Source organism: Pteronotus mesoamericanus, unplaced genomic scaffold (assembly GCF_021234165.1).
Source record: "Pteronotus mesoamericanus isolate MK-2021 breed Mesoamerican mustached bat unplaced genomic scaffold, CSHL_Meso_final contig_2, whole genome shotgun sequence".
Classification (NCBI taxonomy): Eukaryota; Metazoa; Chordata; class Mammalia; order Chiroptera; family Mormoopidae; genus Pteronotus; species Pteronotus mesoamericanus.
Genome location: NW_026555084.1, coordinates 14,316,319 through 14,519,400, shown reverse-complemented (window position 1 = coordinate 14,519,400; position 203,082 = coordinate 14,316,319). Strand labels below are relative to the sequence as shown.

Genomic DNA, 203,082 nt, shown 5'->3' with positions numbered 1-203,082 from the left:
CCTTCCTTTCAGAGAAGGAAGGGGGTCTTTTCTGGCTGATTACTTCACTCGTATTGACTCAGGAATTCCAGATCATAAAATTCCAGGTCACAAAAATTCCACTCCTGAGAGAGGCTGAAATTGCAATTAGGTTAGTTACTAAGTTTTGGTTTGGTGATGTGGCTTAGCATCACCAAAAATCATTTGGCCATTGGGGTTTTTTTTTTGTTTTTTTGTTTTTAAATTTACTTATTTGTAAGAGCTTCAGTTGGAAAACTATCCATTTTTTAGAGCATACTCTTCCACATATTTAGTTCTGATTTTATGATGGGCTCTGTGCCATTCATTGCCTCTGAAGTTGCAGATAATTCATGAGAATGGAAAATAATCTTTGCCTTTACATGTGTAAATTTTTGTCCTGTGGAGGTGAAATTGACTTCTCTCTCCTCTTATGGACAAGGCCAGCTTTGCCTTCATTTGCACATTTACCTCAATACTCCTGATCTATAAATGTGTTTGTTCTTTGGACTCTTCTTTGCACAGGTTGTAACATCTTACAGTTTCCCTCACTGAAGGAGTTAAATTAAATCTCTAATGCATGCTCATTTTATATCAATAAAAGTCATGATTTTGCCTTCTGTTTAAGAGAAAAACCATAGACGCAAAATGGCATCACTTGTGCTAAAGCCCATGATACCAAACCTAGATTTAGTACCTGACCTAATTGTTGTTTCAACCTTTCCTAGAAATACAATCTTAAAATTCCAGTCAGGAATTTTCTGGCCAAGAACCAGTAAGGTAATCTGTCATACGGGCCCTTTGACTATCCTGCCTAGAAGGGAGAGGATAAAAACCCTCGCCATTCCCTTTCCCCCCAAAAGAAGATGCCTCAGTATAAAAAATAATCCTTTTGCTTTTGTTAATGGCTCCCTTGCCCCACCCTTATTCCTATAAAGACCTGCCATTGTGTACAACACCACAGAGTCCTTTTCGTTGTTAGACGGGATACTATCCAATTCATGAATCACTTAATAAAGCCCTTAGATCTTCAGATTTACTCAATTGAATATTTTTAACACTTCCTCAGAAAATTACTCTATAATAAGAAGAATAGCCATGATTTAAGAGTCTTATGCTCTGTGGATTGAGCTAGATGGGTAGGCCAAGATTTAAAACCAGATGTCCAGGCTTTAACTGGGTTGAAAACAGACAGAGGCCAGTCAGTAACTCAGTGTTTGCATGTCCACACCATCAGTTCTGAAGGGGTTTAGAACAGTCCTCCCAAGATGTACTACTTTGGCATGTGGATTACTTTGAGCTGAAGGCAATCAAGGCCCTGAAGGCTCATGGGAAACTTTCATCTTTCCCTTAAGGAATTTATTTATCTCTCTTTTTTTTTGTTGGAAAGGTTTCTTTCTTTTTTTAAAAATTTTGTCTTTTTTATTGAATTTATTGAGGTGACACTGGTTAACAAAATTATATAAGTTTCAGGTGCACAATTCTATAATACAACATCTGTACACTGTACTGAGTGTTTATTACCTCAAGTCAAGTCTCCTTCCATCCCTGTTTGTCCCCTTATCCCCTCCTCCATCTCCCCTCACGCTGCCTCCCCTCAGCAGTCACCACACTTGTCCGTGTCCATGAGTTTTTTCTCTTTTTGGCTCCAGCCCTCCACCCACCCACCCAGCTCCCCAATCACTCCACCCCCGACAGCTGTCTGTCTGTTCTCTGTATCTGAGTCTGTCTCTATTTCGCTCATGAGGTCATTTTGTTCGTTAGATTCCACATGAGTGAATCATATGGTACTTGTCTTTCTCTGAGTGGCTTGTTTCACTTAGCATAATGCTCTCCAGTTCCACCCATGCTGTTGCAAAGGGTAAGAGTTTCTTTTTTTTATGACCAAGTAGTATTTCATTCTGTGACTGTACCACAGCTTTTTTATCCTTGATAAAGAGTTTTCAGCAGAAATAACCTTCTATGAGCTATAAGTAGGACAAGGCAAACACCTCATTACTGAACATCTGTTCTTTTTATCCCCTGATTGACCTTCCTCACCTCAGAAGACCCAGGTGCCTGACCTTATCCTTAGCTCAGAATGTCATATTTTCCTCATATTCCTTTTCTGTCTCTGAACCTTTCATGTACATGGAGTCTCTGACTCTCTTGTGTATGTAGGGTTCCCATACATGGGTAGGTCATTAAATCTGTTCATTTTCTCTTGTGAATCTGTCTCATATCTTTGATTATTAGATCATCCAAAAGAACTTAGAAAGTAGAGAGAAGTTTCTTCCTCCCCCACAGTTGCTTGTCTGTGACCTCTACATCTGACCCACATGCCTGCTTCATATGCATCTGAGGTGGTAATCACTCTTCATTACATTCAGGGCACTCACCACGCCAGCCTTTAGACACATGTGGTATCCCCAGCGACACTCAACCCGACCGCGCACAGGCATGCTAGGTCATGCTGGACCATGTATTTCCGAGGCCCAGCCTCAGTTAGTCTTCCAGGAAACCCATCCAGGATGATGAACATTAGAGTGACAACAACTTCCACATTTCCAACCCACCACTCCTAGAACGTGGGTTCTTTAAGGACAAGGGCTTTGTTTTCATTGTTATTTTTATGTATGTGTGCACCTGTTGTATACCAGGTGGATGTCAACCTTGACCGTACATTTTAATCACTTGAGACTAAAACACAAAACAGAGAAACGAATGCTTTTGTCACACCTCCAGAGATTTAGATGGAATCGGTCTAGAGAGTCACCTGGGCATCATGATTTCTAAGAGCTCCCCAGAGGACTGCAGCATGTGGGCCTGGCTGGAAACTAGGCCTGATGGGCTTGACCATGCTTAAATTTCACACTCCTCTTACCCCACATATTTCTCATTTCTCCCAAGGATGGTCAAAGTCTACCTCCTCAGAGAGGTTTTTTTAGATTCAAGAAGGTAACGCATTGCACTTTGAATTAGTTTAACCTAATTTCTTGTCTTCTGATATTATGACTCTTGGATTATATCTTGTTTATTGCTTTACTTGCTGATTGTTCTTCTTAAATAGACCCTAGTCCATGTGGGGGTGGGGACAAGGTCTTTATCTTGTTCAATGGTTGAATCTGTAAGTATTTGTTGAATGAATAAAGAGCTTAGTGCTGAAAAGTAGTTTATCATCATCATCATCATCATCATTTCTTTAATCTTTATTTTGCAAATAAGGAAACTGAGGCCAGAGAGGTTAAAGCCCCTGACCACGATCTCACAGTGTGCAAGCCTGGGTCTGCCTGACTTGGAGCAAACACTCTGAACAAGCCTCTGGTCTGTTCTCCCTTTCATAGTGGTTACAGTGCGCTGAGGGGAGTATTGAGCAGCTGGGGGGAAGTGATTAATGGGGGTAGAAGGGCCTTGACAGGTGCAAAGATGGAGAAGAAATGATGCTGGGAGGGAGGCTTGCAGCCCCTTCCTATTTCCCAATGAGGCCCCAATGATACCAGTGTTGGGAACCAGTTACACCACCCACCACCCACACATCCATCAAGGAGCACAGCGTCATGGACATCTCTCATACTACTGTGGGATCAGACTCAGAAGTGAGTTCTAGCTTTACTTTTGCTGTGTGACTTGGACAAGTCCTCTTTTTGGGGCTTCAGATTGCACTTGTGGATAATGAAGAGGTTGTGCTAGATGAAAGAGGGAAGCACTTACCAGATTGAGAGGAAGGTGTGCAATTTAAAAAGCTTATTAAAAGATCAGGTAGCCCTGGCTGGTGTGGCTCAGTGGATTGAGTGCCGGCCTGTGAAGTGAATGGCTGTAATTTGGTTCCTGGCCAGTTCACATGCCTGGGTTGTGGGCCAGGTCCTCGCTTGAGGGTGTAAGAGGGGCAACTGACCCATGTATCTCTTGCATATCGATGTTTCTCTTCCTCTCTTTCTCTCCCTCCTTCCCCTCTATCTAAAAAATAAATAAAACCTTAAAAAAAATCAGGTAAAGTCTGGAACTTAGTTGGTAGTAATGTACTAATGACAGTTTCTCAGGTTTCATAAAAACACTCCATCTTATTGTTAACAATGGGGGAAACAGGTAGCTAGCTCTGTACTATTTTGCAACTTTTTTGTAAATATAAAATCAATTCCAAAAAAAAGTTTAAGAAGATGATTAGGTAGGTTTCATACATCCGTTTATTCAACAAAAATTGATTGTCTATTATGTGTCAGGCACTGAGTACACATCAGCAACTGAAGGTCATGGTTTCATTCCTTATGGGGTTTACAATCTAGTTAATACCCCTACTGCTTCTTTAAAACAAAACGTGGTAGTTTAACAAAATCTTGTTTGATGAAAAGTAAATGATCTTCTGCATTGGCCTTCACAGCGTGAGCTCGGAAACGACAGCTCCGCCCCGCTCCCTCCGACCCCGCCCCCCGCCCCCCCTCGCGCCTCCCCTCGCCCCTCCTCGCTTTCTGTAAGAACCTTCCTTCCCAGACTCCCTCTCTGGCTCTCAGCTCCGCCCTGTCCCTGCACTCAGCCCCGCCCCTTTCCTTTTGGGCTCCACCTTCGCTCCTCTGAACTTGGGGGCTTGACGCCGACGCAGAGAAAAGGAGATCAAGGAGGAACCTCGAAGGTGCGGAGTTGGGAAAGATCTGTTCCAACTGAAGGCCTTGAAATACCAGATCGCAACGGGTTGGGACGAATCTGGAAGTGACCGCGCTTAGCTTTGCATCACAATACACAGCTTTGCATAACCAACTCTGACAGGCATTTAAAGGCGTCGCTGCGGTCCCAGACCTTGTAGTCATCTTCGCGCAGAACCACCTTTTGCAATGATGCCCGGGATGCGGACTCCGCTCCTGATCGCCCTGGGCTTGCTTCTCGCTGGACCTGAGGCCCTTGCAAAGGTCTCAATGAAACAGGTGAGTGCGGCTCTTTTAGGAGGCTGTTTCCTCTATCCTGGCCGGGCGGATTGGGATGGGAAAGCGCGGAGGGCGGAGGGGGCCGGGGCCGGGGCCAGGGTGGGGTGGGGGTGGAGTGGAAGTAGGGGGAGGGTAGTAGCTATTCCCATCTCTAGAATTCCTCTGCAGCAGAGTCTCTCTAAGCGTTTGTTTCCCTATGTGGGAGAATAAGGAGCTTTCCTCTGCTCTTCTAGGTTTTGTCTGTTGGTCTAATAATCGAATCGACAGGAGACAGATTAAGGAGAGAAAATACCAATTTTAATTACATACACATGCATGTAGGAAACATGCCAAAGTGGCACATCTTGGGGAGGCCTGTTCTGAATCCTTTCGCCTATCTGTACGTGAGGGCGGGCTATAAGACCTTGCTCAGCTCCAGACTTCTTCAGAAGCTTTAACCTCACTTATGTACTCCCCTGCCCTCTTTCCAACCGTCTGAGTGAAATTTTGCCTAGCTGGAGGATTTAGGGACCCCTTCCAGGCCCAGAGACTCGGCCCTGTTTATCTGTCCACCCTTTCTCCCATGAAAAGGCCTGGCTCCCCTCCTCCTCTGTACTGCTCTGTGGCTTGGCTTGTCCTGTGGGTGTGTTTGAAAGGCCCTCCAAGCCAGAAGATCCAGACTTGCTCCTCTGGTGACAAAGATCCAGCCCTGCTCCTGGTTGTGTACCGTGGAGACCTTGTTTTTTCACTTCTTACTTACCCCAAGCTCCAGACCCTTGGGGAAGGGAAGTTCTGTCTTTCTGGGACCCAGAGAAGCCTAGTTTCATTGCCTCCTTGATGCATCGCTGGGGACAAGACACTCACTGTCTCTGGCAGCAGCTGAAGAGAGAGGCCCGGCCTGGATCCCCTCCTCCCAAACACCTTGGAAATATTTGTCTGAGAGTAAGAAACAGTGTGGTGTAGGGGAAGGTGGGATAGGATAGGATAGGACTGAGAGCTGAGAGGCTTGATTCCTAATCCTATCTCTGTCTCTAATCCGTGGGCAAAGCCTTGGGGCTCCTTAAGCTTTGCTTAGACTCTTCATCTGTGAAATGGGCATGATGTCAACCTGCCTTTCTTGAGGGTTGAGGGTGAAGGGAAATGCTCTAAAATTTAGATAAAGTGATATAAGCCACTGGACTCAGCCTCACCCTGCTACAGGGCAAGGAGCCTGTTGGCGTATTGAAAGAAGGAGCTAGGATCTTTGGGTTTATTCTTCCAGGGGATTCCCAGTTTGTCCATGAGTGTAGGTTGAGAATGTTTCTCTTGGCTCCAGGTCTGACCGCTATGAGGTGGAGTTCGGCTAAGGCTCGAGCTTGCCCTACATCCCCATTCTATATGTCTTGGCTATGGATGCCCTTCCAGACCATTCCAAAGGGTTCTGAGATTGACAGTTTTGGAGAGGGCTTGTGACATCATAGAGTTCATCCACCACACGCAGGCCCATAGAGAAGGATAGGGGACTCATCCAAAATCACACAGCCAAGTGGCCCTTTTGATCCTTATCTACCATCACTCAGGACTTCTCTGGGATCACGTGATTCAAAGCGTGACCCTGAGATCCCAGGCCAGATGAAGGCTGTGAGTGTTTGAGCATCCAGAGCACTGAGTTCCCGTTCCTCCTCCAGCTTTAACCGTTCTCGGGATGTTGGGCCGTGGCAAGTGTTAGGTAACAGGGGAGACTGTCTAGCCCCACGCTGGGAATACAGACTCTGATACTGTGCAACGACTGTCATTTATTGTGCACATCCTGTGTGCTATGTGGTAAGCCATGTACTTTTTTTCCTCCTAAACTTTTTTTGGGGGAAATAATTTTAGATTTACAGAGAAGTTGCACAGATAGAACAGAGATACCACATATTCCTCATTCTCTTCCCCTAATGTTAACATCTTACTTACCATGGTGCACTTGTCAAAACTGAGATGCCAACATTGCTACATTACCATTAACGAAACTGTAGGCTTTTTATTTGGATTTTACCAGTTTTTCCATGAATGGTCTTTTTATGTTTCAGGATTCAATCCAGTTACTACATTGTCTTTGTTGTCATGTCTCTCCAATGCCCTCTGGTCTGGGATACTTTTTCAGTCTTGTTTTCATGCGCTTGGCAGTTTCGAAGAGTTGTGACCTGTGCTTTCTGTATACAAACTTCTCCCTCTCTCAGTAGCCCTGTGAGAGGATATAATTATGCCCATTTGATAGATGAGGAAATTGAGTGCCAAGAAGGATTCACTTAGCTGTGGTCTCAGCCAGTGAGAGTGGCTGAGGTCTGGTTTGAACCCAGGTCTGTGATTTGTAACCATATTTCTGCCTTCAGGGCTATGCCTTTCCCCTCTGCCCTCTGTTGCCCCTGTTACCTGTTCCCACATGTTAGGTTACCTCCTTTTCCGGATGAGGCTGGCTCCACTGTGGAGTTCATTGCCACAGAGGCCTCTAGTCAGGCATCTGGAAACCACCTTGTTATGTCTCCCCAAGGGCCTGGGGGAAGGAGAGGGGAGGGGATTCTTCAGCCCCAACAGGACATTCTGGATACTTCCTCCAGCCTGGGATCAGTCCTCAATATCAATCAGGTTGCCGTGGAATCTGTGAAAGCAGCCCCTGAAAATGGCTCATCCTCCTACACACCTTCCGTCCCGACTCTTCATTCCAGGCACTCTTTCAGGTGACAGTGACCTCCTAACTGGTCTCCCTTCTTCCATCTTGTTCCTCTCCAAGCTGGTCTCAAACATGAACCAGAGCCTGGTACTGTCTTGCAGTGGGGTTCCATGGCACTTATAGGAAATTCAGCCTCTTGATTATGACCTGTGAGATTCTGTATGAAACGATCCTGCCACCCTTTTGACCTCATCTGGGTCTCTTGTCCACTGTGTCTAACCCAGTGGCTTCCTTGTAGTGCCAGAGCAGCTAAGCTGCTTTCTACCACAGGGTCTTCGCACATGTGCCCTCTGCCTGGACATTCTTTCTCTCTGTACTTAGACGGCTCACCCCTCATCCTGCAGATGTCCAGCTTAGGTATCACTTCCTCATCACCCTATTTAAGTAAGTCCTTTGTTACTCTCCGCCTTACCATTTGTTTTGCTATGGCACTCAGAAGTCATAGTGGGTAATGTGAACCTTAGACCAAGTTCCTTAAGACAGGGCAGGGACATTTCCAGGTGTTTACCACTACTAACACAAGCACTTAGCTCAGAGTCTGTGATCATTGCTCCACACATACTTGTGGAATATATGTTGAAGGATGCATTTATTGGCTCTTACCCTATATAATGGGCCATGGAGAACACAGGGATGAATCAGACACTGTCCTGCCCTTCTTAGACATGGCAGTGTTTCATTCCAAGTGACAGGAACCTATTCCAAGAAGCTTGAGTAGAGGGGAGTTTACTCCAGGTATATAGGGAATCTCATGGAACCAGAGGCAAGAAGTGGAGGCTGGGATGGTTAATGGCTGTCATTTAGTGAGCCAGCTCATGCTTTGGGCATGACATTGTGTTATGAGCTTTACATACATGCTCTCACCCTTGCAACAACCCCGAGAGGAAAGTATAATAAATGCCTCCACCTAAAAGATGTGGAAATTGGGACTCCAAAGAAGAAACTGCTTATATGGTCACATGATATGGTGGCTGAATGATGATTTCAACCCATGTATGTTGACTAAAGCCTTGTTTTCCCCGTGTCTCACTCCAGAGCCATGCCCCTCAGTGCCTATTTTGTAGGGGAGGGGTGGGGGTAGGTGACTCCATCTGTTCTCCTTTCCACAGGCCCTTTGTTCTTGTCCCTTTGTGTTAGTCAATGGTCACGGGTCTCGAGTTCTGGCCCCATCCCAAAGCAATGACCCAATAACAATGCAAAGCCCAAAGTCCTCTGAGTGACTGTGCCTCCATCTCAATTCCCAGATCAGAGCCAGAGAGAATCTGTCACCTAACCAGATTGGGTTAGGTGTTTCTTTTTGGCCCGGTTGGCTGTGGGTGTGTTGATGATGGGGATCGGCTTGGGGGTGTGGGACTCGTAGGTTCCCTTTCTAAGTGGGGATGTGCATGGTAGGTGTATTGTAAGTTCCTCAGAGGGGGCTGGGAATGGTGTGAGAGGTGGGCAGAGAGTCTGCACAGTGTGTGGGAAGTTTGAAAGATCATAGATGAGAAGGGAACCATGGGAACAGGGAGTCAGTGGTCACGCATTGTGGGACAAGATGGTGGAATCAGGAGACCTCTGGGCGACGTGAAGGAAGAAGAGAAGTGGCTCGGCAGAGGGGAGGAGGGCAACTCAGATGGGGACAGGGCAGGAGCAATGGTGTGGGAGTAAGGAAGCTGGTCGGGATTGGGGAACTTCATTCATTCAACGAGGGTCATTTACCAACAAGTGGCTCCCTCAGGATTGTTTCTTGTGTGCCCTGTTCCCTTCCTGGGGTCACTGCACACCCCTTGAGGGTAAGGTTTGGGATGTTATGTTTCCTCCTGTGTTTTGTGTTTCCTATCGTCCCTGGACCTGCAATGGGGTGAGGGGCGGGGTGCGTGACTGGGATATAAGGTCCTGGGCTCCTGCAAAGGGAAACCCTCCAGGAGCTTCCCTCTAAGGAGATCCCAAGGCTGGCTGGGGAAGTGTGGGGAGCAGGGAGGAGGGAGGGCCGAGGAGGCACTTACCAGAGACCAATAAGGGTTGTCTCCCGTTCTGAGTGCCTGAGCATCCGTAACACTGAGTTCCAGTTCCTCTTCTAGCATTAACCACTTCAAGGTCTTGTATACTGTGCTTTATAGTTTAGCACACTTTTGGAAGTTTATGTCTTTTGAGTCTTTTACTTGAGTACTGCCAATGAAATGGTAGGACAAGTCTCATCCCAAGTTTACTGACGCTCAGTTACCGATGAAGCACAGAGAGGGGAGCCACCTCGCCCAAGGTCATTTCTGTTGATGTGTCTAACCGGTGAGATTTCCCTTGGTCAACTTTTCTCTTCTTTTTTTGCTGCCGTGATTGTCCCTAGTCATACCAGGTCAGTAGCTTTTCCTGGGAGAACTGTGACGAGGGGAAGGACCCTGTGCTGATCAAAAGCCTGAGTGTGGAGCCTAACCCCGTTGTGGATCCTGGGAATGTGACTGTCAGTGCCGAGACCCAGACGAGTGTCACCCTCCGTTCTCCTCTGAAGGTGAGCCCAGGGGTGAGTGGGATCGGTCAGGAGCTGGAGGGAAGGTGCCGTGGGCCAGCCAACAGGGTCCCTGAGTGACATATGCTCAGGGAACCGAGAATCCGGGCATCCCAGAGCAGCGAAGGAGGCGTGGGTTTGTAGACTCCTACTGACGTTTGCAGAATCTCATCGTCATGGTGCTGGAGATTGGAAGGAATCTGCTGGCAGTCCCAACAGGGTCCAGCTGAGCGCACGAATGACAGGTTTCCGCACGCCTGGCAGGCAGAGCACCGTCTCTCGGGCAGCGTGGCACGGTGCTCACTGTTATTTGGCAGCTTGGGTTGGGCACTTTGGTTTTGGTAGTGGTGCTGTTAATTAGAAAACAGACTCTTCAATTAACAAGTGTTATGTAGTTGCAAATAGTCAGAATGGGGGGAGGTGGGAAATAAAAGAATCACCTGAAATCTCACTACCTCATGGTAAGAGGTAAGCATTTTTAACATTTTGGAACATTCCTCCATATAGTTGCCTATAATGCTAATTTTAATATACATGAAAATAAGCAGTACTCCTTGTAAATGTCCTCCTATAATCTAACTCCTCATGAGATAGTCATTGGTAGCTATTGAAATATCTTGTCAGAATTTTTTCTGCATTTGTAAATATATATATATTTATACTGATAGGATTATATGACATGTACTGTTAAATTTGCTCTTTTTTTTTTGCATCATACTATATGTTCCATGCCTCTTTCTATGGCATTTGGCTTATATCTACCTAATCATTTTTGAATGTCAGAAATATTTTATAGATCTGTCATAATGCACTTAACAAATCTAATGTCAGATATTTAGTTTGTTTCCAGGGCAATTTTCTGTTTGTTTTGTTTTTTGGCTATTATAAACACCTTTGCAGAAATTATTCTTGAAAAGCATCTTTTTTTACTTTTCTTATCATCTAGACACAGACTTTTTAGGCCTTTTGATGCATATTGCCAAAGTGCCTCCAAATGTTTGAACCCATTTATCCTCTAACCAGTAACAACAGATTTGGCTTTTCCAAACATTTGTTGACATTGAGCATTTTGTAAAAATCCTCTCCAGTCTTGTGTGTCATCCCTAATGCGGTTCAAGTTCCTTTTATAAGTTTACTTGCCTTTTGTAGTTACACTTCTGGAAAGTCTAGTTATATGCTACATAGTGAGCCAATTAACAGTTAGGTAATGACAAATGCATTTCAACTTGTGTTAGCTCCAACCAGTGGGTGCTGACGACCTAAAGAATTCTAAGGCTGTGATTCAGTGAAGGAGGAAAAACCCTCACATTTGATTATTCATGTCTGCATGGGCACAGGAAAGGGTAATATGGGGCACTTGCCACAGCGTTGTCATTTCTGGTTTGGAAGTCTCTGAGATCCCAACCGATTAAAACCTGTGTGATTACAATGAAATGATGACCTTTTAAAGAGGCAGATGAGCTAGTATGTCTGCCTTGGAACTGATGCTTTTTCAAACTCTTTTCACCAGGTGGAATTAATTGTGCAGAAGGAAATGGCTGGTTTGTGGGTCAAAGTCCCATGTGTGGAACAAATTGGTAGCTGCACCTATGAAGACATGTGCGATATACTTGATATTTACGTCCCCCCTGGAGAGCCCTGCCCAGAGCCCCTGCATGCCTACGGGCTTCCCTGCCACTGTCCCTTCAAAGAAGTAAGTACTCAGGGAGGGAGAGCCTCAGACTGGAGTAAAGATGTGGGGTTTAGAGAGAAGGACCCCTGCGTTCTCCTCCCGCAGATCTGGCTCCCCATGTATGGGTGTAAATTGCTGTGATCTGTTCTGAACTGCTTATCTTTTGAGAGCCTCAGTTTATTCATTACTAAATGGGAGACTTGGACTTCGATGTGACCTTCAGTGCCTTTTAGCAGTAACGTTCCATGCTCTACATGGTTGCTATGGCAATCTCTAGTCTCCTGTGGCTCTTAGGAGAATGGGAGGAGGGATAGTTCATGGCCACAGTCCTAGGTGTGGCTTTAGGTGAGAGTCTCATCAAGAGGCCCCCACTGACCTGTGATCCGTTGGCTTTTCCACAGGGCAAGTACTCCCTGCCCAAGAGTGTAATCACACTACCCCACCTGAACCTGCCTGGCTTGATCAGTACCGGAAACTACCGCATCCAGAACATCCTAAGCAGCGGCGAGAAACGTCTGGGCTGTTTCAAGATCAATGTCTCTCTAGAGGCCGTGTAATGTGGCACCAGCGACAGCAGGATGAAGGGGTGTGAGGAAGGCGTCCCTCTTCCTCTGTCTTGTATTTGTCAAGGCCAAATTCTAATTTTCTGTCCCCCTTCAAGCCCCTTCCTACGGTGATGCTACTACCCTCACTGAAAATCGTTTTGTGCCACTTACATGTTAGGTGTGGGCAAGCGGCCTGAACCTAAGGTAGGGAGACCTTGGTTGCCCTTGACACCTCAGGACGTCTACCGGGCTGGCCACTCCGTGTTCCTCCTTACTGCTGTGGCTTTCTGTCTAAGAGCTTAACTCATCTTCCAAACAGTCAAGAAATATGACGAACATGTTTTGTGACCCCACGTTCGGACTGACCCAGTCTTGCTCTCCTGAAGTATCTTTGTGATTGTCTCATTAAATTTTTTTTTTTTGTCATTAACTTATAAAAGCAGAGTGAGAGTATTAACGGTTTTCATTTTACTCCAACCCCTACATGCAATGAAGAGCCTGAAGTAGTAGATCTCAGTCTATTCCCCCATTAACATCTAGAATTAGTTTAGGTAGTCTTTTCTAGATTTGCCCAATTAACAGTGGGGCATAGTATATCCTGGGGAGGCAGGGCGTGGGCTGGGTGGGGGGCTTCCTTGGGAGAGAGATTTAAGAATGCTCTGTGTATTTACGATAGTTTACAACTCAGGTGCCTGCAGAGCCAAGTATGAGACATAAATGAGTGATGAGGAGCACAGGGAGCACATGTGCCTTCCCTTTTTCCTTTTCATAACAGCACATATGCATTGATGTGAGGCAGCTGATGCCCAATCTCGAGCTGGAGATACACTCAGGGGTGATGGAACTGGGGTGAGTTGGAAAGGGCACATGTTGCTTATAGGGGTCTTTGCTTTCTAGATGCAGCCAGTTAGTGCCACATGAGAATGTTGCAGACCCAGTTTGCCAAATAGTTTCAATTTTTTTTCCTTAGAGAAGCTGGAAACCCAGACTTTTATATGAAAACTTACAATGTTTAAATGTTAGCAAGCAATATTTTTTGAAACACTGCAGGGGTGAAAGGGGCCAAACAGACTTCTCAGTGGGGAAATTTGGCCCAGGGAGGCCAATTTGCAACCTCTAATGTAAGAACATGCATGCTTTGTCCTTTTGGTCTTGAGACAATTCCTCTGGCCCTGGTTTTCTCTGCTTAGGGCCAGACCCATAGTGTCTGACCCAAGGAATAGGCCCTTCTAGTACTAGGGGAGATAGAGGCAGCCTCTTAGAGCTGCGTGCACTGGGTTTCAGGGTGAATGTGGCAGGTGCTGAGGGCTGGGTCCACTGGCAGCTGGTCTGGAGCAGGGATCCAATGAAGAGAGGTGGACCCAAGTCAGGTGCCTGGGTTTGTCCATTGTCCTGTCCTACATGACAACTTACAGACCCACGAATCGGCCCTGAATTACGGGCTCATTTGAAACCTGGAATGGTAATATAGTCATGTGCTACTTGACGAGAAACTGCGTCATTAGGCAATTTTGTCACTGTGCAAACATCATATAGTTGCACAGCCCTGGATGGTATAGCCTTTTGCACAGCTAGGCTATGTGGTGTTGCCTATTGCTCTTGAGTTACAAGCCTGTATGGCATGTTACTGTACAGGATACTGCAGGCAATTGTAACACAATGGCACTTCATGTATCTAAACATAGAAAAGGTACGATAAAAATACTCGTGTGTGAGGCAATGCGTTGCACTAGGACCCTTTATGGCTATGATGCCCCTAGGCAATAGGAATTTCAGCTCCATTATAATCTTCAGGGATCACCTTCTTATATATGGTCCATAATTGACTGAGACATCATTATATAGTGGATTATTATAAATCTTTTTACCTTGCCGAGAGTTCCTCCTTTATATTGGTTGCATATATTTTTTACTGATCACATCCCAGGATTTCAGGATTTTGGTTTGAGGCTTTATTTTCTTGTGATGTCTTTGTCTAGTTTTGGTTCATATATTGCTTTTAATCCACTTTCTTCCACTGATAAACCACAACTATATTTGCATATCCATGAGGGCATTTTTTGCAATGTTTGGGGGCATCATAGCATTTTATTCTGCACAAGTCATAATTTAACCTAATGTTGTCTGTTTCCAACTTTTTACTATTATAAATAACACAAACTCCTCTTGCATAAATTTTTGCAAACAAAAGATTCTTAGGATAAAGTTTTAGAAGTGAAATTAGTGGGTCAGAGGGCTACACCTTTTAAGGCTTATGTATTATAAAATTGTCGTTCAGAAAAGGACATAGCAATGTGTAATCCCATCTGTAGAGACCAAGATTGCTTTTCAAAACCCTTCCCTCAGCTGAGTGTTATTTTTAAAAGTAGGTCAGTAGGTCTTGCACATGATGAAATCCTTTTCTACCCCCCAAACTTCTCAGCCCTTCCAGCCTAAATCAGCTCTCAGTGGCTTTAAGATAGATAGGTAGATGGATGATGTCCTTCTAGGTAGCAAAGTCACCATAATGAGGACAGATTACTAAGAGATTTGATTTATCCTTAACTGACGTCTGGTATACCCATATCTCCAGGGCAACAGGGTAACTTGCTGATGGAAAACCAATTTTCACACATGTGGTTAAAGGATAATCAATTTTTTTTTTTTTTTTTTTTTTACTTTCAGAATGTGAGAGCAGGAAAAGCCCTTCATAACCATTTAGTCCAGTCCTTCATTTCATAGGTGGAAAAACTGAGACAGAGAGAGGGAGGAATTTGCCCGAGATCCCGCGGGAAATAAGTGGCAGAGCCAATGGTTGGACAAAATTACTGCTAAGTTCTCTTTGGTCTGTCTGTGACTCTTCCCCTTGGGAGTCTATCTAGATAGAAAGCCCTCTTCCCCAACATCCACTTGGCTAAAGCTGATGCTTTCAGGGCAGCTGCTGCCCAGTAGGGGAAACAATTGCTTTTGTATTTAAAAATATGTATGGTTTCTGTTTCCGGGAGTATCACAGGTAAATCGCATCCCTTTTCCCATTAAATGAGGCTGATCATGTCCATAGTTGAATGTGGTTTTGGTCAGGAGGTACAAAAGACCTCCAAAAATACCCTCCCCTCAAAAGGGCACAGCCTGAGAGGTGTCACTACCGACTTGTGTCACCTACATTTCTCTTGGAAAGATAAAGAAACCACTCGTTAATATGGAGATGCTGGGGTTTGATAAGTATATATGACATCCATAATAAAAGCCAAACTGGGGATGGGAGGACGGAGAGCTCTTAAAATAAAAATAGATAATGGTGTGCATAGACACCTGTGGAGTTGGCTTTGAAATGGCTGGTGGGATGGATCAACTCATAGAGGGCTTGGTATATGCCAAATATGCACCCCAAAAGGCCCAGGGTGCTGATCATGATGTCCTTTGCAATGGTGGCACAGCTCATGTTTTCAGGGTAAAAAGTGATGAGTTCCAGGAGGGGCGGGATGATGAGCGCCAGGGCACTGCTGCTCACGGAGCCCACCAGGGAGATGACCAGGTCCAGGTGCGGGATGACAATGGCTGAGACACCTGCGGGGAGAGAGGCAACTTAGAGTCTCCGAATGTTCCTGCAAGAAGGGAGCCCAGAGACAAACCATTTCTTTGGAGCCTTATAATTCCACAGATGCCTGCTAAGCCATCCTGGAGAGGTGGGGAGGGAGCCCATTGCAGACGTGGGCAGCAGGTCAGGAGCTGTGGACTCCCACGTCTCTCTTAACAACTAATAGGGATGTTCTCCTTTTATGTTTTATTTTATTGGGTTTTTCACATATCATATTTATTGAAAAGGTCCCTCCTCCACCTATCTATTATAACCCTCTCATTGTAGAGATGGGGGAATCTAGAGATCTAGAGGGAGCTGAATGTGCCCACAGTCACAGAGCTGAGATGAGAACCCATTGAAATGCCCAATCTAAGACCTTTCCCACTTTCCTGTGCTGCTTCCCCTTTATAAGAAAGAACTTGGTACACCATAAATACTCAGCAAATGCTTGGCTCTTACCCAGACACTAGATCTATGGTGAATTTGTACTAATCTACATAATAAAACCACTGTCTAGAAGCAAGGATATAAAAAATGAGAGATGGCTCGTTGCTGTCAGAATCTCAGTCACTTGTTTTCATGCTCTTAAAAGGATCTGGGTAATTAAGAAGGACGTACAACATGAAGACAGCATTAGGCTGCTCGCTCCCTATCTCTTCTATAAACACATCTCCATCTTTGAATGAATAAATATACAACTTAGGTGATTCCACTTTATACAAGCAAGTGACTTTCTTAGGAACAAATTAGGGAAAATCTGTTTTGGAAAGCACCATTACTACTTTGTTGGATCTTGAAGAAAATGTCACTGTTTGAAAAAATTGCTCAGAAAAGGAGAGAGACTCAGACTCTTATGGTTGAGAACTCATCTTCCCTGTCGGGGGATGGTCCCCATCCACAGCATTCCATCATCAGATGTTTAATACATTGCTTAAGGAGGTACAGAGAAAAGTCAGCGTCTACTCCAAGCGAGCTCACAGTGACAAGACAGAAAAGACATGTTCAAGGAAGCTCTAAATCAAGGTAGACTGGAAGGGTGCCCCAGAAGGGAGAGATCCGGTCATCTCAACCCACAGCTCAGAGCCCTTCCCTGGCTCTCCCTGGCCTGACCTCCTTGCGCCCTGCAAATCCTCTGGCTTCGTGTTTTATCACTCCCACTGCTTTTAGTTTTCCAAAGAGGCCAGATGTAAATACCGGCCTCAGAGCTATGCAGAGCCTGCCCCCTACACATGGTACAGTCTTCACTCCTCAGTCTACCTCCTCCTCCTCATCTTTTCTGCCTGAACTGAAATATCACTCCACTGGAGAGGACTCCCTGACCTGACCAAGGCTAAGTTATAGGACCTTCTTATGTGTTCTTATGAACACATAAGGTGTCCTGTTCTTATGATCTCAACCATGAGATGGTACATTTTTTATGTGGTATGGTTATTTTCTTGCATATATTTCCCACTCAACTATAAGCCTCAGGAGGGCAGGAGCCATGTCTTCTTCATTATTGTGTCCCCAGTGCCTAGCACAATGTCAAGCATATAGTAGGTGCTCAACAAATAATTTTTGAATGAATAAAGGGTAACAAAATTGACAGATGAATAGAGGAAGAAGAAGCAGTCATTCAACCTATACCAGAAAGGGGACATGTTATCAGGTTAGCTGTGTCTAGCAATGCCTTCCAGGATGCCAAGTGGCCTGAACTACTCAGTTCTTTTTTTCAACTTACACTCTTCCTCTTAGGAAGGGTCTCAAAGCAATATACTGACAAGTTTCTGATGTCTTGGTATGGATGGGAACTCTGTAACACCTTAAACCAAGCAGGTGTGCTGTTTCTGCTTATAGAACTCCAGTTATGGGATGTATACCATCTGATAGTATCTTCTGCTGGGCTGCTCCAAGAGTTACACAGTTTCTTCTGACTCCGAACTGAGACTGGATTCTCTCAACTTCACACTTGGACTCATGGGAGCTTTAGGACTCAATTTGTCTGTTTTCTTTCTCTCTTTCACAATAGTCCCACAGGTAGTTGAAGTCAAATACAGAAGTTGCCCAAGCCCTGGCTTCTCCAGGCAAAACATCCCTAGTTCTTTCCCTCATTCCTCATGGGGCACCTTGTCTGATCTTCTCTCTCTGGACGTGCTTTGAGAAAGAATCCCTCAGCCTTGTTCATGATGTTTCCCAAATAGCCACTATAGTGCCTCATGTAGAATGAACGAGTGAGTAAGTGAATGAAAAGAAGCATGAGGGAAGGAAGAAAGGGAGGGAGGGTGAAAGGGAGAGGAAATAGTGCCCCCCCACCCCACGAAATGATCTGCTAGACCTTCACATACCAGCCCCCTGGGGTTTTTCCCTAGAGTTAAGCACAGCTTTATGGTAGAGGACTTGACCCTAATTCATGACAGGAAGGAATATGGCTCAATGGAAAACACAGACTTTGGTGCTATACAACCCATATTCAAATCCCAGCTCTGTCACTTAGCAGCTATATGATTTAAGCATGTTACTTAAATTGAGCCACAGTTTCCTCAATTGGTAATACTACATTGATAGGCTGTCATGAGTGTTAGATAGTATCACTACCGCGCCCGGCATACAGGAGGCATATAGCAGTGTGATTGAATGAATGATACTTCTTTCTCCTATGAGCCGGCTACCTTCTGTGTGTAGGCAGTAGAGATTACTGTAATATTTACTAGGTGGTAGATCGGTTAAGCCCATTTTTCAGGTGGAAAGCTGGGGTTCAGGGAGGTAAATTATCTTGCACAGGTTCATGAAGACGGCAAGTAGCAGAACCCATGATAGTGGGGTAGATGCCAATGTGGCTCCCAGCCACAGCTTTGGGCGATGAGTGCCCTTTTATCCTACTCACAGGTCAGACAGACCAAGGCTGTGCGGACGGACAGGTCTGCAAACAGTGCCCAGTTTTCTGACACCTGGGAGACGATGAAGGGGATGATGATCTCGGCTGGGACATGGAACTGGAGGGCGTAGGTGAAGAAGATGCCAATGGAGTATATCAACTTGACCGACTGGTACAGCCTGCAGGCAGACAGACGGGATGTGAAATGTGTCATGGCTCCTGGGCAGGGCCGTGCAGGGCTCAGTGACTGCTCAGGAGCTGGTGCTTGGCGCTGAGTGACAGAGCTGGCTAACTTCCACCGACTCAGGCTGGACCTGCCATCAGAGACCCCTGCGAAGTTTAGTAAAGGAGCACATCCCTGGAGATTCTTATTCAACAGGTCTGTGGCCCAGAAATCTGTGCCTTTTTTCTTTTAGTTTTTTTAAGAAAGGTATATCTGCCCTGGCCAGGTGGCTCAGTTGGTTGAAGCATCATTTTGTACACCCAAAGTGTCGTGGGTTCAATTCCTGGTCAGGCACATACCTAAATTGTGGGTTTGATCCCCCAGTCAGGGTGCATACGGTAAGCAACCAATCGATGTTTCTCTCTCACATTGATGTTTCTCTCTCTCTCTCCCCCTTCCCTTCTTCTCTCTCTAAAAAAAAGTCAAGGAACATAACCTCTGGCGAGGGTTAAAAAAATAATAAAATAAAAAGGTGTATCTGCAAAGAGTAAAATTCATAACATTAAAGTCCTGCAGTGAAAAACCTCCCTCCCACCCTTGATTACCCGTCTCTAGTTCCTCTTTCCATAGGCAATCCTTCTAATAGTTCTCTTATAGCCTTTCCAGAAATAATCAGTGGATATAGAAGCTTATACAGAATGTAGGCACACACAGACACATATGCATGCACGCACACACATGCATGCAGTAGCCTCCTCTACACACTATTGAACTCTGTTTTTGTTCATTAACTATTTTTTGGAGATTGTTCCTTAGCAGTACACACAGATCAGGCTCTTCTATATAATAGCTTCTTGGTATTCCAATTGCATGGATATACTATAGATTTTTAAGCAGTCCCCAATTAATGAATATTCCAATTATTCCTGTTTTTTTGCCAGTAAACAATGCTGCTGAGGATATGCTTGTACATATATGCTGCACATATAGTGTACAATCCCAGAAGGAAAAATGCTGGGTAAAAGTCTGTGTGATTTGATATTGTCATAGCTGTTGTCATAGTGCCCATGCTGGTCCTAGCATGTTGGAGGGCTTGGGTCCCACACCCATGCCAAAACGGCGTGTGGACACAGGCTGCTCTCTGCCATTGGGTTTTTAAAAAATTGGCATTTCTGTTATTGTGAGGGAGACATAGCATTTTTTTCAAATATATAAGATGCCGTTTTCAGAGACATGTGTGTGAACTGTGTTATCATGGACATTTTTTCTGGGTTGTTGATCTCTTTCTTATGAGGGATTGATATCTGTTTATCTGTTCTTTAAGGCTGCTCTGGAGAACCTCATGACCAGCCAAGTTTAGAGTGGGTGTGAAGTCCCCATGGCACCGGTGCCCACGTTTGCCAGTGGACACCCTGGAAGGAAAGTGCCCTGTCTGAGGTAGCCAGGGGCAGCCCAGGTTGCCAAGAATAACAGCCTATACGGATGCTATCTGACTTGTGTAATACAAGTCACAACTTCAAAGAAATCTCATGTTTGTTACCTTATCCAGCCATTACCGCAACACAGTGAGGGGGCAGGGTTGGTGATATTTTTCTCATTTTGCAGGTGTATGTGGCCTTTGTGGGAAGTGATTGGTCCACCATCCCACTCCCACTGAAAGACCCAGGCTATGGGGACATATAACCATGACAATAGCTAACTTTCAGTGAGTGCCTACTCACTGAGTCTTGGACACTTTTCTAAGCACTTCATGTACATTAAACCAATTAAGCCTCACAATCACTCCCTGAGATAGCATGGAAGTCATCTGGGCTGTTCAACAAATATTTCCAGTTCTTCCAAGCACGTGGTAGAATTAAACCTCCCTGCCCCTTTGACTGATGAAGTGCTAGCAAAAGAGACGTGTGCTTTAGGCAGCTTCATGGGAGAGGGCATGGTTCACATGCTCTGGGCCATGGCAACCAGTAACATTTCAGGGAGTGGCTGTTCCATAGCCTGGGACCGGGAGTGGGGATGGTGCAGCCATCTCATATTGGACACGTAGCATGAGCATATGTTTAAGCATTTGTGTGTATTCAGCCATTGAGGTTTTGGAGTTGTGTATTATTGGAGCATAATGTAGTCTATCCTGATTGATACAATTCAGCATTAGTATTACCCTCATTTTACAGAGCATGGAAATGAGGTCTGCAACATTGGGTAACTTGTCCAAGGTCATACGAAAACCAGGATGCAAATCCCAGTACTCAGCTTCAGAACTGATGCTCTTAAGCACAAGGCTATACTGACTGCTTAGTCACTAGGTACCCTGTAGTGCCAGGATAATAATAGCTAACACTCAACAAATGCTATGTGCCAGCCCCCAAAATGTTCCTTGGTTGAATGAATGAATGAATGAATGAATGTACAGATGAAGGGATGATTGAACGTAAGAACTCCAGACTGAATTCCAATGGGGTCATAACCATAGCAGTATAAGCCCACTTCTGGAATTGGGGGCCCAAGTAGAAGCCTACCGGCAGGACACTCAATTATTACTCTGGAGTTATACTTTTTGTTGTTACTGTTTCTATTCCCCAAATACTCCAGGTCATTCCTGTTTTAGGGTCTTTGAACTGTAGAGCCAGACAGATTCCATTTCAGTTTTAGCTTCTCACAAATATGAACTGGGAGAGTTACTTACCTCTCCCAAACATCAACTTCCTCATCTATTAAGGGAAGTGATAGTAAGAATGCTAACTCATAGGGCTGTTGTGAGAATTAAATAAAGCACAGGGCCTGGATTATTAAATTTACCTGTTATTATAATGTTAACATTAGCAGTTAATACTTGCTCTCATGATAACCCAAGGGAATGCCACATTCTCTTGCTGAAAGTCAGAGCCCAGGACTCTCCCCACCCCACCCCGGGTGGCAGGGACGTACCAGCAATTGGGCAGGTTGAGAATGATGCTGGCCTGGGTATCCGACCCGAACTTCATGTAGCCGAGTGTCCCCAGGCAGATGAAGAGGATGATGACAAGGGACATCCCCAAGAACAGAACAAAAGAAAACTGCTCTGGGTGCTTCATCTGGTTTTTGAGAGGCAGAACCTAGTGGTGAAAGGAGGTTGTGAAAGAAGAGGTAGAAAGGGAAAGAAGAGGGAGAAGGGGAACCTTGTGAAGGAGCAGGTTCCTCACAAGCACAGACATGCTTTTCCTGGTGGCCCGGGGCCAGGAAGGAGGCTCTCCACATGGCCACACCCCCTTTCATTTCGCTCCTTGCTCTCTATTGTCAGAAGTGCCTCCCTCCTCCACTTGGGCTGATAAGTGAATCCTCACTCAGTCTTCAAAGCTCAGAAGGGGGCATGGGGCAGTTGGTGCCCTGAGAATGGGTCCTGACTTTCCCCTCCACCCAGGGAAGACCATATTCTGCACGGATCATAAATACTATTATTTGCTCATCTGGGGCAACGACCGGCTTCCTTAGAGAGCAGTAGGGATCATTCACTTACACCTCACATCAATCTTACCATACCAACGCCTTCAAACGTGAAGATGGCTGTGCCGAAGAACAACAGGAAGTTCTCCCAGCCTGCCATCAGGGGCAGGTTGCTGGGGTCTGGAATCTCCTGAAATGAAGGAGAAGAGGGGTGATGGCTTTGCCATGGCACACAGATCGTCACCTGGTGGAAAGCTGGGCCACGCCTGACATCGGCAGAGACAGTGTTGGGAGCTCCCATCAGATGGCTAGACTTGGCCGGCCTTCTTGTGCTTTAAAAAAACTATTTTTATTGTGGTAAAATACCCATAGTATAAAATTTACAATTTTAGCCACTTTTAAGTGTATAGTTCAGTGGCATGAAGTACATTAACATTGTTGTGCAACCAACACTACTGGCCAGTCCAAAACCTTTTCATCATCCCGGACTGAAACTATGAATCCATTAATTACACCCCATCATCCAGCCCCTTGGTAACCCTTATTCTCCTTTCTATCTCTATGAATTTGACTCTTCCAGGTACCTCATGTAAATGAAATCATACCATATTTGTGTTTTTGTGGTGGCTTATTGTGCTTAGTGTAATGTCTTTAAGGTTCATCCATGTTGTAGCATAGATCAGAATTTCATTCCTTTTTAAGGCTGAATAATATTTCATTGTATGTATTTACTACATTTGTTTATTCATTCATCAGTTGATGGGTATTTGGGTTGTTTCCACTTTTTGGCTCTTGGGAGCCCCTTATCTTTAAATGTGGGACCCAGGGAGGAGAGAGGAATTCGCTGACGCTGCTCTCCAAGTCAATGGCACAGCCCAAGTAAGAATCCCAGCCTCCTGTTTCCCCTGATGCCTCTTCTCCATCACTTCTCTCAGAGCCGTGTAGTCTATTGACTGGTAGAGCAGCTATCATGAATGTAGAGGGGGAAATGATTTGAAAGGACTCCTGGAGTCGGCGGAATAATGGCTCCCCAAAGACGCCCTCATCCTAATCTCTGGCACCTGTGAACATGTTACGTGACAATGCAAGGGAGAATAAAGTGTTCAGACTGAATTAAGGCTGCTCATCAGCTGACCTTACAATAAGGAGACTATCCTGTGTTATCCGGGTGGGCCCAGTGTCATCACAGGGTCTTTAAAAGTGGAAGAGGGACTCAGAAGGGAGAACCAGAGAGAGATGGCAGCATGAGAAAGCTCTGGCCTGACATTGCTGGTTTTGAAGATGAGCCAACAATGGATAGGGAAGCCTCTAGAAGTTGGAAAAGACAAGAAAACAGATTTTCCCCATCAGTCTCCAGAAAGGAACAACCCTGCTGACAACTTGATTTTAGGCCAGTGAGACCTCCAGCATGGTGGGATAAATCTGTGGTAATTTGTTACAGCAGCAATGGTAAACTAATACAACCACAAAGAGTTTCAAAGGAATTGAACCATAATGGTGGAATTTCAGGACCTGTGATGATAGCACAGCCTGGGCTTGGGAGGCAAACTGACTGGCGTTAGTAAAAAATTACTTTCTGTTTATCCGTTTCCTTGTCTGTAAGTTGAGGATAAAGGCAGCGCTTCCAAAACAGTAACAAGGTGAAGATAGGAGTGAATATAGGAGAAGAACTTGGAACTAAGTAAATCAAATTCTCATATCATCCATGTAACCCTGGTCCACCTGCCACTGTTATAATTTTTGCTGATTATTTGATTGCAATTTATCTTCCCTAGTATGTGAATGTAGCCTCCGTGAGAGCGGACGCCCTGCCAGTTTTGCTTACCACTGAGTCCCCAGCCCTTTGCACAATGCCTGGGCCACAAAAGGTATTCGGTAACTGGGTGTTGAATGACTCTTTGTTGTGCAGAGTGACAAAGATGATGGTGACCACAACTAGCTTTTATAGCTTGTGGTAAAAGTGTTGACAGCTGCCACATAGCAGGGACTGCTCAGAGTAGGGGGCCTCCTTCCTTACCTTCGCCTGCCCGTAAGGATGGTAACCCTCCCTGGGTGTCTCAGAAACCCTGGGCACCGTGGCAGTTTCAGACACAGACCTGCGTGATATACTCAAAGATCAGAGCCATGCTCCCCAGGGTGGTGATGTTGGCCAGAGTCGAGAAGACGGAGAGCACCTTGAGGTTCCGGATGAACACCAGCAGGACCAGGAAGGGCAGGATGGTCAGCATGTAGACGCGGATATCCAGGATGGGGGTCAGCACCAGGCTCTTCCTGGGCTGGCAGGTGTTGGAGGTCACGTGGGCTTCTTCCACTATCTGACACAGAGTGTAAAGAAGGGGGCGCAGTGAGGATTACAGATTAAAGGCAGGATACCCCCCTAAGTTTTTATTTCAGATAATTAACAGGGAGCTTTTTTGTACAACCTGTCCCCAATATTACGTAAGACATATTCCTGGTTAAAAAAAAAAATCATTCGCTGCCTATCTGAAATTCCAATTTTACCACACGTCATATATTTTTATTGCTAAATCTGGTTACCCTAACTCTGGTGCCCATGACCGTGACCACCAGAAACTCTTAGAATCATAAAGTCTCAAGGTCAAAGGGTCTTTTTGTCATCTAGCCCAACCTCTTTCTCTACCAAATGGTTTTCTTTCATAACTCCAGAGAAGAGAGGTTGATTACACAAAAATATTTCCTTTATTTTAGATAGCCCTAAAAGGTCAAGAGCTCTGAATATTGTGCGAAATCCTCCTACTTGAATATCCCATCTACATCACTTGTCATAGTTCTGGCTGTCAGAGCACAACGCATGTGCTCCCTCTACTCCCTGAAGTCAAGAGGGAGGGTAAGTGCGTTTGTCACACCTGTTGGAAATGGAATGAGGGCGAGGCTGTAGCTCGTTTGCCTTCTCTTTAATTAGTCATTTTCTGTAGGACAACCGTGAGGCACCTAAAGAAAATCCTACTAACACTTTTCAGGCTAAAAAAGTGTCCAGGATTTCTGATCGGATGTGATCACAAGTCTCTCTCTCTCTCCATCCTGGTCACACTCCTCAAGGGTTGCCTTGGCTTCCCTGTGATCTTTTAAAAAAGTGATTCCCAGGACTGAGGACTCCCAAGAGTGGCCTGATCAGCGGTTAGAAATGAAGCTGTCTCCTCCCATGATCTGAACGCAACGTTTTTGCTAATGCAGCCCTAGCTGGAGGAGGTCTGCTTAGTAGCTGCCACTCTGCCTAGAAGGGGCCTCTTTACCTGTTGCAAATTGTCTGCCATAAAAATAAAGTAGACACTGCAGAAGCCCAGTTGGGTGATGATTAATAAGAAGCTGACAGTGTACCTGGGAAGGAAAAGAAGAGGCAGACAGAGGGAGAAAAACTATTTTTAAAAATGCATTCATTTTTATTTTTTGAAATAATTATTTATTTTAAATATTTACCCACTTTTTTATATATTGAACATTTTCAACTCCAGAGAGAAAGTTGAAAGGCTAGTACAATTCATATCCATATATCCTTTAACTAGATATACCAATTGTTAACTTTTGGCCTTAACTGCATCATGTATGTATTTCATCCACACATGCAGGCACGCACATGTTTTTTTCCGGAACTATTTGAAAGTCAATTTTAGTTATAATACTTCAACTTTAAACACCTCAGCATACCTCTCTTAAGACTATGATCTCTGGTAAATCACCTTCAATATACTCAAACATATAGTCCACAGTTTTTAAATAACCGAGTTCTCTCCAAAATAACTTTTATAGCTGTTTTTATTCATTCATTTATTTTTATTTTTTTTGATTTAGGATCTAATCAAGGCTTGTATGTTGCATTAACACTCTGTCTCTTCAGTCTTTTTTTACATAGAGGAGCCCTGAATCCACCTTTTTTTGTTTTTTGTTTTTCATGACATTGTTTTTCTGGAAGAGTCCAGGCCAATTGTCATGCAGAATGCGCCCCCCTGGGGACTTGTATAACCGCTTTCTCATGATTAGATCCAGAGAAGCACTTTTGCAAGCACACGACATCTGATATTTTGTACTGTTTTTCATCATGTTGGGAGGCACGTGATATCCTGTGGTTCCACCCTGATGGTGACTGCCAGGCCTTACCACTGCAAATGCACGTTTCCTTCTCGTCATCTCGGAGGGGGCGGGGGGGGGACTTTGAGAGGGCATGAGTCTCCGACTCCCCTCAAAGCAAGGGTTTTAACATTCATTAATGACCTTTTTGCCTGAATCAACTGTTTCATCGGTGGTTGAAAGGTGGTGGTTTTCTAATTCTGTCATTTCTTCTAAATTGATTAGCTGGCATTTAAGAAAGATATATTCTTCCCTCCTCTTTTTTTTTTTCCTTTGGTGTCACAACAGACCCACATTAATTGTTTTTGAATTTGTGTAAGAATTTTAGCCAAACTGATAACATTCTTGGGAAGCAAGATCGCAAATGCTCCCTCTCATTATGTTTAAGTTTAATATATTATAGTCCATCATAATCCATGCATAATTCTTTTTCATTTTTAAATTGCTTCCAATTTGGGGATACATTTATTTTTTTAGGGAACAGAATATGTTCCTCTATTTAGTTTCTAATGTTTAGATCAGTGGTTTTCAAAATTGGGTTGTAGTACCAACTGCATCAGAATCATCTGAAATTTAAACAAAAAATACAGATTCCTGGCTCTCATATCAGCCTCCTGAGTCAGAAGCTGGGTGGTGTCATGTGAGACTTCAAAATGCAGATTGTTTTCTCTCTTTATTAGGCAGATTTTCAAACATCTACAAAAGCAATGGCAATGGTTTAATGCCTCCTTGTGCCCATGCCAGCTTCCACAACTAGTAACTTTTTTCCAATCCTCTTCCATCTATCCCTTCACCCCTGCATCACACACACGTCTTTTGTTGGAATATTTGTAGCAACTACAGACCTTGTGGAGCTTCACCTGTAAATGGTTCAATCTGCAGCCCTAATGGACAAGGACTTAAAAAAATATAACTCTCATGCCATTATCAACCCTTACAAAATTAACAATAATTCCTTTATATTATTTAATATTCAGTCCACATTCCTATTTTTTCACTTGTCTTAAAAATGTCTATTTTACAATTGAAGTCTATACATTGCATTTTGCTAAGTCTCTTAAGTTTTTAAAAAATGCTATAGTCCCCTGCTTTCTTTTTTTCACTTGCAACTTCTAATTTTCTGGAATAGTGCTGAAGCTATCAGATAATCCGCCCTGTGGTATGGCCCACTCTCTAGATCTACTTGACAACTTCATGCTGTCAGTTATTTTATTTCCCTATCCTCGTGTTTCCTATAAACTGATAATAGATCTAGCAGCTTGATTAGAATGGGGTTCATCCTCATCCTCTGGTGAGGATACTTCTGAGGTGTGCTCCGTACCCACTGCTGTACCCATCAGAAGACACCTCCTGTCTGGCTGTCCTGTGTGTAAACACGAAGTGCTCAGATTAGCGCCTGGGATCAGGTGGTGTCACTATTTTCTTCCTTTATGAAGTTTCCTGGTGACCTTCCACCTAATGCATGAGCATTCACTGATGATTTCTGCCTACATGAAATGGGCAGTTTCTAATCAAGCTGCCTTGGCACGCTACAGATTACAAATCACTGGTTTTGAATATTTTCCCAGCTCTTTCTCAGTTCCGGGAGCTCCAGAGATGTGGAGGTCCTGCCTCTGCCACTAAATGCTGTGTAACCTTGGGCAGTTTCGTTGCCCTATCCAGGCTTTGTTTTTTTCTCCATTTGAATAGGCATGGACAGAGTGGTCTCTAAGGACCCTCTTTCCTGCAAAAGTTTTACTCAGGGTGTCTTCGGATACTGATAAACCTTGGTGAGAAACGATGGGCAATTGTTACTACCCCAAGGTCTCACCTGTCCGTATTCCGAGTGGCCACTAATGCGGAGATCAATGACCTGCTGAGAGTTCTCGGCCAGTGATGAGCGGTCACGAGGCTGACTCACCATGGCCTGAGAGGCTCTGCTGGGAGGGCTCAAATGTCAGGTTCTCCATCGAATCTCTGCTCCGCCACTATCCCTGTCTATGTCCTTGGATGTGTTATTTTGTCTTTGAGAGCCTTAGTTACCTCCTGCTCCCAGGACAATAAAAACCTACCCTGCCTACCTCACAAGGTCGTTGAGAAGGTCAGAGGAGCAAAGACACGCAGAAGCATTTTGTACACCATAAACTTTTTACTAAGGCAAGGGAACAACCTGAATGTTCACCAGTAGGAAAAGGGTTAAGGAAATCTAAGGTGAACATCCATACCGGGGAACATCATTAGCCTTCAAAGAGAAGGAGGGATATTTCTATGTGCAGACATGGAAAGAAGTTCTAAATGTGTTGTCAGGTGAAAGAGCAGATTGCCAAAAAAATTCTAATTAATGTACAAGAACATACAAAACAAAATGCATATTTCCATTCCCACTCACATATCCACATACACGCAGAGAAACAGGAGTCTAGAGGAACATTGACTAACTAGATAGCAGTGATACTTCTTGGATGGAGCTATTGGAAAATACTCTCTGTATTGTTTGATAGTTTGCAAGAAGATAGTTTGAATAAGTTTGCATATTCATTTAAAACCTGTGTAACTAGAAATAAAGGAAGAACAGGGGAGGATTATTATTGCCGTTGTTGTTGTTATGATTACCACTATGACATTTGTGACGACTACCTTCCCCACACCGAGTGCGTCCTCAGCCAGGCATTTGGGCAGGTTTCGAGGCTGTACATCATGGCCTCTCCGTAGTTCACAAAAGTCTTCTGCAGTCTAGAGAAAGGACACGAAATGTATAAATTTCGAACATTTTTGTTAAAAGTACAATTTTCTCCCGCAGGGAGTAATTATTACATATTTGTGTGTTAACATGAAGCATTCTGGTTATTTTCTAACAATGGTACTCCTCAAATATTTTATAACAGTTTAATTTTAAAACTTTGAGGAGTCTGTCTTTTCTCTTTTTTTTATAGTAGTTTTTTTTAAAAAAACACTAATATTTAAGTAGATTTTTAAAAAGTAAGCAGGAGGTGTGGATTGATTAGGTCTGCACACCAGGAAAGGTGGGTGCGAGAGACGTGAAGTGCCTGCATCTGGTCGGGGGAGGAGGAAGCGGGGGAGGGGCAGGGGTCTGCGTTTCTGGGCTTACATCACCCCTTCCCACGGCTAAGGGTGTTGGGACATTTGAGAGGCCTGTTCTGGACCAGGTCCCACACAAAGGTGAAACTCAGGCTCCTGCCCAGCAGCCTTGTAGGATGTGACACCCACGTTCCAGCCTACCTTGTCCCTTCTCTAGGCGGCCCTTCCTCAGGGTGGGGAGGGCCCTGCTGAGGAACTGTCTATGAGTCAGTGAAAGCAGCAGCAGGCTGCTGAGGGCCTGGTCCTTGTGCTCATTGGTGGGAGAGGAACAGTTCCCCAGACTTGTCAGAAAGCCAGGGTTCGGATCCCGGCATGCCTTCTAAGATAGCAGGGAGAGCTTGCGTGAATCTCTTTAGATTTCTGAGCCTCAGTTTTTTCCCCAGGCACAGTCTCCGCAGCATAATCTTCTATTTTTACTATCATGCACTGTCTTGGCATTTCAAATATAAAAGAGGCCACATTGCATAGGGACTGGCAAATATATTCGCCTGAGGATTACTAATTCAAAAGCTATGGGGACCAGACCGGCATCAGTACTGGAGAGGGGCTGGGGGTGAGACAATGACAACAGCGGAGACAGCGGCAAACCCTCTGGTTCACATCCTGTCCGACAAGGGGTTGCCGGGACTCGGCTCCAGCTGGATGGAAAAGGAATGAAGCCCCAGCGGTGCCGGAGTGTCTAACCGGCAAGAAGAGGATGAAGATTTTTTTTTAAATGTGAAATCTCTATGTTTTAGATATAGACTAGAACAAAACAGAGCAAAAGCTATAGAAGTTCCCCCAAATATAACTGAAGGTCAGTTCTTCATAGTCAGCTCTTAGGCTATCAGTCTGTAACTTCCGTATTAGCGGGGGAAAAGTCAGCAAAAAAAAAAAAAAAAATATCAGGAGAAGGTTATCATGAATGACATAGACTTTAGAAGCCTACTCAGTGATATGATGATTGCAGCAGGCGTGGGGGAAGAAAAGGTTTGAAAATGGTTCAAGTGGAGTCAGAGAGGTCTTGAAATAGGGGCTCTGGTACTCCCTAGCTCTGTGACCCCGAGTAAGACATTTAACTCATATCTAAGTCTCAGTTTGCTCATCTGGAAAATGGGAATAATAATAGTGCCACAGAATTTTACTGTAAGTAGTAAATCAGAGAAGGCTTGCAGAGCTCTTGCCATGTGCCTGGCACAGTGGAATGCTGCAATAAATTTAATTGTTGAATGAGTAAGTGCTCTTACGGTGTTTTGTGAGCTGAAAAGTGCTCCACAGGTTAGGCGGGACTGATGCATTCTCCAGATACACCTATTTGCGTTTGATAAATTGGCTTTGTGAGGAGTTTCATTTACTATCTCTAGTTCGGCTTTGGAAGCCTTTCTGCACATCTCTGATGACCAGGTTGGCCTACACGCCTCGCGCAGGGCTGAGTGCTATGGATAGAGAGCCCCCAGGTGGCACGCTGTGAGAAATGACCGACCTTCCATGAACTGGTGGTTTATAAATGTGAAACTCTCAGCATTGTTTTTTTTTTGTTGTTGTTGTTTTTTTTTTTACTGCCTTTGTCTTTTCTTGGCATTGAAGTTTCAAAAATAGAAACACTGAGTATCAGATGCGTGCTTCATTAATGACTGCAGTCATTGTGAGCTAGTCATTTCACTGCTAAGTGTTTTTTACTTTTACTAAATTGTCCCTCCAAAGATTTGCCTGGAACAAATTTACCCTTACAAGGTGTGTGTGTGTTGGAGGTGGGGGAGGTTGAGGGTGGTGAGATTAAGAGGAAGAAAGTCATCCCTAAGTATCTCGCAGGTACGCGGCCATTTATAGAGCACGCTTCGCTCTTTTATCAATTTGATCTTTCTAGGTTCAGGGGTGCAGGAACTTGACAGTGTCATCCAGCTAGATAGCAGCAGAGGTGGACCTGAACCTCAGAGTTTCCAGGTGAGGTTCTTTATCACCGCCTCTGTAGAATCTAGAACAGGAGGGGTGGTGGCTTGAAGAAATGGCCAGGTAATTGGGTCACGCGTCAAAGGAAACTCAACACACCCTTGGACAGGGCCTGGCACCTGGGTGAGAGAGAAGCAGGACTCTCACCTCTCACTGAGGTGATGCGCACAGTTCAACAGGATGACCATGCAGTGCACAGTGAGGATCCCGATGGCCAGCAGGCCGATGGGACCGACCTAGAGGGCAGAGGAGAGGTGGGGGATGGTTAGTCACAAACTGATTGCTCCCACACCCGGCCCTTGCGCAGCCTGGGAGCTGGGACCCCTCTCAGAATAAAGCTGCCTTTGGGATGAGAGTCCTGCCTGAATGTCCTTGTGCCTCTGTTACCACGTGCAGGTCCAGCTGCCTGCCGCTATGAAAGCCAATACTCGAGAGACAGGTGCTGATGAAAAGGAAAGTGGTTTATTCAGGGGCCAGCCACCTGGAAGTTGGGAGACTCACGTCTCAAAGCCCATCCTCCCATCGCAGTGGAGGCACAGGTGTTTATAAGGAGGGGGAACAAAACAAAGAGATCAGGGAGGGGGTTGAAAAGTTCTCTGCGTGCAGACTAGCCCAGTCTGTTCTGGTAAGGCAAGTGATGGTCTGATGTGCGTCATCCTGGTTTAGTCATCTCGGCTTCATGACATCCTGGCTCCTCGGATAATGGGCAGCAAATCTCCTGGAGCTGGGATGCCTGAAGGTCCAAGTCTGTATCTTTTGAAACTAGTTCCAAGGATTCTTATACAAACATGCTGTTCATCAACAAGCTCCATATTAGTCAGAGTCAGCACTTACAGCAACAATGTCAAAATAAAAGTGGGGTGGGTTACAGTTTCCCACTGTTACACCTCTAGATGCTCTGGCTTATGTGCCCTTCTTAGCATCACTGCAAAGTGGCTGCCCAGCCTCTGCTAGGATGCTTCCAGTGACAGAGCACTCACTACCTCCCCAGTCTTAGGATTTTTTTCCCCTAGCAGCTGGTTGCCAACAGAGGCACTAGTGACATTTTGGGTCAGGTGATTCTTTGTTGTGGGGGCTGTTCTGTGTGTTTTAGGATGTTTAGCAGCATCTGTTGGCCTCTACTCATCAGGTATCAGTGGCATGCTCCCCACCAAACAAGTTGTAACAACCAAGAATGTCCCTGGACATTGTCAATGTCTTTGCAGGAGGGGTGAAAAATTGTTCTCAGGTGAGAATCACTGCTCTAGTATGTCTAATTTGTCAATATCCTTTTTATTTTTTAATAAAAATTCTATATATTCAAGGTATACAACATGATGATTTGATATACATATATAGTAAAATGATTATCGTAATCAAGTTAATGAACATATCTTCTCATATAGTTCCCATTTTTTTTGTATGTGGGAAGAGATTAAAAAGCAGGACTCATTATTAATCATGATCTCCCCGATGTGATCATAGGGTCATAGAATAAAGAGTGTCTCTCTCACCTCCTTTGTTCTGGACACTCATGCCCTTGTAGACATGACCTGAGATGATACTATCTATCATAAGGAAACAAGTGAAGGATCAAGAACATCACTAAGTTCACTAGAATGTACCCTCCATACAGCAGAGACTTGGTCTGATTTCCTTCAATATTCCCAGGCCCTCAACATGCACATAATGGGTGCTCAATATTGTACCTCAAATGAATTATGGTCAGAGGTTTTGGTGGGATATGGATGTTAAAGAAGTCATCTAGTGACTCTTAGGAGCAAAAAATTAAAGGATAAAAGAGCTATCTTACACAGCAAATACCACACTGACCAAGACAGCTTGGCCGAAGGTCTAGAACTTCAGAAGTTCTAGAACCCTGAGAATTCCAGAGTGGAAACCCCAATCTCTGGGTGAGAACTGCCACAGATTGGAAGTCACGACAGGAGCCAGGGTCTCCATATGCCTTCTTTAGACACAGGGACGGCTTTCCAGGCCTGGAGACAAGGAGAAATCCACTTCAATCAAGTGGAAATCATCTGTTTGGCATCAGTTTGATAGACATGAATTGGGACTTCCCGTGCGCCCCTGTCTACAGTAGGCACTGTGGGGAGGTGTTAAGATAAATCTGAGTTCCTGCCCTCAGAGCTTTCAGGCAAGTAAGGAAAATAGGGATCTTAAAAAAGGAGCATGTCTCATCTTTGTAAGTGCTGTAAGAATTTCAGGTGAGGTTCATGTAAGTTCTAGAAAAACAGAACCTGAAGGTAGCATTAATGTTAATAGGAAACAGTCAAGTTTTACTGAGGCGGGAAGGGAACGGCATAAGAAGAGACAGGTGGGTGGCAGGGAGTGTGGGGGTGACTGGAGAAGATGTCACCTTCATCTTCTAAGCCACTGTCTCAGCATCAGTCAAATGGGCTGAAACAGAAGCCACACATTCCAACAACTGCAGGGACCAGGCTGCTGATGTAAAGGAGAGGAATGGGCTGGATATAATCCTGGGCAGTGTGGGGGGAACTGTGGCAAGGTCGATTATGTGTCTGCCTGGGAGGATGGCGGGTCTTGAAGAATAACGGCGGGGGGGTGGGGTAAATGAACGAAGGTGGTCGAAAGGCGCAAACTTCGGCTGTGCGGTAAATAGGCACTGGGATGTGATGCACGGCGTGAAGACTGCAGTTAATACTGCTGTAAGGTGTTATTGAAAGTTGCAAAGTAGACCCTAAACGTTCTCATCTCAAGGAAAAAAGATCTGTGTAACTGTATCGATGTTAGCTAAACGTATAGCGGTAATCATTTTGCAATATCTGTAAGTCAAGTCACCATGTGGTACGCTTTCTGCATGACAATTACATCTCAGTAAAACTGGAAAAAGAGTAATGTCCTATCTCTTCCAGGCACATTCCACTTGGCTCCAGGTTGGCTCCTGCGGGCTGATGCCTGCAGACACGTTTGCTATTACAGAGGGTACCCCCAAATTGTCCATTGATAAACGGTGCAAAGGCCTTAGGGGCCCACCGCCCCATTCCTCCAAACAGGTAAAACTCATTCTCACCACCAGATCCCTCTTACCAATATGCCGGCATTTTTCATGGCCAGAGGAAGCCCCAGGAGCCCTGTGCCAATGTTGCATTTCCATAAATGGATCAAAGTTTGCATCATCCTGTGTGGGGAGAACAGGAGACAAGAGGGCATGTTAGGGGAAGGGAAAGGTGGTCCACAAAGCTCAGCCTCCTTCCTGCAGCTCCAGAACCCTCTGTTGGGAAGAGTGACAAAACCCGATGGAGTGGGCTCCGGTTTAATGCGCAGGCCCCAGGACCTGTCCTGGAGCATCTGATCCAGGGCCTGCGCTGGTTCAGCCAGCTTGACAAATGTTTAACATGCACTAAGCTTCAAAGAAAAAGTTGCTCACAATTGCTACCATCTGGATGACTCCCTGGTACCAATTTATTCATGAACTCATGCAATGGTTTCTCTCATGATTCATTCACTCAAATAATATTTATTGAGACCTACTAGATGTGGCATTTAGATAGACAATGCAAAATATTAATAATTTTCTCAATTTACAGGGTAATTATTGGTGCCAGGTCATTGATTAATTCACTCCCTAGAAAAAACATAATTTCCCACCACATATGGAGTATTTACTGATTCTAGGTCAGTCCTTCATCTACTTACCCAACCAATATTCATTGTGAACTTACTCCATGCTATGTATTGGATGCAATTGAATAACATTGCTATGGCACACACAGAATGCTTACCATGGGCCCAGCAGGGTGCTCGGTGACAAGACTCTAAATGTCCTCACCTGTGCTGGCAGCTCCGCTCCACTGGGGAGAGGGAAGGTGGGGACAGGGTCATAGAAGAGAATCAGAAAGGAACTAAAATGAAAAGTTGAGTGCAAACGCACTGAACCCAGAGGTAAGAAGCACTGGATTCCAAGTTCTAACTCTGCCATGAAGCTGCTGTGTTTGGTGGCTCCTTGGGGAAGGCCCCTAACTGTGGACACCTTGTGTTTCTTCATCTGCTGAGAGAGAGAGAATAATTCTTGCCCTGCCTACCTCCCAGGGACGTGGTAAGAATCAGAAGTAATGAAGTGATGAATTTCGGAATGGCGAAGTGCTCCTTGCATGCGAGGCGTGGTCTCCATCGCTGCCATCATCACCACCGCCATCTTCATCATATCAGTATCCCCATCTCCTTTGGTGTGCGGCCCTATAGTGCTCGCCTGTTAGAAGGGGCCCCTTTGGAGAGGAAGCAGAGCTGGGCTGATAGACAAAAGGCGAGCAAGGGCTGGCCTAGGCAGATGCAGGTGCCCCTTCCCCTCGAGGAACCAGGCGGACCCTCCCTGTGCAGTCTGAGCTGTCTGGAGGCAGCCGGGAGAGTGGAAATAAACTGACCAAGGTCACACAGCATGTCCTGCAGAGACGGTCTCTGTCCCATCGGCGAGGGAGTCTTTCACATTCAATGCCCACCTGGGACAGGGCTGGGTCCAGAGAACAGGGTGGGCCCCCAGGGTGTCTGTGACTTCCCGCATCTCTCCTAGTTCAGTCTCTGTACCTAAGCATGAGGGCACCCGTTGACCCTTTGCTTCTGAGAGGTGATGTTTATTTCTTGGTAACTGGAATTATTGGAAAATACATCAAAGCAAAACTTTAAAAAATGTTTTGCCAATTCTTTGATGATAATTTTTTCAAAAGACGTGCTCTTTCTCCCCCCTTCCTGCCTTCTTCCCTCCTCCCCTCCCTTCTTTCTCACAGTGGCATGTGGTTCCACTTGAATCAGATTTCCTGGAAAAGGTGAGGCAAGGTTTTGGAGAAACCATTGAGCTTAGCGAACAGCATCATAGATCAGGGCATTAGAGAGTAAAAACATTAAGTGAGGAACTCCCAGGAAATTAAAAAAAAATTAGTATTTATAGTTTTCTTTGAATAACATTACATTGCAATTATAAAAGGAAATTTAAAATTTCACCACATGGGAATAACCGCCTTTAACATTTTGATTGACATTTTTCTGGACATCCCTGTTTGCTTTTAAATGCACACAATTTTACACAAGGAGAATTATTATATTACTGTATCCTAAACTAATTTCCTTTATGAATAGCATGTCTCATATATTCTTCTGCAACCATAGATTTCCTTCATCACTTGTAATGACTACATTGTATTCTACTGAATGTGTGTGCCATACTTTACTTAAATGATTTATTATCATCTCTGAATTGCCAATTTTATAATAAGTGCTTCAATAAAATCATCATGCATACCTATGTTATCAGGAAAAATTCCTAGAAGTGATATTATTTAATCAAAGGATATATTTATATTTAATTATACTTAAAAAACCCCTAAATAACACAGTATGAAATTCAAAAGGTAAGATAAAAATAATAAGAAAAACTCTTATATAGTGAATATAAACCTCTCTATCTCTCAATTCTCTTCCCAGAAGCAGTCACTATTGCCAGTTTTGTGTGTGTGTGTGTGTGTGTGTACTTCCAAAGGAAGCACACACCAAAAAGTATTTGCATGTTTTATATAAATATATGTTAGGATTTGTAACACATTAGAGCATCGCCATCTATGAAGATACTAATTCAAATTTTTTCCCAAAAGGACAGAAGAGGGGGCATTTCTTGACACCCTTATAAACACTGGGTATTATCATTTACAATCTCATTATGCCCATGGATATTATCTGATCTGATTACTAGGCAATGGTCTGGTTGGCAATAAAGTCTTAAGAAAAGATTCCATGTTTCTGAGTCTATGGCAGTAGAAGTAGGGACTTGGGGCTAAGAGGTGACCTTTTGTTTTCTGGATGGATTTGCTGTTGGGAGGGAGGAAGAGAGGGAGAGAGAGACAGAGAGAAAACGAAGAAGAGCAGATGTCGGGGAGGAAAGCAGCCAGCCTAAGACACAAAACTGTTCCTGGGATCAAGAGGCTCACACTGGGGATGGCTACTCTATCTGGGTTCTTTGCAAAAACTGGACAACAGGTGTAACACCCAGAGCCGCACGGATCAACCTTCTCAGATTCTGAAGTTTCTGTCTTTCATCCCTTCATCTCTGGTTCAATGGGGATAAGCAGGTAAAGAAGAGAAGTAGGGAGACATGGCCCAGAGCTCTCAGAGCCACAGCGCTTGACCTCAGATCTGGAAGGGCAGGGTGGTCACTTACGACAACGTATTGCCTTCCTCAGCAGGATGGACATCCTCTGACCTCGTATTACTGCTGCTCTTGGAGATTGACTTGGACCCGTCATCCAGGGAGCTGGACTCACTATTGTCGTCCCTTCCAAGCAATGACGTCTTCGACATGGTGGGTAGGTGGCAGTGGCTCAGGGTTAAGGCCTGTAACAGCCTCGAGCCAGCCTTCCATGGGTTTTTTCCCCAGAAAAACCAGTGCTGGTGGGCAGGGGAAGCTGATGTTGACTATGCCTCACCTGGCTTTTTGGGGACTTATGAGAGTCTCATCTCGGGATGACTCTCAGTGCCCCTTGTGTTTGATCGGCCACATGCCAGGACTTGCCTGGACTTTCAGCCCCTCCCAGTTTAGCCCTTAGCGCTACAGGACAAAGTGAAGAGTATGACTGGAGAGAAGAAGACACCATTGGACTGGAGGTCCTGGTGCCTGGATGTGGGGCCAGGCCCAGTGCTCTGCTGTGTCTGGCAAGGAGGAAACTGGAGCTACCTCACAATGGAGGCTGCCTGGCCAATAAGGTGCTGCAGAATCCCAGGGTGCAGGTGTGGCCCAACAGAGTAGTCCGGCTACCCCATTCCCGGGCTGGGGCAGGGGGTGGGTGGGGGTGGGTGAGGGTGGGTGTGGAGGGGGTGGGTGGGTGGTGAAACTTGGTTTTTAATGCGCAGTTCAAAGGCTACCTGCTGAGACTTTCTGAACAGGAGGCATGTATGGACTGCCACTCATTTGAAAAGGAGTGCAAGTAAACTCAGAAAAAATTATTTATTCAGAAAACATTTATTCAGCATCTAGTATACAGAGGTGGGCAAAAGTAGGTTTACAGTTGTATGTGAGACAGTTTATTCTTGTTTTATTATTATTTATTATTATATTTATTATTATTATTAACCTACTTTTTCTCTCCTCTGTATGCGAGGCACTATTCTCCATACTGGGAGCAAACCCTGTGTACGTTTTGGGTAAGAAACTTAAAAGGAGAGGGAGGAGTAAGTGCAAAGATCCTGAGGCAGAAGAGTGCCTGGGGTATTTCAGGAATGATAAGACTGTGTTGCTAGCTCCGTGTGCACAGAGGACAGGGGGGATGAGGAGAGGGGGCATATGTCTCGTTTTCCCAGGACTGTGCTGGTTTGTGCTTATTGTCGTGGCACAATTAATAATTAGTAATTAAGAGCATTACCTCTTTTCACTGTCAAAAGTATCCCAGCTTGAAGGATAAATTACACGATCACATCAGAGATGTAGGTCATGTAAGTGGAAGTAAGAAACAATGGATGGAATGGGGTGGGCAGGAACCTGTAGGCCACTGGAATGCCTTTGGCTTTTACTGAGGGTTTTGAGCAGAGAAGTGACATGACTTGGATTTTAACAGGATCTCTCTGGTCATTTTGTCGGCAACAAATTGAATCGGGGCGAGAACAAAAGCAGGGATATAATCAGTTACAATAAACTAGGAGGCAACTGCAATGCCCCAGGTCAACAGTGGGTTAGACCAGGGTGGTAGCTAAAGAGATGGTGAGCAGTGACCAAAGCCTAGGTATCTCTAAAGCTAAAGCCAAGAGGATGTGCTGATGGACTTGATGTGTGGTGTAAAGGAAAGACAGGGGTCAAAGGTAACTCCACTGTTTTTGGTGTAACTGGAAGGATGGGACTGGCATGAAAAAAAGTCTCAAAGATGCCTTTGCAGAGCAAACCCAGGCACGCTGTCCTTTGACTGTAGGTTTATTTGGAAAGGTCTGATCAGGCTACTTATGAAGATTATGGGGGGACTGAAGTGCTCCCCACGTCAACCTTCAGTAATGCTCCAAAATCAACTCTATGAGCCTCTTCTGTTCCCTGAATATCAAATGAGATCTTTCTCTTCTCTGATGCCCTAAAGCCTTTTCTCAAGTTGAAAACAATTTCCCCTCCCCAATGCATTTATTCATTGCTTTAATACTTAGTAGTGAATGCCTGCTCTGTATTAGGCAGGCACTGCAGACTCAGCAATGAACACTTTCAAGGAGTCTGCACTTTAGTAGGAAGTAGGAAGATGGCAAGAAACAAACAACAAGACAGTGACAGATTATAATAAAGGCTATGCTCATTTCAAAACCAAGTGAAACAGTCACAAAACTACAAAAGTGAGAATCGCCACCATCCAGAGAGAACAGCTATGAAGACTTTAATGTGCTTCGTTCATGCACTTGTCTTGCCACCAATCTGATGTGTGATACAGCTTTTTAAAAAATTGTGAGGCCCTGGCCAGGCAGCTCAGTTGTTTTGAGCATTGTCCCGATGTGCCAAGGTTGCAGTTTCCATTGCAGTCAGGGCACATGCAAGAATCAACCAACGAATGCATAAATAAATGGATCAACAAATCGATGTTTCTCTCTCTCTCTGTCTCTGAAATCAATAAATTAAAAAACTGTGAAAAATACACACAACATAAAACTTACCATTTTTACCATTTTTAAGCGTGCCATTTAGTAGTGTTAACACATCCACCATTGCCCTGGATGGGTGGCTCAGTTGCTTGGAGTGTTGTCTAATACACCAAAAGGTTGTGGGTTTGATCCCCGATTGGGGTAAGTATGTGAGGCAACTGATGATGTTTCTCTCTCCCTCCCTCTCTCTCTAAAATCAATAAATATATTCTTGGGCGAGGATTAAAAAAAAAAGCCTTAATATGTTGCCATATCCTATTTGCTATTATTTTTGTTTAAGGTCCTTGCATTTTTGTATTTGGTCATAGTTTTGGGATGTGCTTTGTTAGATTTTGGTATCAGAATCAGGACACCTACATATAAAAAGTAGGACAGACTTTCTTCTGTCTATAACTGTGAAGAATTTAAACAGCATCAGGAAACCTTGTAAGATGGCTTTGCTCCTGATTCACTATACACCTTCCCTGAACCCCCATCTTAATTTTATAGCTGATTATTTGTAAAGGGAGATTATTGAGTTTCTAATGTTTACATATATGTAGTCCATTGGACATAATTTTCCTATTTGTTTTTTCCACTTTGATCACCACCATTCAAAGGTCTCTCTTGGGCTCCGCAGGGTAGGGAGGAGTGTTGGGGCACAAATTTCTGAGTCCTGGACCCACCTGTCATTACATATTTGATGGTCAGCATCTTTCTTAATACCTGTGAACATGTTTCCTGGTCTGAAAATGGGGACAATGACAATACATACTTCACAGAAATGAAAGGAATAAATGAGATTATCCTACGAAAAACAGTAAGTGTTCAAGGAGGGAAGGAAGGATTTTCTAAGACTCTTGATTCAATAATAAGCTCCAAAAATTAAAGAATCAATAAGTTAAATGTGGGGGTGGGGGCAGAATGTGTGTAAAAGCCAGTACCAGGTAATCAAAAATTTTAATCCCAACACTCAAACACAGTTCTAACGGTTGGTAGTCTTTAGTGTTGTTGGCAATTACTAATGAGTTCCTTTAGCTTGCTTTTATTGGTTACATCAGTATTGCTAAATTTATTTCTTCTTTCCAAGATTTTACTTTCTCCATATTGATCTAAATAATAAGGTTAACCTGATGATTTTGCACAGTAGGGTTCTGTCCTTGGAGAACGAGTGTGACTGTTTTTCGATAACAGAGAAGACCATGTTTAACTTAGTAAGGATGAATGGGATGATAGTGGATCAGGGTGAGAAAAACAAGGTCAGAGAGAGGACGATGGCTTTGCCAAGGCTCTGACCGACCAGTGGAAGTCCTTTGGGCCTGCCGGTGAAACGGAAGCGTGGGTGGAAGTGATAAGCCACCCTCTGGCTAGACGGGCTGTGGCCCACTACACAGGCTGAATGTCCCGTCTCCTAGCAGGTACTCTGCAGGCCATGGGATCTGGGTGTGGTTGGCCAGCCCGTCCCCTACCTGAGCAGGGCTTGTGCTCCTGAAGCACTTTCTGGAAATCCAACAGGTGGAAAGTAACAGAAAAGGAGCAGACCAGGACTTGGGAAATGGGGCAGACACATACTCCTCCCCACACCGCCCACCCCCCCAATTTTCCCTAGGCTGCATAGGGAGGTTGATGGTTAAAAATAAGCAGAAAAGGCCTTTTTCAAATGTTCTCTTAAAACTGAGGGTGAAAGAAGCATGCGTCATTCCCGTAAACCACAGAGAGCATAGTGAGAATCTCCCTCCTCTGGGACTGCAGATCTGCCTATACTATCTACTTGGTTATTTAGGAATATTGTCTCAGGTTCAGTAATTTTAGGGGGGAAAGAGCAAATAGCACCAGGAAGGCTGAGGTGGTGTCTCAGGCTGCTGGCCCCTGGCTGCCAGCCAAGGTCACGAGAGAGAACCCCGGAATGTCAAGGCAGCAGGACTGAGTAGAAGGAGGGCCAGATTCCGTGTTGGGAGACCCAGTTCTCAATGGCACCACCTGTGGAAAGCCATCATTAGTACTCCAGGGCAGTCAGGACCTGTGATTAGTTGCTTACCTGCCATTCTCTCCTGGTGGATGCTGGACCAGCTCGTTGAGGGTGGGGATTCCTTTTTCACTCATTGGTGTATGTCCTTTAGAGTGATGTATTAGTTAACTTCAGCTGCATAAAAACTCCCACACCTTATGGCTTAAAATCACAAACATTTATTATATTCTCACAATTCTGTAGATCATCTGGTCAGTTCTTATGGTCCAGGTCAGCTTCACTGGGGGATACAGCCTAAGAATGGCTTCACTCATGTATCTGGAAGCTGGCAAGTTGATTGATCTGGGGGACAGGGCTCAACTGGGATAACTGGTTTTTGTTTCACATGGTCTCCCATCCTCCAGTAGGCTAGTCCAGGCTTCTTCACCTGGTGGTCTTGGCTCCACAGCACAGCAAGAGATGGAAGTCCTGATGCATGAGCCATCACCAAACCTTTGCTTGCATTCCATTTACTAATGTCCCATTGGCCAAAGCACATCCAAGGCTAAGACCAGATTCCAAAGGTAGATTTCCCCTCTCTGTGGAAGGAGCTGAAAAATCACATTGTCAAGAGGAGTTTGTGGCCATTTTTGCAATCTACTACAAGAGCCTTGAACTATACTTTGCACACAGTAGGTAATCATGATGTTGAAAGACTTAAGGGGAAAATAATGCCCAATAATATCACCATCCACCCCTATTCCCCTGCCATTGGCACATCCACTTCCATGCTTCCTACCTATTGTTGGGATCTTTGAACTGGGCCAAAACTTTATCCAGTGGTTTAGAAAGAGTATTGTCCTTGACAAATATGATGGCTCTTCTGTTTGAGTCATGGCTCACAATGGACCTCTTGGCCCTATCCACCTTGATGTTGGAGCTGTGCCTGCCTTGCTGGAACCCTGTGCCTGCCAAATCCAGGTTGGCCTTAGCTGGCCACACCACCTCCTGCCCGTTGCTGCCACTTGGGTGCCCCTGGTGGCAACTTCTTGCATAGCTCCACTCAGGGTGTGAAATTCACTGTGTGGGCTGCCAAAAAGTTGGATGGAATTGAGAGCTTTCCATGGGAGAGCTCTCAAAGTAGCAGAAAGCTAGGGATGGAAAGAAAAGGAATAAAAATGATTTAAAAAAAAAATTACCATCTAGACCTTGTAGCTGGTGAGTCCTCACAAAATGAAGATACTACAGGTATAAAAGAGTTCCCTATCATTAAAAGTCAGGTGCTGGTGGGTGAGGAGATGTGCCATTCTCACTAAATAAAAGTGGTAGAGTTGGAAAAGGTGACAGGGCGTTCCGGCTGGATCAGCTCATCCAGGGCCTGGTAGGTCCCCACCACAAAGCCCACGAAGCCCAGGATGCTGATCAGGACGTCCTTGGCAATGGCGAGGGGGCTCATGCCCTCCGAGTAGTAGGTGGTGATCTCCAGGAGGGGCGGGATGATGAGCGCCAGGGCACTGCTGCTCACGGAGCCCACCAGGGAGAGGACCAGGTCCAGGCGGGGGATGAGGATGGCCAAGATGCCTGCGGGAGATGACACCGGATAGACAGATCATCCCGGGCTTAGCCAAGCTTTTAAAGTTTGTTTTTAAAACCCTTTTCTTAAAACATAAACCAGTTGTTTCTCATACATTCAGGCACATAAAGAGAAAGTTGAAAGTCCCATAATGTCCCCTATTGCGTTCACTAGAGGTTACACATTAAAAATTTGGTGTGTCTCCTTCTAATCATTTTTCAAATATATAGATTCATATTGTTGGGAGGAAAAACTACCCACATAGGTTCTGTAATGGGGGCCTGAAAATTTAACTGACAATAGAGTAACAAGAGAAAAGACAAAGTTTATTCAGGGCTAGGGAGCCTTCAGGTGAATTGGGTCCTGGAATAGTCAAAGATAGGTGTTCATATTCCCATTTCATATGGTGAAAGGGGGAGGGCAGAGCTTCAATGTAAGAGAAGTGGAAGGTATGACAATTTCAGATAAAGTTTCTTTTGCGTAATTTCTCAGTGTGTCATGATAGTTAGTCTTCTTTGTGGTTGAAAGCATCCCAGAGAGGGACTTTGTGGCAGCTCCGCTTTTCAGGAGGGTCCTGCTTAATTCAGCAAAGGAAGTTTAGATAAAATTCTTTTCTTTCCACCTGTGGCTGCTGTTTGTTCAAATGTTTTTAGCTTAAAACAATGTTTATGCCACTAAGGTATGTTTTGAATCCCTGCATGTTCAGTGATTCAGCTTCACTAAATAACAGTGCTGGGAATGGTTCCAACTATTTAGGACGTATTGCTGTATAAAACAAAAATCAAAACCGCAGCCTGTCTTCATAGAGCTCATGTTTTAATAATTAGCATGACTACAGGAGCAGGTCTGGAAGGTGGGGTTCTGACATCTCCTTTGTGGCTGAGGGCAAGTCCCTGCCCCTTTCTCATCTTGTTTCCTCATCTACAAAATGGGGATCAATGTCATCTATCCTTTTAGGTATTATGGATCATATTTCAAACAATGTTAAAGTTTTAAACAAGTTAATCGATGTAAAGTACTCAAAAAAGCCATTTATGCTTAAATTTTGTTTGGGGCAATGTGTGCTGCGTGTTCCGAAGACCTAGTTTTAGGCTACAGAAATTCTTAGCTTTATATTTGGGACAAATTTCTTCACCTCTCTGAGTCTCTGAGGTTCTGAATGGCAGTGTCCTTGCCTCCTAGTGTAAACTGGGAACAGATCACTTCAGAGGAAGAAAATCAGTGTCCAGTGAATTATATGGCCTGGTCTAGTACAGCAAGAAGCAAGAGGGACACTCTTAGAATCACAATTAAAAGGAACCTTAGGGACGACTGGGTCCTGTCACACTCAATGCAGGAATCTCTGTTATTCCCTTTGTCCCTGCTAAGATACTCACAGAAACGGGGCACCCGGGATCCTGAGACATGAAGCAGGGGGAGGGCTGTAAGGGGGTGAGTGGGGCCCATCCAGGGGGCAAGTCCAGGTGACTTCTGCCAGTGGGGAATGTGACCCTAGAGCTGCCAAATCATTCTCCCCTCCCCACAAAACATTAGAAATATGGATTTGTATGCAAAATCTCCCACATTTTTAATGTTGACCCAGATTTGTACATTTATACATTGTGAGGGTCAAACAATACACCTCTGCTGCCAGACGAGATCACTCACTGTCATTTTCAACCTCTGTCCTGGGGGTGAAGGGTCCTGGCTCTGGACTTAGATGACTTGGGTTCAAATCCCATCTCTGTCTTGTCTTGGCCAAATACTCATCACCTCCTGCTTCAGTGTTCTCATTCGTAAAGTGGGGTTTATCATCGTCCTATCTCATAAGAGTTCCTGCGGGACTGAATGGAAGTCTATGAAATATGGACTAGAAAAGTGCTTAGAGTGGCTGGCACATAGTAGGTGTTTAATAAATACCAGTTCTGATATGATTGTTGTTTGATAAGCTGTGACCCCTTCCTCAGGCTGTACAGCAGTAAAACTGTCTAATTAGGTAGCTGTAAGAATTAGGTTGTCCCTGAGATTAAAATGAATTATTACTTGTAAAGCCTTTTCTGGTCCCTGTAATACAGTTAGTGCTGAATCAGTGCTGGTTAGTATGACTCTCCTTCATCATCCAGCTGATTTTTGATAGCCCTCAGACAAAGAGCAACTTTTCTCTCTGCCTTCTACTCACATGTCAGGCAGACCATGGTGAAGCGGGTGGACAGGTCCAGAAGCAGCGCCCAGCGCTTGGGCACCTGGGAGATGGCAAAGGGGATAATGATTTCTGCAGGAACATAGAACTGCAGGGCGTAGCTGCACAGGATGCCGGTGACGTAGAGGAGCTTGACCAACTGGTACAGCCTGCAGGATAGAACAGCTATGCTTTCTCTGACCACCGGTTTCTGACACCCAGCCTCCTCGAACATTAACCTCTGACTTTAGAACAGTCCCTCTGGCTACAGTTTCCTTGTCTGAAAGTGATGGGGGCGGGGACTTCTAAGAGCCAAGAGGGAGTCCCAGCAGAGCACGCAGTGAAAATAGACTGAAGCATCATGGATTTGAAAGGCAACAGCTGAGAGGGTCTTCTTGAGCATAGGTATATATATAACACCTCGCAAACCACTATCCCTTGATGCTCAGTTTTAAATTTTAGGAAAGAGGCTCAGTCTGGGTACCTTGCCCAGGGAGAGACAAGTGATGAGTGGCGAAGTCCAAAAACCCTGGGTCTAAAAGACGTTGGTCCCTGTGATCTCTCTCAGTCCTTAAGAATTCTCCAGATCCCCCCAATGCTCTTGGCACACGACAAATACTTCTAGTGAGTTGCCAGAAATCCTTGGGGGAAGAGGCAGTCTATAAACAGAGCCGTGTGAGAGGGCTTGGGGTGGTAAAAAGAGGGGCAGGGTTACTTGTAGGCTCTAGACTAGGGGCAGAGAGAGTGTGTGATGGGGGTGTTGAGTTTTATCAAAGCCTTTTTTGTCCTATGTAGATAATGACCTTTTTTCTTTAATCCATTAATATGGTAGATGAATCTCACATGTTTATTAAACCTGTGCATTTATGCATATGCCTGAGTCTGTTTAGGCCATTCCTTACAAGGCTAACTCCCACGTTTCTGTGTTTTTTGCTCACACTAGTTCTGATGCTTGGAATACCACTTACTCCATGTTCATCTGTCCAAACCCCACAGATTTCTTGAAATTCCCAACTTTTGAGGAGGTACTATATGCCAGATGCTTTTAGATATGCCCAACTCAATCCTCATGACAATTCTGCTTTATAGATGAGGAAACTTGAGGGTCAGAGAGGTTAAGTAAATCACCCATGACCTCAAACTAGGATGCAGTGCATCTGGAATCTGGATCCAAGAGTGCCAGAGTTGTCCTTGTTTGGACAGGATTGTCTTGTTAGACAACAACATTTTCTGTTGTCCTATTCTAATGTAGTTTCTTTCTTTGAAAGTCCCCAAGGCCTTCCCTTGCTCCTGTGGCTTAGCGGGTTGGGCATTGTTCTGCAAAATTAAAGGTCTCTGGTTCGATTCCTGGTCAGGGCACATGCTTGGGTTGCAAGCTCTGTACACTGCCCCATTGGGGTTCTTGCAGATGGCAGAAGGCAATCAATTGATGTTTCTCTCTCACATCAGTGTTTCCTTCCCTCTCTTTCTCCCTCCATTCCCCTCTCTAAAATAAAATAAAATAAGTCCCCAAGGCCTCTTTGTTCCTCTGGAAGGCTTCTTTTTCTATTCTGTATAACAACTGTTTTATATACTATCTATCCCTCCTACATTCCCACTGGATTATGAGTCAGGGAAGGTAGTGAAGCTCAAGTTCACAGTCTGCTCATATCAGCACACTCCGTACTCCCATGTGTCTAAGCGGGCGTCTGCATATAATTGGCATCCAGTATATCCTTGATGAATGACATTTATCAACTTGGGAAAGGCACCCCATTTAAGGCAAATTAAGCTTCCAAGTGACCCTTAAAAAGGCAGGCATCTTGAAATTAATGATATGCCTCCGTGTGGGAAAAAATGTTCACAATGCAAGTGGGTTCATGTGCCTATTTAAATATGGCCCTATTGAAGTCTGGCTCAGCTAACTGTTGCATGAACTGAGTGCATTTGGACAAAACATTTATACAGTGGTCTTCCCAACTTGGTTCTGTTTTACTATGTTTTCATCCTAGCTACCCCGGCATGGGGATGAGCACCACTGGCGATGGCAAGCAAGACTTGGCGACACCGCCTCCGCAAATGTAATTGGAGGAGTTGCCACCCACCAATGCCTCTTTTTGCCTCTTGACCTCCTCAGACCCTTCCCTTCTCTCCTTTGGTGACCAAAGCCTCTCATTTCTTCCCTTTCTTCCTAAATAATGTCCTCCTTCATACTGTGCTAACAAGGCCTCACTCAACATGAGAGGCTGTGGTTGAAGGAGGCGCTCCCTTAACAGAGAACCCAGAGCCCAGGACTGCAGCAACAGCTCTGCTTCTCCCTGGGCGGCCCTCTAGACCTCAGTTTGCCATCTGCAGAAGGGAGGAGAAAGTGACCTAAACGGTCCCACCCGGCCCTGAGTCCCCGCCACTGAGGGCCCGTAAAGTTACCAGCAGTTGGGCAGGTTAAGGGTTATGCTGGCCTTGATGTCGTTTTGAAACCGCAGGTAGCCCAGAACACTGATGACAATGTACAGGGCAGTGATGATGGACATTCCCAAGGACAGGATAGCTGGGAAGTGGCGGGTATCCTTCATCTTGTTTTCCAGGGGCAGAACCTATGGAAATATCACTGTGTGAGAAGACAGGAGGAGAAAGGACATGAATATGAAGAAAGGCATGCCACTTCTGGGCATACGTCCAAAAGAATTGGAAGCGGGAACTTGAAGAGATGTTTGCACACCCATGTTCATAGCACCATGACTCACGTTAGCCCAATGCGGAAGCAATCCAGGGGTCTGTTGATGGAAGAATGGACAAACAAACAAAATGTGGTACATACACACAATGGAACATTATTCAGCCTTAAAAAGGAAGAAAATCCTGACACATGCCATAACGTGTATGAAGTTTGAGGACATTATACAAAATAAAATGAGCTAACCACAAAAGGACAGATACTATATGATTCCATTTATGTGAGGTATAAATTTAATAAAAAATTTTTAAAAAAGAAAAGAAATGGTAATGAAGGCTCCTCATGCTGAAGGAAAATGATACAAGAGGGAAACTTGTGAATCCAAGAATAAAGAGCAACAGAAATCATAATCATCTTCATAGATATGAGAGGCTATTTTTCTCCTAGTAAGTTCGTTGTAAGTAAGGAATAGGAATGATTGTCTGATGGTGTTTCCATGTACCTAGATATAATATACATGGGCAATACAATGTAAAGGGAAGAAAGTTAAGGGACCTATATGACAAATAAGATTTTTACAGTTTATCAGAAATGATAAAATATTAACTCTAAGTAAACTGTGCAAAGTTATATATGTACATTAGAATCCCCAGAGCAACCACTGTAGGTATTAGAGAAACATACTAGTCAAAAACTCAATAGGCAAATGAAAGGGGAATATAAAGTATTCAAATAATCCAAAGGAAGACAAAAAATAAAAAATAAATAAGGAAAACAGGAAAAGCGAGAGGAAGGATAAAACAAAACACAGATCTACTAAATCATAATAATTACGCTAACTGCAAGTAGTCTAACCATATCAATCTAAAAGACAAAGACGGTCAGACTGGCTTAAAAAATAAGACTCAATTATATTCGGTCTGAGACCTAAGAAACCTACTCCCGGAGAAACAAAAATTTACATGCACACAAAAGCCTGCACACAGATGCTTACAGCAGCATCATTCATTATCATCAAAACCTAGAAACAACCTTACTATCCTTTTGCAGGTGAATGGATAAACAAACTGTAGTATTGCTGCTACAGTGAATGCTCAAGAGATAGAGAGCATGCAACAACATAGATGATCTTAAGTGCAGTTAAGTGGACTTAAAAGGTTAAGTCCTTTTAAGGTTACGAAGCCGGTCTCAAAAGGTTATGTACTGTATGATCCCTTGTATATCCTGGAAAGGATAAGACACTAGAGACAGTGGGTGGTTGCCAGGGTTAATGGTGGTGGGGGGTGGGGACTGACTGCTAAGTGGGCAGCCTGAGGGCTTTTTGCAGGAGGGAATTGTCCTCTGCCCTGATTGTGGTGCATCTATGACTCTGCATTTCTCAAAACTTACAGAAATGTGCAATACCCTTCCATGCCACTCCCCAAAATGAATTGCACTATAATAAATTTAAAAAAAAATTATATACACAGCACTATCCTTCCTGCAATAGAGACTATGTAATAATCCATTGTTATACAGTCCTTTCCTGTTTAAAACTTCGTTATGTTTCATCAAGTCCTGTCATTTAAATTATACATCTCCCTTTGTCTTGATTTTAAAAGATTAGGAAACATATGTTGATATGAAGATAAATGGTAAATAGGTGTACTGGGACAGGATTGGAACTCTGTCTCCTGACTGCTACTCTGTTGTAACCTACTTTTCTCCTGCTGGTGGCAGCTGACCCTAGTAAGGCCAGAGGTTCCTTTCTCTCATGTGCACAGAAACCCAGAGGTCCTGGGTTCTGCTCAGAAGGCCACCCATGGCACCAGGGACATTCTACCCCGATTCACACCTTACCAAGCCAATGCTTTCAAATGAAAAAACCGCTGTTCCAAAGAAGAGAGAGTAGGTCTCCCAACTTGTTATCAGTGGCAACTGGCTGGGGTCTGGAATATCCTAGAGAAAAGAGATATGGGGTAAGACATTAATCCTCAAAGCATGTTTGGGCTCCTTTAAGGGAGTATTCTGAAAGTAGACCTGAATTATTTTTTTTTAATTAAATGTCAAGAAATTTAGAAAACTTCAAAAGGAAGTAGACAATAAGAAGTTGATTTTAACACTGCTCAAGAACAAACAGCTGAGGGTGGGGGGAATCAAGGTATTGTCAAAGCATTACAGAATCAGTATTTCACAGAAAGAGTTTGGTTTCTCAGGATCCAACAAGAGAAAATCTTGCACACCATAGGTTAGCGTCTCGAGCCAACCTGAAGTGCCGGAGAACACTTTGAATGTACAGTGGTTAGGGGGATTGGAAATTGCTGACTGTAGTTACAGTGATATTCCTGGGAGCCCAAAGGAACTAGTTAAATATGAAAGTCTCCTCTTCTTCAATGAGCTACAAATTGAGGATGAAGAAAGAGTATAAAATAAATATGCTACGTGCCCTGTGATCTAGAGCGTGAACATCATTATAGAACCATTCCCCGACCTGGGCAACCTCTGGAATTCTCCAAATAACAATCAGGAAAGTTATTTCACTATAAAATTCAATTTTGTGGAATTTATCAATATTGCTTTAAGGAATATAAGACTTACCTATAGTTATCCTAAAATATTTGACCAATTTGTTATTATTACTAAATTCCATGGACAATATAACTTTTTTCCCTTGTGACTTCTGAAAGAGAAAAATATCTGAAAGGTATTAGGTGTAACAAGGAGCGTCTGGGGTTTAAATTTCTGTCCATTATACAAAATAAAAATTAGAAAGGATAGAAAAGTAGGAAGTTGAGGGAAAATTAATATCCTTAACTCAACTTCAAGGACATCATGATTTATGTCATGATAGATTGGCTTTTGGTCTTTTAAGACTACTTATATCTCTGTGATGAAATATGAGTTGTTTTCTACTGAGTGCCCTACGGGTCGTTATGAGTGCCTGGAGTTTGTAGCTAGAGTATGTAAGGCTATGCAGATGAAATTCGATAAGAAGAAGCTACTTTTTATCTGCCTTTTGCTGCTATCCAACTATTGCAGGAATGATCTATAGTTCATCAGTTAAGATGTTTTCCTTGCAAAGCCTTTTTTTAAAGCCATAATTTGACATAAAACCATTATCAGAGAAGTAACATGAAAGAGGAGACATCTAGAAGAATGAGATTTCACAGAGACATCTTTATGGAAGAAAAGTCACAGCGAGATGGGTCCTCGGCTGAAGAATGAGGTAAACACTTCCCTACCCTCTGTGCTGGCGCCAGGTATCAGTCTGTTATTGATAAAAGGCTCTGCCCCCTGCAGGAGTCAGGTGTGTGGTATGTACTAACCTGGGCAATGTGCTGGGCGATGATGATCAAGCTGACCAGCATGCTGATGTTGGCCAACATGGAGAGGATGGACATGACCCTGAGGTTCCGAATGAGGACCAGTAACATCAGGAGGGGCAGGAAGGTGAGCATGTAGAGTCGAGAGTCTATGGTGGGCGTTGGAATCACTGTCTCATTGTTGTGACAGTTGTTGGTGGTGCCATTAATGGCTTCCACCACCTGAGGAAAGGATAAGAAAAGCAAGTGGAAGAATCAGCAAATCTTCTGGCCATGTGATCAACTCAGTTCTGGCCCACAATCCCATACTCCCTCTCCCAAAGTGCTGGAATGTCTCACTTGAATTAGAGTGAATTTAGGACTTCTTATTGTAAATCTTCTGTACCATACTTCCTCAAAAGAGACAGTACAAATAATTGTATTTAATTTTTTTCTTTTATTGATTCTAGAGAGAGGGGAAGGAAGTGATAAAGAGAGGGAAAGAAACATCAATGTGAGAGAGAAACATTGATCCATTGGCTCTTGCACAACTGGCAAGCTTCAGGTGTGCAGGACGGCACCTAACCAACCGAGCCACACCAGCCAGGGCTAGCACAAATAATTTTAATAAAAAATAAATACCTGGATTTACAGGGGCTACTTGGTGCCTTTTGGCAACCCAGCATCCATTCTTCCTGATTTTGATTTATTTTTGATGAATTCTCTCTCACCCAAATACAACCTTACAGGGCTCTATGTCACAGTCAGGTGGCAGAACTACAGCACTGGCCTTTGGCTCAGCTAGGGCATTTACAGCCTCTCCCTACTATCTGAATCTAAACAATTATCAAAATGACACAGGGACAGAATGAGAGAGGATACAACTTACTTTTGACAAGGGATCCCTGACTAGACTGTGTCAGTTCCATCTACAACCCCCAAACTGCCCTGGTTCCTGTTCTTTTCTGAGACCCATTTTTTTTTAGCTTTCTCTGTTATTTTGAAAGCTAGTCAATATTCTTTTACTAAACTTAGTTTCTACTCAAGTCCCCTAGAATCTGTTTCTTTTGCTTAAAACAAACAAACAAACAAAATCTCCATCACTTAACTGTCTTAAATAAACCAATACTGGCATTTTGAGTGAGAGAACTCTTTCTTGAGAGGATTGGACCATTTGTTGCAGGACATTTAGCATCCCTGGACCCCACCCAATAAAACCTAGTAGCATCCCCCAACTTGGTGACAAACAAGAAACACCGTCTTATGCACAATATAAACACTCACTGGCAAAGTCAGGGGCAGGGGAGGGATGGTACCACCCTCAGTTAGAATCAGCATAACTTCACTGAAACACTCTTATTACACAAGCAATATGATCCACTGCAGAACAATTAAGTTAAGCAAGAAGAAAATGGGAAGCAATGGTTATCTCAGTACCCACAGGTAGTCACGGTAATGCCTTGGAATATATATGCATCTGTACATTTTCTATACAGTATCACAATGACATGTATGGTATGAATCCCTTTTATTTTATAAGGCTGCAATCATAGCATTCTCTTATTTAGAAATGTCCTTTTCATTAACATATCATGAATACTTAAGTAAATAATTAAGTCTTTTTTTTTTTTTCTGATCCCCCACTGCAGTAGAAAAAAATACTTGGAACATTAGCCAGGCCTTCAAGACCCTTCATAAATGGGCTCCATTCAACCTTGAAGGCTCTTCTACAACCAATTGTGTAGCCCCTCCAGAGCAGGTCCTCTGCATTCCTGCCCCCAGGTATTCATTCATCCCTCCTTTCTCCTGCCTTGACTGCCATCATCGCTCTTCAACACCCTGCTCAGAGGCATGTCCCAAGGGATCCTTCCTCTGCTCACACATCGCTATCCCTTAGTTTACAATGAAGCATCAGGGTGTTGTTAGCGGTGTCCTGACTTGGCACCACATTATCATATTGATATTTAACTTTCTATGTTTTAGAACACATTCCACTGAGTCTGCAAACTCCTCAAGACAATGCTTGCCTTGTCTCTAGACAGATGATAAATAAAGTTCTGCTGATATCAGATTGATTTCTAAGCAGCAACCTGGCAATGTGTTTTAAAAGCCTTCAAAACAACCAAACTTTTTGACCCAGTAATTTTACTTTAAGAAATATATACTAAGGAAATAAAGGAGTGGACTAAGACTTAAACAGATTATAGTAGAAAAAAATAAATGGAAACAAAGAAAATATCCAACAGTAGAAGACTAAGTCATGGTCAATCTGTGTGACAAAATATTAGTAAATTATTCAGAATTACATTAAAAACTGTAAGGAAATTGCTAAATGCTAACCTGTTAATACTATGTTAATAACCATGAGTGGTTGCATTATGACTAATCTCGCTTTGTTTTGAGAAGTATCACAGCATAGTGTTATAGAAATGCAGCTCTGATGTCAAAGACCTGCATTTCTAACTGTGACTCTGTGACCTTACATACATTATAGAGCGTATAGTACCAGTTTTCCTCTCAGTACCTGCTCTGAGAAGGTCATGGAGAGAATTAAAAGGGGGAGAGCATAGAAAATGCTCAGTATTGTGCCTGACATATAATAGAAACTAATTCTGAATGCTTACTATTTTTTCCCTGCTTTTAATTTTTTTTTTATGTTTCTCAATTTATGGTATTACACTGAACAGAAAATGACCCTCCAAAGAATAGTTTTCTTTTTTAAGCTTATTGATTGACTAAGGATGGCCTCTTATTCTTCATATTAGTTTGTTCAAATTGCTACATGGTAATTTCTAGTTTAGATTAAAAGAACTTTCTGGAGCCAAGGACTGTAAAACCATAAAGACTAAACAACTAAAGGTAGATGAAGATGGCCCGAAGATGATTAGGTATTACCCAAAGAGACTCGTTTCAGTTTCAGAAGAGTTTAGGATGGTTAAGCTCCAAAGCAAGATTGCAAAATCCAAGACTACTTCCAGTCTAATTTTAGAGACCAACCTTGAGGACAAGTCCAAGATACTGGGCAAAGGGTATTGTGGAAAAAGTAACTGCTTAAAGAAATCTGCAGATAAGTGAACTGCAGAAAGTCTGGATTTTTTAAATATAACATCTAGTTTAACTTTTTTATATTAATGAAGACACCAGGACCACCAAAAGAAGAAGCCATTAGTTGAAAAGCTAGTAGAGGGCACTCTTTTTCCAAGTCTTTTTCCCTCCCACCTTCTTTAGAAGACTCTACCTGTTTTAAATTATCCGCCAGAAACACAATATACACACAGCAGAAGCCCATCTGGGTGAATACAAGGAAGAAGGTCACCATATGCCTGGAAGAAAGGAGAGAGAGAGAAGGTACACTTGTTATAAAAAAAGAGTTGGCTTGTCATTTCTACTTCTGTCCCCAAGGGTTGGTGACCCTGTACCAGCACCCTTGGTCATGCCACTGCTATCAACAATGGGGCAGTAATAAGAAGTGAGGTAACAATAGTTCTTTTATAAATATGTTTCTCAACCACCCTCACATTCTCAGCACAGCAAGTGGTAAAATCCTTCTTGGTCAGGAACCTCTCCCCAACCTGGCTCTGATACATTGCTTGTAACTGAAAGTAATTGATGTAGGGCAGTAGCCACAATGTTTTTATTATCTATTATTAACATTATTTTTTTTTCTATATGGGCATTGAAGATATACAGACAAATAACACCTGGTCCTTTACTCTGGTGGTTTATAGACTAATGGAAAAAGATAGAACAAAAACAATATGGCAGTAAAAGCCATGGTAAAAAAGGCATTTTTACCCAAATAATAGAGCAGATAGACTTAGAAAAACAAATACTTGAGTGACAGTCTCTTGGGAAAGGGAAGAAAGAGATAAAAGAAGGAAGAGAAGGAGGAGGAAATGGGGAGAAAGAAGTGAAGAAAGAGCATTTCAGCAGAGGGATCAGGCAGACTTCCCCTGTTGCCATGTGGAGAACACATTGAGGGCACAAGACTAAGGATGGGAAGGTTGACTAGGAGATTCTTACAGTAATGGAAGTAAAAGATGGCAGCAGTCCGAACAAAGATGTGATCACTGGGACGAGAGAATTAAATCGTTTTAGGAGATATTAGGAAGCTAGGACTGACAGAACCCAGTTGACCACCCACAACTTGGGTAAAGAGAAAGGAAGTGATCTAAAGTGATTGACAAGTTTTTAGCTTGCACAACAAAATGAACTGGGATACTCAGAAGGAAGAACAGGTTTTAGGGGGAAAGAGAAGAAATTACACATTCAGTTTCTGAATTGTGAGCTTGAGGTTCCTACAGGAGACATTCAGGAGGCAACTACAGATCAAGGTCTGGAACTATTGATTTGTTAGTAATGGATAAAGTTTTGAGAAGGTAGATCAGCAAACAAGAGTGTGCAGGGTGAGAAAAAGAGAAGGCAGCGATCCAACCCTTAGAGAACACCAACACTTAAAGGAAAGATAGAAACAAAGAAGTCTGCAACAAATGCAAAGGAATGACCAGAGAGGTGGGCAGAAAACTAGGTTGAGAAAGAGTTTATCAGACATCAAGAGAAAAGAGAATCTTTGAAGAAGAGAATAATCCATTGGACCCAATGCCGCTTAGAAGTTTTTTAGGGCAAAGAAGGTACATCAAGTAGGTCTTTTAGGGCCTTAGTGGAAAGAACTGTAGATGCGTAAGAACAAAAACGTCAGGTGACCCATGAAAGAGATGTGACTGGGGATGTTCAAAAGGCAAGTCAGAGAGTGGGTTGTCCTTTCTGGAAGCTAGATCGTGAGCACCAGTCTTGATGGTGCCCATTTTGTTCATCATTTCAGAACCACTGCCTGAAGCACTTCCTGGAGCATTGTAGATATTCAATAGATATCTGTTGAATAACCAGATGTTGAACATGAGATAGGGTGGTGGCCAGAGAATGGTGTAAGCTCCAGGAAACTTTATTAATGTATTTTATTATCTTTAAGATGGAGATACATGAACACATTTAGATGTTGAAGGGAAGAGCCCTGTAGTTTAAAAAAGAAGTTCAAGTTATGGGAGAGGAGATGATTAGTGGAGCAAGGTTCTAAGAAGAGCAAAAGCAGGAGAAGCTACTTTTATGCCCAACAATGAGTAGAAGGATTTGAGGGGTTGCAACAGGCAAAAACCTTGGGTGACACAACTGGGAGAATTATGGTCATCATCCCAAAGCCTTCCTAGTCTGCTCATTGGTTGGATTTGTTAATTCAGTGAATGGGCTTTGAGCCAAGGGAGGTGCCAGACCCATGATGCTCTGTAGATTACATTACATGTGCAGAGCACACCTCAGGTACTGCCGTTTGGGGTATCACAATTTGAGAGACACTCTGTCAGTCTAGCTAGTGTTCAGAAAAGAGTAGGCAAATGGGGTGGTGACAGGTCTGAAATCAAAGACAAAAAAGTGGATTTAGACTCAAGTACTTGAAGACAGAGGATGTTGACTTGTTCTGTGTCATCATCCCTGAAAACTAAAAGCTGGGCATCGCAGTAGGAAGACTTCAGCTCACCAAAGGGTCATTAATGTGTTAGTTTTTTTCTCTTTTTTCTTCTCACTATAAACTCTCTCCCTAAGAAACCTCTTCTGTCTCCTGGCTTCATGGTTGATGACTTCAATTCTGTGTCTCCTGCATGAAGACAGGTTCAAATGTATACATGCAACTACCCACTTGATATCCTCACCTGCATATCTCCCAGGCACCTCAAACACAACTTGTCCAAAACAGAAGTCATCAGAAATCTAAGCCAATCTTGATTTTTTCCTTTCCTTGCAACTCCAGGACCCAAATCATGACCAAATTCACTTATCTCCATCCCCATTGCCACCAGCTTGGTCCCAGCCACCACTGCCAGCTGCCAAGACCTTATCAATAGCATCCTCATGGGTCTGACTAACTTATTCTTGCTTCTTTGCAATCTTTTCTCCTTATAGAAGTCAAGCAGATCTTTAAACAATGCAAATATAATTACTTCACTGACTAAAACATTTAATTACTTCCCTTTCTTAAAATCAATGCCTTCCTGGTTGCTTTTACGAAAAGAACAAACCTTTGAGAGGGTCTAAAAGGTACAGCTAGGCCGACCCCTGGATCCTTCTTTAGCTTCATCTCTCTAACCTTCTAACCTCAAGCTATCTGGTCTTTCTAGACCTTGAAATTGCAATATACTTCTTTCTGCTTCAGGACCTTCAAACTTTGCTCTTCCTTCCTCCTGGAAGGCCCTCCGGGCTCCTGCGTGCTCTCCCCTAGGTCATTCCTCACCCTTGAGAACTCCTTCCTTCTGAACTCATCTCCACTGTTCCACCCTAGGAAGCCCACCCAAGCTCCCGCACATCTCCTTACCTGCTTGGTAGCAGCTTCTTCCTTCCTTTATTGTACTTATCCCAGTGGTTATTAAGTAATTGTGTCTTAAACTATCTGTCTTTTCCATTGGACTATGAGTTCTGTGAGGGCAAAGCCTTGTTTGCCTTGTTCCTCAAAGTATTTCCAGGGCCTGGTACATAGTAACAACTGAATAAATTTTTTAAAAATTTATTTATTTTAAGAGAGAAGGGAAGGGAGGGAGAAAGAGAGGGAGAGAAACATCGATGTGCAAGAGAAACAGCGATAGGTTGCCTCTTGCATGCCTCAACCAGGAACCTGCTCTGCAACCCTGGCATGTGTCCTGACCAGGAATCGAACTGGTGACCTTTTGGTTTGTGGGACAATGCCCAATCCACTGAGCCACACCAGTCAGGTCTGGATAAATGTGGTTTAATAAAAAAAGTGAATATTATTAAAACTGCAAAACAAAGAACTGAATACCCTGTTTTGGAGGATTACATGGAGGGGCTGGCTCCGGAAGGTTGCCAATGTACCCCTTTCATGTGGAAAGCCCAACATTCTATGCTAAATGAGCAAGTTTTCCAGGGAAGAAGTGTTGCCTAATGGCCGCATTTCCTCCTCCTGCACCTTATCTCACTTCTGGCAAAGCAAGAACAAGGTACCTTCCCCAGTGGGCGTGGTTCCGGAGCCAGGCGCTGGGGCTGGCCTCTAGCCCATGCATCACTGTATCCCCATAATCCATAAAGGGCTTGTTAAACCTGCAGGAGAAAGTGCATTCACAGTTACTAAGAAGCAATTTAACCTAAGATCATATACTGAAAAGTCAGGAGACACACAGCAAGGCAGGGCCCAGTTGGAGTGGGAAGAACAGTGGGGCAGGGACCAAAGTTCTAGCTCAGACTTTGACATGGGGCAGTACTTTCTTGGCGGATTGTTTTCCTTACCTGTCAAGTGGGTTAGTTACTATATACTAGACACTTTGCACAGGTGCTGTAATTTTCATATCCATGATCCCACTGGATCCTCACGATAATTCTCAGAGGCAGGGCTAGGCATGGATTGTTTATTCCCAGTTTACAGGTGAGCCAGAAAGTTATGCACAAGGGCCTGAGTGAGAGCACCTAACAAGTCATGCACAAAGCCTCGCCTTACGTTCCTGCCCTGGATGCTTTTCTCTTGTTCTTGGGCTTGTTGGAGGAAGTTAAGAAATCAACTCTTGTTACGTGTAGGATGTGTCTGGGACGTCCCTGGGAACCACGCACCAAAAGGTTTGACATGAGGACGCTGCTTTCCTTACCTGCGGCAGAAGCGCTGGGCACATCGGACCAGGATGTGCATACAGTGGCAGGCGATGAAGCCCATTGCCAGCAAACTCAGCGGGCCCAGCTGGAGGGAGGGGGAGCCAGGGGAGGAGCAGAGAGTAGAGAACAAATTTGTGAAGAACACTGCAGGGAGGCATTTGGTAGTGCAGATATCCTGGACTCAGAGAACTTTCTATCAAACTGGTTTGCAAGTCCTTTTAGGTAGCAACAGCTCTTCTTTCAAATACAATGCCAAGGAGTGCTCCAAAAAAGTACAAAGTACATAAAACAATGACAAGGTGGTGTGGTGGTGGGACCAAGGGACCCAGAAGTCTGAATTTTAGTGGCCTCTGAGGCATTGCTGAGAGGCAGTGCTCTATGGAACACAATTGCACAGTCATGGTCCAACCCCTGCATTCTACAAGGGAGGAAACTGAGGCCCAGAGAGTGGACAAAAGACTTGCAGAGGCCACTCAAAGTCTGTGGCAAAGCTGGAGCTCAAATCCAGACTAGATGCCCAGACTCCAAGTCTGGACCAGAAAGGCGGCTCATTGGAGCCATTATAAAGCCTTCGAGCCTCTCCTGCCGCCTCCCTGCCACAGCCCAGTCATACCGGCCCCACCTGCGGTAGCCCTCCTTACCAGGAGGCCTGCGTTCCTCACAGCCAGGGGTAGTCCCAGGATCCCGGTGCCCATGTTGCATTTTACCAGGTGAATCAAGGCCTGGAACGCTCTAAAGCAGAGTGAAAAGACATGAGGATCTGGGTGTGGAAGTGAACTGATCCAACAGACATTCCCTCCCAGCATGCCAACGCCTGAGTTAAGGTGGACTGGCGGGCGCCTGGCCATCTCCCAGCCCCAAGGCCTTTGCCTGGCACCGCTGAGTCTCCTTCAGCGTGTGTCCAGAACTGTCCTGGTTTTAGCACCTGACACTCAGTACACGTCATTATAATCCTTACTATGTAATAGATATTAAGTTAAATCCTTTACGTGTATTATCTCATTTAATCCTCTTGTCAAAGCAAGGAAGGAGATGAGGAAACTGAGGATAGAGGTTTTTTGAAATGGCTTGTCCAAGGATATACTGGGGAGCCAGGATTTGAACTCAGGACTGCTTCGGAGTCCCTGTTCATTCCACTTCTACTGGACTGCTTCCTGGAAACAGGCCCAGACAATGAGTACAGGGACACCCCATTTCATAACCAAGGAACCTGAGACTCAGACAGTGGGAAGCGAACAGCCCAAGGTCATCAAACTAGTGGCAGAGACAAGATAGAATGCAGAGAAGAGAGAAAAGGGCAGGCAGCAAAGAAGTCATTGTGACTTCTGAATAAATAGGTCAGATGACTCGGTCCCCAGATGCAGTCTGTTAAGACAGAGTCACTTGGGGATTGAGATCCAGAATGATTTTTCCCCCCTCAGGCCAGGACCTCAGGCTGAGGGAGGGCATGCCTCCTCCCTCCTCAACACACACAGAACCACTCCGACCCTTCCCGTACGACAGATGCGAAGGAAGGCTGACCAGAGGACGAGGTCTCTGCCTCTAGAGACAAAATTCCAGGGAGGTACCCTCTTTGGATGAATTACAAAACAACCTATTGTATACCTCTCTGCCTCTGGACCAGGTTAAACCAAGGTGAGTATTGAATTTACATCTTCAACTTTAGAAACCCGGGAAATGCCCTAGGAGAGCCTTCTGGGGAGGAGACTTCTTGTAAAGAGCAGCAGAAGTATTCTGGAAGGAGCCCAGCCTCTGAGCTAGGACAGATCAGGGATCAAAACCCAAGGCTGTTCCCTAATTAGCTCTGTCATTTTGGGCAAGGGTACCCACATTGCTGAATCTCTGTAAATGTTCGGAGGAATGGTATTTTGAAATAATTTCTCCAAACACCCACACTTTGTGAGGGCCTAACTTCTCTAGCTTCCTGAGGATCTGCCCGTTAATTCAAGGGTTAAATAGAACAATTCGGGGAGAAAGTCCCTGCATGCCTTTCTCTCTCTCTGTGGGTGTTAATACTGCTGATGGAGCAGGCAGTGCCCTGTAGTCCTCCAATGATGTGCTTGTTTTGCAACTGGGAAAAAGTCAGTGGGTCACTTTGGAAATTTCTAACTAAAGGACTTAGGAAATCAGGATTTCACTTTGGGCCACTCGGCTGGCTTAGAAACACAGCGTGGTGAGTCATGCAAAGCTCTGAGCTGGGAGGCAGGAAGCCTGGGTTTTGGCCCTCACTCCTTTGGTGACTTTGGACTGGCATCCTCTTCACAGGAGCTAACAGTTCAGGAACACGGCACTTGGTGGCTTTATGTGCAATTCACCCGTGCAGCCATCCTGGGAGGAGCACATTGTCATCTCGCAGAGGAGAAACTGGGGCACAGAGAAGTTCTGTCACTCGCTCAAGCTGGTAAGCAGCTAAGTGGGAATTGGAACTCAAGTCAGCTGACCCCATAGGTACCATGCTTACCAGACCTGTTTTACTACTTCCTTCCAAGCCAGAGGGGCCCTCTAGTTCTCACTTGCTTTGTTTCTTTGATTCTTAAGTAGCCGAAATTGCCACCAAACTGTGTGTCAGTTCAAGGACACAAGAGCTAATTGGCTCCCTGAAGGCCTCCGATTGAGAAATACCCCAACTCTGGCAGTGGCTGGCCCAAGGCGTAGTAGAGAGCTTACCCTCAGTTATCCTGCATTCTTGGCAACCTTCAGAACTGGCCCTGGGGCAACGGGAGCCTGAGACCCTTTCTTTAAGACAGATGGGAAGGTTACCACATCCACCCTTAAACTGGGTGGCAGTGGAAAGGGGCTTTGCCTGATCCTTGTAGTAATTTGTCCCTCTTTCTGCAACCCCTAACTTCCTACCCCTTCAGATTTAACTCCCAAGGGCAGCCTCTTTAAATTCACACTCCCACTGTTTTTTTCTCTGTTTTTGCATCTGGGAAAACTGAGGCTCGAAGGAGGGAAGGAGCAGAGTCGCAGCTTGAACGCAGGTGTTCTTTCTCACACACCACTGGTGTCAAAACGTCCTTCTTCGAGCAGCAGGGTTGGTTCCACTGCCGTGCCACCCCACCCATTTTTTCCTAAGTGCACTTGCTTCTCTGTTTGAGTGGCGAAGGCCATGGAAGCTGGAGGCTTGCAGCTTGGCTTCCCTGCCTAAACTTGCCGTAGACCCCTCCTTGTCATGGTTTAACAGCCTCGTGAGCGATCCTCTCCCACACCACCCCCCACTCCCAAAACACACCCCAGGGAGGTGGAAGAAACTGGACTCTTCCACATGGTGCTTTTGATGACACCATGGCCATTCTCATTGAAGGAGAGGCCAGCGTCACTGCAGGAAGGAGGCAGGTCTCATCTCCTCCTCCAAGCAGTGGGGATTCTGCCCCTCTCCCCAACAGTATCAAATTTACCAAGAGCAAAACTGACTTTAGGGCCAGCACTGGATTCCAGCCCCCGTCCTGCCAATGACCCCAGTGAATGGCCTGGGATGACTAGGCCACAGTTTCTCAACCTGCGTGCGTTGGAGGCTAGTTCACTATATTCTGAGGGTTTTTCTGACACTCTCCACTCCTGTTCCTTTAAGCTCTCAGTCCGGCTCAGCCTGTAACTGCCCCTTTTGCAACCTTGGTATCCCCGTCTGTGCAAAGGGTGGGGGGTCAGATACCTTACCCACCCACCCATCCTGACCGCAGGGCTTTTGCCAATGCAAGCTTCCAGGCTGGAGGACAGATATGGGGACGGCAGGAAAGAGCACTCACGTTATACCCTTGGTCTTCTCCAAGACTGGCAACTCAGAAGCGCTTCCATCCAACAAACTGGAGTCCTTGTTCTGCGGCTTCTCGGCACTTTGGAGAGGTGACCTGAGGTCCAGTTTGAGCTCAACGGCTTCCTGAGCACCCCTGGCACTCTTTGTTCCAGGCATGACCACTGCAGAAAGTGCGACCTCCGGGCGATGAGGAAGTCTGTTAGAAGGACGCAAGCAGGAAGGTGTCTGGTCAGGTGCAAACCCCAACTCAGTGGCTTGTCCCTTATTAGCGAGTTCTGGCCAAACTGGAGTGAGGCCCCACCCACCTCCCCCAGAGGGTGCTCCTCCTGGTCTAAGACGCTGTGGAAGAGGAGCTGATTGGAAGAAGATGGAGAAGAGGGGAGGGATTTGGGAAGGGAGTCGTTATCCACCCCTTACTTAGCCATAGTAATGGCATTGGTGACTGTGATACTGATCATTTCAATAGCTAACATTTATTAACTAAAATTTATTCGCTAACTCTTCTAAGTGCTTTACCCATATGTTCTCATTTAATCCTATAAATTTAATAATGAGGAAATCAGGCTCTGAACTAAAGAAACCTGCCTAAGTTCACATACCTAGACAGTGAGAGTAGGGACCAGAGCCCAACTCCTCACATTTTTTAACCAGTCCCTTACTTCCAGCATTCCAAGAGAATACCACCCCCCCCCCCCCACCTCCCCAGTCATCCCAGGGCAGGGCTGCAAGCCTGTTAGAAGGTGTCCTTCTGGGAGGTCTCCTTTCTTGGAAGATTGCTGGAAAAAAAGAAACAATCACTCACTCACTTCTCACTGCGTCTTAGCTTTCGTGAGACTCCAGGGGAGAGTAGTGGAAATCCTCTTGGAAAAATGGGGATGTTGCAAGGCAGAGATTGTTCAATCCCCTAGTCAAATTTCACTGGGCAGGACGCTGGGCCAGGAGAGGGTGTGATTTGCCTAAGAACACTCGTCATTCTCCATAGAACACCGCGGATAGAGAGGACCCTGGGGGTTTCTCTGGTGTTCCACCCTGTCATCATCTCCGCTTCAGTAACAGACAGATGAGCGGGCCAACGTTTCCTCCTCCCTCCAAATTATAGCCTTTTACTCAAGCCATACCGCTCCCTGTGCCACCGTCTCATGTACCAAGAGCTTTGCTGAAATATCTCACAGCTAACTGGTAGCATCCGAGACAGATTTGTCTTGTCCCCTCCCTTGTGTGGGACCCTTTCTAAGGTCCTGTATGCAATTTTGAATTTGTAATTTTGTATTCTCTTCCTTAAAGAGTCCCTCTCCACCCCTTACCGCTCCCCCAACCCTGCCCCAATAGAATAAGCTTCAGGCTCCACAAAGCCTGGCTACTTCCCTGGGCAGCATTGTTGTTTTGTTTTTACAGATGTGGAAACTGAGGCTCAGAGGGGTAAAGAATAGCTTATTCAAGGTCACAGCTAATCTTGGCAGACCCTGACTTCTCTAGCCAGACCTTTCTATATCTGAAGCCCTCAGCCTTGACCACTACCCTGACCCCTTGGTTTGAATCCTAGCCCCACCCTTCAAGTTTCTTGCCCTGAATCCACCAAAACCCTCCCTGGGGTGTGCGAAACATCCCCTATTCACTTGTGTGGCACCAGTGTGTGGCAGTATTCCTGGCATGTGGGGCGGCAGGCGGCATCCTGTGGCCTGCTCATTCCCAGCACTGAAATTGCGTAATTCCATTCTAAACTCGGGGCTCATCCTGCTGACAGACCTTGATCCTGCTCAGGCAACAAAATCAGTAAACTAGATTGTCAAGGAGCTTGAGATGTTTATATATGAGGCTAGTTCTTGCTTTCCTGTCCAGGTTGTGAGAAGAACTCTGAGCTAACCTTCAAAGCTTCGGGCGAGAGGCTGGCATACCAGAATTTGACTGCGTTCCTTTCCAGCGTCAGCGAACAGAAAGCGCGCAGGGCGCTGCCTGCTCACCCCCCACTTGCTGCAACACCTGTCAGCAGGCACGAGGGGTTCTTCCGGGGGGGGGGGACCTCCAACATTAGTTCCTCTAAACACTGGCCCCTGCACAGGAAGCTCTGGGTTCCACTGTAGCTCTACCGTGTTCTTGTGACCCTGGGGAAGGTACTGCTCCTCTTGTCCTTTGGGAAAGGGGCACTAGATCCTAGAGGACTTCCGAAAGACTGAGGACCCAGGAACTATGCTTTTCATCCCCCTGTGCCTCCCGGGGGTTGAGGAACATGCAATTTGTGTGAGGACAGCCTACCCACTTGACATCTTCATAGAGCAGGGAACAAATGGGATTGAAGTAATTATGACACTCGTTTGTGATCCTTTAAACAGAGGGCCTTGCTTCTTTTATTCTTTTGATGGCAGTTTGGAGAGTTGGTATGTATCAGAATCAGCTGGTGGGACACAGTAGAGAGACCCTGACTCGCTGAAGCAGAGAGAATCTGGGCCTTTGTGTTTTCACCAAGTTCTCAGGGGGTTCTGACACCGGCTGGAGTTGCAGCTCTGTTGCTCCATGGGGCGGGAAGAATCGCCCCTCTTTAACAGGTTAGAGAATTGAGGCAGAGAGCCGGGATACGCTTTGCCTGAGGTTGTGTAATCTGGTGAAAATGAACATAAGTACTTTCTGGGGCTGGAAGTTGGAGACTCCAGAAACAATGAAACCTCTTCCCAAATGAAAATTCATCACTCATTCTTGTCCCCCTCACGTAGCTCTTTATAGCCTGGGGCTGATTACTATACTCTTTCCCCTGCTTAGATAATAACATCGCACATGGATGGAGTCTATGCTATGTGCCTTGCTCGAAACTAATTTTGACATTTCAGAGATAGCATCAGATTCCACAGGGTAAGTATTCAGTCCTGCAAGGCCTCCCCTGCCACTTCAGCCGCCAATAGGAAAGCCCAGGACTTTACCTGTGCTTCGGGCCAGCCGGCTATAGATGGAAGTTTCCAACGACTCTCTCCAACTCAGAATGCCAATCAAGTCCAGGTTGTTACCTGTACTTCTGACCAATTGGCTATAAAGCAGAGGCTCATAGAACCCCCTCCTTGGGTTTGATTAATTTAGTCTCCCGAGCAAGAGACTAATGGTGAGAGAACATACATCTGCTGAACCAATTAACAGAGATGCCAAGTTTCAGCAAAGGCCAGGTAAAGTATTCTCATTAGCTCATGTGGCCATGGGACAAAGGGAGTGATGGTATTTCCCTAACCCGTCAGGAGTCAGAGAACATGAGTAACATTACAACACACCCTGCTCTCCAACAGCGGCTGCATGGTGCCTGAGGAATTCGTGGCACACAACTTCTCATGGACTGGATCATTCTATCATGTGGGGAGGCTTGGCCAAAGGAGCGAGACCTTCCTGGGCCTGTGGGACCAGGGAGTCTATAGAGGAAGTACAACCAGTATTTACAGAGCTGGGCATGCACCAAGTAATCTATGCCCTGATGATCTAAGGACCTGACTGGGCCACATTATGGTAGAAATGAAACAAAGTTGTTGCAGATGGCCACTAGTACATGGTATATGATGACTATTTCTGTGCTAAGCCCCATGGTGGGACAGGACATCTATGACATCAGGTAATCTATTGTAGATCTAGGAGAAATAAACCAATCACGAGAGCATGTCTGAGCCATGGGAAGGAACTGGAACTCAGATAGAGGGAAATAAATGGGAGAAATAAATACAGTGAAGGCAGGGGTTGGGGGTGAGGGGCTGTGAAGATAACCCAAAAAACGAATGTGTCATGACCTGTTTGCTGTAGGCGCCCCAAGAGAAAACTGATCATCAGCCTAGTAGAGTATTATTAGGCTTATGGAAGGCTTTAAAACCTGAACAATCTAAGTTACCACCTGCTGCTCTTGCCACCCCCTCCCCACTAGACACTCTGCTAATACCAGAGGGGCTCTCTGGGATTTCTGGTTGGGTGCCTCCCCTGCCCAGAAGTATAGGATGAAGGCCAAGGTCATCCTTAGGTGAGGGCCATAGGGAGTGATTGAAGGCCACTCAGTGATGTGGGACTCACTGTTCACTGGTCTCCCAGAAATAAGCACTGCTTTGGTGGCCGGTGGCTCTGTGTACCCTAATACATGGTAACTCTCAGACCTCTCTGGCCCCCTCAGGCCCTAGGGATGGCTGTGGAGGTCAGATTGTAATGGTCAGGAAAGTCCCCATCATTCTGTAAATTGGGTGTTCTCCCCCCTGACTCCTCCGAGAGTATGAGGTCTTCCTTCATTTCCCCGGTCCCAGAGAACACACCTGGCATTTATGCCTTGCAAGGGCAGAATTTACAGACCTCTATTGGAGAATTTCACCTTCAAGTACAAGTAATTAAATCAGTCCTGAGAGGCAAGGCCAAGTGGGAACCTGTTAGTTTACTGACACCATGGAGAATGGCAATGGTCAAACAACACCAACTACCAGGAGGACAGGGGAAACAGGGGAAACTGTCCAAGAACTCCACCATGTGGCATTGTATGCCCTGTTCACAATGGCTTTAACAGTTCATTGCAACCAGTAAAAAGCCAAATGCCTCTGGGAGGATGATAGTAGATTATAGAGAACTAAATAAGGCCGTGCCTCCTGTTCATGCAGCCCCGCCTAATGTTGTCTTCACATTAGACCCATCTGCAGATGCCAGCAGCTTCCGGAGGACCTGCTGAGGGACAGCAGGGAGACCAGTCATATCAGAACACAAAGCGGAAACTGGGAATTCTCAAAAATTGCCTTGAATAACCCCTTAAACTCCCTAAAATACAAGAATGTGTTCAGAGGCCATATAGTAGGAAAAATGACACACATACCTCTTGGCACTAGAATCTCACTTAAGAGTGGTGAGAGCCTCACTCCAGGGAGGGCATGAGAGGGACCAGGGCTTACAGAGAAGGTGGTAGAGCCACGTTTCCCATCTCAACTCCTGCAGGGACAGCTATTCAGTGAGTGGGATGATGGGTAAAACTGCCTGCACTTTAGAAATAGTGTGCTCTCTCTTTTCCATAACTGAATGTATGTGAGGTCAGAGAGTACATGATGTGTATGTTTGAAAAACTGGCCTAAGTTTCAGGAGATCTGAATCCTAACTCAACCTCTACCACTAGCTATCTAGGTCACTTTACTTCCCTGAACCTCATTTGCCGCATCTGTCAATTGGGGACACACTCTGTATCTGCTAAAAGGCAGGGGCTGCATCTGATGGCCTTGGAAAGACTGTGATCATGACATGCTAGCCATATAGGACTCATTTTTTTAAAACCAAAAATAGGAAAAATAAAAGTGCTTTTTAGTGGACATAAGACAGAGAAAAGATTAGTAATTAAATCAGTGTAATGTTCAAAAAGCCTTTAATGGCATTTCATTGCCCACAGGAAAGGGTTCCAAACTTGAGGCTGGGATTCAAAACCCATTGAATATCAAGTCCAACTTCCTACCACCTCTTCTCACAAAGGTCCCTCCCTCTGCCTCCACTCCATCTGCTCAGCATTGCAACCATAGCAGACAATCAGAGCCATTCCCTGAGCACACAATACACCTTCACAACCAATGCCTTTTGCATGTGCTGTTCCCCTGCCAAGAATGTCTTTTCCCTCTATTCGTAACCTCTCACATTCCAGCTTGAAGTTGTTCAAGTCTCAGAGGCTTCTGCAACGCTTCTCTGTTCCCTGGTCACAATTAATTCCCCTCCCTCTGAGTTCCCACAACACTTAGTCATCACCAGGTTAAGAGCCTCTCACATGGAATATGAATTTGTGGTGTATGAAGCTCGGGAAGGTGGTCAAATCATGTCAGGATTCCTTGACCGGTACTCTGTCTTCCAGGTGGTAGATGGGGCTGCGACAAAAAACAAATGAAATGTGTGTATACATCACTTGGTGCAGGGGAACACTTGATAAATACTTGCTATTCTTTCTTCTCTTTCTTAATGATCAGTGTGAGTTACTCAGAAAACTAAGTTACCACATTATATTTTTCTAAATACTTATCGTTTATACATTAGATTAAGAATGTGAATTTCTGTTCTTTTTTAAAGGTTTTGTTTATTTATTTTTAGAGAGAAGAGAAAGGAGGGAAAAAGAGAAGGAGAGAAACATGATGTGTGAGACAAATAGCAGTCGGCTGCCTCTCTCATGCCCCCAGCTGGGGACCTGGCCCACAGCCCTGGCAAACTTTGGATCCGCAGGCCGGCACTTAATCCACTGAGCCACACAAGCCAGGGCTGATCTTCTATCCTTTGGGGCCATAAAGTTAAGCTAAGCCAGCCCCACCTGCATGTTATCCTTATGGCTCTGAGGCCTGAGCTCACTCACCAGCTGCTGGACAGTTTTCAGATGGTTCTTGTATAGGTGGTGGCCCCAGAAACTTAAGGTGGTCCAAGGTCCCAAGACTTCTGAATAGGGTAATGACCACAAACATCCTTCTGCATAGGATGACTGGAAACAGGGCAGAGTCTTGTATCTCGTTTTCCAGAAGCAAAACTTGTGAGTGGAGAGGCCATAATTACACAGTGGTCCCCATTTATGTAAAGACCCCATTTACTCATTGTTTATTATTCTAAATTCTTTCATCTCATCCATCACAGACCTTGAGAGAGAGGAAAAAACTCCAAACTCCAAGATATGGCAACTATAGGTACAAGGAATTATGCCAATATCAGTATATTGATAAGGTAAATTATACCAATAATATGAATATATATCAATAATAAGAATTATAACAATATCAGTTACAGAAAAGACTTTAAAGGGCTCTAGTCCAGCCATCTATACTTGAGAATCCTATTCACGCTCAGGAAAGTTTCTTCCTCTGAGCAGCTTTGTGGTCCATGGATGATGATGACGATGCTGGTGCTGCTGATTGATGTTACAGTTAAAATGTCTGGTGTCTTTAAAGGAGTTGTGCTTCTGTACACAGACCACTAGGGAGCGCTCCAACCCTAATTTCAGGTCTGGAAGGTGCCCTTCCTGCAGTAATGAAGGGTTTGTGTAATTTTGGATTCCTTTTGCTTGGGGGCAGGGGTGGGGGCTAGCGGGAAGAGTATCTTACACGCTGAATATACAACAGCTCCTAACCAAAGGATGAAATAGGAATATAAATTGTACTGGCACCAGGACTGAAGAAACCTATTTCTTTATTTGTGGTATGACTTTGCGGTCTAGAGAAATCTCTATGTACTCATCCTTTATTCCAGCTCCAGCTATCTGTGATATGTGATTCTGTGTCTCAGAATCAGCCCTGTGGGGACATCAGCTCTGAATAATTGTTCAGGCAACTCTGTTCCCTGGCAGGGGGAGGTGGGGGAATCACCATCCCCCTGCCCCCCACCCCCCACCCCCGGAAGAACCACTGCTCTGGATTCTATACTTATATCCACTAAACTCACTCTGCTTCCTCTCTAAGAACCACTGAGTTCTCACCAGTAGTTTTACACCACATGGCATAACAAGGGAGGAATTATTAGTCCCATATAAAAGTGGGACTTAACCAGGTCACCGGGTTTATGAGCTGCAAAGTTAGACTGCCTGACCTTTATCCCTGATTTCTTTTTTCTTTCTTCAAGGCTTGCCATAGATGTCCATGGGATTAGCTCCTCAGCAACCCTCCCCTCACATTTCTGAGGTGACCTGACCCCTCTGTATCAGTTATGATTTCTCTGGACACTTTCCCTAACTACAGTTGTTTGGTTCAAGGGTGGCACCTGACTCAAGCTGAACCAATGAATCCCTTCCCTGGATTTTTGGAACCAGACAGACACCAGCTTAGTCTCTGGTGCCTCAAATGGTAAAATGTAAAACTCAAGAGCCGTGGACAGAGCCGGCTGGCATCAAGAGAAAAGAATGAATGCAATGCATAGAGCCAACCTGAACAGAAACATCTGAAACCCTGATGGGGTCTAACTCCTGGGTTTATGCTGCTCCTAAAGCCTGACTTCCTTAGGATCCTTCGTGGGACTTGGCTGTCCCATGAAAGTTCTCAGGATCTTTTTCATACAATCTCCTTTTGTTTCCCAGCTACTTTAACTTGAGTTGAATCAGAGTCTTCATTAGGAGCCTCCCACCCCAACAGAATACCTACTTGTTGGGTAACAAACAAACAAAAACAACAACCAAAAAACCCCAAACCAAACCAAAAGAAAAAAACTCTTCTTAATATCAGTCATATGCTCCTAAAAATTTGATGATCTGTTCAAGCACATTAACTGATAACTAAGTTCCTATTATTTTGAATAGAAAAAAATGGTCACAGGGCACATCAATCCCAAATACACAGCAACAACAAATGAGTTTGTGTACACTTTTAAAGTATGATTGGATGACTATTTTTTTAAAAAGATTTTATTTATAGAGAGAGGGGAAGGGAGGAAGAAAGAAGGAGAGAAACATCAATGTGTGGTTGCCCCTCAAGCACCCGCTACTGAGGACCTGGCCCACAACTCAGGCCTGTGCCCTGACTGGGAACTGAACTGGCGACCCATTGCTTTTGCTTCACAGCCTGGCCCTCAATCCACAGAGCCACACCAGCTGGGGCAATTGGATGACTTTTCAGAAGATGTATTATCAATTTCTTATAAAAGCAATATGTGGTCATTGGGACATAGTAAAGAAAATAAATCCAAGATAAAAGCGACTCCACACTCAGGGTACAGGGTGCTTCAACTCGGGACTCACTGCGCATGCTCTGAGGGTAACACACCACCCCATTCCCGCTTCCAGCCCCCAGGAACACGGTCCTCGCTGCAGTGCCAACAGTAGGTCGCCAGGGGGAGCTGCGCAGCCACGCTCTAGGGCCCCGCGAGAGGGGAGGAGCTTCGGCTCGCGGGAGCTTGTGACCGGGGCTGCCGGTTTGGGCGCCTGGGTCACGTGAGGCGGCCCGGAAGCGGCTGCGGGGCAGCCCAGAGAGATGGAGAGACCTCCGCGGTGAGGCGGGGTGAGGTGCACGGCACTGACGCGGGAGTCCCAGCTGGAGCCAAGCCGGAGCCGGAGCCGGAACCGGAACCCGAGCGGTGAGTCCGCTCGCTGACAGGTTGTGCCTGGAGGCCAGCCAGCGCCTTCCTCAGGGGCGCCGCGGATGCTCAGGGTCAGGCACCGGCCACCTGGATGCGGGTCCGAGTCCCCCGTGCTCCCCGGCCTCCGTGGCGGTGCCCCGCAGCCACCCCTCCTGGGATGAGGCGGCCCGGAGACTCCCGTGTCCCTCACGCTCTCTTCCCTTGACCTGCCTGTCCTATTTGACAGGGGGGCAACGGAGGTCCGGAGCTGGGCAACAGCGCCCAGACGAGCGGCCGGGGCTCCTGACACGCTCTCGAAAGGAGCGGCCGTCTCCGGCAGGCCGCCGGCCGTCGGCGGAGCCGCTCGCTGGGGACCGGCTAACTGCGGGTCGTTGGGTGCGAGAATACCAGACCCGCAGGGACGCTGCACGTCCTGTGGTGCACCGACCCCCTCCCCGTCCCCCCCCCCGGGACAGTCGGGGAAACCGAGGCCCGGGAAGGGGCAGCGGCTGGCCTCCGGCCGCCCAGGGAGCGAGTCGCAGCGCTGCGCGCAGAAGCCAGGTCTCCCTGAGCTCGGCAGCTGTCACCTCTGCACCGCATCGCCCCCGGCAGGAAACTTGACGCGTGGAAGGCGCCCCGTCCCTGTCCCCTTCTCTGTCGTCCTTCTCCCCTTTTCCCGCTCTGCGTTCCCCGCCACCCCTCGGATCGGCTCTGGGCGTGGCGCCCCGCTTACTGTGGGCGCTTTTTTTCTGCAGACTCACCATTCCGGAGGCTGTGTTTCTGGCCGCCGTGCAGTTTTGCTGTCAGCCCGGCCAGAGCGGGAAGTAGGAGCCGGAGGGCGCTCCCGGCAGGGCAGCGGCGCCCGGCTGAGGGGCGGGGAGCCCTGGCATTGACGGGGAGCGCTGGCAGGTGCGGGCTTGCTTCTTCCTGGGGCCGCCAGGCTTGGGGCTAGCGATGGCCCGAGTGGGGGTTTGAGGGGAGCTCCGGAGGCGTCCCGGAATGAGACGCCGGCGCGGTGACGCGGGAAGGAGCCGGGAGTGGGGCTGAGCGGCTCCCGTGCCGGCTCCGACGGCTGGCGCGGCGGCCGGGGCGACTCGCGTCCGCGCCGGGCTGGGGTTTCCCGGCCTGCGCGGTGGCGGCGTGGCATCCCCGAGGGCCGCCTCCGTTCCGACAGCCTCCGCGTCCGCTCTGTTTTCTAACCGGAGAGCCTGTTCTCTCCCGGGGGCGTTAGCGTCCGCGTTGCCGGAGGACTCGATCCCGTTCCCAGCGAGCCCTTGGCCTCCTTGCCTCATTTCTTTCGAGGTCGCCGTGAAATCCTCGGCTTTTTCTCTCTCTCTCTGTGTGTTATGGCCAAGCTACGTCATGACAGCCGAACACGAGTTTCACCGTCTTTTTTTTGTTTCTGTTTTTCCTTTAAATACGACTCTGACTCTTGTCAAGAGACTAGTCGACAGTAATCAACTTGTACATATAGAGCACATGTTCTTTAAAGATGTCCTTGAAGTCGAGACGTGAGGGGACACAAAAGGCTTGGTCAGTGGCCCCGTGTCCGAGGCTGGCGGTCTGGGGTGCAGGCTGGAGGCCCCCGAGGCTGCCCTGATGGCCGTAGCAAGTCTCTCCCGCTTTGTGTTCTGGTCGCCCCGTTGATGGCGGGTTCTTCTCTTCCCTTGGCTCTTCACTCAGCCCCGTCCCTGAGGCGGCTGGACGTGCTCAGGCTGTCCCCTCCTAGTTTAAAGGCAGTGTCAGGTGGTGGATTCCTTTCTTTTGCAGCATTCCAGAGATTACAAACTAGGACCAGGGGCTGGAAGTGCCGCACGGGAACTGGTTTTGGGGGGGCATGAGGACGTTGAGAGAGTTCGCGCTCCCTCACACGGCAATACAGCGCATGGAGGTCCCTGTCCCTGGGGCTCATTGTCACTGGGCAATTACTTTTGGGGCTGCTGTAGGTTAAGTTATTGTGCTGGAGTAAAGTTTTACGTTTTCTTCCAATTCAGAGGTTCTGTGCAGTTCGAGGACTCAATTCGTTAGCATGCGGGATAGGGAGTGGAATAGATAGGTGCCCACTTTTGGGAATGTTTAATTTTCCCTCTTGCTTCGTATAACTATTCTCATGTTAAGAACTCCTGCTTTTTCTTTTTTTCTTTTTAACACCCCCTTCCCCTACCAGTGAGTATCGCTTCTTTAAATTCTTATGTCGTCAAGGGTCAGATGCTGAAGTCATTGCTATTAATACATTTTTCCTTCCCACCTTGACCTGATGCAAGGTCCTAGAACTGGGTTGAGTTCTTTTGGGTCTACTTTTGGATTTTTTTCTTAATCCTCACCCAAGGACATGCTCATTGATTTTAGAGAGGGAAAGAGAGGGAGCGAGTTAGGGTGGGAGGGAGGAAGGTGGAGAGAGAGAGGGAGAGAGAGAAACATTAATTGGTTGCCTTTCATATATGCCCTGACCTGGGATTGAACCTGCAATCCAGGTGGCCCTGACCAGCAATTGAACCTGTGACCTTTCAGTATATGGGGTGACACTCCAACCAACTGAGCCACACCAGGCAGGACTTTGAGATCTACTTTTGGTAGCCTGGTCCTGATAACACGTTCCAGAGGTGGGTGACCAACTGATGTCTAACACATAGCTTTTCTCTTTGTCAAATGAAAGACACTTATATTGAGTCTGTTTCCCTCCGTCCAGGCCTGAGAGGAATCCTGAACCTCCTTCCTTCCTCCAGGCCTTACTGGCTGGGTCTGAGCAGACAAATCTAACCTCTGTTTAAAGGGTGTGGATCTAGTGGATGGGAATTATGAATATACCCAAATAGAAACCACACAGTGCTGCGTTTGGTGCTGTCTCCTCTTTTATCTCCCAGACATTTCCCTTGGAAGCCCAGGGCCAGTTGTCAATGACCCTCCCTAGTAGGAAAGATGTCTCTGTGCTTCCCTTTCCCATGGAATTCACGAATCTGTCTGCCTGGCTTACTAGGAGGCTCATGGCACATAGATCACTGCTTTCATGTTGGAGACCTGGCTCAGCACTCCAGAGTGATGGAATGGAGGAAGTACTGCAATACTTAATTTCTATAGTGAACTTTTTGACTTCCTATCCTTGAACTTCTCTGCAGTAATCATTACACTTACTACCATTAATGAGGGTCCATTAGGGACCAAGCAGTATGTTTAACATCTTTTCCTTCTATCTTTTTAACAGTATTGTTATGTAGGTAGTATTAACAGCATTTTTCAGATGAGGAAACTGAGGCAAAGAGAGATTAAATTACTCAAGGTCACTCAACTAAGCTCTGAACTTATGTACTTTTTATTATGCAGAATTCCCTCAGCAGACCCAATCCTATCTAGTTTTCGTTCTGAGGGAGGTTTTAGAGAGGGTAGATCATTTATGGTATGGTAGAAAAACTTTGGACTGAGACTAGTAGGCTGGGTTCTAATCCCAAGTCTTTATTGAGCTGGGGCTTTGGTTCTCTCACCTCTAAATGGGAAGCTAGAGCTCAGTCTTCTGCAAGTCACACCTAGTCCTAACACTTCATGATTTTTATGAATGTAGGTAAAGAGTGAGTGTGTTTGCTTAATCAGCTCCTTCTGTACAGAATGGCTGAGCTCTGCAGCTCTTCTGTGGCTGCCCTGAATACCAGTGTCTTTCAGGCAGGAGTTTCAATTTATGGAGTGTACTTTTGTCATAGGTTAGAGGGAGTCCTGTCTGATGCTCTTTAAAAATAGATCATGTGGCAAATAGGCCCACTCTTAGACACATCAGAATTAAAATGCCAAAGGTTAAAGATAAAGAGAGGATCTTAAAAGCAGCAAGAGAAAGGAAGTTATTTACAGGGGAGTTCCCCAAAGCCTGCCAGCTGATTTCTCAAAAGAAACTTTCAGGCTAGAAGGGATTGGCAGGAAATATTCAAAGTCATGGAAAACGGGGACCTACAGCTAAGATTGTTCTACCCAGCAAAGCGATCATGTAGAATCAAAGGGCAGATGAAGAGCCCCCCAGACAAGAAAGAAAATAGTGCATCATCACCAAACCATTATTAAATGAAATGTTAAAGGGACTTATTTAAGAAAAAAAGATCAAAACTATGAACAATAAAATGGCAAAAAATACATGTCTACCAACGATTGAATCTAAAAAACCCCAAGCAACCAGGAACAGAGACAGAATCATGGATACAGAGAGCATTTTGATAGTTGCCAGATGGGAGAAGGGTGTGGGGAATGAGTGAAGAGGTGAGGGGATTAAGAAGTACAAACAGGTAATCACAGAATAGCCATGGGGATGTAAAGTACAGCATAGGAAATGGAGTAGCCAAAGAACTTATACACATGACCCATGGACATGAACAGTGGTGGGGGGACTGCCTGAGGGAGTGGGGGGGTGCTGGGTGGAGGGGGGCAAAGGGGGAAAAATCAAGACAACTTAATAGTATAATCAATGAAATATAATAAAAATGAATAAAATCTTTTTAAAAATAAAAATAAATCATATGGCAGTCAGAAATTTTCATTTTTCTCCCTATAGACTACTGCACATAGCAGCACAGTCTGTGTCCTTGTTTGTGTCTTTGAATTCCAGGAAAAGAGAAGAGAAAATGCATCTAGAGAATTTGCCACTTCTCTGGGTTCCAAAGACCAACCCGGGGTAATTGTTTCAGAGTAATGGATGACACCTTTAGACTGCATATAACACCAACCCATGAACTCCGGTAGGAGGTGTGGTCTGAGGTATATCCATTATGGTGAGACATAGTTGTTTCTTGTGTTTTTTATAAATCTATTTGTAATCAAGATGATCTGGCTGATTAAAAAATAAAGTGCTCAGGTTGAGTCAGATTGGGCCCAGAAATCTGTATGAGTTGTTTTTTTTAGCAGCTTTATTGAGATATAATTTACATAGCATATGGTTCAACCATTTAAAGTGTACAACTCAATGGCTTTTAGTATATTCACAGAGTTGTGGGACCAAAACCACAACCACTCTGAGAAACTGTCCCCTTAACCATCACCCCTCAATCACTCCCAACTCCCTATCCCAAACTCTGGGCAACCAGTAATCTACTTTCTGTCGGGTTTCCTATTCTAGATTTCCACATGAATGAAATCATACAATATATGGTCCACTGTGGTTGACTTCTTTTGGTTAGAATAATCTCTTCAGGCTTCATCCATGTTGTAGCATGTGTCAGTATTTCATTTCTTTTTATTGCTGATTAATATACTATTGTATGGAGATACAGTATTTCTTTTATCCATTTATCAGGTTATTTACATTTTTTGACTATGAGGAATAATGCTGCTATGAATATTTGTGTACAAGTTTTCTGTGGACATATAGTTTCATTTTAATATGTACTTAGGAATGGAATTGCTGGGTCATATGGTAAGTACATGCAGCCTTTTGAGGAACTGCCACACTGTTTTCCAAACAACTGCACCATTTTACGTTCCCACCAATAGTATAAGAGGGTTCCAATTTCTTCACAGCCTTGCCAGTGCTGGTTATTATCTGTGTTTATTTTAGCCATCCTGGCGACTGTGAAGTGGCATCTCATTGTGGTTTTCTAATTTGCATTTACCTGATAACTAATGATGTTGAGTGTCTTTTCATGTGATTATTATCTATTTTCACATCTCTGGAGAAATATCTGTTCAGATCCTTTGTCCATTTTTATTTGGGTTGTCTATTTTTTTAATTAAGTTATAATAGTTCTTTATATGTTCTGGATACCAGTCTCTTATAAAAAATATAATTTGCAGAAATTTTCTCCCATTCTGTGGGTTATCTTTCACTTTCTTGATGGTGTCCTTTGAGACACAAACATTTTTAATTTTGAAACCCATTTGGTTTTATTAACTGATGTCACTTCAGTACATTCAATAAAAGAGAAGTAAAATTAATAAGATTATATATGTGAGAGTGCTTTGCAATTTGTAAAACATGTTATAAAAATGTTTTTTAGCCCGGGCAGGGTAGCTCAGTTGGTTGGAGCATGGTCTCGATATGTCAAGCTTGTGGATTTGATTCCTGGTCAAGACACATATAAGGATCAACCAGTGAATGTATAAATAAGTGGAACAACAAATCTCTTTCTCTCTTCCCTCCCCCATCTCTCCCCATCTCTCTCCTCTCTCCCTTCCTGTCTCTCTAAAATCAATAAATTTTTAAAGTAGTTTTGCTATAATTACTATTCCTATCATCCACAAGTATATATCAATTTCTTCTAATACACAAATTAAATGTAATAATAATAATAATAATAAAAAGCACCTTGAAAGCACAAACAAACAAAAAAAACCCTTCCACATGGCAGGAGTTGGCAGTTGCAGCAATAGACTTGGAAACTAGTTTTCATCAAAGGGAGGCCAGGGGCAGAGTGACCTTGGAGGCTAGCACTCAGTGGGGACAGCTAGAAAGCAAGAGGAGGAAGACTTAGTTGCCAGAAGGAACTTCAGGGACTGGCTGCACCCACCCTCTATCATGCTTGAATCCTCGCTTAACACCTCTGAGAAGGTTTTCTGCTTGAACTTTTCCAGGGATGGGGAAACACACTATCTCCCAGAGTGAACTATTCCAGCTGGACAACTCCTTTTGGTAGAAGGTTCTTCCTTATGTCTAGCCAAAGGCTGGCCTCCATTTACATTCCACCTACTGATCCTCTTTCTGACTGACCTTTGAACCCCCGCAGAACCAGTCTTATCCCTAGGGTAGTTTTTAAAGGCAGTTTTAATACTTCCCAAGTTGCCAGTTCTCCAGGTTGAGCCTTCTTAGTGCTTCCAACCATTCCTTATTTAGTTGGTGTCCATCCCTTTCCTGATCCCAGTGCTAACCCCTGGCTGTACCACAGTTTGCCATTGTTGTCTTTCTAGTTGCTACCTGGAACAGAATATCATGTGTCGCAAAACTGCACAGTGATATGTGTCATCTACCTGGGTGTCTCTCGTCCTAGCGCAACCTAGGATGGCATTGGCTTTTTTGATATCTGTTATTATATCATTGACTTCTGTTAAGCTTATCAGCTAAAACCCATACGTAGCATTTTTCATGCCATTGCCAAGCCACACCTCCCACATCCTGCCGTTGTTTCTTGGACTTCAGATCTATAGATGTCAGCTTCTTTTTGAGTAGTTTTTGTTTTTAGCAATAATCTGCTGTGGGTAACTTCAGTTTTTATACACAGCATAAAAAGGCACCTTTACAGTATTTGAAATGAATTGAGCATCTGTACCAAGTAAGCAACACAGTGGTTTCTCAGTTAATGGGGAGGGATTGGGGAAATGTCAGTCCCTGTATATACCGTCCCTTCTCCCTCAGTAACATGACAGGGTTCACTTGGAAGGCCCTATCCTCAGACACTTTCGGTATGTTGGAGAAGACTAGAAATTAGCTGTTGTTTGCATAAATAATTACATTAGTTGATTCCTGGAATATTAGAGCTAGAGGGTTGCTGAGAGAGATTTTAGTTCACCTTCTCTCCTTTTTGCATGTTTGGAACAAAGACCTTAGACATATAAAGAGAATTGTTCCAAGTTGCTAAGCAAACCAGTGATAGAGGCAGCCTAGGTCTTCCAAATTACATACCAACTAGCTTATTAACTTTGGCCCGAATGGTAGCTTTCAACTACTTCATAATTTCCCCCCCTGGCCCCGTCATGAGTTTAACTGCCCCAGATCTAGCTGACTTTCTTGAATTCCTCCAGGATGTGAGTGATTGACACCCTCTTAGATACCTAGCAAAGAAGCTAGGCAGGATCCTCTCTGGGACTTCCAAGCCCTTTACTGACTTTCTACCAAGCACTTCCCTTGGGACATTACATGGGGTCCCACCTCCATTTCAATTGGTGGGAGAAAATGAGGTTACCCTGGACCACTCAGGTGCCAGGGTGGGGACAGTTTCTGAAAAGTCCCCTGGGACTGGTCCTGTGGGCGCACTCAGCACAGAGCTACCCTCTGACAGCTAGTGCTGGGTGTCAGGCAGATGGCATGTTGCAGTGGCCGTAGGAAGCCTGTCTCCTCACAGGTCTCTGAGGTAGCACATCAGGTTCAGGGTGGGCAGCCAGCCACATGCTGGGAGAGAGCCCCTAAGGGGCAGGCAGTTGTGCCAGTCTGCCAGGTGTCAGATGGACTTTTATTTGTGATTTTTAATGTTCAGCTACCTTTTTCCTCACTTGGTTGCAAATTCTTGGAGGGCAGAAAGTTGAGTCTTTTTCATTACAATATTCCCTCACTGCAGCTGGCACTATATTCAGTAGGTGTTTCCAGATTCAGGCAGAGTGTCGGGAGGTAAGTTTACTGCCTTGCTGCTACCTGGCTGTAGCAGAGCAGGTCCCTTCACCTTTTGGGGGGTTGATCTTCGTCTGTAAAATGAGCAGTTGGAGTGACTTCTGAGGGCTCTTTTAGCAAGTCTCTAGGATCATAGGAGCCTATGCAACTCCCAAAATGTATCTTTATTACGTATTTTAGAGAAGTCACTCCCCTTTCTGTAGTACCATTGCTGAGAAGGTCTAGCCAAGGGATAGCACCCTCACCGTCCTTCCCCAGCACACAACAGGAAGGGCTTCTTCTTTCACCATCTTTTAAGGATTGGCAAATCTGTGAAAATAAAAAGGAAGCGAGGTTGTGGAGGGGAGCTGCTGAGACATGGGCCTGTGGTGAACACCTCGCCTGCTCCTGGTCTTCCTCTGTTCTTTCAGCTGCCGTTTTTCAGCAGTCAGGCTTGGCTGCAAGAAAAGAATCCTAGGGTCAAGGGATGAGAGTCACTGATGACCTCTAAAGAGTATAGGATTAGGCCAGAGGTCATGGCAGAGAGAAAGACGTCACTTCTGGCTCTGGGATCTGCTGGGATGTTTGAGCAGAACTGGAGGATCTGGAGGGTACTTCTTGAATCCAGCAAGGTTTTTTCTCTAATGAATGGAGAGGAAAAATAGGATACAGTTAAGAAGATTCAGTTTCCTTTCCTCTGAGAGCTTGCTCTTGGGAAAGTTAGAAGTAGATACAATCTAACTGTTCAAGGTCCAAGAAGTTAGCTCAAAGGGAGGGATTGTTAATTCCGACCTAAGGAAGGGAGGTCTTCCTGCAAGTGTCTGTCTGTATATTCCCCCACCCCTTCCAAGTATGCATCACCTCTGCTCTGTCCAGCAGATTTAGAAACAAATGAGTGTGGCATCAACTGGGGAGGCTGGGAGGTAAAAGCTGAGTCAGCGCAGCCTGCCCAAATGACCTTTGTACCTTTTTCATTTTCATAAATACAAGCTCTCTCACATTGTACTTAATCCATAGTACAGTCAGCACTGAGCTACTGTGACAATGGCTGCTTCTGCCCCAGAGCCCACTGCAGGCTTGGAGCTAAAGGCTTCAGCCACTGGAGCTCTTACCGCCGACCCTGTCCCCACAGCTACCATGTCCACACAGAGACTTCGGAATGAGGACTACCCTGACTACAGCTCCACTGATGTGAGCCCGGATGAGAGCCCATCCGAAGGTCTGAACAACTTCTCTTCCCCAGGCTCCTACCAGCGATATGGGGAAAGCAGCAGCACAACGTAAGTAGCTGTTTCTTCTGCCCTCCTGGGGGATATTCAAATTCCTAAGTCCTGTATCAGTAACATAGTCTCCATTGGAGTTATTTTTTTAAAGATTTTATTTATTTATTTTTAGAGAAAGGGGAGGAAGGGAGAAAGAAAGGGAGAGAAACATTGATGTGAGAGAGAAATATCTATTGGCCGCCCCAACTAGGGACTGACTGAACCTGCAACTCAGGCACGTGCTTCGACTTGGAATCGAACCAGTGACCTTCTGCTTTACTGGACAACACCCAATCCACTGAGCCATATCAGTCAGGGCCCTTGGAGTTACTTTTGCTCTCCATTTGACCAATTCCCCCACTTCATAGATGAAAATAAGATATAAAGAGATTGGGTGATTAACAGTGCTGAGATTTGAGCTCTTTGCCTGCCACTGTGTAGTCTGTTTCTTATTCTTTGTTCACTTAAGCTGTATTGGTCCTAGAAGGCTGGACCAACTCATGCTGAGTAAAACATGAGCATAAGAAAAACTTAGAGAATATTCTCGTATTTTAGAACCATGGGTCATCCGTCCTAGAATCTCAGATACTTCAGGTCCAATTGGGTGCCTCCTTTACAGAGTCTCCCCGAGACTTCTGTCCCTATCACCAAATAGCCAGTTCATTTGGCTGAAGAAGTGGGAGGAGGGAGGAATAACTTTTCCTGCACTTAAAAAAATTAAGGGGTTGATGGAGAAGAGGAGACCTGCTTTGTATTTCCTAAGAAGGTCTTACATTTCATCCCTGGAAACTGAATCCCAAGGCTCATCTGCACTGAGTTTGGCCCTATTTGGGCCTCAGTTTCCCCAAATGTTAGATAAAATTGAGGATCTCACTCTGAAGCTATGCTCACTATCTGGTGCTCTCCACTCTAATCAGAAGATTCAGAGGAGCATTTCTATTCCATTGAGTTCTCTAATTAGGTCCCCAATCTCAGCACACCCCTGACTTTCCCTTGGGATCTTAACACCCCCACCGTTTGCAGTTCTTCTGTTTATTACTCAAGCTTCGTTATCACCCTTGTTGTGTTCCCTTGTGGGTCCGGGTATGACTTAACTGAGGGATCCTGTGTGACCTAGATTTATGCTGTCCCTTGTGACTGCCCAAGGAGAGCATGGAAGCTTCTCTTGGAGTTTGTTACTGGTAAAACTTTCTCTGGCTGCAGTCTCTCCTGGTGTAGGGCACTTTCTCAGGTGAACTGGGATAGAACTAGAGGACCGGGACTGTTCACATTCCCAACCCCTCTCTACCACTAGCTGATTTCTGCTTCCAATCTTCAGTCTCTGCAGTTTGTTTATCATGTGGCATGCTTTTATAGATTCCCCCATTTGCTTGCATTGTTGTTAGCTGATGGAAAAGATTGCTTAGAGCACAACTGGGAGCAGTGCGGACCATTTGTCCCCTCTTTCCTCCTAATCTTTTCCACCCAATTGGCTTTCCCCAGGCAGAAGTAGCTCCAAATGTGGTCAATGAAGTGTGATAGCTTCCCTTTAGAAGTCACACTTGTTGCTGCGAGATGTTTCTTCCAAGCTTCCCTTTATAGTTTCCTTTCCAGTTTTCGCTCCTTGTTCTCAAGCATTAATTTGTCTATGTAGTGTTTGCCATATGGTCTAGATTTACATTTAAAGGAATGTTTCTGAAGTTCACCACCAACCAGCTAGCAACTTCAGAATGGTAGCTTATAGGTTTTATATGTATTGATGCTAATGCATGCCTGTTAGCTATTCTGAGTATCTCTTTTTTTCACACTGGGTTATAACTAGTAGTCAACCCCACATTATTTACTCTTGTTTCTTGGAAGTTAGGCATATCAGAAGATACCTTCCTTGGGCTATTATTGGGACATTTTTCTGGGGTACACTTTGTTCTGCCCTGGTATTGTGATACAAGGCAGGTGACCCGAAAGCCTATCTGTAAGTGATGGCAGGTATCCCAGTCCCATCATAAGTGAGACCATCACCGCAAGAAAAACAATCAACAGTATTTGTGGCCCACAATAAAATTTGAGCTTTCAAAATTAGAAAAAAGCTTGTATTCAGCACTGTGACCTGGACAGCTTCCCACTACTTAAAGATTTTCAGATGAGATCAGTGATAGTATTAATAAATGTGATTTTTGACATTATGTTATAAGGCATTATGTCAGCATTTGGAAGATCAGCATAACCCAGAGAACCATATCTTCCAAGTGACCAAAGTGCGATTTTAGAAAATTGTGCATGAGTAAAAGATCATTCAAAGAGTAAGTTCAGCACAATTTACAATAGCCAAGTGTTGGAAGCAACTTAAATGCCCATCAGTAGATGATTGGATCAAAAAATTATAGTACATATACACAATGGAATACTACGCAGCAGAAAGAAAAAAAGAACTACTAAACTTCGCGACAGCATGGATGGAACTGGAGAGCATTATGCTAAGCGAAATAAGCCAGGGGGCGAAAGACAAATACCATATGATCTCACCTATAAGTGGAACCTAACCAACAATACAAAGATGCAAGGAAAATAAGACCAGCAACACTGAAAGGAAAAGAAATCAACAGAGACAAGAGGGAAGGGAGGGGCGGGGAAAAGGAAGGGAAGGGGAAAGTCAAGGAACATACAGCAAGAACTCATGGACAAAACCAAAGGGGAAGGGCTGAGGGAGGGAAGGAGGGAGGGGGCAAGGGAAAGTGGTGGGGGGTAGGCAGAGACAAATGTATTTGAAAAAAATAAATTAAAATAAAATTAAAAAAACAAAACAAAACAAAAAGAAAAGAGTAAGTTCACCAGTGGGTTTTAATGTAATACAAGATGAAAAGTTCAGATTCCACATTACAACTAACTTCTGAGAAATGGCCACATGTCGAGTTTTGGTGTGGTATCAAAGAAAAATTAACACAATTTTCTGAAGAGGTGGTTAAAATACTCCTTCCTTATCCAACTACATACCTGTGTGAGGACAGACTTTCTGTATACTTCAACCAAAAGACAACATATCACAGCAGAGCGAATGCAGAAGTAGATAATCCAGCTGTCTTTCTTTAAGCAAGACATGGACATGAAAGAGATTTGCAAAGAAGTAAAATAGTGCCATTCTCATATTTTTTGAAAATAGTAACTTTTCATTAAAAATGTTATTTATTTATATCAATATGTAATAAGTTTATTGTTATTTTAAGTTAATAAATATTTGTACAATTTCTTGGTTTTAATTTGTAGTATAGCATATATCAATAGGCATAATCTACATAAGCAAAAGCTATTTGGGATTCTCAATAATTTATAAATGTATTACAGGATCCTGAGGCCAAAAAGTATAAGAACTACTGATTTGGAGTGTAAACAGAACCACAAAGGTTTGCAAGGCTTATTTGCCTTCTCACCCCACTCCCTCCGCCTCTCCCTAGTTAAGACTTTGCAGTCCCTGGAGTTGTTTTTGTGATACACATATGATTTTGGGTAATTCCAGCTTGGGGCCATTGAGTAAAAAGAGTAATTTTAGTCAATTGCCTAGAATTCTGGTAGTTCAGAGCTGAAGGGACCTTGAAGAATTTGTTGTCCTAGTCCAGTCCCCTCACTTTGCAGATGAGACAACGGGCCCAGAGAAGGGAAGGGAATTTTCATTTGGAATTATTGGCAGAGCCAGGGCTAGAGGGACATGATCTCCCACGAAACCCAGCTCAGACATTAAGGGGAGGGCTCTGGGAGGCAGGTGGGTTTGGTGCAGCGCTTACTTGCCCAGACAGAAATTTGGCTTATCATCCTACCCATAATCTCCTGGTCACTGGCTGCTGGTAATGAAGGAGTCACCCCTGGACCCTTGCTCTCTGGTCCTTAGCTGTTTCCTCAGAATAGTCCAGAAAAACACTCAGACTCGTTTTTACTCTTGAAACAGTTTCCTTGATTTTTTCCCGAAAAACTTGGGAATGGCAGGACATTCGAGAGGTTTTCTTCCTGGAGATAGAAGGAGGTAAAGTTACCAAAAGTAAAATTCCTTCCCAGAGGGTAAAGATGGGTTTGATATGGTCACATAACATGTATTATTTGCTTTCTGTTTCTCCTGAATTGCAGATTTGAAGAACTGTGCTTAAGCATCATTTAGGAGGGATTTAGGTTATTTGTGCAGAAGAATTTCAAGACTGTGCCAGGGGTGAAATCTTGAGTGAGTCTGTGATTTGAGAGAAAACCATACCGTATATGATCTGGTCCGTATCCTTCTGGAAGTTAACAAAGAATAGAAAATGCTGAAGATGAGGCCACTCCTCTGCTGTCAGTCCTTTGAGGACTTCCTACTCCCTAGGGAAAAAGCAGAAATTCCCTGCCCATCCTCACCCGCCACCTGAGTGGCCACAAAACTGGTGCACTCTTCCACGTTGATGTCCCACATTTCTCTCTAGGCTTGTGTTTCCAGGCCTTTCTTCCTCACCAGCACATTTAGAAACCTTGCCTGACTTGCTGAGCTCTGCTCAGGTCTCTCCCTTCTGAGCCCTCTCCTGCCTCCCCTCCCTGGACATTGTTCCTGGCTCTCTTCACGTTGGGGTTTTTCTACCTTGAGACGTTGTTTGATTCTAGAGACTGAGGTCCATACCCAATTCTTACTTATTTCCACTAGTGCATTAACACATTTTACGCAGGATACTAATTTGTTAAGTGAAAAAATAAATGAGGGAGTGTGAGAGGCTTTACAGTTACACCTCGGGGTGGACATAATAGGTGAGGGGAAAATCTGTCCTCAACGCAGAAGGATCAACTAGGTGACTAAAGAGGGCTCCAATCCTAGGATTCTATGGCATTTGACTTTTTTAAATTTTTATTTTTTAAGTGTGCTAGGGACATTTGGTGTGTTGAGGTACTGCATGACTTTGTTCACTTTACATAAAATTTTTTTTTTTAAACAGGAGAAAATCAGACTTTAATACTTGCACAAGGGGACTTCACATAAGCATGAAAATTCTCTCCATAAAACCTTATATTAAGGGTTTTGGGCTTTTCCTTTATATTTCCCCTATTCTCTGATGGTAGTGTCTGTCTTCACAGTTAAGCTTCCTCTATTATAGTATGGGATCTGATTCTTCATAGTGGGTGTGGTGAAAACCAGGTGCAAACACACTAGGAAAGGGCAGAGTGCCTAGATCAAAGGGATGGAGAGAATCCTACCATCCCTTTGATCTAATCTCCAAGAAAGAGGGGGTTCTCAGAGATGCCACAGGGAGCAGAACTTATAGTGAGCTTGGGGATCAGACTGCCTGGGTTTGAATCCTAGTTCAGCTCTTTACCAGGTATGTGACTTTGAGCAAGTTGCTTTTTCATCCATAAAATGAAGTTAATACTTATCTCATAGGGTTGCTGTGGAAATTGAGTGAGGTAATACATAAAGGCACTTAGCATAGCGCTAAGTGCCTAATAAATGTTAGCTCTTCTTGTTGTTAACATGTCCTTGTCTACCTTTCTCACTTCAGGTGGTTCCAGACCTTGATCCACTTGTTAAAAGGCAACATTGGCACAGGACTCCTGGGGCTGCCTCTGGCGGTGAAAAATGCAGGCATTTTGGTAAGGGTCTGCATCCACAGAGGGAAGTTTCATGGCAAATTAAGATAGTGGATTTAAATTTTTTTCTTACTTCATTTAAAACATTGTAAATGGGAAGCTTTAAAAAAATCAGCTGAGAAAAATAAAAATTCAGATGTTCATTTATCTAAATATATTTATGGAGGGCCTTCTGTGCGCTAGGCACTGTTTTAGGCTCTTAGGACACGATCAGCGAATTAAAAAAAAAAAAGATCATGCCCTCATGGAGCTTACTTTCTGGTGGGGAAGGTGTACTTAAGATGTCTCATGGCAGTTTCTATCAATAATGTTAACTAAAGAATTAGTAACAGAAGCCTATCCATTTTCTACACAGTCCTTCCATGCCCCATCTCTGGATGGCCAACTCTGAGAATATTTTTCTTTTATGATTTACCCACTGTAGACTCCCTGTCCAAAGCCATGCTGGGTTTTGTTAGAGTTAGAGATAGCTCCGAGCTGTGGGTTTTTCTTAGCTAAGGGCTGTCTTTGTTGATCTGGTATTGCTCTTAAAAAAACTTTCGCCCTGCCCCATACCTCTCAGCCTAGAGCTTTCGCCCTACCCAACACCTCTCAGCCTAGAACTTTCACCCAGCCCCACACCTCTTAGCCTATCTCTTCTTTCCAAACAGCCACAGGAGCCTTCTTTTCTGTTATTGACAACAGCCTTTGAACAGCCTTATCTTGTGTCATTTCCCATGAGATTAGTTGTCTGGAAGGCATGCTGAGGTTCAGGTGCTACCCGTCTTGCTGAGCTAATCTCCACAATCACATTGCTGTCTCTGATGCTGTGCCAGAAGTTCTGTCACTGGACAGTGCCTTAGTAGCATAGTGTTCTGATCATTAGCAAACCCAGGCTCTGTTGGCTCACTCCTAATTCTTCCTGCTTGTCTCTCCCTCTCTTGCCCACAACACCTGTCCCAGATGGGTCCCCTCAGCTTGCTGTTGATAGGCATCGTGGCCGTGCACTGCATGGGTCTCCTGGTGAAATGTGCTCACCACTTCTGCCACAGGTGAGAGCCCTCTGAGCTGCCCCTTGAGTGACAAAGTGTCCTTTTAGGTTTCATTACTTGAAATTGAGCACTTACACAGATTAGCCTAAATTTTTTATGCTAGCTAAATGTCCTTGCTGATTAACGTTGCCATGTTACTTTTGTGTTCTTCATCATCATGTATTATCTGTCAAATTTACGTCTAGTGGACAGAAAGCGCATTATGTTTTTATATGCATTGTAATACAATATTTACCCATTGAAATGATTCTACCAGATGATTGTTAATTATAATGAAAGTATCTGTCCCATTGACTTGATACTTCTGATCTTTGAAAACATTTGATCCAAGATTCAGTGATACTCCAGGGTGGCAGATGAGGAACTGGCCCAGGTCTCAGTGAACTACTTTTGTCCTGCCTTTGTCTAACCCACACACTCTGCCCTTGCTCTCCCCCTCTCCTCCAAGACTGAACAAGCCCTTTGTGGACTATGGGGAGACAGTGATGTATGGACTGGAATCCAGCCCTATCTCCTGGGTCCGGAACCACGCGCACTGGGGAAGGTAACTGGTTTCCTCTCTTGTTGTGGCTGTAGCCTCCAGATAGTGGGGTGAGATGTGGGAGACAGTGTAATTGGTGGAAAGACCATCATTCGGGTCAGTAAAGTTGAGTTCCAGTTCAGCCCTTTGGTGGTAATCTTTATGACCTAGGGTGATGTGACCCCTCCCTTCTCTGAGCCTCAGTTTCCTCATTGGTAAAACATGGGGCCTGGCCTGAAAGATCTCTATAGGTTGTTCCAGCTTTGATAGTCTATGAGCAGGGATTATATGTAATTCCCTCATTGCTCAATAAATAGGTATGTGTATATATATATGTACACACACACACCCACACACTCTCATAAGTGGTACAAAACAATTCTAGGTATGGGGAGGGGGAATCCTCTAAGGTGAGTTACATGGTCCCAGTGCTCCAGGGGCTTGTAGTTTTTCTAATGAGAAAGGTGCATAAGAGTCTTGTGAACAAGAGATCAGGAATAGAATAAACCAGTAGGAAGAGAGTGTCCTGAGCTATAAATACATCCTAGGCACTCAGAGGGGAGAAACTTTCAAGATTCTCTTGTACACTGTGGCCGATGAGGAGTGCACATGATGGGTGCTTTATGGGCAGGGTGCCGGGCAGGCAATGGAAGGCTTTGAGGAGGTGAGGTGAACTAGAACAAATGGGCTTAGTAGGGAGACATTTGAGGAACAGGGGAGTGTTAAGAAATTTCTCCTCGTGGTAACATGTCAGATGTGTGAAAGGAAATATCCTGCATTTTCTTTTCTGTTTGAGGAAACAGTACATTTAGATGTAGAGAATTGATGTCATTAAGGGTTGAGTCCCTTCCTTTTTTTTTAGTTGAACCACATTAAAACTATATTCTTCAGAAAAACTCCTTTTTGTGGTTATAGGGAAACTTTCACCTTCACTCATTGTCAGCTTCCTTCTGTGGTGCAGATTTATGCAAATCATTTTCTGTGATTGGGAGATCACAGATTGCCAGGTGACCACTATTGATTGGTTGGTTGATTGGTGAATGATTCTTCCCTCCTTCCCCTCCTCCCTCCCTCCCCCCCCTCCTTTCTTTCCCTTCCCCCCCAACTTCTCCCTCTCTCTCTCTCCTCCTCTGTCCATGGCTCACCCTGTCACCTTTCTTACTCACCTTCTTGCTCCCTTCCTTGCTTTAATAAAATTAATGTGTACTCATGGTAAGAAAAAATTGTTTTTGAACAACATAGAAGGACATGAAGTGAAAAGTAAAAGTATATATACTGTTCATAGTTGTATGGGTATCCTTTTGGAATATCTATGTATATAAACATGTACACATTCTCATTTTTTTAATGTAAGTTGACCATACTATGTATGTCCATATACATATGTCCATATGTATACTGTTTGGAAACTTATTTTCTTTCCCTTAAAGGTCTTAGTCACTTCTCTGTCAGCCCATATAGATTTAACATATGCTTTTTGCCTGCTGTATAATGTTTCATTTAAAAATGGTCTATAATTTAATCATTTTTCTTTTGATGATCCTATAGGTTGTTATCAGCTGTTGTTGTTGTAATAGTGCTTCAACCAGCAATCTTTTTGGGTACATCTATTTCTGTGTACTTATGAGAGAATAGGTTGGTTTTTGGATTCAAGTTATAGAAAGAGACTGTGAAGGGGCCCATGCTTCCTGGGCTGTTATGCTGAGGGTTCCCTGTAGCTTTAGAACAAATGTGAGATGGAGCAGGCGGACTTGGGGAGGGGGAAGTTGTGAGGCTGGGCATTGGTGCTGGTGTGTGTGCTTCCCTCTGGCCATTCTAGTCTTGGGATTGCCTGACCTCATGCAGCATTGCAGACAAGAAGCCAGGAAGGGCCCCTGGGAAACCATACACCTTCACCTTCCTCCAAAGCTCTAGACTGGTGGCCCTTAGCACAGTTTCTCTTCTCTCCAGGGCACACTCATCCTTGTCACCCGATGAGAAGGGTCTGTGATGACTGGGGCAAAAGCACTGTTCAAACGCCCGTCACTCTGGGAGTCCTGCCCTTCATTGTTGTGATTTTTTGTATCCCTTTCTTCTCCGCCTTCAGGCACACTGTGGACTTCTTCCTGATTGTCACGCAGCTGGGATTCTGCTGTGTCTATTTTGTTTTTCTGGCTGACAACTTTAAACAGGTAGGGCCCTGGCTAAGGGAGAAGGAAAGGGAGAGGGTGAAAGAGGGAGAGAGAGAGATGGGTGCGGGGGGAGAATGGCAAGAAATAAGTGGACTTTCTGTTAAGGCTTTTTTTCCAAACCAGTTTTGTTCAACAAAAGAAATTAATTAAGATTCTTTACATAGAAGACTTTACATAGAACAGTGTCTGTTGTTTGATTTCGTCTGAAGACCTAGGGCATTGAGAAACTCCAAATGTCTTGTCCATCATCCTGTCTTTGGGTAAGATATGATTAAACCCAGCTCAAATAATTGTGTTGCTATGATAATTACAAAGATCTCAAAAGATACTTCATCAACTACAGACTTCTATACCGCCGTTTTCACACGCTGAACCTTTAGTCAGGAACCCCTTCTAGTGGGAGGTTCACTGGCCTTAGTCATTTGAGAGGGTTTTTCTGTTTCTTGGCTTCCCCTCATTCTAGGTGATAGAAGCGGCCAATGCAACCACCAACAACTGCCACAACAATGAGACAGTGATTCTGACACCCACCATGGACTCGAGACTCTACATGCTCACCTTCCTGCCATTCCTGGTGCTGCTGGTTTTCATCAGGAACCTTCGAGTCCTGTCCATCTTCTCCCTATTGGCCAACGTCACCATGCTGGTCAGCCTGGTCATGATCTACCAGTTCATTGTTCAGGTACGAGCCCATTAAATAATCAAAGAAACAAACAAAACAAGTAAGTGGACCATAAATAGGGATATGTTACTTATGCGTGATATATTCAATATTTACCTTAGGGGTTCTCAACTTCAGCACTATTGACATTTGTGGCCAGTTAACTCTTTGTCATGGTGAGCTGTCCCATGCCTCTGGGGTATTTAGCAGCCTCCCTGTTCTCTACTTGCTAGGTGCTAGTAGCAACCCCTCCTCCCCAGCTGTGACAATAAAAGTGTCTCCAGAAGTTGGCAAATGTCTCTGGGAAGCAGAGTCACTCCTCTTGAGATCACTGATTGAAAATTTTCCCCAGTAGATAGTGAATACATAGATCATTTTATAAGATTTGAAAATAGAGAAAAATGTTAAGATAAAAATAAAAACCAAGTCTTCTAACCTATATTTAGATAAAATAATTCCTTTTAAATATAAACCATTTTAAATATAAACAATTCCAGGTTTATATTTATTTGTCAAAATTATAAATCCACTTATGGTTCCCCCTCGCACAGCCCATGTGGGCAGGCCTGTGGTGCTGTACACGAGGATGTCTCTATACAAATGAGCAGGAGGTTGGGCTGAGAAGAGCGTGCCCTTAAACACTGCGGCTGTTTATGGGCAGTACATTGCATTTTGCCAAAACTTGAGGGAAGGCAAAGAGTGATAGCAGGAGAATAAAAAAATAGCTTTAAAAAAAGCATTTCATTTTAATTCACTATATAACTCATCAGTACATTCTCATTGAAATACAGGCAGTGCTCGCTTTGGTAGCACATTCACTGAACTGGAACGATGCAGAGAAGTTTAGTGTGGCCCCTGCGCAAGGATGACATGCAAATTCTTGAAGCTTCCGTATTTTTCTTTCTCTCACATAAATAAATAATAGCATAAAGTGCAGGCAGCACCAGTGCCTGTTGAACACCGTATCCACACCCTGCGCCTCCTCCATCTGGACATCGCTTGGGTGTGACTGGTCTGTCTCTTCCCAGGTCCTATGAGTGCATTACATACTGTTAGTATGTACAGAAGTATATAAATCAAAAATAGTTTTTTTTTAAATAAAATAAACCTATTTTTGTTCATTAAACCTATTTTTGTTTTTTTTTATAAAATAGACCTATTTTTGTTTTATTTTTAAACTTATTTTTGTTTTATTTTTTAACATAATTAAAAAGATTATTATATGTAGTTTTTGTCTACCTCTTTTCCGTCGATGATGCCTCAGAGAGCTTTCCATCTTGATATCCCTGGTTTAAATTGCTATATAGTATCTCACAGAATATATATGTGCCTCAGTTTATTTAACTAATCCCCAGTTAACGAACTATCACGTCATTAATAATTTTTAGTATTATTTCAGTATTATGCCTTATGCATTTTCTTATGCCTTCCTTTTTGTGGGCATGTATAAATACTCCTCCAAGATATTTATCTGGAGGTACAATTGCTGAAGACTTTTCACTTTTGGGATTTTTATATTATCAAGTTACTTTTTCCAAAAACTATTTACCAATTTCATACAGCCCCCCTTCCACAGTACAAGTTTCCTATCCTAGCCAACACTGGATATGTCAATCGTTTTAATTTTGATCAGTCCGACAGGTAAACTTTACCTCATTATCACACAGTTACCCACTGATGTGGTTTCTAGGTAAACAGTGGGTCATAAAAAGTAGTAACTTCCGGTGTTAAAGAAATGACAGTGAATTTAGATTGTGGTTAGTGAGCATTTACTGTTTTTCCCTTGTTGTGGTAAGTCAGATGGGTGGCAGATACTGACTCTTCTGCAGAATTAGTGTTTAAAACATAAAATAAACAGCTCCCATGTCCCATTTTACTATGAGACTGAAAGGAGCCTGTGAATGCACAATGGATGATTTCCAGAGGGTCTTTTCCCCCTGTTCTGGCAAATTAAGTTAAAACAGAGAAGGGTAAATAAATTCTTGATTTAACTTTGTAATTAGAGATCTCAGTCAGTGCCTAGGAACCACTGCAGTGGACATTCAAGATAAGGTGAGTGACACACACATATCACGTTTAATTATGAACCAGTGCAGGAGCTGGACTGTGGTCGTTGCTATGAACAGAAGGCTGGGATGGGAATGTGGGTTGTGATAGCGTCCTGGTCTCAGGTGAAGGTAGTGTCTGTCCAGAGCATTGTCTATGCACAGTACAACCTGCCCTTTTGGGTGAGGCAATCCTCCGGACTCCTTGAGAGCAATCCTGAGCCTGCCAGTGGGCTCAGCCAGGAGTGTGTTGTGAACAAGTAGTACTACCTGCTCTGGGTGCCACATGGGAGAATGCTGGTTCAGGTGTGTTGAGCAGCTTCAGTGTGACGTGGCACGTACCTAAAGATGTTCCCTCTAGGTCATTTTTGTTGCCACTGCTGCTGTTGCTACTGCCCTTTCTTTGCATTTTGCTCTGTTTACCATGAGGATTCCACTGCTGGTTTATGTTCCTGAATTTTTACCTAATTCTGAGCATGTATGTGATTGGCGCTCTTGCTCTTCACACATACACCATCATAGAAACTGACCGAGGTCTTCCACATGAGCAGGTTTCTTGGAACAAATGGGTGGCAGCACAGTTCTGAGCAGAATGCCTTGCCCAGAGGAGAATCCCAATAAATGTTTTCATCACTGCATATCCTTAGTTCTGAGATGCATTTTTTTCACAGTGTTTCCAAAAGTGGAGTACATCTTTCAATCCTTATATACATTTAACAGCATTTCCTCAAAAGGCTGTTATTATAATTAAAAGTAGTGTAGAATTGAGGAGATAACATGTTGATAGTGAGCTGATTTTAATTTGTATGTTTCTTTGCATATTAAACTTTTTTCATTTAGTTGGTTGGGTGATAAAGTCAATAGCAATGATTAAGTATGTAGAATTTTAAATTCCTTCTGTTGATCTCATCCGCGTCAAATCCCCAGACATGTATTCTGATATTCCCTCTCTGATACGTCAGTCTGTTCTGATGTACGAACCTGAGCAGTAGTCATCCCCTAATCAGCAGATGGCTCCTGTTTCCAGGAACTTGTGACTCAGGACTAATTACAGGGTACTCTCACTCTCCTGTCTCATTAGAGCAACAATATTTATTATCTGACTTCATTCCAGTTACTAAAATGCTTCTTGTAAAGAGATCCAACTGATTTCTTAGCAGCAGCTCAGAAAAAAGTATTTTTGAAATTCTTTATGTTTCAGGGAGACTGTCATGTAATTACTTTGAAACCTTTCACAGAGAAGCCTCTATTACTGAGATTAATCCTAGATTTTCTTTTGCTCACTGATATTATTCTGTCACACTGTTAGGACATGCCCCATACTGATCTAATTAATTTGCCTCTGTAGTTAAATCAATTTTAAAACATTGTAAAAGGCCGTTGTAAAGTCAATTTTTATTTTAACCTAAGCAATGTACACACATGGTTTAAAAAGCCAAATTCTAAAAGGTTGGCAGCTTCTGCCCCATTCCATGTCCTGCTCCTTCGATGCGCTCTAGTCCTGGGTACTGCTGTCCAGTGGTGAGCAGGTAGGGTTCTGTGCCTGCCCCTCCTTGATTGTACATCCTTACCTTGTACTTGCAGTTGACAATTGCCTTGGTTTTTATTTGCCTGTATTTTTAAATTGCTCTTTTTGCTATTTTTCCCTCAAATATTTCAATACTACTGTCATGTGCCTGTCAATATTTCTCAAGTACTCAAACTTATTCATAAGAATTTTTTTTAAGGAAAGTAGAGAAAAAAGGAAAAAGAGCTCATCTAAAAATTTACCATCTTCCCTTCCAGCTTTGTCCTGTGGAGTGTTTATGTACTATATCATACTGACTGTGTAAATTTAAGGGTTTTTTTTTCCCAATGTTTCATAAGCAGTTTTTCATGTGCTACTTAGTTATCGTAGTTTTTACTTTTTAAATAGTTCATGATATCCTGTGGTATAGTTGATGTGAGTAAACTAAATGTTCTCAAATGTTCCTTATTGGGAACATTTAGGTGGTTTTTAGTTACTAATATTAACTTCTATATTTTGATTTTTTTCCTACTTGGATTAAATTTCTAGGGATGGGATTACCGAGGGAACGAATGTGACTATTTTTATGCAGGCTTCACCATTTGAGTTTTTATGGTACATTGGGATAGTCTTTTCCCAAAGCAAGTGGGGCTTTCTCAGCCTGCAGGGAAAAATATGCACAGGCTAAATGTCTCCCAATCATCTGTCAGGTTTCAGACTTTCTCTCTTTAGAGACTCTAGGATTTAGGTTGATGTTTGTATTCAAATCTTGAAGCTCTTTATGTATAGCCTTTGCTTTGTTTTATTTTATCTCCCTCAGGGGATCCCAGACCCAAGCCGCCTCCCCTTGGTGGCACCCTGGAAGACCTACCCTCTGTTCTTCGGCACAGCCATCTTTGCATTTGAAGGCATTGGGATGGTAAGAGTTGTGTGATGATCCTAGGGTGTCCTTGGTGTCCTTGAGGTCTGCGTTAAGGAATGCTGTGGGAATGCTATTGGAAATGATCTTCTGAGACTTAATGGCCAGTCAGTGAATAGCCTTTCAGGGATCCCGTAGAAGTTCCCCAGCTCCAGCTTTTCAAAATAAATTATATGTAATTTGAGAATGTTTACCTCCAAACCAGTTCTTTTGCTCACCCATCTCCTGTATGTGCAAGCAATAGTACATGGCAATTAAGAATGAAGGGTCTAGGGGGTGTGCTCAGAGCAGGGAGCCCGAAGAAATGGCCCCCCGTTTACAACACACCCAACAGGAATGTGGGGCCATTGTCCCGGGGGCACAGAGCCCATGCCCCTTCTATGAACAGGTGCCCTACACATGTTTCCCCGGGGCGGGGTGGGGGAAGGAATGCAGGGTCTAGAGTCAGATCTGGGTGAGTCCTCCTGCCGAAGAGTAGCTGTGTGGCCTTGCGCATTGTATGTCAGAAACTGTGCAAGGCACTTTACACACATCTCACCTAACCCTAACAATCACTAACCATTAAAATCACTTTTCAGAAGCAAACAGTGAAGGCTCAGAGAGGTTGGGTCCTTGCACAGTTTCTGACATACAATGCGCATTAAATAATTTTTAATAATACTATTGACTTTATTATTAAATCAATAAACATGTGAATAATTTTTCTGCCCTGAATCATTTATGTACCATATTTTCTTTGTGTGAATGATAGCCTTCACTCCTAGCTCAGCTCTCCCCATCATTGCTGTGATTTCATTACATTTTTCTCCTGAAGTGAGGAATCTGCCACTCAGTTTTACCTAATTTGATTTTTATTTATATAAAAATTTTTCATAATAAAGGTACAGAATTCTTCTCTGAAAAAAAGTATTAGTTCTGCTGGCCAAGGGCTTAGGAAATGAGAAGACACTTTTCCTCTCATGGTGTTTTATTTTCTCCACGTTTGATTTCCCTGTCATGTTATATATGCTTTTAGGAAAACCTAGAAATCTAACACATTTTTGTCCAAACAGAGACAAATTGTCCCTCTATGTTGATGGACTATGTTAAGGCTTTAACATGATGGGGGAGGCTTTCTGAGTGATAGTGTGTAGGTTGCCATCCTGAGGTTTTAAACCTTTCCTTGTGTTCCTTCTTGGGACTTCTCATCACCCAGGAAGAATGTCTCACCTTAATCTACAAACACCAGTGGTTTCCCTGCTGCTAGGGCAGAGGCCTGAAATGGGTCCATATTGCAGCAGTGAGAAAGAGGTCCCAAGTACTCAGGACTGGCAAGAAGAGATTGAATAATTGTGGAAAGATGCCTTGGAGATCCTGGCATTGTACTGAGTTTATCAGTTTTCCTTAGTAGCACAGTGCAGAAGTTGTTCTTTGCTTCATTTCATTAGCCAAGCCTTGAATATGGAGTCATTCTGTAATCATCATCATGTGTTACTTCAAGATACTGTGTTTTCTATTTCTACAACAGAGAGGACACTGCTGCTTTGACTTAGTTTGGATTTGGGGGCTGTTGAGCACATCTGAGTATAGTGCCACTGCTCACTGTGCACTGTGCTCTCTCTGTGTTTGCCCTGCGGGCCCAGGGCAAGAGGGACATGGTGGAGAGGGGCTCCCTGCCATCTGTCTCTTTAAATTCTCCGCAGGAGGACACCGAAGGAAAGCTTAGAAATAGACTCTAACTGGATGTGGATCAACTGTAGCTTGAAAGCCTTGAGCTGGTGGGATGGAGCTTGCTGAAGGCTAGTTGGAATTGCAGAGCTGAGGTGCCCCTCAGAGCACTGGGCTTTGGCTCATGGTGTCTGCTGGGGTGTGTCCGGCACAGACCTGCTCTGCCTCATGGCTGCAGGCACTCAAGGCAGATGAGCATAATGCAAGTGTATTTCCCTGTGTTGCTTTTCCCTGTCCTTCATGGCGGAAGCAGTTGATGGCAGATTGTGAAGACTGTCACGTACCTGCTGTGTTCCCTGCTGTGAACCAATCTTCCTAATCTTTGCTTTAGTGAAAGTTAAAGAATGTCCTCTGCTGTGGCAGGAATGGTGAATGGTTTGAAACAGGAGTCTGGAAACTGGGTTTTGTGATATATCCAAGATCCTGAATATCCAGGATCTTCTATTAAGTCATGCCACCCCCAGCACCTCAGTTTCTCCAACTTAGAGGTTTAATTTGTCACTGCTGGTGCCCACCCTCTTTGAGGTAAGGAAACAGTATTGGTGGACTAGGATGGCAGTTTTTCCTGACGTTTGTTTTGTATTTGGACAGGTTAGCAAAGCTGTGCTCTCAGGTGAGATATGGCTGGCCTGTGCCACCACCAGCATTTGTTCCAGGTGGGTGTGATGCAAAAGGGCCTTCTGGTTGCAACGTGGCTGCATTCAAGGCACAAAGAGAACTCCCAGCCTGCAGGGATCCCATAGCAGGAAGCAGAGGGCTAGCCCGGACCAGAAGCCCCGGGTCCCAGCCCTGCCCACACTGACGCCTCAGGACTGCCCAACCGAGACAGTGGGCTTGAGGTCGCTGCCTCCGTGGGAAAACTCCTGAGGGAACGACTCGCATTTATTTGTCTAATGAAGGATGGATGTGCTTTTGAGGAATTCTAAGGATAAACTACTATTTTCTGAGAATATGAAATTTTTTTTCTTGACCGTTAATGTTGTTTTTTTCCTGTGCTTTCTCTTCTCTTTCACTATTCTCATAGGTTCTGCCCCTTGAAAACAAAATGAAGGATCCCCGGAAATTTCCAGTCATCCTGTATGTGGGAATGGCCATTGTCACTGCCCTCTACATCAGCCTGGGGTGTCTGGGGTACCTGCAATTTGGAGCTAACATCCAAGGCAGTATAACACTCAACCTGCCCAACTGCTGGTATGTGGGGGAGGATGGAAGCGTGAGAGCACTAAATATTTTTTAATCCATTTCTTATTTTTCAATTACAGTTGACATACAGTATTATACTAGCTTCAGGCGTATGCCCCAGTGACTAGACACTACATAACTTATTAAGTGATCATCCTAGTACATCCCGCCCCCATCCGCCACCATGCGATAGAGCACACTGTTGGTTGCATTCTGCACTCTGCACTCCACATCCCCGTGACCACTCTGCAACAACCAGCCTGCGCTTCGCAGTCCTCCTCCCCGCCACCCGCCCCCCAGCCCCACTCCCCTCTGGCAACTGTCAAAATGCTTTCTGCATCTGAGTCTGTTTCTATTCTGCCAGTTCGTTTGTTTTGTATTTTTTTAAATTAATAGGTCAGAATGTAGATTCTTTCTCCTTCTGATCTCTTAAGTCTGCCCGCTTTACTCTAGGCCACCGATGCCACCACCCCGAGGCCAGCACCATCCCTCTGTGGCTTCCTGCCAATCCTTTTGACCTATGTCCCTGCCCGAGTCTTAATCTCTCTCCAGATCTGGGCTCCCATGTGTTACCCGGGTCAGCTGCCTAACGCTCAGTCCAATCTTGCTTTCCCTTGCTGAGAACTCCTCAGAGGCTTCCCTTGCCCTCCTGAAGGTGCCCATCAGGGCCCTTCCGGCTCCATCCTAATTTCCACTCTGTGAGGGGGACTTGGTCTAAGAGTCATGTTTTTTTGTGAAACTCTGATGTCTCACTGACTGCAACTTCAAGTCTCAGTCAGATGCCCCTTCTCTCTGCTCCCACAGGGTCCCCTTAGAATCCTATCCCAATTTTTATTCCATTGTGTTGTAAATTGTTCATGTACCTGCATTGTGATCTCCCTAAACTATAAGCTCTGTGAGGCAGCAACCATCCCGTTTCCATTTTATCCCAGCACCTGGTGCATGATTATCACCAAGTGAATGATTTTTGAACAAAAAGGAGGAATAGACACTGAGACTGAGGCATTTTCTAAATGAGATGTTATTAGGAAGCAATTGGGGCTCATAGGACAGAGGTGACCTGCCATGTTCTAGCTCTGTGGCCTTGGACAAATCACAGCTTCTCGCTGCCTCAGTTCCCTCTTGAGAATGAGGAATAGTCATTACTTCCTGCCAGGATTGTTATGAAGGTGAAGTGATATATGTGTGAGAAACATCTTTGTAACAGTATCTTGGTGTGATGGAGAAGTAGGATGCTGCTCTGAGCTTTACTCTTTGTTTGGATGAGCAATTCCTATGGAGATACATCCTGAATCGATTGGTTGATCATCTGATGCATATACCATTTATCTCTGGAAATCTGAGCCAAGGAGGACCAAGTATCTAGTCCATTTACCTTAAAACCATTCCATATAGATGGCGGGGGTCGGGGGGAGGGTGCTGGGGGAGGAGCACAGAGGGCACATTTGCTTAGTTCCCAGCCTCTGCCATGCCTCTCCCGTGCAGTCACTGACTTGACTTGCACATGGAGGCCTCTCACCATGGACCATAGGTTGTTGGGAGCCTGTCTGTATCTCAATTTCCTTAACTCTTGGTTGCTGTACTGTGAGGAAACACATACATATTGAAGTGCTTCCCAAAAATATAGACGTCACAGGGTGTGTTCTAAGCAACAGTTCTGTTTTGAAGATTAAAATTTCAATGTGGAAAGCAGTTGTGAGCAGACACTGAGACGCTTGCTGAGTGCCCTGGGGATCAGAATAACCTTTCGGGCTGGCCTGGTTGTTGTCACTAGTGTTGTCAGTGTTTAGCAAAGGACACCCTACTCAGCAGGGGTCTGGGGACTAAGTTTCTTGTATGGCCAGCCAAGTGGTATCCCTGAAATGGGTCATTGTTTTTAGAAATTCTTTCTCTTTCTCCTGATGTCTGCTTTTAAATTTCCAAATGTTCTTGCCTTATCAAGAATCAGATGGTAGCTTGGTATAATGAGATAAATGGATCAGGAGCAGCAAAAGCAGCCCACGTAATCTAATGACATAAATGAGCATCTGTCTTCTTTCCTCTGATATTTCAAACCCGGCTATTCTAATCTTTCTGCTTCCATTTGGGTACAATTTATTTGGCCATCCCTGCAGGTGACTGTCTTGATTCCAGGCTTTCCTGCACTCCAGCAGGCTTTGGTGCTGCACTGAGTGTAATTATAGAGGCACCAGCTGATTTTTACAAAGAGATTTTATCATCTATTCTTGGAGCAAGTAAGACCTTTTGTCAAACTCAGTCTCTCCCAGGGTGTTCTCCTGCTTCTAGCATAAGAACATTTTCTAGATATTAAGCTCAACCACAGAGAAATTTAGTGCACATTATAAACAATGAAATCACCACTTTAAAATAGATTTCCAACAAGGGAGGGAGGCCAATGTTTCTTGCAGCTTAACACATTAGGGTCTTGTTTGATGTGGAGTTTTGCTGAGGGGTAGCGTAGTCTTCTTTTTAATGATCATGTAAGGTCATTATAAGACTTACAAGACTTTTTTTCCTACTCTGCATAGTCTTAGGCCTATGCAGAGTAGGAAAAAAGGATGGGCTAGATAGAGGCATCTCATGGTGAGATAGTGGTTATCCTGAGAAGCTACACATGAAGCAGTGGCAGGAAGATGGCTGTAGTGGGTGGAATATGGATTCTGCGTGTGCCTCTTGGTTCTGTGTGGTCACCATCTGATTCTAGGGAGCTGTGAATTGGATGGGGAAGATACATATAAACAGGCTTGGTACATTTTAATTTTTTTTGTGTTTGAAAGGATATACGTCCCTGGTAAAGACTTCAAATGTTCAGAGAATGTACAGAAAATGTTAAGTTTCCACTCACCTCCTCTAGTCCCCAGTTCTACAATTTTCCATTTAGAGGCAACCATATTAACCAGTGTCTTGTTTTTCTTTCTGGAGATGTTTTGTGTTTGTAAGAATGTCACATATATATGTATGTGAGGGAGAATGATTTTCCCCTTTTTTAAACAAATTGTAGCACGCTGTAGAGACTGTACTGCTTCATGGTTTTTTCACTTAGTAGTACATCATACATCTAATTCCATGTCAACACTTAGAGCTCTGCCTCACACTTTTTAACTGCTATATGGGGACATCATGATTTACTTCACCAGTTCTCTACTGATGAGCATTTAAACTGTTTTCAGTTTTTTGCACTTAAAATAATGCTGTGATGACATATTTTGAGTATAAGTTTTTGTGCACATATGCAAATATATCTACAAGACAAATTGCTATACATGAAATTGCTGGGTCCAAAGGACATGTGCACTTGTAACTTGGAGAAATGTGGCCAAATCGCAGTGGGACCATTTTACACTATCCCTGCTAGTATATGAGCGTGTGGAGCCAGCTTTGAAATATATCTGGGTTCTCTCTGCAGGCTGTACCAGTCAGTGAAGCTGCTGTACTCCATTGGCATCTTCTTTACCTACGCCATCCAGTTTTATGTCCCAGCGGAGATCATCATCCCCTTCTTTGTGTCCCGCATACCTGAGCATTGGGAGCTGGTAGTGGACCTGTTCGTGCGCACCATGCTGGTCTGCCTGACTTGTGAGTAGACACAAGAGAATTGCCTTGTTTGTTTATTTCCAAAGGGCACCCAGCCTCTAGGGCTTTCCATGAAGGAGAGCTTGTGTTGGAGTGAAATTGACCTTTGCTGGGTAAACAGGAAGCTTGCCATGCTCTCTCTGTTTCAGAGCTGACGTGTGTCCTGATGGTGAGGTGAATTGATGACGTATGTGCTCTCTAGGACATGGAAATGGGGACTGTTATTTATCAGCATGGTATGAAATGCTACAGAGGTAGTCAAAAGTTATAGAGGTAAAATTACTATTCCATATAAAATACGGTAAAAGCCTAAAGGAGAGCCATTTAACTGTATTTGTAATGAGTACAGGTTACTTTGATAGTGAGTACATGTTTTTTCAGGTAGTTGATGTTGCAGTGTAACAGTCTGTTCCTTAGATTTCATTTCAGGCTACAGATACTCTTCTGGACATTTTGGGATGCTGGTCTACATAAATGTGTTTCTTAGCTATTTTTTCTATCAGTTAACCAGGTGTTTGATTTACCACTTTGTGTTTTATTCCTCTTCCCTGGACTACACACCCAGGGGTGTGAATTAAGAGACAAGATATCACCCTATTTGCTCATGGTTGGAACAACTATATATTTAAGACAAAAATTAGTCCTTTTCTTTTTTTCAAATTATGTGAGTTGATACAATAGAGAACTCCAAATGACTTGATCTATGCTATCTAATTTAAATTACTGGGATATTTGTAATTGCTTTCCAACTTGAAATGCTTGAATCATATATTTTTCTTTAGGCTGTATTTGGCTTTTTATTTTATTCTTAAAATTTTTATTCTTTTGGGACAATATGTCTTGCTTAGCACATTTAAATTTCCCCAGAGATTTTCTTATTATTCATCTTGGCTTTGGAATAAATATAGGTCTCTATAATTTTTATTGAACCAGGATTGAGTGTTTAGGGAGAAACATGTAAATGTTGTCTGGCTTTCCCTCACAGTATGGGAAATCATAAATGATTTTATTGATTGCCTGTTAGCCAAAGAAGGGCAGGCAAGAGACTATCCATTCATTCTTTTCAACCACCCAAGCAAAATATAGAGAACAGACTAGTGTCTGTCCCAGAATAGACTCCTCAGGGGAATAGCCTATTGCCTATACCAGTATGGATCTCCTTAAGGGAAGATACTAGTACCTATCCTAGAATGGACCTTGTCAAGGGAACAGACTAGGACTTATCTGAGACTATACATCTTCAAGAAAATAGTCTTGTGCGAGTCCTGGAACGGACCTCCTCAAGGGAACAAACTGGTGCTTCTAACAGAATGGACCTCCTCAAGGCACTTGCAGTTCTTTTTTATGTTACTTGAAGGATAGTGAGTGGAAGCTTATCATCCTGGATATCTGTGTGGAAAGAATGCATTGAGGTAAGAAACTTAAGGCTTTTCCATGACTTTCTGATTTGACCTTGAGCAGCACTCCTCCTGAGAATTTATATCTGGTTGGGGTTGGGTGGGAGCTGGGCAGAGGGTGGACATTTTGATTTTTCCAGGCCCAGAGAGCTGATGGCAATGAAGAATCTGACTTCACCTTGTAGCTTTTATTTTTCTAGTCCAGCCTATAGAAACAGCACATTCAGCAGCTAATCCAGGGCAGCATACAGGTATCTGCTGGCTCAGAGCTACTACAAAGAAAAGAAGGTGATACACCTTGCTTTTCCAGTAAATTGCTTTGATGCGTGCTGATAGGATGCTTGGAGTCTAGATATTACCCTGTCTTTTGCCATAAACCATGGATGCTTTGATTCAGATATGTATGTTTCATATGTGGATCGATTAGCTCTAAGTATTGAGGAGATGGGTTTCACATGCAGGTGTTTATAAGGTCAATAACCCCAATTCTCAGGACCCCAGTTCTGGGATCTAAAAGGTGGGAGAAAAGGTGGGAATAGTTCACGTAATTGGCTTTCTTTCAAAGTGGTCCCTCTAGAAAAACCAGGTCTGTCTTGGTGAAATATGCTGTCACTGCCCAGGCAGTAGCTTCTCCCTGACCTAAGAGCCGGGGCAGTGATGCTGGCCCTGATTTCCCTCACGGCCCCATTTCCTTCTATAGTCTGGCTTTAGCCTCCGGTAGCATATGCCTTGCTTCCTGCCAGGTTTCTTTCCGTTGCACCCTGCAGGAGCCACCAGTCTCTGATTCACAGGCCTCATGCTGTCCTTACTTGCCTCTTGGTTTTTGCCTCACTTTTCCTGGCTCTCTCTATCTGTGGTTCTCACCTTCCTCCTACAGCATGATGCTCAAAGGACTTGAGCTGCTTTTGATCTTGAAGCGCAGTCAGTTTTTTCTCTTCTGTGATCTTTCATGACTTTGCATTGGATTGTCATCCTATTAAAAGATGCAGCCCCTTAATCTCTGAGCACTCTGGCTTCTCTAACCTTCCCTGGAGACTTTGAAGTAATCGTCGGATTCAGGAGAGGCATTTCACTGTAGCACCAATTTAAATGTATTTATATGAGTTCATTTTGTTTTTGTTTCTTTGTATTTTCAACTTTTTGCACAAGGTTAATTTGTATATGATTTTAGGGCTTTGATATAACTCATTGTTTTTGATTTTACCCATAAATTTTAATGGCTGCTTTTAAACGTTTTATTTCTGGTGTTTTCTTGTATTTTTCCCAATTTTTTCTCCTCTTCCTCACCCTTCGTCCCCAAGGGGAGCAGGCGATTTGGTCCAGCCTTGTTTTTTCCCACTTGTAATTGAACTTTCTTACCACTCTCCCCTACCCTGCAAAGATTGCTGTGTCTACTTTTTGATGTTGAATTTCAGGCTACTGGGGAGGAGGAGCTGGAAAATAATGCATGCCAGGGGACGGTGCTCATTTTGTTAGGATTTCGTATGGGGCAGTATTTTCTTCCAGCCCATACATTTAGAAATGCCAACTCAGCCAGTCACCTTTCATCCAGAGCTTGTGTAGAAGGGGAGGCTGAAAGAGGCTGGCTCTCTACCTGCGGACTCAGAGGTGTAGGAAAAGTAGTTTCTTAGGATTCCAGGAGGCATGAGCCTGTCCCTCAGTGGTTGCTACTAATTCTCTGTGGCATTTGCCATGTGAAACATTTCACTTCAGTTAGCTATGAGAATTTCAGAAATCTATTGTTGAAGATGTGATAACATAAAGCCATATCAACTGAGAGGCCTGTTTAGACCAGAATGTATAGCTAAATGTAAAACATTCCAGCAACTGGAACCTTTAGAGCTGTGGCCCCAACCTTTTTGGCACCAGGGACGGGTTGTGTGGAAGACAGTTTTTTCCCACAGACCAGGGCTGAGGGGTGGGTGGTTTCAGGATGATTCAAGCACATAGATTCTTCTATGAGAATCTAATGCCATTGCTGATCTGACAGGAGGTGGCGCTCGGGTGGTAATGGTAGCGATGGGGAGTGGCTGTAAATACAGATGAGGCTTGCTGGTTTGCCCGCCGCTCACCTCCTGCTGTGTGGCCCAGGTCCTAACAGGCCTGGTTCATGGAGGAGGGGGGGGCTGGGGACCCCTGCTTGAGAGCACAGAGCTTCCAGATCCAAATAGAGTAGCTTCTCAGAAGCTTTTGGCCTTTTACACATGTCGGTCGCATAGCTAAATGAAGAAAGGGATCAGCATAAATGAGCTGTGCCTGCGCCCCAGCCCCAGGGACCCTCAGGAGGCCTCAGTTTCTTCAGCTGTAAGAGATGATGGACATCCAACCACTAAGGTTTCTCTCAAGTTTAAAATTCTGTGACTCTGCACAACTACTTTGAGCCTGATTTTAGGTTTTGACCAAAATGTTGCTCAAAAAAAGAAGATTAATGTAAAGAAATTTGGAGAATGTCTAGATCTGAGGTTATTGAAGAAGAAATTCCCAGTATCCCACTGTCCTAACAAAATAATTTTCTTTGGCATTTTATTATCTGTGTTAATCCTCATGTGTACATTTTAAAAATAATTTCGATCAGCCATGGCTGGAGTGACTCAGTGGATTGAACACCAGCCTGAGAACCAAAGGGTCGCCAGTTTGATTCCCAGTCAGGGCACATGCCTGGGTTGCAGGCCAGGTCCCTGGTAGGGGGCATGTGAGAGGCAACCACACATTGATGTTTCTGTCCCTCTCTTTCTCTCTCCCTTCCTTCTCTCTAAAAATAAATAAATAAAATCTGTGAAAAAAAATTCAATCATAGTATAACTAATTTTGTCTTTTTCATCTAATTTAACACTAGATCATGAATATACATATTTTTCATAAATATTTTCATGACTGTGTGATAGTCCATTATATTGGTGGGTCATATTTACTAAACTACTCCTTTAGTGTTGGACATGTAGGTTGTTTCCCTTGCTTTTGTACTTTTTAAATTTATACCTCCATTCAATGAATTTATATATTCTGTCTAAGATTATAATTAATTTAAAAGTAGATTTCTAGATATTTAAGAATAAAATGGGTGGGCTTTACCAACATCAGTCATAATAAAACAGCAGAAAGAGCTCTGGATACACAGAAGCTATTAAGTGTCCAACTGGTATATGATTTTAGATCATATTCCTGTAAGTGTGTTTTTGTTCTCTTAAGTGCTTTCTCTTCTCTTGTGTATTTGTCAGCTGTTTCTGTTCTGGCCTAAAACCACAGACTCCAGAATCCCAGTAAGTTCCTTCTCTGAACATGGCCGTTTACCTCATGTTACTTTAGCCGTTAAAACATCCTCTTTGTAGTCTTTTAACCCAAAGGGAAGATGTTTTGTAATACCATTGGAACCCTCTTGACTAATCATGTGGTCCAGTTGAGTTGTCCTCAGCTCCCACTTTCTGTACATGACACAGCTAAGCAGCTGCAGAGGGCTATGGACCTGCCAGTTGGGACTTCGCTGTCTTCCTGTTCTGTGAGGTGTTTTTTGTGGGGAGTCCAGAGAGAGTAGGGAGAGGTATTCCTAGTTGGCTGCTTCCTGAGATCTCAGCCTTCTTGAGTTTCTCTTTCTAAAGGGCTTTAACTCATAAATACATTTAGAGGTTTTAGTTGCTCCCATATCTTCTTTCCTAAGTACCTGATTCCTGCCTCTGGAATTAGTTAAAACTAGTTTGCCACATTTTGCATGGTGGCAAAACAGATGTCCCTGCTATTGAGCCTTTGGGGCTTTTATGCTAATTTGGGCCTTTTCTCTTCCCTGTACTAGTGGGAAGCTCGCTCTTGCCTCCTCCCAGTATCTTTCTCCAATGTCAGGCTTTATTTAGCATTTAGTTGTGGTATCTGGTCCATCTAGGGCTGGAGGCGAGTCTTTCTTTTCCAGCCCTGTGGTCCTGGCTTTAAGAGAAAAATTTTGCCTGTTTAAAAAATATCTATTAGGGATATTTTTGTTAAGTAGGCTTATCTTGTATATCCTTTGTAGAAAAACAAGAACAATTTTTTAGATTGTTTTTAAAATATCATGATGAAGTAGAACATCTCTGTTCAATCTGAGAAAAGATCCTGATCATACAAGCTTCTGTTTCTGTTTCCACTTAACTCTTATCGCAGAGTGCGTGGAGCACATCTGATTTGACTTCACACTCATATCACGAATGTCCATCTGTCCTTCAGGTTAATGTGAGATGGAGAGGAAATGACAGACTCTCAGAGGTGGGAGGGCCAGGCAGGTCATCTGACTTGTCTCCTCCTGGGACTCACTGTCCCTGATAAAGGCCTCCTTTCTCTTGAGCGGGCTGGAGCAGCCGTGGAGACCAGTGGAATAACCCACACTCCCTACAATGGTACAAAGCCGGGTGGGCTAGAAATTATGTTTGGCACAACCGTGTGTTCTAGGAGAGGCGTCCCATGGCTCTGCTGTGCCACTCTTCAGCGGCACACGGTGCTTTCCACTTGACAGTGAGTGGGGGACATATCCCAGAACACTTTCCTAAGATACCGAATCTGCATTGTATAGTTCCTTAAAATGCAGAGGTGGATGAGACCTCAGCAATCAATCAATATTAGTACATTCACCTATTTCATGGGTAAACAAACTGAGTCTCAGAACAGTGAGTCAATTTACCCTGGATCACAGCCTGCTACTTAGCGGGGACTGGTAATTATATCAGCTGACATTTTTGGAGCATCCACTATGCACTTGGTTCTCTAAAATCTTTACATTTGACCATTCCTGTTTAGCAGCAGGGCAAATGACAGTCTTAAAGAGGGTGAGTAACTGACTGGTTTGTGGTGGACCTGGGATACGAGCCTAGGCTGAGTCCAGAACCTGAACTCTCAACCACATTCCTGGATGGGCAGATGGAGACCCAGACGCCAGAGAGGACAAGTGTCTTATTCCAAGCACACAGCAGACCAACCTTTGTTCAGCATTAGGTTACTCATGATGAGAACACCGTTTTATCATCAGCCTGCAGGCACTTTACCTCCAACTTTCTTCCAGATTCAACCCTGAAGTTTTGAAGAATATCACCAACTCCGTTTACTTGGAAATATATAAGGGCCAAAAGAGACTATTGTTAAAAGGCTACACTTTTGGTAGACTTCCCGAAGGCTTCCAAACAGTGAAGGTGTTGATGGATAATTGCCACTGTGGTTGATTGCTGGAAGAAGGATTGCTCCAAGGCTGTGAAATCATGGCCAGCCATGTCTGAGGCTCAGGACTCCTGTACTCCCTTTTGTTAACAGGCTTCAAAACACTGTGTTACTTCCTTTACAAAACAAAGAGAGGTTGGGACTGGCTTATATGCTGGATTCTCTGCCAAACCATTGTGGTGTCTCCCCGGCAGAGCTAACCCAACATCTGACGCCCCAGTTCTTCACAGACAGGATCCTTCTGCTGGTCAGCCAGATCCCCTGTTCTCCCTCCTTTTGCGGGTCTGTATTTTAGTCTGTATTTTCTTACTAATGAAGTTTATGATGGAGCAGTACCAGGAGCTTGAGGTCCTGGATTCTAGACCTAGCTCTATCACTTCATATCATGTAACCTCTCTGGGCCTCTGTTTCCACAGGAGCAATAATCCTGTTGTGGAGCTATGGCAAATTCAGCTCAATGAGTAGATGGTGTGCCATGCAGTCAGCTAGACACTAGATGTTCTGTGGTGATATTCTGGGTCTGTGCTGTCCAGGACAGTAGCTACTAGGCACAAGTGGCTGTTGAGTCCTTGAAACGTGGCCAGTGTGAATGAGGAACTGAATTCATTTAAATTTCAATAATTAGTGACTAGTAAATACGAGACAGGAAATGTGAATCTGCTCTTCCCCTGATATATCTCAGTTTCCACAGGCCTCTCCTCTTACTGCAAGGAGTGGTATTCCAGTTTAAAAGTAAGTTTTACTCATAAAACCTGGCCTCTAAATGCAACCTCAGATTTTGATCTGATGCTCAGCCAAAGAGGCAGCAATCAATCAATCGATTCAGACAGTTCATCTGAAGGATAAAACTGGCTGCATTGGACTGAGATGTTCTGATCATTTCACCAGTGTGACGCCTTCCTCAGAGCAATTTGATTACATTTCTGCTTTGTGAAGTTAGAGCTGAAACCCCCACAGCATATGTAACTCTTGTCAGGGCTCAGGGAGGTAATAGATGTGCCCTGGATTGCTGTCTCAATGCTAAGTAAGGACTTCCAGTTGGTGGCCGGCAGTGGGGACGACAGTCATCAAAATACATTTGAGTACTAATGAGTTAAGGATGCACTTTTCATGAGCAGCAAAATATACACTCACAATCATAATATTAACTGTACTGTGTGCTTGTCGTACACCAGTCCTTTTGTTAAGTGCCCGTGTAACTCCCTTTCATCATCGTGACAGCTCTGTGACATAGGAGCTATTAATAATCTCATTTAGCCCACAAGAAAACTAGAGAACAGAAAGGAGCCATAACTTCCCCAGTGTCGCTCAGGTAAAGCCAGGGTTCCTGACAAGAGTCTAATTCCAGAGCCCAAAATCCTCAAAACCCCTGTGAAACATTGGCCTTCACCTCTAGCAGAAAGCTGAGTTGGGATAGTGGGATCGATGGGCACTGAATCACCGTGGTCAGGGCAGCCCCCGCCCCTTGGTTTTAAACAGCACTGCCAACCAGCGTGACGGGTGCAGTCGTTGGTGTGTCATGGAAGCTGACGGAGCCCCCATTCTTCGTCAGTTCCACCTTCCTCACAGATGCCTGCGCCGAAGTCTCAGGTGTGGAAACCACTCACTAGCTTGTCCTGGCCTTGGGGCTGGTCATCGTGTGTGCAGTCAGCCCGCATGCGCAACTACTCCCGGTTTCCCTGTAGGGTCCTGTTCCGTGAAATGGAGTTTATCATGGCATCATTTCAGAAGAAGGAGGGTTTTTTCCCTATTCTGTTTCTTGTCAGTCAAGTAGAGATGTCTGTGTTGGTAGTATCCTCAGCAGTAGGACAGTGAGCAGTTAATTTTGAAATGGTCCACTTCCTTTTTTGCTTCTCCCTCTCTCCTTTGTAGGACCAGAATGCATTGGAATGTCATTTGGTTCCTTTTCCTTGGGAAGAAGAAAATCATGTACAGCAGTAGGAGAACTGAAAGCTAGGTGACTTAGAGCCAGGAGATAAGGGTTCCAGTCCCAGTTTTGTCATTCTTTCAGCGAGACCCAGGTGACTCGACTTGCCTGGGCATTCATTTTCTCATCTGGAATGAGAGATTGGGCTGGATAATGTCTTACGTTTCTCTGGAGCTCTCCATTCTATGAGGAGGACACTTGCTAAATTTGCAGAACAGTGAGGATGTGCCTTCCAGCTCTGGGCAGTCTTGAACATCCATGTCCTCTCTCCCGCAGGCATCTTGGCCATCCTCATCCCCCGCCTGGACCTGGTCATCTCCCTGGTGGGCTCCGTGAGCAGCAGTGCCCTGGCGCTCATCATCCCGCCCCTCCTGGAGATCACCACCTACTACTCGGAGGGCATGAGCCCCCTCGCCATTGCCAAGGACGTCCTGATCAGCATCCTGGGCTTCGTGGGCTTTGTGGTGGGGACGTATGAGGCTCTTTACGAGCTGATCCAGCCAAGCAATGCACCCATTCTTATCAACTCCCCCAGTGCCTCTGCATAGCCGTCTGGGTGCATCCACTGTACCTGCCCACCACATCCCTGTGTGTTCCCCAGCACCCAGCCCCAGAGCCTCAGGGAGGGCCCAGGCTCTGGGGAAAAGGAAGGTTGCTGTTCAGAAACCCTGCTACTTGGCACCTAGGTTCCCTGGGCTACTAGGCAGGATTGAGAGCAGAGGGAAGAGTGGCTAGCAGATATGCAGGGGACACCTTTAGTGACAGTGCCATCATTGTTCACGTGTACTTCTTTAACCTAGAACCTTACAACTGTTTTCCCCCATCAGGCCTTCTCCTTTACCTGCCTCTCTCCTCTGACCCACCTTCCCTGAATTATTCTTGTTGCACAGCTCACTTTATTTAAAAATTTTAGCATTTCCTTTTCTGGTCCAGACTTAAATAAGTAAGAACAGTCTTTCTTTATAAAATCGGGCCTCTTTCTCATATCTCTCCCACATATTTTACTTCAGTATTCTCCTACCTATTCAAGTCTCTAGCAGGTGTCTGGATCTCCCTAGTAGTTTAAAACTAGCCCCCAGAGCTGGAGTTTTTAGTCTTTACTCTCTCCGCCTTGCTGTGACCCTCGGCAACACCTTCTCTCTGAATTCCTCGTGTGGGTCACAATACTGTGTTCTTAGTTGCTTTAGCTCCCAAAAGATACCAAGTGCTGCCTCAATTGAAAATATTTATGTTTTATTTAAAATTAGCTTTTGTTCTTAGACTCTCTAGATCTGAGGTTATTGTGAATCGTTCCTTTTTCAGTAAACATGTATCAGCTTCTGCTGGAACAGAAACTTACCGCAGGAAACGTCTGTAGGTCCTCAGCACACAAGGCTGAGTACCTCAAAGACTTTAATCAGGATCGTCTAAATGTGCACCTTTGTGGGGAGGCATGGACGTGGCCCCCCACAACCAGCCTGATTCCATATTGAGCAGATACGAAGGACTCAGGAAAATAGCTGCCGGCGCACCAGGCCAAAGGAATGGGTGGCGGAGTGGGACGTGCTTCGGCCGCGGGAGGCTTCTAGAATGGTGGCTTGGTGCCTTCCGGCCTGTCTCAGCCTCAGCCCCTGACGCGCAAGCAGCGTCGCAGCGCTCAGTTGCCGTCACGCTGGGAGGACCCCCGCACTGTTGCCCGGAGGAGACAGTGAGGTTGGTGTGCACAGTGCGAAACTAAGTTCAGAGAATTTACGGCAGCTGGTCTGACACTAAGTGTGGTGCTTGGTTGTTTACAATCAGCGGGCGACAGGGCAGACACGGTGCCCTGTCCTGGCTGCCGTCAGGGCCTGGATTCTAAAGGTACTGCTTAGTTGGGATTTCAGTTCCCTGTGTTCTAAACACTAATTTTGACGCCTGTCCCTCCCCCTGAGTATCAAAAATAGCCTCAGGGCTGGCTCACCTCAAGGTCAGCCTTCAGATTTGGGAACAAACTGCAGAGAAGGCTGAGGGTGGTACATTATCTTGCTTTGGCTGCCCCGTCTTTGCTCTTGGTGTGAGAAAGTGTTCAGAAGGGCATTAGTCATTAGCTCTTTATCTCCTGAGCTGTGTGTGTGTGTGTTTATGCCTATGTGGTAGGGTCCTGCTGTCCTCCACTCCTGCCACCAGGCTCTTGCTTACTTGTCTGGAGCTACAGTGTGCCCTGAAAGTTGGGAGAGCAGCACAACTGTATCAGGGCTTTTTTGTGTGTGAGTTTTACCAAAGCTCCTAAGGGCTCTGACCCGCCTTTACAGCCCCAGCTGCTGCTTCCTTTTCTGTTCCAAAGCCAAACTTTCTCATTGTAGTTACTCCTAAGTTACTTATTTACTTAGGAAGATGTGATCAGTGGTGACTTGGTCTCCCTTAGGAGAATGACACTCTTCATCCACTGTTTCTGCTCATTGGTGGTTCCTAACAGGTGCTCAAATGACCAAGATTCTAGCTGGAGGTGGCCGCAGCCCTGTCCTCTGAAGCCACAGGCTTAGAAGTTACCAAAGTGGGTTCAGGAATTGTCATCTCTTGTTTGCAAGTGTGGGCTCCAGCAGTCTGTCCACAGGGGTCCTGAGAATTGTTTTCAGTGAGAAGGTGCGTGTCAGTAGAAGTGGGTCAGACGAGTGTCCTGCCTGCGGCTTCTGTGGTGGAAGCTTCTGTGCAGGCAGGGAACTATTCGAAGCCGTCTTGTCCAGGTGGGCAGTCACACTGGGACTGTGATACTGGGACTTGAGGGCTGGGGAGCACAATACTGAGTTCCTCTGGCCCCAGGTCTTAGCTAAATACAGGCTACTGCTTCAGGATTCCTGACCCAGAGAATGTGATGTATAGAAGGGGTGGCTCTGGCTTTGGGGCTTCTGAAAGCTAATCTGGCATAGCTTTTCCTCTGTTTGATCTCTTTTCTGTGCTCCTGCTTTGACAGCCTGATTGCATGGCTCACCCAGAAGACCTGGCAAGGTGAATCCGGTCAGTGGGCCTTTCTGGTTGTGCAGTTGCACTGCAATTTGGCGTTGAGTGAAAGGGTCAGTCAAGATGGCAATGGGAGGGAGGTGTTCCTCCTCTTCTGGAAGCAGCCTTCTGGGCCTTCTGGGGGCTTCCTCTTCTGCAGCCTCTGGGCCTTCTGCAGTCAGAGAGCCCTTGGTTTCTCTCATCACTCTTCAGGAACCGGAACCAGCTGTCCAGCCTCGTCCTGTGCCTTGCTCCAGTCCCTGGCAAAAAGCTCCAGCATAAGCAGGAGTCTGATCAGGAGCAACAAAACAAAGGCTTTCTGGAGTGTGAGGCTGCATCTGCCAAACCAAAGGCAAATCCTGGGTTTTCTGGCTCAGTACTGTTAGGCTCTGTGTCCCTCCCCCAGTCTCCTCAGTGCAGCCCCAGATTTTTATTAGCTCAGAAGTAGCTGCTCAGAGCCCCTTGTTCTGGTCTGCAAATGCCACTATTGGGAGCCAGTTTCCAACTCCCTGTTGGCAACATACCTCCCCCGAAATGCAGGTGCTTGCTGGGAAGAGCATGACCTGGCATATTCTATTCAATTTGCCTAGAAGTTGTCACTGTTCACAAGTGACATTATTTACAGTGTGCTGCTGTCCAGCTGCTGGGATCTCTGTCTGCACAAACCCTGGCCAGATATATGTGAATGTATGGCAAGTCTTAGCTGAGAACCTGCAGCAGATGCCCTGCCCCTCACTCACCTCCCCAGCCAAACTCATTGGCTGATGCTCTCTACTTCGTACCTTCACAAAAGGTAGAATTTGCAGTTTTAGCAGTTTTCTTAAAGTGATGATCCCACCAAACAAGTATGTTAGGAAACTGTTCCCCTTACTGTCTCGTACTCCTGTCTTGCTTTTTTCTTCTCCCAAATTGTAGAATATCATTTCTGTTTAACACTACGTTTGCCTCGTGTATTTTCGGAAGTGCAAAATCTCAATTTATGTCTGTTTACAGCTTTCTCTATTTCCTATGCACAGCAAGGAGGGTCTGTATGCAGTGGGTTTATTTTGTAGCTGATTAGTGGGCCCCAGCATTGGCCCTGGTCAAAGCAGGAAGCTGGATCCTCACAGTGGAGACAAAGTACAGGAGGCGCGACGTGGTAATTAGGGAGTCAGCTCCCAGTCTGCCTCAGAATTAAATTTTCCATAGTACATTACAAATCTCCAAGACTGTTAGGGGAAGAAGAGACAGTGTGGTTTGTCTTTGCAATCATGGTCGATCCTTTTAGGCAATTAGTCCTGCTGGCTGCAAGGCTGTTCGCTCTAACAGCATCACTTTGTTGCATTTCTTTCCTGTCCTTGTACCACTGGGTCGTTTCCTGGCCAGGGGTCATAAATGGTGCTGATAAGAGGTTATCAAAGTGTGGGGAGGTGGGTTGGGGAATGAGGGTGGAGGGTGCCTATCATAACCTGTGTTTTTTCATTTAAATCAAGGTGATTCTGGGGAAGCTATTTTGTTTCAGTGAATGATAAAATTATGTGACTATTGCAAAACATGTCAGTGGATGTGTAAATAAGAGGAGTATAAAAAACTACTGTCCAGCAGGTCTTGATAACCACAGAGTACTGTGTATGCTGTGTGCCTACATGAATGTATGTTCCCACGTGGTATGTGTAGAGATGTGAATCATGCAGGAGCTCGTAGATTTCATTTGGGGTTCTGTACATGGATCATGTGTTAAACTTTTCCTGTTCAATAAATGAATTTTATTTTTTATTTTTGAAGGTTGTGGTCTGTGTCTTTGTTTTCACTTTAAAAAAAAAAAGTTACTCAGATCCCATTGCTTGATCTTATATCAAAATGTTTCTAGTTTACTTCATGGAGCTTATGATAGGGGGAGTAGTGTGAACAATAGAACCACCTATGGAATTGAGAGTTGGAAAAAAAAGGGCCAGGTAGCAATTTTTCAGTTAGACAGTCCTGCCATTCCTGTCTGCTCTTGCTTCTCTTGAAAACTTGAGTAGGAATTCTCACCCACCCACCCCCATCCCCACCTGTGCATATCAGAGGACCACACATGCCAGGGGTGATGGTTAGTGTTATGCCTCAGTGTGGCTAGGCTACAGTATCAAATAATCCAGTTTATTCATTCAAACTCTGACCTAGGTGTTTCTGTGAAGGTATTTTGTAGATGTGGCTAAAGTCTACAATCAGTTGCCTTTAAATTAAAGAGATTATCCTCAAAATGCAGGTGGGCCTCATCCAATCAGTTGAAGGACCTTAAGAGCAAAACTGAGGTTTCCTTGAGGAAGATCCAAGACTGCAGCATCAGTTTTTTCCCAAGAGTTTCCAGCTTGCCAGCCTGACCTCTGATTTTTTGACTTGCCAGCCTGCCAGCCCCAGCAATCACTTAAGTCAATTCCTTGGAATTCTCTCTCTCGCACGCGCGCACGTGCACTCTCTCTCTCACCCTCCCCACAAACACCCCCGCCCCCAAGCAAGACACTTAAAGAACCAGAACCCCTGGTTCTATTTTTCTGAAGGACCCTTACTGATATGGGAGGTGACACCCAATTTTCTTGAAAAGGGAACATTGATTTCAAGACAGTGGAAGAGATGACTTCCGTTCTGTTTTTGTCACATTTAAGAAGAAAAGCAAGGCCATCTGACCCTTAGATGTTTTGAAAGCTGATCTTTGTTAATTACTGAAATAGACTTGTTCAAAAGCAGAGCCCCCTAGGAACACTGTTAAAGTGTAGCACTTTCCCAAGAGAGGAAGGTAAGGCATGTATTATGGCCATTTTCAGTTATCAATATTATTACTGAAACGGGGTCAAAGAAATTCAGTGGCTCTTCCAAGTCACCAGCCACTAAGTGGCATAACTGGTATACAAATGCATGCCCTGTGATTCCAGACCTTCAATAGTTACTTCCCAAGGCACTGGCTGCCTCCCTGCCTATGTTACAGTTTCAGGAGGGAGGTCTCCTTTAGGGATTGTTGTGAGGGTTAGAATGTTATAAAGTGCCTGGCATGAAGGGCTTATGAAACATTTTTTTGAAATGTTAGCTGAATTGAAGACAACCAAGACTCAGAAACAGTTTTGCTTGTTTTTTTGGTTATGCATACATTATAATTGTGTCTTGCTCACTTCCTTTGTACAGAGTGTACAACCCTTTTTAGCTTGTTTGCCTCTTTACGTTTTTATTCCAGCTCACGTCCATACTTGATGGTCATAACCCTTCCTTCCAGGTACCCAGGGCCATCACGGTAAGCCCACTGCACTGCTGGAGGCATAGACTTCAGTGACAGTGGAATGAACTTGTACCCTACACCTGGGGCGCTTTAGTAGGTGAGCGGCTTCCTTAGACTCTGCCCACTGCAGATGCCTACTAGGAAACTGCATCTTTAATCAGAGTGCTTCGGTAGACCCTTGGCTATTGGTCTCCCTGTTCCATTTCTTTTTTGAAAAAAAAAAAAGTGTGTAATCTACATATTTATCTGTTTAAGTGTACAGTTTGATGCATTTTGACAAATCCATGCAGTCATTTCACCACCCACTTCAGTGAAGCTGCAGAATGTCTTCTCTGCCCCAGAAGTTCCCCAGTGCCCCTTCGTAGTTAATCCCATCCCCGTGCCACGCAGCCCTTGGCAACAACTGAGCTGAGTTTTTTATCTTTTGTTTTGTCTTTTCTAGAATGTTATGTAAATGGAACCATAAAGCATGTAGTCCTTTCTGTCTGGCTTCTTTTACTTGACATAATGTTTTTAAAATTCATCCTTGTTATGTGTGTCAGTAGTTTGTTTCTTTTTTGGCCAAATAATATTCCATTGTATGGAGGAACCATTATTTATTTAGCAGTTGATGGATATTTGCGTTGCTTCTGGCTTTTGACTGTTATGAAAAAAGCTGCCAATAAATATTCATGTACATATCTTTGTATAAACATAAGTTTTTATTTCTCTTGGGTAAATACCTAGGAGTGGAATTATAGAGTTATATAGTAAGTATATACAGACTTTATAAGAAATTGGAAAGTTGTTTTCCAAAGTCGCTGTGCTATTTTGGATTGCTACCAACAATTGATACAAGTTCCAGTTGTTCCATATCTTTATATTGTGGTCTTTTTGATTTTAGCTGTCTTAATGGATATGTAATGGTACCTCATTGTGGTTTCAATTTGCATTTGCTTAATGACTAATGATGTTCTACATCTTTTCCTGGGCTTATTTGCCCTTGGTCTGTCTTCTTAAAAGAAGCATTTGTTCAAATACTTTCCTTCTTTTAAAAGTTAGTCTTTTTAAGAAATTTTCAGCTTCTTGTTTTGAAGTAATTACAGATTCATAGGAAGGTGCAAAGAAATGTCTACAGAAGTCCAGTGCTCCCTTCTTCAAGTCTCCTCTAATGCTGACATGTTGCATAACTATAGTGCATTATCAAAACCAGAATATTGACATTGGCAAAGTCCATAGAGCTTATTCAGATTTCCCCAATTACATACACACTCATTTGGGTGTGCATGTATGTGTGTGTAGCTCTAAGCAATTGATCACATGTGTAGCTTCCTCCATCACAATCGAGATGATTAACTCATCACAACAAGACTCCTCATGTTACCCTTTTCTAGAAACACCTTCTGTGCTCTCCCACATCCCTAAATTCAGGCAACCGGGAATCTATTCTTCATCTCTCTTATGTTATTTCACGAATGTTATATAAATTGAATTGTGTTGTATGTATCCTTTGGATTGGCTTCTTTCGCTAGATAGAATTTCCTTGAGGATCATCCAAGTTGTTGCCTATATCAATGATTTGTTTCTTTGTATCACTGAGTTGTATTCCATAATATGGATGTATCACAGTTTGTTTAACCAGTCCCCATAGAAAGAAATTTGCATAGTTCCCAGATCTGGCTATTATAAATAAAGATGCTGTGAATATTCATGTGCAAGTTTCTACACAAAAATAAGTTTTTATTTCTCTGGAATATAAACCGAAGGGTGTGATTGCTGAGTTGTATGGTAAGCCTATTTTTAGTTGTAGAAGTAACTTCCAAACCAGTTTCCAAAGTGGCTGTACCATTTTGAATTTCTACCAGCAATATATGAATGATGCAGTTTCTCTGTATCCTTGTTAGCATTTGGTGGCATTTTTTTTCTTTTTTCTTTTTTTGCCATTTATTAGATCTTATAAATATTTTATTAGATTTATGGCAAAGTATTTAATTTTCTTTGGAGCAGTTGTAAATGGTAATGTATTTTTAATTTCAGTTGCCATGTGTTCATTGGTAGTGTGTAAAAATTTATTTTTGAGTGTTAATGTTGTATCTTGTGACCCTTTTGCACTCTTTTAAATAATGGTTCTATGGATTTGGGGTTCAATTTCTTGGGATTTTCTATGTAAACAGTTGTCTGCAAATAGAGATAGTTGTATTTCTTCTTTTCCAATCTGTATACTTTTTTTTGGCCTTATTGCAAAGGCAAGAACTTCTAGTACTATGTCAAAAAAGAGTGGGTACAGTGAATGTTCTAGCCTTGTTCCTGACCTTATTTGGAAAGCATTCAGTTTTTCATCTTTAAGTCTGATGTAAGTTGTAGCATTTTTATAGAAGCACCCTCTATTTCTGTACTGAGAGATTTTTTTTTTATCATGCATGGATGTTGAATTTTGTCATGCTTTTTCTGCATCAATTAATAAGATCATAGACTTTTCTTCACCTGTTGATATGGTAGATTAATCACATAGATTTATTTTTGAATATTGAACCAGCCTGGCTTACCTGTAATAAATCCTACTTGGTCATAGTATATTATTCTTTTTATATATTGTTGGATTGTGGGGTTTTTTGATTTTTTTTCCTCACTGGATATTTACTCTGACAAATGTAGAATTCAGAATGGTGCTTTTTAATAAATGTGCAAAACCGTCTGCCAAAACTGCTGTTCTTGATATAAGTATACTTTATATACATATATAAAGTATATATAAGTATATAAAGGCTACATATGGTTCCTTAGGCCAGAATTTCTCATCCTAGGTATTATGGACATATAGGGCTTAATAATTTTTTGTGGTAGGGGCTTTTCCGTGCACTGTAGGATGTTTAACAGCCTCTCTGGCCTCTACCCACAAGATGCCAGTCACACCCTGCCAGTGTGACAACCAAAAATGTCTCCAGGTATCGCCAAAGATCGCCTTGTGTATGGGGGTAGCGTGGGGAGGGTGGGGAAATAGCACCCCCCCTCCAGTTGTGATCCCCTGTCTTAATATAGTTAGCCTCTACCTACTCCTAGCTAGGGGGTATATCCTTTCATTTTGGCCATGGAGCAAAGGTAGATGTGTGGTGTGGATACTACAAAAAAATCTTCCTTTTTAATAGTAATGGTGAAATAAATATCTAACATCTCTTGAGCATTTACTATGCCAACTATGTTAAGCACTTTACCTATATTATCTCCTTTAGTACTCAGATTCAGTGTAAAGGTACTGGTAATATCCCCAGCTTGCAAACTGAGACAGGGAGTTGAATAACTTGCCCAGGATCACACGTTTTCAAGTGGAGCCAGGTCTGTCTGACTCCAAACCTCGTGTCTCTGCCCCTGTGACCTACTTCCCTGCTCCTGATCTGTCACTCCTCACCTCCCATCCCTCAGTGGACACAGCACATTTCCAGGCTCAATCTGAGCACCTAAGTCCTCCCATATTCCAGCCCACCATCAGAAATACCCACCATTGCCCAAGTGCTCAAAACATTTAGGCTTCACTTTAGGCTGTTCTCTTGGCTTCACGCTGTACTCTTAGTGCTAAATCTGAAGTTCAACTTTAAGACTCAGCTCAGATGGCTGCTCCTCTCCAGAACCTTCCCTAGCCTCATCAATCAGAATTTATGGTTCCCTCCCAAGCAATGCCGTAATGACCCCTCTCTGGTTAGCCCCATCCCTGCTTATGCCTAGAGAGCTGTGACTGCTTGGCTTAGATCAAATCAGACTTGCTCTCCCATGGCCTGTCTGTGAGGCTAATCTTGCACCTGGAATTGGTTAGTAACCAAACTAAGCGTGGTTTCCTTCAGTACAGTGTGGAGGCCTTGCCCGTAAGGAGTTGACATCGCTATATTCATTTTGAGTTTAGTGCCAGTCAAACTGAGCACTTTCCTTGTTTGGGCCCTTTAGATTTGTTGAGGAATCTTGAACAAATTCTGAAGCCTGTTTTTCTTCAGCCTGGTCCCTGAGAAAGTCTGTGCATTTGGAGAGACAGCCCGTGCCTTTCCTCGAGATGGAGGTGGCACAGGACATCTGAGGACTTTCAGCATCTGTCCCTAGGCACTGCAATGTGGGTTATTGTTGAGCACCTGGGTCCAGTGCCTTCAAAGGTGGCATTTTACCAGTTCATCATATGGTACAAGGAAGATTAGCTGGCTGTTCTATACTGAATTTGCTGTGGGCCCTCAGGAAGTCACTCCGTATCTGAAAATTTTATATTCTGTATCCCTTCTATCTTTTAAAATCTCTATAATCTTCATCCAAAAGAGAGTGGTTTTCCTCCCAAGGCCTCTGGCTCTGCCCTTCTTATTCACTCTTTGAGGTTCTAGCCATGGCTTTAGTCTTTCCCCCATGACCTCATGTGTCTCCCTCCAGCACTGCTCTGGTTTCTGGAAGATACATTTGCCCTGTACAAGGCCTTGAAAAACCCTGTGTAAAGGTACAGTTGTGCAGGCCCACTCACTCCACCACCACCTGGAGGAGTGGTCTCAAATCCCTTTGCCATTTGTCCTGGTGGATCCCAGCTGCCCCTTCTCACAGGGCATGGTTGTACGTGCTACCCCCCGCCCCCGCCCCTTCCTGGCTGCCCCTCCAGCAATGCTCAAGGTTGTCGTGTGGCTCCTAAGGTCCAGCCTCAGAACTGGAGCCAGGATTAGGAATGGCCTCGAGGTCAGCCCCAGGTTTGAGCAGAGTCCACCTTCCCAATTCAGACACCCTGGTTAATACGACCTACAATTATAGTGACGTTCTTGCCTGTGCGCTCAGTTGGATCATCGGACTGTAAAATGGATATGATTTGATCTAAGATGGCGGAGGAGTAAGTGGAAGCTGCTGGGGCGGGGGGTTTGGGAGGTATAAGGGGACTAAATAGTAATGGAAAAAAATACAATATAGATTAAGTTTAAAAATAAATAAAAAATGGACATGGTAGTACTTACCTCATGGGTTTTTTTTGTGAGAATTAAATGACAGGATGTGCCAAGTGCTTGCACAATGCCTGACATATAGCAAGTGTCAGTTAGAGGTGGTAGTGAGGATGATTATGGTGACTGTAAAAATGCCCAGTCTAGAAGTCAGGAGCCCTGGGTCTCTGACTTTCTCTGCCACAGTTATGCTGTATCATTCTCAGGGCTTTTGGAGCCCCAGTAGCCTTATTTGAGAGGATTTCCCGGAATATCTTTGGGTCTTGTGCAGCCTAGTGGGCTGGGTCTTGATCTCAGAGAGCCCTCTGGTGGCTCATCCATGAAGGTGCAGTTTCCAGAGGATAAAAGGAAGGAGGGGCCTGGCTTGTGTAGAGGTGAGCTGGCTGGACAGAGACTGAGAGGGTGGTTTTGTAGGGAGATTCCTCAGGCTGGTCTCACCCCTGTGAACTTCTAGCTGTGGGACCTCGGACAAACACCTCCTCCTCTGTGGGTCTCAGTATGAGAAATGTTGGGAATGGAGATGGACTAGATTAGTGTTTCCCAAAGATGATTTAGGGGCCCCCAGAACAGTCATCTTAAGAAATCTGAATGGTTACGGATTTTCACATGTGCTAGAAGAAACTTGCAAATCTTTTAGCTTATGGGTATTATTGTTTTAAGGAGGGTAACAATTTAAAAATCAAAACGCACTAAAAATAATATTAAGTAAAAAATAATACAGGTGGTATTCTACCAGAGCAAAATCATAAAACTGGTAGGCACAACAACAGAAATTTAGGCAACACTGGACTAGGTTATTTGTAATTTCCTGCACAGTTCTGGTAAGTTAATTCCACCTGCATACTACCTGATGTTATTTCTTAGCATTATAATCACCATTTATTGTCTATGCTGCTAAAAATTCTTTGCGTTTATTCCTCAGAACAGTATATGATGTAGCTGGTATTTACTGTCTTAATGTTACTGAAAAAAGAGAGACAATCACACTTGCCCAAGTTAGAACGGCTTTGGAATCGAGCCTGACCCCAGAGCCGCAGTCTGCAGTGGGAGCCCGAGGGCAGGGACCAGGCTTCCCACTCACTGTGAACAGTTGCATCAGAATTGGAGGCATTTTTCTCCAAACAGTGTCCTGGGCCCCACTCCCAGAGGTTCTAATTTTGTATGTCTGAGGTAGGGCTTGGGGATCTTTATTTTAGCTGTTTTGCTAGATTTGGGGATGACTTCTAGGGTCCCTTTCGGCCCCTGAATTCTGTGAACCTCAGCGTGGAAGGGCCTGTAGATCCTTGTGCACTTTCTCAGACTCAACCCCAAACAGAAAGTGACACAGAAAATAACAGTAAAAAAAGATATTTTATTGTTAAAAAAAGTGACCAACGAAACCATGCACGCATCATGCACACTCACAGTCACACACACAGCCGCGAACCACTCACACAAACACGCTCTCACCCATACAGCCTCCCTCCCCCTGTAAGCAGCAGCCCTGTGGGTGGGAGTCTCTGTTGCTCTTCCTTTTGACTTTTGTCTCCAGAAACAACACATGAAAAAGCAATGGACCAGAGAAAGGAATTGGGGTTGGGGGGGGAATGGGAGTAGCAAGGCCACCAGAATTCTCTGGTCGCTGCCACTCCTGGCTACATACACTCTACACATGTGTACAAACATACTATTCACGGGTGCCCACATGTGCAGACATGTGCCCACATTGACCCTCCATGCATAGGGTTGAGTCACTGTAGGTAACACTTAGAGATGGAGGGGCAGGCAAGGGCAGGGTGTCCAGTGGGACACTCTGCTGTCTGGCTCCCTGCCTCCACCCTTCCTGAAAGAACATTCTGAGTTCCTTGTGTCTACAGAAGAAAACTCCCTTTGGGGCAACTCATCCAGACAGCAAGGTTGAAAAGTGCCTAAAATTTTTTTAAGTGATGAATTATATCCTTCCTTCCTTTGGCCCAAAGTGCTCGAGAAACTTGGGATGAAGAACCCAGAGTTCCATGAGGTCTGAATTCTTTAACAAAGAAGGTCCAGGGCTGCATGAATCCTGACTGGCCCTGGCTGGTGGAAAGCCATGTGACTTAAAGAGGCGGAGCAAGTTGCTTTGTTGGAATTTGGATTAGAGATTCCAGGAGACTCAGGCCAAAGCGATGCTCCTCAGGTACCTTTGTCACCCTCATTCACCATCTTATCCCTGGATGCCTAGCACAGTGCCTGGCCCAGAGCAGATGCTGCAGTGGACATACAAATGAGGCAGGGTGCATAGGTGACTTTTGGTAACTGCTCGCCTGCTGCTCACCTCTCAGTGCCTAGGAGGACACCCTGTGGCCCTCCAGGGTCAGTGACCCTGGGACTTGGTCTCTATAGTGGGTGTAGCGGTAGCCTGTGAGGCATGAACCTGCCTCTCCATCCAGAACGGAGCTGTGGGCCGGTGTAAGAATGTGCCCCAGCGGAGCTGACTCAGTAGTTCAGGCCCACCCTCCCTGGGCGCTGAGAGATGGCATTTCAGAGACAGAGCGCCTCTCACCCATCTCAGGAGTCAGTTTTTCCTGGTTTTCCAGGGTCACTACTCTGTGAGTCCCCTTTCTGCTGGGGACCTAGTGCTGTTTTTGGAGCTCTACCCTCAGCTTCCCTCCATCCTCAGGGACTAGGTAGGGGTCTGGAAGAGCACATTTCAAGGTATGGCAGCCTGGAAGGGGTATGGGGGCTTCCCTCCCACTTTCCCAGCCATGTTCTACTCACTCTCTGTAAGACAGGAAGAAGGTGCCAAGTCCTTGTCCTCCCACCTGCCTTTCTTTGAGGACAGCTAGAACATGACCTCCTCACAGCTCCCATAATCACTCTCTACCATGTCAGAGCCCTCATAGTTGGGGGGTGCGTGGGGCTGGCCCTGGCCTGTGGGAAGCCTACCCCCCACCTCGCAGTCGGCATAAGAGGGCCCGGCCCGGCTGAGGCGCATACTCACCCCCTTGTAGCCCCCCTCTGCTGGGCAGTGCCCTCCCGCTCCCTGCCGGAACTGCGAGTGGTAGTAGCTGATGGCTGTGTACTCATTGAGACAAGGGGCCAGCAGGCGCTCCCGGGGACTGGGGGGCCGCGGGGGCATCAGATCTTCCAGGTTCTGATTGCTGTAACGGGGTGGGAGGGGTGCCCGTTTGTTTTCCACCTTCAATGGGAAGGGGAAACCCCCGTAGAGGTCAGCAGGTTCTGGCATCCCAGCTGGGTTCTGGTGCTGGTGAGGCGAGGGCGGCAGAGGGCCCGGGGTCACTTCAGAGTGGGGGTATTCCCAGCATTCCTTCCTGGAGTAAGTAGGGGGCCAGACTGTGGCTCCTCCTGGGTATACTGCAAGAGAATAGCAAGAAGTGAGCTTTGCATTTCCCCAGTGAAGTTTCCAACTGGCCTGATAGCTGCTATATGTGACTTAGCAAGTGGTGGAGATGGCCCAAGGAGTCGGTGGGTGTGTGGCTGTTCTTTGCGTGTTGTCTCCAGCAGCTTTGGTTGATAGCTAGAATCCAGCGGGGCCAAGTTTAAGGCCAAAGGCTTAACCCAAAGCCAATCTGTCTTGCCACTGATCGAAGGGTTAATGAGCAGGAAGGAATGTGGATGGCTTCATGCAGCCCACCCCCAGTGCTGCAGACAGCAGCTCTATCCCAAGGCTTACTGGTGGGTTTCCTCTCCTTAACTGAGGGAGACAGACACACAGTTCAGAGTAGGTGTGATGGCATGTACCGCACAGGGTGATTGAATGAGGTATGTCTTGGAAGCCTGAAGGCCAGGTGTCTTGTCCCAGTTGAGTCCTTGCTGCTGAATTGTTGGGTGAGTTAGAACAGGTCAGGGCATCTTTATGGGCCCTAGCTACTCTACCAGCAAGAAGTTAGTGAAGATAACCTGTTTTAACTATTGGTGAATATGCCAGAAATTATAAAGTGCTTATGTATTCACATCCTTTTGAGCCTAACATGAGAGAGGGGTGAAGGGGCTTCCTCTCAGCCAGCCAGGTCTTGCCTAAGGGAGCTGCACCTCTGGACTGGGCAACCAGAAAGTTGGACTACTGCTTCTCTTTCCCTTTTGAGAAGAGCACAGATGTGCAGGAGCCCCCTTGTTGACCCAGGGATCCTATCCAGTCCTATCCAGAGCCTATAGGTTTCTGCCATGGACATCAGACCAATGGAGTGTCTTTGAATTTAGAGGAATGGATCATGATGCAGCAGAATAAGCCATGGACTCTGAGTCCAGAGACCTGGCTTCTGTTCCAGTCCATGAGTGCACTGTGGCCTTGAACACATGCCTTCACATCCCATTCCAAGGCATTGGACTGAATGGTGGCCAGAATCCCTAGTGCCTCCGATAGTAAAGTGCTTAGGTCTACCACCCCATTACATCTGTTCCCAAGGCTAAGGGCCTTTGGTGATACTGACCCATCTCCTCGCCTGACCAGGTCCTCTTAATGATGGATTCATTGTCAGAGCGGGAAGGGACCACCACCGGCGGGAGTCTGGGAGGCACACTGCAGACCACTGGCTGCTGCTTAGAGCTGGGTCCAAAAGTGATGAGTTCATTTGGATCTGAGGTCTTGCTGGGCTCTAGTTGGTTCAAGTTGTTGCAGGAGCCGGTGCTCAGGGGGTTGAGCTCGATGGCAGGCATGGCTTGGGTGTCAACACCAACGCTCCTGGCCAGGAGGTCTGGGTCTTCCATGGCGACAGGTTTGTGAGACTTGCAACGGCGGCAGTAAAAGAGGAGCCCGACAGTGCTGGCAATGGTGAACAGTGGGACCATTATGATGATCAGAATCTCCTGCTGCCACCAGTCCCCTCTTTTGATATCAGGGATGACTACACAGTGTTCTTCTGCGCAGCCACTTGCCTTAATTTCACACCTGCTGAGATAGAGAAGTAGGTAGGGGGCTAAGTCACTTCCTTCCCATGTCCTCTCTTACAAAGATCTATGGGATGGAGAGCCCTGGACTCAAGCCCACCTCTCCAATTTTCCACCAAAAAATTATATATAATTATCATAGTCACATGATGAATAACATATTCACGTACCAATTTCAGAATTTGTCCATCCTCCACCAGTAATGTGTAGGAATCAGCTACAACCTCATTTTTGACCATTGGACCTGGACTCTGAGCACATCCATTGTTTTCACCCATGAGATCCAAACATTGGATATACTCTCCAGCACTGAGATCAGATTTCCAACCACAAACTGTGATAGAGGTAGCCAGCTTACATACGTAGCTGTCCTCTAGCTATAATGTCAGGGTCCCAGATGCAAGTTAGCAGTCATCCAACAATAATGACCCGACATCACCAGCAGGTCACAGGGACCCAGCATGGCTCTGCACAGACCTCATATTGGTCCGCTTTTTCAGAGAGAGCCCCTGGAACTACACGACCTCTCAGGCCACCTTCATCTTAGGGTCCCATGGTATGCGGCTCTTAGGAGACTTCTGTGGCCAGCTTTATCCACTTTTGAAAAAACTGCTCCATTCCATTTGAGTCTAAAACATCTCCCAGTGCCTGAAATTTCACCACCAACAGTTTGCCCTTTGGGGTGTAACGTTGTCCTCCCCGAGTTCCTCTTTTAAAATGCAAGCACTGCTTTCAGCCAAGGAGTGTCCTCCCAGCACATCCACCAAATGGAGAGCATTGCGTACTGCAGAGCAGTAAGTGAAGTGGGGCCAGAAGTGCCAGTCGCTGAGAAAGAGGACTTGGGTCATAAACACACAGAGGAATCTTGGGTAAGCCATTTCCTTCTCTGTGCCTCAGTTTCCCCATCTGTAAAATGAGTGGGTGGACTACATCATTAGCTCTCTTAGGCACAGGCTGACAGCAAAGGGCTCCCTTGGGAATTTGTAAAAAACAACAACAACAAAAAAACCAAACAAAAACCAAAACAGAATCCCAGGCATCATTCCTTGGAGATTCCAAATTGGTGGGTCCAGGAATATATCTTTTTCACCAGTCTCCCTCATGACTTTTTAAAGCTGGGGAGCCAATAAAACCAGATAATTGCCAAAACCTCTTGATCTCTAGGATTCTTAGATGATTTGCCTTCTCTTGCAACCCCTGTACCCACCCACCCCCACCCTCAGGCCAGCATAATATGAGGCACAGGTAGCTTGCAGTGGGGTTCACGACCCATAGCAATGCCTATACCAAGTGGTCATTGTCCCAGGTCACTTTCCGGGAAGTCACATTCTAGAGCAAAAGACTAAAAACTTTAGCTATTTTCAGACTTTATAAAAAATCAGAATGGCTCAAGGAGCTGGTTAGAAATGCAGATTCCTGGGCCCCAGCCTGGTGAATCTGATTCAGTAGGTGCAGAAAAGGACTTGGGAAATGTCTTATTAACAAGCACTGGCCTCTCCCAGAGTGTTCTGATGCAGGTCGTCAGAGGGAGAAGCCTTGACCCGTGGAAAAGGCTGAGAAGCCGCATCCTGAGGCACTTGCCTCCCATTGGCCTTTCCAGAGTTCAGAGTGCGGAGCTCATTCCCTGATGCTGCCAAACCCAGGGCAAGGAGCCAATGGCATGCAGCCTCTCCTGTGCTTACCTGCTTCCTTCAGGGGAGGAGGTGCAAGTTCCATCTTTCAGGCAGGTTGTCAAAGTGCAGTTCTCCCTTTGTTCACAGTGTTCCCCAAAGAACTCTGTGGAACACTTGCAGACATAGCCTGGGAGAGAGAGAGAGGAGGTGAGAGAGTGCACTGGCCTAGCAGTCAGGCAGCCCAGGCTGAGGGGCCCTCCAGGATGGAGGGGAGACATCAGCATGTTTGCAGATACGTGTGTTCACATTTATTTATTGAGTGCCAGATGCCATGTTAGGCGTTGGTACTCCACTGGACAAGAAGACTTGATCATGGCCCTCAAACAGCTTACAGTCCTGTAGACAACAGGCATCTAAAGAGTAACATATATCCTCCTCCTTTACCCAGACAACACTTATTCTCAGTGAGAATCTTTATGGAGGAGCTTATTTGAGCTTCATGACAACTCCAAGATTGTTTACTGTTAACATCCTCATCAGGGGACCCATACAAGTGGATGGCAGGTGAGGAAATGAAGCACAGAGAATGCATGGCATTTGTTAAGGCCACACAACTTAGTAAATGGCAAATTTAGCAAATCTGCACAGTTATATATAATATCAGTATATTAATGATTATCATAAAAATGAGTTTTATTGAAGGGAAGTGTTGGGGCAGGTTTCCTGGAGCAAGCAATCCTTCAGTTGAGACCTGAAGGATGAGTAAAAATTAGTCTGGTGAGAAGATAGAGGGACAAAGAGGAAGGTGTTTCAGGCAGAGGGGAGAACATGTGTAAAGGCTTAGGGGGGAGGGGCTGTGGCAAGTCCCAGGAATTAAAATGATGCCAGGGTGGGGGAACCTACTGGAAAAGGAGGGAGAGGGAGCTGCAGGGCTGGGAGAGGGGAGGGGCCAGGGCATCGGAGCTATGAGCCATATGCAGGAATTGGGAATTGGGACTCTATCTGAACAGCAGGGGGAAGACACTGCAAGGATCCATGCTGACAGGTGACGTGCTCAGAGCTGCACTGTATAAAGACCAGTCTTTTAATATAAAGTGCCCTCCCAGAAGATGCAGGTGGAGGGAGAGAAGGAGGAGAAGGGAGGTGGCTGGTGTAGTAGAAGAAGGGAGAGATGACAGGGGCCTGAGTCAGAGTGAGGACAGAGTAGTGATGACACTGAAATTTGTGATGAATGCAACCTTCTACACCAGAGGTGCCCATTCACACCCTTCCTCCATCCAAAAAAAGTAGAAAGACAGACTTAGTGAGAATTAAGACTCCTGGCTTCCCTAAGTGTAGACCTAGCAGATCTCATCCCCTTACACACCAGGCAGAATGGAAAAGAGAGGGGCATTTGGAATCAGGAGGCGGAGTGTTCTCTGAGATCTGGACCCAGAGCAGGCCTCTCTCACTCACGGCCAGCTCCTTTACCTTTCTGGGCTTCCTCACATAGCCCAGCAGTTTCCTGGGCTGTAAAATGGAGCTGTCAATGGCTCTTTTCCCTCCTCCCTCCCTTCCTCTCTCCCTCATGGGGCTGTGATGAAAGAATGTGCTTTGTAAACTCTATAGTGACATATAATTGCTAGCCCAGCATGCCACGGTCTTCTGAAGAGCCTTCTGGGATAAGCCTTGGTGTGACCCCTACTCCCTTACCTGTCCCGTGAGCCTGTGAGCACGTCCCACCATTGAGACATGGGTTCTGGCTGCAGCCTTTGCTGTGGAAGCAGCACTGGGTGAGGGCCTGCCTCTCCAGCAAGCCTGCCGCCTTCTTGCTGTGGGCCAGCAGCTCCAGTGCCTCTCCATTGATCATAACTGCATCCAGACAGCCTTCAAAGCCCTGGGAGACATTTCGGGGAGAGTGAGAGAGGACAAGGCCACCGAGAAAGAGGTCTCCTTCAGGCCTCAGGCCCTGGCAGTTCTCTGGGAGCACAAGGGAGCCGCTGCCTGAGCTGTCAACCAGCAGGCGAACGGAGGTGTCCGTCTCCTTCACCAGAATGGAGTGCCACTCTTGGTCATTCATGTGGAGCGAGGAGGAAAGATTTGCATAGAAACCACCTGGGCAGCGATATTCCAGCTGGAGCACGCCATCGACCAGCTGCAAAGAAAACCCAGAAGGCCATCAGCAAAGCCAAGAAGTCTTCATAAAAAGCCCTGCTCATGGGCTGTCAGTGCAAAGGATGTGGGTTGTATTTTCATGGGTGGGAAATGTAGTATTTGGTGATTTTCAAGGCTGTTTTAGATATTGTGTTTGTAGAGAATAAAAGCCCTCAAAGTACTCTTCTGTCTATGGTTTTATTTGGCCTTCACTGCACTCCATGAGATGGCTTGGGCAGGGATGACCTCTGCATTTCACAGATGAGGAAACTGAGGCCCAGAGATGCCTTGCTGTCTCTTGGACTCTTCTTCACAGGCCTCTCCAGTGTTCTACATTCCTGACCATTGCCCTTCAAGGATACCAAAACCTCCCCTCATTCCTACTCCCTTATTCAACAGTTCAGCAGTTCTTGAAGTGTGTCTTTAAAATCTACTCAGGGGATCTCCAAGGGGAAACTATTTTCATAATAGACCTAAGACATTATTTGCCTTTTCTACTCTCATTCTCATACACACATACAGTGGAGATTTATCACAGCAGATGAAGGCAGAAGTAGATATGAAAAGCCAGCTGTCTTTTATTAGGCCTGACATCAGAGAGATTTTTTAAAATGTAAAACAATGCCTCTTTTTTTTTTATTTTGGAAAGTATAATTATTTTTCATAAAATTATGGCTTTATGTGACTATGTAATGGCTTTCTTATTTTTAAATGAATTAACAAAGATTTTAACATTTGTCAGTTTTAATTTCTAATACTGAAAGTGTTGATAAATATATATAACTCATATAAACAAAACTTCCTTAGGATCTTCAATCATTTTTAAGAAGTAAAAAGTCCTGAAATCAAAAAGTCTGAGAACCATTGGGTTGCAACATTTTAGTTCACCACTCCCTAAGAAGTGGGACTGCTTGTGGTCAAATCTTTTTCTGGTCTCTGTAGGCTAGGTCAAGCTTTCTCTAGGTGAAATTTGACAATACAACCCATTGTCTTCAGGAGTTAGCCCTTTGTACACCGCCTTCCTGATTCAGTACTACCTATATCATTATTTACTTAAAAAGAAAACTTGCTATTATAGAGTAAAGAGAAAAATATAAGTACAACTCAAAACATTGTCTTTAAATCACTCCTTTGACTTCTCCCAGGATGGCAATCCATTGATTTCACCATCTTTTCACTGGCTCATGCCTCCTCAGCAGTGTCCTCACTGCTCTCCTCATCCAGCTTAAACTCATTAGCCAAATTCCCACCCCTCTCTTATTTGGTCGAACTCACTTGGCAAACCCACAAATCTGGTAAATCTCAACTCTCTCCCTATTCTGTATGAGCATCATGGAGCCAACATGGCTGTGGAGAAACACACAGCCTTACTTATGGGTCTCCTTTTAATTTCATGACCATGAGTCTCCAGTGAGCCCTTCGTGCTGATCAACAATTGTTCTATCTTCCTTAGACCATTTTCTCTCCCAGATGATGATTTTCACAACTCCTCTCCCCTCAGACCTCGAATGCCTCCCTCCCCATCCTCGCTCTTAGCAATCAGATGGGAACTTGCAGACACTCTCACAATCACATTTGTCCACCTTGGTGAAAGCCAATCTCTCCATTCATGTACTACATTCCCCCTCCCCCCTCCCCCAACTTATTTCCTCAAGGACAAGATTCCACTGGCTCTCCTTTCTCCTACATCTTTGTTCATTCTCTGCTGGGTCATCGCAGTTGTCATACAAACATTATTGCCCTAATATTATTTTTAAAAAGTTAATTTGAACCCACTTCTCTTGCCAAATATCACTTCTTTCTTTGCTTCACTTTGCAGCAAGATCCCACCATCACCCACCACAACACTGAAACCACTGGCGTCAGGGTATTCAATGACCTCTGTTGCCAAATCCAGTGGTTAACATCACTTCCCATCTTAGTTGACTTCTCAGCAGCATATCACCCAGCTGATCACTCACTACTTCCTTCTTCATATATGTTCTTCATTTGGCTTCCCGGACACAATACTCTCTTGCTTTTCCTCCACCATCATTGGTTGTTCCTTTTCAGTCTCCTGTGTTGGATCCTCCTCTTTCCCCAACATCTCATTGTTTGAGTGTCTCAGGAATAAATACTTGGTTTGCTCACTTACTAATCTCCGCTCCTTGGTGATCTTCATCTCTAGTCCAGACGTTTCTCACAAACACTAGACTTATTTATCCAGCTCCACTTGGAGGTCTAATAGACATTTCAAACTTACATGTCCAAAACTGAACTCCAGGTCTTCTCACCAAACCTGCTTTACCCATATTCTTCCCCAAGTCTGTTGGTGGCAACTCTATGTCTTCTAGTTAGTTACTCAGGCCAAAAATCTTACTCCTTGCTTTTCCTCCCAGCCCTCATTCAATTCATCAGGAAATCCTGTTGGTTTTACCTTCAAAATCTATTCAGAATCTGACCTCTTCTTCTTAGTTCCACTGCAATTACCCTGATCTAAACCACCATCATCTCTCATCTGCATTGTTGCTTTTTGGCTGGGTCTCTCTGCTTCTTTCTTTGTTCTTTCAAGGCCTATTCTTAGCACAGTAGCCAGGAGTACCCTTTTTGTGTATGTTAATCTTCTTCTCAAAACCTTCTGATGCTAGGAATAAAAGCCAAAGTCCTTAAATGGCCTATGAGACCTTTATTGATCTGCACCCTTTTCATTATATCTCTGACCTCAACTCCTACCACTCCTGTCCCCCGCGCTCACTTCAATCAAACCGTACAGACCTCTGGATTCCTTAAACATGCTAAGGAATCTCCTGCCAATTACTATTCCCTCTGCATGTAGATGTCTAAGCTAACTCCCTTACCCTCTTCAAATTACTGTTCAGTTATCACCTTAACGAAGCCTTCTCTGACCACCTTATTTAAAATTGCAACTCCCCAGGCTCCTGAATTCCCGTAACTTTTCCTTTTTCTTTTAACCTAAAGCATTTGTCACACTTGGACAAACTCTATAATTTTCTGATTGATTATGGTTATTGTCAGTCTTCCCTGTAGGACAAAAGTAAGAGGGGTTTTTCCTCTTATTTACTGATGAGACCCAAACACCTAGAACCATGCCTGTCGCTTAGTAGATGCTCAATAAATATTTATTGACTGAATTAAATTCTAGCCAAAGTCTGTTTCTCTTTGTCAAAGTGAGAGATTGACATGGGTGCCAGAGGTGTTAACATGAGGAGGGTAAACTGATACTTTCTAAATGACATAATCAGAAGGATTGAAAGACCATTAGAAAGGAAATTCATTTTTCTCCCATGTAATGTAATGCCGGGTTTGTCATCTTGAGCAACCCGCTGCTAGCCAGCCTCCCCCTCTTGGGAAATGCTGTTCTATTACTCAGCAAAAGTGGTAAAAGCACCAGGGCTAGGTGGCCCCACCCATCTCTCTTCTTATCTTCAGAGACTCTCTCTTATCCCATAGAACAGCCCGACCTCTGTTGTTGTACTTGGACGTATCTCTTTAGGTGGGATGGCTTTGGCCACCATGAGTGGAAGGTCTCATGTCTTGACCCAATAGCCAAGACCCAACATTCCTGAAAACCATGCAGGGATTTCTTTGCAGAAATCAGCCTTCTTGGTCATGTTCATGCTGCCCCCACCTCCCCAGCCTGGCACGTTCCAGTGATATCTCTCAGCTGGGAGGACCTTACCTTCAGGGAGATACCCACTGTCCCATTGCTGAACAGGAGAACGGCCTGTGACTGGAGCGTTTTCAGACTGAAACGGATGTGCCAGTTCTGAGTCTCTGGGAGACGGTACCGCCCGAAGCTCTGACCGCTGAACCTTGCGGCAGTACCTGTGAAAAGCAACCAGTGGTGTCACCTCCATATGAAATGGTCCCCACATAGCCTTTGAATTGACTGTCTCATTCAACCCTTGGGTGGCAAGCAGAGTCATGGCTCACTTTATAGGTGAAGAAATGAAGCTGGAGGGTTACTTGTTTAAGGTCACACAGCTAGACATCGGCTGTCACCCCACACACCCACCTTTGGCCCCAGGGACCCTTGCCTTGCCATAGTGAGAAACTATGGGAATCAAGCCATATATGTAATCAAGTGTGTGGAAATCAAAATTTCTGTCCTACATTGTTTCCATGTTATTTCTGACCTCACTTGAGGAAGAATGAAGTAGAATTGGAGAGGATTTTGCATACGTGTGTGATTTCAGGAACACCACATGGGGTCCTTTTGCCTCAAAATAACTCCATTATTAGGAGTGTAACAATTTGGGTTAAACGCTTCCCAAATAAAAGGCTACCGAGGGGGCCAAGAGACACTCTGTGATGAAGGGCGTGAAAGATCATGTGTCCAAAATTTCTGTAAAGTCCTGCATACTTGAACCCCTGCAGAATTGCTGATACTCAGTTGCACAGGGAGTCTGGAACTTCACCTGCATCTGAGTTTCTCAAGGTTACTTGACCACAGGACCCTCTTATGTAGACCACCTATTTGTAGTCCTTGCAAATAGCATTCTGTGGAACTCCCCCTTTGGGAAATGCTGTGTTATATTAAGCACTGCCATCCTGCGATTTTAAAAAATCCACCCTTCTCAGAAGTGAGTTCAGATATTAAGTCCCTGTGAATAAGTGTATAGTTGTCAGGAGAAAGTATTGGCCCTGAGACCTGGAGAAGAGGGATTGTTGAAGGCCAAAAGGAAAAGGAAGAACAAGAAAGCCTAAGGCATGAGGGATTATAAAATCCTAAAAGGCTGTCATCCCATAGGTCTAGTCCTCTCTGACACTGGCCATTCCATTGCAGTAGCTCATTATTGGATGAAATATTGAAGGTGATCTACGTGAGGAATTCCCAAACCGGGCTGGATGTCAAAATCAACTGGAGAGTCTTTAAAAATACAGAATGCCAGGCTCTACCCTCAGAGAGTATGACGCAGTAGTTCTGGTGGCATGTGGGAATCTGTATTTTAGAACTCCCCCTGGGATGAGTGTAGTGACTGGAAGAGAGGCCAAGGGAGGCTCGTGGGAGGTTTCTGAGATGCTGGTCATGTTCTGATCCCTCATCTAGGCTCTTATTACACTGATATACTTGGTTTGTGGAAGCTTGTTGATCTGTGCACTTACGACACATGGATATTTCTATATGTCATATTCCCCTAAAATTAAAAAACAAATAAACTTCTTTCCAAGTGATTCTGGTGATCTGTGAGCCAGCCCATCTAGTATTTCTTAAAGTGCAGCCCTTGGACCACCTGCTTCAGACTGAGGTGCTGGTTAAAAATGCCAATTCCAGGCCTCACCCAAGACTTTCTGAATAAAAAACTCTGGAGGTGACACCCAGGAGCAGGTCTGTTTAGAAACACACTCCCTGGGTGATTTATACAATCTTTAATTTTAGAACCTCTTTTGTCCCATCCAGATGGTCAAGAGAGAATCTTCAGCATCACAGCTTCCCCTGCAACCCACTCTGGGGCAAGAGACACAAGAAGGGAACCTCCCCCCTGAAGAGTCGCTCACCCAGCCTAAATCCAGTGGGCCCTGAGAAAATCCACAAATCTGAGAATTTCTTTTATGCAGACCACGTGGACCTAGAGCAGATAGGACATGCCAGGCAGGGGGCGATGGTGAGGCAAGGTCGTTCTCTTTTTGCCAATGCTCAAGTGCGTTGGTTTTTACACCAGTGGCGCTGGTGTGAATCCTATCAGAAAACTGAGTTTCTAAAGAGTTGGGCAAAGAGCTCAGGCTTTAGAGTGGGATGCACAGGTATGTGAATAACCAGCCCTTCACTGGAGGCTATGCAGTTTCAGGCAAACCAATATAATACAATCCCCATATTTAAGTTTCAGCTGTAGATGGAGCTATTATCCTGCTTTGTAGTGTGGTGGTGACAAAGAGTTTAGGTGACATATACACAGAGCCTGGAATATAGCAGAGTCCTCAGAGCAGTAACTGCTACCTTGTGAATGACAGCCACCACTGATGGGTTGCTTATTATGGGCCAGCAAGGGGGTAAAATGCTTTTATATCCAGTAAGTAATTTACTCCTCAAACCAACTCACAGAGGCAGGTGAGAATACTTTCATTATTTTATGGATGAGAAACTAAAGCTCAGAGGATTTTAATAAACCCCCAAAGTCACACAGCTAATAAGTGATAGAGCTGGGGCTTGAATATAAGCCGTCTAGTTTAAATCTTCAAATCATAATCACCAGGCTATAGTAATATAGTGGTAGTATTGTGAACTGTTGTTTATTGGCCACTTTCTATGTCAGGCCCTTTTCTAAGCAAGTATTTAATACTCAATCTCTACAACAGCTTAAAGGCACAGCGAGTTTAAGTACTTTTCCTAAGGTCACGTAGCTAGCAAGTGGCAGAGCTGAGATTTGAACCCTGACAACTTGATGCCAGAGTCTCTGCTCTTAGCTATGATGCTAAACTGCCTCTTGTATTCTTACCATTATTTTCAAAATCCCAAAAAGTGGCCAGGAATAGGGTGCTGTTCTGTGACCAGATTTCATGAGGCCACACCGGCCTCATAGTGGCGGTCCCTGGCCTTTAGCCCTGTTAAAACTTCCCTCTCACTACCCCACAGACCCTCCCTGGGATCTCCATCCCTAGAGTCAAGCTGGCTGAGCCCCTCCCGTGCTGGCTGCCCTGGGGAAGGCCCATTCCTCACCATTGCAGGAGCAGTTCCTCTCCAGGCGGTGCCGCGGGGTTAGGATGCTGAGCCTGGCTGTGCTGTATGTGGGCCCGACCCTGGGGTCCAGGTGCACTGTCTCTTGGCAGATTTGACCCTGGCAGCTGGGCCCCTGGCAGGGCACCACAGGCATGGCTGACCTCATCTGAATCCCCACAGAGTGCTCCATCTCCTTGGCTGAGTGAGTGATGACGGTTGCCAGCTCCTGCAGCTCATGGAAGGTCCCGGAATGCCCCTCAAAGACCAGAAGCACGTCCACCCCAGCTGTGGCCTCGGCAGGCTGAAGGCTGGCCAGGTGGATGTTGGCTCGTTTGATGTCCAGCTTGTTGCTGAGGAACCTCTGCAGGTTCCGCCAGTGGTCACTCACCAGCTCCTCCGGGGTGAGCTGGTGGAAGCCCATCCACATGCTCTGCTGCAGAGCCTCCGGCCCCAGGTGCCACACATGGACGTGGACCCCAGCAGTGGTTGTGAAGGTCCCATCACTGACTGTGACAGTGAATGCGAAGTGGCCATGAGGCAGCCCCTGGGCAGCAATAATCTTGCCGTCGGACGCACCCACCGAGAAGCGCCTGCGTAGGGTCTCCTCTCCCGCCAGGCTGTAGGTCAGCGTGTCCTGTGGGTCTCGGTCTGTGGCGTGGATTTTGCCCACCATGCCACCCTGGAACTCCTGCTCCCTGATGGTGATGAAGATCTCCAGTGGGAGGGCGGAGGGTGGGTAGTGGCTCTGTTCCGTGACATGGACTCTGACAGATGTGGAAGACGAAAGGGGAGGGACGCCGCTGTCTGACACCTGTGGGCAAGACGGGCACCGTGTTACCATGGGACTGTGGCCCAGACAAGGCTGACCTCCTTGGGCAGTCACGTGTCTCTGCTGGAGGGCAGGCTCAGCATGTTGTCACATTTGAGAAATAACACAATAACTCCAGAAGTACTGAAGATTTTGTCGAGGGAGTTATATCCCGCATCACCCAGTAAACTGGGCTCCATTTCCTCATTTGACATCTCTTGGAGCCTCTTGCTACGTCCCTCCAGGTGTGATCTGGCCCCCTTCCTCTTGAACTTCTCTCATTCTCTCTTTCCCTAAGTGAGTTATCGAAGGTCTCCGAGTGATTCCAGTGTGTGTCCTTCAGGGTCCCTGTCAGCCTCGGGGGGTTCTCTTTGGGATTCCCTTTACCCTGTGATTTGTGTTGGGGTAGAGGCAAGCATTTCTCCTTCAGTTCAGCTAACAATATTTATTGAGTGCTTTCTATGGGCCAGGCCCTCTGCTGTGATCAGGAGAAAAGAGACAATAAGTTGCTAAAAAACCAGAGGATGTCAGACTTGGATAAAGTGCTATGGAGGAAATAATTGGAGCAAAGTGACAGAGACATCTGAAGATCGAAAGAGCTAACTTAGAGCAGGTGGGAGAGGACGTGTCTTGGAGGAGGTAACACTTGAGCTGAGTCCTGAGGGGTGAGAAGAGGTGAGGACAGAGGTAACAGGCAGGGAACAGCTCTCAGGTGGGAAAGAACGTGGTGTGCTTAGCAAAACAGAAAGGGGCCACTGTTGCTGGGCAGTGGGCAGGGCAGAGGACTGGAGGTGAGGGCAGAGGAGCACAAGGTCGCATTTTATGTCAGAGCCATGGAAGGCCACTGGTGGTTTTAAGCAAGACAGGGACATAACCTCATTTAAGCAAGGAAAATAATGTAAATAAAATTGCATTTTCTGCCCTGGCTGGTGTAGCTCAGTTTGTTGGAGCATCGTCCTGTAAACTGAAAGGTTGCCGGGTTCCATCCCTGGTCAGGGCACATGCCTAGGTTGCAGGTTCGGTCCCTGATCGGGGCTTATATGAGAAGGCAAATGATGAATGTTTCTCTCTTATGTCAATGTTTCTTTCCCTCTTTCTCCCCCTCCCTTCCCCTCTCTCTAAAATCAGTAAGCATGTCCTCTGGTGAGGGCTGTAAAAATTAATTTTTCTTTCACATTTTACCAAACTGTCCCTGCAACTTTCTGCCCAGACTTAGCAAGGATGAAGTTTTTCTTCATCTCCTCGGTGACATTATCGCTTTATCAATTATCAACAAGGATCTTCAATTTTCCCTGTACCTAATACCTTGTTCCCGTGCGTTCCAGTGCTTTAAGTGAGTGAGCAGGCTGTAAAATTATACCTCCTGCTGGGAACTGTGCATAACACTGATGAAATATCAATAACAACAATAATAATTACTGTTACTACTAAGTATAATATAAAACTAACATTAACAGTACAAACTATGTACTTGAAATGCATGATCACAGTTTCTTATGAGATAAATGCCATGAAGTCTCTCATTTTACAAAAGATATAACTGAGGCTCAAAGAGATGAAGTAACTTGCCCAAACTCATACAGCCTGTAAGGCCAGAGCAGCAAATGAACGCCTACCTGTGTCCATAGCCTGTTTCGTTGTTGGCTTGTAGTGCCTCCCAGTGAACGGGAGTGGAAATGCAGGACAAATCAAAGAAAGGGTGTTGTTGCCAATAGTTACTGAGAAATTGTCGGGGCCAAGATACAGAGGCCAGGAAGCTGTTCTGTCTAGTCTCTCCCTAGGCAGTCACATCCATGCCCTCGGCTTTGAGCTTCCTTTACATCAGCCCACACTTGTCCTCTGATCTACAGACTCCCAGTTCCAACTACCTATTGCACACATCCACTTAGATGTCTCAAGGACACCTGAAAAGGGACATGTGCAAAACGGAGCCCTCGTTTTACTCCACAGATGTGTACTTCTCCCAGTCCCTGCTCCAGTTTCTCCAGTCTCATATATGGCCAAACGACCCAGTGTTCACTGGAGCCAGGAATGTGGAACTCACCCCTGATTCTTCTGTTTTCTCTATTTCCTCATATCCAGTCCATCACCAACTCATGTTTATTTCCATGTGAACTTGTCCCAAATCTACCCACTTCTTGCATCTTCACCATCATCTCAAGGTCTCAGCATGACTGTCTCTAGTTTGGATAACTTCTCAGTATTATCCCTCAACCGCTCTTGCCCCCTTCATTTGCTCTTTCTAGAGCTTCAGAAAGGAGCCTTCTGAGAACGCAAGAAGGGTCACTGCCTTTTTTGAGACTCTTCACCACTTCTCAGTGCACTTAGATTAGAATCCAAAGGCATTGCCACAGCTTATGCTTAGGATGACTATACTTCCTTCTTTGCCCAGGACAATCCTTATTTTCATTTGTTGTGGATCAGTTATCACCAATTAACTATTTTTAGTGCCTTTCCCATTCTCAAAAGCATCACAGCTTGGACTTCAAATAATACAGTCACTCAGGCTATGAGGCCTCTATGATCTGTCCCGCTCGTCTCTTCAGGCTTATTCCCACCATTGCTCACTATGCTCTGAACATATTTGCCACACCTCAGGTCACTGCCAGTTCTTTTCCAGCTCAGGGCTGTGGCTCATCTTGTTCTTCCTGCCTGTGAGACTCTTCCATCCACTTTTTACCTGGTTGGCTCCTCAAGTTTCAGCTCAAAATGCCCCCTTTTCATGAGCGCAGCCACCCTTTGAATATGTCTCTCCTCTGTGCCTTAAGAACCTCTCATTACTTTCTTGTTTCATTTATTTATTGGGTTATCTACATAATTAGAATCAAAAGCCCATGAGGGCAGGAACCATTCCCTTCTTTCCCCTGCTTTCTTACTAGAAGCTGGCATACGGTTCAGTGTATGATAGGTACTCAATTAATATTTGTTGAAATACTGAATGAATGAATGACTAGCTGGCTGGCTGAATGGATGAATATATCATCCTGAGCCCGGAGAAGTTCACAGACTAGCAGGGTCCACTAGACTTGAGGTTTAGGAAAGGGATTTGGCAGAGAGTGAATTGAGAGAGAAACATCTGACCATCATTTTGGCCACTGTCACTGAGCAATTCTCATACAATCTATAACAATACCACCATAATCCCCTATACAAGACCCCACACCAATTCTCTGGGGTGAGTCTTTAACAAGGCCTGAGGTTCAGAGAGCTGTCCTGACCAACCTTAAGGAGGCAGAGCCAGGTGGAGGGTGTTCAGCTTGGGAACAGGGCAGAAATGAAGAGCTCAGTTTCTGAGGTCAGAGTATTTAGGTTTGAAGCAATCCACCTCTGCTACTTACTAGTAGAATAGTATTATTCTGAGTCAGTCACTTAATCTCTGCGTGCGTCAGTTATCACATCTACAAAGTGGGGGTGATAACTGTACCTGTCCTAAAGCATGTTGTGAGGATTTAATGCAATGATGCAAGTTTAGCCAGTGCCTGGCTCATAGTAAGAGCTTTGTACATTGTTTTTTCTAATAACTGAAGGACTTGTAGTGCTTTTGCCAGCACATTTACTGTCTCCATGGTCACCATCACCGGCCCAACAGAGCTCTCACCTTGACCTGAAGCTGATACCATTCCTGGACTCTCCTGCTCAGGTACGCAGTGGTCACCAGCCATCCATCTGGGGTCACTCGGAAGGCAGAACCGTCATTCCCCTTGGTGATTTGAAAGGAGTAGGGGGGGCCATTCTCTGGGGAGTCTGGGTCACTCAGGATCAGCTGCAGGACTTTGCTGCCGATGGGGCAGTTCTCCTGAGACCAAAAGTGACAGAAGATCAAATTGCAAAATGAGTCCCAGTTCTTTGTCTTACATCTTTCTGGATCCCCTTTCCTCGGATGAGTCCTCGGCACTCTGGCTGCTCCCAGGTCATGTCTTCCCCTTGAGCTGTCATTCATTCAGTCTTCCTGCCTGTGAGTTAGTTGTTGACTTTGTCAACCTAGACCAGTGCAAGGCCACAGCCACTGTTGGGATAGACTGGTACCAGTGGTGCGCACCCTCCTCTGGGAGGGAAATGAGGGCAGAATGGGTTCAGGGTGCCTTTGGAAGGCGAAGCGTACCTGAACAGAGGTGCTGTAGTTGAGCTGGAAGAATCTCGGTGGGTTATCATTGACATCAACCACTTGGATGGTGACGTCTATGTCCTCATGCAGTGGAGGCCGCCCGCTGTCTGTGGCTCGGAGCCTCAGGGAATAGCTAGAAGTCTATATAGCAATACACCCAGTGGAGAGTTAGCAGTGAGACCACTCAATTCCACCCACTAATATTTTCAGAAAAACAAGAGACACTCCCTTTTGCCTACCCCCATTGGCCAACCCTGGCATTTTAGGGCCCAGGTTTGGGAGTCTGGCAAAAATAGGTTTGTTTTCCAGTTCATCCATTTACTAGCTGTGAGACCTTGGGAGAGTGATCAAACTTCTGTGAGGATGATATCAGGACCCACATCCTAGGATTCTTTTAAGGACCAAATGGCATAATGAATGTAAAGCACTTAGCAAAGTTCCTGGCACAGCGCAGGTGCTCAGTAAATGATAACGTGTTATAATGATCTAATTAATGATTCCTGGTCAATGGTGAGAAGTTGGCCTGAGCTCCTCCTGGGAAAATTGAAGGTCACTCAGTCCCTCTCCTGCCTCTGGCCTCACAGACCATAGAGTCCCCACAGAGAAAACAAGTGGGGAGAGCCTGGAGAAGTGTCAGAATGGGGCATTAACTAGGACTCATTCTCCTGACCTGTAGCAGAGCTATGTTCTGCTTTGATGAGCTCAGATTGGGCCCCTCCCACATGACTCACCTGTTCCCAATCCAAGGCCTTGGCCACCTGTAGCTCCCCCTTCTTGGGGTGGATGGTAAAATGCCCAAGCTCGTTCCCTCCTACCAGGCTGTAGGTGATGGCATTATTTAGGGGTCCATCTTCGTCAGTAGCAGACACCTGCAGCAGAGCGGGGTGATGGTTGTGAATTGAGGGGGCAAGAGGGACCTGAAAGGAATCTTGGCCTGTGGGAGTTTAGGGAGCACAGACATGTCTCCTTCCCAATAAGTGGATCACAGTCATCTTGCCAAAGGAATCTCCTTATTTATATCCTAGTAAGGACTTCAGCATGCCATGGTTCATTCATTTATCCATTCATTAATTCCTTTACTCATTGACCCATGCTGACAGGGTGCTAGGTTCTGTGCTAGGAGTGAGGAATGGTGGCAAAATGAATATGCCCACAAAAGGCTTAACATGTAATTTTATGGATAATTCTAATTTGGGGGCAAAGTATGATCAGCTTTAGAAAGCTGACCAGCAGAGAAAATGCAGTAGTAAATTCCAGCTAGGGAGACTAGAAAAGGATTCATGAAGACTTGAAGGGTAAGGATCGCTTCTGGGAGGGGAGTCCACATTCCAAACAGAAGAAACAGTGTGAGCCCAGAGGTGTGAAAGTAGAGGGGATGTTTGGGGAAAAGCACATCTTCCTGTGTGACTGGAGCATAGGGTGCATGTCAGGGAGTGGAGAGAGATAAGACTAGAAGGCAGAATAAGGAGGGTCATGGAGAACCTTGAATATGGCCATACAGAATTTCACTCCATGCAGCTGGGGGCAACTACATGTTTAAATGCAAAGAGGTGTTATTTTCTATCCCCTCTTTTCCTCCTCTCCCACAATAACATTCCACGTCATGCATTGTGACCAGGCCTTTCTTAGTCTTTGGAGCCTCTAGTTGTCTTCTGGGCCCTTTCCCATGACCCATTCTATCAGCACCTAATTTAGATCCCATCGAACATGTCCCTGAGATATTTTGTCATGAGAGACAGTTTGGCCAAATGGCTACAAGTCAGAGTCAAGTCTGTAGCGTATTAATTGATAAGCTCAATCATGCTCACAGATGACTTGGGGAAAGACAGATAAGAATCCAACACAGGGTCCATGTCCCCCAAACAGGAAAATTGCAGATCCTTACCGTGAGCACCGTGTCACCCACGATGGCATTCTCTAAGACCCTTGTGCTGTACAGATCTTGGGAGAATCGGGGGCGGTGTTCGTTGATATCAGTGACGTTGACCACGATTGTGGTCATGTCGCTGAGGGAGGAAGAACCTTTCCGGCTGCACTCGATGGACAGGAAGTACTTGGGACTTGTTTCAAAGTCCAGGCTCCTGTTGATGTACAGGATCCCTGAAGAAAAAAGAGGAGCATTGAGGCTGTTGGGGCCACAATGGCAGAGGGCTGAGAGGCCTTGAGCCAAATGCTGGGAGAGGCAGCTCAATCGGGTTAGGAGGCATAGATCTCCTCCATCACCTCCTCCATCACCTCCTTCATCACCTCCTTCCTATCCTCCATCAGCTCCTTTATCGTCTCCTCCACCATCCCTTCCTTCATCTCCATCTTTACCCTCATCATTACCCTGCCTCATTACCTTCCCCCATCTCTTCTCATTTTCCTTATTATTATTCTCCACAGCAGTGTTTTCATCATTTATTTCTTTACTATTTCATTGAGACCTCATTGATATCTCATTAAATCTATAATATTAAATCTACCTATTACTAGATCTATAATAACCCCATGGAGCATAACAAAGGGATTCCCGTTTTGTAGGTGAGTCAACTGATGTTCCCCACATGGAAGTGACCTGCCCAAATACATTCAGCTAGTAAATGACAGAAGTTAAATTATTAAGTTTTGTAATACCCAAAGTTGTTCAGCAAATCATTAAGGCATAGATTTATTATTCTGAAAACTGGAAAAGAAAAGAAGAAGGATTTTTCCTGCCATTCCTGGATAACCAAATAGTTAATGGTGGGAAACTCTTCTTTGCAAAAGAATCCCAGTTTGTAAATGAATAAGAGATGATAGGATTAGAAAATCACCATTTTGCAGCTCCAAATGAAATAATATGTCTAGGAAATAATCATCAAAGCCTGCTAAAACCATCAGAAGAGGAGCTGATGAAGAACTCTATATTGGATGAATCAGGCTGACAACTGAGCCCACGATCAATCAAAAAGAACCAATTAGCCTCCTGACCTGGTGCAAAGGAGAGCCCAACATAGTTCATAGTTCATAGTTCATAGTCTACGAAGCATTGTTACCAAAAAAATCGAGCTTGAACCTGATCAAGGTCTTTGATCCAAGTGCCATTTATAAGACATATAAGGGCTAGAGGGATATGTTATATATTTACATCATAAAGATATAGCTGGCCAATCCAAAATATAAAAAAAATTCTGACTAACACATGACCCAAGTTTTTTCATTAAATAAATGGCAAGAGGAAAACATTAGAGAGTAAAAGAAACTTAAGATATTGCATATAAACCAAATGCCATATGTGGACATTTGGGGGATGCTGACAGACAAAGCAACTTCAAAAAGAGATTTATAAGATAATTTGAAAAATTACCTGGCTAAGTGTTAGACAACATTAAGGAATTAGGTGTCATAATGGTATTGTGGCTATAGCTATAAAGGGAATTCTTATCATTTAGAGATACACAGTAAAGTATTTCTACACAAACTATGATGTCTGGGATTCACTTTACAGTAACTCAGCAGTGGGTGGATGTGGGAGGGTGGCTGGTGAAGATGAAACCAGACTGGTCTGTGTTCATAATCCCTGAAGCTGGAGGATGGGAACAGGCAGTTTACACTGGTTTCTATTTTTTATTAGTTTAAAGTCTTCATAATACAGACTTTGAAAAAGTCTTGCTCAACAATCAGGTGGCTGCTGTAGGAGGCAGACGGCATTATTGCAGGGGTGGTATGGGGAGGACTCTGCCGGGGCATGGTCTGACCTGAGGAGCCTCGCGGGCCCTTCCAGGAGGTTCTGTGAGTCTGACCTAGACTCTTCTGTGGCTAGGAGCAAGTCTCTAAGAGAGATCGTTTCCTAATTCTCTGTCTTCATCAGAATAAGGGGAAACTCAGGGGTGCCAGGGTATTCGGGGAGGGCTTCAGAAGGGAAGAGGCAGCCTTGTCCTGGGTGTATATAATATACACCTTAAGCGCCACGTTGCAGTAAGTACTTCTACCTCTGCAGCCAAGAATGGAGGTGGCCTCAGCCTCCTAGGGCTGGGTCTGAGCTGAAACCTTGAAGCTGCAAACTGTAGGAGGACAGTGGGTGGGGATGTGGGAGAATAAGAGGTGATCCCATATAAGCTGGCCCCAGGGTGCAGAAAGGACCTGGTACTGGGAGATATGCAGAGTGAAGAAAGAGCCAGAGGAGGTCGGCCCAGGAGGGGTTCATGTAGCAGGTATGCCCTTATGTGAGGAATCCAGGGCTTCCCAGGACCGGGGGCGGGGGCTACCACAGGCGCTCTCACCTGTGCGGGCGTCCAGGCGGAACCTGCCCTGCTCATTCCCGCTGACCATGCGGTAGCCGGTCTTCTCCGAACCCGGGCGGGTGAGGGTGGCCAGCTGCAGCACCTCTGTGCCAAGCGGGACGTCCTCGGGCACCTGCACACTGTGCTCCGTGTTCAGGAACAGGGGCAGGTAATCTTCGAGGCCCACCACGGACACCGTGACAGTGCCCAGTGTGGACAGCGGGACCGGGGTGCCCAGGTCAGAGGCACGGACGGTGAGCTGCAGTGCTGCCTGCGGCCTGACCCGCAGGGGCTTCTCCAGCCGGATCACGCCGGTGGTGGCTTCAATGGAAAAGTGGCCTTCGGCAGAGTCCGTCAGGGAGTAAACCACCTGGGCATTGGTGCCTGCGGGGGAGACCAAAGGCGTTTGAAGGGTTACTGATAAACAGGTGCAAGGTCAGAGGATGTGTCCTATTGCAGGGTGGTAGGAATGGAAACATGTGACTGAAGGCAATAGGGCTCCTCTGCCCTGAAAGGGAAGGTTGGGGCTGAAGCAGACAGTACCCACCTCCTAGTGTTGGAGGGGCTGCCATGGGCAAGGGTCCAGGAGGTCTGTGTGGCTGCAGAGGGCAGGACCAAGACCGATGATGGTCAACTCCAAATAGGTAGCACTTGATAATTATCTCAGGCGCCATGGAAGGAAGGGGCTGCCTAGGAAGTAGGGAGCTTCCTGTCTCTGGAGGCGAGCAAGCACTGGCCAACTGAGCATGTACAGGGCCTTGTAGCCTTTGGCTGTGTTTGCACTATGTGCCCTCCCTGGAACCCCTGCTTCCCTCCAAAATCTCTCACTTCCTTGATTGCCAAGCTAAAACTCACTTCTTTTAGGAAGTCTTAAATTAACTTTGCTAGGGTCAAACAAAAGAGGTTGTTTTGATCCCATTTTTATTATTATCATTATCATATCCTATGCTTATCTGGCTACTTTGACCCAAGGGCATTTTTTACCCTGACTCAATTATAAAATTTGACTCAAGAAAATTGGACACCCACACACACACATAGGTGACATTATATATATGCATGTGTTTGTGTATAACCACAATAAAACATTTGATGGCAGAAGCTATAGTTGGCACAATATGGAACAATACTCCTGGATGAATCCAATTTGCCTTGTACATTTTTAAAGGAAAAGAAGTAATCCTAATGAAAATAATATCATTAAAATTAAAATGTAAAATATTGAAAAAGATTCCACCTTATCATGTAGAAAATTGATCAAGGAATTTAGTAGGCTTAATGGAATTTGTGTCCGAAATTCCTTTCTTATGGCAAATTAATCAGAGTTGAGTAATTCTAATTGGTGTATTTCAGATTAAATGTTTGCCTTCAAAATGCCCTTGGGGTTAAATGGCAGGACTGAAAGGGTTCCAGGTCTAAGTGGCAGTGAGAAGCAATGAGGCTGAAATGCCCTGTACTGGCCTCTAAAACGTTGCCCAGATCTTTTGTCACATAGTACTGAGGTGTGCAGTTTGTGGAGACACATTTTCCACTTGTAAGTGTCTGTAGACTCAGTGAGGAGGTGCCGTCCTTACCAGCCCCAGAGCAGCGCTCACAGCCAAACCCTGGACCAAGGTGGCTGCAAGAGCAAAGGGCTTCCAAGCCTTCTCCTTCTTACCCTGGTCTGGATCCCGAGCCAGTACCACTGCCACAGGGGTCTTAATTGTGGTGTTGTCAAAGACAGCCACAGCACAGTGACTGGGGAAGAAGCGGGGGGCATTGTCATTCACGTCCTCCACGTAGAGGGTCACATCTGCCTGGCAGGATTGGCCTCCTCCATCCGTTGCTTTGGCAACAAGGCTGTACACATCCTTCCTCTCTCGGTCTAGGGCTGTGAGCGTGGTCAGTACCCCTGGCCATAGAAATGACAGCAAGTGAGCTTTCTCTGGGGGAATGTAACCCCAGCACATGCCTTCTAGATGTCTATGCAAGACAGGGTTTTCTCCCAGAGGAAAGAAATCTGTCCTGCGTATGTATGTTTAGGAAAGTTCAGCCTGTATCCCCTCCCCCCATACCCGCTCACTTCCCTAATTCCCCCAAACACACTCCACCAACAAATCACCAATTTGACATTCAAACCAACAAGCTATAAAGAGGCACAACATTTTTAAAGGGCAACTAGATAATTTCTAACAACACATAAAATGTGTTTATCCTTTGGCCCACAATTTCACTTCTAGGAATATATCCTATAGAATGATCAACCCAATAAAGATATTGTTTTTAATAGCAACATACTGAAAATACCCTATATATTTTTTCAAAAAAAGACTGGCTAAATACATAATGATTTAGCCACACAGTAAACACTGTGTAACCAAAAAGGAATTATTATAGAGCTTTGCATACTGCCTTGCTGATTTCTCCAAGATACTGTTATATGTAAAAAAGCAAGTCAAAATATAGTATTCTGTATAGAAATTTGGGAGATGTATGGAAAACCAGTATGATAAAATATACACCAAGAGGGCTTATTTGGTGGGGGGCTGGTTATTATGTTGTCTTTCCAATTTCTGCATAATATATACTTACATTGTTTGAATTTTTGTACAATAAACATGTATTATTCCCACATTCAGAAAAACCGCCCTCTTTTTTTTTTTAACTCCACTGATCATCTTGCAGCTGAACAAACAACAGCAGAAGGAGATCAGGTAACCCACCTGGGGTGACTCAGCATACCCAATGGGAGTCAGGAAGGACAATGTTGGCTCCTGTCTATTCGGACAGCTTCCTGGGACACCACTCTCACCTGCCACCTCCCTGCTCAGGAATCTCCAAGGCTACTGGTTCCCAGCCAAGCGTTGGCAGCTGGCCTTCTATGACCGGGCCCTTCTGTGCTGCCCATCCCCACACCCTCCCCGGCAGGAACAGGACAGGGATCCCGCCTCTTCAACCTGCTCTTCCAAGGGAGGCAGGCCGGCCCCCACCCTGTCCTCTCCACCAGACTCCCACAGCCCAGCCTCTCCCAGGTGTTCACGGTCTGTCCTGCAGGACTTCCTGCTTCCTGCTCTCCGCTTTGTCCCCTAACTAATGATAATGACAATGGCAACCACATCTATTGAACCCTTATTATGTGCCAGACCTGGGCTAGGCTTTCACATATTTATCTCTGATCCTTACAATATAGGTTTTATCCCTAACTGCAGCATACACATCTTGACATCATGCCTTTGACCTTGGCACTCACCTGCCTAAATCCTTCAATGGCTCTAAAGGTGGGATTTGGCCTCCCTATCCTGAGGGTCTCATCCTTCACCCTTTCTCTCCCCTTCTGTGCACCAGTTTCTGGCCTTTTCTCAGGTCCTGATGTGTACGCTCTTTTAGAGAACTAGGTCCTTGTATAAATTCTTCTCCCTTGTCTGTTTGTTTCTACTTATTACTCCTTTAACCCAGCTAACTCCTATGTGTCCTCAAGTCTCATGTAAAACGGCCTTTCTTCAGGAGCTTTTACTTAATCATAGTTCCAAGCCTATGTCAAGTTCTCCTACCAAAACTTCCCTTAAAAGCCCACATTCTTCTTAACTCAGCACATTTTAAACCACTGATTCAATGACTGCCTTTCCTATGAGATTACAAAGACCCAATTTTGTCTTATTAGTCTATTGGTTATAGCTCCAAAATCTAGTGCAATGCTTGGCACATTGTGCCAATATGTGTATGCTGAGTAGATAGAGGGATGGTTAAGTTAATTCCTGTTTCTTTCCCCAAGGAGCTTATCGCAGTACTGGACACTTGGTATTGAGTAAATAAATAGCTCAACCTTGTAGCTCAGAAAACCCACCTGTATGAGGGTCTAGTTTAAATTCATCTGCTCCGGGACCATGCAGAGTATATGTGATCTGAGCATTGGTATCAGAGTCCAAGTCTGTTGCAGAAACTTTCAAAATAAAGTGTCCTGGAGCTATATCTTCACTGACTTTGCCGGTATAGAGAAGCTGGAGATGGAAGACAAAGAAGAGGGAAATCATGGGAGATACACTCAGATCTAGAGAGGCAGAGTGACAAAAAGAGAGACACATGCAGAGAGAGAGATTGGAGGGGACAGTTGGACATACACACACACACCCCATGGGAAATTTAGGGTAATTCACATGAGGCCCTTAGGGAATGTAACTGCCTTGTCTGCATGCTTGTGAATATGTATAAGCTGGAGGAGGTCGTCTGTGTTGGTCTGTATTACCCATGCAGACGTGCAGATATGCATAAATGAGCATGGGTGGCAGTGCAGGGTGTCTCAGGGCCGCAGGTTTCTGTGGACGTATTTGATAATAATGATCCATGCTAACAAGCTGATCTGTGGAAAGACTTGCCACTCAGCATGGCAGATTGTGTTTGGAGAATGAAGAAGTTAATTTATTTCAGGATATGTTTTGCATAAAAGTGACCCTTTCTAGGGAGTGTAGGGGGAGAGGTATGGACCATGGGTCCTAAAGAGCTTGATGACATCTCTGTGGGGAAGCCAAGGAATTATCTAGAATGCTCCCTGTCCAAGGCATTAGTTTGAGGCTACCTGAGGAGAAGCAAAGGCAGGTGTGGTCAGTGATGGCCATCCTCAGAGATGGTCCCCTGAGTCCCTCTCCTTTCTCTTGCCCTTTGTTCCAGCTTCCTTGCTTCCACTCCCACCTGACCCCTCACCAGGCTCTCACCTGTGAGCACTGAGGGCTGTTATCATTGATGTCCAGGACAAAGACCTCCACAATGACCGAAGCCTGGAACTTGCCATCAGAAGCTGTGATTTGGAGCAAGTACTTGGCCATGTGCTCACGGTCCAGGGTTTTCCTTGAGAAAATCTTCCATTCATCTCCAACTTGGCTGATGCCAAACTGGCCCAAGGGGTCTCCCTCTAAAAACATGAGACAGAGATTCCAGAAGCTGAGCAATGGAAATGAACCATGCTTTGTGCTACAGGCAGCTGCCCATCTGACACTTAGAATTACTGGGAAAGAAAAAAATTTCCTCTCTTAACTAGGGACCCACAATTCCACATTAAGTCAGTTATTTGCTATCATGAAACATAACCATGTTGTCTGACTTCAACGGCCACCTGTTGAATAGAATTATTAGTTCAAGAAGTACCACTCCAAAATATGTGGCTGAGAGCAGGTTTCTTTTGTGTGTGCGTGTGCTTTGGAAGGAATTGGAGGAAGTTAAAGAGAAGCAAATTTTCCTTCTATACAAGAACCTTCTAGCATATGTTCAACAGTAACAGAGGGGAATCTATCACTATCAGCAATACTAATTGAATTCTCTGAGGTTTTATTTTACAACCGAAGACATAGACTAAGTGGAGGGTCAGATGATTACTAGGCTTGCTTCTGGGTCATCTTTCCTTGACTCAGTAGGGAAGATGGATTTCTGAGATTCCAAGATTCCAGAGTTCTAAGATTCAACTATTCTAAGAGTTGATGATATATTGACACTATTCTGTGATTTGGAGATTTTAAGTCTTTTGTGTTTTTAAGAGTCTGCTATACGATGATAACATTCTATTTCCTTAGGACTCCGTATTTCAAACAGCTCTGATGCAGGATCTGCCTCCAGGGGTCTATGGTTCTTGGTTGATACTTCAGGCTCATGACCTCTTCAGACAGCTGTGATAGCCAAAGGAACCATGAGTATGGGAATGAGATGACATGGTGCCCAGAAGAGGGAGAAAGGGGCATTGAGAAAAAAATTAACTATGTTGGCCCCTGCTTGGCTAGGTCAGCCATCAGACAGGAATTGGGCTAATTTAGGTTTGCAATAGATATCCACTGGGGAAAGCAGGTTGTAGGGTGTGGTTTTAATCCCAGACCTGACAGAAGCTTGGAGAGTGACCTTGGTTGAGTTTCTCCTTCTGTCTGGGCTTTGGTTCCCCCATATGTGAAATGAAGGGATTGGGCTCGCATCAGGTCTAAGGAAGTGTTTTTATTCTAACACTTAAGTCCCATGATTGACTAAGAAGAATTTTCTATTATGCACAACTTTCTCTAGGCAAAATAGTACTCTACAAGGACAGTCACCTGGCAGAGTTGTCATGGATCACATAAATAGCGATGCCTTCTCCATGTCCCAGAAACTGAGAATAGTTACGGTATCTCACTTCTATTCTCTCTATCCACCTAAAGTCATAAAAGATTCTTTCTAATTTATAGGGGACTCTCAGAACTTTTTCAAGTTAGATTTTGCCAGTATCCCTGTCAGGTGAATGAAAACAGGCATGCCAAATCTATAGATAGAGCAATTGAAGTTCTAGGAGGTTAAGTGATTTACCAAAGTTCACACTGTTATTAAGTGGCAGAGCTGGGACTTAAACCCATGACTTAGGGCACTGTTTACTGGACTTTTTTTTCAATGCACCCCAGTGCCTTCATTCCTAGACAGGTATCCTTACCTGTGATATAGCAGGTGACCTGTCTGTTCTGCTCAGAAATATCAGCATCAAAGGTTTTAAGGGTGGCCACAGGTTCGCCAGGTTCACTGTTCTCAACCACAGATCCTCTGTAGTCTTCGGAAGCAAATTGGGGAGCATTGTCATTCTCATCTGTAATGGAAACTTCAACTAGGACCTGAGAGGATAGCTGGATGGTCCGGCCATGATCATAGGCTACCACATAAAAGTGGTAGGTCTGGCGGGTCTCACAGTCAAGTTCTTGGAGTGTGGTGATCCAGCCAGTCTCACTGTCAATGGCAAAGAGCTCATGGATATTGCTGTCAGGGTCCACTGGCAGCCTGTAGCTCACCTGGCCATCATTTCCAGTGTCCTGGTCATTGGCAGTCACTTGAATGACTGCAGTCCCCACTGGCATATTCTCAGTGAGGACAGCCTTATATGGATCAGCCTCAAATATAGGCCTATTGTCATTGACATCCTTCACTTGGATGTTGACGGGCACCAAGGAAACCAAGTAAGTGCCATTATGGGGGCAAAGAGCCATCAAATCAATCTGGTACCATTTAGTGGACTCATAGTCCATCGCCTTCCTCACCTTTAGAGCCCCTGTCTTTTGGTCCAAGGAGAAGACACCATCCCTGTTGCTCTCTGGTGTGGTGCCCTGCACTAGACTATAGATGACTGGATCTTGAGTTGCCACTGCTTTGACAGAACCAATTTCAGACCCTTCTGGAAGATCTTCAGATGCAGAGAAAGTATACAGAGGTTCAGAAAATTTGGGCAAGGACACTTCATTAGCAACCACTTGAAGTCGTAATAGCACCTGAGAGATCCAGTGAGGAGGGCCCCCATCTTGGGCTTTGATTTTTAAGTCAAAGGTCCGATTTTCCAATCCCACCAGGCTCTCTTTCACTTTGACAACACCAGTGGTTGGATTGACTTCAATTATCTGTTCATCCAAGTCCTCTGTTGAGTCCACTGAGTAGGTGACATCTGCATTTCGACCTTCATCTGCATCATAAGCCAGCACCTGGATAACTGGGGAGTCTTTACTGACGTTGGATTGAATAGACACTGTGTACTCAGAGGCTTTGAACTGTGGGGCATTGTCATTTTCATCTGTGAGGATGATCTTCACAGTACAGAAGTCCACTTTTCCTCCTCCATCCTGAGCCATGACCTTAATAGCAATGACTCTTTCTGTTGAATTTTCCCGATCCAGTTTCTGCAGAGTGGTGATCTGGCCACGGGGGTTTATGGAGAACTTCTCACCTGCTAGTTTATTGATGATGGTATAATCTACAGTGCCATAGGGACCACTATCTTTGTCTATGGCTAGCAACTCAATAACCTTGGTTCCAACCTTTGCATTCTCTGCTAACTCTGCCTCATAAACGTGTTGCTGGAACTCCGGGCTGTACTTGTTGGCATTTGTAGTGTTGATATATACAGGCACAGTTGCTCGGAAGACTCCATCAGAAGCACCTACCCTCAAATTATAAGAAGAGTCCAGGTGCTTTTTGCAAAGGTTCAACATAGAAATTATTCCTGATGAGCTGTTAATGGAGAAGTGCCGGTCCTGATTGCCAGAGAGAATCAAGTACTCTAGGCGAGAGCTTTCCCTGCTATCAGGATCTAGAGCTTGGACTTTGAGAACCAGGTGTCCACAGGTTGCCAGCTCACTGACATTGGCTTCATACTGAGGTTGCCTGAACTCTGGGGGGTTGTCATTGATATCAGACACACCAACCACCACAAGAGTATCTCCAGTGAGTGGAGGGTTTCCTCTATCCATGGCCCTGACTTTCACCTGAAAGTGCTGTTGGGCTTCATAATCCAGCTCTTGAACTGTGGACATCTCCCCTGTGCTCCCATTGATCTGGAAGAATTTGGAAACATCTGAGCCATCCTCTACAATCTGATAGGAGACATCACGGTTCTGCCCTGAATCCTGGTCAGAAGCCAACAGTTGAATCACAGGGGTCTGAGCAGGCAAGCCTTCTGAGATCGAAGTGGTATAGACCAACTGGGGGAAAGTGGGAGGATTATCATTGACGTCCTCCACCAGGACTTCCACAGTGGCTTCAGAAAATGACCCCAGAGCAGTGTCTGTGGCTCTGACTGTGAACACATGTTTGGTCTTAGACTCATAGTCCAAAGGGCCTGTTACCGTTAGGACACCAGTCTTAAAGTCAATGGTGAACAGCATCAAGGGCTCTTCCTCCACGATGTTATAGATGAGTCGAAGTCCCTCTGGACTCCGGGCCTGTGTGTGGAGAATTGGGGTATAGAGTGTGATATTTTCAGGCACTCTGACTTTATAGTAAGGACTCTGAAACAGAGGGTTGGATTTATTTCTTACAATGACAAGTACCTCTTCCTCAGTCTGGAGGGATGGAGTTCCTCCATCCTGAGCAATGACTTTGAGGTGATACTTATTTAAAGCTTGATAATCAAAGGGTTTCCTCAGTGATATGTCCCCAAGATAGGGATCAATTCGAAAATATGTGTAATCTTCAGCAAATGCATACGTGACAGCACCATTTACCCCCAAGTCTTGGTCACTGGCAGATACCTGAAAGAGGACATCCCCAGGCTCTGTGCCATCTTGGATGACTGTGTAATAGGGCAGATCCTTAAATACAGGGTGATTGTCATTGACATCCTCAACAGAAACTATGACCAGAGCCTGAGCCACCCGTTGAGGGGTCCGATTGTCCCTCAATTCCACTGCCACCTCATGAGTGTCCTTCAGTTCTCGGTCAAATGCCACACCTCTTGTCTGCAACACACCTACTGACTTGATCATACAAAACATATCAGTGCTATTTAAGAGGAAGTAGTAAAGGGTATCATTCAAATGATTGCCCTGGACACCAAGCATCACTAGTGTCTTTCTCTCTCCCAAGTTCTCCTTCACTGTTGCCCTGTAGACACTCTGATCAAACTGTAAACTTGTGTTAAGAGCTTGTGTCAAAGAAATTTTTACCAGTGCAGTATCTTGATACAGGCCATCAGAAGCCCTAATGGTGAGCTCCCGGGAGTCTCCCAGAAGAACAGGATTCAACACAGATATTTGACCATTGATGGGATGGATAGCAACAGCTTCATCAGCATTGCCAGCTTTGATGCTATAATTGACTTCTGAGTCATCATCTTTGGCGCACACCATGAGGAGCTCCATACCCCGATGGATGGGCTTCATTATTGCTACTTCATATATCTCGTCTGAGAACTTGGGAGGAGAGTCATTTACATCTCTGATATAGATGATGACCTGAGCAGGCCTGGGTGCAAATAAGATGGGGCTTCCTTGGTCATGGACATAGATGCTGAATTGCAAAGAGGGCATGCTCTCATAATCCATCTCTGATATGGTGGTTAGTGTTCCCATGCTGGGATCAATTTTGACAAACTTCAAGGCCTCTTGCTCCAAAATTTCATAGACCAACAAGGAATTTGCTTCTTCGTCACTGTCAGAGGCACGAATCACAAAGGGGTTGTTGTTTTCATCCATGATCATGCTGTACAATGGAGCTGCTTCACTAATTTGGCCCACAAAAGTCGATGTCAAGAACATGGGAGCATTGTCATTTTCATCAATGATATAAACAAGAACCACGACATCAGTAGATGCTCCCGCCATATTGCGGCCCCGTATTTTCAACTGGTAAGATGAAATTTTCTCATAGTCCAAGTTCTTCTGAGTGGAAATGAGGCCAGAATATGAGTTCATGGAGAATACACCATCCTTGTTTCCCTCTCTTAACTCATAGGTAACTTCAGAGGAGCTCGTAGCAGAGACAAGGAGGATCGGGGAACCAACAGGGATGGATTCAGGAATCTCCACAAAGTACTCAGCTTTTGAAAAGATAGGGGCACTCCTTTCTGAAGGGTAGACATGAATGGTCACGGTAGCCAGGTCATGCCACTGTGGGGAGCCTTGATCTTCTGCCTTCACTGTCAGAGTGTATCGGGCATGATTTGCCTGATTAAGTTTCTGGGCTAGAGTGATAATGCCTAGTAGGGCATTGATGTTGAAGAAACCTTCACTGTTCCCTGAAACAAAAGACAAGTCAAATTCAAGTTTATCATGCCCTCAAGAGGAACCAACTGTGCTTTCTAGATCAGTAAAGAGACTCATACAAAACTCGGAAAGGGCAAAATTAACATCCCATGCCCCTCTGGATTTAGTTATGATACAGTGTATAGGGTCTGTCTATCTATCTATCTATCTATCTATCTATCTATCTATCTATCTATCTATCTAATAATATATATGAATTATATGTATGTATAGACATACACATATATAATGATGAATGAACGGTATGCTTTATGAGGTCAGAGAGCAAGTCACTCATTACAAATTATCATTAAAATTAGTTGGATGCTAGATATTATCATCTTTATTACATCAATTACCTATAATTAACACTTATAAATGATAACAATAACCCCTGGCATTTGTATAGTATTCTACAGTTTATAACGTGTTAACATATATTTTCTCTTTTAATTTTTATAAATACTTTCTGACACAGGCAATATTATCCCATTTTTGAGATGAAGAAACTACCTAAGAGGTACAAAATCATAATGTAGCCTTAGCAGGAAATGAAAATTACTTCTAAAACTATTTCATATATCCTATAAAGTAATTATAGGTCTCTTCCATTGTATAGACACATAGATATTATATTTTTAAATATTGCACGTACTTATAAGCATCCTCTATGTGTGTAGTCATCAGTGGGTGTATATAATATACATGTATATTCTTCCAAAACATGAGTAGTCCCTTAGCTATTTTTCTTACCATCTTTGGAAGTACATTAACTTAGATCATTATAGTCCCAGGGAATGCTCTAGAGTGATAACTTCCAAATTCATGCCTCTGGTGCTTCTCCTTATTACCAAAGCCCCTTCCCACTTCTGGACTTACAGCCAGGCCTCTCACCTTTCAGAAGGGAGTAGCGGACCTCAGCATTGGCTCCCCGGTCACCATCCGTGGCCCGGACTTGGAGCAGCTCTGTGTCCGGGGCCGTGGTGTCAGGAACACTCGCCTCGTAGTGGAGCTGGGTGAAGTGGGGTGGGTGGCGGTTTCCGTCCTCCACGTGAATGGTCACCCATACAAAGTTCCTCTTGATGGGCATCTCCTGGTCTCGGACCTATGGACCCAAGGAGGTAATGGAGTGAGGAGCAAACACAATGGGAAGAGGCCAGGTTAGATTAAGGTCAGTGAAATAGAATGCCAATGAAAATATACCTGATTGTAGCTTTATTCTTTTAAATTTTGCTCTCATTTATGCTCTTTTTTCCTTTAAAATAAGTTTATTAATTATTGATTATTAGGCTTAGCTATTTTAAAGGATAATTTCACTTTAGGAGAAAGGCAGAAATTAACAGAGAAACAGTATTTTGCAAATTAGATCTCAGAGAATATTAGTTTTTCAAGATGTTAACATGTTGTGCAGGGGGGGGAAATTCTGTGACCACATAAATTTAGGGAGCACTGAATGAAATAAAGTATTCTTTGCTGCAGGACTTCTCAGAGCCTTTAACACATATTAATGTGCCTAAAGAATGACAAACTAACATATAAAAACCCTGAACCTCAAATCAGGAAGGCTGGTAAAGCCCTGTATGATGGAGCACATCTCTCTTCTTCTGTTGGCCTCGGGTGTAAGATAAGAGAAACGGTAGGATCAGGGCTTAGACCAGAATGAGGCAAGTGAGGCATGTAGGGCATAAATTTAAGGAAGCACTTACTCTCAGGGTCATAAAAGTGCAGACACAAGATGGTCAGAATGAGTCCTCCTTAAATTTTTTGTTCCATGTAACTGGCTCACTTCCCCCTAGTGTTTGCTCTGGATGGGATGTTCTTTGGGTCCCACCCAGCTCTGACACTACATAAATCCACAGTGTGGTCATGCAGTTCATGGAACAGAAAGAGAACTGTTGGGGGATATTTCGACGAAGTCTAAGATTACAGGAGTTTTCTTGGCAGCTGTCCCATCTCTTTCTTCACTCCCAGGCATCCTATGGAAGGTACCTCTGGCAGGCTGTGAAATGTCACAACTCATCTCATGGGTTATCAGTATGAGCATCAGTACACCTGGCCCATCAGGGGAAATGGAGCTTTCAGCATGCCTCCAAGCGTCCACCCCCACAAATCTGCATGCGAGTTCATCCTTACCCGATTTTTCAGTTAACTCACCATAACTGTCAGCGTGTGCTGGGAGGGCCCTGAGCTCAGGTCCAATTTCCCCACAGTTACCAGGACACCACTGCTTGGGTCCAGCTGGAAGAGGCTGGCACTTTCTGGGTCTTGGCTGCCATGTATGGTGTAGATGAGGCCCTTGCCCTTGTCCTGATCTGTGGCTTGGACTCGGAGGAGCTCAACCCCAGGCAGTGTGTCCTGGGGAACTCTGACCTCATAATGAGCTTCCAGAAACTGGGGTCGATGGTGGTTAACGTTGGCAATCATGACAATATAGACCTAAGGAGGAGAGTGGACATGAGGCCAGGAGACAGAGGTGGACTGTAAGCTGCGTAAGGTCAGGGACCTTGTCTGCCTGGCTCGTCACCATATCATCTGCGCCTAGCACAGTGCCTGGTGTGCAGCACTCAATGAGTATTCGTGGAATGAATGATAAAATTTCAGTCACAAGGCTTTCAGATAACATGCAGTCTAGAGGTTTTCAAAACAAATTTTTTTTGTTAAAGGGCCTTTTCTTTAAATGAAATTTTGTGTGAAATCTCAATATATGAAACAGATAAAACTCTGAGAGCCCCCACTTACTTGACCACCATTCCTCACACCCATGGTAGCCCCATGGTACTCTATCTTTAGTCAAAAACTGTTAATTTAGACAAGGTCTTTTGATATACAGAGATCCACAGTGGGAGCAAGAACTCTCCCAAGATCACAGAAGTAAAAATTGTGTCAGATTAAGACTGGGATGCAAAATCATGATTACAATTTAACATTTTTTTTAGAATATACCACATCCGCAAAAAGCCTTTTGTAGTTTCATCCTAACTAAGCAGGACTCCCATCTCCTCTCAGCTTGGGAGTTCCCAACTGAGGCTTCTAACCTGGGTGGCAATGATGTGGAACCCATCAGTCACCTCCACAGTCAAATTATAACTTGACCTCTTCCTCGTATCGAGAGGCTTGGCAATGACGATGCTGCCCGTGGTCTTCTCAATGTCAAAGTCCATGTCTTTGTCCCCACCTGGAGTGAGAGTGGGTGGGAAGCACACAACCCCAGTGACTTAGGCAGCAGGAGCACAACATAGGATCTGGCTGGAGGATTTAGAGGAGGTGGGAGTAGATGCCAGCCTTGGTTGCCGGGGCTGCAGGCATTCAAGGAAGAACCTGGACTAGGGATTCTAAGACTGCTCAGAAACAGTACGATATCTGGGTGACAGGCTAGAGTTTTGTCACCCAGACAAAGAGGGTGACAGGCCCTTTCGGGCCTCCCCCCCAAAAAGTTAATTTATCTTGTTAAGTTTTTGTCAAATTATTATCAAGATCTGAGTAATGATAAGGGAAAAAGTGAACTTGTATGGATTGAAGAGTCCCAAAGGAAGACCAGAGTCAGTCACAGAACATATTCTGCAGCTAGAACTGAAGCACGCAGGAGCAGTGGAGCTCTGCTTCCTGGCTCCCAGGCAGCGTGCACGGTCTAAAGGTGCCTCTGCACAGGGAGAATGAGGGAAATAGCGCTGCTCAGCAACAAGGAATTGATTTAATGAACTATAATAATCCAAAATATAGAATTAGCATGCAGCTATTTAAATGCCTGCTGAATAGAGATCTGTTTAGTGACATGGAAATATGTTCATCATGTATTTTTAAAAGTTAGAAAACAATATTTTAATATGGCCCTAAGTGTGTGTGTGTGTGTGTGTGTGTGTGTGAAGAAATATTACCAGAAGGAAACACATCAGAATTGTAACAATCAGATTAGCTTCTGATTGTTGTGAAAATGGAAAGGATCAGTGAATCAGAACTGGAAGTAAATGCAGGAAGCCAAAAGTTTAGGACAAGTGCACACCCAATCTCTGAACCGGCTGGGAAACTGTAATAGAAATCTGTGGTTTGTGTGGTGCTGAAACTCTTAGATTACAGATTCCTTTTTTTTTTTTTTTTTTAGTGGCTTAAAAAGCATAGTTTCAGTTATACCCAGCTCACAGTCTCCTTGATGAAAAAGGTACATTCTTATCTGGACTGAATATTGTTGTTCTTTTTTTTAAATCATGTTTATTCTATTACAGTTGTCTCAAAGATTACAGATTCTTAACCTGGAATCCCTGGCTGGGTTTCAGAGACTCTATGAAACACTTAAATTTGTATGTAAATCTATGTTCGTGAATGCAACTTTCTAGAAAGAGGGCCCTAAGCATGCATCAGATTCCCAAAGGGGACTGTGGCCCACAACCTCCCACCCCCAATGTTTTGACAAAATCTCAGATTAGAGACAGAAAGGAGTTTTAGAGAAGGCCATCAGAACTTGGATTCAAGTATCTCTGACAATAAGAATGGACACTTTCCCCTCATCTTGAGCATGGAACCTGGGACCAGGACATGGAGCGTGACCCCCGGGTATAGCTGGTGTCAGGCTCATGGTCAGGGAAGTCAGCTCTACACTGATTTTCACATGGAGACAGTCAAGGAAACATAAAACCTGTGCTTTCTCCTCTGGATCTCTCTGGACCACCCTCTTAGGCCTCCCAGGCACTTGGGGTAACCAAGGCACTGTCCAACTCTGGCTGCGGTTGTCAGTGAGACAGTGGAGGTCCTACCTGGGATGATAGCTGGTGTGGAAGTTCAGCATAAGTGGGGTTCCAACTACTCACTGGCCCAGAGAACAAGGGAAGAGGCCACCACTACTTGAGACCATAAGAGGGGCTGCCAGGGACCATGACCTTGAGAGGGCTCAGAAGGATCATGCCATGAGGACTAGGGCTGGTCTGAGAGGGTGGGAGGGGCTGGCCCTCCTCGGGGCCTCACCTGAGATGTTGAACCAGAAGAGGCCAGGTCGGCCCTCAACACTGATGACGCCCACCATGTGGTTCACGGGGTCTGTCTCCATGACTGTAAAGCTGTAGTGGGGTTCGTCAAAGGCCAGCAGGATGGAAGAGGGCCGGGGCTGGGGGATCCACTCGATGTGGAGCCGGACGCTGGCTGAGAGGGGAGGCTTCCCACTGTCTGTTGCCTGGATCTGAAAAGAGGCCAAAACTGAGAGTGAGGCTTTATCTGTAGCATTGGGTCTAAGAAACAAGAAGACCCAGGTGGCCAGCCAAGAACCAGGGTGCCCTGTGATGCACTGAGCTGGCCTCTCATCTACGCGTTCATTCATTCAGCACACAGTTGAGAGCTTACTGTAGACAGGTACCCTGCTAGTGGTTGCAGGCACAGTGGTGAACAGAATACATAACCTGTACTCCAGAACCTCCTGAGTAGTGAAAAGATCATCAAAGTCACTATTTTGCTGAAGGCTTACTATGTGCTAGTTCCTAGACCAAACTTTACCCACATGGACTCTATACCCTTTCCAACAACCACAAACATAAGAAACTGGAATTTATTGAGGTTTCCCTGCTATCAGGCCCTGCTCTAAGAGCAGCAGGTGCCTTATCTAATTCAATCTGTGTGACGACCCTGAGAAAGGTACCATTATCACCTCCTTTTTGCCAGAGGAAACTGGGGCCCAGCACAGTGAGTCCACTGACTGGGGTTCTCTGCCTGGCCGGCAATACAGCTGGGTTAGATTTAGGCTGTCTGACACAAGATCCCACGCCCTAGCACTTGCTAGGTTGTCCTCCTACAAGGGAAGTGTTCTTAGCCTCATTTTACTGATGATAAAACAAAGGCTCAAAGGGGTTAAGTGACTTGTCCAAGACTGCACAGGTGTAACATGGCAGGGCTAGGATTGGAAGCCAGGCTTATCTTGATTGCCAAGCCCCTGGTACTCTCACCAAAATCCTTCTCTCTAAGAATAGAGTGGATTTCCCCCAGGAAGGGCCTTATTGCCCTCAAAGAGAAAGGCCCAGAATTCTGCCAATCCTTTGGCTGAAGCTGGCATTCCCAGTCTCTCTGGGAGTGCCACCTTCATCCTGCCTGGTGGCTGTCACCCTTCTCCCATATCCTCTGAGGAAATCCCCAACCGATAATGCCACACCCCCAAAGGCCTCCCTCCACCCCTCACCGTTAGGATGTTGTACTCTCCGGCTGTGAAGGTGTTGCTGGATGACACCATGCCCGTGACTGGATGGATACTGAAGCCCTCCTTGTCACTCTCCTCAATACTGTAGGTGACCCTGCCATTGAGACCCTCATCCAGGTCTGAAGCCACAAGCCTGTACACAGGCCCAGGGGTCACTGGGCTCAGCCTCTCTGGAAGGCGGACATTGAAGAGCTTGTGGGAGAACACAGGGGGGTTGTCATTGACATCCAAGATGCATACCACCACCCTGGAGGTGGACCTTAGGGAGGGCTCCCCGTTGTCCAGCACAGTCACCTGGGGACAAAATCTAGCATGAGTTGCCAAATACAAAGCACGGAACATGCGCCGCCACCCACTGCAACCCTACCACTACCCTGCTTTCAACAGCCTGGAAATATCAGTCTATTCTTTGGTATATGCTCATGATTTTTATTATCCCAACCTCACCTACTTGGAACCCAGCTCTCTGGTAACCTTGCCCACAGGGAAGCCAACAAGAACAGAGGAGAAACCAGAAAGAACTGGAAGAAGACAAAGTCACGGAGGCTCTAAACAGAAGCTGGAGCTCTTTACTCAAGGGGCCTGTGGGCCATTTCTCGGAGACCATTTACTTTTTATTTGCTCGTAATTCTCATAAGCTTTCTTCTCCAGTTTCTTTAAGCTACTGGAGGTCAGGAAAAACAAATGAGAAGATGTTTATGAAGGAGTGGGTGGTACCTTTTGAGTCCGACATGCCTGTCTGACTCTTGATGCATGAAATGGAATCCAGGATGAGAGAAAAGACACTGAGACAATTTTAGAATCAGGGAGTGTTTCATGTAGGGCGGATTGTCCAATGCATCAGTGACCCCAAGGGTATGAGATGGACATTTCTACTCTAAATGGTTCTGAATTTTTTAAATATGTTGGTGTTTAAAGATAAATGCTTTTACAAAACTCTGGAGAATGCTTCAGTTTCTAGAAGTCCAGTTAGCTGTTGCTTACAAGTAATTCCTGTTCCTTACAGAGGGGACGTGCAGAGGCTAGGGGCACAGAAGGCAAAGTTTATTTCAGTTCTTCTGGGGAATATGTGTTCCTCCCACTTTATGTCTTTACTATATGAAGGGAGGTGCCTGTTCATCAGTTGTACATAGCCCAGGTTGGGGCATAACTAGGGTTCTTTAGTTTAAGGTTAAGGTTGATGCCTCTCATTGAAATGGGCACCAGGCAGCGATGCTTATGTGATTTTAAAGACATCCTAGAAAGAGCACAGATTTAGAAAACAAAGGTCTGGGAGTTCGTTCTCACTCTGCTACTGACCTGGTGTTTAACCTTGAGTGACACTCTCTGGATCATGGGGATGGGCTAGAAACCAGACTGAAGTGCAGAGCACATGAGTACCACCCCTCTTCTTGCACTCACTGCAGGCATTACTTAATCAATCAGTGCGCCCTGGCCAGCCTGGATGTGGTTTCAGATTCTTCCCCTTCACAGTGCTGAGCAAAGACCCTAAGAGTCTTCACCACCAACCAGAGCAAGGCTCAGCTTAAGTGGCAACTCCTCCATGAGCCTAGCCCCTCTGCAGCCACAGCACTTGGAGATAGGCACATGGCCCCAAGGCCTGTTTGGGCTCCAGCCGGGCATCCTTCAGGAGGTTTTCAAATCCAGTGAGTGGGTCCACCGCCATTACTCACCTCCAGGATGTGTTCATCCTTGGTCTCTCGGTCCAGCTGTCGGGCTGTGGACAGCACACCTGGGGAAGAGAGGGTGGGAGGGAGACCTGAGTTCCTAGGGCTCCCAGGACCACTTTACTGGGGGTAAGTTCAAGGGTACATTCAAATCCTTGATCAGGATTCTGGTCTTTGGAGAACAAGAACATTAAGGGGAAGTGGAACTCTGGAGAAAGGGAAGGGCAAATAAGGAAGTGGGAGGATACAGCAGAGATGATGGTATCTGTGGAGGGTCCTACCCATGACCTGCTTTCACCAGGAGGAGGCTGCTGTGCACAATACATTGCTGAGTAGAAAAGGTGGCATGTCAGGAGTAACAACAGGGGCCACAGTCATTGCACTCAGTTCATGAGAAATCACAAAGTGGTAGCTTTTCACTCCTTTGTTACTATTACATTATTCATCTGGGACCTAGCACCAGCTCCTCCCATGACCCACTGGCACAGGTGAGCCAGAAGAGGGCTCTTCTCAGCTCATCTATAAATTGAGGAAGGGGGACTTGGTGGTAAATCTAGTTTTAATTTTATGAGGCACTATGGCTATTCATTAAGGCCACAAAGGTGCCTCATAAGACAAGGTGCCAGTTCTTTGCAAGCATCTGGGAAGTCAAGGCTGAGGTTATTAGGGGTTCAGGGGGCATCCAAGCCCATAGACTAAGAGGTCACAGCTGGTAAGGAAGGTTGCTTCTAAATAGAAGCAGATCTATTTGTTAGAATCAGTGGGTCATCCGAAAACTTTGACTAAGTTTCTTGATCTTGTTGAGACAATTAAATAATGGAGTAATGGAATGAAGTGTGGGGATGAGGGCCCCATGTCAGGACAGGGGGTTCGGTGTTGGGGTGGAAACTCTGGTGCTGGGCATGGGGGTGTGACGTGAGGAGTGGCCTCTGTTAGGGGCAGGAAACAGCCAGAGGGGCTTCCAGTCAGAAGGAAGGCACATTCTTCTGGGACAGTGTGAATATTGTCCCAGGTCACCCCACCCTCTCATCCCCTAGCTAAGGAGCCAGGGGAGGAAGGGCCCACAATCTGCACCCCCGTCCCGGAAGAGTACAGGGGCAAGGGGGCCTTGGCAAATAAGCCTTCCTTCTGGCTCAGTCCTCGCTTTCCCTTCTGCTCCTTCTCCCCCTCTCTCTCTTCTCTGTCTCTGTTCATCCCTCACCACCCTCCTTCTCTTCTTGTGCAGGTCTGCCCCTCCCTTCCCCCTCTGTGCCTCTCTGAATCTCAGACACTCTTTCTCTACCCCTCTGGTGTTGCTTTCCTCTCTCTGCCTTTCTCTTACCACTGCCTTCTCCCACCTTCTACTGCCTGCGTCCCTGGCCTTGCTGCCTGTCATTGCCCCGTTATCAGCCTCATCCCCGCTCTCAGGCTGGTGTCAGGGAGCCTGTGTAGAAGGAGGGACATCTCAGAGGCACCCCATGAGGCTATGTGAGGGGCTATTAAAGGCTCTTCCTGGCAGGATGTGGGGACTCAGCCAATTCAGCATTTGTCATTTCTCTCCTCCAGATTTTTCCCATGACCTTTTCTTAAGCTTATCTTTGACCCTCCTCTCCCCTTCCTTTTTCTCATTCAATAATTTTCCAACTGCTGTTGATTCCACCTCTGTTGGATTCTCGATCCTTCTACACCTTTCACTCTGACTCACTCCAAACTTGGTCTTACCCAACTCCTTGTCCAGCCTCCTCTCCCTCTTGCTCTCCATCAGGATCATAATGACCAACACTCACTGACCACCTGCATGTCCAGATGTCCTTCTGAGTTCCTTCTATAGCTCTATTAACTCATTTAATCTTTACAGCCACCCAGGAGGTAGCTATCATCATCTCCATTTTACTGATGAAAAAGTCAAGCATAGAGCAGTTAAGTAACCCTCCCAAGATCTAACAGTTAGTAAGTGGTGCAAACCAATACACCTTCAGAAAATTGACCTACTTGCTGTGTCTTCAGTAAGACCTGGGGTCTCTTCCCTCCAGGCTATTGCTCCTGTCACTCTCCTTGCCCAAGGGCCCTTCCAGACTACTGCCTGGCAAAGTCCTCCCTGTCCTTCAGCTCATATAACCACCCTGTTTCATGAAGCCGTTGCAGGTCTGCCATGTTGAGCAGCTTCCCCTCTCCTCTGAGCAGTCACTGCATCATGCCTACACATATTAGCATGTGCTCATTTGCACTTGTTCTATAGTGTTTTATATTTGGATCTTCATGCTCCTGCTGGACTGAATTTCTCAAGGCCTGAAATTGTGTTGTATTTTTCTTCACATCTCAGTTTAAATGAATGAATCTTGAGCTTAGCGAAAGATTGCAGATGCTGGCAGATTCATTCATTTACTTCTGAACAGTTTATTGAGATTCTGCTGTGTGCTGGGCACTGCATATATTACAGTGGGTGAAAACAATCAAAGCTCCTTTCTAGAAAGCCTTTGAAGTCTAGTGAAGGACATGGAGAATTAATGGAATAATCACACAAATGAATATAATGTTCTATGCTCTGTGTAGTAAGTGTTTTAAAAGAGGAGGCAGGTAGATAGTGCTGGAAGATGTATTACAGTGTCAGGAAAACTTCTCTAAGGAAAGAACAGTCAGGTTGGGACCTGAAAGGAGAGCAGGAGTTAGCCACACAAAAGCAGAAAAGAGATTCACGGCAGAAGGAGAGCATGTACAAAAGCTTGGTGCCAGGAGAGGGCGTGGACTGAAGCGGGCCACCTGGCTTGAACTAGAGAGTGGCAGCGTGAACGAGGTAAAATAAAGCAAGGAAGGTCGCAGGGGCCAGGTCAGGCACAAGTCTGTGGGACACAGCAGGATCTGGCTTTATCTTAAGGGCACAGGGACACCATTCACAGTGTCCAAACAGGGAAGTGGGACAGTAACATGGTGGTGTTAAGAAAGTTGGGTGGGGAGCTCATTGCCGATTATTTTATTTTTAGACGTTTGTGCTGGTAAAAATTTCTTCTCCTCAACTGCAGGAAGACTAAGAACGTGTCTGCCCTCTGGGGCATTTTGCCAGACCCCCGTGCCAGGGAACTGTTGACAGTAAACAGAATGGGGATTTGGAAGACATTGAGAAGCTAATACCTTAGGTGAGAGATCTCTTCCCTCTTCTGAAAAGGGAGGGACAGGGTGGAACCAAATGGAAAGCCAGCTAGGCCTGTTTTCCAAGGTGAGAGTATCCTTCTAGGAAGACTAATTCATTCCCTGAGGTCAAAGGTTAACAGGAATGGTTCCAACACAAATGCCACTGTGCTAGTAGATTTGTATCCCTCACCCACCGTCTGCCCCAGGACGCCCAGGTTCATCCTTTTCCTGGTTTCCATGTCTCAGGGACGGGGGACTGCCTGCTGGCTTTCTTTTCCTTCCCTACAATCTCACCAGGGTGAATTGTTGGCACTGGAATAGAATCTTAGGTTCAAAGCAGAGAAGGTCAGCCTTGTCTACAATATGGTTGTTCATCTTCCAAGAGGAAGATATGACTGAAGAAGTATGGCAGAGAGGGGACTGGCTTTCAAATTCCAACACCAGCAGGAACCATGCAGGTAGCACAAATGCAGGAAGCAGCTGGCAATAATACAGTAGGGAATGAAGGGACCGTGGGGACCAGGGGCCATGCACCTGCTCCATGTAGGGAGCTCCCTTTGTCTCTAGACAATTGTGGTCCTGAGGAAATGGAGGGCATCGGGTCAAGAATTACCAAATCTTTTAGTTTTTTAAGAACAACCAGAAACCTGGACTATTTTGTGGAGTTTGCTAATTTTAAAATGTTGGCAACAATGTGAAAAATCACTGTTTAAAGCTTGTACAAGCCAAAAAAAAACACCTGTGTGGGCTACATCTGACTCACTGCTGCAGGCCGGTGACCTCTCGAATCCTCTAAGCCACACACCGTCCTTGCCCCAGATGGCCTTGTGCCTGGGATAAGTATTTGTGAGCTGGCTGGCTCCAGTGAAGTGGACCTATGTTGCTACCATGCCATGGGTAGGCTGGAGCTCGGTTTGGACCTAGGGTTAGGAAAGCCTGGCCTGTAACTCAGGGGAGTGGTCAGTTGTGCTCCAGGCAGCAGGCTAACACCCCGAGACCTCTAGGAAAGAAAGCTAACATATCTTAATTTCCCATAGAGATGGACTTTGTAGAACAGTGGTTCTCAAATTTAGCACCTGTCAGAATCCCCTGGATATCTTGTTAAAGTATAGATTTCTGGGCCCCGACCTGAGTTCTGATTCAGTAGGTCTAAGATGGGACCTAAGAATGTGAATTTCTAGCAAGTATGCTAGTCTGGGACCACACTTTGAGAAGTGCTGTTTTAAAGAATCCTATCCACCCAAATTTCTGAGGTCCTTACCTGTGAGAGGGTTAATTTCAAAAAACCCCATCTGGTTCCCACTGGTGATATTGAAGGTCAGTTTCCCTTTGGAGCTGGAGTCCGGGTCCCAGGCGTCCAGCTGAAGTACAGAAGTGTGCAAGGGCGCATCCTCTGGGATGGAGGGGTAGAACACAGGTCTGGACATCCGGGGTGGGTTGTCGTTGACATCTATCACCTCGATGTAGACTTCAGTTACAGCAGAGAGGGGTATGGAACCCCGATCCACTGCCAGTACCGCCAGCCAGTAGCAGGACTCAAATTCTCGGTCCAGTGGTATCAGAGTCTGAATCATCCCTAGGGACAGTTGATCACCAAACCCAAAATATTTTAGAGCTCACAGTAGCTTTAGAACTCACGTTACCTAACACTCCCCAAAGTGTTCTCTGGAAAGGATATAAAGAGGTATTCCATGAGAAAGAGAAAATGTTGGTGCCCTGGCTGGTGTGGTTCAGTGGATTGAGTGGCGGCTGCAAACCAAAAGATTGACAGCTCATTTCCCAGTCAGGACATGTGCCTGGATTGCAGTCCAGGTCCCTAGTTGGGGGTGTGCAAGAGGGAACTTATCTATGTGTCTATGTTTCCCTCTCTTTCTTCCTCTCTTCCCCTCTCTCTAAAAATAAATAAATAAAATGAGCTGCTGAGTTAAACGTGAGGGAATCCATATCCTTGCTGTTGAAGCTTTCAGAGCCTTTCTCTGTTGGAATTGGCCTGTGACTCTGGCATATGGGCATCTGCAGGATTTCCAGAGGCAGTGGTAGTTGACCTGCTTTCTCCTGCCTACTTCAACCCACGTCCTATTGATTGCTTTATTTCACATTCTCTAAGGGGTTTCCTTTCCGTTGTCCTCAAATTGGTTCCTTCGAGCTTCAGATATTATGGATACAATTTAAGGGTTAAGGATTTGATAAATTGCTGTTCGCCTCTCCATTATCTTCATGATTTTAGAGACTTAGCTCCACAAATTGTTTACTATGGGCCTGCACTTTTCTGGAAGTTGAGGGTCCATTAGTGAGCAAAAGAGGCTTACATCCTAAGTTCTCACGGATCACACTCAGCTAGAAGGGCCTATGTGAGAGGCCGGGGCCCGTGCTCACAGTCATATACTGTCAGAGCTGAAGGAACCTATCTCTTTGACAGATGGGGAAACTGAGGCCGGAAGAAAGAGCATGACTTGACCAAGATCTTGTAGCAACAGGTGAAAGAGCTGTGTCTAGACTGTCAGTCTAATGCTCTTTCCACCAGATCACCCTGCCCTTTACCCTGGAAATAAATCACCCATCAGATTGTAAACCCCTTGAGGGCAGCAACCTACCTTTATTCACCAGGGATCTCCCTGAGGAGCCTGGTCAGGACCTCTCAAGGAGAGGGTGCTCAGTAAGTGATGGCTGAATTGCACTTATTTTCTATGAGGTTTGAAAGGAATAAATAAGTTGGCTCCACCTTTTTGGAGAGCAATTTGGAAATATCTGTTAACATCAAAAGTATGCACTATCCTTTGGCCCAGCAACTGCATATTTAAGGGGTTTTTCTATAGACACTCAGGCATATAAGTTAAAAGTATGGGAACAAGGATGTTACACCTATATGATAGAATAAAATGCAACCATTAAAAAGGAATGACAAAGATTTATATGTACTGACATCAGATATCCTGGAGTCACGTTATGTGAAAAAAAAAGTTAAAAAAAAAAAAAAGGTTCAGAATTAGTGTCTGTTGTGTTATGTTTTCATAATAATGACATGTACAGTGATAATATACCAGATATAAAGAAGAAAACTTTAGAAGATTAGAGAACAAATTGTTAATAGATATTATATCTGAGGAGATGGGTCACAGAGAAATATTCATTTTAAAATTATATATAAAAATTTATAACTGCGATGCATTACTTTTATAAGCAAATATATGTAATATCTGTTTATATGTGTATATGTATATATGTACATATAAATACACAGAGATGCTAGCGATATGGTTAATTTGACTTAAATGGATACACACATATGCATATACGTGTATATACATATCCTCAGTATGATAAAAATAGATTAAAAATAAAATAAAAAGGATGGAAAGGAGAGTCCCTATATTTTGCTTTTCTTTTTAGCCCACAGTCTAACTTTTTCCAGGACAGTCGCTGATTTCCCTTAGGCTCACCCTGTCTCACCACCAGGCCCTCCCATCCTACCCCACGCCTAGTACCTGTGTCATGGTTGATGCCAAAGGCTGTAAGACTGGTGCCAGCCCGTAGGAAGTACTGGAGCTCCCCATCCAGGCCGCTGTCATCATCGTGGGCAGCAACGACTGTCACCTGGGTTCCTGGGGGGCTGTTCTCCTGCACCTGGCCCTGGTGCACAAAGGAGGCAAAGCGGGGAGGGTGGAGATTCTCATTTACATCCAGGACTATCACCTCCACATGGCAGAGGGTCCTGCGAGCCAGGGGCCTCCCACTGTCACTGGCCCACAGGCTCAGATTATACCCAGCCCTCCTCTCAAAGTCCAGCTCTTTCTCCAGAGTGAGGGCGCCCGTCATTGGGTCCACCTGGAAGGTCCCGTGGGCATCGTCTATCAGGACATGTCGCACTTCTCCCGCTGGGCCCAGGTCAGGATCAAAGGCATCCAGAAATGTTAAGATAGTCCCTGGAGGCAGGTCCTCTGGGACCTTCAGGCTGCTGGGTTCTGTGATGCACTGGGGATAGTTGTCATTGACATCTTCCAATGTGATGGTAAGGTCGGTGACAGAGAAGAGCTGGTGGCCCTTCCTGGGCTGATCCCTGGCCTCCACCTTGAGTATATACTCAGGTTTTGATTCCCTATCCAGGTGTCCTATGACAACCAGTTCCCCAGTGAAGGGATGGAGGGAGAACTTCTCTGTGGGGCTTAGCAGGGTGTAGAGAACCCTCCCGTTGTCATCCGAGTCAGCATCTTTTGCTTTAAGCCCTGCAATTGTGGTTCCAATTTCTGTGTCCTCCGAGATGGTTATCTGGTATCCACCAGGAGGAAATCTGGGTGCATTGTCATTCCAGTCTTTAACATTCACTGTCAGCAGCTTCCAGGAGGACTTCTGGGGAGTGCCCAGGTCATACACTGTTACATTGAGGATATAGAAACTGGTGGCTTCATAATCCAAGGGGCTGACTACAGAGAGCAGCCCTGTCTCCAGCTCAATGTCAAAGCAGCCCTCTTCATTGCCATCTGCAATCACATAGACCAGTTTGCCATTAAAACCAGTATCAGGGTCAGTGGCTGCCAGATGGGCCAGGGAGGTGTTGAGAGGGACACGCTCAAGGATGTCAATGGACTGTGGGAAGTGGTCCTCAAACTGTGGGGTATGATGATTGATCTGATATTCACTTAAGGGAGTAAAGTCCTCATCATTAGAGTCCTGGTTTGGAAGCCCAACAGAGTGGAGAATGGTCTTTGTGAAATGTATCAGTGCTCCTGTTTTATCACATGTTATGGGAATCTCAAAATGAGGGTCTTTCACTACAGTAAGATTCAAAGTTGTGGGCGAGGCATAGTATTTCCCATCCGAGGCTGTAATTTTCAGGGAATAATGGGTAGGTTGATTGGTAGTATGATTTTTCAAAGAGTGTTTGAGGGATATCACTCCAGAGAAATGATTTAGATCAAAATACTCTAGTTCATTGCCTGACACAAACTCATACTTTAGGTTCTGAAGCTCATCCACATCTATAGCTGATACAGTCATTACTGATTTTTCCACTGGCCAGTCTTCACGGATAGACCCAGTGCAGTTGACTTCCTCAAACATAGGTTTGTTGTCATTTAAGTTATTGAGACTAAGAGAAACAGATACTTCCTTTTCCTGGCGAAATGGGGATCCCCAATCTGAGGCCCGTACCTGGAAAGTATAAATTCTTCTCATGAGCTCATAGTCCATGGGTTTGGAGGTGGAGATGATCCCCAGGGAAGGGTGGATAGAAAAGGGCACATCTTTTGGATGAGTAATGGAATAGGTGACATGTCCATTCTCTCCATGATCCAGGTCTGTGGCAGTAACAGTCAAAATGCTGGTGCCTGGAGGGATGTTCTCATCAAAGGTGCTAGCATAGGAAGGCCTGCTGAAGATGGGAGCATGGTTGTTACAGTCCACGATGTCAATGACCACAGTGGTGGAGGCCAGGCCTGGAGACGTTTTGATGTGCAGCTCGTAGTGGGCTTGGTCATGGAAGTCCATGAGCTTCGTGGTGGTGATGAGCCCAGTGCGAGGATTAAGTCTAAACCCTGCACTCTCTGAGGATGGCTTTAGAACATACTGCAGGTTAGGGAGAGCTCTGGTTACTTTCACCATCACCACGCGGCTGCCAGGAGGGGAAAACTCACTAAGTTGTACTCTGTAGATAGCCTTCTCAAATTTGAGGGAAGCCAATTTGGAAGCAGGTAGGTGAAAGCCCCTGATCTGGGAATAAAGAGAAGGACTGCTCCCACTCCTGGCCTGCAGGCTGAGGTTGAATCCATGAGGGTGCTCCAGCCAGTTGATGTCTTTGATGGACACCAAACTGAACTCACTGCTCCGAGCGTAAGACCTGATGGCTTTGAAGTACTTTCCAGGGTCACCATCAACAATTCCCAGTGAGTCTACTTCAGCGCCTGAGCTGTTGGCATCTACCACTACAGTGGCATAGGTGGCATCCTCACTGCTATCTGGTGGGGCCACCACCACTGAGATGATGGCCGGGGGCTTCCTTAGGGCAGGCTCCACGTGGATGACCAGTGGGGCCAAGTTGCCAAACCCATTGCCCTCTGAGATTTTCCGCATGCGGTCCACAGCCAGCACCTGGAGTTCATACTTCCCTCGCCAGGTGACATTGCGCTTCCCAGCCAAGATGACCACACCGCTGGTGGGATGGATGGCAAATAGCTCTGACCTTCTGTTAAAGGTATAGTAGAACTCTGCGTTCTGGCCCAAGTCAGCATCTGTGGCGGTCACCTTGCAGATGGGGCTCTTGAGGGGCATGTCCTCAGAGATGGTGACTCGGTATGAAGGTGGGGAGAAGAGGGGCTTCAGGTCATTCTGATCCAGGATGTGGACTACCACACGGGTCAAAGCTTCTAATTCCAAGGTCTTCTCCGTGGCCTGGACGATGAGGGTGTAGCTGTCTCGCACCTCCCTGTTCAGAAGGGCCGTGTTGCTACTCTTTGTCCTGATTCTCAGGAAGCAGAAGTTGCCCACCACGTACTCCTCTGTTTTAAACACATTGGCCATGTCTCCAGAGATGATCCGGTACTTCACCGCCCACTGGGGCTCGGTGATGTAAATGCCCATTTTCACGGAGCTCTCCACATAGGTCTTGGGAGCAGAGTTTTCATAGATGGTCACATTATAAAGGGGCTGTGTGAAGTGCCAGGGGGTAGAGGAGATGATCCCTTCTAGGGGCTTGCCACAGGTTGCACAACAGAGCGAGAAAATGGCAAAACCCAGCAAGGCAATATTCATGGTGGAAAAACTCCAAAAATCCTGAGCAAAAGAAAAAAAAAGGAGGGGAGGTGCAAGTTAGAAAAAAATGATTTCCGCAGCTGTAGTTCCTGATGGCGGGGGGCGGTGGATTTTGCCCCTTGGGGGACATTGGCCATGTCTAAAGATATTTTCAGCTCTCCCAGCTTGGGGGCGAGGGCGCTAATTGCATTGAGTGGGTGGAGGCCAGGGATGCTGGGAAACACCCTACATGCACAGGACAGCCCCCCACAACAAAGAATGATTCGGCCCCAAACGTCAATAGTGCTGAGATTGAGAAACACTGTGTTGGAAGAATAATAATAGCCGACTAGTTTAAATGCCCTCTTGAGGGCACCTGGCAGATACAACCCAGTCCTGCTCCCTTTCCTGTTTTTCCCAAAAGTCTTCGGTGGCTTCCCAGTGATGGTAAAATAGTCCCAGCCAGTTTAGTAATCTGTCTCTAAGTGCTTCCTACAAGACCCCTGCAGCAGGGCTGAGCTCCAGCCAAAGTGAACTGCGTCAGCATGCATAAGGGCTGCAGAAGAGCCAAGTGACCACGGTCACAGGCCTGGCATCAGGTTGCCTGGCCATCTACCCTGGTTTTACCACTTAGTAGTGGGTGACTTTTGGGGCAGGTTGTTTAACCTCTGTGAGCCTTAATTTCTTCTTCTATAGAATGGGAATAAGAATATTATCTACCTCCTTTGATTGTTGTGAAAATTAAATGAAATAACAAAGTAAATGACCTAACTTCCTATTAGCTATTATTAGTAACAGGAAATGAAGTTTCACAGGGGAAAGGAACTGCGCAGGGCCTTGCAGCAGCTGACTCTGGCTCATCTTGTAATCTTGAACATAAAAATACTCCTAAACTCCTAGGATGTCAGAGCTGAGATGGACCTTAGAGATGATAGGGTTCTGATCCTGCTCCTCATGCACAAGTGGGGAACGAGAGCCCCATAGTTGGGAAGGGTCTTGCCCTAAGTCATGTGGTGGGTGGCCAGGTGAGAAGAGGGGTCTGTGGGAATTGTGGAACCAATCTAATGCTCTGCCCCTTTAACACTCGCTGCTGTCCCCATTCTCTCCCTTGCTTTTTCCCACAGCGCTTGTCCCTGATCCCAAGCCTGGGTCAAAATGTGAGGCTCATCAGGGCCGAGGACAGGACAGGGCAGGGAAGAGGGCAGAATTGGTTGCCACACTGGGCCTCCTGGAAGTTGGTACCTGCCCACACGTGGGAGTCTTGACTCTAAGGAGCTTTGTGGCTGCCAGCCAGATGTGCCAAGCATTCCTGGATGAAACAGGCAAGACTTGTTTTTCCGGTTGCCTTGCTCTTCAAAGGCAAGGAAGAGTTAAACTTCCAGAGCAAGGGGGAAAGGGAAAAGCTTGGATCCTTGTCTTTCCAGAGTTCAGAGGGAACAGAATGCAGGTTCTTTAAGGTAGCAGCCCAGGATGGGAGGCAGGATGGAGGCAGGCATGGGAAAGGAGGCCTACCTTGGGAGCTGAAGGTCTGTGACAGAAAAGGATTGAAATATGCCCCATCCTCTGGCCCCGCTTCTACCATTCCTCACTTAAGATCCTCTTGTTGGGGTCCTAAGCCCAGGCACCTCAGGAAAGAGAGGGTAGAAGGGAGGCAAGTTCTATATTTGGGGTCCTAAAGCATCAGACAGGTGCTCACAGAAAGAAGCATCTGTGATCCACCCTTCCTGCTCCCCTACTCTCACTCCTTACTTACCACTGCACCCCAGTGGAGCCAGCCTGAGGCAGTGTCCCTGACACAGTCCCCTGCCAGCAGCAGGAGACCCTGAGTTATTTGAACCCCACCCCCAGGATGGCATTGCGTTTGAAGTTGAAGCCCCAGGGGAAAATGAGTCCTTACCCCAGTCCCAGGTCCACTCACGCCATGCGGCCCGCGAGCCCAGGGTGCACGCAGCCTCCAGCTCTGCCTGCCCTGCTTTGAGGAAAGCTTCCTGTTCACCAGGTCAGCACCAGTGTCAGGCAGGCCCCAACAAGACGCCCTGCTGAGCAGCTGCTCAGACAGCTTACGGGGGGGGGGGGGGGGGTAGCCGTTAAGATGAACTGGAGGGAAGGGAGCAGGGGTGGAGTCTCCCTGGAGGGGGATCAGATGCAAAGAGAAGGCACCTTTGAGTGGGGGTTTGGTGCCCATGGCTGTAGTCAAGCTGTGGGACCTGCAGACCTGGCGACTAGTTTGCTGAGGGAGGGACCTGTGTTTTGACATTTGTTTCCTGGCTCCAGGTCCATGCAAGTGAACAGGTTTGCAGGGTACAGAGGCACATTGGGCTCCCTGGGATACCCTTCCAGCCCACACCACTTAGGGCCACTATTTAGAAACATCTTGTGAAAACTTAAGTCAATTTATATCACTTTCCTGCTTAAAACTTTCCAGTGGCTTCCCATAGCATTTATTTATTTATTTATTTTAATCTTCACTTGAGGATATGTTTATTGATTTTAGAGAGGGAAGAAAGGAGAGTGAGAGAAAACATCAATGTGAGAGAAACATCAATCTGTTGCTTCCTATATGTGCCTCAACCAGGGACTTAACCCACAACCTAGATTTATGCTCTAACTGGGGATTGAACCTGCAACCTTTCGGTGTATGGAACAACGCTCCAAACAACTGAGCCGCCCAGCCAGAGCAGCCTCCCATAGCATTTAAATTAAAATCCAAAACTCCTTATAATGTCCAGGAAGGTCCCACACCCCTGGGCCCTGCTTGCTTCTCCAATGATACCTCCCAGCACTCTCCCTGTTGGTCACCAAGCTGCAGCCACATGGCTCCTTTCTCCTCTGCAAACACACCAAACTGGGATCTGCCTCAGGGCCTTTGCACTTGCTGTCTCCCTCTGCTTAAGATTCTCATGTGACTGGCTCTTTCTTGTCATCCAGTTCTCAACCTTGATGTCTCCTCTGAACCCATCTTATCACTTCACTCCCATTTCTCCGTAGCAGGTGTCATCACGCAGCATGCTCTTATTTATTTGTTTAATGACTATCTCTTGCACTAAACACTGGGCTCCCTGGAGAGAGGAGCTTTGCGTGTCTTGTTCATGAGTGAATCTCCAGTGCCTAGATCCTTGCCTGTACATAAATACCGGTTGAAAATGGAAGTGTCTGGACTTAGGGATAGTAATGACAGAACAAAAGCTGAAAGAACCTTTAGTGATCACCCCTTACTTTCTGAGGCTAGAAAATAGTTGTAAAGAAAGAAAGGGACTTGCCCAAGGTCACATGGTAAGAACTACAGCCAGGTTCTTTCCTCCCGACCATGCTGCTGGAAAGAGAAGCTGCGGTCACACGAATCCAACTGCTTGGGTTCAAGTTCCATCTCCACTGCTTGCTACTGTACAACCTGGGTGAGTTACTCAACATCTCCGAACCTTCAGTTTTTCATCTGTGAGATGAGGCTATTAAGAGCACTGCTTTCCAGGGGCTTTATGATGACTGAATAAGACCACACACGTTAATGTGCTAAGCACAGTGCCTGGGCCATAGAAAAGCACTCAATACATATTAGTATTAGTTTTCAAAGCTAAGGCAGAATTAAAGCCTGGAGTTGGGGTGAGAGTGGGGTCCCCTGATAAGGACCAGCCTGCACCCTGGCACAGCAGGAAGTCACTGGTCTCTGGTCGAGTCTAAGCTTGCTGGCCCTGCTGCAGGCTGTTCTGGGAAGCGGCGAGCAGGCGCTTGTCTGGGGTGGGGCCTTGTGCTCTCGGCTCCCCGGCTGGCCTGGGGAGAGATCAGTCTGTGGGTGAATGTGCACGTTTTCAAGAGAGCACACACACAGTTAGGAGGCAATTTTTGAATAATTGTGTGGGTGCATTAGTTGTACGTGCCTCCTTGAGAGAATGAATATGATGTAAGTAAATAAATTGGGAGCGGCAAGGCTTGTGTGTGCGCTGATATGAGTAAGTGCAGGTGAGGGAGTTCATGAATGGACCCTTTTAGGATATGTGTGCCTCAGACTCCGCTTCCTTGGCACTCCCAACCCCATTTCAAAGATGGGGAAGACAGCAGAAGGTAGTACAAAGCATACAGGCTCTGGCTGTGTGACCTTGGGCAAATGACTTACCTTCTCTGATCCTCGATTTCCCTACTTCATCATACCATTTTGATAATGACATTAGTTAATGCACACAAATGCTGAACACAGTGTGCACCCAGTTGTCAACAAATACCAAGTACTATTACTTTCTAGCCTCTGGCTCCTACTATTAACTGTTGAGTGTGTGGGTAGTGAAAACTCTCAGATGTCTTATCGCTGCTCTTGTGCAGACTGATTTCCTGTGACGAGGACATTGGTTAGACCATGATGAAGTTTGCCGTGTGTTTCAGCCCACTGCTCTGGCTTCTCAGAATCTTGATGTTACTGCTTGGTGGTTGTAACATCCATGCTTTAACCCAGCCAATGATAAACCCTCTGCATAGCTGGGAGGAGCAGTGCTCTGAGACCTTTCCTGTTTCCTTGGTTAGTGATCTCAAGTGCAGTCCTGGAGGGAGCCCTCTCAATATGGAGAGCTCCTCGTCACAGGGAGCATCCGAGCAGAGGTTGGGTGGCCACCTGTGAAGGATGTGCTACTCTAGGGGCACACTTGTCCTTGGGGGAGATGAAAAGAACTCTATAGCCCCTTTGAGCTTACTCAGGTGTAGGTCTTTGGCCTTTAAGGGCTCCGTAAGAACTTTAAGGTCTGTAGTCTTCATTAGACCCCGAATGAGTTCTCAAAGGCAGTGAAGGGATTTCCTGTGGCTGTGGATCAGGGTTGCACACTCACTGATGCTTGTTCAGTCGTTGGTGTGAGAAGGTGACCTGGCTTTTGGGAGATCTAGATCTAAAGTCACTCTTCCTTGTGTGATGTTGGTCAAGTCTGTCACCGAAGCCCTGTGGGCCTCTTTTCTCATTTGTAATGACATGTGTACGTTGGAGGAAGGGGCGGGGATGGATCAGTGATTTCAAACCCCTCTAGTGCTTTTAGGGGCGGAATCTCTTTTTTTTCCTAATGAAATTGTATCTAGATGTGCAACCTGTAAAGAGATCAAAGCAGAGCTGCACTATTAAAAGTAGGGTTGGAGGCCTAGAGCCCTGCCCCTAGCCCCTTGGTAAGCACAGGTGAAAAAACTGGACTAGAAGACCTCTAAGAGCACCCCCTCCACAGATCTGAGAAGCAGGTGTTCTGCTATTCTAACATTCTGTGTCCTGTCATGAAAAAGTTCTAAGACCCGCAGTCGGATATCCTATGATTCTAATACTCTGTGGTCTGTATTTGCAATGGCTGGCCCCTGTGCAGTGACTCCGGCATTTTAGTTCTAGACGTCTATGGCTCTGACTAATTCTGTCCCTCCCATGGGGAACCACATATACTTGGGGGAATTCAAAACCAAATCAAACTTTACACTGAAGGATCTCCTACCAGATTTATTCAAAATGTCAGGCTTTGATTCTGAGGGTGAAATTCCTCCCTGTCACTCCCCGGGGTGCCCAGGTATAGGTTGGTGATGGTGTTCTCCCTCACAGCCCAACACTTCCCCTTTCCTTAGGCATGACACAGGTGTTAACTAATAACCCACATGATACTCCTAGGAAACACATCTGCCCTTTTACTCCTGTATCGAAGATAAGGGAAACTGAGATTTGCGTGGCACACCCAAAGCGACCTAGGAAGGTGGTGGCTGAATTGAAAACAGACAGCCAGATTGTGTAAACCTGGGGTCTCTGGGGAGAAGCAATAAGGTAATATATTTTTTGAAGTTGGAAGAGCCTTTCATGAAAGAAGAGCCACTGGATTCATTCCTCTGGGTTGGATAATGTCCACCCTCCCCCCAAAATCTAAAGGGAAAATGACCATCAACTTCAGTACCTCACTATGTATTTTTTGACCCCACTCTCCTCCTTGCCACTGCATCTGCGTCAGGCATCCAGTATTGGGGCTGGCTTTTGTGGCTCTCAAGGAAGAATCCTAAACATATTCTATTTGTCATGAAAGCTTAAAGGTGGTGGTGTGGTGGTGAAGGATTAGGAAGGATTGTGCCTTTGAGCCAGAATTAAAATTGTAAGTGAAAGAATGGTTACATTCCAGGTAGCTGCTAGACAAGGAAGTCTTTAGCTACTGAAATGAATTTTTTCCTTAGACGTAGGGGAGCCACTGAAGGTTTTTGAGAAGAAGCAGGACTAGAACAGACTTGCATGCAGGGAAGAGTAATCTGACATCAGATCCAAAGGGAGAGTTTCCCACTGAGGACACCTGCTCTGGTGTGGACTGGGTTTGAATCCAGCTCTATTGGTTTAGGCCAACTGGAACTCACTGTGGATAGGAAGGCTCGATTTACTTTCAAGATACTTGGGTGAACAGTGGGGGCATTTGCTGGTTTGTAGGCAGCAGCCACTGCTAGGTTTTCATGTGACAAAGCAAATCAAAGAACTAGATATGGGCCGGAAAAAGGCCAGTGGCTTGAGCCCTTGATGGACCTCTTGTGAGCCCCAATTTCCCTGACTATAAAGTGCAGATAATAATAGCTACTCCTACCTACTTCCCAGGGCTGCAGGGAAGACAGATCATATGATAGGTGAAAGCACAGGGAGGAGAGACGCAGAATAACACCTTATTAGCCCAATAATGGCTTGATGAATGGCAGCCATACCACCAGCGGACTGCAACTGTCTCAGGAGAGCTGTCTGTAAAAGCCAGGCAAGCACAAGCCTGGGATTAGAGGGAAGAGAAACAGCTGGAAAGGAAGTCTTTTTGCCTAAGGCATGGGTGAAAGGGAGCTGGGACTGGGGGTCCCCTTCTTTATCAGTACTCTGTCATTACTGATGACGAAAATTATACTGTCCTATGTCTGTATGGTAATCTATAAGTTTCCCAAAAAAGTCTTCATGCATTATCTCACTTGGTCTTTGAATGGGATGCAAATACTGTGTAGAATTAATAGAAAGAAAATGGGCTCTGGAGTCAGATAGGCCTTGTTTCAAATCCCAGCTCTATCACTCACCAGCCATTGCAACCTTGGGTAGTTATTTAACTCCTCTGGTTCCAGAAAAAGGGAAATGATAATAGTGCCTCTCTCGTGGAGTTGTTGAGAAGGCTGAATGAGTCAATGCATGGCAAATACCCAGGACAGGAACACACTCAGTACAAGTCAGTCACTGTACCAACCTCATCCTAGTATGATGCTTACCATTATTCTCGTGTTACCATTATTCTCGAGAAACTGTGGCCCAAATAGTTTGAAGGCTCTGCCAAGGTTCACCCACCTAGAAGGTGTTGGATTTAAGTACTGTCCCAGAATAGGAATCCATATTCCAAGAAGAGAGACTCAGGAGGCCGGAGTAGCTGGTGCAAATTCTCCAACAGAACTTTCTATGCTGATGAAAATGTCCTATAACTGAGCTATCCAAGGTGGGAATTACTAACCATGTGTGGCTATCAAGTATTTGACACATGGCTGGTGCAACTGAAGAAGTGAGTTTGTAATCTTATTTAATTTTAATTCACATAACCACATGTGAGTAGTGATGACCTTTTTGGCCAGCTCCACTATAGATGGTATGGCCCAGAAACCAGGGATGCGTGGGATTTGGAGGAGGGTTCAAAGTCCACCTCTTTGGTCTGCACAGTGGCACACTCAGGGCCTACAGTACTTTTAGGGACCCATGAAAATTTCTCTTAAATTCAGAAAAAAAAGACAAACATTTCAGTTGAAGGAAATGTTTTCATATATAATAATATATTAATCTTTATACCAGTGTTGTCAGAAAACATTTCTAATATTTTTTCATAGAGGAAGGGACCTGCAAAGGCTAAAATGCCTAGGACCCTCAAGAGCCGTAGTGTAACTCTAGGAGATGGACGTTTGAAGGAAACAAAGAGCTTCCCGGAGCCTGGGCTTTGGGGAAGAAAAGGGATAAAGTAGGAAAGGATTATAAGTATTTTGTTATTGGGTCTCCTCCACCAAAGTCATTTATTAATTTACTTAGTACTGTTTCATTGAGGGCTTACCCTGTGATAGGCATTCTAGAAGCAGAGAAGAGGTCCCTGCTTATGGGGATCGTATTCTAGTGGCAGAGAGAGAATAAAAAATATATACACTATATCAGGTGTGAAAAGTGATATGAAGAAAATCATGTTACCTGGCTGGTGTGGCTCAGTGGATTGATTGAGTGCTGGCCTGTGAACCAAAGGCTCGCTGGTTCAATTCCCAGTCAGGGCACATGCCTGGGTTGTGGGCCAGGTCCCCAGTGGGGGGTGTGGGAGAGGCAGCCACACATTGATGTTTCCATGTTTCTCTCCCTCTCTCTCCCTCCCTTCCCCTCTCTCTAAAAATAAATAAATAAAATCTTTTTTTTAAAAAAGAGAAAAAACATACAAGGCAAGGTTAAAGAGTGATGTGTGGGGAATACTATTTTGGAAAGAGTGGTCAGCGGAGTTCTACATGACAAGGTGGCATATGAGCAGGGAAAGGGTCACAAAGCCAGCTTGAGAAAGAGTTCCAGGTAGAAGAAATAGGCAGTGTAAAGGCTCTGAGACAGGAACGAGGGGGTCACGTGGACAGATTAGAGGGAGCAAGGAAGGATGTCAGGGAGGTGGCGCAGGGCCTTTCAGGCCAAAGAAAAGACTTGCACTGAGGTGGGACCCCATTGCAGGATTTGCATGGTGCTTACCTAAGAACAGAGGAGAGAGGGCTGTAGTGCTGAACATGAAATCTTGGATTCGCTAGAACCAGAACCCAGGCTTCCCATCCTGGGTGCTTTGCACTAACCAAGTTGCTTCTCCTTCCCCAGCCTCTCTCCCAGGCTGAGGGCTCCTCGGGAACTCACAATTCCATGGTCCTTCTACTTAGCGGGGAGCGGGGAGGAACCAGGCTTTGGGGTCAGACCTGCCCTTAGTCTTGTCTCTGCCTTTTTCTAGGGGCTTTGCTTCCTCTATCTTAGCCTCAGTTTTCCCATTTGTGAAATGGAACTAGCAATGCTTACTTCACTGGAGGACTTAGTGAGCTTATGCATGGAAAACATTTAGCATAGTGCCAGGAACACAGAAAATAGTTAATGTTATCACTAGCATTAGTTACTACAATTACTATTGTAATAATTATAGTAATGTCATTAACTATTACAATAGCTGTTCAAAAAATGTGTCGAATGAGGGAGCTATTCTCTGTACGTGTACTGATCCCTTGCAGTGTACTGATCCCTTCTGCACACATGTGTGTGCACAAACACACTTGTGGGTCTGTGACATTCTTTCTCTCCTTGCAATAATTTGAAGGAAAGTTCAAGCCACAGCTTATGCAGCATTAAAATAATAACTGCTATTCCTGTCACACTGTGGGTGCAGAGAGGTCACAGATGTGATCTCATCCCGAGTTTGAGGGGTGGCAGGTGGTGGGCATGAAGTGGGGAGGAGGGGATGGGCAGGGAAGACAGGAGGTGGGGAAATGTCATGCCACCCTGCCACAACGGGGGTTTCCTGGTCTCTTTTATACTGCCACTCGGGTGACCGTTCTGGTCCTCATCTTACATGATTTATAAAATGAGGCCATTCAGTGTAGCCCCCTCTCTAGCCGGGACAAAACACACTTGCTTCTCAGTGAGCTAGCTGGCCTTGTGGCCAAAAAGGAGGCGAACTCTGTTCCTCTTAGCTGGCTCAGGGACCAACGCCTCTGCTAGTTCCTTGTGTATGAGATCATCGTCCACCCATGGCCACTGCCAGCCAGGTCTGCCTCTAGCCCAGCCACCCCGGGGGTTGAGGAGGTTACAGGCAGGGCCACATAACACCGAGGCCACCTGCCTGGGCTCTGGAGTGAGGCAGCCTGCTCTGAGCCCTGCTTTGGCCCATTGCTGGGCTTGAGCTCGAGCAAATCATAGAACCTGACTAAGCCTCAGTGTCTTTGTATATAAACTGAGGAAGGAAATCATCAGGCTATCGTGAGGATCAGTTAAGATGAACAGTCGGCACAAGGCCTAGCATGTGGGCCCTCCCCAGGTAACTGTTGTGGTGAAGATGGTTCAGGGATTGGAGACCCTACTCGTTCGGTGCCATGGGCCCAGCAGGGGACTGACTGGGAGACCCCTGGACAACCTCCTCTTTTTTATGCGGCTTCCACTTGTCCCTCAGGGAAACTTGTTCCTGCTCTCTTATCTTACTGAGTAAGCCTCCACCGAGCTATTGTTGAATGATGCCCTGAAGATGGCGAGGTTTGGGGACTATGGAATGCTTACAGAGGCACAGGCACTGGTCGCGGCTGAGGTTTATTGAACATTTACTGTGTGCCAGGGCCTGTGGTAAGCCCTTGGTGAGCATTATCGCTTTTAAGGTAGTGTACAGAAACCTGATAATTATCCTCTTTTTGCAGATGGGGATAAATGAGACTCAGAAGGGTTACCTAACCTCCAAGTTCACGCAGCTGCTATGTGGCCAAGCCAGGGTTAACACTCAGATCACTTGTGTGTCTAACAGTTCCCTGGCCTGCCTCCATGTACCCTCAGGTTAGAAAGAGCACTTGGGAGCAGGGAGAGCTATGGGATCCAGGATCATACAGTGATGGGTCCTCGAACATTGAACATCGGCAAACACGGATTCTCAGCAAAGACTTCATCTCTAGTTCTCCCTCTCAATCCCGCCCCTCTGGCCTGGCCTAGCCCAGCTGCACTGTTTTTCAGGCCAAGGCCAATCCCCTCTGAGCAGAACAGTGTAGGGACACAAAGCCAGCAGGCAGGCAGGCAGGCCTGGGCAGGTGGGGAGCGGCTTCTAACAGTGGGGCAAGACAGGCCAATCTGCTCTGAGGCACCCAGGCTTGCAGTTTTGCAGGCCCAGCCTGACTGAGGGCCAGAGGCACTGGAGGGATTTGGGAGCATCAAGGTGCATACTAATGAGATGCAAAGAAACATCTAAAGGTGGGCTCCAGGCCCAGACCCAAGTTCTACATTTAAGCCCCTGGGCTCTGTCCACAGACATTAAGTGCCCGGGCTCTGTGCACACCAATTCCTCTTACCCATGGTAACTCTGCGCCCCATCCAGCCATGGGGGCAGAACTCAGCCAAGCTCTGTCCTCACCCACAGGACTGGCCACTGACCTGAACCAGTGGTTCCCACCGTTGGGAACCCTCTAAGGGGATAGGGGTTAAAAAGACATATTTCCAGCCCCACCCCAGATCTGCTGAATCAAAATCTTTAGGGGTGGGGCTCAGCAGTAGATGTTTAACAAGTTCCTGGGGATGATTTTAGCGCGACTGGTGTATGGGATCTGCTGAAAAAGGGACTCTCTTTCTTCACGATCTTACATTTTATCATGCTGTATTTCAAAGCTGATATCCCATATGTGGCCCTCTCCTAGGCCCCAGTGGAGAGAGGTGGAAAGTTAGGGAAAGACCACAATTTTCATGACGTTTTTAGGCTAGAGACGTATTCCTCAGATGTCAGTGTGTTAAAAATCACAGCTTCATCCTCAGGAAGTCTGGTTTATGATTTAGTAGGGCTGCTTTGGGTTCGGGGTACATGTGTTTTCCTGTGGGTGGCCCACTAACCGCTCTTAGGGGAACTCTAGCCCTCAGGCAAAGTGGACACAAGGTTATCTCTAAAGTCAGAGGAGACAGGAGGGGGAAAACACCAGATCTGATTCTTGCACCTGACTTTCGCCTGGAAGTCTCTGAGTCCTCAAATCTCTCTGTTCACCAGCATCACAAATCCCAGAGGCAACAGTTTATCTTCCTGCAGACAGGTCTGTCTCTGTCCCAGATAGAGACTCAACTGCATGAACCATGTTCTATTTGCAGTGAAGAGAACTGAACCTGAAAATTAAAGGGTTCCATTCATATCTACGTCTCTCATGACCCAGCAATTCCACTCCTAGTTATATACACAACAGAAGTGTTTGTGTACTATAGTCACCAAAAGAGTCACCCAAGAACGTTCAGAGCAGTACTACGTATAATAGCCCCACATTGGAAACAACGCAAATGTCCATCAAGAGCAGAATGGATAAGTAAATTGTGGTATGGTCATACAATGGAATACTGTACAGGGAAATAAAATGAAGTATTGCTCTAGGCAACAATGCAGATGAATCCCACACATTTAATGTGGGGTGAAAGCAGCCACATACAAAAGAATACATACTGTGCTGTTTCAACAATATATGGTTATAAAACAGGCAAAATCTATGGATTAGATTAGAATAAAGTTACCCTTGGAGGGGGCAGGGGGTAGAAGTGGCTGGAGGGGGTGGTGCACAAAGACGTTGACAGAATGGTGGTAGTGTTCTGTTTCTTTATCTGTGAGTTGGTTAGTTTCTGGAAAGCTCATTGAGATGTACACTTAGGATTTGTGCACTTTTCTGTATGCATATTATACTTTATTAAAAAGTTTCCTAAAAATTCTAGCAAAGGACTTCAAAGAAGACTTGTAATAAGAGGGAAGACATGTAAATAATAAAAGCATCTGACTGGCAAATTGCACAGGATTTCATAGCTGTGGGATCTTGGACTCTTCCTGCCCCAGGAACCAGGAAGGAGACAGTTCTCAAAAACCAAGAAGCGTGGGAGGCGTGCCAGGGCACACCAGGGCTGTGGAAAACCAAAGCCTCAGCAGTTCCCTTTCCCCACCCCCACCCGTCCCGCCCTCCACGGAACCACAAGCACAATGGCAAGCCCACTTTCACCAGGTTCCCAGGTTCAGCTCAGTTCCAGTTCACTGGGGGTTACTTCATGCAACCGGCTTCTGTCCTGAGAGCAGTTTTCTGGTTCATTTTCATGTTTGATTTCCTCAAAGACCCTCTAAGGGGAGCATGGGGAAGTTGAGAGCCAGAGAGGGGTGGAGTCAAAAGACTTGTTGAAGGTCCTACCACCAGCAAGTGGCCCAGTCAGGTCTCAGATTGCTAACCCAACACTTCCTTGGCTATACCACGGATGGGCTGTTCCCATAATAGCCATGATGTCGCTTAGTGAACATCTTCCCTGTGGATGGACCCAAGGAAGTAGGTACTATTATTTCATCCCCATTTTACAGATGAAAATAGCTAAGGGTCAGAAAGGTCAAATGCCTGTCCAGAGTCAGCGGCCAGTCAGTGTGGAGCATGGATTGGAACAGTCTGTCTGAATTGAGTCTGAGCTCTGAACCCCTAGTGCAATGGTTCTCAGGTCCAGCCGGACTCTTGGGACTCATCTGGAGTTCCCTTGGAGCTTGCAGAAGTACAGGCTTCCTGACCCCACTCCAGGCCCCACATTTCAATTTTGTAGGCTTAGGATAGGGATGAAAAATCTGTACTTTTTACTAACACTACTAGGTGTTTGGGAAGCACAGCTCTAAATAAGGATACCTCTAAACTATACCAGTGAAAACAAAACCATTTCAAGGTGAAGTTTAATTTAGCAACTTCCAAATTAACTCACTGAGCCTCTCTAACAATTAGAGTTCTCCTAATGATGGTACACACCCCACAAGAAGGATTCGAGAACAGCCCGGCTGATGGGGTAGTAGCTACACTTGGGTGGGGGTAGTGACTGGCAAGGGATGCCAGGAGGGCTCCTGGGGGTGGGTGGGGTCTGCTTTTTGTTCTGGTGGCTGGTTAGCCATTGTTTGCATTCACCTGGTAAAATTTCATCAAGCTGTAACTTAAATGGGTGCACTCAGGTTTTGAATATTTACAAAATGAAAAAAAATCAGGTTGACCATTTGTCAGAGATGCTGTACAAGGAATCTTTGCACAGAGTAGAGTGTTCAGCTAGGGATCAAATAGGGTTCTTCTAATTTGTCACTTCCAAAAGTTTGGGATTCTAGGATTCTAATTTTCCAAGATGCTGTGATTGTTTGAGTCAATTCCTAAGATTTCAGGAGCCCCCAAATCTATAAAGTAGCTGATGTTTAGTGAGCTCTTAATGTGTGCTTACTACATGAGAGTAAGCTCTCATGTGTGCTAAGAGCTTCCCACGTGTTGACGCACAGCAGCCCAGTGAGGCAGAGAGCATGCTGCACCCCTACGTACCTCAGGGAGGTGAAATGATGTGCCCAAGGTCACAGAGGTAGGACGAGGCAGTCAGGACAGCTCATGTGCCCAACCATGGTGCCATACTAATATTAAGCTCTGCCCCTTCCCAACGTCCAACTTCCAAAGGTCTAAAATGATGCATTTTTTGCCATCTCACCTCGCATTTATTGGTAGAAGCTCACAGGGAAGGAGATGCTGCAAGGATAGACAGCAAGCAGCTCTGACCTGGGACCTGTGAGCACACACAGGCCAACACGCACGCACATGCTGACGTTACCCCATAGTTGGCATGTACAGTCCTGCTCTGCTTGCTCTGAGGCCAAGTACTGCGGGCACTGGAGCTGAACGGGAACTGGGAACTGCAGAGTTCTCCAGTGTGGGCTCCCTGCCCCCAGCCAGGGGGTGGCCACCTCACTGTCGCCTCCTTGCAGGGGCCATGCCAGTCTCAGGAATGGAAAAAGACTCAACAGGAAAGGGGGCAGGGAGGGATTTCTCTCTTCTTCAGGTTCCAAACTAGAAAATGCTTAAAGCGTCACCTCTTTCAAGAAGAGATGGATTTTAGGAAATAATTTGTTGATCAATGAGTAATGATAGAATATGAGGACCTGAAATTGGGGGAAACTGGGGGCAAGGGGGAAATAAGACACCTTAACCTTCTACTCAGAACACCCTCCTTAAATTTGTACTCCACCCCCCAGCTACATACACCCAGCCAAGGTGCTCTTTGACTTAAACTCTTTCAGCACAGTCCTCCAATATTTACAAAATAAAAGCCATGCTCCTATGATGATTTTCTGGAGTCCTTATGTTTTAAAGATACACATGCAAATATTTCCAGATACATTTATGTATCTGAGATGCGCTTCAAAATAATCTGGGGAGGCAAGAATCACTGAGTGTGTAAAGGAAACATACCTTTTCAAGCTGGGCAACAGAGTTTTAAAACTACTATTCTGCTTACATTTGTGTATTTCTATCATTTCCCATTAATAAAAAATTACATATAAATTATATTTTCTAAAAAAGTCATACTCCTTGGCCTGGCACTCAGGGCCTTCAATGGCCTGGTCCCACCCAACTGTTTCCTTTGAACCACTGTGCCTTTGCACATGCTGCTTTCTCTTCCTGAATTGCCTTTTCCTTATTTAAGCCATATTCAGCCATCCAAACTGATGGTCAGTGACAGCTCCTCCAAGAAGCCATCATTGATTCTATAACTGGGCCGGCTCACTTTTCTGGGCCCCTACCCGAGCCTGAGTCTGCGCTGCTTTACTGCTGGCCTCAAGGTGTTTAAACCATCCCCTTACGGGCCTGCCTCCCTCAACTGCAAATCTTCGGGGGTTTGACATGTCGTAAGTGCTCACTCAGTGTCTGTTCAACTAAGTGTTTGTCGGGAAAAGAGAAGCTGTGTGACTAAAAGGAAGTGCCTTAGCTCCTCTGAGTCTCTGTTTGTCCCCACACTGAAAACAACAGCAACAACAGAAAGAGGACAGAGAGGATAGGGATGGATGGCCTGCAGGGCCGTTGTGCGGAGAGGAAGAGAAGGTATATGTGACAGAGCCAAACATGGTGACAGGCATAGAGGGGCTCGGGAAATCAGATTTTCTTCCCAACATTTAAATCCCATGCTCAGAAATGGCTTCCAGAAATGACACACCAACCCAGGACTCCAGCACATACTGGCTATTGAATTTAGGCAGATAACTCAAAATCTGTGGTTTCATCTGTAAAATGGTACCAAAAATTCTTGAAAGTAGATTTCAAAGAACTCCTGATAACCCTTCTAGCTGCACAGTTACAGATACCTGCTGACTCGCTGGCTGTAGCTATGCAGTGGTGTGTGCACATGTGTGCGTGCAGCGTGTGTGCATATGTGTGTGTTGGTAGGTGTTGGGGGAAGGGTCTGATTAATGCCCCCTGACCTCTGAAGGGCAGCTTAAGCTTGTTTTTGATCTCAAATTGCCTCCAGGGTATAAGGGGGCAATTTACTGATCTCCAAGGCTGACCACCCATGTAGAAAACAGGGTCATCTCATTACGTGGACAAGGCAGAGAGGCAGAGGAAGGTGGAAAGATCTGGCTAGTGGTCCTGCCTTGCCCCTCACTTGCTGTGTGACCTCGGTCAAGTTATCAGCCTTGCCTGGTGAGGCCCCAGTGTCTCGATCTGCCTGATTCAGCTATCGATAGAGCCCCCTCCACTGCTGACTCCTATCTGTGATTGGGTGGGGCTCATGCTTAGTCCCTCCAAGTAGCAGTTCTCATCTGTGACTTAGAAACAAAGATTCATTCATTCTCTCAACAGATATGCAATGAGCTTCTTGTACGTGCCAGGCAGTGTGCTAGACACAGGTGCTAGAGCAGTGAGCAACACTTGGTAGGAGAGACAATATCAAACTAAAAATAAACAAATAACTAAAATTCCACCTGTGGTTTTTTAGGAAGGAATACTTCAGGATGTTGTGGGAAGACTCTGTTCCAGGGAAATAACTGATGACTTTACTGATGACTGTGAACATAATAAAGGCCCTGTGCATTAATGCATTCATTACCTCAGTTAGTTCTCATCTCAGTTCTTTGAGAAAAGAACTATTACTAGCCCCATTTTCAAATGAGAAGGCTGAGCTTTAGAGATGCTGAGGCCCGGGTCACACAATGAATACTTTTCAGGATTTAGACCCACACTTTTCTTCATACACCTGTCTAGATACCCCCATTGTAAATGTTAGCTTTAGTACCATTAGTCATAGAAATAGTGGTATTGAAGTTCTGAGCAAGCTTAGCTTATGCTGAGGACCCAGGAAGCATGGGAAGCTTCCAGAGTCTCTGCCCATCCAGTCCTGAAGAAATCCAAAAGGCAGGGCCAATGCAGATGTTCTGGAAGGTCCCTGAGTGTAGCAACCTCATTGCCCCCAGCTCACACGGGCCTTTTCTAAAGCTTGTCGCCTGCCTCACGTTCTCTCCCACCTGGCCCTGCCTGGCAAGCAGCAGAGCTGGTGCCATGGCCTGTCATGAGACAGCTGAAAGGAGAATTTCCAGGGCGAGGTGAGTTCAGGTGCACTCAGAGAACATTGTTCAGGGAGTGGGGCACGGTGTTCCAGCTCAGAGAGGACAGGGGTAAGGCAGCCCAGGTAGGAGAGAGCCCGGCAGCCCCTCGAGGCCATAGGGAGCACAGGCACAGCTGACACATAACGATGGAGAATGTCAGGGTCCCTCCGGGTCTGGTTCCCCAAGTCCTTAAGGAGGCTACTAAGAGTCATGGAATCAGTGGGGAGTTCCAGGGAGAACTTTAGTCGCTCTGGTTATTCCCACGGGATGCTTGTGGAAGAGGAGGCCCCTCTGTGTCACTCCCGCAGGCTCGCTGACATCATGGACTCAGCACCTTCCTGCCAGAAGGGGAACCTGTGCCTCAGTAACCTGTGCTCCTGGGGAAACCCAGGCTTGCCGCTAACTGGCCATAGGACACTGAGTCCTTTGGGTTCCTGGCCTGCAAAATGCAATCATTCCGGCTCTGCCTACCTAACAGGCTTGTCGGCGTGAATCGATTAATTACTGATCTTAATCATCCAACCACCCTTTATTTTATAAGCAGGGAAGTCAGTCCAGAGAGGCATATAGTTGTCCTGGGCCACAGAGCCTGTGAGTCACAGAGGCATAGGTAGTGAAATCCTCCTTTCACCTTGCCTGCTTTGAAAACTCAGGATTTTCAAATGCACACTCAGCATGGGCCCCCAGAACAGAAAGCATCCGGGAATATCAACTGGAATAAAAGCTGTTAGTACTGTCCTGCGTGGAAGGCACTGCTAACCTGTCTGCGCCCAGCTCCCCATCTGTAAAACCAGCAGAAGAACTAGAAACAGAGGAGTCCTGAGCCTGCTTCTCTACTTGTCCCTCCTCCTGAGCCCAGGTGTCTGCTCTGGAGTGTGGCTGGGGACAGAGGCAGCCTATCTGAGCCCTCGGCAAACCTGGGCACAGCCCTGCTGCTCCCCACTTTGGAGTGAGTAGCATCCCCCACCCCTCAGTAGAGGGCTGACCACTGGCCTGGAGGCTCTGCTCAGCGTTCCATTCCAGCTCTCCTGCTTCTAAAGATACGCATCAGGTTCTCGTTTCCCCCAGGACCGGGAACAGAGCTGCTTCCACTCCCCTGACCACACCCAGGGTTGCCCCTGGTGCCTTGAAGACTCGCAACTTTTCACAGCCCCTGGAGACTGCGAGCAGCCCCCATTTTACAGCCAGGAAAGCTGAGGTTCTAATCTGGTGCCGCTATAGAGTCGCAGGAGAGCCAGGGCTGGCCAGCTTATCTGACTCTCCTTCTGGCTCTCCCTCCTCTTTACCAGGTAGCCCTGTCTATGATAGGGCCCCTGCGTCCCCCTGGACACACACAAGCAGCCAGCACCTTTCTGTTCTTTGGTCCCAGCACTTCCCCCTAAACCACAGGGAAAAATGGCCCTCACATCCCCCTGAAGGCTCATCCCCAGGAAGCCCATGCAGGAGATTTCATTCTTCCAGGGACAAGAGTCCAACTTTCCATTCGTGCAAATATGACCTTGCTCCTCCATGAGATCAAAGTCCTAGCCTGCCCCTTGCTGAGCCCCAATCCCCAGGCCCAAGGCTCAGGCTGACTACATCTCTGGCTTCATTCAGTCTATCTAGGTGATCCAAGGCCCAAGTGTCCCTATCCTCACCCTCCATGCCTGACTCGGCCAAGCCCTGGTTCTGTCCCGCTTTCCAAGAGCCCCCAGTGCTCGCCTTCCCTGGGACAAGGCACAAGAATGGATTAGCTTGGCACCCCTCCCCCAACTTCCCATCCTCCAGCAGTTCTTACCTGTGCCCTTCAGGTAGGGGAGGGTGTCCCCGGCTGGGCTGCTGGGCTGGAGCCCCTTTTCCTAGCACGGGGCTGACAAGCTCCGGAGGGAGGTGCAGAGAGGGAGCAGGAAGGCGCGCTCTCCGAAGAGGCTGCTGAGAAAGTTGGAGTAGGTGTGTCCCAGCCCAGGAGAAGGAGGAGGGGAAAGGAGGTGGGAGAACTGGGGCGGATCATCCCCTCCTGCCAGCTCTCTGTCTCCCGAACGGGGAGGGAGGAAGCCAACTGGTTTGTGGCCCAGAGCTCACGGTGGGGAATCGAGTCATGGAAAATGACTGTTGGAAAGTGCCTGAGAAATCAGGCCCATCTCCACCGCCTTCCTCAGTTTTAAGGAGGGATAAGCTGAGACCCGACACAGGCAGTACTTGCCCAAGGACACACAGAGACCACTAGGGGACTGAGAAAGGACCCTGGTCTCTTAGCTCTTGGGCCAATATTCTCCCCGCTGTCCTCCCCCCCCTGCCCCCGCCCCTGCGCCACAGGTCTGAGAAACAGCTGTCTTCGTCCCTCCCCCCTAGGCCTGGCTCTCCTAGCTCTGTAACCTTGGGTGAGTGACTTAATCTGAGCCTCAGTTTCCTTTTTTGAAAAGATGGAGATAATAATAACTCCTACTTCATGAGGTTGTTATGGGGATTCAATCAGAGAAAAGTTGATGGAAAGCATTTAGCAGAGAAAGCCCTCCATAAAAGGTAATTCTTATCCTTGTTATTAACTGTAACTCCCCCCATAAACGACAGCCTCTCTGAGTGCTCGCTTCCCTGTCTGTCTGTGAAATGGAGGTAACAGGAGTCTCTACTTCATAAGGCTGTGCAGATTCCTGAGACAGATAACGTGTGTAGAGTGCAAAGCACAATGCCTGGCATTGCGCTGGGAAGCAAGGCATCTTAGTTTGGACATATTTTGTGGGGTGCCTCTCTGCTCTGGCTCCCCAAATATTCCAGTGTGCTGCTCCCTGTGTTGAGAACCAGTGTTTTAAGGGAAGGGAAGAATTGGACAGGAATTAGCCCTCGTCTCTCTCTTTCACTGCCATGCTTTTTTTGGTTGTAGATGCACTCATTTACTTGTTTCTTGTGCACACACACAGCTGTGGCCCTACACCTTCCCTTTTCCAGGCACTGGGGACATAGAAGGAAATGAAATGGTTCCCGCCCCACAGAGCTGAAAATGGCTCTGCAGTGATCCTGTCTGACTCTGTCTCTCTCCCCAGGACTGGCAAATGAGCCTTTGCTTGCACACCTCTAATTACAGGGAACTCATTACCTCTCCCAGCAGTCCTGACTGTTAGCAATTCTACTTGATGTTCAGCTGAGCAGCCACCCCTGAATCTGGTTAATAGTCAAGAATTCTACATATCTGTATTATTACCATTATTGTAAGCAATGTGACACAAGGCAAATGATTTACATTTGCAAAGTCTCTGTTTTCTTATTTGTTAAATGGGCTCACAAGTGCTGGAGCCACTCAGAACAGATCTACTTCCTTTGCCGTGTGACAAAAACTGAAGCCTCGATCTGTGGTTTGGGACCTGGCTTCCTAGAAGTTCAGGCTGGACCCTAGTGAAAGTGAAACCATTAAAGTTCATGAGGCTCTTGGCTCTTTCCCGCCTCTCAGGATATATTCATTCATGGAGCTGCTGCAGCCACTGTGGGCTGTGTGCCCTCAGTGATCTGCCACCGGCATTGGGGATGACCGCAGGTGTCAAACAGGTTGCTGGGGTGTGTTGCCCAAGAAGTCCAGAGGAGCTCCCTGCGAAGAGGACTCTCCCAGGTCCCCCTCCTACACGCCAACAAGCTGCCTCAGCCCTGAGCGAGAGGCCTGGGGTTTGCAGCATGAAGGGAGCTACCGTGATTAACTCCTGGGGAAGGCTAACCTGGGCCATTACCCACTTGGCCGATCGCCACCCAAGCCTTCGAGCCTGGGCTGATTAGACATTAACCTGAGGGAGAGTGGCCGGGAGGCCCCACGAGCCCTTTGACTAGTCATGTGTGGAGTGGCAGGCGACCGGTTTCCTTGGGGCCCCCTCTGGGTCAAGACTGGCCTCCAGCCTGACCAGCACACAGACCATCTGCAGCCTGGGTTGTGGGGAGACGGGTGTTGGGATGGACTGCAGAACCCCTTAATGCCACTGAGATTCATCCCCTCCTCTCCGGTTCCCCTGTCACTCCTGAGCCAGACCCCAGTCCTTCTTCCTACTGACCCCAGGACCCAGCTGGGGGATCTTCTGGCCCCTAGTCCCCCAGGAACCAAGAAATGGACTCCTCAGTGTCCCCCAAGCATGCTTGGGAGCTTCTCATCCCAAGCCCCTGCTCACAGCTTCCTGCGTATCTAAAATTGTGCCGATGCATGGAGGTACAGCCCATAGGCTGCCTCCCCTCTGTGAGCTCCCCCGACCATGCCCCTGGACTGAGCAATTAGTAATAATAATAATAATAGTGAATCTTTATGTCAGGCACTCAACTTGGCACTCTGTAGGGATTATCTAATTCCCTGAACCCTACCAGATGGATTAGGCGCCGCTATCATTTTCTTTTTCAGATGAAGAAACTGAAGCTCACAAAAGTTTTAATTACTAGCCCCAGGTCCCTGGTCTAAACTAAGCTGTTTCAAGCCCCAATCTGTCTGAACCTAACCATTGAACTTCACTGCCCTGCCTACCTCCTTCTAACCTGCATCCCTCCCGCAGAGCCTGCTGTGTGACCTCTACTTCACTTCTGGTCCAGCCCCTCTCTATTTTAAGCTCCTCAGGGATGGATCTCTAACTTGGGTTCTCAGTCAAGGCTGCACATTAGCACCCCGGTGCCCCCAGGGGCCAGGGGTAGGGGGCTTCTACAAATCCTGATTCTCAGGTCCCACCCCAGACCAATCACCTGGGTGTGGGGCCCGCATCAGGGTCACTACACAGGAGCAGGCATGTTGTAGGTGCTAAAAAGAATTCCATCGGATTCCAAATCCCCTCTCTGAACCTCAGTTTCCCCAGCTCAGTGAAGCACATATTAAACTCTGACCTTTAACATCTAGCTCTGAGACTCTAAAGTTCTGATATTCTTTGCAAGGATGCTGTAAGCTTCTAAAGAAAGGTCTAGCAGATAGTCGCTGTCCACTGCCCCTGCTTGCCTAGGAAAGCTGCATTCTCCCCTGCGGACTGGCTGAGCAGTTCCTCCCTGCCTCCTGGGATTTCCTGTTCTTGTGCTGAAGGGAGAGGATGGAAGAGTGCCTGAGCAGCAATGAAAACTCTAAGCGGGTGGCCAATTTCAGGGCGCCCACAGAGCCTGGAAGCACAGAGAGTGTTGTTTTCATTCTTAACAGACTGAACCCCTTTGGTTCCTCCTGGGGCAGGCTAAAGGCTCAGGCTTATTTGGTGGAAATCAGACACAAATCATAAGAGACAATGCATCACAGATGCGTGTGCAGGGTTGGCCAACCAGCGTCTTGGTTGGCCCGGGACTAAGGGGGTTCCCAGGATGTCAGAAGGTCTCAGGGGAGGGCGAATGGTCGGTCACCCTGGCGGGGGGAGCCGCTGCCCTAGCGCATCACCCGCACCTGTTGCACACCCAGAGGAGGTGCCAAGTGAGTGTGGTCCACCATGGAAGACCAGTCTCCAGAGAAGATTCAGCTCGCTGGGAACAGCTGGCTGACGGGCTGGCTACACTGAGATGATGTGTTCAATGACCATGAAATGCAAACTGTCATTTCCAGGGCAGGGGTCCCTCTGTCGTACTGCATTCTCCCTGGGGAGGGTCACACAGCAGGGTGGGAGTGAGGCTGGGAGACAGGTACTGAGCAGAGACCCTAGAGTCTGGATTGTGGACCTGTGGCCAGAAAAGGCTCCAGAGGCCTGGCTGTCAAAGGGACAGGATGCCTTTAAGGAGGATGAAGTCATCTGGGGGGCTGAGGCCACCTGGCTGCTTGAGGGCTGCAGTCTGCAGCCTAGAGGGGGAAGCAGAAGGTGGAAGGCAGGTGGGCTGTGGGGGCGGAGCCTGGGATGTCAGCTCTGCTGCTGACAGACGGGACCCAGCGGGAGTGGGATCGGTGGACCTGGTGTTGCCTGGGGTGCCTGGGAATGTAATCAAACACTCAGCAGACCCGCTGGCCATGGGCATCTGGATACCACCGGGCCCTCCAGCTCATCCCGACCCCCAGCTGGCAGTTCTGACAGGCTCCTGCCAGGAGAAGCGTCCGGCCTTGTTGGCCAGGCCCATGAGCATGAGCTCATTCATCTGCCACCAATCCAGCCTGTAGTCCGGCTGCCCCAGGCTGGTGCTGGCAGGTGGGGCTCTGGTGCTGAGAGCTAATGGAGCCAGGCAGACTGCTTCAATGGCCTTGGTTAGGTCACCCCCACAGGAAGCCTGGGAGGTGGACTTGAAATAGAATCTCTGATGTTATCCCCACCCTTACCTGCCCCAGACTTGGGGCTGTGATGTGGCCCTGGCCCCGGAGCGAGTATCCCTTCTAGGTCCCCTCTCCACAGCCATGCACTCCATTTCCAGCATCATCTCCCATTCCCTTCTGTTGTACAGTAATTAAAACAAGAATATCAATGTGGTAATATCAATTGTGGTAATAAATAGTAATATTTATTAAGTACATCCATTCATTTAATCCTCAAGTAGATCCTCTTAATGAGGTACTATTATTATCATTCTCCTTTTTCAGAGGAAGAAACTGAGAGACATAGAGGTAGATTTAAGTGACTTATCTAATGTCACCCGACCCTTAAACGATAGAGCCAGGATTTGGACTGTTTATCTCGCTCCAGAATCTGCACGCTTCACCTTCACCCTAATGTTATGCTCCAACCAAATCCCAGGACTGGGATCCATGAGCATGCTACATGAATGTCGAAAGCCCCTGTGCTTGATTCAAATGCTCTGCTGTTTCTATCTTGCAAATGTCAATTTTGAATAAGGTTCCCACATTGTCATTTTGCACTAGGCCCCATAGATGACGACACCTGTTCTGCAGATCAGCTGGCTTACTGCTGCTCCCTAGCCTCAGCCCAGAATGCTCCATTTGCTCATGAAGGATCTCTACCCAGATCACTGTCCCGCCCATGCCTATGTGGTATGTCACAAGACTGCCTGCTCAGGGGCACCTTCTAATCTCCCCCCCCCCTCCCATGCCTCCTTATGAACTGCTAGGGGTTCTGTGCCCTAGCAGAGCACAGATTGCTCTGTTCTGGTCTCCCCGAGGTCAGGACAGGATATCACTGTGTGGTCCTCACCTCCCGGCTATACTTTTCGGGGGTGGGGAGCACAGGGTGAGGGTTGTTCTTGAAGTTAGATGGCAGGATTCAAATCCAGCTCTGCCACCTTGCACCTGTGTGGCCTTGGACAAGTTACTTAGCCCCTCTGGGAAGCAGTTTTCTCATCTGCCTAGTGGAGGTGGTAATAGCTCTTATCCTGAGGGGGCTGTCAGGATTAAATAAGGTGAGGAATCAGTAAAACACTCAGCACTCTGCCTGAGGCAAAAAATTGTAGTTTCCTAGATCAGTTTGGTGCTTAATTTATCCATGAATTTCCTATAGCTCTTCATATCGTGCTAATAAAATGTGATAGGTGCAGGGGCTGGATAGGTGCAAAATTACTTTGGAAGTGCCATGGTGTCACACGCGTGGAGAAATAGGACATGATTTTACAGATGAAGAAACTGAGGCTTAGTGAGATTTGCTGGCCAGTTCAGGCCCCACAGCCCTCCCTCTCGGCCTCCTTCCTTAGGTCCTGCTGGGTCACTTCAGGGCCAGAAGGCCAGAGGTCCCCAGGGGCAGGAGTCTGCATTCGGCTGCCTGAATTCTGGAGACAGTGCTGGCAGCCCAGCCAGCCCTGCCTCCCTCGGCAGTCACATTCCAGACATTCTGCCCAGGCTAGAAGGAGGCTGGCCCTGAGGGAGGAAGCCCCAGGACCCGGCCCAGGCAGGGGCCTCGAAGACAGAGGCTGGTGTCTCCTGGGAGCAGAGATTGATGGCCACCCTGGTTCCTCAGGCCTTCAAGCTCTCCTCAAGGAGCAGGCCGCAGGCCTGCCCAGGGCCCAGGACCCAGGGCCCACGGAGGGTTGCTCAGGGGAAAAAGACTGGTAGCCCAGTGGTAGTCTAACTCCAGACTTTGTAGGAATCATCTGGTGGGAGTGGAGGTGGGCTGTTAAAATGCACATTCTAGGCACCCCCTCCCCCATTCTGGAGAAGCTCAGGACTCTGCATTTTTAAATGAGCCTCCAGCCCTGGCTCATGTGGCTCAGTGGGTTGAGTGCCGGCCTGCGAACCAAAAGGCTGCTGGATAGATTCTCAGTCAGGACACATGCCTGGGTTGCGGGCCAGGTCCCTGGTTAGGGGCATGCAAGAGGCAACCAAGAGACCAATGTTTTTCTCCCACTCTTTCTCCTTCCCTCTCTAAAAATAAATAAATACAATCTTTAAATGAGCCACCAAGAGGGTGCAAAACAAGGTTTGGAAGGCACTGACTCAGTCCACTGTATAAATGATACACAAAGAAGCTAAGGTCAAGCTTCCAGCTTCCCACGTTATTCTGGGGCCCACCCAAGTTTGAGAACCTCTAAGCTAGATGAATTTTGATATCATATCTTATGAGTCTGACTTTGACATAGGTCAGGGGCAGGGGCAGCAGGCTATTTCCCTTGCCATCCCTGGTCACCCCGATGTCATCTATGCAGGCGAGGCTGACCCCGGCTCTCCCTGCCACCCGGGAGGCATCCCTCGGGATGGGGCCTGGCTGGTCTGATTTGGTGAGGCGGCCCATGGTTTCCAAATACCCCCTCTCTAGGGGCCTTCAAGCACACACCTTCTGGCCCTGCGAGGAACTCCGGAGTGGCCCGGGTCCAGTGTAGTGGCATTCTCTTCCCTGTCCTCCAGGTTCTGCCACAGCTGTGGGACCTTGAGCGAGCCCCTGTCCTTCTCAGAGCTTTGCTCTCCCTATCTGTAAAATGAGGTTGTACTCACTAATTTGTATGCCTGGAAGGATCATCTGGTGAGCAAATCTATGCAAGATTTGTTGAATGAACAAAAGTTGCAAAGTTCGTTCCAACTATGAAGGACTGTGAATTCAGGCCAACCAGTGGGAACCAAGTGCTTACCACATGCAGAGCCCTGGACTGGGAACTGAGGGTGGTAGCACCCTACGAAAGGCATGGTCCTTGCAAGCAGTGGGGGGTCTAGTCATCCAGTGAATTGATATTTCCCTGGAGTTTAGCATGGGGTAGGAGTGGAGCTAGGTCAATGCAGTCAAGGAAGGACAAGGGGTCCACTCCTGAGCAATCAGAGAAAAATGTGAATGAGGAGATAGGCAAGTGGAGATCATGGTCACACAGACGGAGCGTCCTGCGAAGAGGTCAGAAGAGAAAGCATCCGTGGGAAGATGAAGTATCTGGAGAGTGGAAGCAGGAGATACATGGAAGAGCATGTGACACATGGCAGGCTCCGCATAAATGTTTGCTATATTGAGTAGACAGAGTGTTATAAAGACCAAATCATGATAAATGGATACAAGAACTAGATGATTGTATTAAACAGATAACATAGAAATTGGCTGATGAAAGTAGGTTAGCAATGCACGAGTGGATGGACACATGGATGGATGGACAGGTGAATGGATGATGGAGAAATGGATGGGCAAGCAGAGAGACAGACCGATAATCTTGGTCCAGGATTGTTGGAGTTAGGGTCAGATGTCCAAGTTTGGTTTTGAGCCCTTCTGCTTACTGACTTTTACTGGCCACAAGGCCATAACGATTTTGAGCTAAAAAAAACAGGGATGACCAGTCCAGCATGCCACCTTCCCAAGAAATTGTGAGAATTGCTTGAAATAGCAGATTAGAAGGAGCGCTGCCTAAAGCTGCATGCAATTGTCAGAGGGTAGTGATTATAAGCAAATCTAAAGGACTCTTCGGTCCTAGACGCACATCAGTAGGACAGTGTAGGAGATTCACAACTGATATGTAAAGTGACTAATAGACATAGGAGCTGGAATTTATATTACACAACAGTAGCTCCTACTCCATCAAGTAATGGTTGAGCAAACTGAGTCTGACATTTTGGGGCTGCTTAAGGTCAATGTCTGGCTTACTCACTTTTGCCTCACCGTCCAAAACATGCCACTCCTCCCTGACAGAGACTTTCTACCATGATGCTCAGCTCTGCTTCCCTGTTTACAATCACCTTGATATCTCACCTCAGGGTCAGTATCCAGAACCCACTGATACCAGAATCACTTGGATGCCCACTGACAAATGCAGATCCAGGGTTCCCACCTCTGTCTGTCCTTTAAATCAGAGTACTTTGATGTGCCCATGTTGACAATTTAACGGTCCCCAGAGATTGTTCATTAACTGTCTGTTCATTTTGCTGCTTTTGTTGTTGCTTGCCCAGGTTCACTGGTTGGAGTCTGGCAGGGCTGAGACTTGAACCTAGTTTTCCTGCTGCCTATTCCAGGGCCCCTGCCAGTACCTCTTGCCCAGGCACAAGGAAATGGCCCAAATGACCTCTCCATGGCCCTAAGCTCAGAGATTTCAGACTCCTCAGCAGCTCCCAGACACAAGCTGCTCCAATTGCCTGAGGATTTCGAGCTAAGCCCTCCAGCTTTCACCAGGCTGCTGCTGGGATCCTTGAAAACCCAGGGATAAGGGAGGCCTAATGGAGATAAGTGGTTCTTGTTCCTCCCACCGTCTGGCTTCTGCCCAGATGGAGGCCACACTAATGCCTACACCGATGTGCCAGGCATGGAGCCACGGAGGCCGTGCCGGAGAAGCAGAGCTGCTCAGTGCCCACAGAAACCCGGGCTGTTGACAGCAGCTGTGCTTGGCCCTCGCTGCTCATTGGAATCACCTATGGAGCTTCACAGCTTAGTCAGTGAGACAGATGCCTACAGACAAATTCATATTTCAGCATGACATCACATAGGGAGATGTGAGCGTGCAGCTGAAAGAGATGCTAACTCTAATTTTTTAATTTTGCAAATGAAGACTGTGAGGGTTACCAGAGAGGGTAAGAAACTCACCCAAGGTCACACTGCAAGTCAGGGACAGAAATGGAACTAGAATCCTTTCCCAGCTTCCACTTCTTCACACTTTACTCTTCTATCCCTTGCTCACTCAGCAAATACTATGGGCCCCCTTTCAGAGGCCAAGTGCTGCCCTGGGTGCCGGGAGTGCAGTTGTGAGCAAGGCAGACAGACATCCTGCCTTTCAGACCTTTCCACTCGGAGGAGGGAGAAAAGAAATACAGAAATGAAATACAGCAAAAGAAACCAATCAATGGGGTGCTTTAAGCAAGTTGGGTCCTCTGGAGAAAATGAAGCAGAGAAAGGGCCTCAGTAGCTCAGGAACTGCTCCAGCAGGGTGGTCGGGGAAGGCCACTCGGAGCACATGGCCCTGTAAGGGCACCCAGGGAGGTAAGGAGCTGGCTATACAGATCAGAGAGGAAACATCCCAGGCAGAAGGAAGAGCAGCAGCCAGGCCATACTTTGTGCTACATCAAAGACCTAACCCCTTACTCCACTCCTAACCAAGGAAACCGCAAACTGGAAGGCAGTTTGAGGTATTTATCTTTTTGGTTTTTGTTCTGGTTTTTGCTTGGTTGGTGTTCGTCAGCTGAACTAGGTGGGAGCTCCAAGAAAGGAGGCGCCGTGGGGGTCTTGTCTCGTTCCCTACTTCACTGCATTGCCCA

The 203,082-nt window shown here is 45.7% G+C and overlaps 5 protein-coding genes and 2 non-coding genes across 11 annotated transcripts; 4 read left to right on the top strand and 3 right to left on the bottom strand.

Moving 5' to 3' along the window:
• Positions 1 to 4,475: 4,475 nt before the first annotated feature.
• Positions 4,476 to 12,698, top strand: GM2A (ganglioside GM2 activator). 2 transcript variants are annotated; one of them, XM_054567914.1, is made up of 4 exons: positions 4,476 to 4,892; positions 9,893 to 10,054; positions 11,562 to 11,748; positions 12,317 to 12,698. In XM_054567914.1, exons 1-4 carry the CDS (start codon positions 4,803 to 4,805, stop codon positions 12,463 to 12,465), a joined length of 588 nt encoding a protein of 195 aa, XP_054423889.1. In that variant the 5' UTR covers positions 4,476 to 4,802; the 3' UTR covers positions 12,466 to 12,698. The 2 variants fall into 2 exon arrangements, with proteins under 2 accessions (XP_054423889.1, XP_054423888.1); XM_054567913.1 differs by having other exon boundaries at positions 4,480 to 4,892; positions 11,562 to 11,744; positions 12,125 to 12,698.
• Positions 12,699 to 15,524: 2,826 nt separating this feature from the next.
• SLC36A3 (solute carrier family 36 member 3) lies at positions 15,525 to 37,663 on the bottom strand. Its single transcript, XM_054568595.1, has 10 exons — positions 37,524 to 37,663; positions 34,406 to 34,496; positions 31,505 to 31,593; positions 28,967 to 29,062; positions 25,519 to 25,603; positions 24,361 to 24,579; positions 22,356 to 22,454; positions 21,770 to 21,936; positions 18,691 to 18,860; positions 15,525 to 15,814 (listed from the first exon to the last, which is right to left on the bottom strand). Exons 1-10 carry the CDS (start codon positions 37,661 to 37,663, stop codon positions 15,525 to 15,527), a joined length of 1,446 nt encoding a protein of 481 aa, XP_054424570.1.
• Positions 37,664 to 42,167: 4,504 nt separating this feature from the next.
• On the bottom strand, positions 42,168 to 63,292 carry LOC129066534 (proton-coupled amino acid transporter 2-like). Its single transcript, XM_054568151.1, has 10 exons — positions 62,950 to 63,292; positions 59,845 to 59,935; positions 59,200 to 59,288; positions 58,565 to 58,660; positions 54,798 to 54,882; positions 51,584 to 51,802; positions 50,118 to 50,216; positions 48,032 to 48,198; positions 45,626 to 45,795; positions 42,168 to 43,475 (listed from the first exon to the last, which is right to left on the bottom strand). Exons 1-10 carry the CDS (start codon positions 63,111 to 63,113, stop codon positions 43,207 to 43,209), a joined length of 1,449 nt encoding a protein of 482 aa, XP_054424126.1. The 5' UTR covers positions 63,114 to 63,292; the 3' UTR covers positions 42,168 to 43,206.
• Positions 63,293 to 71,834: 8,542 nt separating this feature from the next.
• On the top strand, positions 71,835 to 115,565 carry SLC36A1 (solute carrier family 36 member 1). Of its 3 annotated transcripts, XM_054568149.1 has the most exons (11): positions 71,835 to 71,957; positions 81,338 to 81,485; positions 86,948 to 87,038; positions 87,978 to 88,066; positions 88,515 to 88,610; positions 90,673 to 90,757; positions 91,221 to 91,439; positions 95,791 to 95,889; positions 98,621 to 98,787; positions 102,185 to 102,354; positions 111,124 to 115,565. In XM_054568149.1, the coding sequence occupies exons 2-11, from the start codon at positions 81,343 to 81,345 to the stop codon at positions 111,393 to 111,395; spliced, it is 1,431 nt and encodes a 476-aa protein (XP_054424124.1). In that variant the 5' UTR covers positions 71,835 to 71,957; positions 81,338 to 81,342; the 3' UTR covers positions 111,396 to 115,565. The 3 variants fall into 3 exon arrangements, with proteins under 3 accessions (XP_054424124.1, XP_054424123.1, XP_054424125.1); XM_054568148.1 differs by lacking the exon at positions 71,835 to 71,957 and having other exon boundaries at positions 81,229 to 81,485; XM_054568150.1 differs by lacking the exons at positions 71,835 to 71,957; positions 111,124 to 115,565 and adding an exon at positions 102,501 to 102,568 and having other exon boundaries at positions 81,229 to 81,485.
• LOC129066785 (U6 spliceosomal RNA) lies at positions 92,213 to 92,318 on the top strand. The gene has a single exon (XR_008528724.1). It is a non-coding gene; the product is annotated as a U6 spliceosomal RNA (small nuclear RNA).
• LOC129066810 (small nucleolar RNA SNORA11) lies at positions 96,163 to 96,290 on the top strand. The gene has a single exon (XR_008528743.1). It is a non-coding gene; the product is annotated as a small nucleolar RNA SNORA11 (small nucleolar RNA).
• Positions 115,566 to 123,348: 7,783 nt separating the features above from the next.
• FAT2 (FAT atypical cadherin 2) lies at positions 123,349 to 193,470 on the bottom strand. 2 transcript variants are annotated; one of them, XM_054568146.1, is made up of 24 exons: positions 193,378 to 193,470; positions 171,303 to 174,582; positions 169,079 to 169,393; positions 164,716 to 164,774; positions 163,025 to 163,336; positions 161,827 to 162,037; positions 159,906 to 160,045; positions 159,025 to 159,306; positions 157,765 to 157,975; positions 152,805 to 156,863; positions 151,078 to 151,274; positions 150,213 to 150,366; positions 148,047 to 148,280; positions 146,390 to 146,773; positions 144,031 to 144,245; positions 142,877 to 143,014; positions 142,143 to 142,286; positions 141,639 to 141,836; positions 137,233 to 138,043; positions 134,254 to 134,399; positions 130,134 to 130,575; positions 128,511 to 128,628; positions 126,372 to 126,832; positions 123,349 to 125,295 (listed from the first exon to the last, which is right to left on the bottom strand). In XM_054568146.1, the coding sequence occupies exons 2-24, from the start codon at positions 174,559 to 174,561 to the stop codon at positions 124,763 to 124,765; spliced, it is 13,023 nt and encodes a 4,340-aa protein (XP_054424121.1). In that variant the 5' UTR covers positions 174,562 to 174,582; positions 193,378 to 193,470; the 3' UTR covers positions 123,349 to 124,762. The 2 variants fall into 2 exon arrangements, with proteins under 2 accessions (XP_054424121.1, XP_054424122.1); XM_054568147.1 differs by having other exon boundaries at positions 126,372 to 126,829.
• Between the last annotated feature and the right edge of the window lie 9,612 nt (positions 193,471 to 203,082).

Coding starts and splice junctions, on each gene's coding strand:
- GM2A (XM_054567913.1), top strand. CDS start 4,803: ATGATGCCCGGGATGCGGACTCCGCTCCTGATCGCCCTGGGCTTGCTT. Junction 4,893..9,892: donor CAAAGGTCTCAATGAAACAG/GTGAGTGCGGCT, acceptor GATTGTCCCTAG/TCATACCAGGTCAGTAGCTT. Junction 10,055..11,561: donor CCCTCCGTTCTCCTCTGAAG/GTGAGCCCAGGG, acceptor TCTTTTCACCAG/GTGGAATTAATTGTGCAGAA.
- SLC36A3 (XM_054568595.1), bottom strand. CDS start 37,663: ATGTCGAAGACGTCATTGCTTGGAAGGGACGACAATAGTGAGTCCAGC. Junction 34,497..37,523: donor GAGGAAGGCAATACGTTGTC/GTAAGTGACCAC, acceptor CTCCCCACACAG/GATGATGCAAACTTTGATCC. Junction 18,861..21,769: donor CTCAACCTGCCCAATTGCTG/GTACGTCCCTGC, acceptor GTCTGCCTGCAG/GCTGTACCAGTCGGTCAAGT.
- LOC129066534 (XM_054568151.1), bottom strand. CDS start 63,113: ATGCCTGGAACAAAGAGTGCCAGGGGTGCTCAGGAAGCCGTTGAGCTC. Junction 59,289..59,844: donor TGAGGAACGCAGGCCTCCTG/GTAAGGAGGGCT, acceptor CCCTCCCTCCAG/CTGGGCCCGCTGAGTTTGCT. Junction 50,217..51,583: donor TCGCCCAGCACATTGCCCAG/GTTAGTACATAC, acceptor TCTTTTCTCTAG/GATATTCCAGACCCCAGCCA.
- SLC36A1 (XM_054568148.1), top strand. CDS start 81,250: ATGGCTGCTTCTGCCCCAGAGCCCACTGCAGGCTTGGAGCTAAAGGCT. Junction 88,067..88,514: donor GCTCACCACTTCTGCCACAG/GTGAGAGCCCTC, acceptor CTCTCCTCCAAG/ACTGAACAAGCCCTTTGTGG. Junction 91,440..95,790: donor TCTACCAGTTCATTGTTCAG/GTACGAGCCCAT, acceptor TATCTCCCTCAG/GGGATCCCAGACCCAAGCCG.
- FAT2 (XM_054568146.1), bottom strand. CDS start 174,561: ATGAATATTGCCTTGCTGGGTTTTGCCATTTTCTCGCTCTGTTGTGCA. Junction 144,246..146,389: donor CCGCCTGGACGCCCGCACAG/GTGAGAGCGCCT, acceptor TTTTTTCTTCAG/GGATCCTGTACATCAACAGG. Junction 142,287..142,876: donor AGGCCTTGGATTGGGAACAG/GTGAGTCATGTG, acceptor ATTGCTATATAG/ACTTCTAGCTATTCCCTGAG.